The 207435-nt window shown below is 40.9% G+C and overlaps 3 protein-coding genes and 2 pseudogenes across 5 annotated transcripts; 3 read left to right on the top strand and 2 right to left on the bottom strand.

Moving 5' to 3' along the window:
* The first annotated feature begins 13170 nt into the window (after positions 1-13170).
* AHCY (adenosylhomocysteinase) lies at positions 13171-25687 on the top strand. Its single transcript, XM_004746605.3, has 10 exons — positions 13171-13329; positions 17586-17776; positions 18885-18960; positions 20454-20603; positions 21493-21605; positions 22058-22265; positions 22354-22441; positions 22543-22660; positions 23445-23639; positions 24775-25687. The coding sequence occupies exons 1-10, from the start codon at positions 13302-13304 to the stop codon at positions 24904-24906; spliced, it is 1299 nt and encodes a 432-aa protein (XP_004746662.1). The 5' UTR covers positions 13171-13301; the 3' UTR covers positions 24907-25687.
* A 15150-nt stretch (positions 25688-40837) lies between these two features.
* LOC101678631 (agouti signaling protein) lies at positions 40838-178151 on the bottom strand. Of its 3 annotated transcripts, XM_045084098.1 has the most exons (6): positions 177979-178151; positions 175873-176000; positions 48023-48192; positions 46706-46767; positions 43817-43915; positions 40838-43224 (listed from the first exon to the last, which is right to left on the bottom strand). In XM_045084098.1, the coding sequence occupies exons 3-6, from the start codon at positions 48180-48182 to the stop codon at positions 43048-43050; spliced, it is 498 nt and encodes a 165-aa protein (XP_044940033.1). In that variant the 5' UTR covers positions 48183-48192; positions 175873-176000; positions 177979-178151; the 3' UTR covers positions 40838-43047. The 3 variants fall into 3 exon arrangements, with proteins under 3 accessions (XP_044940033.1, XP_044940035.1, XP_044940034.1); XM_045084100.1 differs by lacking the exon at positions 43817-43915; XM_045084099.1 differs by lacking the exons at positions 175873-176000; positions 177979-178151 and adding an exon at positions 114497-114668.
* Positions 68826-84330, bottom strand: LOC123393136 (annotated as a pseudogene).
* LOC101681399 lies at positions 90382-91893 on the top strand (annotated as a pseudogene).
* A 56-nt stretch (positions 178152-178207) lies between the features above and the next one.
* On the top strand, positions 178208-198111 carry EIF2S2 (eukaryotic translation initiation factor 2 subunit beta). Its single transcript, XM_004746597.3, has 9 exons — positions 178208-178363; positions 183480-183657; positions 185421-185524; positions 190352-190487; positions 191116-191216; positions 192076-192224; positions 195005-195061; positions 196944-197029; positions 197642-198111. The coding sequence occupies exons 1-9, from the start codon at positions 178349-178351 to the stop codon at positions 197815-197817; spliced, it is 1002 nt and encodes a 333-aa protein (XP_004746654.1). The 5' UTR covers positions 178208-178348; the 3' UTR covers positions 197818-198111.
* Positions 198112-207435: the final 9324 nt, after the last annotated feature.

The following is a 207435-nucleotide window of genomic DNA, read 5'->3' as shown; positions in this document are numbered from 1 at the left end:
AATACTGGGTGCCTTCTGTGTGTCAGACACTGAGCTGGACATTGGGTACACAGTGGTGGGCAAAACCAGATACATTCGTGACCCCTCTAGAAGCAGTGGGACAGTCAGACATACGATCGGATGATTTTGACATAATGATACCTAGTAGCATACACCCCCATTTGAGTCTGAGGGCTTCTCCAAGGGGAGAAGCGTGTCTGTGGGTGGGGACAGCCAGCTCCTGGGACTCTCATAGGCCCCCTCACCACCTCCAATGCAGCAGTCTAGGACGAGAAGATTGAGGGGGCCTGGGGGAGTCCTATTCCAAACTCTCCAAGAAACCCCCCACTGCTGTACCCAATGCCCAGCAGGGACATCAAGGCCCACCCAAGGGACAAGTACAAATCTGAGAGGGCTTGGAAGGAGGTTGTAGAAGGAGTTGGGAAGGAGTTGGGAAGGTGGGGAGACACCCCGATAGGCGTGGAGCAGTGACAGAGGCATTATTCCATCTCATCCTCATCGACAGGCATCCTCAGGATCTGGACCCCAATCCCCCATCTGGCAGCCTCCCAATTAATTCACAATCTAAGTGCTGGTCCTGGGAGCTTGGGCAAACCAGAGGGCCCTCTGGCCAATGGGAGGGCTCCTTCTGTCTCCACCCCTCTCCACTTTCCAAGCTGGAGGCCTAAGTGACTGCAAAAGCAAACACCCAAAGGGTAGGTTCAAAGGGCAGACAATGTGGCTGGCCACAGGGACTGGCCTGTCTCTGCCTATTATTTAGGGTGGCCCCGCAGCCTCTGCAGAGGCCTAGGCTGGTGCCTGGGGGGGTGGGGGGAGAAGGCCCATCTGACAGTATTTTGTCCACGGTGGCCTTAAGCAGAGTGCACCTGTGTGGGCGACCCTCTAGGAAGCACTTGTGCATTCAGCCTGATTTTTTTTTTTTTTTACATATATAGGCAAATACTTGTTTGTGTTTTTTTTCCCTCTTAGACAAATAATGACATACCAGACACACTGTCCTGCACTATGCTTTCTTTTTCATCACTTAACATTTTATCTTGATGATGGAACATTATGTAGCAATAGATAAATTCCTTCCTTTTTAAGAAGTGGTGGCACTTCAGTAATCCACCATTTGGACGGGACCTTTATTTATTTAGCAAGTCTACAGAAGGACATTTCGACTGTTTGCAATCTTTTGCTCTTAGTGTCATTTTGCTCGCATGTCTTTGGGATAAATTCCTAAGAAGCGAACTGTTTGGTCAAAGGGCATGTGAGTTTGTGATCTTGTTCTTGGAATGTTCCCCTTTAAAGCTGGGCCAGGGGCCCTTGGGCAGCTCAGTCACTGGGTGGCTGCCTTTGGCTCGGGTCATGATCCCAGGGTCCTGGGATCCAACCCTGCATTGGGCTCCCTGCTCAGCAGGAAGCCTGCTTCTCCCTCTCCCACTCCCCCTGCTTCTGTTCACTATCTCTCTGTCTCTCTCTGTCAAATAAATAAATAAAATCTTAAAAAAAAAAAAAGTTGGGCCAATGTATGATGTATGAGAGGCCTGCTTCCCCACTGCCTCACCAACAGATAACCAGCAATTATCACACTTTTAAATTTTTATCAGTCTGATACTAAATGTAAAAAGAAAATTGATCATCCCCGTTCCCCAGCCATAAACAATACCAGGAGCCTAGTGTCCACCCCCAGGTGCCACTAAGAAAGAATCCCCCCTCTCCTTGATTTTTTTTTTAATATATATTTTTTCCCACTATGGAATGATGAAAGGCTCAATCCACCAGGATGACAAAGCAATCCCAAGTGTATATGCACAACAAAACAGAGGTCCAAAATTTGCAAAAACAAAACCAGTAGAACTGAAAGAAGAGGCAGACAAATCCATAATTACAGTTGGAATATTTTAAGATACCTCTCAACAACTGATAGAACAAGTGGACAGAAAATCAGCAAGGACACAGAAGACCTCAACAATATCACCAACCACGGTATCTACTTGACACACTCAGAATAGTGCATGTAACCACAGAACACACACTGGCTTCCAGGGCCCAAAAGACACATACCACGATTGACCATGTCCTTGCTCACAAAATAAAATAAATCTTAAGACATTTAAAGTAACTGAAAGCCTACAGAATGTGTTCTCTGATCACAATGGAGTCAAACTTAGAAATCAATAATAGAAGGATAATGCGAAGATTTCCAAACACTTACAAAGTAAATAACAGATGTTGAAATAGTCCTCATGTCAAAGAGGAAGTCACTAGGGAAATTATGAAAAAAACGCAGAATTGAATGTAAATAAAAACATAACATATTAAAACTTGTGCTAAAGCAGCGCTAAGAGGGAAATTCATAGGACTAAATGCATGTATTGGAAAAGTAGAAATGTCTCAAGTCAATCATCAAAGCTCCTGCCTCAAGAATATAAAAAAAGCAGAGTAAAATAAACCAAAGCAAGCAGAAAGAAGGAAATAGGTGTGCCTGGGTTACTCAGTTGTTAAGCACCTGCCTTCCACTCAGGTCATGATCTCAGGGTCCCGGGATCAAGTCCTGTATCAGAGTCCCTGCTCAGTGGGGAACCTGGTCCTCCCTCTACCTTTGCTGCTCCCCCTGCTTGTGCTTTCTCTCTCTCTCTCTCTCAAATGAATAAATAAGATCTTTTTTTAAAAAAGAAAGACAATAATAAAGACCAGAAGTGAGTTGAAAATAGAAAAGTAGAGAAATTCAATGAAAGCAACAGCCAGTTCTTTGAAAAGATTGATAAAATTGACAAAACTCTAGGAAGACAGACAAAGAAAAAAGAGAGAAAAGACACAGATTACCAGTATCAGGAATGAAACAGGGATATCACTATAGACCACACAGACATTAAGAGCGTAATAAGGAAATACTGCAAATAATTCTACACATACAAATTCATCCTCAACAAGATGGCTCACTCTCCCCCCACAAAAACACAAACTAACTACCATGTTCATTAAATGTGAAATAGGTAATTTGAATAGTCCTAGATTATTAAGAAAATTAAATTCATAATTTAAAAACTCTCAGGAAAGACATTTTCAGACCCATTTCATTGGAGAATTCTATCAAAGTTTTAAGAAAGAATTAACAGCAATTCCATCCAATCTCTTCCAGAAAATAGAAGAGAAGGGAATATTTTCTAATCCTTTTTTTTTTTTTCCTTAGAGAGAGAGAGAACATGAGTGCACAAGCAGAGGGAAGGGCAGAAAGAGAGGGAGAGAGAGAATCCCAAGTAGGTTCCCTGCCTAGCATGGAGACCAACATGGGGCTCAATCTCATGACCCTGAGATCAAGACCTGAGCTAAAACCAAGAATGGGATGCTTAAGTGACTGGACCACTCAGGCGACCCCTCAATTCATTTTATGAAGCTGTATTATCTTGATACCAAAACCAGACGAAGTCAGTACAAAGAAAGAAAACTACAGCTCCATATCCTTCACTAATACAAATGCAAAATTCTCCTTTTTCCCCCAAAATCTTAACAAAATATTAACAAATATAATCCAACAATAATTATAAAGAATTATATGCCATGTAATTCTTTCAAGTGGAGCTTATTCCAAGGGTGCAAATCTGGTTTAATATTTTTAAACCAATCAACATAACCTACCATGTTAACAATCTAAAGAAGAAAAAACTCATGACATCAATTAATATCAGTAAAAGCACAAGACAGAACTCATCATCTGTTCATGATTTAAAAAAACATCAACAACAGGAAATAGGAGTAGAGGGGAACTTTCTCAACTTGATAGAGAACATCTATTAAAAAAAAAATCTATGGCTAACTTACTTAATGGGGAAAGACTGAACTGAATGCTCTCTATCTAAACTCAGGAGCAAAGCAAGAATGTCTGTTCTTATCATTCTTATTCAACAGTGCTGGAAGTTCTAGTCAGTACAATGATGCAAGAAAAGGAAATAAAAAGCATACAGATCAGAAAGAAATAATAAAACTGTCCCTATGTGCAGGTGACAGGATTGACTACACAGAAAATCCAAAGAACCTACAAAACAAAATCAAACACAAAATGTCTATGACTTGTGAGTTCAGCAAGGGTATCTTTTATCTATAAAACACAAAAGAAACATACCATTTCGATTGTACATTACCACATTGCTATACATTAATAATGAACACATGACCACCAAAATGTAAAACGTTGTATCATTCAGGAGGTGGAGGAAGAGAGAAATAGAAGAAAAAGAAGAAAGAAATGCTTAGGTGTAGGGGCGCCTGGGTGGCTCAGTGGGTTAAGCCGCTGCCTTCGGCTCAGGTCATGATCTCAGGGTCCTGGGATCGAGTCCCGCATCGGGCTCTCTGCTCAGCAGAGAGCCTGCTTCCTCCTCTCTCTCTCTGCCTGCCTCTCTGCCTACTTGTGATCTCTGTCTGTCAAATAAATAAATAAAATCTTTAAAAAAAAAAAAAAAAAGAAATGCTTAGGTGTATATCTAAACCACAGGACTTGTATGCTGAAAACGGCAAGATACTAATAAAGGAAATCAAAGAAGACCCAAATGGGGGAAACATAACTGTGTCTGTGGATTGTAAGAATCAACATAGGAAAGATGTCAGTTCTCCTTGAATCCATACACAGTTTGATGCCATTCCTACCAACATCCTTGAAAGAAATCCTTTAGACAGGGGCGCCTGGGTGGCTCAGTGGGTTAAGCCACTGCCTTTGGCTCAGGTCATGATCTCAGGGTCCTGGGATCGAGTCCCGCTCAGGGTCCTGTGATCGAGTCCCGCATCGGGCTCTCTGCTCAGCAGGGTGCCTGCTTCCCTCTCTCTCTCTCTGCCTGCCTCTCCATCTACTTGTGATTTCTCTCTGTCAAATAAATAAATAAATAAATAAATAAATCCTTTAGACATGGACAGGATTGTTCTAAAATTTATGTGAAAAGAAAAAGAAAGTAAAATAACTAAAACAATTTTGAAAAATAAAAAGGGCAGAGTTGGAGAATCAGCTTACCTGATCTTAAAACTAATTGCATCGCTACAGAAACCTAGACTGGATTACTGGCAGAAGAATAGACGTATGGATTAGAGAAATGGACGAGGGGATTTGAAATAGATGGAAATCAATGGGCCCAGCTGATTTCTGACAAAGGGGCAAAACCAGTTCAGGAGAGGAAAGGTAACCTGCTCCAAGTGGTGCTGGAATAACTGAATGCCCATTGCATACTCAGTGGCAAAAAAGATACCCCCCAAATCAACCAGAACCAAAACCAAACTGCCCACTTGATACCAACATTAACTCAAACGGATCATAACTTAAATGTAAAACATAAAACTCCAAAAGTTTTAGAAAACATCATAGAAGAGAATCTTTGAGCTCTAGGGCTGATGCAGAGAGTTCTTGGGATTGACACTGAAGGCATGATCTGTAAAAGGAAACATTGATAAATTGGATTGCATCAAAATTGAAAACTTTTGCTTTGTGAAAGACCTTCTTAAGAGGATAAAAAGAGAAACTACAGACCAGGAGAATATATTTGTAAACCACATATATGACATGGCGCTACTACTTAAAATATATAAAGAACTTGTAAAACTCAACAACAACAACCCCCTCTCCCAAAACAGTCCAGTTAGAAAATGGGCAAAAAGCAAGAAAGAGCTATTTCATCAAAGAGGACATACTAATGGCAAATATACATATGAAAAAATGTTCAACATCGTTAGCTGTCAGGAAAATGCAAATTAAAACCACAATGAGTTATTATACACCTATCAGAGTGGTTAAAATAAAAAATAGTGACAACACCAAATGCTCACAAGGACGCAGAGAAACTAAATCACTGGTACTTTGGGCACATGGGTAGCTCAGTCAGTTAAGCAGTTAAGCAGCTGCTTTTGGTTCAAGTAATGATCCCAGAGTCCTGGGATCAAGCCCTGCATCAGGTTCCCGGCTCCCTGGGGAGTCTGCTTCTCCCTCTCCTTCTGTTCCTCCCCCCACTCATGTGTGCTATCTCTCTCTCTCTCAAATAAATGAAATCTAAAAAATAATCATTCATACTTTGTTGGTGGACACATAGCACAATGGTACAGCCCCTCTGGAAAATAGTCTGGCAGTTATTCTTAAAAAATTAAACATGCAATTCCAATACAACCCAGCAATTTCACTTTTTTAAAAAAGAGATTTTAAGTATTCTCCACACCCAGTATGGGGCTTGAACTTAACAACTCCAAGATCAAGAGTCACACGCTCCAGTGACGGAGCCAGCCAGATCCCCGCCAGCAATTCTATTTCTCAGCATTTATCCCTGAAAAATTAAAATTCATGTTCACATAAAAAACCTGTACATGGATAGTCATAGTAACTTTATTTGTAATAGTCAAGAACTGGAAACAATCCAGATGTCTTTCAGTCAGCGACTGGTTAAACCAAGTAGTGCATCCATACAAAGGAATACTACTCAGCAATAAAAAAGAACAACTTTGATAAATGCAGCAACCTAGGTGAATCTCCAAAGAAGTATGCTGTGTGGGAGAAGCCATCCACATAGGTTACATAGTGTAGGATTCCATTTATATAGCATTCTTTTTTTATTTGAGAGAGCGAGCGAGCGAGCGAGAGAGAGAACGCATGCACACAGAAGGGCAATGAGAGGGAGAAGAAGACTCCTTGCTGAGCAGAGAGCCTGATGCCAGACTCAATCCCAGGACCCTGAGATCATGACCTGAGCTGAAGGCAGATGCTCAACCAACTGAACCACCCAGGTGCCCTATATAGTATTCTTGAAATGACAAAATTATAGAGTTGGACATGTGATTAGTGGCTGGGAATAGAACCAGGTAAAGTGGGTGTGGTTATAAAAGGGCAACATGAGGGACTCTTTTTTTTTTTTTTTAATTTTAAATGACACATTTAGGGGCACCTGGGTGGCTCAGTGGGTTAAAGCCTCTGCCTTCAGCTCATGTAATAGTCTCAGGGTCCTTGGGATCAAGCCTGCCATCGGGCTCTCTGCTCAGTGGGAGCCTGCTTCCTCCTCTCTCTCTGCCTGCCTCTCTGCCTACTTGTGATCTCTGCCAAAATAAATAAAATCTTAAAAAAAACTGGACACATTTATTTCATGATCCTTACTAAACTGACATTTGATATTACAAATTTCTGTTATTCTTTTTTTAAATATAAATTCAATTAATCAACATATAATGTACTGTTTCAGGGGTACAGGTCTGTGATTCATTAGTCTTATATAATACCCAGTCCTCATTACAACACATACCCTCCTCAATGTCCATCACCCAGTTACCCTGTCCCCCAACCCTCTCCCCTCCAACAACCTTCTGTTTGTTTCCTAAGATTCTCTTATGATTTGCAACATGAGGGATTCTTGTGGTGATGGAAATGTTTTGTATCTTGACTGTATCAGTGTCAGCAGTCTGGTTGTACAGTTTTGAAAGACCTCATCACTGGGGGAAATAGTGTAAAGGGACCATGGGATCTCTCTGTATTATTTCTTACATCTACGTGAGAATCTTCAATTAGTGCAAAATAAAAAGCTTATTTAAAAAATAATGCTTAAAAAAGGATAAAGGTTGGAGATTGTATGGTCAACTTTTTCACCCAATAAATTAGAAAATACTTGAAATATTATACTTAATTTTCCAGAGTATCAAGAATAGGAACCAAATTTCTGGAAGGTAATTTGGCAAGTTGGATCAAGACTTTGACAAATGTTGGGGTGCCTGGGTGGCTCAGTCAGTTAAGTGACTGAGTCTTGGTTTTGGCTGAGGTCATTATCTCCAGGTTGTGAGACTGAGCCCCTTGTCTGGGCTCTGCACTCAACTGGGGGTCTGCTTGAGATTTTCTCTCTTCCTCTCTCTGCCCCTCCCTCCCATGCTCTCCCCCCACAAAATAAATAAATCTTTTTTTAAAAAAGAATTTTGATATTCCTTAAGCAAGCAATTCTATTTGTTTATCTGAAGCCATAATGTATCAAAGGTGGGACTTGTTATTTCAGGGAAACTGAAACAACAGATGCTTGGCTATATAAATTGTGATACATCCACAGGCTGGAATTTCTGTAAGAAGAGAAACTGCATAATATAGGAGTTAAGAACAAATTTTGGAGTCTGACCACCTGGGTTGAAATTCTAGGTGTTGTTTTTTTTTTTTTAAGATTTTATTTATTGATTTTTTTGACAGAGAGAGACATAGAGCAGGGGAAGTGGGAGAGGGAGAAGCAGGGTTCCCATGGAGTGACACGGGGCTCAATCCCTAGGACCCCAGGATCATGACCTGAGCCAAAGGCAGACGCCGACTGAGTCACCCAGGCACCCTGAAATTCTAGTTTCTTTACTTATAAAGTGTGTAACTCTGGGGAAATTACTTAACCTTTTTGTGCAACTTTCCTCATTTGCAATATGAGGAAAACCTACTTCTTAGTATTATGAGGATTAAATGAGCTACTATTTACAAAGCTCTTTGAATGCAACCGGGCATAAATTGAGAGCATTATGAAGCTAGCTCTTGTAATAATTTTAGGTATAAAAAAAGAGGTATAGGGGCGCCTGGGTGGCTCAGTCTGTTAGATATCTATCTGCCTTCTGCTCAAGTCATGATCCCAGGGTCCTGGAATTAGGCTGTGTAGGGCTCCCTGCTCAGTGGGGATCCTGCTTCTCCCTCTCTCTCTGCCTCTCCCCCTGCTTGTGCTCTCTCTCTCTCTTGCTATCTTTCTGTCAAATGAATAAATAAATTCTTTTTTTTAAAAAGATTTTATTTATTTATTTGACAGAGAGAGATCACAAGTAGGCAGAGAGGCAGGCAGAGAGAAGTTTGAAGCAGGCTCCCCGCCGAGCAGAGAGCCCAATGTGGGACTCGATCCCAGGGCCCTGATCCCAGGACCCTGGGAGCATGACCTGAGCCGAAGGCAGAGGCTTTAACCCACTGAGCCACCCGGGCACCCCAAGAAAAGGGATTTAAAAGTGCTTTGTCACCTGTAAAGTGCTATATCCACGTGAAGGTATCGTACTTTTTGATTAGCGCTAGCCCTCTGAGGTGATGTTCTTATTCTTATTCCCATTTTACAGTAGAGGAAAATGAGGCTCAGAAAGGTGGTGTGCTTCCCCAAGGATCACAGCAGGAGTGGAGACAAGGAAGTTTGAGACTTGACAGGCAATGGGCAGGTGGACGCTCTCTCCAGGAAAGAAGGATGACAGAGAAAGAGGAATGGAAATCACTTCTGAAGAAACAAACTGGAAAATAAAGTATCTCAGGCTATATGGCATGGAATCAGATAGACCCTGGTAAACTTTCAGTGGGATGTTCTGGCTAGGTTCATTCTGGAGCAGGAACCTTTTGTTCCAAAGGTGCAGAAATGCACATTTCAACAATGTATCATTTTTACCTACTAAATTAGCAAAAAAACCCCAAAACAACAACAAAAAAAACCTACAACAAAAACAAGGATAATATAAATGCTGGAAAACATGCAGTAAAATAAACTCAGATACCACAGGTGATTTTTAGAAAATATGGCAATAAAATCAGAAGGAGCCTTAAAAATGGTTATGTCCAGGGGTGCATGGTTGGCTCAGTTGGTTAAGCATTTGCTTTCAGCTCAGGTCATGATCCTGGGGTCCTGCTCAGTGGGGAGCCTGCTTCTCCCTCTCCCTCTGCTGCTGTCCCTGTGTGCACTCTCTCTCTTTCAAATGAATAAAGAGAATCTTTAAAAAAAAAATGCTTATGTCCTTTGATCCAGTTAGTCCAAATTCTAGGATTTTTCCCCCAAGGGGGTGATCCAAAATATATAGGGAACTCCATGTGAATGAACAACTCATCGTAGTTCTAATAGTGAAAAAATGGAAAAACCTGTGTGATACATCCACTCCATGAGAACTTCAAAAAAAAATTATCCAGGGTGCCTGAGTGGCTCAGTAGGTTAAGTGACTGCCTTCAGCTCAGGTCATGATCCTGGAGTCCTGGGATCGAGTCCTACATTAGGTTCCCTGATGAGCAGGGAGTCTCCTTCTCCCTCTGACCCTCTCCCCTCTCATGCTCTCTCTCTCAAGTAAATAAATAAAATCTTTAAAAAAATAAAAAAAGCATCCTTGTACATATTCTCTTATCTTTCTGGTGTATAGGTTACATAGATGTATGTATGTGTCAAAATTAATCTGTATAATACTTAAGCTCTGTGTATATCACTGTTTACTAATTGCATACCCCCCCTTTTTAAAAGATTTTATTTATTTATTTGTCAGAGAGATAGAACACAAGCCAGGGGAGAGCAGGGAGGGAGAAGCAGTCTTCCCACTGAGCAGGGAACATGATACAGTACTCTATCCCAGGACCTGGGATCATGACCAGAGCCAAAGACAGATGCTTAACCTACCGGGCCACCCAGGTGTCCATAAATTGTACACTCTTGAAGATGAACATGGTGGGAGGGGACTTCCCCTACCAGATATCAAGGTTTACTATAAAGCTTTAGGGGGTCCTGGTTAGCTTGGTTGGTAGAACATGTCAGTCTTGATCTCAGGGTCATGAGTTCAAGCCCCACACTGGGCACTAAGCCTAACTTAAAGAAAAAAAAAAAAGATCTATTATAAAACTTTGGTCATTTCAACAGGGTAGAGTTGGAATAGATCAATGCATCAAAACAGAGAATGCAGAAACCATGGACACTTAATCTGTGACAGCTGGCACTGTTGGCCCCTGGGGTTAGGGAGGCACTAAGTGGCACTGAGAGAACTGCTTACCCATATGGGGAGAAAAATGAAACAGAATTCCTACCTCATACCAACTGCATACATATTTGAATTATAAAACTGTGGGAAGACAATACAGGAGAAATTCTTTACGACCTTGGGATCTGTAGACTTTCTAAAACAAGACAAAAACTTCCTATGGGAAAAGATAAATTTGACTACATTAAAATGAAGAATTTCTATTTATCAAAAAACAGAGAGAGGTTGAGAAAACAAAAAACCGGGAGAAGACATCTGCAACCCGTACGATTGGTATGTATCCAGAATATGCAAAGAATTCCTATTAACTGAAAGGAAAGACAAACCACCTATTGTTAAATGGGCAAGACAACTTTTACAGAGAAAGGATCGCAGATAGAATTCATACAATAAATAGCATACAAGTAGGTGCTCAAGATCATTAGTAGTTACAGAAATCCAAATTAAAACCACACAGAAGATCATGTCATACCTGCCAGGTTGACAAAAATAAAAATTGATACCAGGATGTGCTGGTAAGGGGACAGAACAATAACTTTTATCCAAAGTTGGTGGGGTTATAGACTGATGCAACCACTTTGGGAAACAGTTTCATATTATCCAGCTAAGTTGGACATGAGTGTACCTGCAGAATGTTAGAGCATTATTATTTGTAGTAGAGAAAACTGGAACAACTCAGTGCCCATCAACAATTTCATGAATTAGTAAATTGTGATATATTCACACAATGGATTATATGGGGAATAAATGAACCATAGCTACACCATCTACACAACTGACTCAAAAACAATGTTGAGAGAAAAGCAAGTTGCAGAAGACTATGTACAGTATGATTTCATTTTTACAAAGGCAAAAAAAACGGCCAAACTAAACAATGTTGTGTTTAGGGATAGTCACATAGATAATAAAACCCATTAAGAAAAGCAAAGGAGAAAGAAAGAAGAAAAGAAAAGAAAAATGATTAAGACAAAATTCACTGTAGCAATAACTTCCAGGTGGGGAGAAGGGAAGCAGGTGGCTTCTGGCATATGGCAGTGTTTCAATCCACAGACACATGGATCAACCTGACAGAATGGTCCTAACAGCCATGAGTATGGGTGAAATGGCACAGGAAGGAACATCAGTCCTTAAAGGCACTAGAGGAAGAGGAAGTTTCCAAGGACAGAGAAGGAACTGAGTGGACAGGAATAAATACCGGGAGGAGAGACAGGAAGGAGGAATGCAAAGGCATATTGTGTGCTGCAGTGGGATGGAAATGCAGGCTGAGGCACATTTGTTGGATTCAGCCAGGTTTCCTGATGACCTTCCTTGGCTGTAGAAATTTCAGCCAAGACCTGGCGGTAGAAGCCACACAGCTGAGAACTGAGTGGGAGCTAAGAAGAGCAGATCGGGGAAAGGCATAACACTGAAAATGTTTGAAAAAGGGGAGGAAGAAAATGGATAGCAGCTGGGGGGGGGGGTCGGGGGGGGCAGGGTTCCTTGAGAGACGTTAAAGGGTCTTCAGGTGGCCAGTTAAAAACACAAGATACATTTTCACATCCATAACGTCAACAGAAATTTGTTAGATTGACAAGGGGTCACAGAGATATGGAAAAACAGGCCATCTCAGATACCGCTGGTGTGTGTGTGGGGCGGTGGGGCAGGTAAAATGGGAAAACTACCTCGGAAACTAAATTGGCAATATCCGCCCAGAAACTCCACGCCTGGGTACATTTCGGCCTCAGAGACACCCGCACACGTGCACTAAGAGACAAGGACAGAAATGTCCATTGCTCCACGTATACAGAAGCGATAGACTGTGTATTACCTGCACATCAGCATGGAACAGATAAATTAATCATGGAACGTACGCCTGAAATGGCATCTAGCAGCAAAAGCAAAAATAAGTACATTTTAAGCTATATGCGTGACTCGTACAAATAGTGACAGAAAAAAGCAAGTTGCAGAAGTCTACGTGCAGTATAGTACCATTTACGTAATGGTCTTACAGAAGGAATTTAATGAAACGTTTAACGATGTACACAAATGCAGTAGAAGTAGTAAAATGCTCGCAAATTTACCTAAATTCAGGAGAGTGGTTACCTGGCGGGGAGGGTGGAATTATCTGGGTTGTGCTAGGTACCTGACATATTGCAACTTTACGTATAACCCGTTTGGTAGGTACATTCGGTCCATTTTACTAATGAGCAAATTGCGGCTCTGGGAGGTGAGCTGGTTAGAATAGCAGTTTCACTAGGTTTTGACTATGGATTTCGTGGCTGAACGAATGAAAGAAAGGAAGCCTCAGGTTTGCCCTCAGGACTCTCCCCGAGCTCTCTTCCAGACGCACCACGAACAAAATCCGGGTTTTTTTCTCAGCTGGATTCGAAGTCGGTTCCGGCCCCTGCCTCCTCCCTCCGCGGCCTTGGGCCCCGCCCCGGACCGCTCAGCAGTAGCGGGACTCATGAATATGCAAGATAGAGGAAGATATTTAAAGGCGCCGGCGCCTCTCGCAGATCCCTGCCCAGCGCCGCCCTTCTTGCGCTACCCGCAGTCCCAGGGCTGGTTCCCTTCGCGTGTGTCCATCACTCTGTGCGGAAATTGCCAGCATGTCGGACAAACTGCCGTACAAAGTCGGTGAGTTCCAGGAGCGCAGCTAGCCGCGTAGGCTCCACATCCACTGGTGGCCTGTTGGGGAGGCAGCCGCGGGGCCCTCGCGGGGCGCTCTTGGTCCTCTTGAATCTTTGGCTCGGCGCGATCTTGGCTGCGCGAGGCCTCCTGGGGGTTGGAGTTCTCAAGTCAAAGCGAGCGGTTCGTTGGAGGCGGCCGTGGACTACAAGTTCCGGCGTACCGCGCAAGGCCCATTGCCCCGGCGCGGGCTGCGGAGCCGCCAACTGGCGGCGTGTTGCGCCCGGAGGGGGCTGGGGCAGGCGGAGAGCGTGCACCTGGCTGCGGCCTGGGACTGTTGGCACCTGCAGGGACCTATTCCAGGAGGCCAAGATCCTGTCGTCTGCACCTGGATCCCCCTAGGCCAGCAGGGTGGACCCGGACAAGTGTCTACCCCTGTCTGGGCCTCCTGTAGGGAAAGCGAGGGCGCTGGAGTCCCCAAGGCGTGTGCGGGGGAGAGGCCTGGACAGCTAGCCAGAGGCCGGCACTAGTCCACTCACAGGGGACTTTGGGCTCGTTGCTCAACCTCTGGGGTCACTCTCCTGGTCAACAGGGACAGTCCTGCAGCGAATCTCGAAGAAAGCTTGGAGTGCTTAGAAAAATCCTTGCTGTTCTGTGGATTAAAGTTGATAAACTGCCAGTGTATTTTGGGCGTTTATTATGGGATGGGCACCACCTTTGACCTTTATTCTACATTAATTCATTTTATGTCACGGTTTTTTAGGGAAGGGACTATTACTTTCTCATTTGTTGTTGAGTATGCGTAGTCACAAGAATAAAGGTAGCTTGCTCAAGGTCTTAGAGCTGGTTGGTGTTGGAGCAGGATATGAATGTAGGCCTTGGAGGCCTCTAAGCACACCCCTTTCACCACTCTGTGTAATTGAACACACTTGGAGCAAACTAATGAACTCTCAGCACAAACCTGTTCAGGCTGCTAGCAGTTTTTAAAGTAAATTCAAGACACCATTAAACCTGGAGAAAGTCATCAGTATTTATGGGGCACTTGAAGTGTATTTGGTGATTTGCTTGTGTTTACAAAATAATCTTTGGAAGTAGACTTTGTCCTGTTATACAGAGGAAGAAACTGAGGCACTAGTAGGAAGCACTTGTAAAGATTCTGTGGAAATAGGATGCCTGGGTGGCTTAGTGGGTTACGTCTTAGTGGGTTAGTTGGGCTCAAGTCATAATCCCAGGGTCCTGGGACAGAGCCCGGAGTTGGGCTCCCTGCTCAGTGGGGAGTGTGCTTCTCCCTTGCCCTCTGCTCCTCCCCTCTGCTTGTGCTCTATCTCTCTCTCTTTTTTTTTTTTTTAAAGATTTTTATTTATTTGACAGAGAGAAATCACAAGTAGACGGAGAGGCAGGCAGAGAGAGAGGAAGGGAAGCAGGCTCTCTGCTGAGCAGAGAGCCCCATGCCGGACTCGATCCCAGGACCCTGAGATCATGACCTGAGCCGAAGGCAGCGGCTTAACCCACTGAGCCACCCAGGTGCCCCTGCTTGTGCTCTCTTACATAAAATCTTTGGGGGGGGGGAAGATACTGTGGAAATGGTGGCTTATCAAATAGCCAGTTGTCCCCATGAAACTGAAGCCCAGAGAGGTTAAGTAAAGATCTCATCGGTGCCTGAGCGAGAATGGGGTCATGTCATACTGTGGAGAGATCAGCTGGCCAGGGTTGAGGGCCTTTTTGGAATGTTGCTGATGGGCTGGAAGAGGGTGAGACAGTGAAAGGGGAAAAGAGGAATCAAGAAATCTTAAAGATTTTGGCTGGAGTGGCTGATCAAATGGTGGTTTCATTTCCCTAAAATGGGAAGATTGGGGAAGTAAAAGTTTGAAAGGGAGGAGAAGTCCCAAGGGCTCAAATGTGACACATAATAGATCTAACTGGGTATCCAAGTAGAGATGCTGAATAGATAAGTTGGATTATGAGAGTCCTAAGTTCAGGGGAGAAGTTTGGGCTGGAAATAACATAGGAATTGTTGCCGTAGGGAAGGTATTTAAAGGCTGTAATGGGATGAGCTCACCTGGTAAGAGAGAAGAAGGAGATGATGGAGCCCTGAAGGCTTCCAAACATTAGAGTCAGTTACAGGAAGAGGAGCCAGAAGGGTAGGAAGAAAACTATGGGACGACAGACATAGAAGCCAAGAAAAGAAAGGGTTTCAGAAGGAGGACTGTTCTCTTTTATAATAAGAATGTTTGGTCTACAGCTACAGAGGAGGAGGACTAGTGGATTGCATGAAGGCAATATGGCATAGTTCTGATTTCTTCTCAATGAGTTGTGAAGTGAGGTTATTAATTCATGAGGAGAGGTGCTAGAGGCTTGGACAGAGTAGGACAAGAGTAAATTTTTTTTTTTTTTTAAGAGATTGAGAGTGTGCGTGCAAGAGAGTACACCTACTCAGGCCCCCTGGGAGGGAGAGCCTTAAGCAGCCTCCATGCTCAGCACGAGAAGGCTCCCTCTCACAACCCTGAGATCATGACCTGAGCCAAAATCAAGAGTTGGACACTTAACCAACTGAGCCACCCAGGTGCCCCAGCCTAAGGAGAGTAAATTTATTAAGAAAATCCTACGATTGGGGCGCCTGGGTGGCTCAATGGGTTAAGCCTCTGCCTTCGGCTCAGGTCATGGTCTCAGGGTCCTGGGATTGAGCCCCGCCTCGGGCTCACTGCTCAGCAGGGAGCCTCCTTCCCCCCTCTCTCTGCCTGCCTCTCTGCCTACTTGTGATCTCTATCCATCAAATTAATAAGATGTTAAAAAAAAAAAATCCTATGATTGCTGAATGTGCTGTGAGATTTGTGGTCTTAGTATGGTTGTGATTTTCCTCCTGCTGGGCTCACTGGCTTGGGTGCAGTGGAGGGTTGGGTGAGGGAGTTTTGCCAAGGAGTTCTCAGAGGGAACAGGGGAATCTTCCACTGTGGAAGCAATTGAGAATAGAAGGTGGTGTGGTGAGGGACTGTGGAAATCGGTAGGATTAATGCATTCGAGGTTCTGACCTGGTCAGCTTTGCCCTTGTTGGGAGTTTGGGCTCCAGAGGGAGAGGATTGGAAAGATGGGACATGGCCAGAGCTGGTTTTGAAATCAAGATTTCCAAAGGAGGGTCAGAATTGGTGATGGCCTGCCAAGGTGAATGGGTAGGGGTGGGGTGGGAGGGTGAAAGGGGAGGGTGTGTGTGTCGAGACACTGGGGGAGTAGTTCCTCCCGTGGGGGAGGAATATTTCTTCTCTGAAATTGCTTAGATGTACAGAAGGAAGCAGACTTAGTTTTATTGTTACTATTCTCTGCAGTTTTTTCCCTCCCACCAACTACCTTTTTGGGTGATTGGCAGGACATAAATTTCCCTCAGGATAAAAATCGCCAGGAGTCTCAGCCCTCAGCCTAGAACTATTGACTCTTTTTTTCCAGGGGAGATTTACAAGGATGCCTGATGACTCTTATCAGGGAAGTTTGTAACCACTGACCTAGGGAATGAGCTGGTGTGGGCTGGGAGAGAGAAAGGGTGAAATTGTTAGAAGAATATTGAGATGGTGAGAGAGCTCCTAATAGTATCCTTCTTTCCTGTCTGAGAATTTGGACACATTTGAGACATTTGGGGTGGCAGAGAGAAGCCAAAATAGAACTCTCATTACTGATGACATCGAAGCCAGAGGGTGTAGATGAGTGCTGAAGTCCAATGATCCCGCTAGCAAACTGCGAAATCCAGGTACCCTGCAGGTACAAGCAAGGGGAGCTTAGGTAGGTCTCCGTGTGAAAGAACTTGCTCCCCGCAGGCTGGCTGGCTACTGCTTGCTTGCAAAAGGGAGAGCTTAACTGCGCATGCCCTTCATTCTTCCCAAGTTTACCAATCAGACACGTCACTCTGGCTTCTCCAAGGGCAGAGAGAGGCCAAGAGTATTAGTTACACAGGTGAGTTTACTCCCAGTGGAAAGAAACATCGGTAGTGGGGAAGCAGCATTTTCATATGGTCAAGGAGATCAAGCAACTGCGTTGTAGTGACTCCTTGATTACATGTGTTCTCCTACACGGCTGTAAGCTGCGGTTAGGCAGGGACCATGTCTGTCGGTCTTTGACTGCCCCATCTCCGTAAATCCTTGTTGCGTTAGTGAGAGTGCAGTGACCAGATGGCTCACTTGAGTGTTTTGTGTCCACAAGTAGATAAGCAAGAATGGTGGTGTTTTGTGGTTGGTGGGAGGTGGCGGCTCACGGAACTCCTATCTATCTTGGTCCTACAGCCGACATCAGCCTGGCCTCCTGGGGACGCAAGGCCCTGGACATCGCGGAGAATGAGATGCCGGGCCTGATGCGCATGAGGGAGATGTACTCGGCCTCTAAGCCACTGAAGGGCGCCCGCATCGCTGGCTGCCTACACATGACTGTGGAGACAGCTGTCCTCATTGAGACCCTCGTGGCCCTGGGTGCAGAGGTGAGGCCCTCAGCATTTCCTGTGGGGGGTGGGGACGTCCAATGTGGTGCCCCTGGGGCCCAGTAGGGGCTTCAGGCTTGTCACAGTGCCACCACCCTTTGTGGTGACTATTCTTACGCATGTTTTTGCCCTGACTGCGAAGATAGTTTGAGTTCCTTCAGTTCACATCCTGCTGACTGAGGAGCTCTGGGTAGGAAAAAACTCAAGGCTGATGTCCCACCGAGTCATCTAAGGACTGTCTCTCATGGGCCCTCCCAGGGTCCTGTGCCCGCCATGGACCAGTCATGGTGCCAGGAGGATGGGTGTGCTCTCGTTGTTTCAGCCTGGGTTATAAGTACCAAGGGCTGGCAGCTCTTCCAACCTCTCTGGGAGTTTTGGAGTAAGATGGTTTCCCGAGACGCGGCAGGGAAGAGCAGCCACAACCAACGAACCAAGTCTACCAACCCTCAGTCCTTGGACCTCTTACCGCTCTTCAACGTTCACACTCAGTGGTCTGATTTCCTGGCTTTAAGTACTGTGTGTATGACTCCAAAATACATGGATTAGCCTGGACTTCTCCCCGCAACTCCAGACCATGTATCCGGCAGCCTCTGTGTCAGTCATCTCCACTTAGAGATCTAGTAGACATCTCAACCTCAACATGTCCAAACTCATGATTTCCTGTTCCCCCCTCCTCCTGCAGTCTTCCTCATGTAAGTAAATGGAAACACCAGCCTTCCAGGTTCTCTCCGTCCAAGGACCTGGACTCCTTTTTCTCTCCCCCGCCAGCAACTAACCCCACAGCAAATTCTGTCATCTCGGCCTTCAGAATAGACCTGTGGTCACCTCCGCTGCTACCATGGCATTTCTCGTCTGAACTCTTATAGCAGCTTCCTCACTTATCTCCTTGCTTCCTTGTGGAGCTCTTTGCCCTCCCATAGCACCAGGTGATGTTTTAAAGCCTAAATCGGGTTTTGTTAATGCTCTGGCTCCCATCCACGCACCAGCTGTCCCCAGCCTATGATTGAAGAGCCCGCTGGGCCTCGTCCCCCTTGATCCAGGGCTTTGCTCAATTTCTGTCTGTGCATGAGCCGTCTGACCAGCAGCCCTGTCTCGTTGGCTGTTCTAGGTGCAGTGGTCCAGCTGCAACATCTTCTCGACCCAGGACCATGCAGCTGCTGCCATCGCCAAGGCTGGCATTCCAGGTGAGTCCTGTTTGCTGCTGAGGGATGTGGGAACGCATAATGGGCTCTGCTTCTCCCTTTTTTGCCTCACTGACTCGCACTGCAACAGGTTTTCCCATGGCAGGGGAGAGGGGTTCCCGTCACAGAATTCTAGCCTAGTGATTCTTAAGGAAAGAGTTGTTTTGTGCCACTGTCATCTAAAATCCTCTGGGATGCACTTCTTGGCCCCTCCCAAATCACATAACCAGGGAGGGTGGGATCCTATGATTGGGAACCACATGATGCTGAGGAGAGGAAGTTCCTTAAAGGAAGATCTACGTCTATTTCCAAAAGAATCGGGGGAGATACTGGGTGGAAAAATAGCCCCAGAGGTCCATTGCCTAGAGTCTGATGGTCTAGGAGGCTAAGGAAAGACTTCATCACAAGCTGCTAGAGAAACAGGTACACATCTGCTGGGACTCTGGGAGGGAAGTGGTTAGCTCTGATGGTGATTCAATAGGGCATGCACAAGTCCCTCTAACCAGCCATAGGTGGAGAGAATGGGTTGGGGAGGACCCTTCCAGAGCTTGGACTGGCAGGTCCCCCAATGCTCTGCCTTATTTGGCTCCGTGACCCTTTTCTGGGAGAGGCCTTGTTTTCAAGACCACTGTCTGCTGTAGTTCGATGGAGAGGGCAACTGGGCCTGCTTGGCCAGTTTCATTTGCTCAAGATTCACAGGAGCCCAACATCCGTGTCCCACTCTGGGCCGGCAGTTAGGAGGAGGCCTGGATTCTGGTGCCTGTTCTGGAATGCCCATGCTGTGACTTGGGCGCATCTTAGCCCCTCTCTGGGCATCAAAAATGAATGATGGTAATGCCTGCCTCAGAGTGTTACTGTGAGGAAAAATGAGAGGGAGCATGAGGCAGTCAAAATAATGTCTGCCACAGAGAAAGTGCTCCATGCACAGTAGCTGCAATTAAATTTTTGGCCAGACTTAGCCCAGGACAACCCACCACAGAGACTGCTGGGCCCTCAAGTCCTTTCAGTGCAGAATGGATCTTGGATCTTGGCTTGTGGGTCCACCTGAGTGTGGCTCAATGATCCTGTAACACTTTGCAGCATTAGGCATTGTGGGTGACCGAGCCCCGGTCACTCATTGCTGTCCCCATCCTTGGGGTCCAGACAGAAGGGGGTAGGGAAGGAAATAATTATTTCCAGATACCTATATCTGGAGGGGCCGTACTTGGCCTCCATCTCACTTAATCAGTACTGTTAGAGGTGAAGAAACGGAGGCTGTCAGAGGTGAAGTGCTTTGTTCAAAGTCCCCCAGCTGGTGAATGGAGAACCAGGATTTGCCCTCAGATCGAGCTGGTTCCAAGTTCTGTTCTTTTCACCGCCTGAGTCCTCAGAGGGGCTGGAGGTGGCTGGGGATGGAAACTCGGTAGGAGATCGCATTGGCTATGCTCCGGTGGCTGCCTGTAGCAGGCCTCAGTGGGGAGGGCGAGTCCCGATATACTGTGCCACCCGACCTCCAGTGTACGCCTGGAAGGGTGAGACAGACGAGGAGTACCTATGGTGCATTGAGCAGACGCTGTACTTCAAGGACGGGCCCCTCAACATGATTCTGGATGACGGCGGTGACCTCACCAACCTCATTCACACCAAGTACCCACAGCTCCTGTCAGGTAAATGGGGTAGGTGGGTGGGCAGGGTATTGGTAGGCTAGATGGGGCCTGCTTGCCCGTGTGAAGGCAGCAGCCCTGGCAGAACTCCACTGCCTAGAGCAGCAGATCCTGTGGAAGATGGGAAGATGGCAGGCTCCTGCAGACATGCTGGGGCCTGGCCTCCTGATTTCTGATGGTGTGGGGCTGAGGTGATGGGGGGAGGTCTGGCTAAGGTCTGGTTTGAGGGCTGGGAACAGCTGGGAAGGAGTCAGCTTTGTTAAATCAGGGTGGGAAGGAATGTAGAGGGGTTAGGCAGTACAAAGGCCCTGAGGCAGGAAAGGATGGACTATTCAGGAAACTGAAGGGAAGCCAGTATGGCATTCCTTTACTGAGGAGAATTGCAGGGTATAGACGGAGCTTTAATGAAGGGTGGATGTGTAAGCACTTAACAGGCCAAGAGAAGAGAGTTTGGCTTGATCCTGAGAGGAAAGAGAAGTAATTGGGTGGTACTAAAAAGATTTCTCTGAAAATATAAAATGGCTCCTGGGCTCTGTGTAGATAGAAGATGGGTTGTGGCTGGGAGACCAGGCGAGAGATGATGGTGGCAGGGACTAGGGCAGTGGCAGTTCGAATGGAGAGCTTGGGGATCGTGGGGAGACGGGATCCTTAGGGCTGGTGATGATGGTGACTCCCCTTGCATGCTGGGCTAGAGGATTGGGTGACTGGTATCAGTCACAGAGATGGGAAGCCAGAAAGAAAAGCAGCTTTGGGGGCAGAGGTGAGGAATTTGGGTGAGTTGAGGTGTGGGTTCTTTGAGGCTCTTGGGGTCTCACCCCAGAGGCACGGCCATTAATTATCCTTTGGTCAGCCCCTTCCTGGCCTTAGCCTCAGGCCCTCCTCTCTTGTCCAGGCATCCGAGGCATTTCTGAGGAGACCACAACGGGGGTCCACAACCTATACAAGATGATGGCCAACGGGAAGCTGAAGGTGCCTGCCATCAACGTCAATGACTCCGTCACCAAGGTGAGTCTGTGGGGCAGTGTCGTGTTCAGCCGTTCATTCCCAGTGCAGCTCAGGAGCAGGCCTCTGAAGAAAGGCCCCTGGGAAGGCTGTAGGCTAAGGACTTGAAGCCCTCATTTGACAGGGGGAAAGGAGTTATAATGACTGAGGGTAGTAAGTACATTAAAGAGGGAAGAATTATACAATGAGTTGTACAGCCAGAGCTTTAAAGTGAAGCAGATTCTAGGCAATCTCTCTTAGCAGTTGATCCTCAGGAAGCCTTCTAGACTGGCATAGAAGGGCTAGGGAGAATGTCTTGGGCTGACCAGAGCGAGGGGCATAGGAGCACATTAGCTGGTGGGGAGAGTCCCAGGAAGGGATCAGCCCAAGCCCCACTAGGCCAAGATGCTGAGAGTAGGTCCGAGGCCCCAGGGCCTTGCCTGCCCCCGTCACCCCTTTGCCCCCTCTTCTTTCAGAGCAAGTTTGACAACCTGTATGGCTGCCGGGAGTCTCTTATAGATGGCATCAAGCGGGCTACAGATGTGATGATTGCAGGCAAGGTGGCAGTGGTAGCAGGCTATGGCGATGTGGGCAAAGGTTGTGCCCAGGCCCTGAGGGGTTTTGGGGCCCGCGTCATCATCACGGAGATCGACCCCATCAATGCACTGCAGGCTGCCATGGAGGGTATGATAGGGCAAGGGTTGGCTGTCAGCCACTGGGGCCAGAGGGGCAGGGCCACCCTGGATGACCCGTGGACGCCATCTCTGCACAGGCTATGAGGTGACCACTATGGATGAGGCCTGTCAGGAGGGCAACATATTTGTCACCACCACAGGCTGTACTGACATCATCCTTGGCCGGTAGGTGCCAGGGTGGGGGTCGCAGGGAGCGAGGAAGAAGGCAGGCTCGGGGCTGCTCTTTGTCCCTGACAGCCTCCCATGGGTTGGCACTCCCCCAACAGGCACTTTGAGCAGATGAAAGATGACTCCATAGTGTGTAACATTGGACACTTCGACGTGGAGATCGATGTCAAGTGGCTGAACGAAAATGCTGTGGAGAAGGTGAACATCAAGCCCCAGGTGAGAAGCCCCAGCAGGGTGGGAAGATGAAGGCAGAGGGGGGTGTGTTTGTGGGCTGGTCACCAGGAAGAGTAGATGAGGAGGCTCTGGCAACCTGGGCAGTGGAACGGGGGAGGACGAGGGCCTAGTTTCAGGGCCACTTAAATCAGAATCTTAGAGTGACACCAAGACATCCCCATATTTTTTTTTTAAAGCTCCCAAGACGATTCTGCTGTGCAGCCCACGTTGGGCACCCCTCTGACTTTGACTAAGCATGACAATCGAGAACATGGGATTTGTGCTCAAAATGTCCAGGCTCAAATTGCAGCAACTTAACCCTTTAAACTTCGGTTTCTCTATCTGTGAAATGAGGATAATAATAGTACTTAAATCATAGGGTGGTTACTGGAATCAAATGTAATAATTATATACAAATATATAATTAGTTTGTGTACGCTTTTAACCCAGGGCACATGGCAATCATAATGATAATAACATTAGTTAATACTTACTGAGTACTTTAGGATCTGCCAAGCCATGTGTCAAAGGCTTTACACGTGTCAGCTTATTAAATTCTCACAGCAGACCTGTGAGCTCTGCAGCTCAGAGCTCCTTAAAAACTATTGGCTCTTACTACTTGTGAGGGCCTGGCCCTGTACTGTGGGTTGTTCTAGGACAGTCCAGTCCCTTCACAGACACTGCAGGAGGTAGGAAGGCCTGCTAGTCAAGAGGGTAGGATGAGGCAGGGATGGACATTGGGAACAAATGTCCTGCCAACCCTCACTGCTGCTCTGCCCACTTACAGGTGGACCGCTACTGGCTGAAAAATGGGCGCCGTATCATCCTGTTGGCTGAGGGCCGGCTGGTCAACCTAGGCTGTGCCACGGGCCATCCCAGCTTTGTGATGAGTAACTCCTTCACCAACCAAGTGCTGGCACAGATAGAGTTGTGGACACACCCAGACAAGTACTCTGTTGGGGTCCACTTCCTGCCCAAGAAGGTGGGTTTGCATTTCTGCCCTCTTAGGAGTCCTCCCAGAGTCCTCCACAGGGCAGAAATCATTCTCTCCATTTATCAGAGGAGGAAACTGAGGCCCAAAAGCAGGGACTGACTCCCAGAGAGCGGCTGTTGCCGCTAGGGGAGCTGGCCTTCCCCTAGAGTGAGTGATCCACAAGAGAGCAAAGGAGGAAGCTTCAAATGCCTTTTAGGACCTAGTCTCCAAGTCCCACAACATCATTTCTGCTTTATTCTATTCATTGGAAGTGAGTCACTCAAAGAGCGAGGAATTGGCTCTCCCTCTTGAAGGAAAGGATATTACGAACTTATAAACAAAGAATTTAAGGATATATTGTAAAACAGTCAACAGCCATTTTAACCTAAAAGGAAACCCTTGGTTATATAACAGAGAAGTCTAAGAGTCAGACAGTGGACCTAGGGATTCATCTTCCTCTGTGTCTTGGCTCTTCTCTTCTTTAGATTCACTTCACTTGTCAAATAGACTTGCCACTGACTGACGAGCTGAGACTGATACCCTTCCTGTTTAAGATTCCCTCCCCAGGGCGCCCGGGTGGCTCAGTTGGTTGAGCGACTGCCTTCCACTTGGGTCATGATCCTGGAGTCCTGGGATCAAGTCCCACATTGGGCTCCCGGCTCCACGGCGGGGAGTCTGCTTCTCCCTCTGACCTTTTCCTCTCTCATGCTCTCTCTCACTGTCTCTCAAAGAAATAGATAAAATCTTAAAAAAAAAAAAAAAAAAAAAATTATTATCTCCCTGTTTAGGAATTAAAGAATCCCTGTCTCTGTCATAGAAAATATGTTCTGTTCATAGATAAATTCCAGAGCAGCGTGTGGTAGTTGCTTGGGTTGGTGGAGGGTGAGGAAGGAGATGTAGTCGATGGTCTCACCAGGGCTACTTGGAGGGGGTATGTTGCATGGCTCCCTCTTGAGGAAGGGGAGCTGGGTAGCCAAAAACAACACATCCAGTGAGGCTGGCTGTGAGGATAGAATGAGGTAATATGTGTAACATATATGACGGATACTTCAACAGAGTAGTTCTTGTCTCTGTGGGTAGCTGGTTGAGGTAATGGGTCCCAGAGCAGGACACTGATTCTACATCTTCCTGTGTTTCTCTCTAGCTGGATGAAGCAGTGGCTGAAGCCCACCTGACTAAGCTGAATGTGAAGCTGACCAAGCTGACTGAGAAGCAGGCCCAGTACTTGGGCTTGTCCCGTGATGGTCCCTTCAAGCCTGATCATTACCGCTACTGAGAACCAGGCCTACTGTTTGCCTTGTAGCTGCTGGCCTTGCTGGGGTCCCACCTCTCTTCCCCAAGAGCAAATGGCACCAACTTTGAGATAGGTTTGTTAATGTCCCCCATTGACTCCCCAGAGCTAGTCACTCCATCTTTGGCCTCTGGTGCATCCCTCATACTGTTCTAAGTGTGGCAGATGGAATTGAGAAGCCCCTTCTCAAGTGGTCATCACAAGTACATAGGAGATACCCACAGGGAACCATGAGCTCAGGGGTTTTAGAATTGCTCAGTCAGTCCTTACTTGGGTTGGAATTCAGAAGTGGTGGTCACAAAGTGCATGCACTTTACCATCTAGGCCCTCACCTGGCCTGTGGACTTTACACATGTTCTTAGTTTACTGATTCACTGATTCCTCAGCCCATGACATGAGAATGAACTGTATCAGAGAGCTGGGAGGAACTTTTGGGAGTTTGATGTCCCTGAGAACCTGCCTTAGTGCTGTGGATTCTCTTGTTAAAGAGGTTTCACAGAACAATGAGGTTAGTACTGTCAGTTTCTATTTTACACAGGTTAGAGTATACTGTTAAGGGAGAGCAAGAAAAAGAAGTGACACCCAGAGGTTGAGAGGGGCCAGAGAATCATAAAAGGAGGCATAGATCTGCCACCTCTTTGGAACACAATGGTTCCTGTTAACAACCCTGGATCAAGAAGATTCATTTGGTTTATAATGTTTAATGTTTATAATGTTAAAAAATAGCAGGAAGATGGGTAAATAAAAATTTTGGTGCCTAAAAGAATTCTGAGCCTTTATTATATAGATAATCCATAGCCAACAATAAATGCCATGGATAAGAAGTAATAGTTGCCTGCTGATGAAGACAAGGATTTGTTTGCAGTGTGGGGTGGGGTGATAAAGCCTGCAAGCAAACCCTTGGACTTGGAAGAATGGGTAAAGTGAAGAGAGAATTTGATCTCTTGAGGTATGTGTCTTGTAAACTTGCATGTTTTTTAACCTAATCTATCATTTAATAGGTGGATTTAGCCCATTTATATTTATTGTAATCTCTATTCAAATTTTTTCATCTACCTTATTTTTTTGTGTGTTTCATTCATCTTTTCTTTTTCTCCCCCTTTATACTTTGGGTTGATCCAGTGTTCCTTGGGGGGAGCTATTACTTCCTGAGCATCTGCTGGATGCTAGGTGCTTCATTATTGATTTTCTTTATTCTCATAATAAGCTTAGTAATAATGTTACTCCAACTTCATAGTTGAGAGTGGAGACTCAGATTAAATGTCTTTCCTAAAGTCCCACAGTTTTTAAGAGGCTACTTAAAGGAAATTGAGGTCCCTCCTATTTGCTGAAATGGTAATATATTGAACTCTGTGCTGGTCCTGGAAGTCAGGAACCCACCTGGACAGGATAAGACTATTCTAAGGGTCATTCACTGGATGGAGGCCCTGATGGGGATACTGGGATGTCTGAGACCTGACTAGCCTTCTGGGATCAAGCTAGAGGGAGAATACACTTACAAAACAGCTTTGCCATCTCCTGGCATTTCTTTTTCTCTGTCCAGCTTTAGAGTTCAGTTCCTGGCAGTAGTAGGAGAAAGGCACAGGGAAGAGGTAATGCTTGAAATGGATTTTGAAAGAACTGGTGAATTTTAATGGGAGGAATTGAAGGAAAGGGCATTCCAGGCAGAACAGCTTAAGCAAGTGTGGGTTGAGGGGATGGGTTAGGATAGAGTTGTTCGGCTGTAGTTTAGGAGAAGCTATGAGATAAAGGGTTTGAAAGGTGGCCTGGGGATAGGAAGGATAGACTTGGAACACTAAGACGAGACCTCTGGTTTTAATCCTTGAGCCGTACAGACTCCTGAAATATCCCTACTTGGCTGAGCATTCCACAAATGTGGTTTGTTCATTTCTGTATTCTCGGCCTCCAGCCATGAGGTGGTATTATTCCCATGTTACTAACGAGGACAGGTTCAGAGAGGCCAAATGGCCTGACCCTAGGTCATACATACATTATTGCATATATGATAGGTCTCTACTGTGAATAATTTTATGAATTTTCATACTTCAGTGATTACCAGTAACAAATGACATAGGACCCACTTCTCAACTGATTGTGACACTAATGGTCAAGCATCCATTACCATGCCCACTGCTGTTTCACGTAACCTAATTGTTTATCACGTATTATGCTAAGAAAGTGCTTATTCCTCATGATAACCTCGTAGGGACTTGCATTCCTGTTCTACAGATCAGCAAACAGGCTCTGAGAGGAGCCATGAGAGTGAACTGGCCTTTGTACTAGGTAGGATTCTGAGCCCCAATCCAAGCCTTATCCATACCCCAGGACTTCCCAACATTTGGATCAGTAACTCTGGAACTGTAATACAAATCCCCCTAAAGGTAAGACTTCCACCAGAAAGTGCTGCCCACAGCAACCCCCTCAGCAACTCTACCATGGTGGTCTTTGGGACAATGACTTCTCAGTGGAAAAGAGGGGCAGGCCGCTGTTCATCTGAGCCAGAGAGGTTAGACACTTAAGCTCACAAGGCAGTCATGCTGCTCCCTCCAAGAAGCCCTGTGTGTAAGCACATTCCCTTCCCTCAAGTCAGCCTCCTCCCAGACCTAGGAAATACCTTTCTAGAATTCCCTTCTGTGAGATCCCCGTGCCCCCACCCCGGACCTCCAGTCTCCCAGGAGTTCTGGTTTTTGTTATCCAGGCCTTTCCTTTTTTTTTTTTCCCTTTCATCTTTGGAAATGTCCTGCCAGTTCTTAGAATCTTTCATCTTAAAAAAACACCGCCTCCTATACTGTATATAATGCATCTTTCAAGCAACATCCTTATTAAGATATAAATGTACACTTACTTATAGGAATGAGAATGGCCTCAGGTAAACTCAGTGAAACTACACTGTGTATTAAACAACCCTCTCCCCTTAAATCTGGTTTCAGCCTTACCTCTGATCTCAGTCACATGGGTAACATGTGCTGATCTGTCACATGTGTAACATTGACCTGGTATCCACAATGAAAGATGATGTGTCTCGTATGTCCCCAGTCCCTACTCCTGATGTCTGGGCTCCATCATCAAAGCTTCATGGGGTAAAAAAGGAATTGGCTGAGGGTTCTGTAACACCTAGCCCGGCCATGGCTGTCTCCGCCCCCACTTCCTCTGCTGCAGGAAAGGGATAAAGGAGGTTAAGGCCTTTGGGGGCTGGGTGGGGGTTGCGGAGCAGGGGGCTGGGGTCTGAAAGCAGGAGACATGGGTCTGCTGTTAACCCACCACGTGACTTGGGGCCCGGACAAGTGTCTACCTCAGGTGGCTGCTTTGAGGGTCAAATGATGTAACATGTATGAAGAGTTTCATGTCAAATTTTAAGTGTGTCAGGGCGCCTGGGTGGCTCAGTGGGTTAAAGCTTCTGCCTTTGGCTCAGGTCATGATCCCAGGGTCCTGGGATCGAGTCCCACATCGGGCTCTCTGCTCAGCAGGGAGCCTGCTTCCCTTCCTCTCTCTCTGCCTGCCTCTCTGCCTACTTGTGATCTCTGTCCGTCAAATAAATAAGATCTTTAAAAAAATTTTTTTAAGTGTGTCAAGTACAGTGGGTGTGAGGGAGCAGTTTTGAGGGCAGAGAATTTAGAATACTTGGAAAATTAGACAATACTATAGAAAAATCATAGGCTCTTAGAACCAGGAAGGGTCTTGGAGCATCTGTAAAGCCAAATCCAACATTTGTATGTGGAGAAGTTGAGGCTCAAAGAACTTAAGTGACACATAAAGTCATCCTACAGATGCAGGTGTCCAGCTTGCCTCCAGATAGAGCTTTTCCCTGGATACGAGGCCCCTCTGCTCACATCCACGTGGTGGCAGGACCCGGCTAGGTTAGAGGTGCTGGCATCCTTTTCAAGTCCTGTTGGGGATAAGTAATGAGCTTGGAGGGGTCGTGTGGGCCTGTTGATACCAGTGGGAACTAGAAGAGGCAGCAGGTAGGGGTCACCACCGCTTTGGTGGGGGGGGTCCAACGTTTCAGGAAACCTCAGGAATCCAGACTCTTACACCTGAGACCTACTCAGGGCTACCCCAGCGGATGAGACTAGGAAACCTGCTTGAAGTGATAGAGGCAGCCAGGGGTGCTGATGTGATCCAGGCCTTGTCAGTCAGCTTCAGTCTGTTCCTCATCTATCAGCTCTCCAGACTGGCTCAAGGACAGGCACGTGGCTCAAGTAGGTCCAGACTCAAATGCAGGGCTTTAGGACTTTTACGGGAAATCTGGTGTGTGCAATGTAGAACATTTCCCAACTGTGACCCCAGGACCCTGCTCTGGGCTGCCTGGACCCAGTGGGAGCTGCGCTTGTTCCCAGATTCCTCTAGGACTACTGCTTTCTCTCCAGGCTGGAGGAGTTATGACTCACAAGGGGCCCAAAGGCCCCAAGTATTAGGCACTGGGCTTTTTCCGACAATTGGCACCTAAGTCCACTCTGCCCAGCACCCTAGTGGTCTGCCTGCACTCACACTTGTTCTCATACTTGTCCTGTTACCAGGGAGAGAAACAGGTGGGTAGGAACATACACCTACAGTGCGTCCAACAATGCCTTGCTTCAGCATGTCTCTCCGCGGGTACCGTTTTTTTTTTTTTTAAGATTTTATTTATTTGACAGAGATCACAAGTAGGCAGAGAGGCAGGCAGAGAGAGGTGGAGGCAGGCTCCCTGCTGAGCAGAGAGCCTGATGCGGGGCTTGATCCCAGGACCCTGGGATCATGACCTGATCTCAAGGCAGAGGCTTAACCCACTGAGCTACCCAGGCGCCCCTGTGCCTGCTTTCCTACTAACTGCTGGCTTATGTGTAACTCCAGTAAAGGGCTTTCCCTAACCCAGTGGTTCTTAAACCCAGTGTGCATCAGAACCATGTAGAGAGCTTATTGAAACAGATTGTTGGGCCTACCCCCAGAGCTTCGGATTCAGTGGGTCTGGTATTGGGCCCTATAATTTGCCTCTGTGCCTGTTGCACAGCAGATGACAAGGGCAAAAGAGACCTATCTGTCCTGAAAATGAAGAAAAGGCACACTCTTCAGTGGGGCTGCTAGGCTTGGTAAGAATATAAGCCCAGACCTGCTTCTTTGCCCCCACTAGGGGGAAACTACCTGAGGGGGACATCCCCACAGAATTGGGGGACAGAGTGACACATTCCGGAGGGCCTGAATCTAGGCTTTCTGCTAACTAGAAATACCTTCCGGACTTCTTAGGGAAGTGAACAACGACAAAGCTGTCCCTGGCAATTTCAAGAGTCCTGCTGAGGTGGAGGAGATAGAAATGACACCAGGTTGTAGGAAAATAACAGAGAAAATGGGAAAAGACCTTGGGGCTGAATCTGCTATAAAGTATTGGCTCCAGGCAGATAGAATCTCATACCAGGCTTGCAGTGGCCTAGTGCTTAAGGTGGGCTGGAAGTGAATCAGCAGTGAGATGTAAGGTCTACGCGCGATACTCAGCCCGTCTGAGCCCCAGTCCCCTCATTTATCATACCTACCTCAAGTAGTAAATGTGGGAGCTTGGTATCACCCAGGCACGAAGTAGCTGCTCAATCAATTGTCACGGTTAGTGTGATATTGTGCTAATTACAGAGCACATGGCCTCAGGCTCTGAGCAGCAGCTCTGGGTCTGTGGCAAACGTGAGGAAACAACCTTAGAGGCATCCTGGAGAGGGTGGGTAGGTCTCAGGGCCTCCAGAGGTGTCAGCAAGTGCAGGATTCCATGATTCTGGCTTGAGTGAAACTACTGAGGATTACTTGGGGGTATTGGGCCTTCAGGGGTGGTGGGCGTGGGGAATGCTCTGTCAGACGGAGATCAATTAATTCCCAGATCATTTAAAATGGGAAAACAGGCTGCCTTGGGATTCCAAAAGGTCAGCCCTTGGCTCATCAGTGAATTAACTGTCCCCTTTCCCTCATTAAGCCCCCCCCACCCCCACTTGATTTCCCAGTTCTCCAGGTGCAGCACTTCTGTCCCTTCTCACCAGGCCCCATCTCTGTTTTTCCTTTGCAACCTATGACGTGCATACATATGCAGAATCCCGTATGTTGATAGATACTGGGATAAATAATGGGAAGGGAAAAGAAAAAAAGAGAAGAAAAAATAACAAAGTAACAGAGAAATTGAGAAAACGATCCCTAGGGTGCCTGGGTGGCTCAGTTGTTAAGTGACTGCTTTCGGCTCAGGTCATGATCTCAGGGTCCTGGGATCGAGCCCCACATCAGGCTCTCTACTCAGTGGAAGACTTCTTCTCCCTCTCCCACTCCCCCTTCTTGTGTTCCCTCTCTCTCTGTGTCTCTCTCTGTCAAATAAATTTAAAAAGAAAAGAAAAAAGAAAACAATCCCCATTTACAATTGCATCAAAGGGTATAAAATACCTAGGAATAAATTTAACCAAGGGGATGAAAGACCTGTACTCTAAACTGTAAAATATTGATGAAAAAAACTGAAGATGACACAAACAAATGGAAAGCATTCCATGCTCATGATTGGAAGAACAAATATCATTAAAATGTCCATACTACCCAAGAAATCTACAGATTTAATGCCGTCCCTATCAAAATACCAATAGTATTTTTCAGAGAACTAGAACAAACAATCCTAAAATTTGTATGAAACTACAAAAGACCCCAAATAGCCAAAACAATCTTGAAAAAGAAGAACAAAATTGGAGGTTTCACAATCCTAGATTTCAAGGTATACCACAAATCTGTAGTAACCCAAACAGTGTGGTGCTACATAAAAACAGAAACAAATCAATGGAACCGAATAAAGAGCCCAGGCATAAACTCATGATTATATGGTCACTCATCAATGAAGGAGGCAAGAAAATTCAACGGAAAAAAGAGTCTTCAACAAAGGTGTTGAAAAAACTGCGTAGTTACTTGCAAAGGAATGAAACCAAACCACTTTCTTACACACACACACACACACACACACACACGCACACACACAACCTCAATGTGGATGAAAGACCTAAATGTGAGACCTGAAACCATAAAAATCCTAGAAGAGATCATAGGCAGTAATTTCTTTGGCATCGGCCATAGCAACATTCTTCTAGATATGTCTCCTGAAGCAAGGGAAACAAAAGCAAAAATAAACTATTGGGACTACATCAGAATAAAAAGCTCCTGCACAGCAAAGGAAACAACCAACAAAACTAAAAGACCATCTACTGAATGTGTGAAGATATTTGCAAATGACATACCCAATAAAGCGTTAGTATCCAAAATATATAAAGAACGTATAGAACTCAACAACAACAACAACAACAAAATCCAGGGCGCCTGGGTGGCTCAGTGGGTTAATCCGCTGCCTTCGGCTCAGGTCATGATCTCAGGGTCCTGGGACTGAGTCCCGCATTGGGCTCTTTGCTCAGCGGGGAGCCTGCTTCCTCCTCTCTCTCTCTGCCTCTCTTCCTACTTGTGATCTCTCTCTGTCAAATAAATAATTAAAAAACAAAATCCAATTTTTAAAATGGGCATAAGGGGGCAGCGGGGTGGCTCAGTCGTTTAAGTGTCTGCCCTCAGCTCAGGTCATGATCCCAGGGTCCTGGGATCAAGCCCTGCATCGAGCCCTGCATCGGGCTCCCTGCTCGGCAGGAGGCCTTCTTCTCTCTCTCCCACTCCCCCTGCTTGTGTTCCCTCTCTCGCGTCTCTCTCTGTCAAATGAATAAATAAAATCTTTAAAAAGAAAAAGTAAAGTAAAATGGGTATAAGACATGAACAGACACATGAAAAGATGCTCAGTATCACTCCTCATCAAGGAAATATGAATCAAAACCATAATGAGATATCTCACTTCACACCTGTCAGAATGGCTAAAGTAAAAAACAGAAAAAACAAATGTTGGCAAGGATGTGAAGAAAAAGGAACCCTTGTGGGCCATCAGTGGAAGTGCAAACTGACGCAGCCACTGTGAAAAACAGTATGGAGGTTCCTCAAAATATTCAAAATAGAATTACCACATACTCCAGTAATTCCACTACTCGGTATTTACCCAAAGACTACAAAAACACTAATTCAAAAGAATATTGCACCCTTATGTTTTATTGCAGCATTATTTCAAAAGTCAAGTTATGGAATCAGCCCAAGCATCCAGCATCCATCAATAAATGAATAGATAAAGAAGACATAATACACACACACACACACACACACACACACACACACACACACCAGAATATCACTAAGCCATAAAAAGAATAAAATCTTGGCATTTGCAACAATATGGAAGGATCTAGAGGGTAAAGTGCTAAGGGAAATAAGGCAGTCACAGGGAGATAAATACCACATAATTTCACTCATATGTGGAATTTAAGAAACAAAAAAGAGACAACCCAGGGGCACCTGGGTGGCTCAGTTGTTAAGCGTCTGCCTTCGGCTCAGGTCACGATCCTGGGGTCCTGGGATTGAGCTGAGCCCCAGGTCAGGCTCCCTGGGTCAGGCTTCCCTCAGTGGGAAGCCTGCTTCTTCCTCTCCCACTCCCCCTGCCCGTGTTCCTTCTCTGGCTGTTTCTCTCTCTGTCAAATAAATAAATAGAATCTTTATTTCCAGAAAACAACCTCTTGACTGTAGAGAAAAGTTGGTGGTTAACAGAGTGGAAGTGGGTGGGGAAGGATGGGTGCAACAGGTGAAAGGGATTAAGAGTGCCCTTATTTTGGTGAGCACTGAGGAATATAAAGAATTATTGAATCACTCTATTGTATACCTGAACCTAATATACCACTGTATATTAACTATACTGGAATTAAAATTTTTCAAAAATTAAAAAATAAATTGGACTGAGATTGAATTTTTATTAAAATGGAAAGGAGACACACACACACACACACATACACACACACCTTTTCCCCAAAGTCACAAGGCTCTGCTTTTTGATTTGGGGAGGAATCAGTGCACCCAAAGGCTTGCAAATGTGATCTCACCAAATTAGGTGACTTGGGTAAGTTATTTTTTTTATCATCACCGTTATCATTATATTAGTTTTTCTGGAAGTTGTCTTTTATTTTTTTTCTGGCAGTTTATGCAGCCATTGGGTCCAGGAATTCTAAAGACAGGTTCTGGAGAGTGTGGAGACCTTCAGAGCTTAAGGAATGAAGCTGTCTGCTGGGCTTCCCAGGCAACAAGGAGGCACCACTATCATCATCATTGTCATCATCACCACCACCACTAGGTGGTGCCACCTCCCAGATTCTACAGCTCCCATAGCCAGTGGGGAGAGCTGGCAACAGCTACAGTCTCTGCAGGCCATTAGGAAAAAGCTTTCTGGAGTAAATATAAACATTTGATGATTTTTACCAATAAAACAAAGGCTATTCCTGCCCCACCCTCAATCCTGTCAACACACACACCCCACCCCCAAGAAGAAAGAGATGAGCAAGTTTATTTCAGACTAATCTGAAATTTGCTACAAGTGGTTTGGCTCACTGAGTTACAATCAAATTCCTTTCTTTACTTATCCTGCCCCCTTCACACACAGAAATTAGCTCTTGCAGTTAGAATCTTCTATAAAGCTTCTACTGTATGACTGGTGGGTAACTTCCTGACACTGGGTGGAGATGTTACATCTGTGGCTGTTCATACAGATGAAGGCTCTTATAATAAGGAGCCAAAGATTGCCAATTAGGTTGGTCTCTGTTCCAGAATCCAGGAAGGGGTTTGAGGCCCTGAAGGCCATGGTTTTTGAAGCCTCTTATTTCTGTAGAACCATACGCTTCAATTTCTACTTTTAAAAACATTGAAGACTTTTAGAAGATGTAGTAAAAACTTGCAGGTTTCAATGTGTGATGCACTAGATTTTAACACATTGGCAATCCCCTGGATCAGATTTAGAAATAAATGATTTGCTGTTTCTCTTTAATAGAAGATTGTTCAGAGATCGCAGGGTGAGTTGTTAAAACCTTTTGCAATAACTTCTCCGTGTGAGTTAGATCTTTGTCAGTACTGTGCAACCAAAACAAGACAGAAACAAACTGGTTGCTGAGGCTGACCTAGGGGACAACTGTTAATCTCGATTCCCCAATTTCAAATTTTTGTGTGCATCATTATCATGTTTTACTAACTTAAAACTGCTTTAATGTGTATTATATAACGAGGATTCCCCCTTAAGATTTCAACTGAGGAAGGGTACCTCTTTGAAATTAAAGCAAAGCAAAATAAACCATTGCTTCAGATTATATTATTCAGATTATGATGCAGGATTTCTGGGGTTGGAAGGATCCTGCTAATAAATCTGGAGTCCAGCTCTCTCATAGTGGCCAGTTGCAGGTTTTACCCCCCAGCAAGTCTGTCTTTGATTTTCTCTTGGAGAATACCCTTCCTCTGTTACAAATAGTGTTTGTGAGACTGTTAATTAAAACAGACCACGCGTTCCTGGGCACCATTTCAGTTCAATCAGATCCTCTCTCCTGGGAATTGGAACTGCAGGAACTGAAGTGGTTGGGGCTGACTTGTCCTGTGGTCTTGCCCCGAAGACAATGTCTACTGGTTTCTTTGACCTGGCTTCCTTAGCAGCCCTTAGGGTGCTGTCCTTTCTAAGGCCTGTCATAGGGCTTTTCCTTTGGTTCTTTCAGGTTTCCCCAGTTCACTCCAGTAGATTACTGCCCAGCCCCTCCCCCCTTTATTTTTTGCTTAGGCTAGGCAGAATTATTTCTGTTGTTTGCAGTCAGAACACTGTGAATGATTTTGCAAATGGAAAGTGGCCTCAAGAAGCCAAGAAGCCTTAAGCAGCCTCAAGAAGTCAATAACTTGTCCAAGGCTCTATTGTGAAAACTTTGAGACAAGTTGAAGGCTATACCCTGGAGGAAGAAATTATTCTGAATCAATAACCATAAAAGTAGAACAAATCTTCCCAGGACAGAGTTCACCCTGTGGGTGTATGAGAGAGAGAAAGAGGATGCGTGTCTGGGTCCAGGGGGGAGAATGAATGAATAATGGTGTGTTAAGTTGGGGAGCTGCGGATCCTACAATGCTGGAATCGTTAAGTCTGAGCCACGGATGTGTTTCAGTTCTGGTTATTCTGATAGGGTTTTGCAGAAGCTCAGAACCATGTTATCAGGACCCTAAAGTTTGAGGAAGAATTCTGAGAAGGTGGAGGAATCTTAGGATCTCAAGCTGAAGGAGCACTTGGGTACATTATTAATCTACCAGAGATCTGAGGCAACAGAAGCGACATCTGAGAGTTTGAGGGAATAGGCCACATATGCTAACAATGGTTCTAGCCTCTAATAAAGGACAATGGTCATAGTATTCACAGCACCTGGCACAATGCCTGGCACATAGTAGGTACTCAATACACATTTGCTAAATGAGTGAATGGGTTGGTCTTCCATGTAGTTGTCTAGGCCCTGCAGCCAAGTGATTTTGCCACTAATGGACTGGATCTTTGGCTTTTCATGCCTGGCCTCACTCCTAGAGGCCAAATGGTGCCTGACTGGTGACCAAAGTCTGGAAAACACAGGAGCAGCAGCAGCTGGAATATGTTCCCAGGGTTCTCATTACTGATGACATTTATTCAGTGGCAGCTGTGGTACAATGAACAAAAGGTTCTTGCCCTATGGGTGTGTAGCCTAAATAACAGAACCAAACAAGCAATTGAAAGCTTTTCTCTCTGCATGTATGTGTGTTTCTTGTCTTTTTAAGGTACAGGAAGCATCAGTATCTCAGATTTATAATGAGAACAGTAAAAATGATTATTTCCCATTTTACACACAAGTAAATGGAAGCCCAGAGAAACACAGAAACTTACTCCATGCACAGAACTGTGGCACCATCCTAGCTTGGAGTGCTCACCTTTTTTCTTGTGATCTATTCAGGTGCTTCCTGCTCTATCCAATCCAGGGCCTGGGGTTTGCCTCCTCCATTCCCTACTGGCTATATCACTATAGGCATAACCTGGGTCTCTAGTTGGGAAAAGGTCCTTGGAAAGGAGGGAGTTTTAAGACGTTAGAAAGATGGAAGGTTCCAAGTAGACAACTGGGCCAGGAGAGGTGGCTTCATCTACATTCATCCTTGAGTCTCACTATCCTCATGTCTAAGGACAAAGAAATATGGTATTTATCAGGGCTGAGACAACTACTCTACATTAGTCTGTCTCATGGGATCTTTCTTGTGCACAACCTTTTTTTTTTTTTTTTAAGATTTTATTCATTTAGAAATCTTGCCATTTGCAACGACATGGATGGAACTAGAGGGTATTATGCTTAGTGAAATAAGCCAATCGGAGAAAGACAACTATCATATGATCTCCCTGATATGAGGAAGTGGAGATGCAACGTGGGGGGTTTGGGGGGTAGGAAAAGTATAAATGAAACAAGATGGGATTGGGAGGGAGACAAACCATAAGTAACTCTTAATCTCACAAAACAAACTGAGGGTTGCTGGGGGGAGGGGGTCGGGAGAGGGTGGGGGGGTTATGGATATTGGGGAGGGTATGTGCTATGGTGAGTGCTGTGAAGTGTGTTAACCTGGTGATTCATAGACCTGTACCCCTGGAACTAAAAATACTTAAATGTTCATTAAAAAAATAGTTATTTTTATCTGTGGAAAAAAAAGATTTTTATTCATTTATTTGACAGAGAGAGATCACAAGTAGGCAGAGAGGCAGGCAGAGAGAGAAGGGAAGCAGGCTCCCAGCTGAGTAGAGAACCCAATGTGGGGCTCGATCCCAGGACCCCGAGACCATGACCTGAGCTGAAGGCACAGGCTTAACCCACTGAGCCACCCAGGTGCCCAAGCACAGGCTTTTTCAAAATCATCTTCTTAGGCTACCATTGTTTGTCCCTCCTCTTGTTTACATTGATTTCTTATTGGAAGAGCTCCAGTTGCTGGGGAGCACCGATAGGTGACAGCTCAGTTTTTCTCCCTAGTGGCAGGGATGTCCCCAGCCATACAGTGCAAAGTAGATGATGTCATTTGGAGCCCTTGCCCCTCAAGTTTCCATATGATCCCTGACCTTGGCTGGTCCTTCCTCATAGACCCTGCTCCCACCTCCACCCCTCTCTTCCCCTAGTATCCCAGGTGCTCCTGCTTTAAGGGTCTTTCTAAAGATATAATGATGCATTCAGTTTCTCACAGATTCAAAGACTCTCTCAGGATGGAATTTCAGGCAACAGTTGGGACATTTTAGGTGACAGTGCCTCTGGCAAACCAGGACAAAGGCTACTGCCAACTCACCAAGCCTTGGCTCATTGCCTGGTTACTGGGCTGACAGAGCTGGGGTGGGGGGGTGAAGAAGTATTCCTGAACTCCTGCTTCTTACTTGGGAACACATACTCTGGACAATCACAGTTAAAAATGCCTGGAACCAATGGTCAGTGTTCATTTTGCCTTGAAGTGGGAAAAATTCCTTCTGGCCCCAGAACCTCTGTTAAACCCTAGAATAAAGAGAGGGATGGCCACAAGTGGTACCTTTGTTTAGGAGCCTCCTAAAACTCTAGGATCCTCAGGCCAGAGACTTCTGGCTGCAGGGACACATGTTACAACAAGCCTCCCCAATTTCTATCTGCAGATCCCCCAGGACAGAAAGCCCAGTGAGACTGTGTATGGAATTTTAGCCTTTCTTGTTTTTTTTGGGGGGGGGGATGTCAGGGGAGCTTCTTCTTCTTTTTTTTTTTTTAAGATTTTATTTATTTATTTGAGAGAGAGCATGAGCAAGGAGAAGGTCAGACAGAGAAAGAAGCAGACTCCCCATGGAGCTGGGAGCCCAATGCGGGACTCGATCCCAGGACTCCGGGATCATGACCTGAGCTGAAGACAGTCGTCCAACCAACTGAGCCACCCAGGCGTCCCTTCAGGGGAGCTTCTTAAAAGGGGGGAAACGATCAAAGACCGGAAGTTCCTTAATGTTTACTTTCTGTCTACCTGGTCTGCATGCCCTGGTTTTGGAGGCAGTGTAGAGAGCAAGATAGAGTCACTCATGCCAGTCAGGGGACTGAGTCAAGCAATGATGCAAGCAGCTAAGGGCATTGCAGCTATAAATCTAGTCACCTTAAGTCTTTTCACACCTATAGGGTAATAAGACACAACTCAATTTCTCCAACACCATTCCTACCTATGACACATCTCTCTGCAAATTACTTAATATGATTGGCACATACAATGCTACCTTAATACCAAAATCTAAAGCCAACCTATAAGACACAACTAAGGAAGAGAGCATACTGATATGTCCACTATCACAATTAGGTTCAACACATTTTTACTATCCTTTAGTTAATAAAACCTCAATTATACAAGGAAAATCGCCGATGTGGTGGGAAGCGTTGGAAATTGATTGTAATGCAAATTTAGTGATGCGTAATGATCCAGGTATGCAAAAATATTTCTTTTCATTGATCCAACCATCAGATACACAAGGCATGGAAAATACATGGCTGGTACAGCACCATATCTATGGGAATATAACCAGAACTGATTCATCTATACCAATTTACATAGCTAAAAGAGTCAGCTTTGACAAATGTGGAATACCACCCAATAGTTAAAGCCCATGAATTACTAGAGAGGATGTTGGAATACTACACATTGTCTAAGTCTAATCCTGTCAATGGATGGTTGGTTGGGCTGTTCATGAGTGGTTGTTCCTAGCCTCTGTGGCATAAATTTTATATTTGGATTGTATATAGAACAAATTGAGTTGTACCTTTTGGAAGGTTATTTCCAATATCTGTGGCATAGGTTAGTATACAGTCCTCAGAGGGTTAAGTAATTAGGTTCAAACATTTGGCTTGAATTTGGGTGTTGTGTTGGTAATGCCATGTGTCCATTGTGGTTTCCAGTGGAAATTTCCACTGGAAAACTTAATTATCTCTGGAATTCAGAAAGCAGACATCCAGACTCTTAAGCAGGAACTATCTGCATTTAAAAAACATGTGAACCCCTACTAAATCCAGTAGGACGTTTAGGTTCCAACATCTCAGCATTCAGAGAACCACATTCCATTATCTCAACCATGTATGATTATCATGCCCATAAACTGGAATTTAACTATAACATTGACCATAAAGTTCAGGCCCTCCAGCAAAATTTACTTAATCTTAGAAATTTCTACATAAGAGAACAGTTAAAAAATAATTACTGCAGAATCAATAACCTCCTGGAGAGAGCACGGAATGATATCAGAAGCATTACTGTAACAAGAAAAAGTATTCTAACTGGATGGAGTCTCTCTTAAAATTAGACATGTCCAGGGACGCCTGGGTGGCTCAGTTGGTTAAGCAGCTGCCTTCGGCTCAGGTCATGATCCCAGCGTCCTGGGATCGAGTCCCACATCAGGCTCCTTGCTCGGAGGGGAGCCTGCTTCTCCCTCTGCCTCTGCCTGCCATTCTGTCTGCCTGTGCTCGCTCTCTCCCCTCTCTCTCTCTGATAAATAAATAAAATCTTTAGAAAAAAAAATTAGACATGTCCAGATCAGGTTGTGACAATACAGGACAATGTAAAATTTCATTATTAAGACTTTTAGGGGGTCAAAGCTTATTAACATATGATACAGATGATGCCACAACAAATACATTATCGTACAGCGCTTCTGACAACACATACGCATTCATGGGTTAATGGATATTTACTATCTAAACAGATGGTATTTCAGGGGTCTAATAACATGGATTATACGTGCCATAAACTAGAAATCAATGCTAATCTTTTTCCTTTAACAAGAACATCCATTGAAAATTTACTTTTGGACATGGGACACCTTAACCGGATAACTTATGCTAATAACTTCTTAGAGGATATGTTTTTGTTTTGTTTTCTGAGATTTATTTATTTATTTTAGAGAGAGAGAGAGAGCGAGAGCGAGCCTGTGAGCAGGGGGAGGGGCAGAAGAAGAGGAAGAGAGAGAATCCTCAAGTAGACACCCCCACTGAATGTGGAGGTTGATGGAGCTCTATCCCAGGACCCTGAGACCATGACCTGAGCTGCCCAACGGACTGAGCCACCCAGGTGCCCCTTAGAGGTCATGTTCTTTAATCATAGTAGAGTGAATGATACTATCATAACCATAGATTATGAGTGTGTTAAAATATTGTATGTTATTAGTGAATATTTAGTAATGTTACCAAATGGGTACCTTTGTCTCAATATTCATATAAAATTTTTTCAACATCTTATATTAAATAACAGAAGTACTTTGGGTGAAAATTAACAAAATTGATAAACCCTTTGATGAAGACTTAGAAGGGCTCAAAGCAGCCCATAAAACCTTGACCAAGAAGCCAACTCTTTGAGCACGCTACACAGGCCTCTCAAAGCAGCCTCAGGAGTCATTAACACTAACTTCGCTGCACTGAACAAAAATATACAAAACTTATATAATAAATATTCCTCTCTAGAGTTGTTAACAAAAATCCTTTAAACACATGGTTTGTTCTGGCTCATGGTCTGATGATAACCTTTTAAAATACATAAAGGAAAGTAAATAAATAAACAAAATCAAATACATAAAGGAATTCTCTCTCTACACGTGTCTTGGAATCCATTAGGGAGATCCTTCTATCGCTTTTAGCTATTATTTTTGTTAAATATATTAAACATGCTATTAAAATGTTATGCAGCCTCAAGCTTAAGTAGGAAACATTACAAAAAGACTGATTAACCATACCCTCACCATTCTTTTTTAGATGTGCCAAGACCCTATGTTGAAGATTCTATACATATTTTTGTATTGATCTGCCTAGAGTTGGCAATATGATTCTTATTTCATTTATTTGACTGCTTTGTTGATCTGTTAACTTACCTTAATAAAGTTTAGATTTAGTTTTTCTTCTTTTTGACTTAATTCTGACTAGATGTGACTTTGAGTTGGAGTTTTAAAATTTAATCCTTACTTAATTTTACTTTATTTAATTCAGTTTAATGTATCTAACTTGTTTGGATTCGATGTGGTCTTTGATTTATGTCAATTGACATTTCATATGATTTGAGATTTATTTGATTTTATTTGATTCTCAGTGAAAATACAATTGAATGATTTGGATTAACTTTCTTCCACAGTTAGCAAACTAGTACTGCTGACCTAGCTTAAGACATATTTGATTCCTGTATGACCCCTACAGATTTGTCATGAGGAATCCCGCGGTAGAATGTAGAGAGCAAGATGGAGTCACTCATGTCAAGCAGGGGCCTGTGTCAAGCAGTGATGGAAGCAGCTAAGGGCATTGCAGCCAAGACCAGGTATCACTGAGACCAGCACCAGCTTTTGACACACTCCGAAGTGATAACCAACGGAAACAGAGGAGGTCTGTAAAGGCTCAAGACTGATTAAATCCCTTTTAAAAAGAGGATATTTGCAGCAAATTGTGAAGACTCCTCAGACACTGACCTCGCTCTGTCTGATCACTTCAAAGCCAGCTGCTGCTGAAGGCTGCCTGGTTGATGTCTGAAAAGAACAGAGCTCCTTCTTATTTTATTATGTTATGCTTGAACATAATAAACAGCAAGCGCCAAGAGCTGACCCAGACCCGAGTGAGGCCTTATCTCAACTGCTCGCTCACAGATATTCACCTTCAGTTTGTTAACGTCCTGTCCTCCGTTCTGTATGGTTTGTTATGTGATTTGTACTTTGCTTTGTGCCACCCTTAAGAAGACAAGTTAAACACGTGGTGAAATGTTACCGCGTTTAGAGTATTGAACCTGCTTTATAATTGTTCATCGTGCTCTAGGACTGAAAAAGCTGACCTTGTGGAAGGACACAGCCCATGTGTGAGTCTTCATAGCGAACTCCTGACGGGCAACTTGGCGTGTTCTCAGGTTTAAAGGTCGGGATGACGTCTGATTCCAGCAGAGAAGCGGACGAGCGGTTAAGGAGGCGGCAGCGCTAGGGCGCGGGAAATCGGGTTTCCCATGCCCGGGAAACAGAGCATGCGCAGTCCACGGGTCTTCCGCTGTGAAGGAGCCGGGAGTAAGGGAAGGGGATCTTTGGGGTCCTTTAAGGAAACAACCACACACTCTGGAGCAGCCTACATATATTTGGGGTTTAGCCGGGCCCAAGCCAGGTCTTCTGGAAGCCCCGCCTCCGGGAAGCTCCGCCCCAACCTAAGTAACTGTACGCGCGCCGGGTCCTAGGAAGGCACCGCTGTTGGAAGTCACCCGTGCCCTGGAGGCGGCTGGGCGCGCTCAGCAGACGGGGTTCAGCACGCGGCAGGAGCAGGCGCTGCGGAAGAAGTGGCACTGGCAGGAGGCGCAGGGGTCGCAGCAGGCGGGCGCCGGTGACTTGCAGCTCGCTCGAGTAGCCACGCAGGGGGTGGGTGGCGGCGGCCGGGGCCGGGCCACGGTCTTCATGGAAGAGTTTCTCTGCGGGGAAAAGCCGGGACTGACTGCCCTAGCCGGCCACGCCCACCCCACCGGCCTCGCGTCGGCCTGGGAACTCCTTGCGCCGCGGAGGCCCCAGACCAGACATCCCCACCCGCTGCCCCACGGTCCCTTGGACTTCATGCCCTCCGGGGACCCCACGGGCACCTGCCTCCCCCAGTCATCCACCCCCTGCCTCCAAATCCATTAACATTTACTCACCTGGCTGGGCTTGGCCCACTTTTTTCCCTAGGGAGTCCCACTCTGTTCTAGAGTTTTCACCACCTCTGTTTAACCCCTTCTAGTGTATCCCCAATCTCTTCTCAGTCCTGCCTTCACAGTAAGTCGGATCCACCCACTTCTTCACCGCTTCGCTGCCCTAGGCCAGGCCACTATCCTCCCATTTACAGCCCAACCTCTGTTGCCCCAAACCCGGCTCTCCGAAAACGTATGTATGTCTGTATGATGGCAACCACTCCGGCTTAAAGCTCCCAGTGGGTTTTCTTTGAACTTAGATTAAACCATAAATTTCACTTTGGCTCTTGAGGCCCTCAGGCTTGGTCCCGCCCACCTCTCTGAGCTGAGCCCTGGTTACCTCGCGGCCTGCATTCCACGCATCGAACACAGGAAATGAGTAGCCATTAGCCATATGAAGCTTCTGAGGACTTGAAATGCGTCTAGTGCAAAGGAAGAACTGAATTTTCAAGTTTTATTTAATTTTAATTCACTTTAAGAAAAAAGTTTTGTCAGAGCGAGAGAGTGCGCACTAGTAGGGGGAAGGGCAGGCAGAGAAAGAAGCAGGCTTCCTTCTGAGAAAAGGAGCCCAATATGGGACTGGAACCTAGGACCCTGGGATCCCGACCTGAGCGGGAAGACAGGCCCTTAACAGACTGAGCCACCCAGGTGTCCCTTAATTTACATTTTAAAATAGAAGCAGTGTAAAATTTTTTCTTTAAATAATTCTTTTCTTGTTGTTGTTAGGACTACAACTGACTATTAAAATTTAGCATTGGAATTGAGATGTACTGTGAGTGTAAAGGGGCACCACCAGGTTTCAGAGTTAGCACACACACACACAGTAATGTAAAATATCTCACTTTTTATATTGGTTACATATCAAAATGATAATATTTTGGATATATTGGGTTAAATAAAATATTACTGAAATTAATTACACGTACTTCTTTTTACTTTTTAAAATGTGGCTACTAGGAAATTTTAATTTATATATGTGGCCCACATTGTATTTTTTCTTTCTTTTTTTAAGATTTTATTTATTTATATGAAAGAGCACAAGCGGGGGTTGGGGGGTGGAGGGAGCAGCAGCAGGAGAGAAACAGGCTCCCTGCTGAGCTGGAAGCCCAATGTGGGTCCTGGGGTCATGACCTGAGCCCAAGGCAGATGTTTAACCAGCTGAGCCACTCAGGCGCCCTTCACATAGTATTTGTATGGGGAGTCACTGCTTGAGATTACCGAATTTTTCAGTAAGTGCTGCTTCCTCCGGGAGGTCTTCTGAGATGAATCTTCCCTTCATTTTCATCACCATGCTTTAATTCCTTTACAGTGTTTATCATTATCTGAATTTATTTTGCCTATTTATTGGCTTACTTGCTGTTTGTCTGTCTTCCCCACAAGAATGTAAACTCCATGACGGGGGGCTCTATCTCTTGTTCCCTCGTATAGTCCCCATACCTAGCATGCAAATACATTTGTCAACTGTGTTTTCTTATATGTCAATCACCTGATCAGCTTGTTCACAAAAGGTCTAGAGAGGAGCAGGGGCTTTCTCAAGATCACACAGTACCAGGTCTAAGACAGGAATAATGTGTGCATTTCAATAATGCCTTAATCTAGTATTTCCCACAGTGTGGGAACCTGTGCCACAGTAGTATGATTTTAGGTGGTACACGACTATTAAGTGACATTAGATCACATAGTGAGAAAGGGCTCTTTTTTCAATCTCTTTCAACTTGAAAGGCCCCAGTTGGTGCCAATTTATCATTAATGCTTTCCTAACTCTCTCTTCCTTCCTCCCTTCCTTCCTGCCTTTCTTCTTTTATATTTTATTAATTTATTTAACAGAGAGCAAGAGAGCACAAGCAAGGGGAGTGGCAGAGGGAGAGGGAGAAGCAGGCTCCCCACTGAGCAGGGAGCCAGCCCCAGGACCAGGATCAGGACCTGAGTAGAAGACAGATGCTTAAGCTTAACTGACTGAGTCACCCAGGCTCCCTTTCCCAACAGTTTCTAATCTGACTTTTTTTTTTTTTTTAAGATTTTATTTGTTTATTTGACACAGAGAGAGAGAGATCACAAGTAGGCAGAGAGGCAGGCAGAGAGAGAGAGGGAAGCAAGCTCCCTGCTGAGAAGAGAGCCCGATGTGGGGCTTGATCCCAGGACCCTGGGATCATGACCTGAGCCAAAGGCAGAGGCTTAACCCAGTGAGCCACCCAGGCGCCCCTCTAATCTGACTTTTAACACAAAGAAAGACTCCCAGATTTAGAGCATTTGACAAGCAGCCCCATCCAGGTAAAATCCACTAACAATGTTTCATTTTCTTTATAATTATTTATATTGTTACCTTCTATTTATGGCAAGTGATATTGATTTCCTCTCATAGTTCTATATTTTTAAGTTTTAATTTTTAAAGTATTTGTTTAATTGAGAGTGAGAGAGAGCACAAGTGGTGGGGGGAGAGGGAGAAGAAGAAACAGATTCCCCACTGAGCAGGGATCCCACCATGGGACTCCATCCCAGGACTTTGGAATCATCACCCGAGGTGAAGGCAGACATGTAACTGACTGAACCACCCACGTGCCTCTTGAGTTTTAATTTTAGACAAATATATTAAGTAAATAAGTGAAACTCGGTTATGGCAAAAATTGTGGGGGTGCCTGGCTGGCTCAGTCAGTGGAGCATGTGACTCTTGATCTCAGGGTTGTGAGTTCAGGCCCCACGCTGGGTATAGAGATCACTTACAAATAAAAGCTTTCAGAAAAAAAATTGTGGGAAGTAGTTCTGAAATAACTAAACTTTAGGACACAGCATATTCATGCAAAGAACGAGAGATGGTGACATTTCAGTCAGAGGGCTAGCTCAGATAAGAAGATGCTTTTTAGGCACACCTGGGTGACTCAGTTGGTTAGACGACTGCCTTCAGCTCAGGTCATGATCCCAGGATCCTGGGATGGAGTCCCGCATTGGGCTCCTCCTGCTTGTGCTCGCTCTCTTTCTGGCCAATAAATAAATAAATCTTTTTAAAAAAGAAGATGCTTTTTAGCATGTAAGCTATTTCACTTAGTGAAACTTAGCTCTCTGGGCTTCTGTGGGGGGTCTGATTCAGAGCTTGAGGCCAGGAAGTCTTTAGATAGCTTTCAGCTTCTTTTGTTCATGTAAGGCTGGAAAATCTTTCATTTAGTTCCTAGTTAGAATTCCCTTTTAAGTCCAGGCCCACCCCTACCCCCACAATGAAAACTCCTGGTCCTACCTTGGAAGATTTCTTCTTTTCCGCCTCTTTTCTACTGATCCTTTTGGATTTCTTGTTCAGTGCTTCAAAGAGAGACAGAAGGAGCAAAGCCAGATGTTTCTGGAGGTCACAAACTGCAATAAATTGGGAGGAGCCAGAGGGGGCTCCAGGAAGTCTCAGGGTGGGGGAGAAGAGGGGTTGGTTGGATGAATCATAACTTGGGACTTAGGCCAACAGGTTCTTGATAGCCTGGCTGCTGACCTGGAGTGACCTCTGAGGGAAGGCAAAGAGGAAATCAAAAAAGGCCCTGAAAAATGGGTTCAGTGCCATGTACACGGATGGACCTGTGTTTCTTGTATTCCTCTTTTTCATTTCTCAGAGTTATGGAGCAGACACACTTGATTTGAATCCTGACTCTGCCATTTAACAGCTCTGTTTCCTTAAGCAACCTACTTAATCTTCTTAAGATCCAGTTTTCTCATCTGTAAATAGGGTATGGTAAGATCCACCTTGCAGGATTGTCTTGATAAAAAAGTTATGTTTATAAAATGAGAAGCCTGGCACGTCAAAGGTGATCAAAGGTGATACTTCCCTGATACATTGAGAATATTCTCTTTTCCTAGTGAGATGTAAGGCCGTGAGGGACATTAGTTTAGAACTTGTGTTCTGGAATTAAACACCTGGCTTTGAATTCTGGCTCTGCCAATTAAGAACTTGCGTGATCTTATTCAGTCACTTAACCTTAAGCCTCAATTTCCTCAACTGGGAAGTAGGAATGAAAATAGCACTCACTTTACAGTGTGCCTTGCACACAAGGTGTATATCTGTTACTATTGTTTTTATCAGGTGAAGTTGAACCAGAAAATGTTCCATGCCAGGCTGTAATGCCCCTGGTATTTTCCCTGAGCAGTTATTTTCAATTCTCAACCTTGAAAGGACTAGTTCATCCCACACTCAGTTATATTCTGCAGCATTTTCTAACATTTTTATTGTTGATTTTTAAGCTTTAACATTTTACATTTTAACATTTAATATTTTTACAGTTCTGTGATTCAGTAAGTTTCAGAAATGCTAAGTTGAACCAAGTTCACGAAGTGTCTTCCCTTCAGGGTTTCTCAGAGCCTTTAACATGCAAAAATTGTTTATTAAATTGGTGGTATACAGGGCTTTTTAAAACCATGAGTCAAGGAATATTTTATTCCTAGAGGATTGCTTTGAAGAATAAGCAAAAAGGAGCTCTGACTTATGTCACTGAATCCTGGGAAGCATGTTTGACATCCTGTAGTCCCTTCTCATGGGCCAGAGTCCAGAGACTAGGCACCAAGACAAGCTACTTACCTACAATAGAGACAGAAGGGAAATCCAAGATTTTCACGGAGGAATTGTCCTGTAGGCTCCTGTCATCCCTGGGCTTTTCTTCAGGTGCCAGGTGGCTGGAGGGAGTGAGGAAGCACATGGAGACCAGCAGGGTGGCCAGGAGTAGGTGGAGGATATTCATCCCTGGAGGCCTGAGTGGGACAGAGAAGGCAGTCAGGCTGGTGGGTCAGGAGTCCTGGCAAGAGGATGGGTCATCCTCTTGCTTTCGTTGTGTTTCTTTGGACTGGTGCTCTGACCCATTTCCTAAGTGTTCTGGTAGAGCTGGAGGACCACCAAGGCTTAGGACAGGAAAGGGGGACTGAGGAAGGATGAAGAGAGAAAAGGAGCATCAGGGAGAGGAAGAGAGACACAGCAAGGAGGGAGATTGAAGCCAAGAGAAAAGGAATATATTGCAGTTTGCTCTGTCATCCAGAGCATGGGGTGATGGTTTTTATTTTTTATTTTTTTTTTAAGTCAGTGGCCCCAGGTGACCCTAGACCTGGGCAGAATTTTTGAATGGTCCCAGTAGTGCCTCATTGTGGCCGAGGTTTTACTAAGGTGCAGAGGATAAAGCTCATAAGACTCTCTGAGAAACAAGCAGTGATAAATGGCATCTTCAGACAAGTGTATGTTGTTGCATTTGATTCCCATGTCCAGAGGGAATGAAATGGTATGGTTTGCATGAGAAGGATGGACCTGTTGACATAGCCTAACTGTATTTACTGACTTATTACTGGCTGGATTTTGATGAAGCAGACAGATCTCAGAGTGGATTTATTCCCATGAATCCTTTGTTTGGCTTAATCAGGGCTCAAAGCTTCAGTAGCGTCTTCACTTTCTCTGAGTGTGGGATCCCCACTCTTCCCCTGCTCTGTGGGCTGCTCTCTCTGGCCTGGGGAAAAACTGAGGCTGCTTTTCCAAAATCTCTCTGCCCTGCCACAAAGCATGGTGGGTGAGAAAAGAATAAAAACAATCTGCTTATGCTGGTCCTGCCCACTCCTGGGTTCCCCTTACAGAAGCCTGGCAATTCCTAGCCTACTCCCCCAGCCTAACAAACTACAATGAATAAAATAATAATTTCTTAGAACCTAAGTAATTTAGTGGAACTATATGACTAAACTGAGTCTGAGAACGGTGAAATCTCAGTGGAATTAATCTTACTTGTATGTTGGGAGAGGGCAAAGAATGAGTATTCCTTGCACCAATCCTGGGGAAGGATATGTATATTCTAAATGTAATACAATATAGCCCTATAATGCCTAGTTGTATTATCATCCTCAGGGTCAGATTTTTTTTTTTTTTTTTTTTTTTTTTAGAATTCAGAATTTTGTGGATTTTCGAAAGCTAATATCATCTATATCCTATATTAAACTACATACAAGGGTTCTGGGAGCACTCCTATAAAATTTTTGCTACTGCAGCAAAGAGATGGTGATATTCATAATAAGCATAAAAAAGACTACGAATTGACTTGCATCAATTGAGGATGGGTTTTGTTGCTAAGAGACTTCAGGTAAGGTCAGGTTTTGCCGCCAAAGGAAGAAAGAAAACTGGCCATTTTCAGACTTTTGGGATTTTGCTGTTACTACTCAACACGGAACACATGCTCCCTGCTATTAATGCAAGATAATAATGCTGACAGCAATGACTACCTATGCAACTGTTTCTCAAGAGTAATTTATCTTTCCCTTCTGTCATGGTGAAGACTCTTCTTTGATCCGTGTATCACTGGAGATAATTCCTTCTCTTAAACTTATCATCTGGTTTAAGTTACTGCTTAGGATTTAAGATGAATTTCTGTTCAGCATGGTGGATGTAAAGAATCCAAAAAGGGGAGTAGGTTAGCTGGATGTACTTGCTATTTAAGTGGCTGTGTGACCCTGGACCCATCCGGGCCTCTGCTTTCTCATCTGTTAAAAGAGAGGCTAGGACTGCATGATTTAGTACACATATACGAGGCACAGAGTTGAAACTTTAAATAAAGATTTGTTTAATGAGTGAAAGAGTCTTAAGAGCTTCCTATTCTAAAATCTAATGAATCAGTGATATCGGATTCTTGCTTCCTGGACTTTGGGACAGGTTAAACAGTTGCACAAAGGTTTTGTTAAGGCCATCTTTGAATCCTTAAGAGTTAAGGGATTTGCAAGTACTTTCATGTGACTGAATCTGATTAAATCCTGGAAAAGAGGGCATGTAAAGTCATGGCGAAATGCAATTGGCTGTGTATCTCAGAAGTCTTGCTGGTGTGTGTGTGCATATGTGTATGTACGTGTGCTGTGCCAGCACATGGGTGCTAATGAATAAGGACCCTAACTGAGGAAATAGGGGAGACAACAGTATCCAGATCATCCCTGAGTATGATAAAATGAGTAGACAGTATATCAGTACAGAGTACACACTCACTGTGCACTGCAGACATTCCCTTAGCTATGGCACTAGGGGATAGCCTGATATCTTAATCCTTTAGGGTCAAGCCTTGGTCCCCAAAGCAAAAGAAGGGATTATAATTCCCCAGTGAAGAGGAAGGGCTAACCACTTATTGGAACAGAGGTATAGTGAGAGATAAGAACTGAGGAAGAGGAGAAGGCACCAGAGTTTTCCTGAAAAGAGCGAACAATATTAGCTGCTGACCATACTAGGTGTTAATGAGGTGCAACCCTGACATCCTGCCTTGGGTTTTGCTTGTGGCATCAGTGAGGGGAGCCAGGGTGTTTGGGAAGCCAGCAAGCTGGCATTACTGAGAAGGTGACCGGGCTTTGTTGGTTGTAATAATGGCTTCTACCAGTCTTGCCAAGCACCGATTGCCAGGGACATAGGGGTCTGGGTGAAGCTCATCCCTGTGTAGGAAAAAAGTGGTCAGAGGCAAAGTAGTGTTTGATAGAGGCCTAACATGGAGGAGCATCTCTTATAGGCCAGTGGTGCTGGAGGCAGACTCTCCCCTGATCAATCTTTTGGAACAAAATATATACTTGGGAATAAAGAGTAATTAATCCAGGAGGGAATCTTAACCTTTAAATTATCTACAAACCTTTGTCCGTATGTGCATCCCCCCCTCCCCGGGGAGAAGGTCCATAGCTTTCTCTGGATCTATAAGGGCCCCCAAAATGCTCAGAACCCCTTTTTTGCAACCTGAGTGACGTTCATCCAGAACCACAGGCACATGAGAACAGAGGATACTTTTTTTTTTTTTTCTGTCCAGGCAATAATTGAGTTCTATACTTGGGAAAGTGTGCTTTTTGGAAGGGGCATATCATTCCAGTACTGGTATAAAGTAAACATAGTACTGAAGCAAACCAAAGAATATAAACATTATGGTTTCATTTGTGAACAAATATCAAAACTCCTTCAAATATAGATATGCTTACATATGCAAAGAAAAAAGAGTGGAAGGATACACATAAAAATTTTAAACTTTTTTTTTAGATTTTATTTCTTTATTTGACAGACAGAGATCACAAGTAGGCAGAGAGGCAGGCAGAGAGAGAGAGGAGAAAGCAGGCTCCCTGCGGAGCAGAGAGCCCAATGCGGGGCTCGATCCCAGGACCCTGGGATCATGACCTGAGCCGAAGGCAGAGGCTTTAGCCCACTGAGCCACCCAGATGCCCCCATATAAAAATTTTAATAACGAATACTTCTTAGGAATGGAATTGAGGATGGCAAGTCAGGTAGAGACACGTACTTCTTCATGTACTTCTGTATTTGAATTTCCTTTTCAAGAATATTATCACTTTGGGGCACCTGAGTGGCTCATTTGGTTAAGTGTCTGCTTTCAACTCAGGGCATGATCCCATGGTCCTGGGATGGAGCCCCACTCCCTGTCTGCTTCTCCTCTCCCTCTGCTCTCCCCCTTCTTCTCTCTCTCTCAAAAAGATAAATAAAATCTTTTAAAAAGGGAGAGGAGCAAAATGGCGGAGGAGTAGGAGACCTAAATATCACTGGGTCAGTGTCGTTCAGCTAGATAGTTATCAAACCATTCTGAACACTTACAAACTCAACAGGTGATTGAAGAGAAGAAGAGCAGCAATTCTAGGAACAGAAAATTGACCACTTTCTGGAAGGTAGGACGTGCAGAGAAGTGAATCTGGGGCAATATACAGGAAGAGAGACCGTGGTGGTGGTGGGGGAAGTGGTAGAACAGGAGCACAAAATTGGAACTTTTAGAAGTCTGCTCTACTGAAGGACATTGCTCCAGAGGCTAAGCAGGGGTGAAGCCCTCATAGGGACAGTGTTGTCTCAGGACCTGTGGTGTCACAAAAAGACCGGGGGTGTCTGAGTGTGGCAAAGCTCCCAGGTATCAGAGCGGGGAAGCCAGCGGCAGAGATGGAGCTGAGAAGTGGGCTCTCAGCTTGGGGTTACCTTAAACCATGATTCAAGCACAGTTGGGCCCCTGTTATTGGAGCAGGGACCCCACAAGTGGCAGATCCAGGGAGACCCCCTCCTTCCTCCTCTGGGAGAAGCAGTGTAGGAGCATGCTGCAGCAACCTGCTGGGTTTGGAGACTCCAAATGGGGCCATGCTCCAGAGATAGAAACGCTCCATCAGAGGCTGGGTGAGTACAGAGTGAGGCTGGAGACCAGGGAGACAGGTGTGAATGATTGCTTTTCTCTGCGGGCACACTGAGGAATGGAGTCCTGAGTTCTCAGCTTCTACAGGGCCAGATATTGGGAGGCCACCATCTTTATTCCCATCCTCCAAAGCTTTTCAGAAATTGTTCAGGGAACAAAAGCTACTGAGAGCAAAACTGAGCAGATTACTTAGCTTGGCCCCTGGCAAGGGCAGTGCAATTCCAATTCAGGCAAAGACATTTGAGAATCAATGCAACAGGCCCTTCCCCCAGAAGATCAACAAGAACAGCCAACAAAGACCAAGTTCACCAATCAATGAAAATTGCAAAACTTCAGAGCTCTGGGAATACAGCACATAGACTTTGTGGCTTTTTCCTCATGATTCTTTAGTCTTTCAAAATTAAATTTTTTAATTTTATTTTTTTCTTATTCTATTTTAAAAATATTTTCCTCTTTCTTATTTTAATGTTTTTTAAACTATTTTATCTTATCAGTACATAAAAAAAACTTTAAAAATTTTCATTGTTATAGTCATAGTCTATCCCTTCATTGTATTTAACCTTATTGTTTGTATACATATAGGTTTTTCTTTCTTTAAAATTTTGGAAGGCAGTTTCTTCTAATAGACCAAAATACACCCAAAATCAAGTGTGTGGCTCTGTTCTGGTCACCAGTCTAAGATATATCTATATCTATATCTATCTATCTATTTATATATTCATATATTTATCCCCCTCCCATTTTCTTCTCCCCCCAGTTTTGGGTCTATTCTGCTTTGGTTAGTGTATATTTTTCTGGGGTTGTTGCTACTCTTTTAGTATTTTTGTTCTCTCATTCATCTATTCTTATCTGGATAAAATGACAGGGTGGAAAAACTCACCTCAAATAAAAGAACAAGAGGCAGTACCAATGGTTAGGGACCTAATCAATACAGACATTAGTAATATGTCAGAACTAGAGTTCAGAATGACAATTATCAAGGTGCTAGCTGGGCTTGAAGAAAGCATGGAAGATACTAGAGAATCCCTTTCTGAAAAAATAAAATCCCTTTCAGGAGAAATGGAAGAACTAATATCTAACCAACTTGAAATTTAAAAAGCTATTAATGAGGTGTAATAAAAAATAGAGGCTTACTGCTAGGATAAGTGAGGCAGAAGAGAGAATTAGTGATATAGAAGACTAAATGATGGAGAATAAAGAAGACAAACAACTACTGGACCACGAAGGGAGAATTTGAGAGATAATTGATACCATAACATGAAATGATATCAGAATAATTAGGATCCCAGAAGAAGAAGAAAGAGAGAGGGGGTTAGAAGATATATTGGAGCAAATTATAGCAGAGAATTTCCATAATTTGGTGAAGGGAACAATCATCAAAATCCAGAAGGCACAGAGATTCCTCCCCCTCAAAATCAATAAAAATAGGTCCATACGCTGTCATCTAATAGTAAAACTTGCAAGTATCAGTGACAAAGAGAAAATCCTGAAAGCAGCTTGAGACAAGAGGTCTGTAACATTCAATGGTAGAAATATTAGATTGGCAGCAGACCTATCCACAGAGAACTGGCAGGCCAGAAAGGAATGGCATGATTTATTCAGAGCACTAAATGAGAAAAATTTGCAGCCAAGAATACTATGTCCTGCTAGGCTGTCATTGAAAATAGAAGGAGAGATAAAAAGCTTCCAGGATGAACAAAAACTAAAAGAATTTTCAAACATGTAACCAGCCCTACAATAAATATTGAAAGCGGTCCTCTAAGCAAAGAGAGAGCCTAAAAGTAACAGACCAGAAAGGAACAGAGACAATATATAGTAACAGTGACCTTACAGGCAATACAATGGCTCTAAATTCATATCTTTCAATAGTTACCCTGAATGTAAATGGGCTAAATGCCCCAATCAAAAGACGCAGAGTATCAGAAAGGATAAAAAAACAAGACTTGCTGTCTGCAAGAAACTCATTTTAGACCCAAAGACACCTCCAGATTTAAAGTGAGGGGGTGGAAAACCACTTACCATGCTAATGGACATCAAAAGAAGTCTGGGGTGGCAATCCTTATACCAGATAAATTAGATTAGATTTTAAGCTAAAGACTATAATAAGAGATGAGAAGGGACACTATATCATACTTAAAGGGTCTGTCCAACAAGAAGATCTAACAATCTTAAATATCTATGCCCCTAACATGGAAGCAAGCAGCCAATTATATAAACCAATTAATAACAAAGTCAAAGAAACAATATCAACAATAATACAATAATAGTAGGGGACTTTAACAGCACCCCTCACTGAAATGGACAGATCATCTAAGCAAAGATCAAGGAAATAAAGGCTTTAAATGACACACTGGACCAGATGGACATTGCAGATATATTTAAAATATTCCACCCCAAAGCAACAGAATACACATTCTTCTAGAGTGTGCATGGAACATTCTTGAGAATAGATCACATCCTGGGTCACAAATAAGGTCTCAACTGGTACCAAAAGATTAGGATCACTCCCTGCATATTTTCAGACCACAATGCTTTGAAACTAGAACTCAACCACAAGAGGAAAGTTGGAAAGAACTCAAATACATGGAGGCTAAAGAGCATCCTACTAAAGAATGAATGGGTCAACCAGGAAATTAAAGAATTTTTAAAAATTCATGGAAATAAATGAAAATAAAAACACAGCTGTTCCAAATCTTTAGGACATATCAAAGGCAGTCCTGAGAGCAAAGCATATAGCAATACAAGCCTTTCTCATGAAACAAGAAAGCACTCAAGTACACAACTTAACCCTACTCCTAAAGGAGCTGGAGAAAGAACAGCAAAAAAAGACTAACCCCAGCAGGAGATGAAATATCATAAAAATCAGAGCAGAAATCAATGAAGTAGAAACCAAAAGAACAGTAGACAAATCAATGAAACTAGGAGCTGGTTCTTTGAAAGAATTAATAAGATTGATAAACCCCTGGCTAGACTTATCAAAAACAAAAGAGAAAAGAGCCAAGTTAATAAAATCATGAATGAAAGAGGAGAGATCACAACCAACACCAAAGAAATACAAACAATTATAAGAACATATTATGAGCAACTGTATGCCAGCAAATTTGACAACCTGGAAGAAATGAATGCATTCCTAGAGATGTATAAACGACCAAAACTGAACCAGGAAGAAATAGAAAATCTGAATGGACCCACAACCAGTAAGGAAATTGAAGCAGTTATCAAAAGTCTCCCAAAAACAAGAGCCCAGGGTGAGACAGCTTCTCAGGGGAATTCTACCAAACATTTTAAGAAGAATTAATACCTATTCTCCTGAAATGGTTCCAAAAAAATAGAAATGGAAGGAAAACTTCCAAACTCATCTTATGAGGCCAGTATTACCTTGATCCCCAAACCAGACAAAGACCCCATCAAAAAGGAGAATTACAGACCAATATCCTTAATATCCTTAATGAACACAGATGCAAAAATTCTCACCAAAATACTAGCCAAGAGGATCCAACAGTACATTAAAAGGATTATTCACCACAACAAACTGGGATTTATTCCTGGGCTGCTGGTTCAACATCTGCAAATCAATCAACATGATACAGTACATTAATAAAAGGAAGAACAAGAACCATATGATACTCTCAACAGATGCAGAAAAAGCATTTGACAAAGTACAGCATCCATTCTTGATCAAAACTCTTCACAGGATAGGGATAGAGAGTACATACCTCAATATCATCAAAGCCATCTATGAAAAAACCAAACCAAATATCATTCTCAATGGGGGAAAAACTGACAGCTTTTCCCCTAAGGTCAGGAATATAGGAGGGATGTCCACCATCACCACTGCTATTCAACATAGTACTAGAAGTCCTAGCTTCAGCAATCAGACAACGGAAATAAATAAAAGGGATCCAAATCAGCAAAGAAGTCAAACTCTCACTCTTTGCAGATGATATGACACTTTTTGTGGAAAACCCAAAAGACTCCACCCCCAAAAGTGCTAGAACTCATACAAGAATTCAGTAAAATGATAGGATATAAAATCAATGCACAGAAATCAGTTACATTTCTATACACCAACAATAAGACAGAAGAAAGAGAAATTAAGGAGTCAATCCCATTTACATATGCACCCCAAACTATAAGGTACCTAGGAATAAATCTAACCAAAGAGGCAAAGAACCTGTACTCAGAAAACTATAGAATACTCATGGAAGAAACTAAGGAAGACACAAAGAAATAGAAAAAAAAATTTCATGCTCATGGACTGGAAGAACAAATATTGTGAAAATGTCCATGCTATTTAAAGCAATCCTCACATTTAATGCAATCCCTATCAAAATACCATCAGTTTTTTTTTTCCAAAGAAATGGAACAAATAATCCTAAAACTTGTATGGAACCAGAAAAGATCCCAAATAGCCAGAGGAATGTTGATAAAGAAAACCAAAGTTGGTGGCACCACAATTCCAGACTTCAAGCTCTATTACAAAGCTGTCATCATCAAGACAGATGGTACTGGCACAAAAACAGACACATAGGTCAATAGAACAGAACAGAGAGCCCAGAAATGGACCCGCAACTCTATGGTCAACTAATCTTCGACAAAGCAGGAAAGAATGTCCAGTGGAAAAAAGACAGTTTTTTCAACAAATGTTGTCAGGAAAATTGAACAGCCACATGCAGAAGAACAAAACTGACCATTTCCTTACACCACACACAAAAACAGACTCAAAATGGATGAAAGACCTCAATGTGAGACAAAAATCCCTCAAAATCCTTGAGGAGAACATAGGCAGCAACCTCTTCAATCTCAGCCACAGCAACTTCTTCCTAGAAACATTGCCAAAGACAGGGAAGCAAGGGCAAAATGAACTATTGGGACTTCATCAAGATCAAAAGCTTTTGCACAGCAAAGGGAACAGTCAACAAAACCAAAAGACAACTGACAGAATGGGGCGAGATATTTGCAAATGACTTATCAAATAAAGGGCTAGTATCCACAATCTATAAAGAACTTATCAAACTCAACATCCAAAGAACAAATAATCCAATCAAGAAATGGGCAGAAGACATGAAAGACATTTCTGTAAAGAAGATGTCCAAATGGCCAATAGACACATGAAAAAGTGCTCAACAATACTTGGCATCAGAGAAATACAAGTCAAAACCACAGTGAAATACTACCTCACACCAGTCAGAATGACTAAATTCAACAAGTCAGGAAATGACTTGGTCTCAGTCCCTCAGGTGCCTTTCTTCAGGCCCTTCACCACCAATGTTGGTGAGGATGCAGAGAAAGGGGAACCCTCCTACACTATTGGTGGGAATGCTAGCTGGTGTAGCCACTCTGGAAGATGGTATGGAAGTTCCTCAAAAAGTTGAAAATAGAGCTATCCTATGACCCAGCAATCGCACTACTGTGTATGTACCACAAAGATACAAATGTAGTGATCTAAAGGGGCACCTGCACCGCAGTGTTTATAGCTGCAATGTCCACAATAGCCAAACTATGGAGAGAACCTAGATGTCCATGAACAGATGAATGGATAAAGAAGATGTGGTATATATAAACACACACACAATGGAATATTACATAGCCATTAAAAAAATGAAATCCTGCTATTTGCGACAACATGGATGGAACTAGAGGCTATTATGCTAGGGGAAATAAGTTAATCAGAGAATGACAGTTATCATATGATCTCTTTGATATGAGGAATTTGAAAGACAGTCAGGGTACCTGGGGAGTAAGGAGGGAAAAAATGAAACAAGATGGTATTGGGAGGGAGACAAACCATGAGAGACTCTTAATTTCAGGAAACAAACTGAGGGTTGCTGAAGGGTAGGGGGGTTGGATAGGGTAGCTGGGTTACGGACACTGGGGAGGGTATGTGCTATGGTAAGTGCTGTAAATTGTATAAGACTGATGATTCACAGACCTGTACCCTTGAAAAAAATAATGCATTATATGTTAATAAAAAAATCTTTAAAAAAACAATCTTACTACTTTGTCAAAAAAGAGATGATAGAAATAAAATACTGAATGCTACTTGACATAACATCAAAGGATTTAAAGAAAATGGATGGAGAGTTATATTTTATTTGTGACAATGATGCTGTGGAATTTGCAGGAACTTCCTCCCCCTTTGTACCTCAAATTCCAGGTACAGTTTGCTCTCAGCATCTACTGCTCTGTCACCAAAATGTAGGGCTTTCTCATAGCATATTTTCCTTTTACCCTTCTCTGTCCTGGAAAGCTCTCAAAGTTTTTACCCTTCTGGTTCATCAGCCACTGTTTCTGATACGCCAAAACCTAGGAAAGGTAACACAAACTTTGTTATGGTTTTATTTCTCAACCAAATGAACTACACCAATTACTGAAGGTCAGAGCCAGAGAAGAAATAGCTCTCATTCATAATTACATAGTTTCCCCACACAAAATGTTCAGTGGCTGCATAGGGGTCCTATCAACCTATACATCTTTGACCCATCTGATCAACAGGTAATATACGTGGATATACGTGGATACGACAGGTGTCTTGCTGTGCTGACCTAAGGAGGCCCCATTAGGGCTATCGGCTCATTCCTTAATATTCCTTCAGGCTTATCAGTGAGGACAACCTCTAGAGTAGCATGAAGGTGTCAATATGTTTTATCCAGTTAGTTTTCTCCTAGAATAGCCAATTGAGCAACAAATATTTTTTGAGGTTTCCTTCCCATGGCCGTTAGTGTTACAGGATTAAGTAGACCTCTAAGCAAGGCAAGAGAAGGAGAAGCAAAGAAAGAAGGGTCGAGAGAACTTCAGGACATGGTGCTAGGAGAGCAGATTTTGCTATGCGTGGGAATGGGATACCAAAAGAGAGGAAGAGACTGATGGAAAGGGCCTGAAGAAAGGCACCCAAGGGACTGAGACCAACATTCCAAGGGATCATTTAATTGACCTCATCCATAACAGGTGGGAAAATCATTAGAAAGACAAGGCCAAGAGAGCATAAGGAATTCACCAACCTCACAGTTAGTTCTTGCTCTCTTTTTGGTTAACCTGGTCCTAGAGATTCAGCATCCCTGACGAACTGCTAAACAAAGCTACTCTAAGCCAAGCCACCGATACCTTTACCTAGACAACTGTGAATGTCCCATGTGTGTATGAATGTCTCTTAATTGACATCCTGCCTCCTTTCTTGTCCCATCGCATCCTTTCCTCAAATAGTAGCCAGAGGGATTGGAGAAGAGGGGCACGATTCAAATCACGCATCACTCCCTGCTTAAACCCTGTTAGAACTTTCCATTGTTCTTGGAATAAAACCAGAATTTCCTACAAAGCCCTGTTACTGTCTCTGGACTCATCTGATAGACTCCCTGCTGAGTCACTATATTCTAGACATATTGTACTCCTTTCTGTTTCTAGAATATGCTAAACTTTTGCCTATCTCAGGGCCTTTACACCTGTCATTCTCTTAACCCTAAATGTTCATTCCCTGGCCTTGAACTTGGTTCCCTCATCTCTTCACATGGCTGGATCATTGGCAGTCTTTGGATTTTTGTACAAATATCACCTCATTTTTAATTTTTACCACTTTATCTGAAAGTGTCCTTTCTCCAGTTTCTCTCTATCCCATTATCCATTTCTTTCATAGTTCTTACAAAATTAGCAATTATCTATGCTTATCTCCATAATGTCTTCCCTTCTCTTGTAAAATTTAAATTTCCAGAAGGTAGGGACCTTGTTGTCAAATTCATTTTGCTGCCCCCACTACTAAGCACTGCCTGGCACATAGTCAACCCTCAATAAGTATTTGCCAAATAAGTGAATGAATCAATGGGTAGCAAAAACAAAAACAAACACAAACAAACAAAACACAACAAAACAAAACCAACAACAGAAAATCTATAGATTTGCTAGTCCCCTCAGGCCAACAGGACAGGTTACACATCAAATTTGATTGTGATTCAATGTCTTTTCCTTGGCTTTTGCTCTACTATATTGGGGCTTGGACAATTCTTGAGTTTCATCAGTATCCATTATCTGAGTGCTAGGATAGGACTCTGGCTTTTCTTAATATCTTTGATCTTGTGCTTGACCAAAAAAGGTGAAAGAGACCATTTACTCTGTGAATAAAAGTGTCTGGCAAGGGGGCTGAGATGGGCATAGAAGAATTTTAGGGCTTTAGAACAGGAAGAGACTTCAAGGATCTTGTTCAAGGAACTTAAGCCTGGTTATGCATTAGAATTATCAGGAGAGTTTTTGCCACTATGCCCACAATACTGTGTTAAGTATTGTGTATGTACTGTAAACAAGCACTTACTGTACTTACATACAGTAAGATGCACGAATTTAAGTATTCAGCCTAATGAATTTTAACTTATATGTATACTTACGTAACCACTACTCAGATCAAGATATACAATACTTCTTTCACTCCTGAAAGCTTCCTTAGGCGTCTTTCCAGTCAATACCTATTTTTTACCCTTCCGAAGTAACCTCTATTTTCACTCTAACCACCATAGATCAATTTTTCTGGTTTTTGTATTCCTATAAATGAATCAGACTGAATGAAATCCTTTGTGTGGGATTATTTCTTCTTTTGCTCAACATATTTTTGAGGTTTTATTTTTTCATGAATTTTTGTTTGTTTCATAAATAAGTAGTTTGCTCTTTTTTTCCTGATTAGGATTTCACTGTAAAAACAGTATTTACTTTGCTTTTCAAACCCTGGTTTTAGAACTTCTTTAGTTCTCTATCCTCACTGTTCTATCAGTGAAAGTTGTTGACTGTCAGATTAATTAAAAATGTTCCAGCTAAGGAGAGGGTGATATGTTTGCTTAGCCACTTGCTCTTCCTCCTCTACGGATCAGTCTCCCCACAGTGGTGGGGACCACAAATACTACCAGTGAGTCTGTCAGGGATGCCTCTCCACATCTGGGAAGGATGTTTCCCAAAGTGGGGAGGGCCTTGACTATTTCACCAGGGAGTAAACTGACCCTAGCAATCAGAAACTAGAATAAGTCAGCCACATCTGCTAGTTGAGATGTTGAACCTGGAATTCTGAGAGTCTGGAAAGCTCTGTTTTTCAATAATGAGGGAGCCTGGGAAGTATAAGGGAAGGGCCAGCTGAGGAAATAGAGCCTTCTCTTTTGCAGCTGGTGGCATTGAGGGAGCCGAATGGGAAAGAATGGAGAAGGAGAGAAGAAGACTTGTGGGTATTGACAAAGACTCTTCCTGGTCAGACTTTAGACTCCTCTGAGGCTTCTCAACTAGGTCTCAGCCTTGGTCCTCCTCCTGTCTTTGGCCTGCCTACCACATAATTTTAGCAAGAATCCTGTCAATTTAATGAGACTCTCCCCACCCCTGATATCTGATCGATTTCCTCGTCCCCCACTTTGATGTACAAGGCTGCCTTTAGCAAGAATCCTGTTAGGTCAGTTTAGCAAGAATTCTTCCTAGCCTTGATGTCTCCTTTTAGTAATTCTGCATCCACTGACCCTCACTCTGCTTGTGGGTTCTAAATCCACAACTATCTTTGCTGTGTTTGGAGTTGAGCCTGATCTCCATCCTTTATTGCATTATCCCTACTGAAATAGTCTTGAAGAAAGTCTTCCTTAACCATTTTAACAAGCATCAGAATGATTTCTTCTTTAACAATACCAAAACAAGTTTATTTCTTGTGCTGTTTCTATATATACAGAAAAATCTGACTGTCGTGACTGAATTGACTAGTTTAATTTTTATACCTTTTTTTTATGACTAGTCTATATTTTTATTATCTGATGCCAAACTGGATAATATTCTAATGGGTGGTTTGGGTCTTAACAGCCTGCTTCAGGACTCTTCTGCAGAGAGCAAGAACCATGTGTCAGGCAGGCCCAGGATCTGCCTAAGGGACCCTGAGTTAGAATTTGAGAGAAGGTTTAATTAAGGCTCTGTTTCTTTTCAAGAAGCAAAAAGGCACAAATCATCCAGGCAAGTGCTTCTCAGCATGAAATATGTCTCCATGTTCTACTGAGACAGAGGTCAGAGTCCAGGCTTCCCAGATATTCATTCCCAGAGTATACAAGGAATACAATACTTGTAGGAGTTGCTAAAAAGATTACTTTGTTCTCCTGACAATGTTCCTTTCAGTATGACTTCGTGCTTATTACTCAACAAAAACCTTAGTGGGGATTTCACTGATTTTGTTTTTGTCTTCCAGAAACTACTTCTCTCCCATTTCTTTGCCCTGGGCGATGCTGTCTTCTGAGTCTCTAGATCCCTTTGACTTGGGGTACATTCTGCACTCACTAAGCATGACCTGAAGCTAGGCCGATGCTCTGCTACAGCTCAGAACTTTACAGCAGATGGAAGGGAAGAGGTATTTTTGTCAAATGAAATTTTCTGCAGAAAAGGTTCAAGGCAGAGCCAAGGATATACAGCTGAACAAATCCTTTTTTTTTTTTTTTAAAGATTTTATTTATTTTAGAGAGAGCACAAGCAGAGGGAGGGGCAGAAGGAAAGGGAGAAAATCTCAAGCAGTTTCCATGCTTAGTGCAGAGCCCTTTGTGGGCTTGAACTTATGACGCTGAAATCATGACCGGAGTCAGGGACACCTAAGTGACTGAGCCACACCCAGGTGCCCCACAGCTGAACAAATCTTAAGACTGTATGAATTAGTTCCAAGAGAAAGTAGAAAAAGTTTTGAAACAGATGCCCATGCAAGTGTTTCGGGAGTGGGTCATGATCTTTTGATCCCACAAAGTCCTCCAAAATAACCAAAGAGAACCCAAAGTGGCTCCAGTGTGCCATTCCTTCTCCTACCATCACTTCAATGGAAATGGCAGAACAAATGTCCAATGTTGCTGATGTGGAACAAATTCATCCACAATGGAAAATATTAACCCGAGCTTTCCCCTGGGCCAATAAAATATGCCAAAATGGACATCCACTCTGAAAACTCAAACATTTAGAAAGGAAAAGGAGGCTTTGCCATAAACGGACTTCTGGTTATCTGTTTTGCTTTTAATAAATATGAAATGAGCCAGTTTTACACAAGCAGATTGATCCCAAATCCTAAATTCCGCTCTGTGACAATCATTAGAAATCTGATACCATAGGTGACTTTCTGAAGACATTAAAGAAGTGCTAAAATCTGACTCTGGAGTCAGAATTGAGATCTTGGAGTACTTCTTTCTTAGAACTTTTTTTTAACTGCTAGGACATGGAAAAAGCAGAGTAAAGAAAAGTAAGAAGCTACTAGTTAACAGAAAGTTAACTGCTTTCACTAACAAGTTCTTTAAACTTTCCAAAGTAGTAGCAGCTTCATTCATTCTGAAAGCATATTTCAGTTGCTAACTAAACTCTATATGCTTCCCCTTGAAGAACCGAGGCCAAAGGAGCTTTGTTCCTGACCTTGCAGCAGAAGAGGCTTGCAGCTTGTTTGTCCGTAATTTCAAAGACAAGAATAAGGAAACTGCCAATCATATTACAAAAAAATTATTCCAAGCTTCACTCCATCTCATGGGCAGGAAGATTTTCACTGATGCACAATGAAAAGAACTGTTTCATCAGCTGAAAAGCAGCAAGGAGAGAAGACCAAGAGAGCATTTATTTTACAGAGAGGATCTCTAACAACTCAGGTCATTTGAAACTTAAACCCAGAGAAGAAGATGGGGTCTCTGCGGGCAGCAGAAAAAAGTGTTTTCGTCCTACTTAGAGTGCCCTTTAGTCAGCCTATATAATGAAGGGAAGCTGGAGCTGTGTCTTTTCCCTGTCCTTAAGCAGCAGAGGCAAGATGTGTTGTGGTGAGATTTTTAGACCTGGGGAGCGCCCAGTGGCTGGCTTCCCATCTCATCCTTTTGCTTTCAGTCAAGCAAAGGCTGTGCCTTCATATTCATTCTGTCAGCCACAAGGATGTCTAGCTACCCCATATTTGTTGTTTGATTCCATATATTTCTCCTCAGTTTTGGAATTGGGAATTGGGGTTGACACCAAAATTAGAAGAAATTGAAAAGGAAGTGGTTGTACTGAGGACACTCATGACCAAGATTTAACGAGAATTTACCTCAGAATGGATCTCAGGAGATAGAATGAAACTTTGACTAAAGGAGTTAACCTGGAAAAAAAAAATACAAAACAAACCTTCCAGAGAAGGGTTTAATTTAGCTTCTTTCAGAAATTCTGGGTGGGCTAAGGAGAGCTTGGTGGAGAAGTTAAACCCTAGATGGGAAGACTGTTGAGGCCTCGCTTGTCTTATTAGTAAGATCTTTTGGAGACTTTCAGTATTGGTCTCATAATTTTCCAATTTCTATGTAATTTCTGTCAGTTGAGGATCTGCCCTTCAGCTGACTCTGGAGGTTATTAGGCTGTGGCTCTTCTCTTCTTTTTCATTTGGGTTTTACTTGAACAAATTAGAACTACAAGGTCACAATTTATAGCCCCCTGGGTAACGTGAAGTTTAGAGACTCTCTAGAAGGGAACAGTTTCTACAGCAAGAGCCCTGCAGCAAGCATTATTTGTTTTTGTGAGGATGTCAGTGAAAGAGTTTGAAAGGAAATAGCACAACTCTACATTGATTTAGCCTTACTTCCTCATATCTATTTTTAAAATTCCAGTAGAGTTAACATACAGTGTTCTATTAGTTTCAGATATACAATATAGTGATCCAACAATTCTATAGATCACCCAGTGTTCACCAAAATAAGTGTACTCTTAATCCCCTTCACTCTGGTTTCACTCACCTCCACTTACCACCCCTCTGGCAACCACCAGTTTGTTCTCTATAGTTAAAAGGGTTTGGGGGGTTGTCTCTTTTTTTCTTTGTTGTTTTGTAGTTTTTCTTAAATTCCACACACGAGTGAAATCATATGGTATTTGTCTTTATCTGACTTATTTCAATTAGGAATATAGTTTCTAGAGCCATCCATTTGTTGCAGATGCCAAGGTTCCATTCTTCTTATGGCTGAGTAATATTCCATTGTATACATGCTCCACATCTCCCCACCTCCTCCTCCTGTTGCTGCTGCTGCTTCTTCACCTCCTCCTCCTTCTTCTTCTTTTCCTTCTCCTCCTTCTTTGATTCTTCATCTTCTTTTTTTTCCCCCATGCAGAGAGCCTGATGTGGGGCTCGATCCCAGGACCCTGGGATCATGACCTGAGCGGAAGGCAAACGCTTAATGACTGAGCCACCCAGGTGCCCCCACACAACATCTTTATCCTTTTATCAGTCAATGGAAAGTCATCTTTCCATAATTTGACTATTGTTGATAATGCTGCTGTAAACAAAATTATTTGAATTATTTTGAATTATTATTGAATTATTTTTTTTGTATCCTTTAAGTAAATACCTAGTAGTACAATCCCTAGATCAAGCATAGTTCTATTTTTAACTTTCTGAGGAACCTCCATATTGTTTTCCAGAGTGGCTGCACCAGTTTACATCCCTACCCACAGTGTAATAGGGTTCCATTTTCTCCACAACCTTGCCATCACCTGTTGTTTCCTGTGTTGTTAACTTTAGCCATTCTGACAGGTGTGAAGTGATATCTCATGTAGTTTTGATTTGTATTTCTCTGATGAGTGATGTTGAGTATCTTTTCATGTGTCTGTTAGCCATCTGTATGTCTTCTTTGGAAACAAGTCTATCCATATCTTCTGCCCATTTTAAACTGGATTATTTTTTTTTCAGGTCTTCAGTTTTTATAAGTGTCTTATAAACACTTTATCAGATATGTCATTTGCCAATATCTTCTCTGATTCTGTAGGTTGCCTTTTAGTTCTATTGACTGTTTCCTTCATTGTGCAGAAGTTTTCATTTTGATGACATTCCAATAGTTTATTTTTGCTTTTGTTTCCCTTGCCTCAATAGACATATCTAGAAAGAAGGAGCTATGGCCAATGTTAAAGACATTCTTGCCTATGTTCTCTAGGATTTGGATGGTTCCTGTCTCACACTTAGGTCTTTAATCCATTTTGAGTTTATTTTTGTGTATGGTGTAAGAAAGTGGTCCAGTTTCTCTCTTTTTCTTTTCCTTCTTTCTTCCCCCCCCTTTTTTTTGAGTAGTTGTCTAGTTTTCTCAACACCTACTTTTTTTTTTTTTTAAGATTTTATTTATTTATTTGACAGAGAGAGATCACAAGTAGGCAGAGAGGCAGGCAGAGAGAGAGAGAGGAGGAAACAGGCTCCCTGCTGAGCAGAGAGCCCCATGCGGGACTCAATCCCAGGACCCCAAGATCACGACCTGAGCCGAAGGCAGAGGCCTAACCCACTGAACCACCCAGGCATCCTCAACACCTACTTTGAAGACACTGTCTTTTTCCCATTGCATATTCTTGCCTCCTTTGTCAAAGATTAATTGGCCACACAATCACAAGTTTATTTCTGGGTTCTCTATTCAGTCCCATTGCTTTGTGTGTCTGTTTTTGTGCCAGTACCACACTGTTTTGGTTACTACAGCTTTGTAGTATAACTTGAAACCCGAAATCATGATACTTCCAGTTTTGTTTTTCTTTTTCAAGAGTGTAGCTTTGGCTATTTGAGGTCTTTTGTGGTTCCATACAAATTTTAAGATTCTTTGCCCTAGTTCTGTGAAAAATGTTGGTATTTTGACAGGGATTGCATTAAGTCTGTAGTTCGTATTGGGTGGTATAGACATTTTAACAATATTTGTTCTTCACTCCATGAGCATGGAGTTTCTTTCCATTTGTTTGTGTTGTCTTCAGTTTGTTTTATCAATGTTTCTTAGTTTTCGGAGGACTGGTCTTTTACCTCCTGGGTTAAATTTATTCTTAGGGGGGCGCCTGGGTGGCTCAGTGGGTTAAACCTCTGCCTTCAGCTCAGGTCATGATCTCAGGGTCCTGGGTTCAAGCCGCACATCGCCTGGGGAGGGGGTAGTCTCTGTTCAGCACGGAGCCTGCTTCTCCCTTTCTCTCTGCCTGCCTGTCTGCCTGCTTGTGATCTCTGTCTGTCAAATATATAAATAGAATCTTTTAAGAAATTTATTCTTAGGGATTTTATTCTCTTTGATATAATTGTGAACAGGATTGTTTTCTGCATTTCTCTTTCTGCTGCTTCATTATTAGTGTATAGAAATGCAATGGATTTCTGTACGTTGATTTTGTATCCTCAACTTTACTGAATTCTTTTATCAGTTCTACTAGTCTTTGGTAGCATCTTTAGGGTTTTCTGTACAGAAGATCAAGTCATCTGCAAACAGTGAAAGTTTTACTTCTTCCTTACTAATTTGGATGCCTTTTATTCCTTCCTGTGTGTGTGATTGCCATAGCAAAGACTTCCTTGCTGTGGCAAGGAATACAAGCGGTGGGAGTAGAGATCCTTGTCTTGTTCCTGACCTTAGGGGAAAAGCTCACAATTTTTCACCATTGAGAATGATGTAGCTGTGGGTTTCTCATATATGGCTTTTATTATGTTGAAGTAAGTTCTCTCTAAACCTACTTTGTTGAGGGTTTTATAATGATGGATGTTGTATTTTGTCACATGCTTTTTCTGAGTTTATTGAAATGAGCATATGGTTTTTATACTTTCTCTTGTTGATGTGATGTATCACACTGATTGATTTGCAAATATTGAACCATGCCTGCATCCCAGGAATAAACCCCACTTGGTGGTGGTGAATGATTTTTTAAAAAAATATTTAATTTATTTGGCAGACAGAGATCACAAGTAGGCAGAGAGGCAGGCAGAGAGAGAGGAAGGGAAGCAGGCTCCCTGCTGAGCAGAGAGCCCGACCCAGGGCTTGACCCCAAAGACCCTGGGATCATGACCTGAGCAGAAGGCAGAGGCTTTAACCCACTGAGCCACCCAGGTGCCCTGATTTTCTTAATGTATTGTGGGATTTGGTTTGCTAGTATTTTGCTGAAGATTTTTTGCATCTGTGTTCATCAGGGATGTTGGTCTGTAGTTCTTTTTTTGTAGTGTCTTTATCTGGTTTGGGGATTGGGGGTAATGCTGGCCTCTTGGAATAAGTTTGGAAGATTTCTTGCTTCTATTTTTTTTTAATAGTTTGAGAAGAATAGGTATTAACTGTTCTTTAAATGTTTGGTATACTTCAACTGGGATATTCTCTGATCCTGGACTTTTGTTTGTTGGGAGGTTTTTTGTTTTTTCCCAGGTTCATAATTTATTGTACAAATTGTCTAGTACAATTTGTCTGGTACAAATGAAGTATCACATGATGAGTTGACATTGGCTTCTGCAGGAATGGGGACTTAATAAATGAGGTACAGGTTAAAATCCATTTATGTTGCTTTCAGAGATAGTGTTTTTTTAGATCTTAACTTGAAGTATAAGATCATCAAAGCAATTCCTCTGTATGCGGCCAGTACACAATTCATTCTACCTGTGAGAGTATAAGTTCTGAAACATTTTTGACACCAGTGACATGGGGTTGGGCATCAATTTCTGGACTTGCTGTGATTTCAGTCTTGCAGAAGACACCAATTTCCCTGCTTGTGTCCCTTTTTGGGAGTCTTTGATTACTGATTTGGCTTCATTTTCAGTAATCAGTCTGTTTCTATTCTTCCTGATTCGGGTTTGGGAAATTAAATGTTTCTAGGAATTTACCTATTTCTTCTAGGTTGTCCGATTTGTTGGGATATAATTTTTCATAATATTCTTTCACAATCCCTTATATTTCTGTGATGTCAGTTGGTCAGTTGTTATTTCTACTCTTTCACTTCTGATTTTTTAAATTTGAGTCCTCTCTCTTTTTTTGGATGAGTCTGTCTAAAGACTTATCAAGTTTTTTTTTGTTTTTTTTTTTTAGATTTTATTTACCTATTTGACAGACAGAGATCACAAGCAGGCAGAGAGGCAGGCAGAGAGAGAGGAGGAGGAAGCAGTTTCCCCGATAAGCAGAGAGCCCGATGCGGGGCTCAATCCCAGGACCCTGGGATCATGACTTGAGCCAAAGACATCGGCTTAACCCACTGAGCCATCCAGGCACCCCAAGACTTATCAAGTTTATTGACTTTTTCAAAGAACCACCTCCTGGTTTCATTGATCTGTTCTATTGTTTTTTGTTTGTTTTTAGTTTCAATTTTGTTTATTTCTGCTCTAATCTTTATTAGTTCCTTCCTTCTACTGGTTTGGGTTTTTGTTTATTCTTCTTTTTCTAGCTCCTTTAGATCTGTATTGCTATAAACTCCCCCCTTAGAACAGCTTTTGCTGCATCCCAAAGATTTGGGGCCATTGTGTGTTCATTTTCATTTGTCTCCATATATTTTTTTATTTCCTCTTTGACTTCTTGGTTGTTCCATCCATTATTTAGTAGCATGTTATTTAACCTCCATGTATTTATGCTCTTCCCATATTTTTTCCCCCCTGTGGTTGATTTCTTGTTTCATAGTATTGTGGTCAGAAAAGATATATGGTATGATTTTACTCTTTTTGAATTTGTTGAGACTTTGTCTGTGGCCTAATATATGATCTGAAGAATGTTCCATGTATACTTGAAAAGAATGTGTATTCTCCTGTTTTAGGATGGAATATTCTGAATGTATCTGTTAGATTCATCTGGTTCAATGTGTCATTCATAGCCACTGTTTCCTTGTTGATTTTCTTTTTTTAAAGATTTTATTTATTTGTTTGTTTGACAGAGAGAGAGAGAGAGAGATCACAAATAGTCAGAGAGGCAGGCAGAGAGAGAGGGAGAAGCAGGCTCCCCACTGAGCAGGGAGCCCGATGATCAAGCCCAGGTCTTGACCCCAGGACCCTGGGACCATGACCTGAGCCGAAGGCAGAGGCTGAACCCTCTAAGCCACCTAGGTGCCCCGCCCTTGTTGATCTTCTGTTTGGATGATCTCTCCATTGATGTAAGCGGGTTGTTAAATTTCCCTACTATTATTGTATTACTATTGATTAGTTCCTTTATGTTTGTTATTAACTGCTTTATGTATTTGGAAGGTGCCATGTTGGGCACATAAATATTTATGTTTTATTATTTATGTATTTATATATTTATTTAAAATATTTTATTTATTTATTTGACATAGAGAGAGAGAGATCACAAGTAGGCAGAGAGGCAGGCGGGCGGGGGGGGGGGAAGCAGGCTCCCTACTGAGCAGAGAGCCTGATGCAATATGTTTTTGAACTTTATCTGAATGGAATAATACTGTATGTATTATGGGACTTGCTTCTTTTGTTTTACCTGTTGATGTGTGAAGTTGTGATTTAGTTATTTTTACTGCTACATAGTGAATATCCCACATTTTATTTATGCATATTTTACTGTGATCATCATGTGAGTTGCCCCAGTGTGGACTATTAAGAATAACACTCCTGTGAACATTCTTGTACAGGACTCCTGAGTAACCACATGTAGTGGTTACTCCACATACTGAGAAATGGAATTGATTGGTTATAAAGTTATGTGTACAGTCAACTTTATTAGGTAATGCCAAATTGTTTTCCAAGTTCATTTTTTTTTTTTTTTTTTTTTTTTAAATTTTATTTATTTATTTGACAGAGAGAAATCACAAGTAGATGGAGAGGCAGGCAGAGAGAGAGAGAGAGGGAAGCAGGCTCCCCGCTGAGCAGAGAGCCCGATGCGGGACTCGATCCCAGGACCCTGAGATCATGACCTGAGCTGAAAGCAGCGGCTTAACCCACTGAGCCACCCAGGCGCCCCTCCAAGTTCATTTTTACCAATTTTATACTCTAGTTAGGAGCAGATTGCTCTTGCTATTTATGTCACCAATGTTTGTTTGTTTGTTTTTTGACTTAAAATAATTTTTGCCCCTCTGTTTTAAAACAGTATTTCATTATAGTATAACTTACATTTTCTTGATTACTAAAAAGATCAAGCATTTCTTCATATTTTTATGACCAGGTGAACTTTCTGTTCACCTGTGAGTGAATTTCTGTGAAATTCCCATTCATGTCTTTCCTCCATGTCCTCATCGGTTGTATTTTTCTCATTGATTCATAAATATCTTATACACACATCCTTTGCTGGTTATGTATCTTACAAATCTTTTCTCCTAATTTATAGCTTGCCCTTTTAGTCTCTTTATGGTATCTTCGGATGGATCAAAATTTTTCATCTAATGCAGTCAAATTTATCAGTATTTTTCTTTTTGTATATTTAAGAAATCTTTTTCTATCTCATGGTCATAAAGATATTTTCCTATCTTTTCTTCTAAAAGGTTTATAGTTTTGTGTTTCACACTAAAATCTCTAATTTTTTAGTGGAGAATTTCAAATATATACAAAATTAGAGAAAATAGTATATTAAACCCCTATATTCCATTTCAAAAACATTAAAAAAAAAAAGGATTATTTATTTATTTATTTATTTATTTATTGACTTGGCGGAGAGAGAGAGAGAGACAGTGAGAGAGGGAACACAAGCAGGGGTAGTGGGAGAGGGAGAACCAGGCTTCCCACTGGGCAGGGATCCCAATGAGGGGTTTGATGTGGGGCTTGATCCCAGGGTCCTGGGATCTTGACCTGAGCTGAAGGCAGATGATTAATGACTGAGCCCACCCAGGCACCCCATCAAAAATATTCAAATTAGGGCCAATCTTGTTTTATCTATACTCTTACCCACTACACCCCCAAAACATATATTTCTTTTTAATTACCTATCTGTCTATCTATTTGACAGAGAGATAGAGAGAGAGCACAAGTAGGCAGAGTGGCAGGCAGAGGGAGAGGGAGAAGCAGATTCTCCACTGAGCAGGGAGCCCAATGTAGGGCTTGATCCCAGGACCCTGGGATCATGACCTGAGCCGAAGGCAGCCACTTAACTAACTGAGCCACCCAGATGCCCCTATATTTTACCCGTTAGTATTATAGAATGCATTTCTAAAATATAAGAACTATTTTTTTTTAAGATTTTTTTCATGTATTTGACAGACGGAGATCACAAGTAGGCAGAGAGGCAGGCAGAGGGAGAAGGGAAGCAGGCTCCCCGCTGAGCAGAGAGCCCTAAGCAGGGCTTGATCTGAGGACCCTGAGATCATGACCTGACCCGAAGGCAGAGGCTTTAACCCACTGAGCCACCCAGGCACCCTAAAGTATAAGAACTATTTTTAAAAACATAACTATGATATTAATATAAATAAATAAAACTATTTAAAATTTCTTAATGTCATCAAATATCTATTCAGAGTTCAAATTTTTAGTCGAACTAGAATTAATTTTTGTACGTAGTATGAACTAGGAATATAATTTTTCCCATAAAAATTGTCCCAGCACAATTTATTGAACAATCCATCTTTTTCCTTCCTTTCTACAATGCTGCCTGTCGTAAATCAAGTTTTCCTATGTGCATGGGTTTATTTCTGGGAATTCTATCTGTTTCATTGGGCTTACTAGTACTTTATAAATATTGATATCTAGTGGGGATAGTCCTTTTCTTTTCTTTTTCAGGAATGTCTTGGCTATTCCTGGTCCTTGGCTCTTCCATATAAAAATCATAAAAACAGCTTGTCAAATTCCACAAAAACAGACTGTTAGGATTTTTTGTCAAAATTGCATTAAATCTATAAATCAATCTGAAGAGAAATGTCATCTTTACATCTTTTTTCTTTTTTTTAACCTCCACACCCAGTGTGGAGCCCAGCAAAGAGTATGAACTCACGACCCTGAGATCAGGACCGGAACTGAGATTAAGAGCTGGTTGCTTAACTGACTGAGGCATCCAGGTGCCCCTATAATATCTTTTCATGTGAACATATCTCTCCATTTATTTGGGTATTCTTCAGTGTCTTTCAATATGGGTTTAAAAATTTTCTCCATATGAATTGGACAAATTTTGTTAGATTTATTCCTAAGAATTTTTTATTTCTTTGTTGCTATTATAAATGTTATATCTGTAAACTAAATTTACTAATTATTGTTGTATATAGAAAAGCAATAGAATTTTATAAACTGGTTTATACCCATCAACCTTGCTAAATTCTCTTAATTCTAATAATTCACCTACAGATTCTTTTGGATTTTCTCTGTAGATGATAAGTGCATTCATCAAAAACCACCGTTTTTTCTACTCCTTTCCAATCTTTATATCTTTTATTTCTTATTCTTATCTTACTGTGTTGGCTATGGCCTTCAGCATAAAGTTGAATAAAGTGAAGAATACTTATTTATTTACATATTTACTCATCTATCTATCTATCTATCTATCTGAGAGAGAGAGAGAGAGCACAAGTGGGGAGAGTGACAGGCAGAGGGAGAAGCAGGCTCTCCGCTTAGCAGGGATCCTGATGTGGGACTCAATCCCAGGGTCCTGAGATCATGACCTGAGCTGAAGGCAGATGCTTAACCGACTGAGCCACCCAGGCATCCCTAAGAATTTTTGCTAGTATTTCAACAAAGGATATACTTTCAACATTTCCCAATCACATGTAGTATTAGAGATGCTTTTTACTAGATTAAGGTTGTTGTTTTCTCCTTTTTAAGTCATGAAGAGATCTTGGATTTTTCATCAGTTGATACAATCAGATGGTTTCCCTTCCTTCATCTGCTAATGTAGTAAATCAATTTATTTTCCACTGTTATCCAAGTTCACTTTCCTGGTATAAACCAATTAAGTGATGTAGTACAGTGTTTTGTTTTGTTTTTTTCCTGTCCTGTTTTCTACCACTATCCTTGCTTGGTTTTGGAATCAGTTATTCTACCTTCCTAAGAAGAACCGGGAAATGTACCTCCTTTAAATTATTTTTAATTCTTTGGAAACTTTATGTAAGATTTTCTATTCCTGGAAACTTTGGTAGAACTTAACAAATAGGCCTCTGAAAGAATATCATACAGAATATGGCAAGATTTTTTAACTATGATCAAATTTCTTTACTGGTCATTGTACAATTCAGATTTTCTGGTTCAACATCAATCAGTTGGAATTTATCTATTTCATATTTTCAAATTTGTTGGCCTGAAATTATTTATACTATTCTTTGTATCTATTTAATCTCTTCATCATCTAGCATATCACTTAAGTCTTTTATAATATTGTTGATTTTCATATTCTCTCTTGCTTGCCTAATTAATTTTAAGAGAAATATTTTCAAAACACCAAATATTGGCTTTGTTGATCTTCTCTATGGTATATTTACTTTCCTTTTCATTCATTTCTGCTTCATTTTTATTACTTCTTTTGCTTTATTTTATATTGCTGTTTTCCCCCTTAATTTCATATGTTGAATGCTTACCTCTCTAATTTTAAAACTTTCTTCTTTTTCTTCCTTTAAAGTTATGAATTTCCAGGCGCCTGGGTGGCTCAGTGGGTTAAGCCGCTGCCTTCAGCTCAGGTCATGATCTCTCTGCTCAGCAGGGAGCCTGCTTCCTCCTCTCTCTCTCTCTGCCTGCCTCTCTGCCTACTTGTGATCTCTCTCTGTCAAATAAATAAATAAAATCTTTAAAAAAAAGTTATGAATTTCCTTCTAAACAGTGTTTGGTTGCATCCCACAAGTTTGGTTACATAATAGTAATCCTACTGTTTAGTTATAGGTACTTTCTGGTTTCTAATATAATTTCATTTTTAGCCTGTAAGTAGTTAAGAAGTATGTTTTTTAAATCCCAATATGTGAGGTTTTCCAAACTTTTCATTAATTATTGGTTTCTTTCTTTTTTTTTTTTTTTTAAAGATTTTATTTATTCACTTGAGAGAGAGAGTTTGAGAAAGAGAGAGTACTAGAGGGAGTAGGGTCAGAGGGAGAAGCAGACTTCCTACTGAGCAGGGAGCCCAATTCAGGACTCAATGCTGGGACTCTAGAATCATAACTTGAGCTGAAGTCAGTCGCCCAACCAACTAAGCCACCTAGGTGCCCCTAATTATTGGTTTCTAACTTAATTGCATTGTGGTCCCAGGATATGGTCTGTGTAATATTAATCATTTAAAGATTTATAGACTAGGGACACTTGGCTGGCTCAGTCAGTGAAATACACATCTCTCGATGTCAGTATTTTGGGTTTGAGCCCCACGTTGGGTGTAGAGATTACTTAAAAATAAAAAAAACTTTAAAAAATGAAAAAAATAAAAACTTTATTGTGATATTATTCACATAATATAAAATTCACCCTTTTGAAATATATAATATAGTGTTTGTAGCATATTCAGAGTTGTGCAACCATCAGACAATATGTAGTCTTTTGACTTCTTTCACTTAGTATAACGTTTTCAAAGTCCATCCATGTTGTAGCATGTATCAGTACTTTATTCTTTTTCATGGCTGAATAACATGCCATTTTATGGATATACTATATTTCATTTATGCATTCACCTGTTGATAGGTATTTGCGTTGTTTTTCACTTTGTGGCTGATATAAATAATTCTGCTATAAACATTTGAATAAACGATTTTGTGTGGATGTATGTACATTTCTTTTGGGTATATACCTAAAAGTAGAATTGCTGGGTCATATGGTACCTCTATGTTTAACATTTTGAGGAACTGTCAAACGTTTCCAAAGTGGCTGTGCCATTTTACAATCCCATCAGCAACACATAAGGATTCTAATTTTCCCACAATCCTGTCAACACTGGCTACCATCTTTTTGATTGTAGTCAACCTAATGGGTGTGCAATTCTACCTCACTTTGGTTTTGATTTGTATTTTTCTAGTAACAAATGTGTTGAGCATGTTTTCATGTGTTTCTGGTCCATTAGTCTATCTTCTTTGGAGAAATATCTATTCAAATCCTTTGCTCATTTCATTTTTTAAAAATATTTAATTTATTTATTTATTTGAGAGAGAAGGAGAGAGAGAGAGAAGGAGCACACAAGCAGGGGAAGGGTAAGAGACAAGTACATGCACACAAATGGAGTAGTCTTGTATTAGTCATGATGTTTTTTAATTGCGCTTATTGATGACACCAAATATATATTCAAATGGACCAAGAAAATATACTAATTAATATAAATTATGTACATAATACACAGGTAGAATATTTTTGCTAATATGGTCAGTTGATATATGAGACACATGTTCTAAAATAGCTGTAGCTCCATTGTTGTGGTTACTAAGTAAATATTAAAAAAAAAAACAATGGTGTTTGTATAAGCCAACAATAACTTAAAAGCAATAATGACAAAACAATCTCATTCACAGAAGAATTACAAAAACAAAATAAGTAGGAATACATTTAAGCAACTATGAGGATATATATGAAAAAACTATAATCTCTGGTGAGAGATCCAGGAAAAACTTAAGTGGAAAGACAAACTACTGAGGGTAAGAATTATTACGGTAAAAAAAAGAACTGCCCCCAGATTAATATATAAATTTAATATAATCTCTGCCTAAATCCCAATGAAGTTTTTATTATTTATTATTTATTTTTTAAAAGATTTTATTTATTTATTAGGCAGAGAGAGACCTCAAGTAGGCAGAGAGGCAGGTAGAGAGAGGGGGAAGCAGGCTCCCCACTGAGCAGAGAACCTGATGTGGGGCTCGATCCCAGGACCCTGGGATCATGACCTGAGCTAAAGGCAGAAGCTCAACCCATTAAATGACCCAGGCACCCCGAAATTTTTATTTTTTAAATTATTTCTGAGGGGGGTGGCTGGGTGGCTCAGTTGTTAAGCAGATATCTGCCTTCAGCTCAGGTCATGATCCCGGGGTCCTGGGATCGATGCCTGCATCCTGGCTTGGGCTCCCTGTTCAGCGGAAAGCCTGCTTCTTCCACTCCCCGTGCTTGTATTCCCTCTCTCCTGTCTCTCTCTGTGTCAAATAAATAAATAAAATCGTAAAAAAATAAATAAATTGCCTCTGAGGTTCATTTGAGAAAACTGTGCTCCAAAGACTGTCAGCCTGTCTTGGTTGTGCAATTTCAACTGGGAGTAAGCCAGTGTGGGAGCCACAGATGCTACGCTACCACTCTTTTACATCATTTCCTTAGAGGCATCTCAGAAGTCCTAGTAGAACAATCCCAGGAGTCCTTTTTGCTTTTCTTGATTTTACCAAGCAAATATATTCTGTTAGACCCGTGAATCTGGAAAGGCCCTCCCTTTTTTATTCCAGTCTCGGCAGAGTCACTGAAGAAAATTACACATATTTCTGAGTCATTACTATGTTAAGATGATCATTCTTAAAAAACCTTTTGAGAGGGGTGCCTAGGTGGCTCAGTGGGTTAAAGCCTCTGCCTTCAGCTCAGGTCATGATCCCAGGGTCCTGGGATCAAGCCCCACATCAGGCTCTCTGCTCAGCAGGGAGCCTGCTTCCTCCTCTCTCTCTACCTGCCTCTCTGCCTACTTGTGATCTCTATCTGTCAAATAAATAAATAAAATCTTAAAAAAAAACACAAACCTTTTGAGGTCTATAAACCTTTAAAGCCCCTCAAAAGGACTGTCTATTAGTCTCCTGGAACATGAATACCTCTTTCTATTTCATGGCGAGTGGAGCATAATGGCCGCAATGAGGAGGAACAGTCCTGACGCTGGATGTGGCGAAGTCACAGGGACCTTGAGAAGGCATATAAGCAAACATCAGCCCAATCTTCCCAAGGAGGCAGTGTGTATCTTTCCCTAATGTTTCTCCTATGTTTCTCCTGAGCATCTTTTGCATTAGCATCACCTTAAGAGCTTATTAAAGATCCCTGGGCCCCACTTTAGATCTACAAGTCAGAATCTCAGGACCTTGGTCCTTAAAACACGTTTTTCACAAGTTTCTCTGCAGGCTAAACATTCTAAAATGCCCCCTATTCCGTGTCTAGTTTCAGATTTGCTCAGTCTGATAAATACTGCCCTCTAAAAAATGGTTCTCAGAGTTCTTGCCAGTTTTGTGAAAAGGTACTTCACAGATCCTGAGCCTTAAACCTCACAGAAAAACTCTGGGCTCCTTAAAGGCTGCAGATCACAGCACTTACAGCCTCAACCTGTCTGCAGCCCGTTTTTCATTTCCCTCCCTCTCTGTAGCCACCATTTCCCAACCCCACTTCTTTTTTGTTTCATAGGCTGTAACTGGGCATTTCTAAGGTAAAAACAGATATCGGAGAGGTAAACATTATACCTACAAACTCTGTCCATTTTTTCTTTAAAATGTCTCCACTCTTTTCTTTTTATTCCTGCTGCCATACCCAAGAGACCCTTATCACCATAATGAGACTCACACACAGCCTTTTTGTTCATCTGTAGGATATCAGTGTTTCTTCTCTCAAATCTTGCCCACCTACGACCCCCTGCCCACCTGCTCAAAATGCTAAAACGATTCTTGGTATTAACCATAGCAAGTTTCAACTCCTCTGTTTATTTTCCAGGCCCTTTACAATGTATCCCATTTGGATTTATTTCCTACTATTGCACACATGCTTTCCATTTACTGCCCACACATGGCCTGCTCATTTCAACCCATGGGACAGATTTATCTCAATGTTCCCAAAGCATGGTATAAGGACTTAGAATAGGAGTCCTATAAATGTGGGCCAACTGACTCAGAAGTTGGCATTTGTTTCCATTTTGATGTCCTCCCTTTTCATATTTGATCCCACAAGTCATTCAAGTACCATATTCTGCTTACAGACTTTCCAAGCTTCTCTAGCTCTTATGGCCTCCATATTTATTATGTGGAAAACACACACACACACACACACACACACACACACACAGACACACACACAAAACCAAAGAAGAAAATAAAAGGAAGAGAGGGAGGAGGGAAGAAAAGTTCCCCACAACAGATAATTGGCTTTAGGAGTTGCTAAAGTCAAGGGAAGAGAAGGAAAGGCTAGTAGTCTGATAACTCCCACTTCGAAGCTATTCGGGAGGAACATTTGTTGGCTTTCTATAGTACCATATAATCAGTATCATTCTGTTCAGAACACATATACTGTCAGTGTTCCTTGCTAAGTGTTTCAGATACATTCATTCTGCTTCCCCCATGTTAGTTCAGGATTCATTTCTTCCTGATTCCCTGATGGCCCATATTGAGCTAAATGCCCCCTTCTCCATGCTCCCATAAGACCCTGGTGTTTACTTGTAACTCAATATCTTATATTGAAAGTGCTTCTTTGTGAATATGACTCACCCTTAGACTATGAATTTCATGAGACAAGGTCCAGGCTTACTTGTCTTTGTATTATCTCTATTGACTCTGTACATGAAGATGCTACAAAAATGATCTCTGAAGTAACTAGGCTGTAAGCTTTGAAGGGTGGGGAACCATTTTTTACACTTCTTGTTTTTGTATTATGAATAACAAGCTCAGTGTTTAGGTGTTAAGAAAAAGCTTGTTAATGTTAACATTTCTGTGCTCACCATCCACTCATAACCTTACCCTTGCCCATTAAACCTTAGTTACTGAGCATTTAGTAAATCTCAACAGACTCTTATTAACTTAGATTAATACTGATGGCCACTGTGAAAGAAAAACAAGAAACAAATTCACTAGTTATACTTCTGTTTAGAAATTCATGCATAGTCTAATTGTCAAAAAGAACAACTGCCTCATTTTCATACTTTCAGAGAATAGGCTTTAGAGCCAGACAGAATTAGATTTGCCTGGCTCCAAAGCTTATTAGACTCATGGCGCTGCAAATGCACTAGTTATTTGACCTATTGCAGGGCCTTTCAGGGCTCTAAATTAAAAATGGAAATGACAGAAGTCACCTGGGAGGCTCAGTGGGTTAAGTGTCTGCCTTTGGCTTAGGTCATGATCTCAGGGTCATAGGATCAAGCCCTGCTTTGGGCTCTTGCTTGAGGAGTCTGTTTCTCCCTCTGTCTCTATCCCCTGCTCATGTTCTCTCTTTCTCAAATAAATAAAATCTTTAAAAAATAAATAAAAATGGAAATAACGGTATATATTCTAGGGTCATTATGAGCACTGAATGTGATAATATATATAAAGTATCTTAGCACCATACCTGGCACATACCATAGTCTTCAACCAATGTTAGCTATTGTTTCTTGATCCTGTCCTTCCTCAAGAGGGTCACTTGGATCACACAATATCTCCTGTGTTACAAGATACGGTCTTGTGTGGCCTATGGTTAGGTTTCTTATTTTCACACTACCTGTCCCACAAGAGCTATTAGTCTATACCTATATACATTTGAGTATATAATATGTATTACTTGGGAGTGTATATATGGACATCTATATGGCTGTGTGTGTACATCTGTGTGTAAGAGCCAAAGGCTTCCAGTTATCCTTGCATTTGATTTGAGAAACTTCAGAGGCTTTAATTAAAATCACCAAATAGGGCACATTCTCCTCTCCTCTTTCTGCCTTTACTGTCATCTACCTGGTTTCCCCTATTAAATGAAAATATAGTGAGAAGCTACTAGATTAAGCTGCAGTGAGCAGATTCCACTGTCAACATGTAAAAGCTTTTATCAAACCATTATCAAACTAAAAACCCAGATGCTGCTATAGCTCACAACAGAAACATGACTAATAGGCGATGCTAATTTGCATCAGTGGGACTTAACGAAGGTAGTGAAAAAAGGGATATTATCTCCACCTTCCCATTTTCTAGGCAGAGTAGGTGAGTGGAAAACTTATAAGGCACACCAAGTAGTCTTGGTAAGTAGCTCCAAACATCAAATCTGTTTGTGGCATCTCTCATTCTGGTCTAAGGGCCTGTGGTAGATTTCCCCCTCTAATAATGCTGGAGCTAAACCTCTATGCTAGCAATTTTTACCCCCTAGGTAATTGTCAGTTATCTCCAGAGTCATTTGGAAAGCCTGAAAATATTTTCCAAGACAAAGTTGAATTTAATTAACTTTTATATATTTTAAATGAATTATCAGAGAGTTCTACTTCTAGCAAAGCCTGACTAGTTAGGTTGCTATACACAATATTGCTGAGAACAATTAGGAAAGTTGAACAAATTATTTTTTAAACACCAAATGAAGTCATAGAAAAGCTAACAAAGCAATGATAATCTGCTGGTCCAAGATGTGGAAGATAAGAGAAGTTAAAAAATGTGAGTTGGTGTTTGGGGAAACCTTAACCTGAAGATAACTGCTGATCCAAAAACAAAAACAGCACTGAAAAGGTGAAAAGAGCTATAAGTAGAAGAATGAAACTTGACCATTCTCTTACACCATACACAAAGATAAACTCAAAATGGATAAAAGACCTCAACGTGAGACAGGAATCCATCAGAATCCTAGAGGAGAACGTAGGCAGTAATCTCTTCGATATCAGCCACAGCAACTTCTTTCAAGATATGTTTCCAAAGGCAAAGGAAACAAAAGCGAAAATAAACCTTTGGGACTTCATCAAAATCAAAAGCTTCTGCACAGCAAAGGAAACAATCAAAAAAAACAAAGAGGCAACCCATGGAATGGGAGAAGATATTTGCAAATGACAGTACAGACAAAAGGTTGATATCCAGGATCTATAATGAACTCCTCAAACTCAACACACACGAAACAGATAATCACATCAAAAAATGGGCAGAAGATATGAACAGAAACTTTTCCAATGAAGACATACAAATGGCTATCAGACACATGAAAAAGTGTTCATCATCACTAGCCCTCAGGGAGATTCAAATTAAAAGCACATTGAGATATCACCTTACACCAGTTAGAATGGCCAAAATTAACAAAACAGGAAACAACATGTGTTGGAGAGGATGTGGAGAAAGGGGAACCCTCTTACACTGTTGGTGGGAATGCAAGTTGGTGCAGCCTCTTTGGAGAACAGTGTGGAGATTCCTCAAGAAACTAAAATAGAACTTCCCTATGACCCTGCTATTGCACTCCTGGGTATTTACCCCAAAGATACAGATGTCATGAAAATAAGGGCCATCTGTACCCCAATGTTTATAGCAGCAATGGCCATGGTCACCAAACTGTGGAAAGAACTAAGATGCCCTTCAATGGACGAATGGATAAGGAAGATGTGGTCCATATACACTATGGAGTATTATGCATCCAGCAGAAAGGATGAATACCCAACTTTTGTAGCAACATGGATCGGACTGGAAGAGATTATGCTGAGTGAAATAAGTCAAGCAGAGAGAGTCAACTATCATATGGTTTCATTTATTTGTGGAGCCTAACAAATATCATGGAGGACAAGGGGTGTTAGAGAGGAGAAGGGAGTTGGGGTAAATTGGAAGGGGAGGTGAATCATGAGAGACTATGGACTCTGAAAAACAATCTGAGAGGTTTGAAGTGGCGGGAGGGTGGGAGGTTGGGTACCAGGTGGTGGGTATTATAGAGGGCACGGATTGCATGGAGCACTGGGTGTGGTGAAAAAAATAATGAATACTGTTTTTCTGAAAATAAATAAATTAATTTAATTTATAAAAGAAAGAAAAGAGCTTTTGGCAATTTCCCTACCAGGAATGGCAAGAGAAAAATTATTGTAAAGAGCATGAATAGGAAGAGGGGCCCTGGTAAACACCCCAGATTTCAACTGGGATCATGAAGGATTTACCCTAGGAAGAAAGATGAACCGAAAGTAGACTAGTCCTTATGAGGATTCACTTATGAAGCTCAGCTTTGAATTTTTCAGACATTTACTTGATGAAGGTGTTCAGGCTCTGAACCATCTGTTTGACAGAAATAAAATAAATCCTCTCTAGAGGGATATAGCATCACATAGAACTCCGATCCTCTCTGGAGTTCAGCAAGCTTTATCAAAGGACCTAGGACTTAGAATTATCAGAATGATATTGACTGAAAGGAAGAACAAAGTTAGAGTTCTTATACTCCTAAGTGCAGAGTTTATCAGAAAACCACAGCAGGCTTACAAAAGAAGTAAATAGAAATGGATTAATAGTCTAGGTGGCTCAGTCATTAAGCATCTAACTCAGTTCATGATCCCAGTGTCCTGAGTTTGAGCCCCATATAGGGCTCCCTGTCCAGCAGGAAGCTGGCTTCTCCCTCTCCAGTTCCCCCATGCTTGTTTTCCCTCTCTCACTATCCCTCTCTGTCATAAATAAATAAAATCTTTAATTTTTAAGGTTTTGTTTATCTGAGAGAAAGCGAGAGACAGAGCACGCCAGGTGGCAGGGTGTGGGGGGCAGAGAGAGAAGAGGGAGAAGCAGACTCCTCTCTGAGGAGAGAGCCTGGTATGGGGTTCAATTCCAGGACCCTGGATCATGACCTGAGCCGAAGGCAGACGCTTAACAGACTGACCCTCCCAGATGTCCCTAAAAAAAATCTTCAACAACAACAACAACAACAACAACAAAATAGATTAATAAGAGTCAAGTCTAGAAATAGATCCAGTCATATATAGTCAATGATTATCAACTAAGAAACCAAATCAATTCAATTGGGAAAGGTAAGTCTATTTAACAAATTGTGCTGAAATGACAGGATATCTCAATGGAAAGAATCCCTACTGCACTCCATCCACAAAAATAATTCAAGATGGATCACAAACCTAAATGTAAAAGCTAGAACCATGAAGCTTCTAAAAGAATATCCTTGCAACTACAGAATAGTCAAAGCTTTCTTAGGAATAATGTAAAATGTACTAACCATAAAAGTAAAAGTAAAATATTGGACTTTAAGAAAATTAAATTTTTGCTCATCAAAAGACATATTTTGAAAGTGAATAAGCAGGCAACCAACTAAGAAAAAATATTCCAATACATATATATGGCAAAAGATTTGTAGTCACAGAATATGAAGAACTCCTACTGAGAATTTCAGGAAGACGATCAAGTAAGCAGCAAAGGGAATCTGCCTCTCCACTGAGACAACCGAACTGACAAAATCTGTCTCATGTTACTCTCTAGGAATTCCAAACTCTATTGAAGGCTTATGACTTCCAGGGAAAAGCTTACACAGAAAGTTGTGCTTAATTTTGACTAACCTGCGGCAGACAGCTGTGCACATGTTCCTGGAGGAGCTTGCTGAACAAGTGTGGGCAAAAAAGAACCCTGTCTTCCAAATATTAGGATCTGTGCCCTGATTGCTGATTCCTGCCTCTGATCATAGAGGTACAGATGAAAAAGTGAGTGGTCAATGTTGTTGCACTTATCCACATTGCTGCAAGCCCCTTGCTCTATAGCCACAGTGACTTTCAGTAGATTTAAAGGACCAGCATCCATTCTCCCTTTCAATTCTCTCTTTTCATCTTTTTGGAAGTCAGACATTATGGAAGCTATACTAGGACACTCTTAAACAACCACATATATAAGGGAAATTAAAAAGTGACCATAAAAAGACTTAGGAAAAAACTAAGAAGTTCTTAAGTTTATGCCTCAGGTTGATCCTGGGCAAAGAAACAGCTCACCACAATCAACAACACAAAATAAAAAATAACAAAGACAACAAACCTTGGAAAAGGCAGAGAATATGAATTGAAGAGATAGCACATTATTAGATTCAAATGTCCAGTTTCAAAAAAAATCGCAAAGCATATAAAGAAATAGGAAAATATGGCTATTCAAAGGAAAAAAAATCAACAGAAACTGTCCCTGAAAAAGATGTGATGTCAGATATATTAGCCAACTTTTAAACAACCATCTTAAAGATGCTTGAAGAACTAAAGGGAGATGCAGATAAAGTCAAGAAAACAAAGTGAACAACACAGATATGTCCACAAAGAGTGGGAAAACCTATGAAAAAAGTCAAAAATTCTGGAGCTGAAAAGGACATTTATCAGGATAGACCAAATGTTAGGTCACAAATTAAGTCTCAGGAAATTAAAAATGGTAGATACCATATAAAGTATCTCTCTGAGCACAATGGGATGAAGTTAGAAATCAAAAAGAGAAGTAAAACTAGAAAATTATAAATCTGTGGAAATTAAGCAGCCTTTAAACAACCAATAGATCAAAGAAGAAACCACAAGGGAAATACTTAGAAATGAGTGAAAACAAAAACACAACATACAAAAACTGATGGGATGCAATGAAAGCAGGGCTAATGGGAAATTAATGGCTATAAATAGAGGACTGCGTGTTGTACATAAACAATGAATCTTGGAACACTGCATTAAAAACTAATGATGTATTTTATGGTGACTAACACAATAAAAACAAAAACAAAAAAGAACTAAAACACAACTTAACTTTACAATGTAAAGAACTAGAAAAAGAACAACAAACTAAACACAAGTTTAGTATAAGGAAAGAATAAGGATTAGATGAAGGGGCACGTGCACCTGAATGTTTATAGCAGCAATGTCCACAATAGCCAAACTATGGAAAGAACCTAGATGTCCATCAACAGATGAATGGACAAAGAAGATGTGGTACATATACACAATGGAATACTATGAAGCCATCAAAAGAAATGAAATCTTGCCATTTGCAATGACATGGATGGAACTAGAGGGTATTATGCTTAGCGAAATAAGTCAATCGGAGAAAGACAACTATCATATGATCTCCCAGATATGAGGAAGTGGAGATGCAACATGGGGGGTTTGGGGGGTAGGAAAAGAATAAATAAAACAAGATGGGATCGAGAGGGAGACAAACCATAAGAGACTCTCACTGTCACAAAACAAACTGAGGGTGACCGAGGGGAGGGGGGTTGGGAGAGGGTGGTGGGGTTATGGACATTGGGGAGGGTATGTGATATGGTGAATGCTTTGAAGTGTGTAAACCTGGTGATTCACAGACCTGTACCCCTGGGGCTAATAATACATTATATGTTTATTTAAAAATTAAAAAATTTTTTAAAAGAATAAGGATTAGAGCAGAGATAAATAGAAAAACAGTAGAGACAATTAGTGAAGCCAAATGTAGTTTTTCCAAAAGATCAGCAACACTGACATACCTTTAGCTAGAGAGAGTAAGAAAAAAAGAAGGTTTAAGTTACTAAAATCATAAATGAAAGTGGGAACATTACCACCAATTTTATAGAAATAAAGAAGATTTAAGAGAGTACTATGAACAATTATATGCCAACAAGTTGGATAACCTAGGTGAAATAGAAAAATTCCTATAAACACAAAACTTTTCAAGACTAAATCACAAAAAAATACTAAATCTGAATAGATCTATAACTAATAAGGAGATTGAATCAGTAATAAACAATCTTCCAGCAAAAAAAAACCCGAAAAACAAAACAAAACAAAAAAAACCAAACCTCTGTAAACCGCTGTCCAATTTTCCTAGCACCATTTATTGAAGAGACTATCTTTTTTCCACTGGATATTTTTTCCTGCTTTGTTGAAGATTATTTGGCCATAGATTTGAGGTTCATAGCAGCAATGTCCACAATAGCCAAACTGTGGAGAGAGCTAAGATGCCCTTCAACAAACAAATGGATAAAGATGTGGTCCATATATACAATGGAATATTACTCAGCCGTCAGAAATGATGACTACTCAACTTTTGGATCAGCGTGGGTGGGACAGGAGGAGATTATGTTGAGTGAAATAAGTCAAACAGAGAAAGTCAATTATCATGTGGTTTCACTTACTTGTAGAACATAAGGAATAACATGGAGGACATTAGAAGAAGGAAAGGCAAAGTGAAGAGTGGGGAGATTGGAGGGGGAGATGAACCATGAGAGACTGTGGACTCCAAGGATCAAACTGATGATTTTAGAGAGGAGGGGTTGGGGGGATGGGTGAGCCTGGTGGTGCGTATTAAGGAGGGCACATATTGCATAGAGCACTGGGTGTTATACATAAACAATGAATCTTGGAACATTACATCAAAAACTAATGATATATTGTATGTTAACTAACAGAATAAAAAACCAAAATGAACAAACAAGCAAAAACCTCTGAAGTGGATGGCTTCACCAGCAAAATCTACCAAACATTTAAGACTACCAATCCTTCTCAAATTTTCCCAAAAAATTAAAGTGAAAAGAACACTTCCTAACATTTTCTGTGAGACCAGCATTTCCCTGACATCAAAGCCAGGCAAAGACAAAAGGAAAGTACAGAACAATATCTCTTATAAACACTGATACAAAAATCCTCAACATAATACTAGCAAATCAAATTCAGCAGCATATTAAAAGATTATATGCCATGACTAAGTGGGATTTATCCCTGGAATTCAAAGATGGTTTAATATACAAAAATCAACCGATATTTTAAAAAAGATTTTATTTATTTATGTGACAGAGATCACAAGTAGGCAGAGAGGCAGGCAGAGAGAGAGAGAGAGAGAGAGAGAGAGAGGAGGAGGAAGCAGGCTCCCCACTGAGCAGAAAGCCAGATGCAGGGCTCAATCCCAGGACCCTGGGAACATGACCTGAGCCAAAGGCAGAGGCTTTAACCCACTAAGCCACCCAGGCGCCCCCCAAATCAATCAATATTAAACAGCATATTAATATAGTGATGGGAAAAAACCCACATGATCACCTGAAATGATACAGAAAAACCATGTGATAAAATTCAATACTCTTTTATGATTAAAACTAAAAAACTAAAAAACTGGGACTAGAAGGAGACTGCAATACAACTTCATATATAAAACAGTTGCATATACAATTCCATACATTTCAATATAATTTCTTATATGGCTACAATAAAAGCCATATATGAAAAATCCACAGTAAACATCATACTTACTGATAAAACACTGAAAACTATTCCTCTAAAATCAGGAACACTCCTTTTTCAAAATATTACTAGAAGCTCTAGCCAGAGCAATTAGGCAAGAAAAATAAATAAGAAGCATCCAAACTGGAAAGGAAGAAGTAAAATTATCTTTGTCTGCAGATATTATCTTATAACACCCTAAAGATTCCACACAGCACTGTTAAAACCAATACATGAATTCAGCAAAGTAGCAAGATACAAAATAAACACACAAAAATCAGTTGTATTTCTAAACACTAACAATGAACAAAAATAATTCCCTTCCCAAAAAATTAAAATAAAATACTTAGGAGTTAACTTAACCAAGGATGTGAAAGACTTACAAAATGAAAACTACACTCTGAAAACTATAAAACACTCATGAAAGAAACTGAAGACACAAAGAAATGGAAAACATTCCATGCTCATGGATTGAAAGAACAGATATTTTTAAAATGTCTATGCTACTTGGAGCAATCTATACATTCAATGCAATCCCTATCAAATACCATCAATATTTTCCACAGAGCTAGAACAAATAATCCTTAAATTTGTATGTAACTTGAAAAGACCCCAAATAGCCAAAAGAAAGTTGAAAAGGAAAACCAAAGCTGGTGGCATCAGAAGTCCGGACTTCAAGCTATATTACAAAGCTGTAATTATCAAGGCAGTATTGTACTGGCACAAAAATAGACACAAAAATCAGTGGAACAGAATAGAGAACGCAGAAATGAACCGTCAACTCTCTGGTCAACTAACCTACCACAAATCAGGAAAGAATACCCAATGGGAAAAAACCAGACTCATCACATATAGTATTGGGAAAATTAGACAGCCAACATGAAGAATGAAAGTGGACCACTTTCTTACAGCATATACAAATAAATTCAAAATGGATGAAAGACCTAAATGTGGGACAGAAATCCATCAAAATCCTAGAGGAGAACATAAACTGTGTTCTTGGCCACAGGAATTTCTAATTGGACATGTCTCCAAAGGTAAGGGAAACAAAGGCAAAAATAAGCTATTGGGACTTCATCAAGATAAAAAAGCTTTTGCTCAGCAAAGGAAACAGTTAACAAAACCAAGAGACAACCTACAGAATGGGAGAAGATTTTTGCAAATGTTTTATCAGATAAAGGGCTACTATCCACAATCTATAAGAACTTATCAAACTCAACACCCAAAGAACAAATAATAGAAGATGATATGAACAGACATTTCTCCAAAGAAGACATACAAAAGGTCAACAGACATGAAAAAATGCTCAACATCACACTGACATTAAGGAAATACAAATCATTAAACCACAATGAGATACTACCTCATACCAGTCAGAATGGCTATAATTAAGTAAGGAAACACCAAATGTTGGCAAGGATGTGGAGAAAGGAGAACCCTTGTACACTGTTGGTGGGAATTCAAGCTGGTACAGCCCCTCTGGAAAACAGTATGGAGTTTCCTCAAAAAGTTAAAATAGAGTTACCTTATGACTAGCAATTGCACTACTAGGTATGTACCCCAAAGATACAAATGTAGTGATCCAAAGGGGTACCTGCACCCCAATGTTTAAGGCAGCAATGTTCACAATAGCTAAAGTATGGAAAGAGCCCAGATATCCACATGGCCAAAGTGGAGGTGAGATTATACACACACACACACACACACACACACACACACACAACTCAGTCATCAAAAAAACCCTAAGTCTTGCTCTTTGCAATCATGTGGATAGAACTAGAGGGTATTATGCTAAGGGAAATAGGGGAATCAGAAAGATAATTATATGATCTCACTGTTACGTAGAATTTCAGAAACAAAACAGAGGAGCAGAGAGGAAGGGAGGGGAAAAATAAAACAAGAGGTAATCAGAGAGGGAGAAAAACCATAAGAGATTCTTAGTCATAGGAAATAAACTAGGGTTTCTGGAGGGGAGGGGTTGGGATGGGGTAATAGGGTAATGGGCTTGAAGGAGGGCATGTGATGTAATGAGAACTGGGTGTTATATACAACTGATGAATCACTGAACTCTACCCCTGAAACTAATAATACACTATATGTTAATTAATTAAATTTAAATTAAAAAATGAAAACTATAAAACACTCCTGAAAGAAATTAATAAATAATGAAAGACTTAAATAAATGGAAACATATCTCATGTTCCTGGATTGGAAGACTTAATATCGTTAAGATGTCAATATTATTGTCAATATTGATCTATAGATTCATTGTAAACCCTACCAAAAATCCAATGATATTTTGGCAGAAATAGAAAAACATCATCCTAAAATTTACATGGAATATAAACAGCCCACATAATCTTGAAAAAGAAGAACAGAGCTGAAAGACTTATACTTCCAGATTTCTAAACTTAGGTATAGGAGGCTAGAAGATGGAGAGTAAGAAGACCCTAAGCTCACCTTGATCCATGGATACAACTAGGTAACACTCACATAAACATAAATAACCCAGAAAACAACCCGAAGACTGGCAGAACAACTCCACAACAAAAGGTAAAGAAGAAACCACTCTGAGAGGGAAGGATGGACAGAGACACAATAGGGAGCAAAATGGACCTCTGCTATCAGCTGGGTGTGGAGAGTGGGCCTTGGGCATGGAGAAGGGAGAGAAACAGACTATCACACAAGAGTTTCCACACAGGGAAGACAAATCCCCATAACATTCAGTTTTGAAAGTGAGGGCCAAATTTCGTAAGGTCTTACAATCAGTGAGACTTAAAACCTGGAATTTTAAAAATTAGTGTCTGGTTCTGGGGGAGCCGGAGGGCAATAGGAAGCTGAGTACCCACCCTTAAAGAAACCACATGACATGGCCTAGGAAAATGTCCTTGGATTACAGGAGATGAGATTATTTTAGGCCTTATGAATGACATTGTAGGAGCCAATAAGAAAGAAATAGCCCTAATAAATGATTTGACTGTTAATTTACATCTTCTGCTATTATCCTTGTGTAAGCCTACCCCAAGATGGTATAAAATTCTGAAAGCCAAAGCCTTCCCTTCAGATCACTGTGCTATTGAGTCACAGCTTCAATTTCATAGGCTTAACATTGAGGAAAGCATGTGGATGATAAAGCCAAGGGGGGGAAGAAAAGATTGAGTATAGAGGATATCCTTGAAGTAATCGAGAAGGAAGGAGACTCAGTTGCAGTGATCCTGTTCAGTGGGCTGCATTTTAACACTGAATAGCTCTTTAATATATCTGCCATCACAAGAGCTGGACAAACAGAGCATTGTTTTGTTGGCATTAATCTAGCACATGCGGTTGGAAATGTTGAACTCCGCTTACATGACTGGGGAGTTGATTTTGTTTGCTGGTACTCCTATAAGTATTTAAATTTAGGAGCAGGAAGTCTTGCTGGTGCCTTTATTCATGAAAAACATGCCCATACAATTAAAACTGAGCTAGTGGGATGGTTTGGCCATAAATCAGCACCTGATTTAAGGTGAATTATAAACCGCAGTTAATCCCCGGGGTCGATGGATTTCAAATTTCAAACCCTCGCTTTTCTTGGTCTGTTCCTTACACACCAGTTTAGAGATCTTTAAGCAAGCAACTATGAAAACATTGAGGAGAAAAATCTACTAGCAGTTTCTTGATAAAGAAACTGTACATAATTACTCCATCCCACATAGAGGATCATGGTTGCCAGATCACTGACATTTTCTGTTCCAATAAGATGTGTTTTCCAAGAACCAGAAAAACAAGGAGTGGTTTGTGACAAGTGAGAACCAAATGGCATCTGAGTGGCTCTAGTTCCTCTCTACAACTCTTTTCATGATGTTTATAAGTTTATCAATCTGCTCACTTCTGCACTTGACTCTGCAGAACCAAAAATAGCAGTGTTTTCTAGAACTGAAGTAATTGTTATTGAAAGCTTTTAGGGTTATTTTATTATTATTCTCAAATTTTAGTAATTGGAAGTTTTTAAAAACTGATTACATATAACTGGCAATGAATTATATACTTTACAGAAAAAGCTGATATATTTTTTTCCAAGAGTCTGTGATTCTGAGAAATCCACATGTCTGTCCATTCTTCATGTTTAATGGATCAAAGTTTTCACTGGTCCAAGTATTATTAGCTATTAGCTAGCTGTCATATTTCATGGTCAGTGAATGTTTTATATTGATTCAGTTTATAATTTGACTAATAATTTCATAATATATGTGTAATTTTTGTGTCAATTTTAGAAATGTACTTTAGTTTTATTTACCAAAGAGTTCCTTATAGATGTTGTAATTTCACAATCTGATATGTGTATAATTTTGCAATATTCCATCCAACTTTAATCTAAGGAACAGAAAATACATTTTATAGGGCAGTAGCTTTCAAATGTTTTGATCACAATCCACACTAAGAAATATATTTAATATCAGGGACTAGTATTTATATGTGCTTATGCCTTATCTTGTTGATTCTAATATACAAATGTTTTATATTTTAACATCTGTGAAAGAATTTTTCAATTTTCAGTCAACAATTCTTGCAATTGCCATTGACCATTCTTTCATGTTACTATCCCTGATATTAGCATGTGTCTCACAATGAATAGATGATTTTTTAAAAAATGGTATATATATCAAATGGTGTATATATATATATCGAAACAAAAATGATATATATATCAAATGGTATAATGTATGATATGTATATCATTTTTTAAATAATGATGTATTTATGATATAAATATGTATATCATACATTATTTATCTTCTATTATTCATTTTATCTCATTACAACAAGTGACACCTGAAACTCATTAAATTTATTTCCCCACCAACTCTTGGGTCCTAATCCGCTTTACAGAGTTGTCCCTTTATTTGGTATTAGTGTAATTTCTTACTTTTTTTTTTTTTAAATGGGGACTTGTCTTGATAAAAGACTTTAGATGTTACCCTGACTTTAAAATAGTGAAACAAATCATTCCAAGACACCTGTGATTGAGAATTAGAATCAGCAAATGAGTGCTTCATCTCTCAACCTCTAACCCAAATCTATGGATCTTTCTTTCCACTAAGAAAATTACAGGTACATTCAACCCTACTGGACTTCCGTGGTTTTCAGCTGTTTATGTTACAATCATTATTCATGGATTGGCAAAAGAGTCTTCATTTATATATCTGAGCAGCAAGAAAGATTGACTACAACATACTTCGTGCCCCCGATGAACAAATTTGAATGAAATTAATTTAGACAATTAGAGTTAAATAAAAAGATGCAGAAGTGACACCAATACCAGAACATACTGATATGTATTGAGTACTTACAAACACCATGTACTGTGTTGATCTATTTATACATTATCTTACTTATTTCAGTGTTTGCATAATTGCTTTAGCAAAGCTTCCCCCTCCGACCTTTGGCAAAACTCATCTTTGTGGATGAAAAAGTTCTCAAAACTCTTGAATTCAACCATATACAACTTCATGTAGAAGAAATTATTTGAATCGCACAGTGGTAAACAAAACCAACATGGTTTCAGCTCTCAAGGAACATACAGCTTAGTGGGAGAAATGGGTAGTAAAACATATAAACAAATAAGTATATGATTACAAACTGTAGGATTTGTGAAAGAAAGACAATACTATAAGAGAAAATCTCAAGGGTTTTAATTAGATGGTTAAGTAAGGGAAGGCATGTGAAGGTGCTTAACAAGTTTAAATTCCAAAAAATCATGGTAAAATTTTAAAAAATAAAATATCATGCTAATCACATTAAATTACATTAAATTATATATACAAATTATTCAAAGAATAGTCAGCACTGGGGTACGTGGGTGGTTCAGTGGGTTAAAGCCTTTGCCTTCAGCTCAGGTCATGATCTCAGGGTCCTGGAATCGGGCCCCACATCAGGCTCTCTGCTCAGTGGGGAGCCTGCTTCCCTTCTTCTCTCTCTGCCTGCCTCTCTGCCTACCTGTGATCTCTGTTTGTCAAATAAATAAATAAAAATCTTAAAAAAAAAAAAAAAGAATAGTCAGCACTTTGTCTTCATCACACAGGTTAGGAAACAGAACATTAGAAATTCCCTTTCTCCCTGTTTGCATTCTCTTCCACCCCAAATCCAGAGGTAACCATCAAACCATATTTTGTGTTAATCATTCCCTTACTTTCACTGAAATTTTATACCTATGTATGTACCCATAATTTTGCCTGTGTGTGAAAAAAATTAATAAATAAACCACATGATGAACAAGTGAAGGGGGGAATATAGTATACAATGTAGAGCAGCAGTGTGTGAATTCTTGGAGAATAGGGGAGGAAGAATAGTTTACTAATTTTAGAGTGTGTCCTAAGGGGCAGAGATCATAAAGGAGCTAGCAAGAGCCATTTCTCTCCTCTACTCCCCAGCATAAACACACAGCACCTTGCAGGAGCAAGCACAGTGCTGATACTCACGACCTAACTTGCTTAAGTGGCTCTCAACTTAATATAAACTGCTATATGCAGAAAATGTCATATACAAACCTAATGGTAACCACAAATCAAAAACAAGTAATGGATAAAAAATAAAGAGAAAGGAATCCAAGTATATCACTAAAGAAAGCCAGCAAACCCTGAAAGAGAGCAAGAAAAGGATCAGAGAACTACAAGACAATTACAAAACAAGTACCAAAATGGCAATAGATAAACACTGTGCATTAAATAACTGGATTTAGGAGCACCTGGGTGGCTCAGTGGGTTAAGCCTCTGCTTTCGGCTCAGGTCATGATCTCAGGGTCCTGGGATCAAGCCCCACATCAGGCTCTCTGCTCAGCAGGGAGTCTGCTTCCCTTTCTCTCCTGCCTGCCTCTCTGCCTACTTGTGATCTCTCTCTGTCAAATAAATAAAATCTTTAAAACATAAATAATTAAATAAATAACTGGATTTAAAATAGGAACCTAAAAGTGGCAATAAATATATACCTACCAAATAATTACTTTGAAAGTAAATGGACTAAATGCTCCAGTCAAAAGACATAGGGTGATGGAATGGATTAAAAACTAAAAACCAGTATAGATTATGCTGCCACCATTTCAGACGTACCACTCATTTCAGACCTAAAGACCCACGCAGATTGAAAAGTGAGGGGACAGACAAATATTTATAATGCAAATGGATGTCAAAGAAAGCCAAGGCAGCAATATTTATATTGGACAAAATAGATTTTAAAACAAAGACTGTAACAAGAGATGAGGACACTACTTAATAATAAAGAAGACAATCCCACAAGAAAATATAACAATTGTAAATATTTAGGCACCCAACATGGAAGTACCCAAATAGTTAGCAACAAACATAAAGGAATTAATTGATAATAATGCAATAATAATGGGGTACTTTAACATCCCACTTATATCAATGGACAGATCATCAAACCAGAAAATCAACAAAGAAACAGTGGCTTTGAATGACACATTGGACCAGATGGATCTAACAAATACATTCAGAACATTTCATCCTAAAATAACAGAATACAAATTGTTTTCTCTTTTATATTTTTTAGAGAGTGGGGAGATGCAGAGGGAGAGAAAGAGAAAGAATCTTCAGCAGGCTCCATGTCCAGTCCAGAGCCCAGTGCAGGACTCAATCTCACAACCCTGAGATCATGACCTGAGTCAATATCAAGAGTCCATGCTTAACTGACTAAGTCACCCAGATGCCCAAATACACATTCTTTTCGAGTGCACATGGAGTATTCTCTAGAATAGTCCACATATTAGGCCACAAACTAAGTCTCAACAAACTGAAAAAGAGCAAAATCTTACTATTCATCTTTTCTGACCACAAGGCTATGAAAGTAGAAGTCAACCACAATAAAAATATGGAAAGAGCACAAGTACATGGAAGTTAAATAACATGCTACTAAATAATGAATGGGTCAACTAAGAAACCAAAGAGAAAATCAAAAAATATATGGAGACAAATGAATATGAATACACCATGGTCCCAAATCTCTGGGATGCAGCAAAAGCTGTTCTACAGGGGTAGTTTATAGCAATACAGGCCTACTTCAAGAAAAATCTCAAATAAACAACCTAATCTTACATCTAAAGAAGCTAGAAAAAGAAGAACAAACAAAACCCCAAACCAGTAGAAGGAAGGGACTAATAAAGATTAGAGCAGAAATAAACAAAATTGAAACCAAAAACAACAAAAAAACCCCCAATAGAACAGATCAGTGAAACCAGGAGCTGGTTCTTTGAAAAGATCAACAAACTTGATAAGCCCCAGCCAGACTCATCCAAAAAATTTTTTTAATTAAATTTTTTTAAAAGGAGAGAGGACTCAACAAAATCAGAAATGAAAAAGGAGAAATAACATCTGACACTACAGAAATACAAGGGATTATGAAAGAATATTATGAAAAATTATATCCTAAAAAACTGGACAACCTAGAAGAAATAGGTAAATTCCTAGAAACATATAACCTCACAAAAAATTCCTAGAAACATATAACCTCACAAAACCTCAGGAAGAATAGATTGCCAGCAGTGAAGTTGAATCAGTGATCACAAAACTCCCAACAAATAAAATTCCAGGACCATGGGGCGCCTGGGTGGCTCAGTGGGTTAAGCCCCTGCTTTCGGCTCAGGTCATGATCTCAGGGTCCTGGGATTGAGCCCTGCGTTGGGCTCTCTGCTTAGCAGGAAGCCTGCTTCTCCCTCTCTCTCTGCCTGCCTCTCTGTCTGCTTGTGATCTCTCTCTTTGTCAAATGAATAAATAAAATCTTAAAAAAAAAAAAAAGTCCAGGACTAGATAGTATCCCAGGTGAATTCTATGAAACATTTAAAGACCAGTTAATACCTATTCTTCTCAATCTATTAAAAAAAAAAATAGAAGAAGCAAGAAAGCTTCCAAACGCATTCCAAGAGACCAGCATTACCCAAACACCCAAACCAGAAACTACAAAAAAAAAAAAAAAAGAGAGAGAGAGAGAGAGAGAGAGAGATAGAGCTACAGGCCAACATCCCTGACGAACACAGATGCAAAAAATCCTCAACAAAATATTAGCAAACCAAATCCCACAATACATTGAGAAAATCATTCACCATGAACAATTGGGGTTTATTCTTGGGATGCAGGCATGGTTCAGTATTTGCAAGTCAATCAGTGTGATACACCACATCAACAAGACAAAGTATAAAAACCATATGCTCATTTCAATAAACTCAGAAAAAGCATGTGACAAAATACAACATCCATCATGATAAAACCCTCAACAAAGTAGGTTTAGAGAGAACTTACTTCAACATAATAAAGGCCATATATAAGAAACCCACAGCTACATCATTCTCAATGGTGAAAAATTGTGAGCTTTTCCCCTAAGGTCAGGAACAAGACAAGGATCTCTACTCCCACTGCTTCTATTCCTTGCCACATCAAGGAAGTCCTTGCTACAGCAATCACACACACACAAAGGAATAAAAGGCATCCAAATTAGTAAGGAAGAAGTAAAACTTTCACCATTAAGTGAGAGGCAAGATGGCAGAGAAGTAGCGATTGAAATGACATCAGATCGTGGGAGTTTAGCTAGATAGGTCTCAAACCATTCCAAACACCTACAAACTCAATAGGAGATAGAAAAGAAGAACAAAAATTCTAGGAACAGAAAATTGACCACTTTCTGAGAGGTAGGATGTGCTGAGAAGTCAATCCAAAGCCACAGGAAGATAGACCACAGTGGGAGGGGCTGGTTCCCAGCAAGCGGCAGAGCAGAGCAGCACAAAATCACAACTTTTAGAAGTCTGCTCCACTGAGGGACATTGCTCCAGAGACTAAGCGGGGGTGGAGCCCTCACAGGGACAGTGTGGTCTCAGCTCCCTTGGGGTCACAGAAAGATTGGGGGTGTCGAGTGTGGCAGGGCTGCCAGGTATTGGAGCGGGGAAGCCGACTACAGAGACAGAGTCGAGGACTGAGCTTTCAGATTGGGGTTACCTTAAACCATGACCCAAGGCACACAGTCAGACTACTGCTCTTCTACCAAGGACCCCACAAGTGGCCAAGCCGGGGAGACTCACCTTCCTCCTCTGGGAAGAGCGGCATGGCAGCAATCTCCTGGGTTTGGAGACTCCAAATGGGGCCATGCGCCAGAGATAGAAATGCTCAGTCACCGGCCAGGAGAGCACGGAGCAGGGTCGGAGACCAGGGAGACAGGAATGATTGACTGCTTATCTCTGAGGGTTCACTGAGGAGTGGGGCCCCAGCTCTTGGCTCCTCTGGGCTGGAAATTGGAAATTTTCTCTTCGTTCCCATCCTCCAAAGTGGTATGGAAAGCGTTCAGGGAACAAAAACTCTGATAGTGAACTGGAGCAGATTACTTAGCCTGGTCCCCAGCAAGGGTGGTGCAATTCCACCTCAGGCAAAGTCATTTGAGAATCACTGCAGTAGGATCCTCCCACAGAAGATCAGCAAGAACATCCAGCCAAGACCAAGCTCACTGATCAAGGAAAATAGTGGAACTCCAGAGCTAGGGGAAAGCAAAGCAAAGAATTCATGGCTTTCCTCTGCCACGATCCTTTAGTCTAACAAAATTAATTGTTTTCATTTTATTTTTTTCTCATTCTATTTTTTTAACTTTTCCTCTTTCTTCTTTTAATGTTTTTTTAAACTGATTTATCTTAACAATACCTTTCTTAAAAAATATATTTTTAAGCCTTCATTGTTATAGTCATATTTTATCCCTTCATTGTATTTAACCTTATTTTTTGTATGCATATAGGTTTTTTTTATTCTAAAAAAGTTTGGGATACAATTTCTTCTAATAGATCAAAATATACCCTAATCTAGCATATGGCTTTGTTCTAGTCTCCATCCAGCCTGAGCACATTCCCTCCTCTTTTTTTTTTTTCCCCAACCAACTTATCTTATCAGTTCCTTTTTCAGATTTTTTTTTCTTTTTTAAATTTATTTACTTTTTATTTATTTTCAGTATAACAGTATTCATTATTTTTGCACCACACCCAGTGCTCCATGTAATCCATGCCCTCTCTAATACCCACCACCTGGTTCCCCCAACCTCCCACCCCGTCCCTTCAAAACCCTCAGGTTGTTTTTCAGAGTCCATAGTGTCTCATGGTTCACTGCCCCTTCCCATTTCCCTCAACTCCCTTCTCCTCTTCATCTCTCCATGTCCACCATGTTATTTGTTATGCTCCACAGATAAGTGAAACCATATGATACTTGACTCTCTCTGCTTGACTTATTTCACTCAGCATAATCTCTTCCAGTTCTGTCCACGTTGCTACAAAGTTGGGTATTCATCCTTTCTGATGGAGGCATAATACTCCATAGTGTATATAGACCATATTTTCCTTATCCATTCCTCCGTTGAAGGACATCTTGGTTTGTCGGGAGCCAGTACAGGAGGCCTACTATAAGAGCTGTAAGGGACTGAATATGATTGGCTGTTCATTTAGGTCCACTCACGCGGGAGGTGCATGAGCACTGCGGTGATTGGCTAGGTGGACTAAGCTGCCGGTGTATATATGCTTGAATGTACTTGTAGAGGGGCGGCCCGCCAGGAGCCAGGCCACGCCGCGCCAGCTGGAGGGGGCCGCAGCCCGGACCATGGTGGCGGCGGCAGCAGCGGCGACAGGCGCCGAGAGGCGGCGCGCGGCCCTGGAGGTGGCGGCGGCGCCCGAGCGGGGCGGCGGGAGCTGCTTGCTGTGCTGCGCCAGAGGGGGAAGAAGATAAAAAGAAGCCATTAAAGAAGTTTGCCTCCACGCGTGTCTCCGTGTCGTTCTTGCGGGCCGAGAGCAACAAGTGGTGCCGAAACCCGGGAACTCGTGCAGAAGAGACGCGCGGAGTTAGGCAACGATCAGGTAAAGAGTGCACCTATTTCTGTCTAGTGACAGGGAAAGTTCCTCAAGTCGAGGACTAGCGTAGAAAGCTTTCCGGGATGGGAAACGAGATGGCTGCAAAGTTCCTAGGATAAGGATGAGAGTAAAGCTTTCCGGTATGGGAAACGAGATGGCCACATATAAAATGCTGGGGCCGCTTTCTGATATCCTTAAAGCAATTGGTACTCCTTTAAAAAATAAAACAGCTCGTTTGTTTTTGAGAGAAGTGGGTCAAACCGCTCCGTGGTTCTTAGAGGAGGGATTGCTTAATATTCCCCAGTGGGAATATTTAGGAGAAGACCTTAGACGCGATCCGCGCACTACGCCAGGAACCCTGGCCGTTTGGTCTTTAGTGAAAGTTTGTTTGCAATCCCCGCGAGAGCCCATACGCCAGGCGGTGCAACTGGGAGGGGAGATCTTAGAACAAGTGAAAGAGGAATTTTGTAAAGGCTCCTTGAAGGACACTAGCTCTGAGAGTGAAAGCTCAAACGGACACTCAGACAGTGAGGGATCTAGCTCGAGTGATGATGAAAGGAGCAGAGGAGGGAAATCTCCCAAAAGCCAAAAGGTGATCAAGATGCAAAAGGAGCTTGCAAAAAAGGAGGAAAAGCTAAAGAAGGCTATGGCGCAGCTCAAAATGCAGGGGAAAGTTATGGCGCAGCTGAAATTAAAAGTGAAAGAAGGAGCTATGGCGCAGTTACAAACAGAGACGGAAGTGGTAGATAACTTAGATCCTGTGCCCACGCACCCAGCCCCAACAGCGCCACCTTACGAGGGGCCTCCTCTGTATAAACCTTGCTGCACCAAGGCCTGCTATTGTGCGAGCTGCACCGCACGAGTGGCTGCCATAGTAGCCTCTCAGGAGTTTGGGTGGGAACAGTATTCTCATTCAGTCCTAAAATCCCCACTTACTCTAATTCCACCTTTTTTGGCTATAATTATACCTACCAAGACCTGGCGCAAGGCGCATCAGCTCACCTTCTAGATAGGTGGCTGCTCTGCAACACTGCACAGGCATGTACAGGCTTGGAAAGCCTTCACTTTATTAATGGGTCTACATGGTGTAACTGTACATACAACTATCATGTAGGCTCTCGATTTGAAACAAATGTTACTTGCAATTGTACCTCAGCTAAGCACATAAGTTACTCACCAATGCCCGTCTGTGTTAGAGCTCCCTTTCTCTTCATAGTTTTTAATGCTTCTACTAACAAGTCATCTAGCCTCTCTTGTGAGTCCCAGAATTGTCTGCTATCAGAATGTTGGAATGCCACGGTGGGAGACTCGGCAGTAATAGCCAAGATACCGATGTATATCCCGATGCCAGTACAGGTGAACCCCGATAACCTGCCGGTGCTGCTTCGACATAAACGAGACTTTGGAATAACAGCAGCCATTATTGCAGCTATCGCAGCATCCGCCGCCGCTGCTACTGCTGCCGTGGTAGCGTTGACAACCTCAGTACAGACAGCAGCTGCGCTCAACAACGTCACAGGAATGGTCGCTGAAGCATTGGCTACGCAAGAACAAATTAACGGACATTTGCATGCTGGGATCCTTATTGTAAATCAAAGGGTTGATCTTGTACAGGAACAACTTGATATCCTAGAGTCAATTGTGTCGATAGGATGCACACATAATATGGCCGGACTTTGTATCACCCCTATAGCTCATAACAACTTATCCTTAGCAGCTAACCTCTCTAGAGAGTTAGGAAATATGCTTAATGGTACCTGGAACCGTCAATGTCAAAATTTAACTAGGCAATTACGACCTCAAATTATATCCATAAATTCTACCAAAGTAACTATTGCACCTGTTAGTGAGTGGAAAAAAATGTTACAGCAATCTGTTTCGTTCCTCAAACAGTGGGCCGGACTTGGTGCCATGGCTGTTCTCTTAATCACAGCTAACATACTAATGTTACGTTGGGTGTGTGGCCATGTCCATCGCAATCAACGACAATAACACCTCATGGTTCAAGCCATGATGGCTCTTGAAGCTGGTACCTCCCCCCAGATATGGCTAAGTATGCTAGATCGGTAGTCAAAGACGGGTAAGACTGATCCTACACCATAGCAACCTAAGACAGGGGCTCTTCGACCAGGGAGAGTACCCGATGACGGGTAAGCATGTGTGCTGAGGATTGGCAACCTAAGACAGGCACGATCTCAGCCATTATAAATAAATAAAAAAGGGGGAGATGTCGGGAGCCAGTACAGGAGGCCTACTATAAGAGCTGTAAGGGACTGAATATGATTGGCTGTTCATTTAGGTCCACTCACACGGGAGGTACATGAGCACTGCGGTGATTGGCTAGGCGGGTTAAGCTGCCGGTGTATATATGCTTGAATGTACTTGTAGAGGGGCGGGCCCGCCAGGAGCCAGGCCGCGCCACGCCGGCTGGAGGGGGCTGCAGCCCGGACCATGGTGGCGGCGGCGGCAGCAGCGGTGGCGGGCGCCGAGGGGCGGCGCGTGGCCCTGGAGGCGGCGGCAGCGCCCGAGCGGGGCAGTGGAGCTGCGTGCTATGCTGCGCCAGAGGGGGAAGAAGATAAAAAGAAGCCATTAAAGAAGTTTGCCTCCACGCGTGTCTCCATGTCGTTCTTGCGGGCCGAGAGTGACATTGGTTCTTTCCACAGTTTGGCGACTGTGGCCATTGCTGCTATAAACGTTGGGGTACAGATGGCCCTTCTTTTCACATCTGTATCATTGGGGTAAATACCCAGGAGTGCAATGGCAGGGTCATAGGGAAGTTCTATTTGTAGTTTCTTGAGGAATCTCCACACTGTTCTCCAAAGAGGCTGCACCAACTTGCATTCCCACCAACAGTGTAAGAGGGTTCCCCTTTCTCCACATCCCCTCCAACACATGTTGTTTCCTGTCTTGCTAATTTTGGCCATTCTAACTGGTGTAAGGTGATATCTCAATGTAGTTTTAATTTGAATCTCCCTGATGGCTAGTGTGTCTGATACCATTTGTATGTCTTCAATGGCGAAGTGTTTGTTCATATCTTCTGCTCATTTTTTGATATGATTATCTGTTTTGTGTGTGTTGAGTTTGAGGAGTTCTTTATAGATCCTGGATATCAACCTTTTGTCTGTACTGTCATTTGCAAATATCTTCTCCCATTCCGTGGGTTGCCTCTTTGTTTTCTTGACTGTTTCCTTTGCTGTGCAGAAGCTTTTGATTTTGATGAAGTCCCAAAACTTTATTTTTGCTTTTGTTTCCTTTGCCTTTGGAGACATATCTTGAAAGAAGTTGCTGTGGCTGATATCGAAGAGATTACTGCCTATGTTCTCCTCTAGGATTCTGATGGATTCCTTTATCAGAATTTTTTTAAAAATGTTCATCTTTAGTCATATACCATCCTTTCATTGTGTTAACCCCTACTTTTGTATATATATAAGTTCTTCTTTCTTTAAAATTTTGGGAGGTAGGGGCACCTGGGTGGCTCAGTGGGTTAAGCCTCTGCCTTTGGCTCAGGTCATGATCTCAGAGTCCTGGGATCGAGTCCCGCATCGGGCTCTCTGCTCAGCAGAGAGCCTGCTTCCCTCTCTCTCTCTCTCTGGCTGCCTCTCCGTCTACTTGTGATTTCTCTCTGTCAAATTAATAAATAAAATCTTAAAAAAAATTGGGGAGGTAGTTTCTTCTAAGAGACCAAAATACACCCAAAATCAAGTGGGTGGCTCTGTTCTATTCACCAGTCTCATTCATATATATATATATATATATATATATATATATATATTTCTTTTGTTCCCCCTCTTTTTCTCCCCCCAGTTTTGGATCTCTTCAGATTTGGTAAGTGTACATTTTTCTGGAGTCTTTGTCACCCTTTTAGTGTTTTATTCTCTCATTCATATGTTCTTATCTGGATAAAATGACAAGGCAGAAAAAACTCACCAACACACACACACACACAAAAGAACAAGAGGCAGTACTGATGGCTAGGGACCTAATCAATAGACACATTGGTAATATGTCAGAACTAGAGTTCAGAACAACAGTTCTCAAGGTGCTGGCTGGGCTCAAAAAAGGCATGGAAGATGTTAGAGAAACACTTTCTAGAGAAATAAAATCTCTTTTGGGAGAAAGAAAAGAACTAAAATCTAACCAAGTTGAAATTTAAAAAGTTATTAATGAGATGCAATAAAAAATGGAGGCTCTTACAGCTAAGATATATGAGGCAGAAGAGAGAATTAGTAATATAGAAGACCAAATGATGGAGAATAAAGAAGCTGAGCAAAAGAGAGACAAACAGCTACTGGACCACGAGGGGAGAATTTGAGAGAGAAGTGATACCATAGGATGAAACAATATTAAAATAATTGGATTCCAGAAGAAGAAGAAAGAGAGAGAGGGGAAGAAGATATATTGGAGCAAATTATAGCAGAGAATTTCCATAATTTGGAAAAGGGAACAAGCATCAAAATCCAGGAGGCACAGAGAACCCACCCCCTCAAAAATCAGAAAAAAATAGGTTCACATCCTGTTATCTAATAGTAAAACTTACAAGTCTTAGTGACAAAGAGAAAATCCTGAAAGCACCTCAAGACAAGAAGTCTGTAACATACCATGGTAGAAATATTAGATTGGCAGCAGACTTATCCACAGAGACCTGGCAGGCCAGAAAAAAATGGCATAATATATTCAGAGCACTACATGAGAAAAATTTGCAGCCAAGAATACTATATCCAACTAGGCTATCATTGAAAATAGGAGAGATAAAAAACGTCCAGGACAAACAAAAATTAAGAGAATTTGCAAACACCAAACCAGCCCTACAAGAATTATTGAAAGGGGGTGCTCTAAGCAAAGAGAGAGCCTAAAAGTAGTAGATCAAAAAGGAACAGAGACAATATATAGTAACAGTCACCTTACAGGTAATACAATGGCTCTAAATTAATATCTTTCATAGTTACCCTGAATGTAAATGGGCTAAATGTCCCAATCAAAAGATGCAGGGTATCATAATGGATAAAAATCAAAACCCATCAATATGCTGTTTACAAGAAAGTGAAAGACACCTCCAGATTTAAAGTGAGGGGGGTGGATAACCACTTACCATGCTAATGGACATCAAAAGAAGTCTGGGGTGGCAATCCTTATATCAGATTAATTAGATTTTAAGCCAAAGACTATAATAAGAAATGAGGAAGGACACTATACCATACTTAAAGGATCTGTCCAACAATAAGATCTAACAATTTTAAATATCTATACCCCAACATGAGAGCAGCCAAACATATAAACCAATTAATAACAAAATCAAGAAACACATTGACAATAATACAGTAAGAGTAGGGGCCTTTAACACAACCCTCACTGAAATGGACAGATCATCCAAGCAAAAGATCAACAAGGAAATATAGGCTTTAAATGACACATTGGACCAGATGGTCATCACAGATTATTCAGAACATTCCATCCCAAAGCAATAGAATACACATTCTTCTCTAGTGCACATGGAACATTCTCCAGAATAGATTACATCCTGGGTCACAAATCAGGTCTCAACCAGTACAAGAAGATTGGGATCATTCATGCATATTTTCAGACCACAATGCTCTGAAGCTAGAACTCAACCACAAGAGGAAAGTTGGAAAGAACTCAAATACATGGAGGCTAAAGAGCATCCTACTAAAGAATTAATGTGTCAACCAGGAAATTAAAGAAGAATTGAAACAATTCATGGAAACAAATGAAAATAAAAACACAACTGTTCAAAATCTGTGGAACACAGCAAAGGCAGTCCTGAGAGGAAAGTATATAGCAACACAAGCCTTTCTCAAGAAACAAGATAGGTCTCAAGTATACAACATAACCCTACACCTAAAGGAGCTGGAGAAAGAACAGCAAATAAAGCCTAAACTCGTCAGGAGAAGAGAAATCATAAAGAGCAGAGCAGAAATCAATGAGATAGAAATCAAAAAAACAATAGAACAAATCAATGAAACTAGGAGCTGGTTCTTTGAAAGAATTAGTAAGATTGATAAACCTCTGGCCAGACTTGTCAAAAAGAAAAGAGAAAGGATCCAAATAAATAAAATCATGAATGAAAGAAGAGAGATCACAATCAACACCAAAGAAACACAAACAATTTTAAGATCATAATATGTTCTTATTACTCTACACCAGCAAATTTGACAATCTGGAAGAAATGGATGCATTCCTAGAGATATATAAACTACGAAAACTGAGCCAGGAAAAAAAAGAAAAGAAAAGAAAACCTGAACAGACCCATAACCAGTAAGGAGATTGAAGCAATCATCAAAAATCTCCCAACAAACAAGACCCCAGGGCCAGATGGCTTCCCAGGGGAATTCTACCAAATATTTAAAGAGGAATTAGTACCAATTGTCCTAAAACAGTTCCAAAATATAGAAATGGAAGGGAAACTTCCAAACTCATTTTGTGAGGCCAGCATTACCTTGATCCCCAAACCAGACAAAGACCCCATCAAAAAGGAGAATTATAGACCAATACTCTTGATGAACACAGATGCAAAAATTCTCACCAAAATACTAGCCAAGAGGATCCAACAGTACATTAAAAGGATTATTCACCACAACAAACTGGGATTTATTCCTGGGTTGCAAGTCTGGATCAACATCTGCAAATCAATCAACATGATACAGTACATTAATAAAAGAACCATATGATACTCTCAACAGATGCAGAAAAAGTATTTGACAAAGTACAGCATCCATTCTTGATCAAAACTCTTCACAGGATAGGGATAGAGAGTACACACCTCAATATCATCAAAGCCATCTATGAAAAACCCACACCAAATATCATTCTCAATGGGGAAAAACTGACAGCTTTTCCCCTAAGGTCAGGAACATAGGAGGGATGTCCACCATCACCACTGCTATTCAACATAGTACTAGAAGTCCTAGCTTCAGCAATCAGACAACAAAAATAAATAAAAGGGATCCAAATCAGCAAAGAAGTCAAACTCTCACTCTTTGCAGATGATATGACACTTTTTGTGGAAAACCCAAAAGACTCCACCCCCAAAACTGCTAGAACGCATACAAGAATTCAGTAAAATGGCAGGATATAAAATCAATACACAGAAATCGGTTACATTTGTATGCACCAACAACAAGACAGAAGAAAGAGAAATTAAGGAGTTGATCCCATTTACAAATGTACCCAAAACCATAAAATCCCTAGGAATAAATCTAACCAAAGAGGCAAAGAACCTGTACTCGGAAAACTATAGAATACATGGAAGAAACTAAGAAAGACACAAAGAAATGGGGGGGAAAAAGCCATTTCATGCTCATGGATTGGAAGAACAAATATTGTGAAAATGTCTATGCTACTTAAAGCAATCTACACATTTAATGCAACCCCTATCAAAATACCATCAGTTTTTTTCAAAGAAATGGAAGAAGTAATCCTAAAATTGTATGGAACCAGAAAAGATCCCAAATAGCCAGAGGAATGTTGAAAAGAAATGCCAAAGTTGGTGGTATCACAATTCCTGAATTCAAGCTCTATTACAAAGCTGTCATCATCAAGACAGTATGGTACTGTCACAAAAACAGATACATAGATCCATGGAACAAAACAGAGAGCCCAGAAATGGACCCTCAACTCTGTGGTCAACTAATCTTTGACAAAGCAGGAAAGAATGTCTAATGGAAAAAAGAAAGTCTCTTCAACAAATGGTGTCAGGAAAATTGAACAGCCAATACAGAAGAATGAAACTGGACCATTTCCTTACACCACACACAAAAACAGACTCAAAATGGATGAAAGATCTCAATGCGATACAAAAAACCCATCGAAATCCTTGAGAAGAACATAGGCAGCAACCTCTTCAACTTCAGCCACAGCAACTTCTTCCTAGAAACAAAGGCAAGAGAAGCAAGGGCAAAAATGAACTATTGGGACTTCATCAAGTTCAAAAGTTTTTGCACAGCAAAGGCACAGTCAACAAAACCAAAAGACAACTGACAGAATGGGAGAAGATATTCACAAATGACATACCAGATAAAGAGCTAGGATCTACAATCTATAAAGAACTTATCAAACTCAACACCCAAAGAGTAAATAATCCAATCAAGAAATGGGAATAAGCATGATACGCTCTAGTTCCATCCACATTGTCGCAAATGGCAAGATTTCATTTCTTTTGATGGCTGCATTGTACTCCATTGTGTATATATACCACATCTTCTTTATCCATTCATCTGTTGATGGACATCTAGGTTCTTTCCATAGTTTGGCTATTGTGGACATTTCTGGGAGTTAAGGGGGTGGGAGAAGAATAAATGAAACAAGATGGTACTGGGAGGGAGACAAACCATAAGTGACTCTTAATCTCTTAAAACAAACTGAGGGTTGCTGGGGGAAGGGGGGTTGGGAGAAGGGGGGTGGGATTATGGACATTGGGGAGGGTATGTGCTTTGGTGAGTGCTGTGAAGTGTGTAAACCTGGTGATTCACAGACCTGTACCTCTGGGGATAAAAATATATGTTTATAAAAAATAAAAAAAATTAAAAATTAAAAAAAAAAGAAATGGGCAGAAGACATGAATATCCATTTCTACAAAGAAGACATCCAGATGGCCAATAGATACATGAAAAAGTACTCAACGTCACTCAGCATCGTGGAAATACAAATCAAAACCACAATGAGATACCACCTCACATGAGTCACAATGGCTAAAATTAACAAGTCACAAAATGACAGATGTTGGAGAGGATGCAGAAAAAAGGGAAACTCTCCTACTCTGTTTGTGGGAATGCAAGCTGGTACAGCCACTTTGGAAAATAGCAAGGAGGTTCCTCAAAAAGTTGAAAATAGAGCTACCCTATGACCTAGCAATTGCACTACTGAGTATATACCCCAAAGATACAAATGTAGTGATCCAAAGGGGCATGTGCACTCAAATGTTTATAGCAGCAATGTCCACAATAGCCAAACTATGGAAAGAACCTAGATGTCCATCAACAGATGAATGGATAAAGATGTGGTATATATATATATATATATATATATATATATATATATATATACAATGGAATAAAAAAAAATCCCAGGAGGGCTTTGTTTTCTGGTGGAATTTGAAAAGTTATTCTAAACTTTATGTGGAAATGCAGAAGTTTAAGAATAGTCAATACAATTTTGGGGAACACCAGAAAAGAAGATATTTTATCATGTATAATAATTGTAACAGTATGGAATTGGCACAAAGACAAACTAACAGACTAGTAGAAAAGAACAGACATTCCAGAACCAGATTCACATATAAACAAATGGTTAATTATAAAAGTGAGGAATTAACAGTCTTTTCAGTACATGATGCTGGGTCAATTGGATATCTATAAAGAAAAAAAGAAAGAGGGGCACCTGGGTGGATCAGTGGGTTAAAGCCCCTGCCTTCGGCTCAGGTCATGGTCCCAGAGTCCTGGGATCGAGCCCCGCATCGGGCTCTCTGCTCAGCAGAGAGCTTCCTGCTTCCTCCTCTCTTTCTGCCTGCTTCTCTGCCTACTTGTGATCTCCGTCTGTCAAATAAATAAATAAAATCTTTAAAAAAAAAAAAAAAGAAGAAGAAGAAGAAAGGAAAAGGAAATTTCACATTGTGCCATACCTCAAAATCAATTCTAGGTGAATAGCACTGTCAGGTTATTTTGCCACTAGCCATGATTAATTAATTGTGGTTCATAAACAATGAATCTTGGAACATGAAAAAAAAATTAAGATGTTAGAAAAAATAAAATAAAGTGAGTAAAATTTAAAATTTAGTGTATCAGACATACTAGCCACATTTCAAGTGCCCAAGAGCCCCATGTGGCTAGTAGCTAGCCATGAAACATACTGGACAGCATAGCTACAGAACAGTTCCATCATTGCAGAATATTCTACTGGACAGCACTGTTCTAGAAGAAGTCATAAGAGAATATCTTCATGAACTTAGGTAAGCAAAAATGTCTTAAATAGAATTTTTTTAAAAAGATCTTAACTATAAAAGAAAAGCTGGAGTAACTGGACCTCATTAAAATCAGAAACTCCTTTTCAAAATATAACACTATAAAGAGTGAAAATACAAGCCACAAAATGGAATAAGAGTCAGGATGACGGTGAGTACAAGTGAAGTGTATATCAAGGTGGCTTGGATATAAATTTTTATGGCAGTGCCCAAAACTCAGTAATCAAGACAAGCGAGATATTAATGCAATATGTTAAAAAATCGTAGTTAATGCAAAAAATTCCCATGATGAACAAAATATCAAAATTTTAAATAAAGTATCAGTATTTCTGATGTTTTCTTTTACCTCAAGCTCCAGTATGACTTGATAGCATTATGGGAAATGATATTTGCAACATGTACACAAGAAGTATCTATAATATTTAAAGAACTCTTATAGATCAATAAAAGTGTCAGATAATCCCACAGAAGAAACAGGCTCAAGAATTAATGATATTTCATGAGACAAGATATCCAAGTGGCCAATAAATATATTAAAAAATGTTCAACTTTGTTAGTCATCAAGAAAATTTAAATTAAAAACAATAGCATTACACAATATACCCACCAAAATGGCTAAATGTAAAAGACAGACAATACCAAATGTTGATATGGATGTAGAAAAAACAGAAGTCTCAGACATGACTGGTGTGAGTGTAAAATGATTTTGGACTTTTGAAAATGACTTTGGAAGACTAGCAGTGGCTATTAAGGCAGAACTTACATATGTTCTGTGACTCAGCAATTTTACTTCTAGATAACTCAATAGGAATGTACTCATACATTCATCAAAAAATTGCTCAAGAATGTTCCTAGTAGCAGAGTGCCTAGGTGGCTCAGTGGGTTAAAGCCTCTGCCTTCAGCTCAGGTCATAATCCCAGGGTCCTGGGATGGGCCCCACATTGGGCTCTCTGGAGACCGCTTCCCTCTCTCTGCCTGTCTCTAAGCCTACCTGTGATCTCTGTCTGTCAAATAAATAAAATCTTTAGAAAAAAAAGAATGTTCCTAGTAGCACTGTTCGTAACAGTTTTCAATTGGAAATCTAACCATCCACCAATAAGGAATGAATAAACACACTATGGCATATTAGTTCACGAAATTCTATACAACATTGAGAATAAGCAAAATATGACTATGTAAAGTAACAAATTTTACAAACCAATATTAAACAATAGAAGTCATAACATTTAAAAAGTACATAAACAAGCAAAACTTAAATATGGTGTTAGAAGTCAGTCAGTGGTTAAGGGGGCTTTGGGTGCTGATAATGTCCTATTTCTGTTTGTTTGTTTGTTTGTGTTAAGATTCATCCATCTATCTTAGAGAAAGAGAGAGGGAGTGTGTACATGCGTGTGTGCTGGGGGAGGGGCAGAAGGAGAGAAGCAGATGCCCTGCTGAGCAAGGGGCACCAAGCCGAACACGGGAGCTCAGTCTCACCACCCTGAGATCACAACCTGAGCAAAATCAAGAGTCGGATGCCCAACCCACGGAGATACCCAAGTGCCCCTTGTCCTATTTCTATATTTAGGTTCTGGTTTCCTGGGTATGTTCACATGGTAGAGACTTCTTTGTTCAATAAAAACAAAAAAATCTTCAATGAAAGCTTTACTTAAAAGAAAAGTATTTCCGGACCATTCAGGAACCCAGGGAAGAGGAAGATGAAGATTTTAAAAAATTAAGCAATGACATGTGGTAGCCATTAGCTACCACAATGTACTTTCTCTGCCTAACCCAGCTCTCTCTACCCCAGCGAAGGCAGTTACTTTTGGTTGTCATCTTACCCACAAGCATCCTTGTAAGTAGGGGAAGCTAGTCTTCATTTTCCCATTGGATGCACAGGATGGTAGCCTTGAGCAAGTCAATGACTAGATTAAAGTCTCCCAGTTAGATAGGCACAGATGCAGTACCAAAAACTGGCCCCCTAATTTCACCTCCTGGGCTTTGTGAGCTGCTACTCCTGTGAGCCAGGTCACCTGACCACTCTGAGGCTAGGCTCTAAGTTAGGAAAGCCTTCATTAGGGTTCAGTGAGTTTTTCTCTGTGTCCTTAATTTATAGTGACGGCAAAGATGGGGATGGCTTCCTAATTTATTTCAGTTGAACAGACCTAAAGCAGATATCCAGTCAGTTATTGCTGTGTACACTTCCCTGGAAGCAAATGGTCAGGTGGTGTGGCTATAGAACATAAGGAGACAATTTTAAATAACCACTTTTCTCCCTTCTAAAAGCCCAATTACTGACTATGGAATGAGGCCTGGTGGCACTTAAAAGCAGAATAAATCAAAGGAAGAGTAAAACACATAACACGTGGGATCCCGTCTGTAAGGACTGTTTCTAAACAGAATAGAGTCCTACTTTTCATCCTTTCATCTTTAAACAAGATTCAAATTGTGATTCAGAATGAATTTTTGTTTTTTAAAATTTTTTATTTTTTATTAACATATAATGTATTATTAGCCCCAGGGGTACAGGTCTGTGAATCACCAGGTTTTTGCACTTCATAGCACTCGCCATAGCACATACCCTCCCCAATGTCCATAATCCAACCACCCTCTCCCTACCCACCGCCCACCCCCAGCAACCCTCAGTTTGTTTTGTTAGATTAAGAGTCTCTCATGGTTTGTCTCCCTCCCAATCCCATCTTGTTTCATTTTTTCCCTCCCTACCCCCCAAGCCCCCCATGTTGCCTCTCAAATTCTTCATATCAGGGAGAACATATGATAATTGTCTTTCTCTGATTGACTTATTTCACTCAACAGATGAATGGATATAGAATGTTTTGAACTTAGTACTTTTACTTCAAGCTGATTCAAAGAGACTTGAATATATATATATAAAAAAAGACTCTGTAAGCAAGGGTTTGGGGAACAGATGGAGACAGAACTGATGGCTATCTAGGAGGCAATTTATGGCTGAATCCTGCCTTGTGGGACCATTAGCGGGGCTTATGGAACTCTCTGCCCTCTGCCATGCCCCCATTTTTCTTCTTTTTCCTCAGAATAGCTGCTTTATGAACAACACACAGATCTTTAAGGGATGGAGCAACCACTTTGGCCCCCAAACTCAGCTACACAGGTATTTCAGTTGGATACCTCTAACTTTACAGTTCCTTCCGATGTCATCCCCCAAATCGGAATAAATCTTCCCTACACAAGTGAAGACAGTTTTGTCTCAAATAATAATCTATTTCTTTGTGTGTATTTTCCTCTCTGAAATTTTTTCTTTTTATTTCAATCAAAGATGATACCCTGGGCGCTTCCACTCAACCCCTCTCTGATCTTTTTGGTTCTTATTTTGTATTTCTCTTTTATAAGAACTCTTCTCTCTTTTGGACCAGCATCAAGGCTCTGGATCTTTATCTCTTTTGCCCAACTCTGAACACTTGGCTTCTTTCCTTCCTGGTGCCGGGCTGTAACAGCTTACTGTTACAGAGAATGCTTACTCATACTTACTTACTTATTGGAATAAATAAACATTCATATCAAAACTAAGAGATGGCAAGTTTTATGTTATTTTAACTTTTGAGATTCCTCCAGTTGGTCTTAAAGAACCAGAAGGAGTCCTTTTCCAGAAAGACTGCATTCTAACCCAAGGCCACTTCCACAAAATGAGGGTTATGCACTCGATAGTAAAACACCCAATTAAAAGTAATTGTCTAATTCTGAGTTATACATTTCTTTATATTGTTGCATTTTCAGAGCTCCAAAACAACAGAATCCTGTATGTGGTTTCCTAGACCACAGATCTGCCTTTCCAAGCCTAACCTGACAGGTACTGAAACCAAATACTTCAACCAACAATTTACTTCTTTTGAGGTAAGGGTTGATCTCTTTTTCCCATCTGCCTGACAGGATGTTTGAGTGATCAAATCAAAAGGCTATAGTGTCCCCCCCCAACCATTCCCGGTAATTACCTTTGCATGGGACCTTCCTGATGAGGATTGTGCCCAGAGTGAAGCCATCGATCGGTGTTAGTGTCCCGATCCTTAATGAGATCCCTGTGGCTTAAGCAGAAGAGACGCAGATACGCTCCTTACCTTCAATGTGAATCAGTCTTTTCCCTTATTTTCAGAGCAGTCTGGCCAAAGGAACTATTTCATTCTCCGGGTTCGGCTTGATTGGGAGATTTTTAACTTCCCAGTGGTTGTTCCAGGGTCTGGTTCCATTACTCCCTGGACTTGCTCTTCATATTATCTGTGTTTTCCACTCATTGCAACATGGCTGCTCCCTCCATGAGGGTTCTTCTTTCCTACATGTATCTCAATAGAGCTCCCAGTTCTGACACAGTGAAGGGTAGAGACCTGAAGCCTTCTCTTCTCTGATGCAATCTCACCTACCTGTCTACAAGGTGTGATGGTGGCCAGTTGCTTTTACAGTAATTAGGTGCTTAGCTATTTAGAAAAATTCTGCACACAAATAAGAAACTGTGATTCCAAAACTCCAATTAGTGAAATGTGCCAGGCAAAATTCATCTAGGCACCAAGGGCTTGGGAAAATTTTTACTATAGAAGAAACAAACAAACAAAAAATAGAAGAAGATGAAAAGGAAGGAAAGAGAAAGAGGAAGGAGGAGGAGGAGAAGAAATTGAGTCTACAGATATCCCAAGCATAGATAGTGTACTATATCAAAACACCCGCTGAGAAAGAGAAAGAAATTTCTTCTTCCCACACCGGGGCTCACCTCTCACTATACAGGGCCCTGTCCCAGGAGTCGTCAGTAGCAGCTCTCTGTGGTCAATAACAGATAATTCCAGGTCAAAAAGAAGGGTTCTGAAATCAAGATGTTTTTAGATCAATGATTCTCCAAGTGAATCCAGGGATCTCTGGTGGGTCTGCAAAGATTCTTCCGATTGTTTTGTGGGCTGGGTCAAAACGCAAGGCGGAGAAGTGTGTGGGGTGGTTTTTTGGTTTTGTTTTGTTTTCCTTTGAAACAGATTTTCCACTGAGGATTTCAATCAAAACTTAAAAGCACCAAAACAAGCATGTCTAAAGAGAGCTACAAATAATTGACAGGAATTCAGCAAAAAATCTCAAAAATGTTTTCTTTTGTTTGCTGGCTTATTTATTTAATCTACTAAACAGGTAAGACTCTTTTGTCCTGCTCAAATAAGTAGTCTGAGGACTATATATCTTAAGACTCACCAGTCCAGATGAAAAAAACCTTGCAAAGCACACCTTTCTGAGGGGAGGGAAGTCAGGTCCTTTCTTCCCTGTTTCCCATTTTCCAGTGTCATTTACTTCCTGGTCCTCTCCAAGCTCTGCTTTTTAGTTCAATGCCCACTTCCCTGAAGTTGGAAGCAGCTGCTGCCAGAAAGAACCCTTTTCTGCTTCTTTCACAGCTGTCTTTTTTTTTTTTTTTTAAGATTTTATTTATTTATTTGACAGAGAGAGATCACAAGTAGACAGAGAGGCAGGCAGAGAGAGAGAGAGGGAAGCAGGCTCCCTGCTCAGCAGAGAGCCCGATGCGGGACTCGATCCCAGACCCTGAGATCATGACCTGAGCCGAAGGCAGCGGCCTGACCCACTGAGCCACCCAGGCGCCCCCTTTCACAGCTGTCTTTACTCAGGCTTTCCTTTCAGGGAGCAGGAGCTCAGGTGTGGCGTAAAAGGGACGTCAGCTGAGGCTGTAGCTTAGGAAGATCTGCTCCACACCAAAAGTTAACCCCAGTGGAGCCTGAATTGCTGGAGAGGACTTTTTGAGTTACCTGCCGGCTCAGTTATTAGCCATAAAGCATGACAAAGCTACCAGGCCATGAGATAAAATTTAGTATTTATGGCTTCGTCTGCCTTTCCCTCTCCAACGGAGCAACGTGCACGTTCAGCTATTTGTTGGACCAATTTGCACAACCGTATCTCTTAGAAGGATTTCAAAAGAGGCTGTCTACCCTATAGGTAAATGGTGTGGAAGCTGTAAATTGGAATGGACTTGGACACTGCTAATTGGATTTTGCTGAAGTATTTGCAATATTATTCACCTATCTGTTTAATTCCTTCATGTGTACAACGTGCTGATAATTCAGATGCCACTCTGAACTACCTAGATTCTGTCGGCCCTCTTAATCCTTTGGTGCAGACCCACCCATGAATAAAGGAAACAATGTTCTTCCCACCTTGCTCGATAAGGTGAAAACAACGTGTTCACTCTTTCAGTGTGATTGGAGGGGGGGGGGGAGAAAGAAAAAGAAAAAACATTCAATCCCAACATCTGGATGGAATTTATTACATACCTTTCTGGGTCCCGCCCCCACCCCCATCCCCCAGACCCTTGGATGTTTCCGCTAATAATTCTCTCTTCCAAAGTCTGCAGAGGCTCAATGATTCAGCGGGCCAGGGAATGATTCTGTGCTGCCAGTTACTATAGGTTGGTTTAAATAGGTTGTTAAGATGCTGTAGCTGTGACCAAATCCCTGGCAGGGGGAGGTGGGGCAGCACATGCCATGCGAGCATGCATATATTAATGTGTGGATACCCAATGGGAGAACTATTTGCCCTTCTGGAGAAACTGGAGGATCTGTATTATATTGTATGGTGTCCCAGCCCTAGAATATGACACATGTGGGTAAAGGCCACAAATATATTTATGTCTTAGGGAGAAGATCTCTGTTTGATGCCAGACACGGCTAATGTTTCTAGGGTATAGCAGAAAGAGGACTAAAATATTAGAAGATCCTGGTTTCAGTTCTGCCACTTATAAGCCTTGGGATATTAAGCTAATTTATCTGCTTTCTCTGAGCTTCAGCTTCTTTATCAGTAATGTGGGTAAATATTCTCCTCAGTGGAGATACTGGGGAATGAATTGAGATAATGGTTTGTAATTTGATGGTGGGGTTCCATGCACATGAACAGCATATGAACCTGAGGGAGCACATTATGGCAAAAGAGAACTCTTCCTTGAAAAAAAAAAAAAAGACGACCCCACAATTATAATGGGAACCAGGGAAGGAGTCCAATGACTGCCAAATACTCCTGTCTTAATGCAACTTTTTGGAGGATATTTGCTCTTAAAGCAGAATGGAGAAGGCACTGAACAGGAAGTTAGGAAATGGGTATTGTAGTCCTGATTCTGGTACAGACCTAGATAAAATTGGGCAAGTCGTTTAATCTCTATGTCTGTTTCCTCACCCATATAAATGTGATATTCATAATTTCATTTTCCAAAGCATAGTATAATTGTGAAACTTAAATAAGATGAGGTCTATATAAGAAAGTATACAACATATAAAAATAAAATTATAACTTATATGAGTCAAAAACTTCAAAAGAATCCTGCCAACCCAGCAGTGTCTAATGTGCTCTGGCAAGCTTGTCTGAAACTTAGTTTAATCCTGTTTTTGTGGTTGAACAGAATATAACTGGCAATGCTTTCACCGAACGCCCCCAAATAGCCAGTCCCTTCTGTTCTGTGTCTAGTTCTTCAAGGGCAATGAGAAATAACACTAGAAAATGAACAAAGGCTTGCCTCCAGCTAGTCTAAGTCTCCTGTGAGTACATGTTTCAATTTTTTTTTTAAGATTTTATTTATTTATTTGACAGACAGAGATCACAAATAGGCAGAGAAGCAGGTGGGGGGTGGGGGAAGCAGGCTCCCTGCTGAGCAGAGAGCCCGATGTGGGGCTCTATCCGAGGACCCTGGGATTATGACCAGAGCTGAAGGCAGAGGCTTTAATCCATTGAGCCACCCAGGCACCCAGCATGTTTCAAGTTTTTAAGCCATGTCTTTGATGGCTAGTATTGAGGAGCATGTTTGGAACCCAGTGGTTTCAGAAGCTTGTTCTATGTTCTGACCTTAAAATATAGTAGAGCAAGCCAGGAGATCTGGCAGGCAGGGAAGGGGTCAACCTTGCAACTCTAAGAAGCTTAAGACAAAGTCCTACCCTCAAATCACTCATCACGCAGAACCTTGTAAACACTGACTTCCAACAGCAACCCAGAAGGAGAACAGTCCTGTTTATCAGATTTTTTGTTCCCCTAACAATTGAAGATAATAGTTATAGAAGAAAGTTAGGAAAACCAATGTTTGTCCTATTTTTTGCTTCTGCTTTTTCTTCTATGACCCAGCATATTGAGGATCTGCTCTGGGTGAAGAGATTATGGGGGAGGTTTATGGAGCAGCCTATCAATTCTAAGGTATTGAGGGTTTATCCTTCTCTTATATCAAAGGGCTGCCTGGAAGGTTCTTCCCACTTATGGGTCAGCCTGGGCCCTAAAACAAAGGCATCTACCCCAAACTCTTCTGCATGCACATGAGGACATGTGAACATAGATCTTTGCCCACAAATGCTGCTTAGAGCCACTGAAGCCATGGGTTAGACGGGGAGCAGGGAGGTAGTGAGTGGACAATGAGAATTAGGATTAAATCTTTCCTCAGATGCCCTGGTCTTGGTCTGCAAAGGAAAAGACGATGCTAGCTACCCCAGCTCCAAGCATGCAGCATCTCCTCCCCAGGTTCCCATGAATAATCCCTGCTCACATATCAGTAAGGACAGGAACCCACCGGAACTGACACAAACCCTCACATTTAAAGTCCCAAGCAGATCCAAATCCAGACTTGCCAGAGTGGGTTCATATAATCTATCCTTGTATAAGGAGTTACTCGCATGAATTTCTTTCTTTTTTTTTTTTTTTTAAGATTTATTTATTTGACAGAGAGAGAGAGCACAAGCAGGGGGAGAGGCAGTCAGAGGGAGAGGGAGAAGCGGGCCCCGGGCAGAGCAGGGAACCCAACACGGGGCTTGATCCTAGAACCCCTAGAGCCTGAGCCCAAGGGTGCCCCTGAATTTCTTTATAATACTTGTGCATTTTCCTTCAGGAGCAGCTTGGAAAAATCTAAGACCCCCCTCTTAAAGAACCTGAATCTAGTTGGATACATGGTAAGCAAGCCGATAAAGGGCTGCTTCTTAAATATTTATAAGATGTGGGATATGTCCGTTCATTAGAGACAAGAGCAAAGAGGGACAGTTTCCATCTGGGGGGCATCTGTCAGGAGATGTGACTAGCGAGTAGTAGTCCCATTCTTCTAGCCTTTCTTGTTTGAGCTTCCACCTGTCTGGGCTTGAGGAGAGTCCAAGTGGGCCAGAAGTCCAAGGAGAGGCGGCCCCTTGGCAGGAAGGCTATACTTTTGAGTACAGACTGTCAGGATTAGGGTAGGTGCTTCCCCCTTACCCAAAAATCTTGTCCCCTGGCTGGCCCTCCTTCCTCTAGTTTTTTGGGCCCTGTGATCTTTGCAAAGCAAACCATATGGTTTTGATTCTGGCTTCTAACTTACTAAGAGCATTTCATGTCGCTGGTGGCAAGAAGCCCTCTGGTCTCTTTTAGCAGCTACTCTGCATCTAAGAGAGGATGCCAGCTCTTTGGGACGCTCTCATAAAAGCCCAGTGGAGGGTAACATACAGTGTGGAGGAGGGGTACCCAGAATGGCTGTAGGGGTGGGGAGATATTCCTGGGATTCAAAGACATAGACTCTAAGCTTAGGCACCTGTGGGTGTGTGTCCAGAGAACTGCCCCCCACCATCCACTGCAAATTTCCATCTGAGTCTTCTGGTGAGACGACCCTCCCAAGAGACAGGAGAGCAGGACCTAGTCCTTCTGAAAGAGATAGGGAAGGGAAGTATTATCTGACATAGGGACCACACAGATTTTCTAATCCCACAAATTGGCGCTTCGGTCACCGAAACAGCTGCAGTCAGATTAACTTCAGATGAGTTTCAATGGAGTTCAGCGGAAGAAAACTCTGTGATTTGAGTGGTAAGGAAGGTGAAGGTTAGGGGAAGTTAATCACTTCTCAGAAGGGATCAAAGACACTCTGATGTGAAAGGGATGATGGTCACAAGCTAAGAAAAACCCAAAAGTAACATTTTGCTTATTTATATAATGCTTTCATTTGGTCTTGTTTTTGGACCCACGCATTTGCTGACATTTCCGCTTGGAATGCTTTTTAAAGTGGTTCCCCATATAGATATCCCCCCTCTCTCCTCTTTTTTTTTTTTGATTTAGCAAAAACTTGAGCACTTAGGGCCACTAACAAAACTACATTTTGTTAGTTATCTCTTTCTTGTCCTCCAAATTTCAATGTCTCCTCCTCAGAGCGGGCTTACCCGACTAACCTCTCTCAGGTGATCCCTTCTTATTCCCTATCATATCGTTTATTTCCTTCCCAGAACTCCTCATTATTTGATATTATAGGCATTCCCCCATTTTATTTTGCTTCACCTTATTTTTCAGATATTACATTTTTTACAAGTTGAAGATTTGTGGCGACCCTGCATTGAGCAAGTCTATTGGTGCCATTTTTCCAAAAGCATTTGCTCACTTTGTGATACTGTGTCACATTTTGGTAATTCCCACAATATTCCAAGGTTTTTCATTATTATTATATTTGTCATGGTGATCTGTGTTCAGTGATCTTTGCCGTTATAATTGTTTGGAGGTGCTGCCAATGGTGCTCATGTAAGATGGCAAACTTAATTGCTAAATGTATGTGCGCTGACTTTTCCGCCAATACGTTGTTCCCTCATCTCTTTCCCTCTCCTTCGGCCTCCCTGTTCTCTGAGACACAACAATATGGAAATTAGGCCAATTAATAACCCTACAGTGGCCCTAAGTGCTCAAGTGAAAGGAAGAATTGCATGTGTCTCACTTTAAATCAAAAGCTAGAGATGATTTAGCTTAGTGAGGAAAGCATGTCAAAAGCTGAGAGGGGCCAAAAGCTAGGCCTCTTGCATCAAACAGTTAGCCAAGTCGTGAGTGCAAAGGAAAAGTTCTTGAAGGAAATTAAAAGTGTTATTTCAGTGAACACACAAATGATAAGAAAGCAAAGCAACCTTACTGTTGATAGGGAGACCGTCTTAGAAGTCTGTATAGAAGATCCAACCAACTACAACAGTCGCTTAGGCCAAACCCTAATCCACAGCAAGGCTCTAACTGTCTTCAATTCTGTGAAGGCTGAGAGAGGTGAGGAAGCTGCAGAAGAAAAGTTCAAAGTGAGTAGTGGTTTGTTCTAAAGGTTTAAGGCCAGGTGTCTTCATAACATAACTGCAAGGTGAAGCAGTGAGTGATGATATAGAAGCTGCAGGAAGTTTTTTTTGTTTTGTTTTGTTTTTACTTTTTAAAAAGATTTTTATTTATTTAACACAGAGAGAGAGAGAGATCACAAGTAGGCGGAGAGGCAGGCAGAGAGAGAGGGGGAAGCAGGCTGCCTGCTGAGCAGAGAGCCCAATGCGGGGCTCGATCCCAGGACCATCAAACCATGACCTGAGCTGAAGGCAGAGGCTTAACTCTCTGAGCCACCCAGATGCCCCAAGCTGCAGGAAGTTATCCAGAAAATCTGGCTAAGATAATTCATGCAGGTGGCTACAGTATACAACAGAATTTAGATGAAATAGCCTTATTCTGGAAGAAGATGCCATCTCGGACCTTCATAGCTACAGAGGAAAAGTTTAATGCCTGGCTTCAAAGCTTCAAAGGACAGGCTGACTTTTGTGCTAGGGGCCAGTGCGGCTGGTGGCTTTAAGTTGAAGTCAGTGCGCTCAATGACCATTCTAAAAATCCTGGGGCCCTTAAGAAGTATGCTAAATTTATTCTGCCTATGCTCTATAAATTTACCAACAAACCTGGATGACAGCACATCTGTTTACAAGATTCACTGAATATGAAAAGCCTGCTGTTGAGATCTAGGACTCAGAAAAAAGATTCCTTTCAAAATATTATTGTTTATTGACAATGCACCTGATCACCTAGGAGCTCTGAAAGAGATACACAAGGTTCATGTTGTCTTCATGCCTGCTAACACCGCATCCTTCTGCAGCCCATGGATCTAGAAGTAATTTTGACTTTCAAGTCTTATTATTTAAAAAATACATTTCACAAGACTGTAACTGCTATAGATAGTGATTCATCTGTTCTTACATATCTGGGCAAATTAATAACCTTCTGGAAAGGATTAACCATTTTAGATGCCATTAAGAACATTGGGTGAATGGGCTCCTGGGTGGCTCAGTGGGTTAAGTCTCTGCCTTCGGCTCAGGTCATGATCTCAGGATCCTGGGATCGAGCTCCCTCTCTCTCTGTCTGCCTCTCTGCCTACTTGTGATCTCTTAATAAAAATATTTTTTTTAAAAAAAGAACATTTGTGATTTATGGGAAGAGGTCACAATATCAACATTAGCAGACTTCAGTGAAAGAAGCAACTGCAGATGTGATGGAAATAACAAGAGAGCAAGAAGTGGAGCTGAATGGAGGACACAGGGAGATGGAGAGGAGAAGGGAGAGATGGAAGGGGAGATGAACCATGAGAGACTATGGACTCTGAAAAATAATCTGAGGGTTTTGAAGGGGCGGGGGTGGGAGGTTGGGAGAGTCAGGTGGTGGAGCACCACCAGTGCATGGAGCACTGGGTGTGGTGCATAAACAATGAATTCTGTTACGCTGAAAAGAAATTAATTAAAAAAGAAGAAGAAGAAGAAGCAGCAGAGCTGAAGGTGAGACTAGATTGCTGCAATCCTGTGATAAAACTTCCATGGATGAGGAGTTGCTTCTTACAGATGAGTAAAGAAAGAGGTTACTTGAGATGGAAACTACTCTTGGTGAAGACTGTTGAAATGACAACAAAGAACTCAGAATATCACATAAACCTACTTGATAAAGCAGTGGCAGGATTTGAGAGGACTGAAAGAAGTTCTCTTGTGAGTAAAATGCTATCAAATGGGATTGCATGCTATAGAGAAATTGCTTGTGAAAGAGTCAATTTTTGTGGCACATTTCTTTGTGGTCTTATTTTAAGAAACTGCTACATTCACCCCAACCTTCAGCAACCACCATCCTGATCAGTTAGCAGCCATCAACATTAAGTCAAGACTGCTCCACCAGCAAAAAGATCAGGACTAACCAAAAGTGCCGATGATGGTTAGCATTCTTTTAGCAATCAAATGGCTTTTATTTTATTTTTTAAAAGATTTTATTTATTTATTTGACAGAGAGAGAGAGAGAGAACAAGAGAGCACAGCAGGGGGAGCGTCAGGCAGAGGAAGAGGGAGAAGCAGGCTCCCCGCTTAGCAGGGAGCCAGATGTGGGGCTCCATCCCAGGACCTTGGGATTTTGACCTGAGCTGAAGGCAGACTCTTAACCGACTAAGCCACCCAGGCTCCCCGACAAAATGTCTTTTAAATAATGCAAGTACGTGTTTTTTTAAGATGTAATGCACACTGAATAGCCTGCAATATAGTTATGTTACACTGTGGTTGAAACCAAAAAATTCATTTGGCTTGCTCTGAGATACTCATGGTATCTGGATGAGTGGTAGACTGGAACCGAAACTTCAATATCCCCACAATATACCTGTATCTCGTTTGTTTACTTGTTCTGTTGTGAGTTATATAACCATAATGTAAGCTCCATGAAAACATCCTATCTATCTTGTTCACTGCTGCATCTTCAGTGCCTTAGAATAGTGCCTGCAGGGCATCAGATGTTCAATCAGTATGAACCCAACAATGGAATGAATGAGTGTTGGGATTGGGAGAACTAGCCGGGGAAAGCTAAGTAAAACTGGAGTGGTATGTATATGGCTAGAAAAAAAGAGAAATCTGGAGAGGAAATCGGGGCCAGTAATCAATCTTCTGAGAAGGGAAAATAGAAAGTGAAAACAAAAGAACAACCACATTTTTTTTCTTTGTGAAAGAATGAATCATTCTTCCCTTTCTCTACACTCCCCATCCCAAAAGACTGACCAGGGTCATTTGTTCTGGAGATCAGGACTTCTCTCACCCAGAAGACAAATGAACCAATTTGAGAGGCTTTTGTTTTTGAAATCAGCCCAGAGTCTCAGAGGTGACAAAGTTGTTTTGACTGAGAGAAGGAAGTGCTCTTTGGATTATATGGGGACAGAGGAGAGAGAATCTCCCAAGCCTCGCTCTGGAGTGAATGGTGCTAAAGGGCATTGTAGTCTTCTTGGACAGCCAGGTCCTGCTTCACTCTCCCACAGACCCCTGGGATGGCAGAACCTTGAATGGGGAGGATTGTGTGCTCAGGGAGGTGAGCAAAGACACTGCTGTGTGGGAGCCTCAGCAGAAGTCTCCATGCCCCAGCTAGGCTTAGATAAAAGGTCCTAGAATAGATCATTTTCCTGGGCAAAGAGTTTCAAGGGTGGCCAGCACTGATCAGAGATTTTCCCCAAATACCTGTAAGCCCCTGAAAAAGGACCAAGGTTGGATTTTATACCCATTACTGGATATTTAGTCTAGAAAACCAGAGGATATTTAATCTAGAAAACTAAAGAAATGTAATGTTTCCACAACCCATATGTCATGGAACAAAGCTTTACCTGTTAACGGTGTTTAACACCAATCTTCACCCCTTCCTTTAAAGTATTTAGGTTTCTTGGTTCAAAGAAACCACTAACTTGATTTGTGAACCTGCCTCTCAGGAGTTGGAAGCTGGAAGTGTTCCAGAAGATGTGTGTATGGGTGTGCATGCTGCTCTATGAAACATGCCTATTCCTGTCCCGTTCCTCTCTTACCAATTCAAAGAGCCTGAGTCAAAGGTAGACTTGGATAAAGACATCCCCTGGAAGTGGAAGAAAATGTTGCTGGGCAGAGTGGCATGCAAGATTGGGATTGCTCAGGACTGGGGCTCCTCAGGCTCCCCTGTGAAACCCATCTGCAGGTCTGCACTGCCCCCAGGTGGCCACACCAAAGCTCTGCCCGCCCCCCTTGGTTTGGGGAGAAGAATATCTGAGATATGTGTGTCTCTTCCAGCTGGAGCTCTTTGGAGACCCAGTAGTGTGTAGACAAGGGGAGAAGCCAAGATCTGTAATCACCAAATTGGACACTGAAATGTCTAATAAATGTCTTTTTCCAATGTCACTGTATTATTTTGGCATAAATATATTCAGAAAAATCAATTCAGTTCACTAGCTAAAATGTTCAGGGATTTGGGGCAAGGGAACATCAGGTAACTGAGGTTTAGCTAAAATAATTTTTCTGTTTTTATTATTAAAGACTTTTTTAAACCTATGAATACTCTTCTGACATTCAATCATTCAAACAATGATTAGTGACTTAGTTTATGCTATGCACTATATTAGAAATGGAGGATATAAAGACATTGTCTCTGTCTGCAAAGAGCCCATGTTTCAGATAAAGAGTTATGTAAGTATAATGTAATTATATTTACTTATCATCAAGGACCACTCCTTAACTGCCATACATAAGGGACTGGTAACCTAAGTTTATATCCATTCAGATATATTTTCTTGATTTTGTTCAGGTAACATGAGTGATGTATAGACAAAATCTGTGTAACTATTATTTGTGAAGATTTTATTTATTATTTGACAGACAGAGATCACAAGTAGGCTGAGAGAGAGGTGGTGGAGTGGGGGTCAGCAGGCTCCCTGCCAAGCAGAGAGCCTGACACAGGGCTCAACCCCAGGACCCTGAGATCATGACCTGAGCCAAAGGCAGAGGCTTAACTCACTGAGCCACCCAGGTGTCCCATAACTATTATTTATAAAATAAAATATCTGAGTCTCTTAAAGTCAGTTTAAGAAATTCAAGGCTGGCCTCTGCCTTCGGCTCAGGTCATGGGCTCTCTGCTTAGCAGGAAGCCTGCTTCTCTCTCTCTCTCTCTCTCTCTCTCTGCCTGCCTCTCTGCCTACTTGTGATCTCTGTCTGTCAAATAAATTAAAAAAATCTTTAAAAAAAAAGAAATTCAAGGTCATCCTAAGAGAAAATTGGAAACACCATCATTAGACACCCAGCCCTGAGGACGTCCACCTTAAAGTTATTAGGCCTTGTAGACAGAGATGAAACTGACAAACCTTACATTCTTCGTCCTAGTCTGTAGTAGGGAATTTACTCTTCTTCTGAGAAGGGACTTTAGATGTCAAAGGAAAACAAAGATTGAAAACAAACTCCTCTCTGAAAGTGTATAAATCAGCTATGGAAAAAATTTCAGAAGTCTTCTGGCCAGTGAATCTTTCTTCCCAGCCTGGTATAGTGCTGAGACCGTGTGCCCAGATTCTAACAAAAAACCAACTTCTGCGGTTAGAATTATTTATTAATGACTCCCCTTCTCATTGTGGATCATTCATGGCAACATCTAAATAACCAATTGGTTCCTTTTTGTCCCCCTAATTCATTAATCAGTGCATTCCCAAAGACTACACATTTTGATTTTCAAACCAAGTTAAACATAATGAGAAATCTCACTGCTTCCAATGCCACCCCAAATCTCAAAGTTAAATATAAGGTATTTGGGGGTTATCTATTGTTTTTAGAGAATTCTTGCCAAGCTCCTTGCAGAAAAATAAATTGACCTCATTAGTATATCATGTCATCACCATTGGCCCATTTTCTTTCCGATTTTGGTGATGAACTCCTTCTATCACCAGAGCAGACTTTAATTGTTAGATTTCTGAAGCAATTCTCCTTTGGACTTACCTGTGGAAATGGCCGAGTGGGAAGGGTCAGTGAACTCAGAGACTAAGCTTTAGTTCGCTGACTTTGGTAGCCCTGCTTTCCCACTCCTTTTTATGCAACCCTGAGCTGTAAATTACCTCAAGCTGTGGTGCCACCCCTCAGATCACTTTATCTGGCCTCCTAGATCTTCTGTGCCCTCAGGGCTCAGGGCCCTTTATATTCTCCTGCTCCCTGGCCTTCTCTGTCTCAAGGATCTCTACCTCCCAGGGAGTTAAAACTCAGCAAGAGTTTCCCTGGTGGGAGTTATTTTGCTTTAAGGCTACTTTTCTATCACATTTCTAATATGGAAGCAGCCATAAATTAAAATGCACAAAACTTAATTTTGACACAAAGGATTTGGTGCAATTGAATTTCAGGCATTGTCTGGGTCTCCTTGAAGTTGAGCCTGCTGTATAGGGACTTCCTGTCCATAGCTTTGGAGCAGTTTGATAATTTGAAACATCACTTAGCTATGAGAGATCCCTGGTACAGCCAGAACCCAACAGATTCCTTTCTTTCATCTCTTCCTCTTCCTCTTCCCTTCCCTCCCTCCTTTCTTTCCTTCTTTCTTGTAAGCTGTATGCCCAACGTAGGGCTTCAACCCACAACCCCAAGATCAAGAGTTGCATGCTCTACCAACTGAGCAGCCAGGTGCCCCCAACAGATTTCTTAATTAGGACTTCATCCAGTGCCATTCTCCAAATTGAATCAATACCACTTGCTAGCTATGTGACCTTAACAAGTTATTTAACCTCTTTGGGCCTCAGCTTCCCCAGATGTAGAATAGGGACAATGATACTCCATAGTGTTAATGTGAACTTTAAATGAGATATAATATGTATAATACATAAATCCCAGTTCCTTTAGCCTACCTTCTACATTTTAGAGAGAATCTATTCACCTGCCTACCTCTTGCTTCATAGGTGGTATAAGATTTGGGTTGCGGGCGCCTGGGTGGCTCAGTGGGTTAAGCCGCTGCCTTCGGCTCAGGTCATGATCTCAGGGTCCTGGGATCGAGTCCCGCATCGGGCTCTCTGCTCAGCAGGGAGCCTGCTTCTCTCTCTCTCTCTGCCTGCCTCTGCCTCTCCATCTACTTGTGATTTCTCTCTGTCAAATAAATAAATAAAATCTTTAAAAAAAAAAAAAAAAAAAAAAAAAAAAAAGAAATATTCCTCAAGGGCACTTCTAGGAAGGATATGGGGTGAATACCCTAGAAAATAACAAGGACTGGTCTCTCTCTTTCTCAGATTACAATGGTAAGAACAAGAGATTCTCTGTCCGAATTTAGCTCCACTTCTGAGAATGCTTGCAATGTTCATTTCTGGGACAAGCCTATTAGTAGGCAAGACCAGGATTCATTAACATATCCCAGCCCAGAATCTTGAAGACAGCAATGATTTTTATCTTACAGCATGGGGTGGAAGGTATAAGGTCATATATCTGGCAGATATATAGGGCTCTTAAGGGCAAAAGTATTTGTCACAAGAACATGACGTTAATGTTCTAGATGTTAGATGTTCTAGATAATTATTTACATGACTCACAACAATCAGGAATCCTCTTACTCATGTTTATTTCCTTTAAGTATCTACCATATTTCTTTGCACATCGAAGGCACTTGTTAAATTTCATGGGCTCAGTATCGGAGAACATGAAATTGAAGGGAAAAAATGTAACTTATAATTACTAGAGGGTAAGATCCAGACTGACTAAAAGAACCAGGAAGAAACCAAAGCTGGGCAGAATCTTTTCTTCTTTCTTACTTTCTTCCTTCCTTTCCTTCTTGTTTCTAATTTTTTTTTTAAAAATATTTATTTATTTTAGAGAGTGAGAGAGTGTACATGTGAGTGGGGGGAGGAGCAGAGGGAGAGAGAAAGAAATCCTCAGACTCCCTGCTGAATGCAGAACCGCATGGGGCTTGTTCCCAGGTCCCTGAGATCATGACCTGAGCTGTAATCAAGAGCCAATGCTTAACTGACTGAGCCATCCAGGTGCCCCTGCCAGAACTCTTTTCTATGTATCAGACTTGGCTCACATAACTTTTATCTGAGGACCTTCACCATCTACTAGAAAGTTACTCTTACACTCAAGAAGACTATCTTAGGGGGCACCTGGGTGGCTCAGTGGGCTAAAGCCTCTGCCTTCGGCTCAGGTCATGATCCCAGGTCCTGGGATCGAGCCCCACATTGGGCTCTCTGCCCAGCCGGGAGCCTGCTTCCTCCTCTTTCTCTGCCTGCCTCTCTGCTTACTTGTATTCTCTGTCTGTCAAATAAATAAATAAATAAATAATCTTAAAAAAAAAAAAAAAAGAAGACTATCTTAGGATATGTTGTTAGCAGCATAACTGGCTAAAACAGTGGCTGAAATAGATAGTATTCTTCCTCAAGCCATGCTTAGTTACCAGCAAGGGATAAGTAAAACCTTTCCTCCTACTGTGGAATGGGTTAAGACAGAATGGCACCAGCCATTTTGAACTGCCCATGGGTCTGGAGCTTGGTTCAAATCCCCTCTATTTGGAAAGAGTCCTATTGCTTAAGAAAATTGAAGTTTTTCAGTCAATCATTACCTCCTCTGTGTTTTGTCCTTGATGCTAATGGTGTGTGCGCTACGGTAATTCATTAATTAAAATTCTCCTTTCCCTTAAAACTTAGTTTCGCTACTTTCGGGCTCACTAGTATGATTTTTTTTTCCCCTGAGAGCTAAAAGGGGAGTGTTTCAGGCTGGGGGAGTCAGAAGCAGAGAGAATGACTAGAATATGAGTAAACTGCTAATGGTATTGTCTCCGCCACTAGATTTTAACTCTGTGTATCCATACTGCCTGGTGGGATTCCATGGTGGCTATTCAATAAATGCTTACTTATTAACAAATGAATATAACCAACATTGCAAAAAATTGTATGTGTGAGATTGATAGGATAGGTAATACGCACCAGAGAAGTGCAGAAGAAGAAATTCTTGTAGGCCAAGACGGTCAAGGAAGTTTCTATGGAAGGAGTAGGAAAATTCCATGGAAGAATTTGACTCTCTGGACAAAGATGGGATGAGATATGATAAGAATATGGACTTTCAAATCACTTAAACTCTGTGAGCCTCAATTTTCTTCTTCTTTTTTTAAAAAATATTTTTCTTTATTTATTTGAGAAAGAGAGAGGATGAGAGACAGAAACATGAGAAGGGGGAGAGTCAGAGGGAGAAACGGACTCCCTGCCAAACAGGGAGCCTGATGCAGGTATCAACTCCGGGACTCCAGGATCATTATCAGGCCCTCTATCCAAAAATTTACGTTTAAAAAAATCAGGGCAATAAGTCTACATCGTACATAAAGAGTAAATGAGACAGCTATATTAAGTAATTAGCACAGAGCATGATGCACACAAAAGAATTTTTTTCCTTCTGTAAGTCTTCTTCCTTCTACCAACCTATATAGCCATCCCACTGGACTTGAAAGGTGTCCTGACAGTATTCTGGAGTTCACAGTATCATTTCCTTCGCCAGCCAAGGAACTTTCTAGCTCCTCTAGTGAAAGATATTTCAGGGAGTCTTTGTTCTCTCTCTAAGGGCAAATGAGATAAATAAGCATGCTAAATACTTTTTATCTTCGAACCTTGAGCACATATGACTATGGGAAACCTTTTTACTAAGCAATGCATCTCCAATTTTATTTCCATTTCCACTTCACAGAACTTTATTATTGGAAGAGCCCTTTGACATAATTTTATATATATTTCTTTTTTACATATTTAAAAAAAAGCATTAACCTAGAGTAATTATGTGATTCACTCAAGCTAGTTAATTGCAGAACTATGAACTATATACTTGTGTAGTTTTTATGTGGACATGTGTTTTCATTTCTCTTGGGTAGAATCGATGGTTCATATGGTAACTCTATATTTAACATTTTGAGAAGCTGCCAAACTGTTTTCTAAAGTAGCTGCATCGTGGCACCCTGGGGTCACAAGAAGATTATGGCTCATAAGCAGATACTATGGATAGGAAATAGATACTGCAGAGAAACTACTTCTCCAAGCATGTACTACATTAACCATGTGTTTCAAACTTTTTTTTAATTAAACAGATTTTTATTTATTTATTTGACAGAGAGATCACAAGTAGGCAGAGAGGCAGGCAGAGAGAGAGAGAGAGGAGGAAGCAGGCTCCCTGCAGAGCAGAGAGCCTGATGTGGGACTTGATCCCAGGACCTGAGATCATGACTTGAGCCGAAGGCAGAGGCTTAACCCACTGAGCCACCCAGGCACCCCTAACCATGCGTTTCAAATTCACATTATCTACGTAGTTCAGGAATGTTGAATTGAGAAATTAACATAAAAGTGGGTTTAGAACTGATCAAATACAGAGGTGTCCATGGACAGGGTAACCTAAAAGTCTATACCTAGACAAACTATAATTTAAAAGTGAAATAAATGTATTTAAAGACTTAAAGAGGAGCACCTGGTTGGTTCAGTCAGTTAAACGTCTGCCTTTGGCTCAGATCATGATCCCAGGGTGCTGGGATAGAGCTCTACGTTGGGCTGCCTGCTCAGTGGGGAGTCTGCTTCTCCCTCTCTCTCTGCTTGCTGCTCCACCTGCTTATGCTTGCATTCTCTCTCTCTGTCAAATAAATAAATAAAATCTTAAAAAGAAAATAAAGACCTATAGAGACTTAAAACATTCACCATCAAAACACTCTTACTGAAAGAACTATGAAGGAAGGTACTCAAACCAGAATCAAAACCTAGAAGGAAATAGGAGAGTGCAAGGAACAATGGCGAAAAAAAAAAGTTGTTAAACATGTTGACACATCATGCTAGCTTATAGGACTAGCATACCCTTTAAGCTAAAAAAAAAAAAAAATTACAGGGTAATCTTATCCATGAACATAGTTGTAAAAATCCCAAATAAAACATAAACAAATCAGATTCAATTCATGATCAAGAAGGATATTGCCACAGGAATGGTTCCACATTAGAAACCTTATGTATGGGTGGGGGATCTTCTTCAGAAGATCAGATACAATGTTTTGAATATAAGCAGTTATTTGCCACATCACAAACTTTCCTTGTTCTCTTCAAGCGCCTTGCCCACCTAATTTGCAGCAGATGACTTTACCTCCTACTTTTTTTTTTTACCTCTTTTTTAAAAAATTTTTTTTAATTTTTAATTTTTTATAAACATATATTTTTATCCCCAAGGGTACAGGTCTGTGAATCACCAGGTTTACACACTTCACAGCACTCACCAAAGCACATACCCTCCCCAATGTCCATAATCCCACCCCCTTCTCCCAAACCCCCTCCCCCCAGCAACCCTCAGTTTGTTTTGTGAGATTAAGAGTCACTTATGGTATGTCTCCCTCCCAATCCCATCTTGTTTCATTTATTCTTCTCCTACCCACTTAAGCCCCCATGTTGCATCACCACTTCCTCATATCAGGGAGATCATATGATAGTTGTCTTTCTCTGCTTGACTTATTTCGCTAAGCATGATACGCTCTAGTTCCATCCATGTTGTTTTACCTCCTACTTTTAAGATGAAAAGAGCACCCCCTAGTAATAAACTCCTCCAAGTTCTTTCTATCTTTTCTACTCCTTTCTTTCAACCCAAGAGTCCCTGCCCCTGTTCAAGGCCTACTCTTCCACTAAACCCCTTCATCACACCTTGCCCTATCCTTTCTCTCTCTTCCATTCTTACCTTCTTTCTAGAAATAATTCACTTTGGCTAAGCTCTTCAGTCTCATCTTTTCTATTGTCCTTTTCTCCCTTTCCCTACCACCCATTTAAAAAAAAATTTTTTTTTAAAGATTTTATTTATTTATTTATTTGGAAGAGGGAGTGTGAGAGAACGCGAGTGGGAGATGGGCAGAGGAGACAGGGAGAGAGAGAAACCCAAGCAGGGTCAACACACACAGAGCCCAGTGTGGGGCTCAGTCTCACAACCCTGAGATCATGACATGAGCTAAAATCAAGAGTCGGACGCTCAACCCACTGAGCAACCCATGCACCCCGATTCCTTTCTTTGCAGCATGTGGCACTGCTGACCTCTCTTCCCAAAACACAATCCTGCTTTGGTTTCTATGACATCATAGAAGATATGGCTCTCTTTTCAGATCCCCTTAATAGAGGGCATCCTCGTGTGCCAGCCTTCTAAATGTTAGCATTGCCCAAAGGTTCTAGAGCACCTAAACTTGTAAGGGCTGTGTGAAGGTTAAGTAATAAAATGCATTTGAAGTACTTGGCACTACTGAATAAGGAAAGAGTTAAGATATAGGCAGAGAGAGACAGGGAGCCCCTGGCTTGGCTTTAACACTATTCCTGGTAGGCAGAAGCACTAAGTCAGAGTGAACTAAAGGTAAGAAAACAGACCATGTGGCCTCGGATGTTAGGGTGTATATATATATATATATATATTTTTGGCAGCTACACTGTATCATAGAAAATGACTAAATCTCAAAGAAGTCAGTCATGAAGGGTGTTATCAGTAGTCCATGCTCAAACCAAGATGGTGCAAGAAACTCAAGGCCACAAGCTTCCCAGTCAGTTCTCAATAAAAAACTGACACTAAAATCCCTCAGTGACAACCCATTCAGGAACCCTCTCACTCCAGAGTGCTTCTTTCCTTTCTGCTCTCACCTTCACTAAATAAAACTTTCACTTCACTTCACCCTTTCGTGTCTGCAAGATTCATTCATCAACTCTGTGAGACAAGAACCCTGTGATCCTGTAACACTATGTCTGGCACAGAGTAAAAAATCACTCAGTAAATGATTAGGAGGATGAGGACAATGACAGTGATGACGATGATGATGATTCACTATTTTCTTCCAGCTTCGTACACTCTATTTGAGTCATCTCGTCCACTCTCAGGGCTTCAGCTCCCGCACGCAAATTGATGACTCTTAAATTAGTATCTCCAGTAGTTGAGACCTTTTTTCAAAACATGTATTTTCTGCTGCCTATCAGATATTTCCTGACCACTATTAAGTAAAATTAGGTACTCTTAAAGTAGCCTTTATACGGTTGTTAATATTAAAGTTTTGTGTTAACATCTTGGTTTTTCTCACTACCACTGTGTCTTCACATGTAGCACATTCCCATCAGAGAGCAAATCCTTCTCCCTTACAATCAGAATCAGGGTGGATAGGGTGGTACTTCGGTAACTGGCTCTTGAAAACTACAGTTTATCTTTATAAGGGCATATGCCTTCCCTGATCTCACTTCAGAATCATTGCTTGACGAGGAGCTCACTAATGTCAAGAATTATTTTATTCATCTCTCTGTCTCTAAGGCCTGGAATGCTGATTAATATATAATGGTTACTTATTGAATATTCCTGAATGAATTAGTGAATGACATCAGAATTTGCTTATATGTGTTCCCAAACTCTCTTGTGTGTAGTAAATTAAAGCTAGACTTTGGATTAAAAAAAATTAACAGTTTTTATGAATTCAAGTCTAGTCAGTTTATTTTTTTTAAAGGTTTTATATTTATTTATTTATCTATTTATTTATTTGAGAAAGAGAGAAAAGAAGGAGAGAGAGAACATGAGTGGGCTCAGGGGCAGGGGGAGGAGTAGGCTCTCTGCTGAATAGGGAGCCGGATGTTGGGCTCAATCCCGGACTCCAGGATCATGACCAGAGCTGAAGGCACTTAACCAACTGAGCCACCCAGGTGCTCCCCAGTCCAGTCAGTTTAAATGCAACTTAGTGAAACCATATTGCTACTTACCTCAATACAGATGGTCTAAAACATTAACCTTGTTAATTTATAAAACCCTAGTCTATGCCTTCTTCAACATAGTTATGTTCCATAAGGCCATTGGCAGTGAATGGGCCACCAGCTTCAGCATTTAGGCTCTAATACCTATGTGGAAAGTCTCTGAATATGTGTAAAAAATATTCCTAAATGCTTGTGGGCAATATATATACAATCTAAGTGATTTTCTCCTCTGGCACATATCAAAAGAGCACTTGTCTTTTCATGGAAATGGATCACATTAGATGCTCATTCATAAAAGAAATTATCATGTATTTAAGCCATCCAGAAAACACAGCCATTCATAGGCATATTGGTATTATTGGCACTCAGTGACATAATAGCCTTCCTTCTAAACACAATCATCAGTTGAAATCTTCTGTGACCCTCAATGAGCTAAAAATTAAATAAAGCCAAAGACAAAAGTATCAACAACCAGCACGTTGTTTTGAGAAGAAAGATTTATAGCTTCTGAAAATAAAGATAGTTTATCTTCAGTCTCAATGCATAGGTATATAATAACAGGTTGGGCTGTTGCTAAATAAAAATAAAAATTTAAGTGATAATTTCATTCATTGGAAAATATGTATTGAGCTTTATAGAAGACACTACAGAGAGGAAAGACAATCCCTGCCTTCCAAAAGCTTTTAGATTATTTTAGATTAATAAACCAAGTATAGGAAAGGCATTCCCAAACAGAGGCAACAGTACATGCAAAGGCACAGAGGTCAGAGACAGGACAGATGTTTCCACTAACAGTTCCATGTAGCTAGAGGACAGGAGCAAATGTAGTTTGGGGAGATGCTGAGGTCGGAAAGAGAAAAAAGGGTCAGATATGCCATGCTAAGGGAGCTTTATTTGCCATACTATGCAATTTGGATTTCATTCAGGGACCACTGAAGAACTCTCTGACAGCGGTAAAGGGAGAACACTAATATGGAAGTAAATTAGAACTAGGGAGTTTAGTTGGACGTTATAGTAAAAGTCCAGCTAAACCATTAAGAGGGCCTAACCTAAAGGAGCGGGGATAAAGAACAGAGGTTAACACTTTCTCTTTTATCTCTAAGTATAAGCAATTTTATTATCACATCCTTGGTATAGTTTTCTTCATGTCTTCTGTCTTTAGGGTTCATTAAACCTCTTGGCTCTATGGCTTTATAGTTTTTATCAAATTAGAAAATTTTTCAGTCAATATATTTTCATATATTTTTTCTGTACTGCCTTTCTTTTGGGGACTTGAATTATACACATATTAGGTCACCTGAAGTTGTCCTAAAGCTCACTGATATTCTTTTTTACTTTTAAGTCTTTTTTCTCTGTGTTTTATTTTGGATTGTTTCTACTGGTTTATCTTCCAGCTCTTTAATCTTTGCTTCTATAATGTCTAGTTTGATATTAACTCTACCTAACGTATCTTTCATATTCAATATTTTATTTTTCATCTCTGAGAGTTAGATTTAGGTCTTTTAAAATATCTTCCATATTTTCCAAAAATATCTTTTTAATTATCTTCCATAACTCTACTTTTCTTTTCTTTTTTTTTTTTTTAAGATTTTACTTATTTATCTGACAGAGAGAGAAACAGTGAGAGGGGAAACAAGCAGGGGGAGTCAGAGAGGGAGAAGCAGGCCTCCCGCTTCGCGGAGAACCCAATGCAGGACTCGATCCCAGGACCCCAGGATCATGACCTGAGCCAAAGGCAGATGCTTAACCAACTGAGCCACCCAGGCGCCCCTCTACTTAACATTTTCAATTTTCCTTCTAACTTCTTGAACATATGGAATATTTATGTAACAACTGTTACATATATCTACTAATTCTAGTTCCTGTGCAATTCTTGATCTGTTTATATTCATTTTCTCTTCAGTATGCATTTTCCTGCTTCTTTGCATCCTGGTAACTTTTACTGGATGCCAGACATTGTGAATTTTATCTCATTGGAGCTGGTAATCTGAGGATTATTCTCTTTGCTCTTTTCCAGTGGTACTTTACCCAGCCTCAGGTAGTTTCCTCAAATGATGTTCTGATTGTTATTTAACTGAAGACTCAAGGGAGATTCTCTGTAGATTTCTGGACTGCTTTGTCTCTGTGAAGCCCTCTTCTCTTCTTGAAACTGTGTTCTGTGAATTCTAGCTGCTTTGGTCTCCCTGGATATCCAGCTCCATCTTAGTTCAGGGACATTGCTGAAATCCTCCTGGGTTCTCTCTCCAATAGCAGGATTCAGAGTCAAAACATACCTTGGAAATAAAATCAACATGACTTGATAAACAATTAGAAAGGGAGGATGGAGGATGCTGACAGTCTGAATGGTGGTGTCACTCCCCAAATTGGGGGATTCAGGAGCAAAAACATGGGAAGTGGACAGGACAGGAGAGATAAGGAGCTTTTTTTAGGGCATAATTAAGAAAGAGGTCTTTATGGGAAAATATAGGTGTATATATCCTTCTCTTCTTCAGAGTGAATAAATCAATTAGAGGTGGAGATTTCAGAAGCACAGAGTACAGAGTTGAAAAAGGACTTTATGTTACTTCCATTTTGACTGCAAACTTTCTAATTGATTAAATTCTTCTCTCCAGGGCACCTCCGTGGCTCAGTTGGTTAATCGACTGCCTTCAGCTCAGGTCATGATCCCAGAATACCTGGATCAAGTCCCACATCGGGCTCTGGGCTCAGCAGGGAGTCTGCTTCTCTCTCCGACCTTCTTCCCTCTCATGTTCTCTCTCTCTCTCTCTCTCAAATAAATAAAATCTTTAAAATAAATAAATAAATTCTCTCCAACTTATCTCCTAACTCAGGCAAAAGACCCCGAGGGCAAAGTGTTCCCTGAAGGGCACCAAAATTGTCCCCTCAAGCAATAAGGACGACCCTGAGCCAGCAAAACTCCTGTGATAACTAACCTCAAGACAATGATCAACTTGACCTTCACTGCCCACCTGCATGTACCCACTGACTTCTGTCCCACATTTTCCGTATATAAACCTGGAAGTATTTTCAGCACCCTGTTTAATGATAGTCTTTGAGACTTTAGTCCACTGTCTTCTGGTGCTGGCCTCACTGAAATAAATTCCTTTCTTGTTTTACCACCACTTGTTTCCCAGTTTTTGGATTTTGTCAGCAGTATGTGGCCAAACTTGGTCTATTTGGGAGCCCCGGAGCCAGGTACTCTTGTACCCTTGTGCCCTGGCTATAGAGTCTGAGGCCATTGATTAAGTCATCCAGGGAGCACATACTGGGGGAAAAAAAGAGAGAGAGAGAGAGTGGAAAATAAAAGTACGGAGCATTCTAATATTTAAGGTGCCACAGAGGAGGAAGTCAGTAAAGGAAACTGAGGAGTATGTACAGAAGGATGAGGAGAGCCAAGAGAGACTTGTCATTAAAACGAAGAGACCAGAGGAATTTCAAGGAGAAAATACTCTGTTGGGTCCAATGTTCCAGAAAGGTCAGGTATGATAAGGAGAGAAAACTGTCTTTTAGCAATTTTAGCAATTGGAAGTCACTGGTGACCTTAGAGAAAGTTGTTTTTCCTTCAATAGAATAACTTTCATTGACTTCTTGATTCATTTGTCCATCTGTCTGTCCATCCATCCATTCATTCAAAGGACACTTAGGTACCAGTATCTGGAGACATAAATATGAATGAGAGCCTCTACCCTGAGGGAAGTCCCTGTTTAATAAACAAGGATTGACATATGGCTTGATAAGTGTTAAAACAGAGTGATGAATGAAAAGACTGATTGGTAGCACAGAGGGAATGTCAGAGAAGCTTTCCCAGATGAAAAACTAGAACTGAAATCCAGAAGGGTAGAGAGGATCTCATCCTCTCTAACACAATTGGGTCTGACTAGGATATCTGGTACATACTCAAAAAGGACTGAGAAAGAAAGATCAAACCTTAAGGGTAGGGCACAAGAAGTAATGAGAAGGGTCAAAAATTCAGTTCATAAATAGTCTAGGACATCCCTGGATTGTTCTCTTTTTTCCTGAATCCTTGCCTTGCTTGTGCTAACCAAGTGCTAACCTTGTTCCAGCCCGAAAATAGTTACCTCCTCAATCTGTAGGTGATGGCCTTGTCAATTCTAATCTCATCTTTCTTAAGGGACCAGTTTGATTTTCGTATCTCATGATAGGAATCAGAAGAAGAAAATATTTTTCTTGTACATCCTAAGTTATTTTCAGTTAAAATTACATATTTTTGATAGCTTAGCAGGGATAATTTTTATTGATAAATATGAGTGTATTGATTCCTTATTTTAAACTTCTTATTAAAGGATGAGGGTATGAGAAAATGTAAACTAGTCCTAGAATATGATGAATATACCTTTCAAATCACATACTCTTTCAAAGACTTTTTAAGGGGGTATACAGTCTTGTGAGCTTTAATATGTGTATAGATTTGTGTAGTCATGCCCACAGTTAGGATAAAGAACAATTCTATCACCCCCAAAATTCCTTTATGCTAACCGTTTACAGTCTCGCTCTCTAGTGTTTTTTTTTTTTTTTTAAGATTTTATTTGTCAGAGAGAGAGAGAGAGAGCACACAAACAGGGGGAACAGCAGGCAGAGGGAGAAGCAGGCTCCTTGCTAAGCAAGAAGCCTGAGACAGACTCAATCCTAGAACCCTGGGATCATGACCTGAGCCAAAGGCAGACGCATAATAGATGCTTTATTGACTGAGCCACCCAGACATCCCAACGTTCTGTCCTTCTTTTTTCTTTCTTTCTTTGCATAGAAAAGCAGCTTGTCCATCTGAGAAAATTTAAAAAGAAAGAGTTTAATAGAAGCTTCAAGTTCCCCTATATTCCATCCACTACATTTTTTTAAAGATCTTATTTATTTATTCGACAGAGAGACAGCACAAGTAAGCAGAGCAGCAGACAGAGGGAGAAGGAGAAGCAGGCTCTCTGCTGAGCAGGGAGCTTGATGTGGGGTTTGATCCCAGGACCCTGAATCATGACCTGAGCTGAAGGCAGATGCTTAACCAACTGAGCCACCGAGGCACCCCATCCATCCACTACATTTAACCCTAGTGTAGTCAAATTCCAGCAAGCCTGAGGAGAGAAGACAAGCAAGGGACAGCTTAGCAAGCAAGAAAAATCCAACCTTTCTATTGGGTCTTCTTTTGATGGGGGAGAGACTGTTTGTCTTTTAATGCTGATTTGACTCAACTTCAGGAAGAGGGAAATCGTCAAATGCTCAGAGTTATCCCTTAAGAGGCACAAGGACATTGACAAATGTTTTTCCTACCTTGAAGACCAGCTGTTCTCTCCTCAGATGTTTTCTAGTCAAAGTGAATTTCTTCATCTTTTAAAGAGCTGCAGCTTTTCTACAAAGGAGAAAACTGGCACCAGCTTCCAGAGAGGAAAACGTTTAAGTTTCATAGAATTCCCTATGTCAGGAGAAAAAAACCACAATCTGCACTTCGAAGGGTTTTGTTTCTAGACCTTCCCCACTTGCTTAGAAACTTTACACCATCCAAATCTCCCCTCTGAAGCAGATGTCTGTGAGAAAGAAGCACAAAGACATTTTTCCAATGGTGATTCTCAGATGTGAGTTGCCTAGAATGAAGTGTAGCCCTGCTGTCATCTTCCAGAATAATCATGGTCTGAGTTCTCTTGACACATGCTTTTATGCAGTTTTAGCAAAAGAAACCTAAATTTAGGGATGTGACAAAATCCTATCCTTTTCTCTGCTGCCTCACTTCTCCTGCTAAAACGAGACTTTACTCTCCCAGTCATACAGGATTTATGACTAATTATGGTTAGGTTAATTTAGGTTATGACTAATTCTAGTCTGTCTAGGGCTAAGATAATTAAAATGTAACTGTCTCTTAGGTTTTTGTCCTAACTGGTATTCATCTTAATATTGGAGGGTGACAACAAGAACAACAAAATATATAAAGCTCTGTGCTTCCTAGGTGATACAAAGAAGTTTTCTTAGAAAAGGCTGTAAAGTTGAAAAGGGACTGAGCATGATGGGAACACGTGTTAAGTGGTTATGACAGGGAAGGACATGGTAAGTTGGACACTTTGCAAGCAGATTTCAAAGTGGTACGTTAGTTGTTGGGGGGTGGGTAGGAGGATGAATGACTGGGCGATGGGCATTAAGGAGAGCACTCAATTTAATGAGCATGGGGTGTTACATGGAACTAATAAATCACTAAACTCTACCTCTGAAACTAAGAATATACTATATGTTAATTAATTGATTTTAAATTTTAAGAAAAGAAAAGAAAAGAAAAGCCAAAGTGGTACGTTAGTAGTTGGGGCTCAAGAGGCTCTGGAGAGAGCGCTCCAATCCAGAGGTTACTAATGGCAAAGGAATATAGTTTGGGAAGTTGCTAGTTTTACTGTGACTAGAAGAGCTACATGTGGGATTCTGGTATAAACTGGGAGTGGACAGGAGACTGTTTGGAAATATCTATAAAAAGCATGATGTGTGTGTAAATCCATGTCAAGCTGAAGTCATATGACTGCATTCATAATTAATTGCCTATGGGTACTGTATAGTGTTCAATAGAAAAAGGATTAATTCCAACAAGGCTCTTTTTAAAATCTCCTTATTATCAGTCTAGGTAATTTAGGTAGCAAAAGGATATTGTTACAGGATACCAGCTAAGAAGGATTGTGGTATGAACATGTCATTAAATGTTAATTAAAATAACACCAAATAGACTTGGGAGACTTGGACAGAGGGAGGGAAGGGCATATACAGGCAGAGGAGGGAGAGCTTTTCCTGGGCTTTCCTCGCAGAGAAGTAGTGGCAGGGTCCTGGAGGAGACCGCTCAGTGCCACTGAAAGCAGAGAAGCCAACAAATAGAGGACTAGAAAGACACATGTTCCTTTGATCCAGGAGGTTCTAGGGGCCGTTTAGAGGGTTCCAGTTTGAACCCTCTAAACTTCTCTGCCTGGGAAGAAGGTGAATATGGAATTTTATGGTTTGACTTTCTGGTTTCTATCATTTCTTTTGCCACTGATCTCACCATTGGAGGGAAAAGGTGTAAAGTTATAAAAGCTGGCTAAAATGCAAGTATTACAAGAAGCCACGTCAAGTGTTTATCATTAGTCACCAAGCATAAAGATTAATATATTTTCCAGTTTTGTTGAAGAAGGCTGATAAGAAGGGTATAAAGAAAGCTGGTAGTTCTTTAAAATCTGAATTTTAAGAGGGATCAGAGGGGCATCCTGGTGGCTCAGCTGGTTAAGCAGCTGACTCTTGATTTAGACTTAGGTCATGATCTCAGCCTCCTAGGATGGAGCCCTGCACTGGGCTGCCTGCTCAGCAGAGAGTCTGCTCCATGATTCTCTCTCAGTCTTCCCGTCCCCTGCTTACTTGCTCTCTCTCTCGCTCTCTAAAATAAACAAACAAATCTTAAAGAGAGAGAGAGAGAAGGGATCAGAAAAAGCAGATGCCTACTCATTATCTATAAGCCATGTTTAAAACTCATTAGCCTAATATTCAAGGCTTTCGATAAACTGGCCTTAGTTTTGTTTTGTTTTTTACTATGAAGGGATTTAAGAGATACAACCTTCCAGTTATAAAATAACTGGTCATGGGATGGAAAATACAGCATAGAGAACATAGTCAATGACAGTGTAATAACTTTTTATTTAAGATTTTGTTTATTTATTTGACAGAGAGAGAGAGAGCACAAGCAGCAGGAGCAGTGGGTAGGGGGAGAAGCAGGCGCCCTGCTGAGCAAGGATTCCATCCCAGGACCTGAGCTGAAGGCAGATGCTTAACGGACTGAGCCACCCAGGTCCCCCTGTAATAAATTTGTATGGTGACAGATGGTAACTACTCTTACCATGGTGAACATTTCATGATATATGTAGTTGTTGTATCACTATGTTATACACTGGAAACTAGTATCATATTGTATGTCAACTATGCTTTAATAATAATGATAATGATGATAATAATAATAATAATAATAATAATAGACAACTATCATGATAAACACACTGCCACCTAAACAACAAGATTATGAGCAAGGCTGTCCCCCTTCCCCCAAGACTGAGGCTCCTTTGTTTTAGAGATCTTGGTTGATTCTGACAACTGACCATTTGGACCACTTGTTTTTTCCTCTTCCCACTTTAAACTTCTATTTTATGTTTTAAATTCACCAATAATGCACAAGCCTGTGAATTCTAAACTCCTATCCAAGAAGACCCCAATAAAAGCAGAACCTCAGGCCAGTGTGCTCTCTTTCTAAGGATAAACTTGCTGTGTGGCCCTAGGTGTGTTGTGTAATTTCTAGGTTCTGTAAATAATAAACTTTTATTTTTTCACAGTTTCCTGATGGTTGTTGCTGAAGGGCATTTTCCCATCACAGTAAGAACCAGAAGGCCCTTCCAACCACAATATTGGTTATTGAAAGGCTGAGACCAGCACACAACAATCCTTAAGTTACATCCCTATTCCCAATATTTGTCCTCACTAGGGACAGAATTAGCCCTGGTCTCATGGGTACCTCTGTTTCAACTGTTAGCGGTTATTTTAGCCTTGACTGCACCCAACACACTTAGCAATTAGTCAGCGTGAACTATAATGACAGAAGAAACAAAACAAAGATCCTTTTTACTGAGATTTACCTGAATTGGACTCCCAAGATCTGCCATACAAGCCTGCTTTGATGAACCCCGCAATGAACTCTATCCTGTCTTAGGGCTATAAACATGTGGTTTCCTCTTGCTAAACTACTTTCTCCTCATTTTTCTCAAGACTAATTCTCACCCATCCTTCAGGATTCAGTTTAAATGTCATTTCCTCAGTCACCCACGCTCAAATTTCCACCGCTATTCTCACTCAGAGCACTGTATTCTTTTCCTTCATAAAAATTATTATGATTTGTAATTACATGTTGCTTGTGTGTTTATAATTTATTTACTATTCAACTCTCCTACATAAAGGTAAACTCCATGAGGGCAGGTATTATGTCTGTTTGATTCACCTATACCTACCACCTGACAAAAAAGCCCAAGTTATCTGTTGGACGAATGAAAAATGGATCCCTGGTCTCATCTGGTGACCAATTCTTTTTTTTTTTTTTAAGATTTTATTTGTTTATTTGACAGGGAGAGAGGTCTCAAGCAGGCAGAGAGGCAGGTAGAGAGAGTGGGGAAGCAAGATTCCTGCCCTGCTAAGAGATCCTCATGCAGGGCTTGATCCCAGGACCCCGAGATCATGACCTGAGCCTAAGGCAGAGGCTCAACACACTGAGTCACCCAGATGTCCCCCCTTTTTAAAATATTTTACTTATTTATTTGTTATTTACTTATTTTACTTATTTATGTGTTATTTTACTTACTTATTTGTTATTTACTTATTTATTTGTCAGAGAGAGAGAGCACAAGCAGGGAGAGAGGCAGGCAGAGAGAGAAGCAGGCTCCCCACTGAGCAAGGAGCCCAATGTGGGACTCGATCCCAGGACCCTGGGATCATGAGCTGAGCTGAAGGCAGCCGCTTAACCAACTGAGCCACCCAGCTGCCCCCCCCCTTTTCTTAGTAGGCTCCACACCCAGCATGGTGCCCAACATGGGGCCTGAACTCAGGACCTGAGATCAAGACCTGAGCTGAGATCGAGGGTCAGATGCTTAACTGATTAAGCCACCCAGGCACCCCTCATCTGGTGACCAATTCTTGACACGTTTTCTAGTTCATAAAAACTTGGTGAATTATCAAGGAAGATTGTTAGTATTCAGCTTCAAGTTTAAGTAACAGTTTTCTTATGTGAAAATACATCAAACTTCTTTGAAGAAACATTCCCCTCTGAGGTATGGTTTTTAGAAGAGTTACGTTTGATCAACTAGATCATCATTTTTATTTTTTGTTTTCAAAACTTTATTCACTTAAAAACCTTTATCAGAGACACAATTCTGTCCTGGGGTAAATCATCCTTCTTAAAAAAGGTTAAATAAAATCTTACATCAAGTGAAATATATTCTATGTTTGCATTATATGAGGTATATAATTCACAGAAATATTAATTATTATATATAAAAACAACTCCAAGTCAAAATTTCCAGGAATTGTTTCTTGTGAATAATAGTAGTACTAATGAGTTCACATTGACCAGACACATATATAAATAAATGATATTAAAAAGAATAGTTCCTTTCCCTATGCTTGAGATTCTTTTATTTAAAGAAATGAAATATGAATAAAAAATCTGAAGTAGGTTATGCTGAGTGACATAAGTCAAGCAGAGAGAGTCAGTTATCATATGGTAGCTTATTTGTGGAGCATAAGGAATAATATGGAGGACATGGGGAGATGGAGAGGAGAAGTGAGTTGGGGGAAATTGGAGGGGCAGATGAACCATAAGAGTCTGTGGATTCTGAGAAACAAACAGGATTTTGGAGGGGAGAGGGTGGGAGGTTGGGTGAGCCTGGTGGTGGGTATTATGGAGGGCATGTATTGCATGGAGCACTGGGTGTGGTGCATAAACAATGAATTCTGGAACACTGAAAAGAAATTTTTAAAAAATCTAAAGTAGGAGATATTTTGGGGAAAGTCTTTGTTTTTTTCCTTTTTTTTTTTTTTTGGTTTCTTTTCTGATTTTGCCTTTTGTTTTCATACTCCCTCTTGTGTCCCTTGCCTCTTTTTCTCTGCTTTTGTATGTTTGTTGCCTTCCCTTTGTTTTAGTGATATTAAACATGTCCCCCAAATTCTAGCATTTACTGGAATCAAATTGCATTTTTCCCCTTTCTTGGTAATCAGATCCAAATAGCCCAGAGAAGAATCAATTTTTTGCTCAGATGTTGACATAACTTCTACCCAACAAATCCTATGACCTGGGGATCCTCTTCCAAAAGAAAGATATTCCAGGGCTCACATCTAAAGCTCACAGCAGGTAACTCAAATCATAGCCATCACTATGCTTTGTAAAGGACCTCTGCTTCCCACTCCCACCTGTAGACATAAAAATATCCTTTGGGGGTACTAAGTAGAATAAATAACAAATGTACAGCCCTTTCAAAAATACTTTTCATGCGTGGTCTCATTTAATTCTTACAATAAACCTATGAGTTCGATATTATTATCACCTCCATTTTACATAAAAGGAAACTGAAGTTCAGAGTGAGAAAACGACTTTCCCAAGGTTACTCACCTAGTAACTGCCAGAATTAAGGCTCCAAGTAAGACTTCAATTCTATAACCTGTAGTCTTTCTCCCACATCAAAAGTAAATCTCCATAACAAAAGTAAGAATAGGAATAGAAACAGTGACAAGTAAAGAAGTATAACCCAAACTTAGGGAGCCTTATAAAACCGTATAGTTGAGGAATCCTTCATGGGACTTCCTACTGCCTCGTTCTACCTATTCTTCTCCTTCAGAGCGAATGTGCAAAAATGTCTTACATAGTAGGATTTGTCCTAGTGGGAAGAGTCATCAACTGCTCATAGGCCACTCTATCCAGAGGTAATTTATATTCTAACCAGATAGCGGTCTGAAAGTAGGCTCTGTAATTCAAGCTCTTATCATCTCTTGTTTGGACAACTCCAAAAGCCTCCTAACAAACCTTTTTACCTTTTAGTCATATCCTCCCTCAGTCCATCTTCCACACTATTACATTTCTGAAGTAGGGATCTGTTCATGCCTTTCTCTACTTAAAATCCTTCAATGGCTTCTTATGGTTGAATTCTGTCCCCGCAAAATTCATATGTTGAAATCCTAACCTTTAGTACCTCTGAATGTGACTGTGTTTAAAGACAGGGTCTTTAAAGGGGTAATTAAGTTAAAATGAGGCCATTAGAGTGGACCCTAATCTAATCTGACTGGTGTCCTTATGAAAAGGATAAATTTAGACACAGACACAAACAGAGGGAAGACCATGTGAAGACAGAGGGAGAAGACTGCCATCTACAAGCCAAAGAGAGGCCTCAGAAGAAACTAAACCTGTCAATATCATGATCTTGGACCTCTAGCCTCGAAAATCATGAGAAAATAGATTTCTGTTGTTTAAGCCCTCCAGTCTGTGGTACTTTGTTATGGCATCTTTAAAAAACCAATACAACTACCCAAAGCCTACAACATGAAATTGAATCTTTTTGGTGTGGCATTCAAGGTCCTTCGTGACCCAACTCCTGCAGTTCCAGCATTACTTTTGACTACTCCCTGTCTTTGACCATATACTCTGAACACTAAATGTTTCTTGTCTCTATACCTCTGCATGTATGCTCTTGTTTCCTTCTCATTTTATTCTCTAAGATTTAGCTCATTATTTTCCTCACTTCCAGGCTGAACGTGTTATTCCTGCTCTACTAATATGATGTCTGGAAAGGGAGAGAGTGTTTAGTTTATCCTTGTGTCCCCAAACTCCATCACACTAGTCCATTCACAGGCAGATGTCAATACGTATCTGTTGAGGGTGGTTCAGTTGGTTGAGCATCCAACTCTCGATTTCAGCTTGGGTCATGATCTCAGAGTCATGGGATGGAGCCCCAAGTCAGGCTCAGTGCTCAGCGGGGAGCTTGCTAGTGTTTCACTCTCTTCCTTTCCCTCATCCCCCTCCCCCACTTCTCTCAAATGAATCAATCTTTAAAAAAATACACATTTCTGTTGAATATGTGTTGAGGGTGGGTGGAGAGGGAACAGTGGTAGGGAAACACTTCTCTGTCTTAGTGATCTTACTTCACAGTGAGAAGTCAATTTACCCCTCTGTGTCAAGGCCTCGGGCTGGCATTTTCCATGTCTAATTTCAAAAAAAAGGCTGTGACACAGTGGAATTCAGGACACTGAGAATGTGATTCATGAATTACAGCTGTCTCCACTGTGTCCTTCTCTAGCCCAAATTTCCTTTTTTATTAGGTTCTCAGGAGTCCCAATTCTGTCTAAATGTGTGTGCTACTGTCAGGCATAAGTGACTCCTGAGGCCATAGGGACTCTCTTTCTCTCTCCCTCTGTTCCCATTTCCCTCTATGCATTATTCTTATATTTTGCTACCATAGAAGGGCTTCCTCAAAGCTGCCAGCTTCCAGTTTACACCCAGCTTCAAGTTTATAGTCCATTTTTGCATCCCAAATGGAAAAAAGATTATCTTTCTTTGGCGGGGGGGGGGACGCTAACTTTCTTTGGTGACATGTCTGCTCCTTGAACCAGTTACCAGGAGAATGAGATACTATGAGGTACTATGATATCCAGGTCTGAGAAAAATTCTCCATGCCCACTCTCCCTCCACTCCTGGCAACACACACAGATACTTTGGCTAGTGGGGTGGGGTGGTAGAGTCTTCCCAGACAAACTTATTAGCTACAACACATGTTATAATGCTGATAAAGACCTGTAAACAAATGTTTATAGCAGTTTTGTAACAGCCAGAAACTGGGAAGTACTCAAATGTCTATCAGTAGGTGACTAGATAAACAAATTGTGGGATATAAATGAACCCTCAGCAGTAAAAAAAGATGAACTACTTTTATAAAGAAAAACGTGGGTGAACCTCATAAACATCATGCTAAGCAAAAGGAGCAGACATGAGTATATACTATGTGATTCTATTTAATTCTAATTTATAGTGAAAGAAATCTATAGTGGTTGCTTAGGGGTGTGTGTATTTGTGTGTGTGTGTGTGTGTGTGTGTGTGTGTGTAGGACTGACTGAGAAGGGGGCACAAGGGAACTTTTTGAGGTAATAGTAAAATTCTATAGATTGAGTAGTGGTAGTTACAGAGGTATGTACATTTGTCAAGTCACCAAGATATATACCTAAAATGGGTATATTTTACTGTAAACCAATTATGCCTTCAAAGGTGATGTTTTATATAACTGATATATAGTAAAATGCACCTATTTAAGGATATCACCCTTTAAAGGCATAATTTATATACATAGAGAGAGAGAGAGAGAGCGCACTGTTAGGATAATAATCAAAATGTTGATCATTCAATAGAAAACCCAATATCCTTGGACACCCAATTCCTCTGCAGTCAGGCTTCTAACCATACCTGGAGCCCCTTGTCGCTCATTGCACCCTTTCCCTTTATTATACTTTGGCATCTCAAATTAACTGCAGTTTCCTAAAAATTCCAACCTGTCTTCCCTCTTCTGGATCTTTACCACTGTTGTTCCTTTGCCCCTAATAGTTCAGCAGGCAAGCAAGTTTTCTTTTAGGACTTAGGTGCAGCCTCACCAGCGCCACCTTTCTAGATTGCTTTAGGTAGCACGAATGGTTAGGACATCCTTTTAGCTGCACCACACAACAGACATTCTATTGCTTTCATTTGTTTGCACATTGACTCCTCTACCAGACTCTCTGAACTCCTAAGGACAGGTATGAAAGAAGTTTCTTACACCAAAATAAGTTTAGGGGTGTTTGAAATACTTGGAAAGCAGAGATTAAGTCTTCTTAAATGTTACCATGTATCAGAAATTGATAGACTTCTTCACATCCTGATAGGAACTATTTGGTCAATGACTATGATATCAGTGTTTCAGAGGGAATCTGTAAGCTGAAACAGTACAATCTAGCAACATTCTGCATTTCTCTAAAATATCAAACATTCTCAAAAATAGTGTCATTCTCCTAAACATTTTTTTAATTACAAAGAACTTTCCAGCTAATTATTAAATCCAGATGTATTCCAGGGGACATTTAATCCTTGTTTGATTTATTCACACTCAATCCATCACAGTTCTACTTTTAAGAGCTATTTGGTGTTCCAGACACCATTAGAGCACTCATAATGCCAATTCCTGAGAAAATGAGGATGTGGGTAAAATTAAGCAAAACCAAATGTTACCAAAATCCTCAAGGATTAAAGCCAAATCTTTTTTAAGGCAATTAACACTTTGATATTTTATTTGGAAATGATCTAGCTATTAAATAACTGTCATTTGCCCTAAACTACTGTCATTATAAGGTTTCAAGCTATCAAAAATTTTTTGGAAACTAATTTTATTTAATTTTTGTTATTGAAGTATAGTTGACATACAATGTTATGTTAGTTTCAGGTGTACAACATAGTGATTTGACAGTTCTATACATTACTCAGTGCTCGCTGTGATATGTATAGTCACCATCTGTCATCATACGACATTATTACAGTATTACTAATTATATTTCTTATGCTGTACTTTTCATCGCCATGACTTATTTATTTTATAACTGAAAGTTTGGACCTCTTAATCCCCTTTACTTATTTCATGCACCTTCCCACTCACCTCCCCTCTGCAAACCAAGGGATTAAAACAGAATCTTAATGAAGGAAGTTATGCTACATTGTTTGGACTTTTCAGACTCCAAAAAAACCTGTGTTGACTCAAGAGGCCCTCACATCTTTACTATATATTTTCTCCCAAGGAACTGTGAAGAGATGAGAAAAGGAACAGTTTGATTGGTACAGAAATGTTTGGCATTGTATTTCCAGCAACATTTCAGTCCAGATTGTCTGAAAAACCTTTGCTACAAAACACCCAAAATTGCTGATTAAAACACCATGAACATTATTTTATTTTTTCATTAAGTTTTTAATTTTAATTCTAGTATAGTTAACATATAGTATTATATTACTTTCAGCTGTACAATGTAGTGATTCAACAATTCTATATTACTCAGTGCTCATCATGAAAAATGTATGCTTTAATCCCCATCACCTATTTCACCATCCCCCAACCCACCTCCCTTCTGGTAACCATCAGTTTGTTCTCTATAGTTAAGATTCTGTTTCTTGGGGGCACCTGGGTGGCTCAGTCATTTGAGTGTCTGCCTTTGGCTCAGTTCATGATCCTAGGGTCATGGGATCAAACCCCACAATGGGCTCCCTCCTCAGCAGGGATTCTGCTTCTCCCTCTCCCTCTGCTCCTCTCCCCCCCAACCCCCAACTCATACTCTTGCTCTCTCAAGTGAATAAATAAAATCTTTTAAAAAGAAGAAGAGTCCGTTTCTTGGCTCGTCTCTCCCTCTCTCTCTTTTTTTCCTTTTGCTCTTTTTTTCTTAAATTCCACATACGAGTGAAATCATATGGTATTTGTTTTTCTTTGACTGGCTTATTTTGCTTATCGTTATTCTCTCTAGCTCCGTCCATGTTATTGCAAATGGCAGGATTTCATTCTTTTTTATGGCTGAATTATATTCCATTATATATATATACACACACCACATCTTTATCCATTCAACTATCAATGGACATTTGGACTGCTTCTATAATTTGACTATTGTAAATAATGCTGCAATAATCATAGGGTTGCATGTATCCCTTTGAATAAGTGCTTTTGTATTTTTTGGTAAATATCAGTAGTGTGATTACTGGATTATAATGTAGTTCTGTTTTTAACTTTTTGAGGAAACCATACCATTTCCCACAGTGGTTGTACCAGTTTGCACTCCCACCAATAGAGCATGAGGGTTCCTATTTCTCCACATCCTCTCCAACACTTGTTGTTTCTTATGCTTTACAAGGGGATATCTCTTTGTGGTTTTGATCTGCACTTCCCTGATGATGAGTAATATTGAGCATCTTTTCATGTAACTGTTGGCCTTCTGTATCTCTTCAATGGAGATATGTCTACTCATGTCTTCTAACCATTTTTTTTAATTGGATTATTTGCTTTTGGGGTTGTATCAGTTCTTTTTTTTTTTAATGTTTTATTTATTTATTTGATAGAAAGAGATCACAAGTAGGCAGAGAGGCAGGTAGAGAAGGGGGGGAGCAGGTTCCCTGCTGAGCAGAGAGCCCGATTCGGGGCTTGATCCCAGGACCCTGGGATCATGACATGAGCTGAAAGCAGAGGCTTTAACACACTGAGCCACCCAGGTTTCCCGGGTTGTATCAGTTCTTTACACATTTTGAACATTAACCCTTTATTGGATATGTCATTTGCAGATAATCTTCTCCCATTCAGTTAGGTTGTTTTTAGTATTGTTGATTGTTTCCTTTGCTCTACAGAAGCTTCTTGTTTTGAGGTGGTCCCAAGAGTTCATTTTTGCTTTTGTTTCCCTTGCCTCAGGAGACATATCCAGAAAAATATTGCTATGGTCAATGCCAGAGAAATTACTGCCTTGCTTTCTTCTAGGATTTTTATGGTTTCAGGTCTCACAATTAGGTCTTTAATCCATTTTGAATTTTCTTTGTATATGGTGTAAGCCAATAGTATAGTTTCATTCTTTTGTAAGTAGCCATCTAGTTCTCCCAAAATGATTTTTTGAAGAAGCTGTCTTTTTCCCATTGCATATTCTTTCTTCCTTTGTCAGAGAGTAATTGGCCTTATAAACATGGGTTTATTTCTGGGCTTTCTATTCTATTCCATTGATCTATATGCCTATTTTTGTGAAAGAGCCATACTGTTTTGATTACCACAGCTTTGCAATATAATTTTAAGTCTGGAATTGTGATAACTCCAGTTTTGTTCTTCTTTTTCTTTTTTAAAATGATTTATTTATTTGAGAGATGGGGGAGGGGCAGAGAGAAACTTAAACAGACTCTGAGCTGAGAGTGGAGCCAATGTGGAGCTTGATCTCACAACCCTTTAAGACTGTACCACCTAGGTACCCTTGTTCTTTTTTCAAGATTGTTTTGGCTATTCAGGGTCTTCTGTACTTCCATACAAATTTTCGGACTCTTTGTTCTAGTTCTGTGAAAAATGTTGTTGGTATTTTAACTTTTGTCTGTCTGGAAAACTCTTTATATTTCCCCTGTTCTGAATGATAGCCTTGCTGGATAGAGTATTCTTGCATTGCAGATTTTTCCCTTTCAGAACTTTGAATATATGGTGTCACTTTCTTCTGGCCTGCAAAGTTTCTGCAGAAAATCAGCTGATAGCTTTATGCGGTTTCCTTTATATGTAACTGTCTTCTTTTCTCTTGCAACCTTTAAAATCATTTCTTTATCACTATTTTGTGCTATTTTAATTACTATGTGTCCTGGTGTGGCCTTCTTTGGGTTGAATTTGTTGGGAGATCTCTGTTTCCCTCCCCAGATTCAGGAGGATTTAAGCTCTTATTTCTTCAAATAAATTTTCTGCTTTCCCCTCTCTTCTCTTTCTGGGATCCTTATAATGTGAATGCTATTGGGCTTGATGGAGTCACTGAATTCTCTAAGTCTATTTTCATTATGCAGTATTTGTTTGTTTCTCACCCATTCAGCCTCATTACTTCCCATTACTCTATCCTTCAGGCTACTTATATGTTCCTCTGCTTCCTGTAGCTTACTATTATTTCATCTAGTATATATTTTTTAAGATTTTATTTATTTGACACAGATAGAGAGAGATCACAAGTAGGCAGAGAGAGAAGGGGAAGCAGGCTCCCCACTGAGCAGAGAGCCTGATGTGGGGCTCGATCCCAGGACCCTGAGATCATGACCCGAGCTGAAGGCAGAGTAACCCACTGAGCCACCCAAGAACCCCTTATCTAGTATATTTTTAAAAATATTTTATTTATTGGGGCACCTGGGTGGCTCAGTGGGTTAAGCCACTGCCTTTGGCTCAGGTCATGATCCCAGGGTCCTGGGATCGGGTCCCGCATCGGGCTCTCTGCTGAGCAGAGAGCCTGCTTTCCTCTCTCTCTCTCTCTCTGCCTGCCTCTCTGCCTACTTGTGATCTCTCTCTGTCAAATAAATAAATAAAATCTTAAAAAAATATTTTATTTATTTATTCATGAGAGATGGGAGGTGGGGGAGAAAGGTGGAGGCAGAGAGAGAAGTAGACTTCCCACAGAGCGGGGAGCCTATATGCTACTTGATCCCAGGACCCCAGGACCATGACCTGAGCTGAAGTCAGATGCTCAACTGATTGAGACACCAAGCTGCCACCATCTAGTGTACTTTTAATTTTACTTATTGAGTTCTTCATCTCTGATATGTTATTTTTATCTCTTTGTCAAGGGTCACACTGATGTCCTCCACCCTCTCCTGAAGTCCATTGAGAATCTTTATGATCATTACTTTAAATTCTTTATCAGGCATTTGACTTATTTCTGTTTTGCTTAGATCTCCTGGTGTGATTTTGTCCTGTACTTTCATTTGAGACACATTCTTCTGTCTCCTTTTGCCTACATCTCTGTGTCTGTTTCTATGTGTTAGGCAAATCGGCTACATCTTTTGCTCTTAAAAGTAGTGACTTTCAAGCAGAGAAAGACAACTATCATATGATCTCCCTGATATGAGGAAGTGCTGATGCAACATGGGGGCTTAAGTGGGTAGGAGAAGAATCAATGAAACAAGATGGGATTGGGAGGGAGACAAACCATAAGTGACTCTTAATCTCACAAAACAAACTGAGGGTTGCTGGGGGGAGGGGGTTTGGGAGAAGGGGGTGGGATTATGGACATTGGGGAGGGTATGTGCTTGGGTGAGTGCTGTGAAGTGTGTAAACCTGGTGATTCACAGACCTGTACCCCTGGGGATAAAAATATACGTTTATAAAAAATAAAAAATTAATAAAAAAAAAGAAAAAAAAAGTAGTGACTTAATGAAGAAGTCCTGTAGTGCCCTGCAGGGCAGTGTCCCCAGTTCACCAGAATCTGGCACTTCCAAGGATTCTCTTATGTGTATTGCTTGCATCCTGCTGTTGTGTCTAAGTTGATTTTTTTTTTTTCAGTTCAGACATCTGTGCTGACTCTGACTATTGTGGTCTGTGCTTGCTCTCTGTGGTGTTAGTGAGAACCCAGCAGGCCAGCTCCTAGGGAGCATGACCACAGAAAGGTCCAGGGGCAAGACAGGGTGTTAGCAAATTTACACTGAGCCCATAGTCCTAAGCCAGTCCCCTGAAGCACAGTGGCTGTGGTGGTCTGCAGTGTGTGGTGATGACCAGAGGCATATTCTCCATGTGGACAGGGTACAAGCACATTAAAATCTGCACTTAGCCCAGGGCTGAGGCCAGTATGCTTGGAGTGGTAAAGTCCTCAGGAGAACACATGGGTGGGGAGCACTGCTAGCAGGTCAGATAGCAAGTGTTTGTATAGTGCATCCTCCCACAAGTGGCTCTGTTTATGCTGGGGTTGGAGAGGAAAATGGCACCTACCAGCTGGTTTGGTCGCAGAGAAGTCCCCCAACACAGTCTAAAACCCAGCATAAACAAATTTCCTCCCATTTGCCCTAGGCATTATGGAAACTATTGCTTCTATGTTGCCTCTCCATAGGCTACTATCTCTTTAAGGGTGGGGACCCAGCTATCACTCCTGGCTTGCCCAATGCTAAGCCAGCTGCCTTTTAAGCTCCAGGCTCCAAGTCCCACTGGTTATACAAACTCACATAATTCAGCCCCTCTGGTTTTCAAAGTCAGATGTTATGGTGTTTCATCTTCCCTGTGTGGGCTCCCTGGTGCAAGGGACCATATCTTTCCTGCTCTCCATGCCACAGCTCCTTCCTTACTGAGGGGAGCTCCTGACTACCATTTCTGCCATTTTAACCTCTTGGACCCAGCTTGTTCTCTACATTTAGTTGTGGAGTTTGTTCTACCAGATTTCAGATTGCTCTCCAGTTTATCTATATGAATGTGAGTAATATCTAGTTGTAAATTGGGCCCAGGTGAACTTAAGGGCCTCCTTCTCTGCCATCTTCCCAAGCTCCTTTCATGAACATTATTCTATTTTATTTTATTTTTTATTAACATATAATGTATTATTTGCTTCAAGGGTACAGGTCTGTGAATCATCAGTCTTACACAATTCACAGCACTCACCATAGCACATACTCTCCCCAATGTCCATAACCCAGCCATCCCATCCCTCCCCTCCCCATCCCCCAGCCACCCTCAGTTTGTTTCCTGAGATTTAGAGTTTCTTATGGTTTATCTCCCTCCCCAGTCCCATCTTGTTTCATTTTTTCCCTCCCTATCCCCCACAACCCCCTGCCCTGCCTCTCAAATTCCCCATATCAGAGAGATCATATGATAATTGTCTATGATTGATTTCACTCAGCATAATACCCTCTAGTTCCATCCATATTGTTGCAAATGGAAAAAATTCATTTCCTTTGATGGCTGCATGGTATTCTATTGCATGCATATGTGTGTGTATACATATATATACATATATATGTATATATATATATGACATCTTTATCCATTCATCTGTTGATGGACATCTAGGTTCTTTCCATAGTTTGGCTATTGTGGACATTGCTGCTATAAACATTCAGGTGCATGTGCCCCTTTGAATTACTCATTTGTATCTTTGGGGTATATACTCAGTAGTGCAATTGCTAGGTCATAGGGTAGTTCCATTTTCAACTTTTTGAGGAACCTTCATACTGTTTTCCAGAGTGGCTGCATCCCCACCAACAGTGTAGGAGGGTTCCCTTTTCTCCACATCCTCGCCAACATCTATCGTTTCCTGACTTGTTGATTTTAGTCATTCTGACAGGTGTGAGGTGGTATCTCTCTCTCTTTTTTAAAAGATTTTATTTATTTATTTATTTGTCAGAGAGAGAGCGAGAGAGGACGATAGTGCACAAGCAGGGCAGAGTGGCAGGCAGAGGAGGAGAGAGAAGCAGGCTCCCTGCTGGGCAAGAAGCCTGATGTGGACTCACTCCTAGGACCCTGGGATCATGACCTGAGCTGAAGGCAGCGGCTTAACCAACTGAGCCACCCAGGCGTCCCAAGTGAGGTGGTATCTCATTGTGGTTTTGATTCGTATTTCCCTGATGCCAAGTGATGTTGAGCATTTTTTCATGTGTCTGCTGGCCATTTGGATGTCTCCCTTGGAGAAATGTCTGTTCATGTCTTCTGCCCATTTCTTGACTGGGTTATTTGTTCTTTGTGTGTTCAGTTTGATAAGTTCTTTATAGATTGTGGATACTAGCCCTTTATCTGTTGAGACATTTGCAAACATCTTCTCCCATTCTGTAGGTTGTCTTTTGGTTTTGTTGACTGTTTCCTTTGCTTGCGCAAAAGCTTTTTTATCTTGATGAAGTCCCAATAGCTCATTTTTGCCTTTGTTTCCCTTGCCTTTGGAGTCATGTCTAGCCAGAAGTTGCTGTGGGCTGAGGTCACAGAGGTTGCTGCCCGTGTTCTCCTCTAGGATTTTGATGGATTCTGGTCTCTCTCTCATCAATTTTTAGTCTATTTTTTGTGTACAGTATAAGAAAATGGTCCAGTTTCATTCTTCTGCATGTGGTTGTCCAATTTTACCAAAACCATTTGTTGAAGAGACTATCTTTTTTCCCATTGGATATTCTTTCCAGCTTTGTTGAAGATTAGTTGGCCATAGAGTTGAGGGTCCATCCCTGGGTTCTCTATTCTGTTCCATTTATCTGTGTGTCTGTTTTTGTGTCAGTACCATACTGTCTTGATGATTACAGCTTTGTAATATAGCTTGAAGTCTGGAAATGTTATGCTATCAGCTTTGATTTTCTTAAAATGGAGATTTTAATGTTATGTGAACATTCTTCTTTATCCACTCATCTATTGATGAAAATTTGGGCTGCTTCCATATCTTGACTATTGTAAATAATGCTGCAATAAACACAGGGGTGCATTTATCCTTTTGAATTATTATTTTTCACTTATTTGGGTAAATACCCAGTAGCAAAATTGCTGGATCATATGGTATTTCTATTTTTCATTTTTCAAGGAACCTCCCTACTGTTTTCCACAGTGATTGCCCCAACTTACATTCCCACCAACAGTGCATGAGTGTTCCCTTTTCTCCACATCCTTACCAACACTTGTTATTTCTTGTCTTTTTTTATATTAGTCATTCTAACTGGGGTGAGGTGATATCTTATGGGGGTTGTGATTTGTACTTTCCTGATGATTAATAAGGTTGAGCATCTTTTCATCTCTCTGTTGGCTATTGGTATGTCTTCTTTGGAGAAATGTTTATTCGGGTCCTCTGCCCATTTTTAATCAGATTACTTGTTTGTTTGTTTGGTGTTGAGAACAAGCTGGTAGTTGCCAGAGGGGAGGGTGGTAGGAGAATGGGCAAAATAGGTGAAAGGGATTAAGAGGTACAAAATTGCAGTTATAAAATAAGTCATGAAGATGAAAAGTATAGCCTGGGGAATATTGTCAGGGACACTGTAATAATATTGTATGACTACACTTATCATGGTGAGCCTTGAGTAATGCACAGAATTGTTGAATCAATATGTTATACACCTGAAACTAATATAACATTGTATGTTAATTATACTTCAATTTTAAAAACCCGAGTTGAATTGAAAGTTGTAGTGAGCCCTAAAATTAAGTCAAAATGAGAGCAAGTGAAATATGATTAAAAATTATTCTTGCAAACTAAATATCTACTTTTAATTAAATGTTTTCTGTTGAGTATTTTTTAAAAGAATTGGTTAGGGATACCTGGGTGGCTCAGCTGGTTAAGCGGCTGCCCTTGGCTCAGGTCATGATCCTATGATCCTGGGATTGAGTCCTGCATCAGGCTCCTTGCTCAGCAGGGAGCCTGCTTCTCTCTCACCTGCTTCTCCCTCTGCCTGCCACTCCCCCTGCTTGTGCGCTTTCTCTCTCTCTCTCTCTGATTAAAAAAAAAAAAAAAAGGATTGGTTAAATAAACTACAATAACCTACTCAGTGACATATAGAGGGGTCACAGAGTCTAGAAACACCAATTCATAAAAAATCAGAGTTACCCCCTTCATTGCTTCTTCAACAGAGGAGGCGATGAAACAAATGCCATAATCAATTGAGGCAATACACTTCTGATGCATATGTTGGGATTGTTGGAAATGCTGCATTTATGAACCATGTTCATTAGAATTTGCACAGTCCATTAAACTGTACATTGCTAATAAAGGACAACACACTGAATGAATCATATTGATATGACATTGTAATATATCAATAAATCAGTTGCTATGTGTATTTGTCTATTTTTCCAGATTTTATGGCCCCTCTTTATTATGCTGTTCTAATAATAAGAAGAAAGATCTGTTAGTATTGCTACAGAAAGACGACAATTTATTAATGGAAAAAATTATAGAGTAGAATGCTTCTTATAATGCCAGTTTTGTAAAAACGTGTGTGTATTTGTATATGCATAATAAAAATTCTGGGCTCTCACATTTTAGTTCCATATTTTTTCTTTTTTTCTGAGCCTTTATTTCCTTTTTAATCAGAAAACCAATATAAATTTCCATTATGGGGGTGCCTGGGTGGCTCAGTGGGTTAAGCCTCTGCCTTCAGCTTGGGTCATGATCCCAGGGTCCTGGGATCAAGCCCCTCATCCGGCTCTCTGTTCAGCAGGGAGCCTGCTTCCCCCACTCTCTCTCTGCCTGCCTCTCCGCCTACTTGTGATCTCTGTCTGTCAAATAAATAAATAAATAATATTATAAATTTCAATTATGAAAATCTTGAACAAACAAAGCCGAAGTCATGTTTGAGGTTGAGTGTTTTCAATGTCTATTAAACCGGCCAATGCTTATTCCAAGCCGTCTCTGTGTGAATACTGGGACTGAGACAGAAGGGAAAGAGGTATTAGTAAAAAAAATCCTAAAAGTGAAGATGAAAGTCTTCAGGTCTTGAGATAGGGAAAAAGAGGGGTAGCTCTCTTTGTAAAATTGAGTAGAACAGTCAGGATATAAAGAACTTAGACCTACCTGGACGGAAGGTAAGGTGATCAGTATACTGGATTTTGTTTTTTTCACACATTTCTCTGACCTCTAATTGTGCCTAATTCCAATGAAGGGTACAGGAGATGCTGGTGGTATGAATTCTTCATCCTCCTTTCACTTTTCAGACTCAGACTCAGGGCAGATTAAGTATTAATAAGCAAGAGGAATAAGAGAACAGGGTATTTCTGCAGGCCCTATCTAGTGGTCAGCTCATCTATGGCCCAAGTCTGTGGAACTTTTTCAACCTGTCACACTGGGAATACATGAAGTTTTACTCTCCCTAGATTACCCCTTGCATGAGGGTTAGGTTTGTTTTTTAAATTTTATTTATTTGACAGAAAGAGATCACAAGTAGGCGGAGAGGCAGGCAGAGAGAGAGGGGGAAGCAGGCTCCCTGCTTAGCAGAGAACCCAATGTGGGACTCGATCCCAGGACCCTGGGATCATGAACTGAGCTGAAGGCAGAGGCTTAACCCACTGAGCCACCCAGGCGCCCATGGGTTAGGTTTTATTACTGTCATTCTTCCCAGATCCCACTTACAATTTCAGAGCTTGGGGGTTTGTTTTTTTTTATGTTTGTTTTTTATATAATTGTCTTCTGTCTTCCTAACTTCTCTCTGTATCTTCCTGAGCAACTTCTCCAATGTTCTTTGTCCTCTACTTGTCAGACACAAATGTAGTCAATATGAGGTCCATCATTTATGCAAAAATATAATTTCTATGACAACATGATGAGTTGTTTCTATATATATCCACATCTCATATAAAGAAATGTAAGGTTATTGATACATTCAATCAATACAGAAGACTACAATCACATTATAGATCAAATTGTGTATTGAAAGGGCCTGGTACACTGTAGGCCCAATTCAAAGGTTAGCTTCCTTCTAAAGAGAGAGTTAAAATATATATTGTTAATTCTAAAAGGAAACATTGCAATCTTGACATTGCCAAAGATTTCTGAAGACAAAAACTACTAACTATAAAAGAAAAAAATGATAAAGTAGACTTTATAAAGAAAAACATGATAAATTGGACCTTATAAAAAAGATAAGACTTTCTGCTTTTCAAAAGATATTCTTAAGAAAGTTAAAAGGCAAACCAGAGACTGGAAGAAAATATCTGCAACACACATTTTTCAGAAAGGGGTTATATCTAGAACACATTACAATTTTAAGAAGATGGGCAAAACAACTGAACAGACATTTCACAACATAAGATATATGAACAGCCAAAAGAACATTAGAAAAGAAAAAAAAAAGACTCTATTAGTCAACAGGAAAATGTAAATTAAGGGCGCCTGGGTGGCTCAGTGGGTTAAGTCTCTACCTTTGGCTCAGGTTATGATCTCAGGGTCCTGGGAAGCAGGATGCCTGCTTCCGCACAGCCCGCCCCCCACCCCGCCCCCGCCTGCCTCTCTGCCTAGTTGTGATCTCTGTCAAATAAGTAAATAAAATCTTAAAAAAAAAAAAAAAAAAGAACCAGACTTAAAAAAAAAAAAAAAACACCTTCAAAGGCTGAACTAGCAGTACAAGAGCTGCTGTAAAAAGAAAAAAAGTTCTCATATTAAAAGGATATTAAAAAAAAATCTAGGAACTGATTAGGTCATATCTGGAAGATGATATTTAATTATTTCATCTCTTTGAGTCCATTTTGTTATTTGTAAAATGGGGATAATTAAAATACTTATTTAACAGGGTTTTTTGTGATTAAAAAAATAATATATTAAGGAGCTTAGAAGAATGTTCAAAAGGAAGCATTCAATAAATATTAGCCATAACAATATAGACTTAATTGAAAAATTTGATGTTCTAAAATATATGAATGGGTTAATATTATAAATTTATTTAATTATTTTTTATTTTTGTTTTCCTAAAGTGTATTCTAAATTTCCAAAGGTGATCTAAAGTTTTAGATATTTTAGATATCTAAAAGATCTTTAGATCTAAAAGATCTTTTAGATATCTAAAACATCTTTTAGGGGGCGCCTGGGTGGCTCAGTGGGTTAAGCCGCTGCCTTCGGCTCAGGTCATGATCTCAGGGTCCTGGGATCGAGCCCCATATCGGGCTCTCTGCTCAGCAGGGAGCCTGCTTCCCTCTCTCTCTCTGCCTGCCTCTCCGACTACTTGTGATTTCTCTCTGTCAAATAAAATAAAATAAAAATCTTAAAAAAAAATAAAAAAAAAAAAAACATCTTTTAGATATCTAAAGATCTAAAATATTCTAGGTATTGTTGAACAAATTGAGTCTCACTATTTGTACTTTCCGAGATCATAGAAACTTTTTATATCTCCCTCATCAGGCTTCATCTTTTCATGCCATAGTTTTATTTGTATAGATGGATCATAAGTTCTTCTGTTAATATTGGTAAGAACTGGCTAGAAGTAAGTATAGGAATTAAGTTTACCAAATCTGTGGGGGTATTGCTGTGTTTTAGATAAAATCTTTCTTTCTTTTTTATTTTACTTTATTTTATTTTTAATTTTTTTTACTATTTTAAAATTTAAACTCCATATACTGTATTATTAGTTTCAGAGGTAACATTCAATTATTCATCAATGTATATAATACCAGTGCTTATTACATCACATGCCCTCCTTATGTTCCATCACTCAGTACCCCATCCTCCACCCCCCCTCTATCAACCTTCAGTTTGTTTCCTATGATTGAGAGTCTCTTATGGTTAGATAAAAATCTTTCTTATAAAAATATAAATCATTAAGGAACTCTTTCTTTGGAGGTAAACCGACTGTTCTAGTTTTACTTTATTGTTTAGCTCCAATTTAAGCCTAAATTTAACAATGAAAATGGATTTTTTCTGGAGCATATGGAACTTATGCTAACTTTCTTTAATAGGGAATTATAGGAACATTTAATGACAAACATTTTCCTCACAATACCAACCAATAAATCTGTGGAAACTCTGATTTGTTGCCCATTAGAAGAAGAGAACAGTAATAATAGGATATTATTACTAACTTCAGAGGCATAGGTATATAGGTGACCCTTGAATAACACAGGTTTGAACTATGTGGGTCCACTTATATGTGGATTTTTTTCAAAATATACTGGAAATTTTTTTGAGATTTGTGACAATTTGAAAAAACTTACAGGTGAACTGTGTAGCCTAAAAATATTGAAAAAATTAAAAAGTTAGGTATGTCATGAATGCATAAAATACATGCAGTTATTAGTCTACTTTATCATTTACTACCATAAACATACAAAAATCTATTATAAAAAGTTAAAATTTATCAAAACTTATGTACACTTACAGACCTTACATGTATGCCATCCACAGTCAACAAATGTTAGCAGACATAAAGCTGCAGTATTAAATCATAATAGCATAAAATTAGCTGTAGTACATACTGTACTGCTATAATAATTTTGTAGCTACCTCCTATTGATATTTCAGTGAGCTCAAGTGTTGGAAGTATCCACTTAAAATATCTGATGATGCTAATCAACTCTGCATGTGCAGTTCATCTCTCTAGTAAATAAAAAGTGATCTCCCACAGTTCTTATGTATTTTTCATTGTGTTTGGTGCAATATCATAAACCTGGAGTAACACTAAAGGACCCATACAAAGTGCCACTAATGATGCTGGAAATGCTCCCAAGAACCAAAGTCATGATATTATAAGAAAAAGTTAAATTGTTTGATATATGCCATAGACTGAGGTCTACAGCTGCAGTTATCACCATTTCAAGATAAATGAATTCAGTATACAGACCATTGTAAAAAAAAAAGAAAAGGAAATTTGTGAAGCCATTGCTGCAGCTATTCCAGCAGGCATGGAAGTCTTGCACTTCTTGCAAAAAAAAAATTTTTTAAGATTTTATTTATTTATTTGAGAGAGAAAGCGGGCATGAGTTGGAGAGATAGGGAGAAAGAATCTGAAGCAGACTCCAAATAGATTGCAGAGCCTGATTCGGGGTTCGATCCCACAACCAAGAGATCATGATCTGAGCCAAAACAAAGAGTTGGCTGCTTAACCAACTAAGCCACCCAGGTGCCCCACAAAATATCTTTTCACCTTTTATTGAAAATGCAGCTTTTGTGGGTACAGGATTGCTATAAGAAAGGCATAACTATAGACTCTGCTTCGAGAAAAACCAACGTCATTACATGACAACTTAAAGCAAAAGGAAGCTGAAGGAGCTAAAGCTGGAGAATTCAATGTCAACAAAGGATGGTTTGATAATTTTAGAAAGACGTATAGCTCAAAAAGTGTCCAGATAATAGGAGAAGCAGCTTCTGCTGACCAAGAGGCAGCAGAGAAATTCCCAGATGCCATTAAGAAAATCACCGAGGACAAAGGATATCTGCCTGATCAGGTTTTTAATAAAGATGAAAGTGCCCTATCCTGGAAAAAAAATACCAGAAAGGACATTTATTAGTAAGGAAAAGAAGTGAGCACCAGTATGTAAGGCAGAAAGGGATAGGTTAATTCTGCTGTTTTGTAAAAAATACAGTTGGGTTTACAATGAGGACTGCCCTTATCTATAAAGCTGCTACTCCCCTGTCCTTGAAAGGAAGAGATAACAGCTATCAGTCTTCTGGTTATACAAGAAGAAGGCCTGGACAATAAGAACACTTTTTCTGGATTGGTTCCATCAATACTTTGTCCCTAAAGTCAAGAAGAACGTTGCTAGTAAGGGACTGCCTTTTAAGGTTCTTTTGAAATTGAACAGTAACAACCCTTGGCCACCCAGAACCCTATGAGTTCAACACCAGAGGCCCTGAAGTATTCCACTTGCTCCTAAACACAACATCTCTAATTAAGCCTCTAAATCAGGGAGTCATAAAGACTTTTATGGCTCATTTCACACAATACTCTATGGAAAGAATTGACAACACTATGAAAGAGAACCCCAATAAAGAGAACATATTCTGGAGGAATTACACCATTGAAGACGCCACTGCTGTTATAGAAAAAGCCAAGAAAGTCATTAAGGCCCCAAACAATAAATTCCTGTGAAAACTGTGTCTAGATATTGTGCATGACATGACAGGATTTACGACAGAGCCAATCAAGGAAATCATGAAAGAGGTCGTGGATATGGCAAAAAAGATGGAAGGTGAAGGGTTTTAAGAAATGAATCTTGGAGAAATTCAAGAGCTAATAGGCACCATCCCAGAGGAATTAATAGAAGACAACTTGATGGAGCTGAGTGTTTCTGTACCAGTACCAGACAATGAGGAAGAAGACATAGAAAAAGCAGTGCCAAAAACCGAATTGACATTAGACAATATGGCAGTAGGGTTCTGCTTATTCATGACTGCTTTTAACTTCTTTTATGACATGGTCCCTTCTACAATAGGGCACTGAAACTAAACAAACAGTGAAAGAAGAATTGGTACCATATAGAAACATTTTTTAGAGAAATGAAAAAGTAAAAACATCAGACAGAAATTACGATGTATTTCTGTAAAGTTAAACCAAGTGTGCCTGCTTCTCCTGCCTCCCCTTCTATCTCCTTCACCACTTCAACTTCTGCCACCCGTGACACAGCAAGACCAATTCCTCCTTGTCCTCCTCCTCCTCAGCCTATTCAACATAAAGACAATGAGGATGAAGACCTTTATGATGATCCACTTCCACTTAATAAATAGGAAATAATCATCATGCTGTACAGTTATCTGGTATGTATGTATGTGTCTTTGTGTGAACATATAATAACTGTAGGTAAGAACTGTATGAGATGGTTTTAAAAAATATTTTGTTTATTTATTTGTCAGAGAGAGAGAGACAGCACACACAAGCAGGGGGATCAGGGGGAACAGTAGGCAGAGGGAGAAGCAGGCTCCCTGCCTGATATAGAACTCGATTCCAGGATCCTGGAATCATGACCAGAGCTGAAGGCAGACACTTAACCGTAACTGAGCCACCCAGGCATCCCTGTATGAGATGTTTTTGTGTCATCATCATTATTGCCTACTATTCATCGTATAGGTCATCATGTGCAAGATTTGTATGGAAGTGGATAGCCTATCCTTACATAAGCATGAAGTAAGTGATATTTAATATAAAATTAATAATGTGTTTGTTTTCTTACTATATTATAACTTTGCATTCCAAAAATTATATTACCAAACAATATATGCTTTTCTTGCTCATAATTGTATGTTAGCCTATCATGACAGGTAAGTTTTTTTTTTTAATGTAACAATGTTTCTAATACCTTATTATGAATATGACTGTAATTCCAAATGCCATAAAAAATGTATAACAATTTATGGGGCGCCGGGGTGGCTCAGTAGGTTAAGCATCCAACTCTGGTCATGATAGGTCATGATCTCAGGGTCGTGTGACTGAGCCCCATCTCAGTTCCACATTGGGCATGGAGACTGCTCAAGATTCTCTCTCCCTCTTCGCTTTCTCCTCCCCTATCGACACCCATGTGCATGCACATTGTCTCTCTCTCTCTTTCTAAAAAAAAAAAAATTTTATAACAATTTATTCATTAGATTATGGGCTAGGTTGCCATGAAGAAATCATACTGCTGCTTCTTCATTATCAATGAGTATCAATCATTATACCTGTAATCAATAATGAATTTCTTTTTCACATCACCTCTTCATTTGGATGTCTAGTGTTACTAATAAGCATAACATCTGCAGTGTCTTATATCATGTAAGATAATATTGATGTAGGAGACTCATCTTGTAAACATACAACATAAACTATAGTATCAAAAAATACAGGTGCCTGGGTGACTCAGTTGCTGGGCATCTGCCTTTGGCTCAGGTCATGATCCCAGGGTCCTGAGATCAAGCCCCACATTGGGCTCCCTGCTCCGTGGGAAACCTGCTTCTCCCTCTCCCTCTGCTGCTCCCCTGCTTGTGTTCCCTTTCTCACTGTGTCTCTCTATGTCAAATAAAGTAATAAAATATTTTTAAAAATACAATATATTGGGGCACCTGGTGGCTCAGGGGATTAAGACTCTGCCTTCTGATCAGGTCATGATTCCAGAGTCCTGGGATGGAGCCCTGCATCAGGCTCTCTGCTCAGCGGGGGCCTGCTTCCCCCTCTCTCTGCCTGCTTGTGATCTCTCTATCTCTCTGTCAAATAAATAAATAAAATCTTTTTTAAAAATACGGTATAGGGGTGCTTGGGTGGCTCAGTTGGTTAAGCATCTGACTCTTGATTTTGGCTCAAGTCATTACCTCAGGGTTGTGAGATCAAGTCTTGCACTGGGCTGCATCATGGGCTTAGAGTCCACTTAACATTCTCTCTCTTCGAAAATTAGTTGACCATAGAGTTGCAGGTCTATTTCTGGACTCCCTCAACTCTATGGTCTCTGGACTCCCTCAACTCTATGGTCAACTAACCTTTGAAGAGAGAGAATCTTAAGTGGACTCTAAGCCCACCATGGAGCCCAGTGCAGGACTTGATCTCACAACCCTGAGATCATGACATGAGCCAAAATCAAGAATCAGATGCTTAACCAACTGAGCCACCCAAGCACCCCTATACTGTATTTTTTTAAGGTTTTATTTTTTATTTGACAGAGAGAGCGATCACAAGCAGGCAGAGAGGCAATTAAAAAGAAAAAAAAGATTCTCTTCCTCTGCTCCACCCTTCTCTCTCCCTCTCTAAAAAAAAATAGTAATACAGTATAATACAATAAATGCATTTTTTTCTTCCTTAGGATTTTCTTTCTTCTGCTTACTTTATACTTACTTTGTAAGTCTATAGTACGTAACACGTATAACATACAAAATATGTGTTAATCAACTGTTTATATTATTGTTAAGGCTTCCAGTCAACAGTAGGCTATTAGTAGTTAAGCTTGGGGAGTCAAAAGTTATACATAGGGACTATGTATAGTCTGACTGACTACATAGGGAGTCAGCACCCCTAACCCTCTGCATTGATAAAGGGTCAACTGTGGTATTACTTTTGAAGTTCTTACAGTTTAATAGAAGAGACTGAATAATCCCTAATCAGTACACTAGAGCATGTTTAGTATTAGAGGAACTTGGCATGAAGCAGTTCTTTTTGGAACATCATTCACTGCAATTCAGTTTGCAGAGTAAGCAGAAGAAATAGGAGAGGAGGTGAAGAAACAATTATGTAGCCAATAACTCATAAAAAGGGGATGTAAATGTAGATCTCCTAATTCCATATATAACACAGTATCATGACATTAATCTTGTGATAACATCTTTTTGAGATTCGAGAAGATCTACGATATTCATTGAATTCATAATTTCAAAAAAAAAAAATACCAGCCAGTAATGCTGATAAGAACTCAGAAGATAGCAATGCTCTACCATTCCACCTTATTTCTCTTGTTTTGTGGGAGAGTAGCATCTGTGACAACCCAAATTAAATGTGATACCTCAATGAAAGTGGCCTAAATAGGGTTTTATTCTTTTCAAATATCTGGGGTTGTTATTTTTCCAGTATTCCTCCAGGACTTTGTCATTTTATGTAACAGGTCCAGACAGACACTAAATCTTTTCTTTTCTTTCTTCCCTCTTTTCTCTCTCTTTTTGATATTTTAAATGTTTATCAAGGTAATACATGTAAACACTTTAAAAGTTATGTGGTTTTAAAAAATCATGTGCAACTACAAGACTCATAACAAAACAAAGCAAGAGTATATTTTAACACACACACACACACACACACACACACACACACACACACACACAGAGTCTTGGAAAAAAAAGGCAGTAGCTTCCTCAAAGGCAGAGACACCTTACCAGACTTTTACTTGCTTCTTTTCATATTTACCAAAATTTTCACATTTTCCATAATTTTCCCAAATAAAATATTTATACTATTTTTGTTTTGTAAATTTTTAAATTTTATTATATTTATAATATAACATTAATATATTATATTTATTATAAAAAATAAAGATCCAACATCATCTACTTTTCTTCCCTCCAGTCTCCCAACAGTATTATATCTCAGTATTTTAAATTAAATCAATGTTCCACGTTAACCTTATTATAAGTGTGTTTTACTTCTGGGTCAATTAGTTCTATTATGATTACATTTACTTTCTTATACAACCTTTTTAAAAAAGATTTATTTATTTATTGGGTGGGGGGAGAGGCAGAGGGAGAGGGAGAGAATCTCCAACACACTCCCTGCTGAGCATGGAGCCCGATGCAGGCATGCAGGCTCTATCAGAAGACTCCAAGATTGTGACCTGAGCCGAAATGGAGAGTCGGATATTCAATCACTCAACAGACTGAGCCACCCAGTTGCCGTTCTTATACGACTTTTGTTCTTGAAATTAATAAATCAGTTTTTTGTCTGCCAAATTTTCTATTATTATTATTATCACTGAAACTATTTGCAACACCATCAAATGTGTCAGATACACTCCACCAGTTTTGCTGGAAACAGTCCACTGGAGCATTCCATCCTTCAGTCTAGGCTATTCCTCCCTCCCTCTGCTGTATAGCTGTCATATTGGGATTTCCTCTCTTTTGTAGGTTAATCCCATTTCTTAAAACTTCTAGATTTATCTTTCTTATTTCAGTAGTGTATATCCTCCAGAAGTGTTCCAGGAAAAGCTGGGAGGAGATGGGTAGTAAATTTTTGATCCTCACATGCCTGAAAATATCTTTAATTGTCTCACACTTGATTATATGATTTAGCATAGAATTCTAGATTGAAAATAATTTTCCCTCAGAATTTTGAAAGCACTGTTTCACTGTCTTCTAGCACCCAGCATTAATGTTGAATTCAACTTTATTACCTACTCTTTTATAAGTAATCCATTCCCCTTTCCCTGATCTCTCCTTATCTGTCACCAAGATTTTTTTATCTTCTTTTTATCTCTTGTGTTTAGAAATTTCATGATGATGTGCCATAGTAGCTTTGGTTTTGTTTTTTTTTTCCTACATTATGTTGGGCATTCAGCAGGTTCTGCCAATCTGGACACTCATGTCCTTCAGTTATTAGAGATTTTCTTATAATTTCTTTGATAATTTCCTTCCCTCCATTTCTTTTCTGTTTCTAGAATCCTATTAGCCTCATGTTGGACCTTATGAATTCATCTTTTAATGATCTTTTCTCTCTCATTTTCCATTTCTTTTTGTTCTCTTTTCCAGGAGATTCCTCAATTTTATATATTAATACTACTTTGAATTATTTACTTTTGTTATTATATTTTTAATTTCCCAGAGCTGTTATCTTCTAATTGTTCCCTTTTTGGAGCATCTTGTCTTTGCTTTATGGATGCAGTATCTTATAATTATCTCTCAGAGGATTCTTACTGTCTTTTAAAATATATTCTTCTGATCTCTATATTGTCTCTGCTATTCTCTGAGTTTCTCCTTTTCTCTTCCATTTCTATTTGATGCTGTCTTTCTTGGTGAAGTTTATCTCAACTACCTGGTGGTCCTTTGGTATCCCTTCATATCTAAGAATGAGTCACTACAGAAGTATTTGGAAGGTCTGTGTTAACAGAAAGAGTTTGTCAGTTGGTAGGCTTTATTGTAGGATGATAAGGTGGGGACCCATTTGTTTTGTTAAGTAACAGTATCTATAGATCTTCCTTCTGGGGTTATTCAGTTTTAAGTTTCTCCCAAAATTACATCTCTGTTCTCCTGCCTAGAAAATATAAGCCTTGCTGTCACCATTCCTGGAGTGAAATAGATTGAGAAGACTTGGCAAGTTTCATCATTCAGCAGGTAGACATTCATCTGATCTGTTTCCAGTGTGGTATCCTCTTATTCCAACCTCCCCAACTATAATGTTTAGCTGTGCCTAGTATTTCAGTCTGGAGCATCTCTAGTTCAATTTTTTTTTTTTAAACAGAATAAACTCCTAGGTTCTGCCAAAGAAATGAAACAGTAGTTGCTTAACTGAGCAGGATGAGGAAAGGACCTGGTAACTTAACTTCTTACACAAATTTTTAACCAATCCCCCTTTTTTCAGCCCCTATAGATATCTCTGCTGCTGTCATATTTGCTTCTTCCAATTCCAGTGTTCTGCAATATGAGACAGCTTGCCTTTCACTAGTATATGCCTCTCAAGCATTTGGAATCCAGTTTTCTCAGCTCAGCTTTCCATCTTTCAAAAATTTGTTAATACCCCTCATCTGCTATTATCTTTCTTATTCTCTTTGTCCTTGTGGGCTAATAACTTCTAAAATATTAACTCATTGTCATTTTAGTGATTTGGGGAAGAGAAGAGGGATGAACACACGTATTTAATTTGTCCATATATAACAAGAATTGCCAGGCTTTCAAAATGCTCCTATAAAAAATATCAGAACCAGAAAAATCAGAAAGAAAATTCCATGCTCATGAGACGGATGTGGAAAAGCATGCATCTGAGAATTGTAGAACCTACTTTCAAGTGCTGTTATAGTCACTTATTGATTGGTTTATGTTAGGTAAGTTAACTTTTCTGACTGCTTCATCATCTGTAAAGTGGTGATGATTATTCCTACACAACCTATCTTATAACAACTAATGAAGATAATTGACATAAATGTACAAATACAGAATATGTAACATTATTGTTAACTATATCATTAATAGGCATAGTCAAATATATTTTGAGAGGCAGTGTTAACAGAGTACAAAGAGTATGGCCTTCAGTCATACATATCTGATCCATATTTGTCATTCCTTGTGTGATTTGGGTAAGTGACTTAACCTCTCTGAGCTTCATTTTCCGTGTTTATAAAATGAGTATAATATTATTAACCAGACAAGGCTGTTGTGAACATTAAATGAGATCTTGCATGTAACACAACTATTATAGAGCCTGACGCTTCTTAGACACTCAGCAGATTTACCCTCATACCTTCCTAATTTGGGACCAGCTTTCTTATGCTCACACGAAAATCCTGAGCTTGTATTTCCACAATTAATGCTAAACCACATTAGTAACTAGCATCTTAGGTCTTCAATAGTCCTCATAAAGGCTGTTTATTTGCTGTGTTCCTGGAACTAAATTATAAGGTGAGCAGCCCAAATTGTAAGAGTTCAGCATACATATCCTTTCAAGTGGTAAGAGGCTATTGCTGAGGCATCTTTAGGAATATTTTGTTATGAAATAGGATGTGAAACTTGTGATGAATATTAAAGAGATCAGGGACACTGGAATACTGGAAAAAATACTACTGAAAAAATTATCTTGAGTTGTTGATTTGCTTTTGGTTTTGGTTTTGTTTCTGTCGGGCCCTCACATAAACCCAGAAGCCAAGCATCTCTATTATATTGTTTAAAGATGAAGAAATCAAGGCACAAGTGAAAAAAAAAATGACTTGCACATGATTCACTGGTCATTGGGGAACAACTGAGATTAATCTTGGTCTTTTGACTCCCTGATCAGTGCTTGTATTTTTTTAATAACATAAAATTCACAATTTTAACCATTTTTAAGTGTACAGTTCACTTAAGTACATTCACATCCTTGTGCAACCAATCTCCAGAACTCTCTTCATCTTGCAAAATTGAAACTCTGCCCCCATTAAACAACAACTCCCCATTCTTGCCCCAGGTCCAAACACCATTCTACTTTCTGTTTCTAGGAGAGTGACTACTCTAGGTACCTCATATAAATGGAAGTATGCACTATTCATCCCTTTGTGACTGGTTTATTTCATTTAGCATAATGCCCTCAAAGTTGCAATCTATGTTGCAATATGTGTCAGAATTGCCTTCCTTTTTAAGATCCAATAATATTCCATTGGATGTATATGCCACATTTTGCTTTTCCATCCATATCAACAGACACGGAGTTGCTTCCACTCTTGGCTACTATGAATAATGCTGCTGTAAACGTGGGTGTTTGAAATTTCTTTAAGATTCCCCTTTCAATTCTTTTGGGTAAGTACACAGAAGCAGAATTGTTAGACCATATGGTGATTCTAATTTTTTGAGGACCCACCATACTGTTTTGAAGAACAGATATATATATAGCAGCTGTACCATTTTACATTCCCACCAATAGTGCACAAAGGTTCCAATTTCTCCACATCCTTGCTAACACTTGTTCTTTTCTGTTTTTCATTTTGCTTTGTTTTTATAATAGCTATCCTAACAAGTGTGAGGTAGTCTCATTCTATGGTTATCTTCAGAGTTTTGCAGTCTTTTTAGAGGACAAGACACTATGTGACCCTGGGGAACATCAACAACAATTTACAGCAAAAAAATCCTACTAGATTTAAGAATCTACTATAGGATCCAACAGTACACATAGCTCCTGCTCTCAAGGACTTTACAATCTAGCTGGAAAGAAAGAATATATGCACTTAAAAAAAATAAAAATGCAAGATAGAATAGTTTAAATGATATGTGCTACTGGGACACATAGCTGGCTCAACTCTTGATCTTGGGGTTGTGAGTTTGAACCCCACACTGGGTGTAGAAATTGCTTAAAAAATAAAAGTAAAATGTTTAAATAATATGTGCTACATGAATACAGAGAAGAATAAAATTATAAGTGGATGATTAGAAAAGGCTTAATTTAAAACATTTTTTTTAAAGATTTTATTTATTTATTTGACAGAGAGAAATCACAAGTAGTCGGAGAGGCAGGCAGAGAGAGAGAGGGAAGCAGGCTCCCTGCTGAGCAGAGAGCCCGATATGGGGCTCGATCCCAGGACCCTGAGATCATGACCTGAGCCGAAGGCAGCGGCTTAACCCACTGAGCCACCCAGGCGCCCCAATTTAAAACATTTTTTAAAGATTTTATTTATTTATTCAACAGAGAGAGAGGGAATACAAGCAGCGGGAGTGGGAGATGGAGAAGCAAGCTTCCACTGAGCAAGGAGCCTGATGCAGTGCTCCATCCCAGGACCCTGTGATTATGACCTGAGCTGAAGGTGTCTTAATGACTGAGCTACACCCAGGTGCCTCTAGAAAAGGCTTTAAAAAGTGAGTGGCACCTCAAACATTTTTAAAGGGAGGGTTTAAATTATCCAAGAGAAGAGAGGAGAAAATTAATTTATAAATCTCACTTATTTATTCATATATTCTTTCAATAAACATTTACTGTGCCAGAAACTGTGCCAGGTGTTGGGGTTACAAAGTCTCTCAAGAGCAAAGGAGTAAGAAATGCAATGAGTAGTGACAATCCAAGGTACTGAATGTACACATGGTGCACTGAATCACTCTTCTTTAAGAGCCTGCTGATATGTCAAGAAGACTGATAATCTCTTTTTATGGTGACTCATAAAGAGGATGTAAAGCACATTTCTTTCCAGACTATGCTCATACTCAATTGTTTCAAATGGAATACAGTTGAGAAATTTCTCATTTTCCCTTGGGAAGGAGACTGTGTTTAAGAAGCTAAAGCTATTGCAAGTTCGTTATTAGCATTCATACTTATGATGGGTTCTTTCTCCATACTCCATATGGGTTCTTTCATTCACAAACATGTGCTAGGCATTGGGAAAGCAAGGAAAGATGAATAAGACATAGATCCTACCTTCCTGGATCTCAACTATAGCTACAGTTTGAAAGGGCTGTAGTAGGGTAATGAGAGAAGACAAATAGAAGAAAAGAAATCACTTTCACCCTCTAGAGAAGTCATAAGCTTCTTTTAAAAAAAAGTAACATATAAGCTGGATCTTAAAGGATGGCAGAAGCTCACCTGGGAAGAGAAGGGATAGATATTCTAGCCAGAAGAATGGCATATTCAGGAAATATTAAGTAATGTAGTGTGGCTGGAACTTACAATACATGATAGGGAATAGTAAGAAGGGTAGAGACAGAGAATAGAGTGGTAGGTAACTGACTTTTAGGCAGGGGAGAAATATGATTGGATATTTTAAATTTTTATTTTATTTAAACTAACATACAATATATTATTAGTTTTGGAGGTAGAGTTCAGCGATTCATCAGTTGTATATGAACACAGTGCTCATTACATCACATGGTCCATCACCCAGTTACCACATCCCCCAACCCCTCCCCTCCAGCAAACCTCAGTTTGTTTATCTTACGGTTTGTCTCCCTCTCTGAATTCATCTTGTTTTATTTTTCCCTCCCTTCCCCTATGATCCTCCATTTTGTTTCTTAAATGCCATATATATATAGTGAAGTCATATAATTGTCTTTCTCTGACTGACTTATTTCGCTTAGCATAATACCTTCTCCTTCCATCCACATCATTGCAAAGGGCAAGATTTCTTTTTTGGTGGCTGAGTAATATTCCATTGTGTGTGTGTGTGTGTGTGTGTGTGTGTGTGTGTGTGTTTACACATCTTTGTTCATTCATCTGTTGATGGGCCTGTGGGGTCTTTCCATAGTTTGGCTATTGTGGACATTGCTGCTATAAACACTGGGGTGTGGGTGCCCCTTTGCATCATTACATTCATATCTCTGTGATACATACCCAATAGTGCAATTGCTGGGTCATAGGGTAGCTCTATTTTCAACTTTTTGAGGAACCTCCATATTGTTTTCCAGAATGGCTGCACTAGTTTGCATCCCAACCAACAGGTTAGGAGAGTTCCCTTTTCTCCATATCTTTGCCAACATCTATCATTTCCTAACTTGTTGATTTTAGCCATTCTGACTGGTGTGAGGTGGTATCTCATTGTGTGTGTGTGGTTTTTTTATTTTATTTTATTTTATTTATTTGAGAGAGAGAGAGAGAGAGAGGGAGGGAGCACAGAGGAAGAGGGAGAAGCAGAATCTCCGCTGAGCAAGGAGCCTGATGCAGGGGTCGATCCCAGGACCCAGGGATCATGACCCAAGCCAAAGGCAGACACTCAACCAACCGAGCCACCCAGGTGCCCCTCTCATTGTGGTTTTGATTTGTGTTTCCTTGAAGTCAAGTGATGTTGAGTATTTTTTTCATGTGTCTGTTTGCCATTTGGATGTCTTCTTTGGAGAAATGCCTGTTCATGTCTTCTGCCCATTTCTTGACTGGGTTATTTGTTCTTTGTGTGTTCAGTTTGATAAGTTCTTTATAGACTGTGGATACTAGCCCTTTATCTGTTGAGACATTTGCAAACATCTTCTCCCATTCTGTAGGCTGTCCTTTGGTTTTGTCAACTGTTTCCTTTGCTTGTACAAAAGCTTTTTATCTTGATGAAGTCCCAAAAGCTCATTTTTGCCTTTGTTTCCCTTGCCTTTAGAGACAGGTCTAGCCAATAGTTGCCGTGTGCTGAGGTCACAGAGGTTGCTGCCTGTGTTCTCCTCTAGGATTTTGATGAATTCCTGTCTCACATTTAGATCTTTAATCCATTTTGAGTTGTACTACAGTTGATTTTAATTATATTAGCTCCAGTAAAATTTTTTATCCTATATGACTAAATAAAGCCTCCTACTTCAACTACATCTCTATAAGCAATCATGTTAAAATTTTAGCACTATTGGATTTTTATCTATTAATTCAACAAATTATCCTCAAAGAATTTATATACATTCTAGAAGTGAAGTGAAATTATGAAAATCACAAGTAAACAACCTACCAATAAATTAAACAAATTGTGGGACGCCTGGGTGGCTCAGTTGGTTAAGCAGCTGCCTTCGGCTCAGGTCATGATCCCAGCATCCTGGGATCGAGCCCCGCATTGGGCTCTCTGCTTAGCAGGGAGCCTGCTTCCCCCCACCAACCCCTGCCTGCCTCTGTGCCTACTTGTGATCGCTGTCAAATAAATAAATAAAATAGTAAAAAAAAAAAATTAAAAAAATATATACAGTGACTTTGAGATCTCTATGAGATGAGCAAACATAGAGAAGTAGGTACTTGGATATGTGAGGCTGGAACTCAGTGGAGAGGTTTGGGTTGGAAATATGAATTTGGGTATCATTAATATAATGACAGTATGTAGAGATAGTATATTCATTAGACTATAGCCTGATCAAATTGCTTAGAAATGGTAATTCCTAAATCTCCTCAGTGACAGTATTATCTCATAAGTCATTTTTATATATGGCTAAATAATTAAGAATTCATTCCTACTAATTTATATCCTAAAGGTTAACTCTATTTAAGATTTCTTTAGCGGGAACCTCATTATGCCTTCTGCCTACTATGTCAATCCAAAGATTAATTTAATTTCAGAGTTACCAGATGCTTCATTAATATCTCAGTGACTTTTCCCTTTCTTCACCAAAGCTAACTCTTAAAAGACCCTACATAATGAGGTAAAAATAGATGAGAGGATGCATGGACTTACTTACCAAGTACAATGAGTATTAGACTAAGAATCATGAGATCTGGGTTCCAGTTCAAATACTACTACTATTTAATTTTATTTCATTCATGCCCTCTATTTTAATTATTTTAATTCATAGCCTCTACTAAAAGAGGCCTGCTATTTTATGGGTCAAGTGAAGAGACTATGGATTATTTTAAAGCCTATGAAAACATAAAATTTCGTATACACTTGAAGGATTATCATTACCTTACTATTGAGTAGTGGGAGATCTGGAGTGGTGCTAAGCTTCAGGAATGGCCCAAAGTGAAGATTTCAATAGTCTATTTCTGGATTTCTTACTATTTTTTGTGGACTCCATGACTTGGCTTCTGTATCTATAAAACAGAAAAATTACAATGATTTCTCTCACTGTTATGAGAAGAAAACTAATAAATACCTATATATTTTGCAGAGATTCCTAAATGAAAGAGATTAGGAAGATACAGGTGATTATTTGCATTGATGCTCTTATTAGCTTAGTCTAAGTAGGATCGTCTCTTGGAAAACCTGGAAAAGCTTAGCTATCATTGCTTTATGACTTTTGCCTGCTTTCCAGGAAACCTTGGCTTTCCTGGAAAACAAACTACTTCCTTGGGGGAATGTTTGAAATCTCTGAAGAGTCTCATGCAAGTAGCCAGTTTAGGGAGATCAGACTTGGGCCCCAGGAAGGTCAGACCTGGGCCCATGCTGTAAAGGAAAAGAAGTCTTTTCAGAAAAGTGGCCAAGGACTATTTGCTAAGCATAACAGCATTTCCCAAACAGGGAGCAGAGGTACTATAAGACCTCATTAAGACTTTTCGTGTCGTTGTTATTGTTAACCGAATAACTTAAGGGTGATTTCTACAGAGGTCCTCTCCACTTTCATCACTGGTCCTCTCCCTCTGTTTCTTCCCACTTCATTTGTCTTTGCTTTGTCTCAGTCTTCATTGTTCTAGTTGAACAGGTTTTTCAGAACTCTAGGCCACGCAGTTTCTCTCTCTTTTCAAGATCTCCCCATTTAAAGCGGTTTGGGGATTCTCATGTGGCAAATGTTTCTTACCTTTCAAAGACCCAGGAAGAGATAAATGGTTTATGCCAGTGGCTCCCAAACACGGGTGATTTGGTAATGTTTGGAGACATTTTTGATTGTCACAACGAGACAGGGTGCCACTGACATGATGGAGGCCACGGATGCTACTGAACATCCTAAAATGCACAGAACAGCTCCCAACAACAAAGAATTATCTGGCCCCAGTTAAGCCTCTGCCTTTGGCTCAGGTTATGATCTCAGGGTCCTGGGATCGAGCCCCGCATTGGCCTATCCGCTCAGCAGGGAGCCTGTTTCTCCCTCTCTCTCTGCCTGCCTCTCTGCCTACTTGTAATTTCTCTTTCTGTCAAATAAATAAATAAGATCTTAAAAAAAAAAAAAAAGAATTATCAGGCCCCAAAGGTCAATAATGCTGCTGTGGAGAAACACAGGTCTGAGCAGATATCAGTAGTTGAAGATTACTGAGCAGGTACTGCAGCCTCCTTAGGGATGCAAAGTCTCACAGTGGTCAAGCGACAGCATGGTGTGTCTACCTCCTTGTAAGGAGACAATAAGTCCAACTTTGTTCAACTCTAGTGGTGGAGTCAGTGGTCTTTGGCTGGAGGCCATCCGCACTCGTGAGAGCCCCTTCAAAGATAACTGCTCTTATTATGGCTTAGGGAGAACTGCGTGATGCCTCCCCCCCCCAAGAGCATTCAAGCAGAGATTTCACGAACAAGTATTTTCAGGCTTCCTGACAGACTGGGGGCAAGCCGTCTCTTCTCAGGAGACATCTCTCCTCAAAACTACAGAGGAGGGGCACCTGGGTGGCTCAGGTCATGATCCCAGGGTGCTGGGATCGAGCCCCGCAGCCGGCTCTCTGCTCAGTGGGGAGCCTGCTTCCTCCTCTCTCTCTGCCTGTCTCTCTGCCTACTTGTGATCTCTGTCAAATAAATAAAATCTTTTAAAACAAACAAACAAACAAACAAACAAAAACTACAGAGGAGACTTTTGGTTTCTGACCTCCCAACCTGGAATCCAACACGTTAGGTTTAAATTTCTCATTAAGTAAAGCCTCTCAGTGAGGTACGCGCCTCTAGCTCCAACTTTTGAGTTCCTCAAAGACTAAAATACCTCCAGGGCGCACGGAGTAGGTAGTAGCAAGGAAATTTAAGCCCTACCGGGTTCTTATTACTGGGCGTCCCACCAACCACCCTAACTCAGGAGAAATGGCCCCGAATTCACTCCATAAGCCCCGTAGAAAAACGCGGAGACTGAGGTAACAGCCGTCAATTGCAAAAGCCAACCTTCAGTCCTTAGACTTCCTTAGACGTCGCACAAGCGCACGAACCGCGGGGCGGCCGTCCGGTAAGTGCCCGCCTCTTTTAGACGAACTACAAGTCCCAGCTTGCCCGCCGCCGCGCCGCGCCGTCGCCTGGTAACTCGCGCCAGACCGAGCGCTCTAGGTCGGCTCCTCTGCGCGCCTGCGCCTTGGTAGGCTCTGCGCAGGCGTATTTCCAACGCTTGGGAGGAGAGGGCGGGGTATCGTTCCCTTTCGCTGATGCAAGAGTCTAGTGCGGTGGTAGGAGAGGTGTCGGTAGGAGCAGAGCTGCCACCGGGGCCTGGGGCTGACCCGTCCGACTTCCCGTCCGTGCTGAGCCCACTCGAGCCGCAACCATGTCCGGGGACGAGGTGAGGGCCTGAGCCTGGCTCTGGGGCTAAGGACTGAGGCGGAGAGCCTTAACCCACCCCGGTGTGGGAGACCGGGCCTGCGGCCTAGCGGCCGGCCTCCGCCATGTGGGGCAGCCGGGCCTGGGCGGCTGGGAACGGTAGAACCGGTGAGGACTTCGGAGCCGCGGGCCTGGTGGCGCCCGGCTCTTCTCAGGGCGGCGGCGCCGAGGCCTGCTTCCTCCTGTGCCGGGCGTTTCCGGACTTAAGAGCTCGTTGAGTCGCCCTCCCAGAAGGGGGCTTGAATGCCCGGGTAATTCCCCGAAAGAACGAGATTGGGGCTGCCGACCGCTGCATTCCTTTCGATTTGACAGTGCGGCTCCAACTCTCCTCGCTGGGCGCCGGGAGTGCCGAGAGGAACCTGCCTCAGCTCCGGCGGAGCGCCCTAGTTTAAAACTTTGTAGGCTCGCATGTCCTGGCCGGTATCCGCCCTTATTCTCATCTCGAGCATTATTTCTTTAAAAGACCTAGGGGTGAGGGAGATAGGACAGAGGAAGAAGACCCTTCAGCCTCAAAAAGTGACTCACCTCGGAAAGTTTTAGGGCGGGAGTCCCTGAGCCTTCCTGAGCAGAGCTCACAGCGACGTGAGCGGGAAGATGGGGCTACGAAGCTGTCTGGATCTTATTCCACCGTCGTGCTTGTACCTCAGCAAATTTTCTCAAATCCCTTTTAGCCAGATTTATTCCAGTTCATGTAAAATCAAACGGCTTAAAATGAAATCTGATTTTAAGTACTGTCAGTAAGTATTGATTGAGGAAAACTACGGCTTACCGGCCAGCTCTCCCCGCCAAAAAACAAAAAGCTCTTGAATTTATAATAATTCACTTCGTAAATATTGGGGTGCTTGGCCTATAGCGCCTTGGAGAGTAGGAGGAGGAAAAAATCAGGGCTTTCTCGAGCGTTGGTTTTTATTAGGTAGGCCCTGCACGAATTTCCACAGTAGTGGAAAGGCCTGATCATAGGGTAAAGAGAGTGGTTAAGAAGGCAAATACATGTGCTCACAGAAAGGATATTCTCCAATTTGGTTAGAGTGAATTCTCTTGAAATGTAAGTGGCGGCTAATTCGTGGAGGGATTTGAGGACCACATAAGAAATTTGGATTTTTTATACTGGAGGAGTAGACTCCAATCTCACATATGATTTCACCACCGTGTAAAATTGGTATTGTTACGCCCATTTTAGAGATGAGAGAACTGAGGCTTAGAGAGTTGTATGATGCCCATGACTAAATAATAAGTGGTGGATTGAGTAGTAGAATACCAGATCTCTGCAAACAATACTGCCTCCATCTAAGTCACTGGGAGACTCTTGCTCTGTTAGGAAATAACTGAGAATCTAAATGAAATCGGCGGTTCTTGCTTGGAGGTCATACTCTGACCTCCAAGACATTGCTCTGGCTACTGTATTTTTCAAAAGTTCTGAGAGTGGCAATGTTTCATGCTTGGTTTTTTTCCTACTCATTTTCTAAAATTTTCATAACCTTTAACAGTGCCTTTGTAGGTACGGTGTGGTACTATTCTGTGTATGGGGTTTATGGTAAAGTACTCACAAGTGTTGGACTTAAGAGATCTACTATTTGCTACAGTGGGTAGAAGAAATAGGGCCATTTCAACATAGCGATTTGGGGAGCTGGAGGATTCAGTTTTAGCAGTGGGGTCAAGTTTTGAAGGAAGTGGAATGTGAATAAATTATTGAAGGGTGAACAAGATTTTGTCAAGCAAAAATGGCAGAACCAGCATTCCAACAGAGGGCTTTGGAAGCCAATAAAGTGTTAAGTAGCTTAGCACTTCGCTGATCTACCAGTCCAACTTCATTTTATAGGCAGGAAAACTAGGGCCTAGGCAGCAAATTAGTGGGACTAGAAACTCAGCCTTTAGCTTCCACTCTGGAGGTATGTTCAGGATCTGGTTCCTCAGTACTGTTGACTAAATTAGTATTCTTAGGCAAGTCCTTAACTTCTGACTACTTTACAGACTTTAAGGATCAAGTGAAAAGTTGTACGTGGAAAAGATTTATAAACTACCAGGGTCTCCCCAAGAGACCCTGGGCCTAAGATAGAGGGTTAAAGAACTTACTGTTAGTTTGGGGTTATTTTTTTTCCCCTATTTTCTCACATTTCCTTCTTTCTTTAAGTACTTTATTGATGTATAACTGACATAAAATAAACTGCATACATTTCTTTTTAAACCTGGTAATTAAGCCAGAAACTCACCAAAATATAACTTTCTTTAACCTAGTGGAATCCTGACCTTTTAAAAGCAGTCTTCTAGAATCATGGAAAAATCCCCTAATCTTCAGGCATTCATTATTTTTCAGACCATTTTTTTTGAAGTGCTGTTAATAACTAAGATTACCTCTTATTACTAGGCCTCATTTACAAGTTGTCGGAACTATTGGGTTTTCACACAACGTGGTAGGATGTTTTACAAAAGAAGTTTTAAACTAAAAAAAAAAGTTCCTGATTAAAAATGGAATGTGTGTTGTACAAAGTCTACAAAACACAGAAGAATACAAAGAAATAAAAATCTTGTCACCCAGAGAGGAGAGTATTTAGCATTCCTTCTCACCTTTTTTCTCTAGGTTCTTTTGTAACTAACACTTGCTTCCTGGGTGTGGTGTGACCATAAAGTTATCATCTTGGGTAAATTCTGATGGATGAGAGTAGGTTACCACTTTTCATGAAGCATTTTAGCATTCTCCAGCCCAGCCCAACCTGGAAGTTGAAAGTGAGAAGCTGTTTTTGAAAGCTTTGCTGTGGACTTACTTAAAAAAAAATCTCAAGAGGTCTGTGGTTTTTTCCTAAGTGTACTGTTAGCAACTATTTGCTTCTCAAATCCAAACTAGTCTCATAAAACATTTTGAATGTAATAATTTGTGAGACATGAAAATCTTTAAAAATATATTTTTTTTTACTCAGCACTGACATGGCCTTGTATTTTGGGGGAGTACCCCTCTGGGCACTACTGTGGGATCCCTGGTTTCCTTATTTTTAAACCCTACTTTGGTAGGTGGTGTGAGTATATGAGGGAATAACTATATGTCTTAAGTATCCAGAGATAGTAATTGAGAGAGATGTTAATTATTTCAGTGTATAATTCCTGCATGTTTATTACTCTTTACAAGGCTACAACCAAACTGTTTGCCTATAGATTTAAGTATGAATGTTTTTCAGAGAGTAGGAAGATAGCTGTGAGGCCATCCTCTTTTCGAGAATCCCTCCTATCTTTGGTCTGTCTTGCTAAATAATAGTTAAAAGGTAATTAGTATTCCAGGGAACTTGATACTTGGGGAAAAAAATGCAATACATTGTAAGCCCTGCCAGACAACCAAATTTCTAGTGCCTTGTGTGTTCTCTGTCCTTTTGCCAAATTTCCATATTTCAGGAATGAGGATAAACTGGATACCTCCCTGGAATAGATTGCAACATTCATGTAGATTGACCCAGGACCTAATAGTTAGCAGTGGGGAACTTCTTCCTGTTTCTTCAGTCTTCTTTATTTTTTATATCCTCTTCTTTAAGTTGCTCAGTAATGTTCTTCAGACTGACTGCATTTCAGAATTACTCATTTGCTACACAATTAAATCTTGGTGAAGGTGGAAGAGGAAATCTTTGAAATGAGGCTGTGTCAATTTCCAAAATATCTTGCAGATCCTTTTTCATTGGGTGAGGACGATAACTACCCTCCCTTAATTATAGACCCTAGTTTGGTTCAATTGGTTGAATTTGGTTCAATTTGGTTCAATTGGTTCAGTGTAGTTCAATTTCTCTGATGTACTTGGATGATAAATTTAAGTTAATTGGAATCAGTTTGAGGAAATTTTTTTGAGTGTTTCATGATATGTCTTGAAATTTGATCACCCCAAGTTGATGAAACTTCAGTGATAGGAATCAAGAGATACCATGCTTTGTGAACTATAAAGCATTATATAAATTATAATAATTGCTAACATTTATTGAGTACTTTTGTTCCAGGCACTGTACCAAGTGTTTTATATTTAATTACTCATTTAATCCTCCCAATAATCTTGTGAGATTTGTTTTTGGTTCTGCTACTGATCTCCATTTTATAAATGAGGCATGTAAAAGGTAAGAACTTATCTGGAGTAACACAATTAAGTGCGTGCCAGAGTCAGGATTTGAATTCAGTCAGTTGGGCTCCAGATCTTTGCTTTCAAATACTTCTCTGTCACAGCAGATCATTGGGCAAAATCCTAAATTGAAGCATGGTAGAATTTAGACAAAGATTGGTAAGGGCTTAGAGAGAAATACTTGAGGCTTGAATCCAATTCTGTTTGACTTCAAAGACCTCTTTCCATTTTACCAGGCATCTACTCTAAATGTTGCTAAACTCTTGTGTCTAAAATAATAATCTAGTCTTTTTTTCCCACGTGATCAGCGTATACAAGATGCCAAAAATAAGTTATAAATTAGTTTTTCACTTACTCTCTAGTGGACATTAGACTTAGAATAGCTAGGAAAACTTAATGTTCCCAAAACAAAAAGCAGAGTAAAAGCTTATGGAACTTTCTCTTATTTAGAGATTTGCTATAGGAAGAGGGTCTGATGGATTTTCTTAAAGATTTGTCTGAGCTTGGGGAGGAGTGTCGGGATGGGATGAGAGACGTTTTTGTTTTAATTATTTATCAGGTCAAGTCTCCCGGCATAGCAAACCAGCCGTAAATAAAACTTGTGTAAGCTGCCGAGGCATTGGTTTTCTCATCCATAGAGTGGGGAACATAGCATGAGTTGTTGCTAAGGTCCCTTCCCAAGTTCCATGATACATTTATAAAGTCTCCAAATTTGTTCATGAAATTTAAAAGTGAAGTTGCTGTATCTTGTGAGGATTTACAAATTTAAAGGCATGTGCACGTGTTTCTGAACCATACCCCTCCCCCACCCCTTTACTAATAAAGGTAGGTTGTTGGATGGACTTCCTGTGTATGTTTGTAAAATCCTTTTTGGTACTTTAATGCACCATATATTGTACTTTCAAGCACATATTTTTTGAGTATACAATATTTGGAATGTGAGTATCTTTAAACACAATCACTTGGTTCTTTTTTTTCTTTCTTTAAACAGATGATTTTTGATCCTACTATGAGCAAGAAGAAAAAGAAGAAGAAGAAGCCTTTTATGTTAGATGAGGAAGGGGATGCCCAGACAGAAGAAACCCAGCCCTCAGAAACAAAAGAAGTAGAACCAGAGCCAACTGAGGACAAAGATGTAGAAGCTGATGAAGAGGACAGTAGGAAAAAAGGTGAGTTTGTAGATATAGAAGAGTCACTGTTGTCCTGTGAGACCTGGTTCTCTTTTGTGTTTTGGATTTTGTGCCTACAGTGACCTCCCAGCCTGGTAAGTGAAGTTGAGGCTATTAACATGTTGTATGCACTTGGTCTTGCCAGATTTCTGATAGATTTATTCCAGAGAAATTCCTACCAGTCCCCAAGTTGCAGAGATGACAAAACCTCATCATCTCAGGCCTGGTTTTTCCAGTCTTCCCTGTCAGGTCTCTATTTTCCAGTTTCAATTGTAGTGGTATTTGAGTGTAGGCAGAAAGACATTGGAGCAAAATAGGCATTTTTGTATCTTAGCAAATCTGAGAATCTATAGAAGAGATTAAAATTATAGCTTAAAATGTTTGGATTTAGACACCAGTGTTTTAGTCCCTCTTGTGTTCTAACATAAGACACTATTTGATGTAAAAAAAAAAAAAAAAAAAAAAAAAAAAAAAAAAAAAGACACTATTTGATTACTAGAAATAAATGATACGGTAAATATGATTTATGTCTGTTGAACATACTACACTGTTGGCGATGGGGAGAACTGACATTTATTGAGCATCTAGTATGTGCTAAGCATCTTTTACATGTTTAAAACAAACTTGAAAAGTAAGACAGGGGCTCCTGGGTGACTCAGTGGGTTAAAGCCTCTGTCTTCAGCTCAGGTCATGGTCCCAGTGTTCTGGGATCGAGCCCCACATTGGGCTCTCTGCTTGGCTGGGAGCCTGCTTCCTCCTCTCTCTCTCTGCCTGCCTCTCTGCCTACTTGTAACCTCTGTCTGTCAAATAAATAAATAAAAATCTTAAAAAAAAAAAAAGTCCACTTCCTTTTAAAAAAAAAAGTGAGACATTTTTGTGGTAAGACCAATGAATTCGTAAGTAGCTCCTTGAAAAACCGTAGCAGATGGATCCTAAAGTATTCTTAGTGTACAATAGGGCAGGACAAATGGAAGACTTATTGAATAAACCCATTATTACTAATGGTGGATAAAGTTTCAAATTGTAGGCTTAATGAATGTTATATACTTTATAAGGCCTTTTGTTGATGGATTGATTTTAGTAACAATGAGCTAACCACTAGTATTTAGATGAAAAAAGTATAGCACCTTAGTAGCCAGTAGGGAGGTAGATAAGCCATTAAGTATCTCTGTTGGAATAACAGAGGGTTACTTCTGTTAACTTAGGAACTTAGGAGGCACCTAAAACCCAGTTGGGGGATAGGGTTAGAGTAGGCTTCTTGGTGGAAGTTACTTCTAACCAAGATCCAGTGAGATGAAGTTAAGTGCCACATGAGAGGGCCAATGGGAGGCTTTAGGTAAGAGACTACACACATGACACTAAGAAGTAGAAGTAGTTTAGACTAGAACCAACAACGAAGGGTTGGTAGATGAGAGCAGGGCCAGAAATGGAGAGAGAAAGCTAGAGAACCTTGGAAATTGTGTTAGAACTCTGACTTTGCCATAAGAAAAATGAGGCATTGTATGTATGGTCAGATTACTAAAATTATTCCCAACATGGGTCCCCTACCCAGGTTTTTCCTACAAAGCCTTGACTTGACCTGCTATTGAGTTTTTCAGAACTGTGATCTTGGGTTGTAGAGAGACCACTGTACTAATTAATACCAAATCTGTCTATTCTGGTCACTTGACTAATTAATAGCTGAAATGTTGGTTTAACTCGGTTTGTGCTATACCTTCTGCTAGTTGTTAATAATTTTTACCCTTAATTATCTGTATTTTTAGATGCTTCTGATGATTTAGATGACTTGAACTTCTTTAATCAGAAGAAAAAGAAGAAAAAAACAAAAAAGATATTTGATATTGATGAAGCTGAAGAAGGTGTAAAGGTAGTATTGCTTTCTTATTGAAGGTAAAATTTGTCCTCTCGAAGGTTGTTAATGGCTGATGTTTCTTTTGCCTCAACAGCTTTGCTTTTGTTATTAAGTACTTGGTCAGTGTTAAGGTCATTTTCTTGGGATTGTGTCTGACTAGGTATCTTAAAGAAATTATGGTTTAAAGGAATATCAATTGAGTTTTACACATTGTATTGCAGGTGCCATTAAAATAATTACAAAATGCCCTTGGCCATTAACCACACTGAGATTGGATGAGGAGAGATATCTGTATAAGTGAGAAATTCTGTGGAGCATATATTCATATGGTTTCTTCTTTTAGACTTTTGGTAGCATGTTGAAGATACACAAACTTATGCATGTTCCTCTGAGCAGCAAAAAATGAACCCCAGCTAGTGATGGTTGGTGGCTAATGATTTTATGGTCTATAGGAGAATGGGAGCACTTGGTTTTATGGGGTTCTCTAGTCTTTTAGGGACATGAGGCCCTGTGATTATCTTGTTACTCGATCAGTTTCCAATATAAATATCGCAAAATTCTTTTTAAAAAGGATAGATTAAGAGGTGGGTAGGTGGGTAAATAGAAGGATGGATGAGGAAGGAGATGAAAGTCTGTTACTCCCTTACTTAGAGCTACTATTTTAAAGACCCTGTCCAGGACTTTTGAACAGACCCATAAAATCTGTTTTAAAAATCCAGGATAATAGCAATTTTATGTATATACAAGTGAGAAGGATTAAGCATGAGAACAAACATACACATGTACTAAGTGTCCCATTTTATGCTCTTTACCCCAGTTTTTTTTTTTTTTTTGTAAGATTGGTTCCCTTTTTTCTTTAATTAACATACAATGTGTTATTTGCTTTGGGAGTACATATCTGTGAATCATCGGTCTTACACAATTCACAGCACTCTCCATAGCACATGCCCTCCCCAATGTCCATAACCCAGCCACCCTATCCTTCCCCTCCCCCCCACCCTCCAGCAACCCTCAGTTTGTTTTCTGAGATTAAGGGTCTCTTATGGTTTATCTCCCTCCCAGTCCCATCTTGTTTCATTTTTCCTCCCTACCCCCATAACCCCCACCCTGCCTCTCAGATTCCTCATATCAGAGAGATCATATGATAATTGTCTTTCTTTGATTGACTTATTTAGCTTAGCATAATACGCTCTAGTTCCATCCACATTGTTGCAAATGGCAGATTTCATGTTTTTTGATGGCTGCGTAATATTCCATTGTATATATGTACCACATCTTCTTTATCCATTCATCTGTTGTTGGACATCGAGGTTCTTTGCATAGTTTGGCTGTTGTGGACATTGCTGCTATAAACATTTGGGTGCAGGTGCCCCTTTGGATCACTACATTTGTATCTTTAGGGTAAATACCCAGTAGTATGATTGCTGGGTCATAGGGTAGCTCTATTTTCAACTTTTTGAGGAATCTCCATACTGCACCAACTTGCATTCCCACTAACAGTGTAGAAAGGTTCCCCTTTCTCCACATCTTCGCCAACATGTGTCCTTTCCTGACTTAACTTGAGCCATTCTGACTGGTTGTACCCCAATTAGTTTATTTGCTCAAACTCAAGTAAATAAAGTGTATCCCACATGTAGTAGGAAATGTATACAGTAGTAATTCATTCAGTTTTGGAAATGGCCACAATTTTGATAACTTGGTTAATTCAGCAGATATGTATTGGTAATTACAGTGAGTCCGGCATTGTGTGCTAATTGCTAAGGAACGGAAATGAACAAGATATTTTTCCTTTTAAGAGATTATTTTAGGGCACCTGGGTTGTTTAGTGGGTTAATCTTTGCCTTTGGCTCAGGTCATGATCTCAGCATCCTGGGATCAAGGCCTGTGTTGGGCTCTCTGCTCGGCGGGTAGCCTGCTTCCCCTTCTCTCTTTACCTGCCTTTCTGCTTGCTTGTTCTCTCTCTCTCTCTCTTTCTCTCTCTCTCTCTCTGTCAAATAAATAAATAATTTTTTTTTTTTTTAAGATTATTTTAGTTCAGGAATAATTTAGACTCCTTTAGAACAAGGCGGCTTTTTGTGTTTGTTTATTTGTTTTAAAAATTTTATTTATTTGACAAAGAGAGACATAGCAAGAGAGGGAACACAAGCATCGGGGAGAGGTAGAGGCAGAAGCAGGCTTCCCTGTTGAGCAGGGAGCTCAGTGGTGGGGCTCCATCTGAGTACCCTGGGATCATGACCTGAGCCGGAGGCAGATGCTTAACAACTGAGCCACCCAGGTGCCCCAGAACAGGATGATTTTACCTGGATTTATCTTATTGTCTCCCTGTTTGGGGATTCTCTTCTTTTCCTACTATTGTAGGGAAACTGAGAAAGAAATGTTCAGATTATACTGAACAAATGAGGTTTAAATATCCTGGGTAACAAAGTGACATATCAGATGTGCTATAGAAGGTCTTGGTTATTTAACAAGGTTTTGTTGGTCAGTTCCTTTAGTAGCTTTTGTCCTGAAGAGTCACGTTATAAGCTCTACTCTTACTAAATGCTTAAATACTTTTTTCTCTGCTATTGAAGGTATAACATAGCTTGTTACTACAAGTATCCTCATCAGGTAAGGCATGAAGTTTAACTTGAAACTAAAGTGTTTTTAACATAGGGGTATTGGGTTACTCATCCACCTGAATTTTCAGACCATCACAGGGCTTTTGAAAAATTTTGAAAAACACTCTGCTATTTTCTGTGTTTCACTGGGTCTTTGCTTCAGTTTGGAAGTAGATCTTACTGGAATGAAGTCAATAAATAGTATAGGACTAGAAATTAGTTGTTGCGTGCTAATTTATATAAGCATTATCTAAGTTTCTTGTTTAATGACTGTCGTCTTGTTTGATGACTGTCATCTTAGAGACTAAGTTAATATCCTTTCTTGTTTATGTGTTACCCAGCTAATACACGTGAGAGGATTGGTTTTTGATGGCCAAATGTGGCATTGCGACTACATACTTGGATTTGGGATCTCAAGGCTGAGTGTCATTTACTCCCAGCTATTCCAATTTTTCTGCTAAGATTTATGAAATGACAGTGGCCATTGTCAGAGTACTTCAGGATGTAGGCTTGCAAAAATAGACCTTGATAGGTAATATTGACAACATATTTCAGGGTGGGAAGCCAGATAAGCTGGTCAAAGGATGGGAGAGATTAGAAGACTAGAGACTGAGACTGGCCCTTTCTGATCTTCTGGGGTGTATCTGACTCATTTCTAGTGCCCTGTTTACATCCATAACTACAGCAGCTACTCTTGGGATCCAGGTTTACCTTGTCTCCATCCATTCATCAGGTGAATGTAATTCTCTGGGTTCTGCCTTTTCCCCTCTTTCATGATGTCATTTATTGAAATGATGCCTAAAGACCTTTTCACAGTCTGATGCCAGGCTGACTGTGATATAATAAGAAAACAATTATTTGGTCTTTGTCCCCAGTTCCTGGCACAAGACTTCTAAAACTCTTGCATCTCTGGAGTGATAAAAGTGTATTTTGAGAGAGGACTAGTGGCTAGGAGCTCCTGGATAGCTTTAGGGTGGGGGCTGGTTGTCAGATTAAGCCGTGATTGAAGGATTGGAACTTTCACATACACAGTCCTCCAGGGAAAGGGGCTGGAGACTGAGTTCAGCCACCAATGGGCAGTGATTTAATTAATCTGTCAGCATAATGAAACCTACATAAAAGCCCTTCAATGGCGGTGAACACGTTGGGCTGTTGGGCAAGTGGTATAACCAGAGAAGGCTCTGCAGCTGCCTCACCATGTATTTGGTGTCAGGAGGGAAAAAACACTTCCATTGATTGCATCAGAATACTTAGAAACTCTTTAAAATACTCCTGAACCCTACTGCTGCTGAAGATTGTCAGTCAAGATACAAGATTTTTTTTTGAAGATTTTATTTATTGTAAAGAGAGCCCACATGAGCAAGAGGGACAGAGGGAGAGGGAGAAACAGTCTTAGGCAGACTCTGCACTGAGTGCGAAATCCAGTGCAGGGCTCGATCTCACGACCCCAAGATCACAATCTGAGCCGAAACCAAGAGTCAGATGCTCAACTGACTATGTAACCCAGCTGCCCTAATACAGAAATCTTTTAAAGATTTTAGGTGATTTTGACAGTGGTCTGGTTTGGAAACATGGGCAATACTTGTAAGATCTCAAGGCTGATAGATAAAAGAAAGGAAAATATGCCACAAAAGTGTCTTAAGGAGAGGTACCTCTCTGGCTCAGTCAGAAGAGCATGTGACTCTCTGATCTCAGGATTGTGAGTTCAAGCCCCCACATTGGATGTGGAGCCTACTTTAAAAAAAAAAAAAAAAAAAGGTGTCTTAAAGAGCTTCCAGCTTAAATGACAGACTTTATTTATTTATTAAAATTTTATTTATTCTGAGAGCGAGCACAGAAGGAGGAGAAACAGAGACCTACTGAGTAGGGATCCCAGCACGGGGCCCAATTCCAAGACCCTGAGATCATGACCTGAGCCAAAGGCAGAAAGATTTTATGTATTTATTTATTTGAGAGAGGGAGGGAGGGGCAGAGGGAGAGGGATAGGCAGACTCACCACTGAGCACAGAGGATGACACAGGGCTCATGACTTGAGCTGAAGTCAGACGCTTAACTGACACAGCCATCCAGGTGCCCCTAAATGGCAGACTTTCTGAGCCAGTTTGGTTCACCTGTGAGAGACATTGCTTATCTATAACTTCAGTTGTGAATATTTGTTTTCCTCCAAAATGATGTCAGCCCATGTAATTAAAAAAAAAAAATAGTCTTGGTATCAAAATGTTGATTCTTAATCTCAATTTCTTAGGATCTTAAGATTGAAAGTGATATCCAGGAACCAGCTGAACCAGAAGATGACCTTGACATTATGCTTGGCAATAAAAAGAAGAAAAAGAAGAATGTTAAGTTTCCAGATGAGGATGAAATACTAGAGAAAGATGAAGGTAATATTGGGGCTCAGCACCTCATTTCTAGGTTACACAAGACTTTGGCCTAGTCTCTTTGATGACTTCTTATTTTTCTCTTCTCCTTATTTGCACTGCCTGATAATGGAAACTGAAAGGAAGAAGTATTTAACTTGATAATGAGACTTCAAGATTTCATGGGGGGAGAATTTGGCAATTGGGATTACATTAACTGTAACTGGATTTTAAATAATCAGAAATTTTTTTCATTTTTTGTTAAAAGTGCTGTTTTATTAGCTCTAAGTGCTAAAGTTCTTTAGAGAACTTCAGTGTAGGTAGCAGGTGGATTTTTACGGATGTGGATGTTTCCTAAGTGCTTCAAAACAGCTGGACTTTTTCCCTCTACTTATCCCATTGCATTATGTTATCTTGTGTTTATTTTTTGGTGTGTCTGTTATCACAAATTCCTAACATAGATGTTTCTATTAAGGATTATTCATGAAAGTTGTAACATTGCTATCTTGAAGGAATAACAGGTTGGTTTTGAGCCTTGATGCTTTTTTGCGGGAGGAAGACAAATGTCTTAGAAGCTTTAATTTCTCCAGATCTGACTCCCCCCACTTTGTTACTGCCCACCCCTCATTCTTATGATCTTTATTATCTGTAGCTTTAGAAGATGAAGACAGCAAAAAAGATGATGGTATCTCATTCAGTAACCAGACAGGTCCTGCTTGGGCAGGCTCAGAAAGAGACTACACATATGAGGAGGTAAGATAAATTCTGTTATGAAAAAGGGCTAAGATGTTCACTAGAATTCAAAGAGCAAGATCTTTTATTTTTTAATAATTACTTGGAGTGAGAGAGAATGTGTGCTGTGTGGTGGGGAGGGGCAGAGGGAAAGAGAATCTCCAGCAGACTCTTCACTGACTGTGGAGCCTGGGTTCCATCTCATGACCCCTGAGATGATAATTGGAGCTGAAATTAAGAGTTAGATACTTAACCAACGGAGCCACCCAGGGACCCCTGACGAGCAAGACCTTTATACTGAATTGGAAGGGTCATTTAAGAACAGATCAGGAAATAGGCCCAGAGAGGTCATAGTCCTTGCACAGTGTTGCCTGATACCCTCAGATACCCAGAGTTCAGCAATCATTATGGTATTCACTGTTCCATCTGAATCTATGAACTTCTGAGGACATGGAGCCCCTTAATTGGGAGAGCAGTAGAGGAAGGGGGTGAGACTAATTTAGGGCTAAGGGTGAGTCGAGTTCATTTCTTTGGGCTTTCCTGAATCTTACTTTCCCATGTATCCTATACTTTCCTGTAGAAACAGCAAAATTAGTAGGGCTTATTCATTCATTCATTCATTCAACTTTGAACTCAGTATTGCTCAGGATCCCTAATAGACCAGATCCTGGTTGAGGATTGAGTCCTGCTCTTAAGGCGCTGCCAGAACATGTAGTGATAAATGTGTGTGTTTAGTAAAAAGTGTGTATGTGCTGCTGAAGTGAGCAAAAAGTGAGTACAAAGTGATGTTTGCTTTGAAGGTAAAACAGTGACTCAAGTGGGAATTTTAAACTTCTGCTATTTATACAAATGTATGTGAATATCATTTGTTTCTCTATAGCTACTGAATCGAGTGTTCAACATTATGAGGGAAAAGAATCCAGATATGGTTGCTGGAGAGAAAAGGAAATTTGTCATGAAACCTCCACAGGTTGTCCGAGTAGGAACAAAGAAAACTTCTTTTGTCAACTTTACAGATATCTGTAAACTGTAAGTTGGTTAATGGGGAGTCCTCCATCCCAAATGCCAGATACTCAGTGGAGGATATGTTAAATCCTTATTGGGCACTTTGTTGCAGGTAGAAGGAAAGAATGCACAAGTGTCAGGGTTGGTTTGAGTAAGGTCACAGTTTAAGTCTGTCAGTTCTTCCTAAGGTGAGAAAAGCCAACTCTTGCTGACCCATGAGAATGGATCCTAACCAGATGGAGTGAAGGGGGAGGAGGCTGGATGTAGTCCTCAGACAGGAGCCTGGGGAGCCCAGATAGGGAGGTGGTAAAGCGCATTAGGCTGGGTGGGCCTGCCACACAACTGGAAGAGTGAGCGCCAGGACAGCAGCTGAATTTGGAGTGCCTCCTCTTTGGATGGTCATTGCCAAGACATGGTCGATGGGATTGCAGCTTTCTTAATAACCATCACATTCCATATGTATCTCACCCCCAGGTCACTCCCTGGGCCTGTCACTTCTAGCTCAGCTACATCTTTTCTGACAGGCTCCTTAGGGCAGCTGACCTTATCTACTGTTTGTTGCTCAGTTTCATAAATGATACATGCTTATTGCAGATAAAAGGCAAAACAGTGATGAACACAAAAGAATAATTACTAAAATTCTTCCACCCTGAGGTCATCACTTGGTTTCATTATAGCCATTACTCAAAAGGTTTTAGACTTTTTGCTGATAATAGCAGTAGTATATTCTTATTTTAGAAAATACAGACATGCTAAAGAAAATGAAAAATCATCTGTAAGTCTACCATTAAAGATAATCATAACTTAATACTTCTATGTTTAGCTAGTATTGTGCATGTAGATATTTTAAAATAGATTGGTATCATACTGTGGGGTTTAACAGAGTTTTCTCAATATATCACAAAACTTTTACCCATGTCATTAAATAGTCTTCAGAAATGTTTTCAGTAGCAACACAACATATTCTAACAGTTCCTTAGCTGGATATGGTTGCTTCTGAGTTTTCATGATCAGTGGCAAAGCTTCAGGACACATCCTGATACATGTATCTTGACAGTAACTCGGAATAGAGCCTTAGGGCAAAGTACTGCCGAACTGAAAGGATTGGGTTATTTTTGTGGCAAATGTTAGCAGATTGCTTTCCAACAATCTCCTACCAATTTATATCCCACTAGCAGTGTAGGAGCTTGCTTGTTCTATTATATTTTTCACCAACCCTTACTATACTTTGGGAAGGAGTAACTTAAAATTTTTAATAATACCTAGTTACTGGAACAAGTTCAGACAATGCCAAGTGAAGAGAATGATTTTTTAGAAAAGAATTATTTTAGAGAGCACAAGCTGGGTAGGGATTGGGGCGGGGAGCAGAGAGGGAGGAAGCAGACCCCCTTGCATACGGGGCTTGATCCCAGGATCCTGAGATCATGACCGGAGCTGAAAGCAAGAGTCATACACTTAACTAAGCCACCCAGATGCCCCCCGACCAATGAATAGAATTAAGTTTAAATACTGAATGGCATTGCTCTCTATTTGCTTTTTCCTATTTGGGTGGGGAGGGGGTTTGTAATATACATATCTGCCTTGTTCTAAAAGCAGGCTACCATAACTTTTTTTTTTTTTAAAGATTTTATTTATTTATTTGACAGACAGAGATCACAAGTAGGCAGAGAAGCAGGCAGAGAGAGGAGGAAGCAGGCTCCCTGCTGAGCAGAGAATCTGATGCAGGACTCGATCCCAGGACCCTGAGATCATGACCTGAGCCGAAGGCAGCGGCTTAACCCACTGAGTCACCCAGGCGCCCCTACCATAACTTATTTAACTGCTCTTCATTTGCATATTTAAGCTGTTTTCAATTTTTCTGTTTTCTTATATTTATATCATATATATATGATTTTTAAAAAGGAAATAACATAGGGATTAGCACAACAGCCAAGTGTCCCATTGCCTGGGTTTCATACATTTTGACCTTTGACATTTGTGCCTATTTTTCTTCTTTAAAGGTTTTTGTGGGGTTGTTTTGTTTTTTCTTAGAGAATCCCATGCAGGTTCCACGCCTAGCACAGAGCCCAGTGAGAGGCTTTATCTCACAACCTTGAGATCATGACCTGAACCAAAATCAAGAGTCAGACACAACCAGTTGAAATACCCAGACACCCCTAGATCTTTTTCTTCTTTAAAAAGGCTTTTAGGGGCGCCTGGATGGCTCAGTGGGTTGAGCCTCTGCCTTCGGCTCAGGTCATGATCTCAGAGTCCTGGGATCAAGCCCTGCATGGGGCGCTCTGCTCTGCAGGGAGCCTGCTTCCTCCTCCCTCTCTGCCAACTTGTGATCTGTCAAATAAATAAAATCTTTAAGAATAAATAAATAAATAAAGAGGGTTTTACAGTTACAATCAAGGACATCTGTGTAGCTCTTTCTGATCCCTTTACCTTCCTTCTCAGAAAGAGGTTAACCTGTAAAGTTGGTGTTACTTTTTTTTTCTTTTTTAAAGGATTTTATTTATTTGACAGAGAGTACAAGCAGGCAGGGTAGCAGGTAGAGGGAGAAGCAGGCTCCCCCTGAGCAAGGAGTCCAGTGTGGGGCTCTATCCCAGGATCCTCGGATCATGACCTGAGCCGAAGGCAGTTGAGTAACCTAGCCACCCAGGCACCCAAGTTGGTGTTATTTCAGGGTTTGATGGACTAAACACTAAAATTCACCAAGTAGTTGAGTACAGATAAAAACAGCGAATAGGGTGGTTTTTTAAAAGAGATTTTGTAAGATTTCCAGTGAAAGATAAAGTTTATATATTCCACTTTCTTTTTAGATTACATCGTCAGCCCAAACATCTCCTTGCATTTTTATTGGCTGAATTGGGTACAAGGTAAGAAACTGTATTCACATTTATATACAGTGGTAGATAGCAGTACTAGGTGTTTCAAAGGAACTTCTCATAACTTGAAAGGGATATATAACACACTTAGAATTCACATGATGATAATCAGAGGAACTTTTAGGCCAGGGAGGGAGGGAAACCGTTTGAGAGTTTAGCTGCTTAGGAATAGGGAATAGAGTTAAAGGGGCTCACCTATACAGGCCTGCTGGTGTTCCTGTCATTAATTAGAATTTTGGGGTGTTCTTAGCAAATACTAGACTTTTAGGCCAGAATTTATTTTCTGAATTGTTAATAGGGTATCAAAGAAATAGACTGATGAGTGGCACAGGAGAAAACATTGAAACAGAGATCCATAATTAGTTATTTCCCAGTCTTCAGGGCTCACATGTTGAAGGCACCAAGCCAGTCCATTCCCATTCAGGGAGATCATTACCCCATGGGGCCCATCCCAATGAGTATGACCGTAAGTACTAGGAATCCCAAAAGTTCCTTTAAAAATAAGTAACACAGTCTTAAAGCATGATAATGATGACTAACACATACTGAGTGCCTCCTGTATGCCAGGTACTATGGGAAGCACATTTGGGGGCACTGTCTCAGTTAAAATAGTCCTGTGAACTATAAGTGGAAATTAGTATTACCCATCTTACAGGTTTGGAAACAGGTTCATGTGAGTTGCTCACATAGCCAGTTAATAGCATAATCAAGATAGTAAACTCAGTTCTGCCTGTCTCTAGAGCTTGAGCTCTTAAAAGGCTTACAAGGATTAATTCAGCTTGTTGGAACGGACTACACTTGTTGTGGGGTTAAGGGGTTAATTTGACTAGTGGTAGATAGGTAAGCTCTGTTGTAGAATTGTTGTAAATGTAAATTTGTTACATTATTTTTAACTTGTATAAACTAATGAAGGAATAAAAGCTAGCAGTGTTCTACTTCTCAGAATAATCTACAGTTTTTTAGAGAGGTGGGGTATTATAACAAGTTGTGACCAGTGAACTTGTGGTCAGTGGGCTAAATATTATGGGGTTGTTGAGAAAATTCAATTTCTTTTGACAGTGAATGAAAAAAAATTTCCTACATCAAGCCTGGAAATTAAGGGTTACAGTACACGGAGGATGATAATAAAACCTTATAGTTAAAGGAGAATCACAGGAGAGGTTCTTAGCAGTCAGTTTTATAAGATACAAAACAAATATAAAATTAATGCTACCTGGCTGAATTTTGTTTCACTTTGTGATATGTAGCAAATGATAATGCCTATCACACAGCTTTACCTTATCAAAGTGCTTGTCAGCATCTTCTTTTTTTTTAAAGTACCATTGACAATATGTGACCTGTGATTTCAACTGTACTTTATTGGTAATAGCTTTAGAGATACAATTCACACATTTAAATGTACAAATGGCTTTTAATATGTTGACACAGTTGAACAACCATTACCACAACCCATTTTAGGGTATTTTCATCCACTCAGTGACTGAATCAAAACATTGGGTGCTTAGAATTTTTAGAGATCTAGCTCCCTTCCTGTTTCTATATTTATAGATTATAGACCCCCCTCACTGTCTTGTACATGGCATACATTCAGTAGAAGCATCCTTTTCCTTTGTTGAATAAACCATCACACAGTTAAGGAATCAATTTGTTAGACTTAATCTGTCACTGGAGATTTAATTGGTTGAAACTGGACTTAATGGTAGGAAATAGGAGTAGGTCATCAGGCACCAACTACTTAAATTTTGAAAAATCAGGTAGTACAGCACTGCTCCTAGAACTTGCCTATGCCATTGAATATATTTTAAATAGGCCCTGGAATTTGGTTTCTTACAGGAAACAAAAATAATGGAGAAACTTTTCTTTTCTCTTATAGTGGTTCTATAGATGGTAATAATCAACTTGTAATCAAAGGAAGATTCCAACAGAAACAGATAGAAAATGTTTTGAGAAGATATATCAGTAAGTGTATATTTAATTATATTACTCTGAAATGTTCTCAGTCAGGCTGTAATATTTTAGGGGAGATCCACTGTTTTCTTAATGAAGCTAGAATGGGTGACCTTCAAAGATGAGAGAAAATGATGGGAAGATGGGACAGCTCAAGGGGACTCTTGGCAGCTGCTTAGGGGTATGAGAAGGGTTTGGCTTTCTTAAGGCCCATCAGATCAAGGCTATTGGCTGGTTCTAGGCTGAAGGCCAAGTTAGGGAAATCTCTTTGCAGTCAAGCCTGGACTGCCTTTATCATCTTCCTAATCACTTGAAATTGGCAGGTGGTATTCCCATCTAGGAAAACTGTTGTGTTCTGACTGGCTCTCCTGTAGACAGAACCAGGAATGGCATCTGGCAAGCATCCCTCCTCCTTGGACATTTGGAGTCCTTGGTTTAGTACCTGAACCATCACAGCAGACAGCTTGTGTCTTTTTATCCCTAGAATATCTAAGTTAGGCTAAAGCCTTCCCTGGTCTGGGTGCCAGCCTGGGCTTGTGGAGTCCATTGTAGATGTTTCAGAGGGAAAGAAACCTCTGGCTTACTGCAGCTGCCAGGTAATTCTGAATGTTGCTTTTCCTGCAGAGGAATATGTTACCTGTCACACGTGCCGATCACCGGACACGATCCTGCAAAAGGACACCCGACTCTATTTCTTACAGTGCGAAACTTGTCATTCTCGATGCTCTGTTGCCAGCATCAAAACCGGCTTCCAGGCTGTCACAGGCAAGCGAGCACAGCTCCGTGCCAAAGCTAACTAATTGGCTAACCACCACTGATTTTGCAAAGTGTGTTGTGGAGATTTGGCTGGACAGGTTTACCATCAGAGTGGATATACCACTGTATTAAAAACAAGATAGAAAAGCTGCCAGGTTCTTTGGCGTGTGGCTGGTTGGTATGAAATCCTTGCAAGATGCCGATGCTCAAGCTGTTGACATACTCATTGCCACTTTAACAACTGTCAGAAAAACGTGATGGGGTAAGGCGGTGCTTTTTTAAAATCGTTCATAGACTTATGTAAAATGCAAGATAAATTAAAGTTATTATAACAGTGATTCTTTCAATTTGGTTTGTCAGTTTTCTATAAAAGTTGTGCTTAATGAATTCAGCAAAAACAGTTTGTGCCTGGGCTCTGGTGAGGTCTATCTTCATCCTGAGAAACTGGACATTGGAGGTCGTTTTTCTTGTCAGCTCCTTTTGGGATAAAGCTTCATGAGAGGGTGGTTGGAACATGGTATCTGTGAGGACAGCCTGTTTTCAGTGTCCAGGGATTGATTACATAGATTTGAATTCTTTTCATTAGGTGAGGAATTACTGCCACTACCTCACTACTAAGTCGTCCAGCTGTTAGCACATGAGGGGAATACAAGGTGCTAGGTACCCTCCCTCTCTCAAAATTTTCTTTCTTGCTGGCCACTAAGAAAATCTTAGAAACAGCCTTTAACGTCTTCTAAACAGCACATGAGAAAAACCCTACCTGGGCATCTATTTATTGGTGAGGAAGGCATTGTGGCATGTGATTGTACCATACAGAACTGAATCCAAACCATGATGCTAGAGAATACTTTTCTTTTTCCCAACTTCTGTTCTGGGTTTAAAAAAGACCCACCGTAAATGCTTTTATTTTCTATATTAAAAGTAATTTTTTGGTGTGACCATGAGAAACCTAAGAGGTGATGGTGCCTGTGTGGTGCTTTTGGTGCCTCCAGTTCTGCCGCCTGAGGATTTGGCTGAAAGCTATTTCTCCATATAGCACAGGGAGAAAGATCATTTTATGTGTCTGCTGGGATCTGCCTTGCACACACCTGACGATAAGGGCATACTGCTGCTCTCATGGCCTCACTGCCAGATTCCTAAGTGGCCCCAGGAGCATTCACTCAGCCCTGAATGTCTTAACCCTGTTTTTAATCACTGTGACCTTTCAAGTACAGGCCAGAAACACCTTGGCCATGAAATGGTGGAGGGAGCAGAGTAGTCCCTCGACCTAACAGGTCCCAGGGAGACCACATACACTGGCTGAGCTGCCACCACTGCCCTGATGAACTCAACTGTTTATGATGCCATCTTCCTTCTTTTGTATCTACGCCCACACAATTCCCAATGTCCAATGTTACTGCGTGAATAAAACAAGGATTAGTGCCTCTTGTGTAATTAGCACTCCATTGCTTTTGTGTGTATCTATGTGTTTCATTCATTTTTTACTTTAGTGGGACCCCCTAGGGGAGACAGGATTTTACTATTTTACTTGTGTGACAGGTTGGCACACAGTTGTTGTAATTTCAACCCAATTGTAACTTCATTCTCAAAATTATTTCTGGACTGATAACACCTTTTAAGACTGTATGATTAAAACTGAATTAACTCTTCATTAACCCACTCAGTTTTGGCCTGCCCTAAATTACCCATTCATAGTAGCTTTTATGCATCTGTCTCTACTGCCTCATACCAACCAGCTCAGCTGCAAGGAACCTTCTGTAGGGTGACAAAAAAGGCAACTAGAGGATCTGTGATCAAGAGCCAGGTTTTGGTTGTAAGAAAGGAACAAGACCTTTTCCAAATAAGACCATTTTTAAAGTGTCTTAGGAGACAGTCCTGAGGAGTGTTCGTAATTATACAAAGGGGAAAAAAGAAGGGTTCTATTGGTGGTTTAAAAAGTTTGAGACTAAATAAACAGGTTACATGACTGCTTTATTCTTTAGTATGCTGATGTGCATGTTCTTTCTGACCCCATCCTGGCTCACTCCCACATTTCCACTGCCCACAGCATATAAAATAGCGCACCATAACATAGGCACCAAGAACAAGGGGTTTTGTTAACTCAGGCACCCCTAAGTACTGAGAGCAACCAGTTTCCTAACAAGTTGTAGGTGTTCAATACTTTAGTTTCATCAAAGATTTTTGAGAGAGAGCACAGGCAGGTGGGCAGGATAAGCAGACTCCCCAGCTAAGTGGAGCCTACTGTGGGGCTCAATCCTAAGACCCCAAGATTACAACCTAAGCCGAAGTCAAGTCACCTAATGGACTGAACTACCCAAATGTCCCTTGAATGAGTTTCTTTAAAAGAAACAAAGAGCCACCTGGTGGCTCAGTTGGTTAAGTGTCCAACTCTTGATTTCAGCTCAGTCCTGATGCTAAGCCCTGTGTCAGCCTCCATGGTGGGCACGAAGCCTGCTTAAGAGTCTCTTCCTCCCCCACGCACACCCCCTGCCCATGCCCATGCTCATTCTCTCTCTTGTACTTTAAAAAAGGTAGGGGTGGGGGAATAAGAATATGTAGACTTTTATAGCCCCTTCTCCCCTGACATCCTGCAGTGTAAATGCTCTGCAGAAAAAACTTTGGCTGGACATCTTAAAAGAAATGCTATTTTATGTGAGGCCCAGTTCTGACCTGACCTTCCCCCACCCAGATCCTTTACCTTGGCAGTTCTAAGGTTTCACATTTCAACAGAACATTAGATTTTGCAATGTGTTTTTAGAGTTTGGGCTTTGTAGCATTTGGTCTTTATCAACTGAAAAAACGGCTTTATAATTAAAAACTTAATTCCCATAAGCCTATCAACATTTTAGTATCAAAAACATTTTTCCAAGTTAGTACAGTCTTAGTAATTTTTTAAAACTGCAGAGAAGTCCATGTTATACCATAGTTTATTAAATCAGTGCTTTGATGGGTATTTGCTAATTCTTAAAACTGTTAGGAGCATGGACTCTGAACAGTCTAGAATGGCTTCCCATTAAAGATTGCTCTTGGGTTGGTCGTCTTTGTCTCAGAACCTGATAAACCCTGCCACTCTTGGCCATCGGGGCATCAAACTCCGCCAACAAAAACATAGTCAAAAACATTAATGGTGCTTTTTGAGAAGAAAGGACCAAACACTTGCTGGGTGCCCTGTGGCCCCCACAGCTCCTGTCCTTTCAAACCTTCCCTGATAACAATTTTTCCTGAACCCTTTTCATCACTGCCCTTTAAGCTTAGGTTCTGTTTTATTAATACAACACTGGAAATTAATGGAGGACAAGCAGTTATAAAGGATAAGTATTAATGGATAGCCTTCATATTAAACACTAACATTTTAATAGCCATCTTTTAAATTTATCCTCATCAGCTGCAGATTTTCGCGAGCTTTTTAAATGGACCAGAAATAAGATGAAAGCCAAAATCTTACAGGGGAAGCTGGCCAAACCTCATCATATAGTGAGCCAACAGCTTCAGTATCATAACTGTTTAGGCCTCTGAGAATTGAGTGATTTTTCAGTCCCATATATATCTGTGCATTCAATAAGACTACTGTGGTGCAGAATCTGGGGTATTCTTACTAATTTTTTAAACACTTTTTTTTTAAGTAGGCTCCATGCCCAACATAGAGCTTGACCTCATGACCCTGAGACTGAGAGTCACATGCTCTATCCACTAAGTCAGCCAGGCCAGGCACCCCTATTCTTTTTTTAAAAGTGTTTTATTACATTCTTAAATAATTTTGAGCTATTCCTAAATATTCTTAAAATAATCCTTCAGGTAAGTGGCTAGTACTACCGAAGTCCCAACTTTGTGCCAGGCCCTATTCTAGTGTTTTTCACAGCAGCCCTTTGAGGAAGGTATACTATTCTCCCCATTATGGAGATGAGGAAGTAGACTCAGACAGGATAAGCAACTTGCCCAAGAGGCACACAGCTGGTAAATGGGGAGCCATGTTGCAGGTCCAGGCATTTCTGGACCTCTGCCTCTCAGGGACAGTGTCTTATGTTTAAAAGTATTACCTGAGTGTCTGCAGCAAAAGGCAGTCAGTCCCCTATCCCTCCAGAAGCTTAGAGTTCAGTGAAGATGACAGATGAGCAAACCAGTTGTAAATATAATCTGGTAAAAGGGGTGATGATAGCGCTATCATTACTGGAAGGGCCAGTGCTAACTCAGATCAGGAAGGTGTCTGAACTACAAGTAATGAGCCCAGTGGAGAAGACAAAGAGCACTGCAGGAGGAGGTAACAGCAGCAGCTGTAAAGGCACAAAAGTCAGATAATTCTAATTCTTTTCCACCACTGGTTCCATGTGCCTTGACAGAAGGGGTCAGATTAGGAGATGGGAGATGTTGAGCTGGAAAGAGAAAGGAAGGGGTCCAGAATCTATTGACTGGGCAGCGAATGGTGGTAAAGAATGATGTGGAAGGGGTGCCTGGCTCAGTCGTTAAGCATCTGACTGCAGCTCAGGTCATGATCCCACGGTCCTGGGACTGGGCCCTGCATCGGGCTCCCTGCTCAGCAGAGAGCCTGCTTCTCCCTCTGCCTCTGCCTGTCGCTCTGCCTACTTGTGTTCTTTCTCTCTGTCAAATAAATAAAATCTTTAAATTAAAAAAAAAAAGAAAAAGAAAAAAAGAAAAGGAAAGGGAAAAAAAAAAGAATGACCTGGGAAATAAGCATCAGGGAGGCTAGTTTGGAGGTTATTGTAAAAATCCAGTAAGAGATAAAGGGCCTAATCTAAGGCAGTGGATAGAAAATGAACATGACCTGACCAGTAGAAGATGCTGACATGGGAAGTAGGTGGACAGTGGTGCCTTTCCCCAAGATGAGGACTCATGAAGAAAAAGACTGGTGGTCTCACAGGGCAGGGCTTGACTAAAATCCTTGTGGACATCCAAGTACAGCTCTTAGGTGGGCAAATATATGTATCCCCTGGTGCTCCTGGGGAGGACTAAGTTAGAGTTGGAGATGGGGACGCACTCCTGTAGAGTCTGAAGCCATATATTCGGTTAGCTGGGAAGCTATACAGAAGAAGGTGGTGGTGAGGCACTGACATACAAGGAAGAATCAGCAAAGAAATAGTGTACAGAGGCAGAGAAAGGGCCAGGAGAGAGAGTTGTCCCAAGAAGCAGGAGTGGAATTTCAGGGTCAGTTTGTGACGGCATGTGGGAAAGGACTGCCCAGGTTTGCATCCTGCCATCCAACTCTTCAAAGACAAGATTCACAGTCAAGACATGATCTTGGGCAAACTGTTCAGCCAAAGGTCTCAATTTCCCAACATGTAGTCTGGGATGAGTATCTCCAACTCTGGGGAATTATTGTGGGGGTTAAATATGATAATGCAATCCCTGTTAAAGAACTTCGCAGAGCACCCAGGAAATGCTAACAGAGACATGTTAGATCTCTCTTTCTACAGAGTCCAATGCTGCAGGAAGGGTGGTGGGGGGGCACATAACTAAGAATACAAAGTTAGGGGTGCCTGCCTGGCTCAGAACACGTACCTCCTGATTTCAGGGTCATTAAGTTTTTAAGCCCCCATGGTGGATGTGGAGATTACTAAAACTACCACCACCACCACCCACAAAGGTAGATACAGGATTAAATTGTTTACATATGTTTCATAGTTAATTAAATGACCAAGTCACACACTGCTTTTTAAAACCCTTATGGGAAAGAACTAATGAGACAATCTTTGGCCTTAGCTCCCTGTGTGGTCAAGGAACTGGACACTGGGCTGTGCAGGGGGTAGAAGAACATTGCAGGCAGGTTTTAGAGGTAAGGGGGGACTACAAGATGGACAAGAAATGGGCTCCAGGTCAGAAAGTGGGAATGGGTAACCCTGTCCGTTTCTGTTCTGTGCACCTGTAACAGCCAAACCCATGCACTTGCCAAACAAAACTTGGCTGCTACACCTTTATAGGACACCCTGATCACCTGGGTTCCCTCAGGAAGTAGACTGAGGCAGGGGTACAGGGAGGAGGACATGTGCACCAGGGGCCCACTCACCGGTCAGAGGTGGCAGGTGTCCATTCATTCATATACACAGGAGGGCCGGCTGGGCTTGCTCCACAGGTTTAATGACCAGATGGACACATTACTCTTGACTGCAGTTAATTCTTAGATGTAGGGGAAAAAAGCTTGCTAATATTTTCCCTTTGCCTCCTTTTTATAATATTCTATTTTATAATACTCTATTGATTTTCTCTTTGTAAGCTGTCTGAAACATATTTTGGAACAAAGTGGATATGGGGGGGGAGAAAATTATAATCTGTTAGTTTTTAAAGAGAAAATCACCTGAATCTCCATTAGATTATAATAAATGAACTCCTTTATTAAGTACTCTCATAACAACGTTCTCTTTTCTGCTTTTCAGATGAGAAAGAGGTGACTCAGAGAGGTTAATTTAACTGACTTTACTAAGATCATACAACAAATAATCTGGATTGGAACTCAGTTCAACACAAAGTCTATGCCCTTAACCCAGTCCCCCTAAAGTAGAGCAAATACCTTCACCTCTCTGAGCCTCAATTTGTGCCCTAGTTACTACTGATAGGGAACAAATTAGTCCAAAACTCTGTAGCTTAAAACAATGACAGTCACTGATTATTCTCCCTCACGGTGCTGGGCTTTAACTGGGGTCAGCCAGGCAGTTCTTACTTGGTTTTCAGCCAGTGGCTGCGATGGACTCGTCTTGAAGGTTTCCTCACTCAAGTCTGACAGCTAATGCTGGCTGTCAGCTGGAACATTCCACAGAAGTGGAACTTGCTAGTTCTTAGGAACAGAACTGTGAGACTAGCACATCATCACCATCACTGTATTCTGCTGATCAAAAAGCATGCCAGAGTCCAGATAAAGGGGAGAGGGTACAGATACCAGCTGTCAATGGGGCCAGGTTTTAGAACCCTCATGTCTATAAACTCTGCAAAATGGACACAACTACACAATGAAGACCCGTTGTTTTTGTCAGCCCAAACCTCCCTTCTTCTAGCAAGAGAACTCCTCTTCTTTCTGGAGGTTCTCCACACTCAGGCTCTGCAGCCATGCTCTGCCAGCACAGAGAACGAGGCCCATGGGAGGAAGCAAAGCTGAGGAATAGAGAAAAAGATTCCTGATGACTCCTGAACTCCCCTGACCCATGGAGTCTGAAAGACTATCCTCAACCTTTAAATCTGTGAAACAATAAACTTCCTCCTGCTTAAGTCCAGAAGCCTTAGTTCAGTTCTAAAATGTGTAACCGAAAGTTCACATTACATAGACCTAAAAGGTGGTTACAAAGATTAAATAAATATGAAACGTGCCTTTTACACAGCAGATACATAGGAAGTGGTTTACTGTCGTATGGCCGTAACTGGAAGGATCTGTATTAGCCCAAAGTTACTCAGTGGCCCACCTGGAATTCAAAGCCAGGATGTTTGTCTGAATCTTTTGCCCAGCTCTACCTTCCATATTTCTGTGGTCTTGCCAGATGGTTCACTATAAAGTACATAACATCCTGATGGGACAAGAGATGACCTGGCCAGCTCTGGCTAATACTGGACACTCACATACACACGTCAACTCCTCACGCATAAAACAACATGATCAAATTATCACGTTACTATTTCTTAGGAGTCTAAAAAAACTCCAAATCCTCAAAAAGCACTCCAGCAGCTGCTACTAAACATTCTGAATGACAATGAAATAAAACCTGAGAGGGATTAAAAACAAACTGGCCCTATTTTTGAAGCTCCTCAATTTAAGAGGAGTTCAGGCTTAGCCATGTGACTTGCTTTGGCCCAAAAAAGCTGCCAAACACGACCCAAGCAGGAACTTGAAGAGCTCTTGGGTCCCAGGGCTTACCTGGTTTTGCCTGCTAGATGCCGGGAACATACATCCTGTTGTCCTGCCAACCACTTGGCAAGTGTATGAGATTATCTCTCCAGCTGATTACCACTTCAGCCACATCGAAGCCCAGATGAGGTAAGTAGAAGCCTAGCTGAGCACAACCCAAATTGCCAAGCCACTCAATCAGAAGCTAATAAATGTTTATTAAGGGTACTAAATTTTGGAATGGGTTTGTTATACAAGTTAATAACTGATGTAAGGCCCATTTACTATCCCTGATCTAGGCCAACCCCTCATACAGATGAGGAAACAGAGACCTAGCAAGGAACAAGACTTGCCCAGGGTCACAAACCTTACTGGCAGCAGTACAGGGAGGAAAGCCTTGACTCACAATCCAGTAAACCCACTGATTGTGATTATTCCTTCAACACAGCTGCCAGGATTACAAATGAGGCTTCAGGTCTTCAGAACACCTAGGAAATACAAGTCTTTTGGGCAGAATCTGGTATCACATTGTTCATCTCCTTTTGGTTTTCAGAGATTGAACAGATAAACAAAAACTGATGAGCAATGGGAAGGGAGAGCTGTTCCCCTGCTCCAAACATGGGGAGGATGGGCAGGGGTATGCAGCGTTTTGTGGATGTGAATTTCCCACTGAAGCTCTCCCATGGGTTACGTAGTTCTGGAGCTTTTCTGGGGCACCAAGATGGGGATCTCAATCTGTCTAGGATAGGTCCTGATGCCAGGGGGATTAGGCAGGGCCTCTGTGTAGGACAGATGCTTCCTGGCCTGGAAGTGATCTTCCCTGCTTTTCTGCCCAACATACTACAGAAGCCCACAGCCCCTCCTGTTCTACCTGTCCCCCAAGCACTGCAAAGTGAGTGCCTTGGTCAAGCACTACTGAGTAAAGTATTACAGAGTCTGAAAAGGTTACTACAGTGCAACGGGCACAGAGCACTAGGCTCTGGGGACACAAGAACCTGGTGCCACCTCTCAGTGTGAAGTCCACAAAGGTCCAAAACCCCTTCTTTGTACTCTGCCCAAGTGCCAGTCCAGGGCAGTGTACAAGGTAGGGACATGAAGACCTGTTATGTGCATGCCAACTGGGTCACAAGAACTTGGCTCTGGCCTTCTGAGCAGCAAGGACAGACTGAGTTCAGGACTGGATGGGTATGTTCTACTGAGGCCGCTTCGAAAGAGATGGAACCCTCCCTGTGGACCTAGCCTCTTCCACTGGACACCTTCTTTAGCTCTCCAGACTGAAATCTTTTGTTCTAAGTTCCCAGGGGCTATTTTTCACCCCAGGTCTGAATCTCTCAGACTGCAGGCCACAGCCTCTATCTTCTCTTTCCTTGCTGCCCAGGGTCCCTGGCAGGCACACATAAGGGGACTGAGATCCCACTGGGCAGCTAAAGCTCCAAAAAGGCAGAAACACTGCTCCACATCATGCTAAGAGGCAATGGCCAGCAGCGATGGGGGCATTTGACACAGCTGTGGGTCCAGAACTCTGGCTGCCTTGTGGGCTGGCTAGTCAGGACCCTGCACAGCTTGGGAACACAGAGCCGCACTCAGGCTTCAGAACGCTAGCCTGCCAATGGCAAGCAGGAGGACTGCCCAGGGATGGAGCCAGGAGACAACAAAGACTTTCCTGGGTGACTCCATACCCAGAGTAACCTAGCCCGAGCACGGTCTCAAGCCCAGCCTCTCTCCTCCACCAAAATCTGGAGCCAATTCCAGGGGAGGGGAGGTTTGATGGAGACGATGCTGGAGAACTGCTAGTGTGAGATGGATTTTCAGTAAGGACTCCAGCAGGCCTCAGACTCTG

The sequence above is a fragment of the Mustela putorius genome, unplaced genomic scaffold (genome assembly GCF_011764305.1).
Source record: "Mustela putorius furo isolate JIRA1106 unplaced genomic scaffold, ASM1176430v1.1 tig00000743_pilon_pilon_pilon, whole genome shotgun sequence".
Lineage (NCBI taxonomy): Eukaryota > Metazoa > Chordata > Mammalia > Carnivora > Mustelidae > Mustela > Mustela putorius.
The sequence above is the reverse complement of the archived record's forward strand: the minus strand, read 5'-3'. Positions and strand labels throughout refer to the sequence as shown.

What these genes read in the sequence shown, in the direction of transcription:
- AHCY (XM_004746605.3), top strand. Translation starts at nt 13,302, where the DNA reads ATGTCGGACAAACTGCCGTACAAAGTCG. An exon ending in CGCCAAGGCTGGCATTCCAG is followed by an intron (nt 18,961 to 20,453) that starts GTGAGTCCTGTT and finishes CCCGACCTCCAG; the next exon opens with TGTACGCCTGGAAGGGTGAG. An exon ending in ACTGACATCATCCTTGGCCG is followed by an intron (nt 22,442 to 22,542) that starts GTAGGTGCCAGG and finishes CTCCCCCAACAG; the next exon opens with GCACTTTGAGCAGATGAAAG.
- LOC101678631 (XM_045084098.1), bottom strand. Translation starts at nt 48,182, where the DNA reads ATGAATATCCTCCACCTACTCCTGGCCACCCTGCTGGTCTCCATGTGC. An exon ending in CCCTTCTGTCTCTATTGTAG is followed by an intron (nt 46,768 to 48,022) that starts GTAAGTAGCTTG and finishes CTCTCTTTGAAG; the next exon opens with CACTGAACAAGAAATCCAAA. An exon ending in CGTGGAATGCAGGCCGCGAG is followed by an intron (nt 43,225 to 43,816) that starts GTAACCAGGGCT and finishes TTTTCCCCGCAG; the next exon opens with AGAAACTCTTCCATGAAGAC.
- EIF2S2 (XM_004746597.3), top strand. An exon ending in AAGCTGAAGAAGGTGTAAAG is followed by an intron (nt 185,525 to 190,351) that starts GTAGTATTGCTT and finishes TCAATTTCTTAG; the next exon opens with GATCTTAAGATTGAAAGTGA. An exon ending in TTTACAGATATCTGTAAACT is followed by an intron (nt 192,225 to 195,004) that starts GTAAGTTGGTTA and finishes CTTTCTTTTTAG; the next exon opens with ATTACATCGTCAGCCCAAAC.